The sequence below is a fragment of the Ostrea edulis genome, chromosome 1 (genome assembly GCF_947568905.1).
Source record: "Ostrea edulis chromosome 1, xbOstEdul1.1, whole genome shotgun sequence".
Classification (NCBI taxonomy): domain Eukaryota; kingdom Metazoa; phylum Mollusca; class Bivalvia; order Ostreida; family Ostreidae; genus Ostrea; species Ostrea edulis.
Window position 1 is genome coordinate 14523749 of NC_079164.1, and position 232890 is coordinate 14756638.

The 232890-nt window shown below is 35.9% G+C and overlaps 11 protein-coding genes and 1 long non-coding RNA gene across 23 annotated transcripts; 6 read left to right on the forward strand and 6 right to left on the reverse strand.

The window, feature by feature from the left end:
• Positions 1 to 8173: 8173 nt before the first annotated feature.
• Positions 8174 to 55919, forward strand: LOC125660880 (pre-mRNA-splicing factor ATP-dependent RNA helicase PRP16-like). 4 transcript variants are annotated; one of them, XM_048892701.2, is made up of 25 exons: positions 8174 to 8830; positions 12688 to 12842; positions 13237 to 13428; positions 14153 to 14303; positions 16735 to 16838; positions 19844 to 20061; positions 20570 to 20755; positions 21456 to 21614; positions 24246 to 24404; positions 24704 to 24784; positions 26481 to 26642; positions 26846 to 26992; positions 27127 to 27337; positions 27439 to 27501; positions 27707 to 27862; positions 30691 to 30791; positions 31058 to 31104; positions 33897 to 34059; positions 34834 to 34998; positions 48089 to 48237; positions 48580 to 48634; positions 51993 to 52127; positions 53398 to 53523; positions 54257 to 54474; positions 55522 to 55919. In XM_048892701.2, the coding sequence occupies exons 1-25, from the start codon at positions 8493 to 8495 to the stop codon at positions 55592 to 55594; spliced, it is 3714 nt and encodes a 1237-aa protein (XP_048748658.2). In that variant the 5' UTR covers positions 8174 to 8492; the 3' UTR covers positions 55595 to 55919. The 4 variants fall into 4 exon arrangements, with proteins under 4 accessions (XP_048748658.2, XP_048748672.1, XP_048748669.1 ...); XM_048892715.2 differs by lacking the exons at positions 8174 to 8830; positions 12688 to 12842 and adding an exon at positions 12867 to 12886; XM_048892712.2 differs by lacking the exons at positions 8174 to 8830; positions 12688 to 12842 and adding an exon at positions 12921 to 12930.
• Positions 38194 to 43098, reverse strand: LOC125660911 (leucine-rich repeats and immunoglobulin-like domains protein 3). The gene is made up of 2 exons (XM_048892719.2): positions 42910 to 43098; positions 38194 to 40325 (listed from the first exon to the last, which is right to left on the reverse strand). The coding sequence occupies exon 2, from the start codon at positions 40318 to 40320 to the stop codon at positions 38581 to 38583; it is 1740 nt and encodes a 579-aa protein (XP_048748676.2). The 5' UTR covers positions 40321 to 40325; positions 42910 to 43098; the 3' UTR covers positions 38194 to 38580.
• LOC130051222 (uncharacterized) lies at positions 43915 to 45298 on the reverse strand. Its single transcript, XR_008799637.1, has 2 exons — positions 44872 to 45298; positions 43915 to 44441 (listed from the first exon to the last, which is right to left on the reverse strand). It is a non-coding gene; the product is annotated as an uncharacterized LOC130051222 (long non-coding RNA).
• LOC125660875 (protein virilizer homolog) lies at positions 55792 to 100043 on the reverse strand. Of its 5 annotated transcripts, XM_056152760.1 has the most exons (41): positions 99958 to 100043; positions 97063 to 97175; positions 96821 to 96907; positions 96530 to 96578; positions 95906 to 96041; positions 94041 to 95051; positions 93692 to 93780; positions 93517 to 93594; positions 93047 to 93124; positions 90433 to 90578; positions 89328 to 89407; positions 88435 to 88595; positions 85810 to 86022; positions 84892 to 84980; positions 82491 to 82665; positions 82157 to 82254; positions 81582 to 81756; positions 79953 to 80067; positions 78005 to 78148; positions 75639 to 75779; positions 74862 to 75065; positions 74289 to 74374; positions 73500 to 73646; positions 72560 to 72655; positions 71687 to 71759; positions 70951 to 71087; positions 70227 to 70426; positions 69453 to 69650; positions 69220 to 69328; positions 68281 to 68352; positions 67983 to 68143; positions 66432 to 66696; positions 65978 to 66074; positions 63034 to 63313; positions 62497 to 62558; positions 62201 to 62403; positions 60339 to 60471; positions 59963 to 59998; positions 59052 to 59151; positions 58203 to 58316; positions 55792 to 56335 (listed from the first exon to the last, which is right to left on the reverse strand). In XM_056152760.1, the coding sequence occupies exons 1-41, from the start codon at positions 100027 to 100029 to the stop codon at positions 56260 to 56262; spliced, it is 6099 nt and encodes a 2032-aa protein (XP_056008735.1). In that variant the 5' UTR covers positions 100030 to 100043; the 3' UTR covers positions 55792 to 56259. The 5 variants fall into 5 exon arrangements, with proteins under 5 accessions (XP_056008735.1, XP_056008740.1, XP_056008736.1 ...); XM_056152765.1 differs by lacking the exon at positions 94041 to 95051; XM_056152761.1 differs by lacking the exon at positions 59963 to 59998 and having other exon boundaries at positions 99958 to 100037.
• Positions 100044 to 102791: 2748 nt separating this feature from the next.
• On the forward strand, positions 102792 to 119195 carry LOC125660839 (monocarboxylate transporter 12-like). 2 transcript variants are annotated; one of them, XM_048892669.2, is made up of 7 exons: positions 102792 to 102953; positions 114669 to 114738; positions 114852 to 114909; positions 115925 to 116068; positions 116249 to 116392; positions 116560 to 117351; positions 118730 to 119195. In XM_048892669.2, the coding sequence occupies exons 3-7, from the start codon at positions 114855 to 114857 to the stop codon at positions 118921 to 118923; spliced, it is 1329 nt and encodes a 442-aa protein (XP_048748626.2). In that variant the 5' UTR covers positions 102792 to 102953; positions 114669 to 114738; positions 114852 to 114854; the 3' UTR covers positions 118924 to 119195. The 2 variants fall into 2 exon arrangements, with proteins under 2 accessions (XP_048748626.2, XP_048748630.2); XM_048892673.2 differs by lacking the exon at positions 102792 to 102953 and adding an exon at positions 113588 to 113686.
• A 958-nt stretch (positions 119196 to 120153) lies between these two features.
• LOC125660862 (malectin-A-like) lies at positions 120154 to 128540 on the reverse strand. Its single transcript, XM_048892677.2, has 4 exons — positions 128047 to 128540; positions 125726 to 125905; positions 125197 to 125254; positions 120154 to 124224 (listed from the first exon to the last, which is right to left on the reverse strand). The coding sequence occupies exons 1-4, from the start codon at positions 128437 to 128439 to the stop codon at positions 124004 to 124006; spliced, it is 852 nt and encodes a 283-aa protein (XP_048748634.1). The 5' UTR covers positions 128440 to 128540; the 3' UTR covers positions 120154 to 124003.
• A 9643-nt stretch (positions 128541 to 138183) lies between these two features.
• On the reverse strand, positions 138184 to 153210 carry LOC125660821 (uncharacterized). Of its 4 annotated transcripts, none has more exons than XM_056152766.1 (8): positions 153140 to 153210; positions 150303 to 151149; positions 149341 to 149552; positions 149013 to 149080; positions 146117 to 146249; positions 144771 to 144867; positions 144565 to 144669; positions 138184 to 138545 (listed from the first exon to the last, which is right to left on the reverse strand). In XM_056152766.1, the coding sequence occupies exons 2-8, from the start codon at positions 151134 to 151136 to the stop codon at positions 138282 to 138284; spliced, it is 1713 nt and encodes a 570-aa protein (XP_056008741.1). In that variant the 5' UTR covers positions 151137 to 151149; positions 153140 to 153210; the 3' UTR covers positions 138184 to 138281. The 4 variants fall into 4 exon arrangements, with proteins under 4 accessions (XP_056008741.1, XP_056008743.1, XP_056008744.1 ...); XM_056152768.1 differs by having other exon boundaries at positions 150348 to 151152; XM_056152769.1 differs by having other exon boundaries at positions 150348 to 151149; positions 153140 to 153209.
• On the forward strand, positions 153203 to 157766 carry LOC125660830 (xyloside xylosyltransferase 1-like). The gene is made up of 2 exons (XM_048892659.2): positions 153203 to 153668; positions 156935 to 157766. Exons 1-2 carry the CDS (start codon positions 153246 to 153248, stop codon positions 157643 to 157645), a joined length of 1134 nt encoding a protein of 377 aa, XP_048748616.2. The 5' UTR covers positions 153203 to 153245; the 3' UTR covers positions 157646 to 157766.
• Positions 157767 to 161651: 3885 nt separating this feature from the next.
• Positions 161652 to 164354, forward strand: LOC125660793 (ceramide-1-phosphate transfer protein-like). Its single transcript, XM_048892609.2, has 2 exons — positions 161652 to 161890; positions 162592 to 164354. Exons 1-2 carry the CDS (start codon positions 161757 to 161759, stop codon positions 163103 to 163105), a joined length of 648 nt encoding a protein of 215 aa, XP_048748566.2. The 5' UTR covers positions 161652 to 161756; the 3' UTR covers positions 163106 to 164354.
• Positions 163131 to 190057, forward strand: LOC125660803 (ceramide-1-phosphate transfer protein-like). Its single transcript, XM_048892619.2, has 2 exons — positions 163131 to 164690; positions 188774 to 190057. Exons 1-2 carry the CDS (start codon positions 164557 to 164559, stop codon positions 189252 to 189254), a joined length of 615 nt encoding a protein of 204 aa, XP_048748576.2. The 5' UTR covers positions 163131 to 164556; the 3' UTR covers positions 189255 to 190057.
• LOC130051223 (adhesion G protein-coupled receptor E3-like) lies at positions 180104 to 185417 on the forward strand. Its single transcript, XM_056152770.1, has one exon. The coding sequence runs from the start codon at positions 180951 to 180953 to the stop codon at positions 183081 to 183083; it is 2133 nt and encodes a 710-aa protein (XP_056008745.1). The 5' UTR covers positions 180104 to 180950; the 3' UTR covers positions 183084 to 185417.
• A 3390-nt stretch (positions 190058 to 193447) lies between the features above and the next one.
• LOC125662258 (microfibril-associated glycoprotein 4-like) lies at positions 193448 to 223446 on the reverse strand. Its single transcript, XM_048894456.2, has 7 exons — positions 223226 to 223446; positions 206281 to 206371; positions 205642 to 205723; positions 202381 to 202496; positions 202131 to 202227; positions 201380 to 201544; positions 193448 to 194313 (listed from the first exon to the last, which is right to left on the reverse strand). Exons 1-7 carry the CDS (start codon positions 223444 to 223446, stop codon positions 194057 to 194059), a joined length of 1029 nt encoding a protein of 342 aa, XP_048750413.1. The 3' UTR covers positions 193448 to 194056.
• Between the last annotated feature and the right edge of the window lie 9444 nt (positions 223447 to 232890).

Sequence of the window (232890 nt, forward strand, 5' to 3'; positions counted from 1 at the left end):
AAATATACACTTATACATTGACATATTCGCGAGAAGAGTGGTGCTCTTGATTTCTTTTTGCATGCGAATGAAAGTTGATTTACACTAGAAACATTTATCGCTTGGATTAACAGTAACTTCAAACCCAGGCGGTAAAATTGCCTGTTTACACTAAATCATTGTAATTATGAAATTCCATCAAAATCTCTAACTTAAATACGTGCCCTTTAAACAATGTAAAATATTTAGAACGTGTATTTTTCTTGTCTTTTTCATTGTTCATGTGCAATTTCATTAGTGACACCCCCCTCCCCACTTTATTTGAATCGGTGTTCCTTTTACAACATCCAAACTTGTACATATATTATTGCTTGCGTCAACTTTGAATTGTTATGTAATTTATTTTAAGATATGTATGGTTACTTTGCGATATTTGCGTTGTATTGCACTTGTTTTTACCTGAACATGACATTTTCCAGCGATTGTCTTGACACTATTTAATTTTACCTATGTTTCACAATAAATATTATTTTTTTCACGAAAATGTATTTGTTTTTCTTCTATAAACATTTATAACAATATGCACATGTATTAACTTTAAGGTAACCTCTCTGAACTCCTCTGTGAACTTTAAAGCATAATTCAATACTTCAAAGAAATTTTATCATAAATCATTAACCTTTGGTTACGGTTTAGGATTTCTGTGTTTTGAAAAATTGAGTAGGAAAAGACGCGTGTTTATGGCGATATTTGGTGAAATCCCGCGTATCAAAACGTCACAAGCTCTAGAAAGACGAGGCATGTGGTAAAGAGGTATGCAATATGAACTGAGACATTTCAACTGAAGCCACATCTGATGAAATGGTGGGAACTGTTTTGAAAACGAATGAATAAAAACATTTTATTGTCAAGGCACAAGAGGTACCAAAACTTCTAAGATCTGATCTCCAGACTGCTTGCTCTTGAGACTGTTTAATTTGCCGGTGGTATTCTACGCCTTATTACCTAATTTACTGGTTTACCCACGTGCACTGTGCCTTTATTGTGGTCGTCTGCTGGGTGTCAGAAGACCACGTGTAACGGCTTTTTACCCTTCCTGTCCAGATTCCCCCTGACTGACAGTGTGCCATTTTAACCAGGTTTAGTTAAAAGAGGTTCAAGTGGTGGATATTAAAGTTGTTTGTCACTAGTCTAATCTTGCGTCACTCCACTCGCGGGATGTTTATGAGTTTACATTATTTTTATGTCCCACAATGAATGAAGCATTTCCATAAGAATAAAAACTGTTATAAATATTGTGACAGACCGGTGCCTTCAGAAATGACCGAAGTTCGTGCCCTTTGCAACGCGCAGACGACAAACTCCAGTGGTTAGAAGTCAATCACGTAACTCGTAATAAAATCAAAGATTAACAAAGTTGTTTGATATAAGGATTAGGGAAGTTTATTATTTGATCGCTCTTTGTTATGGCGAGTTGTTTGAAATTTGATTAGGTGGTGACTTCCTCGGTGTCACATCCCCTCATAGAGCGGCGGTGCAAGTCACCATTAGGATGCAGAGCTGGTTACATATCAAGTGCAGTATACAACTCACTGATCAAAAGAGGCACTCAGCTCATCATGAGCTTTAATTGTAATCTGTAAGAGTACTATACCATTTACTATGTAAAACAATCGTTATAAGACATAGACTGCCCTGGAGACTAAACAAACTGAGGCAATGTAACATCAAAGTGAAGACTCGGTATACTCTATAATCGAGAATTTCACTGAAGCTGTTTTCTATGACCACCCATGCAGCTGGACCTACATCTGAGGCCGGACAGATCGTGTCAAACGGACACCCGCTACGTCGTGCGGTTTGGGTTAAAGTCTTGGAAATTTGGTAATTTGAAATGTTGTTTTGGACCCGTGGTTTCAAACAAGAACGTTTAATGACGGTACTTGTTAATCCGGGCTGAGAAAACATCAGAGTAACCACAATTACATACGCTGATTGCCGGGTGCTCTCTTGGTCGCAATTTATACATCCCCTATTCGATGAATACTGGTATATTAAAGTTACACGTTATGTTAGTCACGTGACGGTATTACGAGCACGAGGAACACACAAAACGATTTATAAGCAATTGCATACAGAGAACTTCACTATGGATATCCCACCAGTAATTATTTACACTATATATTACATATATAGGGAAAAGTTGATTTAATGTCAGTTTGTTAAAGACACGTGCTACAAACAAATTCTACCTCCTTTTGAAGAGTTCCAATTTTGATTTTTACTGTTTTTGACAAAATTGGGGCAGGTTTGAAAGTCTCCTTTCTGTCGAGAATTTATTGATACTTATTTACCAACATGATGCACCCAAAGCAATTTTTTAAAATTAATGTGTGAAAAGAGTTCAAGCGATTAGATTATGTACAGGGTGTATCTATACGGGAAAGTTCTGAAAACATGCACCCAGTAACACTATAAAATATTCAACTTGACTTAGTTCAGTTTGTAATGTTGCTATTTTTACATGTTTTGCATATTTTTTCAAATTTTGTACAGAAATATTTAAAAACGCAGAAGTTTTTGTTTGTAGCAAGTGTCCTTAAATTGGTGGTGGGGGGGACCAGTCAGAAATGTTCTATGTTACCCGAGACACCGAAAAAACAACACACCTGTACTCGGCATTTTCTCATTATGTACAAGTCAACGTGTTTTTCACACGTATGTAAACAGCCCGAGTGCACACAGCCACCAACGCATCAAAACAATTGATTATTTCTATAAATAAATTACATAAAGTTTTCTAATCAGGGATACAGCATTAAAATGAAGAGGAAAGGATAAAGAAGAGAGAGAGAGAGAGAGAGAGAGAGAGAGAGAGAGAGAGAGAGAGAGAGAGAGAGGGGGGGGGATGCGCATGAGAATAAAAAATATATATACAAGTACATATTTTGATAATATATATATAAAAAAAAAAATCTACGTTCACTTTGATTGGACGCATATACACTCACGACCTGCGGAACCAGTTCTTCTTTTCAGCGTACGTGTTGTAACGTTACGTTGTCACGCGGTCATAGAGAAAGGAAACGAGATACCGTTAATTAATGACGTAACTTTAATATACTCATCAGAAATATGGATCTCCGATCTTGATAACAATTTCAACAATTGTGATAAAGCACCTTTTGAAAAGATTCAAAAATTTCATCTTGGAGAACATTCTAGGTGTACACAATAAAGCATCCAACTTGCAAATAAATTGCATTTTTGGGAGATACAAGTTGGCCAATGAAAAAAAAAATGTTGACAAAGCTTTATAAAACAATTACAAGTAAAGTTGAATATTAATGCGATACAACAAATAAACCAGTTGGTTCTAAACTTCGTGATTTCTGTGCAAATAAAACCTTTTATGAATTAGAAAATATCATTAACACTCAATGTGGGAAAACTCTCATTTCATAGTACATTATTTAACTATGAGGATAAAAACAAGAGGCCCACGGGCCACATCGCTCACCTGAGTCACCTTGGCCCATATTTAAAGATTTTCCATATATATTCCCATCTAAAACTGTTATCCCTATTGTGGCCCCAACATACTTCGGGGGGGGGGGGGGGGGGGCATGATTTTTATAAACTTGAATCTGCACTGCCAGGAAGCTTTCATGTAAATGTAAACTTCTCTGGCCTAATGGCTCTTGAGAAGAATATTTTAAAGGATTTTCCCTATATATTTGTATGGAATACTTTGATCACCTATTGTGGCCCCATCCTATCCCCTGGGGTCATGATTTTAACAAACTTGAATCTGCACTATGTCAGGAAGCTTTCATTTAAATTTGTACCTTTCTGGCAAAGTGGTTCTTGAAAAGATGATTTTTAAAGATTTTCCTTTTATATTTGCATGTAAAGTATTTGATTCCATATTGTGTCCCCATCTTACCCCCTGGTGTCATGGTTTTAACAAACTTGAATCTGCACTATGTCAGGAAGCTTTCATGAAAATTTGTACTTTTCTGACCCAGTGGTTCTTGAGAAGAAGATTTTTAAAGATTTTTCCTATATATTTGTATGTAAAATATTTGATCCCCTATTGTGGCCCCGTCCTAGCCCCGGAGGTCATGATTTCAACATCTGAATCTGCACTATGTCAGGAAGCTTTCATGTAAATTTCAGCTCTTCTGGCCCAGTGGTTCTTAAGAAAAAGATTTTTAAATGACCCCACCCTATTTTTGCATTTTTTAAAATTATCTCCCCTTTGAAGGGGGCGTGGCCCTTCATTTGAACAAACTTGATAGCTTGGTTCCGGCCTACCCATAATGCACAGTAAACTTGAAAGCTCTTCATCCAAGCATGCTTTTGTCAAGTTTGGTTAAAATTCGTCCGGTGGTTCTGGAGAAGAAGTCGAAAATATGAGAGTTTACAGACAGACGGACGACGGACAACGGGTGATCAGAAAAGCTCACTTGAGCTTTCAACTCAGGTGAGCTAAAAAACTAGAAATACAAAGATATTTGTGTCTTTCAATCAACAGGAACCTACGTTCTTATCTTACAATACTAAGAATAAGTGCACATCAGTTATATATAGAAACAGGTAGATATTGTAATCCTGTCATTCCTAGGGACCTTAGAAACAAAGGATTGTTTCAATTAGAATACTATGTAACGTAGCATATATCTATCTTATATTACACGGCTAACAACACTTACATGTGCTTTAGTGCCAATAAAGAAACGGATTAAGTTCACAAAAATTATTTTCATTCATATATCGATTCGATATATCCTAGTTAACTCGAAATAAAAACACCACAGAGTCCTCCACATCTGTTTCGTACTTAGATATTTTATTGAAAACAGATATGAACGCCAAACTAACAATTCAACTTTATGACAAACGGGAAGATTTTAGCTTCTCCATCGTCAACGTCCCATATCTTTGTGGCAATATTCCATTATCACCTTCAAATGGTGTTTATATCTCTCGGTTGATTCGATATGCAAGAGCTTGTTCTGCGTATATAATTTTTGAAATCGAAGCAGGCTACTGACAAACAAGTTGATGTTACAGAGGTTTCAACAGTCTCGTTTAAAGTCAGCATAAGCTGTCACTGGGTCAAATGCTGTCTGACGTGTTTTGTACCAATTGTACTTGGCACACTGATTCTGACCACGGATTACTGCGTTTACCTGTTCAAGATATAAGGCTCCTGGCGGGTGTGACCGGTCGACAGGGGATGCTTACTCCTCCTATGCACATGATCCCACCTCTGGTATATCCAGGGGTTCGTGTTTTCCCAACCCTCTGATTTGTATTCAGTGTAGGATAAAATGGATCACTGTTTGTTATCTTGACCTTTTCACATCATGAAAATCCATGTTCTAACTTTGTAAATTCGACAAACGGTTATGATGCTATTAATTCGCATTACTAATTATAAGAAAGGAAGTAATACGAAAGTTGTACACATTTTAATTTCAGGCTGCCGTCAGATGATTCATATGACGGTCGCTAGATAATAAGTGCCGATCGCCAGTTGAATTGATATCAATTCTAAACCTTGGCACTTACCGGCTCCCGTGCTTCACTAAACACATCTCTATCCATAGTTCCGTGCGCTACTCACACTACACGTGAAGCTTTGCGTAACACACCCTCTGATGAGAGAATGACTTTTCGAAATGAAGAAATATTGAATATAATTTATAAATAACAGAGAAATTCACCATATATATGAAAACCCATATCTGCCCCAGCCCGGGTTTGAACTCACGACCTTCTAAAGAGCGGCGTTTCAGGCGTTTTTTAATCCGCAAGCTTAACTTTATTGTAGAAAATTCACATTACGTCCATTTCAAGATTATCATTTAATTTAGCAAAACGTATTTTATAAATAATTTTAATGAAAACACGAATTATACACAACAAAAAAGCAATGTTGCCGTTGCAACAGAGTGGGGGCCGATTTGACGTCATTTCTAGACCGTCATATTGCGCGATGCAACGGAAACTTTAAAATCAATACGATAAAAAAAGCCAAATGAACCAATCAAACTGCGGTTTGCAAGTGACCGTCACAGACATATATACACAGGGTCAGTCAACGCCTCAAAATTCCACGTGTAAATCCACCTTTTCACGGTCAATAAAACTAAAACTAAGAACTAGTTTATGAAATATCAGGAAAATGTAGGACAAACAACTCTATTGTGGCTTTTATTCCCATTATAATGCTCAGATCTACCTATACATAGTGTAATCGAACACTCCGCGTTTGAATACAACTCAGTGCTTCACGTCTCACGAGACTTGACATCTGCTTAATATTGATTTATCTACGTACACGTTTGCAACTAAGTCGAAACCATATTTTATTTGAGCTTTATTACCGTTTACAAGAACTTTGAAAAACCCTCGAGAGTCGATAATGCGAGTGTAAGGAATGATAACTCTGGGTAGAGGTTGTGTCTAAACTAACACACAAAAACATCGGATTGGCACAGATTATCGAGAAAGAAATTTCAGTTCAACCATTCTTTAGATACCCACCTCCGCCCCTCCACGGGGTTGAACTTACAATCTCCTAGCAGCGTGTGACCAGCGTACTAGACTGCTTGACCATCTAGGCAAGTCAAAATGGAAATACAGTCCTAAAATTTTCTTGTACTACAAAATTGCAATGAACCCTTTTAAAATGAACATAACCGCGGAGCTGCCCCAAGTCAAGAAATATCTAATGTAAAGCACAGAAAAATTCACTACATTTTGGATACCCTCTACTGCCCGGGGTTGAACTCACAATCTGCGGAACCAAATCTCCTAACACGTGCTGCTATTATTACTACTAACTACTACTACTACTGCTAATTAATGATGATGATAATTTCGTAACAATGATGGTAATGTAACAGTAAAAATAGTTTAACAACAACAATAATGATAAATCCTAAACTAACCATTGAGTAAATGAGTTAATTTAATGACATCGCTATACGTGGTCTGGTTATATAACTGCTGACGCATCAAATTCCTCCGCCGTTTACTGTGTGCTACTTGGCTTAATCTCTTTGACCACTGCAGATATTCAATAGATAAGGGGAATTTAAAGTAGATAAACGTAATATCAAAGTTAAATTAATGACTCGTGAAAAGTCTACATCTCCAATTTATCTCTGAGAGTCAATCTCGGTCACAAAGGCAGCTTATGGAATATATGTGTGTAATTTAAACAGAAAACCGCAAAAATGACGGAGATTTAGGGTGACTCACTGTCCTTGATACATCGAATTATCACTGATCTCGGGACCCGTGTGTATTACAAACATTATACTGAGTGCAATCGAATTTTCTTTCTTTTTTCTTGAATGTAACAGTAATTACATTTAAAAAGTGTGCATGAAGTCGGGAGGTGGTGCTCCCCGGGGGTGGTTTCTTGGTGTTTAGCTATCATTGCGGTATCGTAGAAAATTAGAAAATCAATGGAGAACAATTTCTTAAACAAGTGGAAAATAGCGATTAGATCTAGATTCATCAGAAATGTAACCGAACCTGACATTTTTTGAATGTCTGCAGATCTATATATTTTATAAGAAAATTCTCATTACATAATTTTTATCTCGATATCAAGTTTATGTTGAAGTACTACTTTAAATAAAAAAAGGGAAAAAAAAAATAAAAAAAAAATAAATAAAAAAAAAAATTAATGACTGGGATAGGGATGGGTGCAATCGACCTTAACAATATAATAGCTAAAACTCTCAATTCTTAATAGTATACCCATATTTTCTAAATATTATATGCAGTCAGCTTCTTAATCTAAAGGAATTAAAAGAAAATATTAGATGCTTTTTTACATTTTCTTGCTTTCGAGTCATCAAAGATCCAGAAACTGGGGAGATGGCGGGGTGGGTGGGTGGATGGGGGTGTCCTCTTAATTTCCAGATACCACAGTGGTCATTTGTCTTGACTCCAACCCATTTAAAAAAAACTACCCCCCTCCCCCCAAAAAACGCCACCAACAACCAAAACAAAAAAACAACAACCCAAAAACAAAAACAAGCTGGCACAGAAAAAAAATACACCCCCACCTAAATTAGAATCAAAAGAAACCCTAAATCCCACATAAAACCAAATGAATCAGAATGATACTGTCGACAACTCAACATCACAACGAAAAATATACGGATTGAAGTTTTAGTAGGAAGCGAAGTACATGTAAGCCATGTAGGATTATTCCGGAATTTAGACGACCTACTCCGATTCTTAAACTATATACTGTAGTAAATTTAACTTCAACACAAGAGAGTTTAACGAAGAAACTGCGATTTTTAAAAATATTTTTAAATTTGCTTGTATCTTTCCAATATACTCAAAATATTATTTATTTGTAATGATTGAGTTTGAATTAGCAAGATTCATTATTCCTCAATGTCAAAGAATGGCTGAATTAAAAATACAGGGTTAATCGGCAGCAACTCTTAGAACAAATTCGGATTGAATTGAGTATAATGGCAAGTTACATTGAACCAGATGAGGACCCATCTCTTCATAGACTGGAAGGATCCGATGGCCAGAAGGGTGGTTTAATCATCATGAAAAAGAAAGCATGTGGTGATGATGCACACACTTTTAAAAAGCCAGCGTTACCGAAAGTTTCTTTGCTCGGTTTAGACAGACTAGCCAAGGAGAAGCGCAAAGCGCTGGAAGAGGAAGACATTGGGAAAAAAAGGTCTAAAGTTTCATCATACAAAGACGAGGTTGATGATGATAATGAAAGTGATGATGATGATGATGATGATGAAGCAGATGAAAATCAAGATAAAAGTAAAACAGATAAAACAAAAAGGTAATCTTATTCTTTTAATGTCATAGAAACTTCATGTTGAACATTCTCCAACACCCTTGACAGCTTTTTAATATCATAGAAAATGGTATGTAGAGCATACTCCAACACCTTTGGTATGCTTTTAAATACTTTATTGCTTTTAAAGAGAATGTACTTATTAACCTTCATATCTGTATAAACCAGATAAATGTAATCACTAATCGCCTCAGATTTTATTTCACAGGGATCATGCTTTTCTTATATCACACTGGGACAATATGTAAAGACCTAAGATTTCAATACCCTTTATCATGTCCCACTGGCTTGGGGGAAATCCCAGGATGGTATTTAATGACATTTGACTGTCATATTATCACTGCCTCTTAGAAAACAGCTGATGAATCATTAGGCAAAAAAAAAAAAAAAAATAATAACATACTTGTTTCTTGTTACCAAGGCCAAAACTCCAGGTAGGTATTTTTAAAAACTATTATTTTTAAGCTTATTTAGAGGGTATTTTAGGGAACTTCTGAAAATAGACTTAAACTAAGAACTAAATAACAAGAGCTGAGTGAGTGAGGGATGGAGTCAATTACATCGAAAATGTAATTATAAATACTTTCAATGACATTTAGAATTTTATTAATTACTTGCAATTACAATGGCATTGATTTTAACCAATGTAATTAATTACTTTGAAGAATATAATTGAATACATTTCAATTACTGAAGTTTATTTCAAGAGTAGCCTTTGCTTTGATTCATCTTCAAGCTTTCTGAGAAATTCTGCTAAAAATCTGGCTTTGAAATTTCCAGCTGTATAATCCGGAACATAAAATTTGTCCAATACATCTTAAGGTAGCTCACTACACTAAAGCTTACACTCTTTATGACACTACGTCACAAGATGGCGATTTAAATGTTTTGTGAAATTATTTGTATTGATCGATTTGTTTGTCAAAAATCGTAGCTCAGTTTTTAAAGCATTGGGCTGGTGAACAACAGATCTCGAGTTCAAATCCGCTAGAGTCTTTTGTTCATATGTATTGAAATAATTTTTTTAAAAAATCATGTTTTTATCCAAATTTTCATATTTTCTGCCTTTTGATATACTTATGATATATCATCATATCTTTTATGATTAAATCAATTCGCACTGATTTGAGAAACTATTTCTGGGTGTAGTGAGCCACCTTAAGTCAAGTTTTGATTTGAGTGAAGTAGAACTCTTACTCAGGTATTTTTTCTACCTGTGCTTTTGTTCTCAGGTATGAGAGGGGTTCACCCCTGAACAAAATTAGACCTTCACTTATAGCCCTGGGCACTGTGGCCATTCAGCATCAAGTATATAGATTATAGACATTGAGACATCAAATTATTGCATAAACGCCCCATGACAAGCAGTGAAATAGTCTAACACCATTATTATCAGACAATTTCATTCCATCATTTTCAAAGTTTTAAGTTTGAATAAAGAATGTAATTGAAAAATAGTCCTAGTAATTGAAAAGTAATCCTACTAATTGAAATATAATTCAAAATACTTACTTTTTTGGAATGTATTTAAATATATTCAATTACTTTGTAAAAATGAACTTAAATGCAGCTAATTAGAATTACATTTTTCAATTACCCCATCTCTCAACAAGAGTTGATTGTGCATAAATTATAGATGACAGTGTCAGACTTAAGAGTTAAGAAATCAGACCCTGCACCACAGGTGTTGCATCACATGTGTAAATCATTCGTTTCATAACTGGGAGGTCGGGAGTTCGAGTCCTGGTCATGCCGTGGCCACATCAAACCTAAGATATAATAAAACATAAGTAGTGATTACTCCTTCTCCATTTAGAAGTGAGAATTTCAGGTCTTTCAGATATGACTTTAGAAACAGAGGTCCAGCTTTGTGCTATTGACCATGAATATTTATGAAAGTATTCGAGTTGATAAAATTTAATGATGTTATCACCGAGTTCTTATTGTGATGACTGCATTCTTTGAATGCAGGGTTTGACACTAAGGCACGTCTGACCGACCGAGTCTACTAAATGATAGGTCCGGTCGGGTAAAATGTCGATTTACTAGTCCGACTGGTCGTGTTGAAAAATAAACAACACAGCAGGGTTAAGGTGTCCCGAGTAAAGTTAAAACAAACATCATAAAGTGTACCTTCATACTATATGACGTCACAATATAAAAGTACGTCACAACGTACAGGTCTATAGTTGTATTGCGGGGGAAATGTCATAATATTTTCTCACTATTTTTTGCTGTTATCTAGTGTTCAAGGTGTATGTGTTTAAATCTGTCAGATGATTTTTTTCCCCAGTTTTCTTCGATAATATATAAGTCTCATACTTTTATATATAGTATGTGCACGAAAGACTGTAAAGTAATCTTTACATCACTTTGTGACCTTGATATCGCCCCGATGTGTATAGTCATTTGGAATAAAGAAAACCAACGCATGTACATATCAACTCCGTACAGGTGAAAGATGACGATATTTATTTCGATCAAGGCATATTCAGAAAGGTAACTATTTGCAGATTTAGGATTTTGATACAGAAGGTACAATATTTTGCCTTGTTTAGATACAATTTGGATGTGAATGTGGAAAATGACCAACATTTGAATTGAGATTATGGAAATTGCTATAGTTGAGAGGATATTGTACCGATCACTCTTTCAATTTACCATATCAATGTCGACATATCAAGCCCAAACTGCAAATGATTTGAGTGATCTTTCACCTGTACTGAGGTGATAAACAACTAAAAGTCTATCGGATAAAAATAGCTCTACATCACTTGTATGACGATGTAATAGTTAAGCAAAGGATTTCCCCACGTGATACAATGTTTGTTTATGTATTGACAAACGATTTTTACTAAAAATATGCGATGCTTGAAAGAAATTTACTTTTATATGAATATGCTGTTATTACTTGTTATTTTACTTGGGACACCTTAACCCCGCTGTGAAGAAACTTTACTTTAAACCGTAAGATATTTTATTCTTAACTGTAAAGAGTTTGCAAGCAATCTTGAACCGTGTGATGGAATAATCTCTATTTTAGTTCTAATAAATAAGTCGCGGTTGGAAGTGATGTTTTACGACATCTACTCGATGTTAATTTTAAACAGTTAATTTGAATTGACTATGTGTTTATCAAGTTAATAAATTATGTTGTAAACAGCTATTTATTGGTTTTGACATATGTGCGGGAATGTCTCTATATTTAAATACGACTTCTCGTCCTCAAGGAAAGATGTCCCAAGAGAAAAAAAAAAAAGGTTAGGAAGAAACAAAGCAGGGCTTATGAAATATAAATTAAACAAAACACCGGTTGAGGTCATTTTATACTAAATAGACTAAAGAATATCCGTGCCGGGTAGAATTTAAAGAAACAGAAAATGTGTTTGAAAATCAAATTGAATGACGAGGCTTAAGATATTTTTGAGACAATTAAATACGTTTTGGTTCAAACTTAACGTTTGTCATTTAAATGAAGTATCTAAATATGGAGAAACTATCAGTTTTTTCTGGAAAGTTGGTCAGGGCTAGTGAATATAAAGTCAGGTCTAGTAAAAATCATTAGAAGTAGCCCGACTGGTCTAGTGCTCAAAAAAGTAAATGTCAAACCCTGGAATGTTAACCAAAGTAACAAGGCTAGCTCCTATGCCACTGGGAGCTACCATTTGTTTGATTTATAAGCTAACCTGGATCAAAAGTAAAGAAAATTCTGATCCGGAAATTATGTGACCCATGGACCTCTTGTTTCCTTGTGTTTTATATTTCTAATATATGCACTGTGATACAGTATTGCGTAGCACATGTAAAAAGAAATCATGCCAATATCTTGTGTTGTAATTTAGGAATTACAGACAGACTCGAGTTGACACACCATCACATCCAGGTGGTGTTAGTCGAGAGGCTCGCGAGAGACAAGAAGAGAAAAGACAGCGGGATAGAGACAGGGGAATGCATGCCTCCTCCAAAGATCGGCACCGAGGGGAGCGGAGGGAAAGAGGTAAGTCTATCCAAAACAGCACCGAGGGGAGCGGAGGGAAAGAGGTAAGTCTATCCAAAACAGCACCGAGGAGAGCGGAGGGAAAGAGGTAAGTCTATCCAAAACAGCACCGAGGGGACCGGTGGGAAAGAGGTAAGTCAAAAATAGCATTAGATAAGTTCTATTGATGTGGCAATAAAAAAAATTCCCATATCAATCTAACCTATTTAAAGTTAAATCCAACGTAAGATTTATATAATAAAGAAGTTGTTGAACTGATATTGGTGAATATTGGCACTCATTAGGTGTGAGAATTCTCTCACAAGTTCACAAATTTTTTCAAATCCAACTTATGACCTTATACTTCTACTTTATTATGCATTGAAACTATCCTTCTGAATTTGTTCTGTAACAGACAGGAAAAGCTCGCGAGATCGAGACAGACACCGTGACGACAGAGAAAGGAGACGTGACAAAGACCGTCGCCATGGTGACCGAAGCAGCAGAAGTCATCGTAGCGAGAGAAGCGACAGAAGTTCCCGAGAGTGGGATGAGACACCGAAGCGGTTCAGAGACAGCCCTGCCACTCCAGATATCCGAGTCAAAGGTATTCATCATATTTCCAGTTATCATCAATAATTTTCTAAAATTTGTTGTAATACAGCTAATTATGTAAGTAGTGAGTAGGTTGGTAGGTAATTTTTGCCTTTTATTGGTCCATCACTTATCAAAGCCGTATATCTTCAAGGAAACAAGTTGACATGTACTTTACATCAACATTCAGTAAATTGATGTTCACTGCACAAGACAACTGACTCCGTTTCAAGTTTTGGCACCGTATTTTGAATAATATGTTGTTCAGATTAGAAAAAAATGAGACTAGAAAACCCAAACAAGGATTTAGTAAGACAGATTTGGACGAGTTGGTTGTGTTGCAGCAAACCTACAGTTTTTTATGAATGGCCCACCAGCATCCCCATTTTATCATGACTTGACTTAATTCCTTCTCTCCTACTGGAGAATAGAACCTCAAACATGCATCCTCCAATATATCCTGTCTTGAACTGCTCTTGCAGTTTTATTTTACTATGAAGATCGTTACAAAATATTTTTTTCTCTGAACTCTATGTGCATTTTTCTTCATTGGTTGTTTCTCAAATCTGGCACATGTACATTCGTTCTGGTAACTTTTAAAAGAATAACTTGTAGTTTTTATTTGTTGAGGGAGTGGACTATCAGTGTTTTAAGAACTTGTGTCCAATCCCTAGTTACACTTTAACAACAATAAAAATTTATCCAAGCCATTTGTTGAGGAGGCACTTTCTTTCCAGACACACCTTCTCACGCTAGCTGGGAAGATGATGATGATTCCACCCCACTGAAACGATCCAGCTGGGATCTTCCAACTCCGTCCAGTCGTGACTCAGACGACAGGAGTGAACGGGGATTTTCTTCCTTTCGTCATCATAGTAAAGACCACAGGTGTGTGACTTTTCAATCAAAACTAGTGCACCTGTAACACTGTTACCAACATAGTAAAGAACATAGGTGTGTGACTTTTCAATCAAAACTAGTGCACTTGTAAACACTGTTAACAACATTTAATGAGTGCACCTGTAAACAGTTACCAACATTTAATGAGTGAGTGAACCTGTAAACACTGTTACCAACATTTAATGAGTGCACCTGTAAACACTGTTACCAACATTTAATGAGTGCACCTGTAGACACCGTTACCAACATTTAATGAGTGCACCTGTAAACAGTTACCAACATTTAATGAGTGCACCTGTAGACAGTTACCAACATTTAATGAGTGCACCTGTAAACACTGTTACCAACATTTAATGAGTGCACCTGTAGACACTGTTACCAACATTTAATGAGTGCACCTGTAGACAGTTACCAACATTTAATGAGTGCACCTGTAAACACCGTTACCAACATTTAATGAGTGCACCTGTAAACACCGTTACCAACATTTAATGAGTGCACCTGTAGACAGTTACCAACATTTAATGAGTGCATCTGTAGACAGTTACTAACATTTAATGAGTGCACCTGTAGACACTGTTAACAACATTTAATGAGTGCACCTGTAAACACTGTTACCAACATTTAATGAGTGCACTTGTAGACAGTTACCAACATTTAATGAGTGCACCTCTAGACACTGTTACCAACATAGTAAAAACCACAGGTGTGTGACTTTTCAATCAAAACTAGTGCACCTCTAAACACTGTTACCAACATAGTAAAGAACATAGGTGTGTGACTTTTCAATCAAAACTAGTGCACTTGTAAACACTGTTAACAACATTTAATGAGTGCACCTGTAAACAGTTACCAACATTTAATGAGAGCACCTGCAGACACTGTTACCAACACTTAATGAGGGCACCTGTAGACACCGTTACTAACATTTAAAGAGTGCATCTGTAACAGTTGCCAGCATTTGTTGTTGCATGATTATAAAGCTTTTAGTTACTGTGTTTTCATCATTATTTGTTTAACACCATCTTTCATTTTGTTTTTGTGCTGAGCTGGATCATATAATCTGGACAGCTTCCCTTACTAATCCCCTGTCAGTGAAGCTGGACGGGACTGTAGGTTTGCACTCCATCTGTCCACCAGTCGGTCAGTCTGGCAAATTAGTTTATGCTTTCAACACTTTTTTCGTCATGCTTATTGATATTCCTTTGATATTTTGTACATTACTTTACTATGTACAGATTGAGTTCAAATTCTGTTGTGGTCCATTGATATTTTGCTAAGTTATGGTCCTTGAACTTTCAAAATTAACTGAAATATTCAGTTTTCTGCACTTTTGTCCATCATGCTTGCAGATATTCATTTCATATTTGAAACATTGCTCTACCATGACAAGTTACAGATCAAGTTTCAAGTTTGTTCAGGTCCATCGATTTTTTGCTGAGTTATGGTCCTTGGACATACATATTATGAAATTTGAATCTGTCATATATGGCTTTTGTTTTATGGGACCTAGTTATTCTTGTGCATAAACTGTTACATATGATTATTCACACAGAATATTGTGCAGACAACTTAACTTAGGGCTGACAGAATGCTTGTTATTTTATCTTTTAAATAAAAGTGACTTAATTGATTTCTTACAAATTTATGTACAAAATTATGGTTTTTGGAAAACCAGGAAAGTTGATATCTACAAAAATTAATGAAACCACAGTACTTTAACAGAAGAAATGATTCTAAGCAATGTAATGGAACTGAGAGTTTCAAACAATATTTCAAATCCTTTATAATTATACTCCCCCAAAAATTTTTCTGTCCATCCATTTGTCTGAGCTCATATCTCCTGAATTTTTATCAGAAATTGATTGTAATTGATCACAAATATTCGTTGGCACAGGAAATTTTGGCCAAGTATTTTTTTTTGGAAAGGTCAAGGTCACTCAGAACATATACCTTATATGAGGAAAAAGTTCCTTATTTCAACAGTTTTGAACAGGTATTGATCATATATCACACAGAGATAAGTAATAGGCAAATGGCTTTCAGACAAAGGTCATACAAGGTCATTTTGTAACTCAACATATACCTTGCATATAAAAAACCCTTCATTTCAACAATATTTTAGCAGTTATTGATCATTTCGTGAGACATTCGTCATATGAAGTAGTTCATTGGTTAGATGCAGTTTGGGGAGCATCATTAGTTTTACTGAGATTCTTGTTTTAGGAAAGATTTGATACTATATACAGGGAAATTATTTACTCATATGCATTTAAAAATGATTTCTCCCCATTTTAGATTTGTCTAAAACTTTTCTTGGCTATTTTGAATTAAAGGGTAAATTTATGTCGCAGTTTTAAATTCACCTGTTTTGGATAAAGCAGTATTGAGCATTGAAGAGATTTTTTTTCTGCTTTAGGAAAAGGTCAGATGACACACCATTACCCACACCCTCATACAAGTATAATCCCTGGATGAAAGACAGAAAGAAAATATCATACACACCTCGAACTGATGGCAAAGGTAAGTCTACAGTGGTGGCACCACGTTAGTAGTACATCACATTTAGAAGATAAACCGACAGTAGTGATGTCACATTAACTGACAGTAGTGATGTCACATTAACTGACAGTAGTGGTGTTACATTAACCGACAGTAGTGATGTCACATTAACCAACAGTAGTGATGTCACATTAACTGACAGTAATGGTGTCACATTAACTGACAGTAGTGATGTCACATTAACTGACAGTAGTGATGTCACATTAACTGACAGTAGTGGTGTCACATTAACTGACAGTAGTGATGTCACATTAACTGACAGTAGTGATGTCGCATTAACCGACAGTAGTGATGTCACATTAACTGACAGTAGTGATGTCACATTAACTGACAGTAGTGATGTCGCATTAACCGACAGTAGTGATGTCACATTAACTGACAGTAGTGATGTCACATTAACCGACAGTAGTAGTGTCACATTAACTGACAGTAGTAGTGTCACATTAACTGACAGTAGTGATGTCACATTAACTGACAGTAGTGATGTCACATTAACTGACAGTAGTGATGTCACATTAACTGACAGTAGTGATGTCACATTAACCGACAGTAGTAGTGTCACATTAACTGACAGTAGTAGTGTCACATTAACTGACAGTAGTGATGTCGCATTAACCGACAGTAGTGATGTTGCATTAACTGACAGTAGTGATGTCACATTAACTGACAGTAGTGATGTCACATTAACCGACAGTAGTGATGTCACATTAACTGACAGTAGTAGTGTCACATTAACCGACAGTAGTGGTGTCACATTAACTGACAGTAGTGATGTCACATTAACTGACAGTAGTGATGTCACATTAACTGACAGTAGTGATGTCACATTAACTGACAGTAGTGATGTCACATTAACTGACAGTAGTGATGTCACATTAACTGACAGTAGTGATGTCACATTAACTGACAGTAGTGATGTCACATTAACTGACAGTAGTGGTGTCACATTAACTGACAGTAGTGGTGTCACATTAACTGACAGTAGTGATGTCACATTAACCGACAGTAGTGATGTCACAGTAGTGATGTCACATTAACTGACAGTAGTGATGTCACATTAACTGACAGTAGTAGTGTCACATTAACCGACAGTAGTGATGTCACATTAACTGACAGTAGTGATGTCACATTAACTGACAGTAGTGATGTCACATTAACTGACAGTAGTAGTGTCACATTAACTGACAGTAGTGATGTCACATTAACCGACAGTAGTGATGTCACATTAACTGACAGTAGTGATGTCACATTAACTGACAGTAGTAGTTTCACATTAACTGACAGTAGTGATGTCACATTAACCGACAGTAGTGATGTCACATTAACCGACAGTAGTGATGTCACATTAACCGACAGTAGTGGTGTCACATTAACCGACAGTAGTAGTGTCACATTAACCGACAGTAGTGATGTCACATTAACTGACAGTAGTAGTGTCACATTAACCGACAGTAGTGATGTCACATTAACTGACAGTAGTGATGTCACATTAACTGACAGTAGTGATGTCACATTAACTGACAGTAGTGATGTCACATTAACTGACAGTAGTAGTGTCACATTAACTGACAGTAGTGATGTCACATTAACTGACAGTAGTGATGTCACATTAACTGACAGTAGTGATGTCACATTAACCGACAGTAGTGATGTCACATTAACCGACAGTAGTGATGTCACATTAACCGACAGTAGTGGTGTCACATTAACCGACAGTAGTGGTGTCACATTAACTGACAGTAGTGATGTCACATTAACTGACAGTAGTAGTGTCACATTAACTGACAGTAGTGATGTCACATTAACTGACAGTAGTGATGTCGCATTAACTGACAGTAGTGATGTCACATTAACTGACAGTAGTGATAGCACATTAACTGACAGTAGTGATGTCACATTAACCGACAGTAGTGATGTCACATTAACCGACAGTAGTGATGTCACATTAACCGACAGTAGTGATGTCACATTAACCGACAGTAGTGATGTCACATTAACCGACAGTAGTGATGTCGCATTAACCGACAGTAGTGATGTCGCATTAACCGACAGTAGTGATGTCGCATTAACCGACAGTAGTGATGTCACATTAACCGACAGTAGTGATGTCACATTAACCGACAGTAGTGATGTCGCATTAACCGACAGTAGTGATGTCGCATTAACCGACAGTAGTGATGTTGCATTAACTGACAGTAGTAATGTCACATTAACTGACAGTAGTGATGTCACATTAACTGACAGTAGTAGTGTCACATTAACTGACAGTAGTAATGTCACATTAACTGACAGTAGTGATGTCGCATTAACCGACAGTAGTGATGTCACATTAACCGACAGTAGTGATGTCACATTAACTGACAGTAGTAGTGTCACATTAACTGACAGTAGTGATGTCGCATTAACTGACAGTAGTGATGTCACAGTAGTGATGTCACATTAACTGACAGTAGTGATGTCACATTAACTGACAGTAGTGGTGTCACATTAACCGACAGTAGTGGTGTCACATTAACTGACAGTAGTGGTGTCACATTAACCGACAGTAGTGATGTCACATTAACTGACAGTAGTGATGTCACATTAACTGACAGTAGTGATGTCACATTAACTAACAGTAGTGATGTCACATTAACTGACAGTAGTGATGTCACATTAACCGACAGTAGTAGTGTCACATTAACTGACTAGTGATGTCACATTAACCGACAGTAGTGATGTCACATTAACTGACAGTAGTGATGTCACATTAACTAACAGTAGTTGTGTCACATTAACTGACAGTGGTGGTGCCACATTAGTAGTACATCACATTCCCCATCACATTCCCCATCATTTATCAGCAGATGAAGACCAAATCATGTGACTGACGTGTAATCATTGGAGCGAGTTTGTGTTGTTTTGTATGATATGTTATGTAGCATTCTGCTGAAACATTTCTTCGCATGAAAAAAATTTGAATGCAGGTAAAGTGGACCTTGAGAAGATGACGGAGGAGCAGCGCGAGGACTGGGAGACGGAGCAGAAGCGACTGGATCGGGAGTGGTATGGAATGGATGAAGGCTACGATGACGAACACAACCCATTCTCTGGAATGTCCTCCGAATATACCAAACGAAAGGAGGAGGAGGTCGAGAAGAAAAAGAAAAAGAAGATGACCGCTAGGCAGGCCCAGCATCAGAGGGTTAGTGTGTACATGTATAATGAATAATTAGGATTATATATCTGCTGGTGGGTGGAGGAATTTTGATCTTGACACATTTGTCTATATGTCTGTCACAAACTGTGATCTATATTGAGTGACTATAAAGTTAAGTATTGCCGATTACTAAAGATGTGCCTCAAGCCAAGGTCGTATCACCAAGGTCAAAGCTATCAATTTACTATGAATTTGTAATAACCCATTATTTGAACAAAGATGTATTGTTTGGGAGTTTACATATAGATTTATGTAGTGAGAAAGTTTTACTGTCAATGAATCACTTAGATATTTTGAACAGAACAATCAACATAAGATATCTTGAACAAGAAAATAAACTTTCGATATTTTGAACAGAACAATGAACTTAGATATCTTGAACAGAACAATGAATATAGATATTTTGAACAAAACAATGAATATAGATATTTTGAACAGGGCAATGACCTTAGATATTTTGAACAGGACAATAAGCTTTGGATATTTTGAACAGGACAATGAACTTTGGGAAACCAACAGAATGATGAGGAGTGGAGTGGTGGTCAGAACAAATTTTGATGAGGATTTCGAAGAGGACAACGAGGCCCGGGTTCACTTGTTGGTTCACAACATTGTCCCACCATTTCTGGATGGCAGGATCACATTTACCAAGCAGCCTGAGCCTGTCATCCCCGTCAAGGTAACGGGTTTGTACTGTACAATGTTATACATGATGTCGTCCGTGACAATGTATAGGTAGTACATGCACTTTACATGGTGACATGTCCTGAAGAAATTCTACGTACATTCGTTGATTTTTTTAAATCAGTTATGTTTGAGCTGGGTGACTCAGAGATTTTACATGAATCATGTTTTAATTGGGGCAAAGATAGGTTTTGCATTAATTATGTTTGGGAAATAGATAGATTTACATTGATAATTCATTGAACTGGGTCACAAATAGATTTTACACTAATTATAATGGAATTGGGTCACAGATTTTACACTAATTATGATGGGACTAGGTTACAAATAGATTTTACGTTAATTATAATGGAACTGGGTCGCAGATAGATTTTATGCTTATTTTAATGGAATTGGGTCAAAGGTAAGTTTTATGTCAATGATTGGGTCTTGAGTAGGTCTTAACTGTCATTGACTTTTTTCAAAAAGCTTTTTTTATTTTTATGCCAAAAATTTCATATGATTATGAAGACAATTTATAAACTGTTGTCATCTAAGCTCATTTTAGAAAAGTTTATAAATCAAGAAATGCATTGTTTTCCTAAATATCTGCCAATTTTAATCAAGAAAAAAGTTTTATTTTCAGTCGTTGTTGACTCTGAATAATTTACATATACATGTATTCAATTTATTCATTGTGCACCTTATTTTAATAGGACCCTACCGCAGACATGGCCCAGGTGGCCAGAAAAGGCTGCGCTGTAGTCCGCATTCACCGGGACCAGAAAGAGAAACGGAAGGCCCAGAAAAAGGAGTGGGAACTGGCAGGGACAAAAATTGGTGAAATCATGGGGGTCAAGAAAGAAGAAGAAAAGGTTAGAATCTGTAGATTCCTTATTTTACGTGAGTACCTAATATGGCGAAATTATTTGTATACTGGTGTCAATACCTGTGAACATTAATTTGTGTGTCGTCTGTTAATCAAAAATTTGTACACATATTTAGCAACAGAAAATTAAAAGCGAGTAATTCTATTTCACAAGTGATGGCTCTTGCCAAAATATGCGATGATACATTCGTCGCTTACATTTAAGAATCTACAGTATCCATATGTTGGTGAAGAGTTTTGTGATAATTTAAATAAGGATGATGCTTTGTTTTGAAGAAAAATACAGTAAAACATGGTTACAGTGAACATGCATATAATGAATTCACGTTTACATTGAAGAGAATTTCATTCCTTGTAGTTTTAAATGATATCAAGAACTCATTGGATATAACGAATTACATTTATAATGAATCCCAGTACTTCACTATAAGTGTACTCATTTAGTGATATAAAAATTCTAATGAATGTTAAATTGTATAACTACTTCGGTAATTGCTGTTGTCATTCTAAAATCAAAGTGTAAACCACCGCATTGGTCTGGAGGTAGAGTGTTTGTCCTGCATGATCCCGGCCACTACAGATCTTAGTCGTTAAAACATGTAGTGACAGTTCCATTGCCAAATGCTCGGCATCAGTTGTGAATGTCACGGGACCTTGGAGATGACTTTAAAATGGATGTCCTGTGTCACAGTAGATGTGGCACGCTAAAGAACCCTCACTGCTCAATGACCTTAAAGGACATATCTTATGTTTTCAAAGTATACAATATTACATGCATTTTGTCTTCTTTATGCTTATAGTAATTAATTCTAATAGTTCGTTCGCCGAAATTTTGCGATAATTAACCACAATACCGACTTAAATCTAAGCCCCGATTTCAAAAAGTCAAGTTAATTAGGTAGGTAGTCACGTGGTACTGTGACGTCACATGCGCCCTTCGGATTGTGAAAGTACTGCGAGATATTATTAAAAACTCAACTTTTAGGGGCCTAATTAATTTACCATGGGCAACATTTAAATCGATGTTGATAAATTGTCCGAGTTTTATATGTGTTCGCCACCAGTGCACACATATAACGATGTAAATACCCAAATATAGCGAGTAAAGCGTGTATGAAATCGTCAAAATTGTGAGTAAATAATGTTTATATGGGTCGCTGTCTACAAACTGTTTGGGGATATTATTCCTTTATACATCTGTAATTGGCGCTGTTTTTCTAAAATAAACAGTGCAATCATTATTTATTTTTGGATTAGACAAATTATGATACGTTAAATTGTTGACAACTAGGCCCCATGCCAAGCTATTGTCACGCGTGCATTTCGGAAAGAAAGAAAAAGACAACACACACACAAATCAATAAAAATATTAAAATTTAAAGTGGTAATCACATTATTTTATTTTGATAAAGCAATCTTATTACTATTTTTGACTTGTGATCTGCACGTCTTTAGGAAGTACGAAGTGGGAACACGGCGTTATAGCCTACTGACGCACTCAAGATGCTACGAGTTCAATAAAGAAATAATTTTATAATTCAATTTAAAGTTAGGAAATACAATATTCTATTATTTATATAATTAAAAGTTCAATTATTTTGTACCTTTATTTTTTGTTGTTGTAAATCTACCAGTTGGTAGAAGTTACATTGTATCGTCGATATATGTTGTTACAAGGTGAAGGTCAATTGATCCGAGTGTGTATTGAATTTGAAGAGCAAAACAGAATAGGCCTACCAGTGCTTATAGCTTCGCTATATCCATTTTCTCGCAGTTTATCAGGGTCTCTGTCCAAGCGATGTTTGAAAAGGTGACTGTGTGGTTTTTTTAAGGTAAAGTTCTTGCTCCAACAAAAAAATTATCCACGTCTTTTTTCTCGTACCTTCCTTCGAAAAATTGAAAAATACTCGGTCTAAATCCTTTCTACCGACAACTAGTACACCCGAACACGGCACAAAACATCTTAATGCATTATTATTTACAAGCCGTTAACGTGACAATTGGTTTTTTGTCGATTAAATCTAATCTGTTTATGAAATGGCTAATAGATGTTTTCAAACCCGAGGGCGCATATGACGTCACACAAAATGACGCGTAAACTAGCGAAAGAAAATATGCATATTGCAAGATTTGAATTTCATCGCTTTCAAACTCGAAAACTACGCAAAATATTTCATTCAAAACACATTTAAAGTAGTTTTAGGCATAAAAAGAGTTAATTTTGCTGAAAAAATGAAAAAGTTTGGAAACATGCGTTGTGTCCTTTAAGTGCTGAACATAGGCCTAAATTTGAAGCCTTTCACCGGTATTGGTGACGTCTCCATATGAGTGAAAAATTCTTGTGAGGGGCGTTAAACAAGATACAATCAATCAATCAGAGTGATGTCCCTTACAGGATGATAACATTGTATGATTAGAGTGATATCTGCTACAGGATGATAGCTTTCTATAATGAGAGCAGGATTATAGTGATCTATCATTAGAAAGATGTCTATTTCAGGATTATAGTGATCTTTAATTAGAAAGATGTCTATTTCAGGATTATAGTGATCTTTAATTAGAACAATGTCTGTATAAGGATTATAACGATCTATAATTAGAACAATGTCTATTTCAGAAAGAAAAGACTTTGGAGAATGGTGACTTGGATTACAAAGCAGACCACAAGTTTGCAGATCTTCTCAAAGACAAAAATGAGGCAGTCAGTGAATTTGCCAAGAGGAAAAGTATTGGAGACCAGAGAAAATACTTACCTATTTATGCAGTCAGAAATGAGGTCTCTCTTTTTTTTCAATTCGAGCTACATGCATATTTGTTTTTATTCAGTGGTTTGTGATACCAGCTGTACATGGACAGTTGTGTTTAACGCTTTTAAATAAGTGTATTATTCTGTTCACCAATTGCCAAACAAACCTAATGAATGTTAAAATTCTGTTTAGGATTAACAAAAATTTGTGTGAACCGGATTTCTTCATTTGATCATTTAACTGTACCCACAAATACCTATACACTTTGAAATATTTCTGTGCAATAAGAATTCAGTCTCGGAATTTTCATTATTTTATCATTGTTTAGCTTCTGAATGTCATCAGAGACAACAATGTGATTGTCATTGTGGGAGAAACTGGATCAGGGAAGACAACTCAGCTCACTCAGGTTAGTTTTATATCAACTCAGGTTAGTTTTATATCAACTCAGCTGACTCAGATTAATTTTATATCAACTCAGCTGACTCAGGTTAGTTTTATATCAACTCAGCTCACTCAGGTTAGTTTTATATCAACTCAGCTGACTTAGGTTAGTTTTATACGGAATTATTGTGGTGCCTGTGAAGCGTAGTGAATTTTGGGGATCTCTTTGTCCATTGTCTCTCCCCCTGTCATTCCCAAGAACTTTAAAATTGTAAGAAATAAGAATGTGATGTTTAGTTAGTGTGAATTTCATTTAATATATACTACGATCCCTGATTTCCGTACAGGCCTCAGGTATCACAGACGCTCCAAACGTCTGGGTACCGTTGTCATGTATAATAGAGAAAGGCTGGTAACTCCTATGACAGGGTACCCAATTTTGGTGACAACAATTGGTTTCCGGATGATAACTCGAAAAGTTTACAATCTAATCAAATGAAACCTTTGATATATTGTTGGGTACTAGGTAAGGAAGACCCCTATTAATTTTGGAGAAAAAAGGTCAAAGGTCAAGGTCACAGTGACCGAATGAAAATTTCAGAAAAATTTGGTTTCCGGATGATTACTCAGAAAGTTTAAATTCGAATCAAATGAAACTTTGATATATTGTTGGGTACCAGGTAAGGAAGACCCCTATTGATTTTGGAGAAAATAGATCGAAGGTCAAGGTCACAGTGACCGAATATAGAATGAAAATTTCAGAAATATTTGGTTTCCGGATGATAACTTAGAAAGTTTAAATCCGAAACAAATGATACGTAAAGATATTGTTATGTACCAGGTAAAGAAGACCCCTATTGATTTTGGAGAAAATAAGTCAAAGGTCAAGGTCAGTGACTGAAAATAGATTTAAAATTCCCAAAAATTTTGGTTTCAGGAGGATAACTCGAAAACTTTTAATTTGAATCAAATGAAACTTGGATATATTGTTGGATACCAGCAAAGCAAGGCCCCTATTGATTTTGGAGAAAAAAGGTCAAAGGTCAAGGTCACAGTGACCGAAAATAAATTGAAAACTTCAGACAAATATGGTTTCTGGACAGTAACTCGAAAAGTTTAAAACTGAAATTAGTTCTTCACAATTATAAATATGCCACATCATTCCTGACTTTACAATGTATCCCATGCAACTTGGCTCATGCACCCCTGGGTGCATATATTGATTTTTTAAAAATAAATTTTCGAATGTCTCAAGCAGTACTAGGTAAATTTGATGAAATTTGGTGACAATCTAGATGAGTTATATTGAAAGTTACAGAATGTAGTGTGAAACACCTTTATAAGTTTTTTTTTTCAATTGCTGAAATTTGGTACCCAGTAATAAGAGTTACAAGCCACAAAAGGAAGCAGATGTTCAGAGGGCCTGTATTATTTTCCTGGGAACATTCTAGTCTGTATATTTTGTCAATGTCTACAAATTTCTACCTCTACTGTTTCAAAGGTTGATTTGGAAACTGAACATTTCACTTTGTCTCATTTACAATATGAATATGATAGTCACTGTTTTTAGGAGGATTGGAATGAGATCATTTCATGCTGACCTTTCCTGATGTGACCTTTCCTTATGTGACCTTTATAATTTGACCTTTCTTAATAAGACTGTTACTGATTTGACCTTTTCTTACTGATATTACCTTTTCTGATATAACCTTGATTTACAGTATTTACATGAAGATGGCTATACAAAGTACGGAATGGTGGGTTGTACACAGCCCAGACGAGTGGCAGCCATGTCTGTTGCTAAGCGAGTCTCCGAGGAGATGGGGGTGGAGCTAGGACAGGATGTGGGATATGCAATTCGTTTTGAGGACTGTACTTCCGAGGTTTATCTCAAATTTTTATTTGTTTATCAATTGTTCGCATTCTGGTCACATATTTTATCATAAATCTATAAAGACACAGATCGCTGTAGTAAACAATGTGTATATTTTTTCAAGGTTTGCAAGTCATTTTGTTTTTTAAAAATTGTCACTGATACTATTTTACTATTTCAACAACATTGGTGAGGATTTTTTGTGTGTTGCAGAACACGGTGATTAAATACATGACAGATGGTATTCTGCTGAGAGAATCCTTACGTGAGTCGGACTTGGACAATTACAGTGCAGTCATCATGGACGAAGCCCACGAACGGTCACTCAATACAGACGTCTTGTTCGGACTCCTTAGAGATGTAATGTTTTTATAGATCAGAAAGGAAAGCAATGAAAGGAGGAGGGCAAAAGAAGTGATTTCAAGCCTTCTCAGTGAAATTTATACATTATATTAGTTTTACAAATCGTACTAATGTCTGTATGTATTTTGCAGGTTGTTGCCAGACGTCATGACTTGAAGTTGATTGTGACATCAGCCACAATGAATGCTGATAAATTTGCCAACTTCTTTGGCAATGTGCCAACATACACCATTCCTGGCAGGACTTTTCCTGTGGAGATTTTTTTCAGTAAGAATGTCGTGGAAGACTATGTGGACTCAGCGGTCAAGCAGTCCATGCAGATCCACCTGACAGGGATGAAAGGTCAGTCCCCGTGTCCGGTCAGTGGAATTCTAAGAGGGATGTGACTCACTGTTGCTCATTAAATCTTTTAGTTTTGTAATTGATTGACATGTTTGTTGCAGGAGACATATTAGTTTTTATGCCAGGACAGGAGGACATCGAAGTGACGTGTGAACTGTTAACAGGTGCGTGTCGTAAAGAATTTTCTTACTTTTAATACAGTTGATTTGTAGATCAAGTTTATAATTGAATATACTTCTATGATGAATTAAATCATTTTGATGTAAGAAAATATTTTGGATATTGGTAATTATTAAAATGTTATGATATTTAGATTGTATTTAAGTTTGCTTTTGTTTGATTTAAATTTCCCATGATTCAATTTGTTAGAGAGACTGGGAGAACTAGACGAGGCCCCTCCCTTAGCTGTCCTCCCTATCTACTCACAGTTACCCAGTGATCTCCAGGCCAAGATCTTTGAGAAAGCCCCAGATGGAGTTAGAAAGTGTATTGTGGCTACAAACATTGCAGAAACTTCACTTACAGGTTTCCTCCCTTTACAATCAATTTCATTGTATCACAGGTTTACCCCCCCCCCCCCCCCCCCCCCCCCCCCCCCCTCCCTTTACAGTCAATTTCATTGTATCAACTTTACTCTTTTTCAGTAGTAATATGATTTTCTCATTCATACTGAACATGAGTTTCTGATCCCCCCCCCCCTTAAAAAAAAATTAATCAATTGTTTTACATGTCAAGTGCAGATTTATGTAAAGGTGTATATCAAGAAACTGTTATGAGTTTAACTACAGTATATGTTTCTTTTGATATTATTTGACATTATTGTGTAATATGTTAACAGGTTGTTGTATCTCTGTAGTTGTTTATTTTGACATTTGATATTATTTGGCATTATTGTGTAATATGTTACTGATGTCTCCCTGTAGATGTTTATTTTGACATTATTTGATATTATTTTGACATTATTGTGTAATATGTTGCTGATTTTTCCCTGTAGTTGTTTATTTTGACATTATTAGATATTATTTTGACATTATTGTGTAATATGTTGCTGATTTTTCTCTGTAGTTGTTTATTTTGATATTATTTTGACATTATTGTGTAATTTGTTGCTGATTTTTCTCTGTAGTTGTTTATTTTGATATTATTTTGACATTATTGTGTAATTTGTTGCTGATGTCTCCCTGCAGCTGTTTATTAACCCCCCCCCGAACGAAGTTCAAGGGGGGGGGGGGTATATAGGAATCACTGTCTGTCTATCCATCCGTCTGTCTGTCTGTGCAGATTCGTGTCCGGGCCATAACTTCTTTGTTCTTTGACTTAGGCATACCATATTTGGCACACAGGTGAATCACCATGAGACGATGTGTCAAGTACCTTCATGACCTCTGTATGACCTTGACCCTTGACCTCAAGGTCAAAATTAAAGGGGTTTTTTTTTTACAATAGATTCGTGTCCGGGCCATAACTTCTTTGTTCTTTGACATAGGCATACCATATTTGACACATGAGTGTATCACCATGAGACGATGTGTCATGTACCTTCATGACCTCCATATGACCTTGACCTCAAGGTCAAAATTAAAGGTTTTACAATGGATTTGTGTCAGGGCCATGACTTCTTTGTTCTTTGACATATGCATACCATATTTGACACATGAGTGTATCACCATGAGATGATGTGTCATGTACCATCATGACCTCCATATGGCCTTGACCTCAAGGTGAAAATTAAAGGTTTTTACAATGGATTCGTGTCGGGGCCATGACTTCTTTGTTCTTTGACAAAGGCATACCATATTTGACACATGAATGTATCACCATCAGACGATGTGTCTGGTACCTTCATGACCTCTTTATGACCTTGAACTTTGACCTCAAGGTCAAAATTGATTATAGGGTTTTGACATAGTCATACCATAAGACATGGGTGTATCACCATGAAACTATGTGTCATGTACATTCATGACCTCTTTATAATCTTGACCTTTGATCTCAAGGTCAAAATTATAGGTTTATGTCATGGATTTGTGTTCGGACTATATCTTCCATTTTCTTCTACAAAGGCATACCATATTTTTACACTCGGGAAAGAGGTAATTTATACCTATTAACAACACCCTTTGGGAGATTGGGGTAAGCAGGGGGTATTCTTAGTGAGCATTGCTCACAGTACCTCTTGTTTATTTTGACATTATTAGATATTATTTTGACATTGTGTAATATGTTGCTGATTTCTCTCTGTAGTTGTTTATTTTGATATTATTTGATATTATTTTGACATTATTGTGTAATATGTTGCTGATTTTTCTCTGTAGTTGTTTATTTTGACATTATTTGATATTATTTTGACATTGTGTAATATGTTGCTGATTTTTCTCTGTAGTTGTTTATTTTGACATTATTTGATATTATTTTGACATTATTGTGTATTATGTTGCTGATTTTTCTCTGTAGTTGGTTATTTTGACATTATTTGATATTATTTTGACATTGTGTAATATGTTGCTGATTTTTCTCTGTAGTTGTTTATTTTGACATTATTTGATATTATTTTGACATTATTGTGTAATATGTTGCTGATGTCTCCCTGTAGCTGTTTATTTTGATATTATTTGATATTATTTTGACATTATTGTGTATTATGTTGCTGATTTTTCTCTGTAGTTGTTTATTTTGACATTATTTGATATTATTTTGACATTATTGTGTAATATGTTGCTGATGTCTCCCTGTAGCTGTTTATTTTGATATTATTTGATATTATTTTGACATTATTGTGTATTATGTTGCTGATTTTTCTCTGTAGTTGTTTATTTTGATATTATTTGATATTATTTGACATTATTGTGTATTATGTTGCTGATTTTTCTCTGTAGTTGTTTATTTTGACATTATTTGATATTATTTTGACATTGTGTATTATGTTGCTGATTTTTCTCTGTAGTTGTTTATTTTGATATTATTTGATATTATTTTGACATTATTGTGTATTATGTTGCTGATATTTCCCTGTAGTTGTTTATTTTGATATTATTTGATATTATTTTGACATTATTGTGTAATATGTTGCTGATTTTTCCCTGTAGTTGTTTATTTTTATATTATTAGATATTATTTTGACATTATTGTGTATTATGTTGCTGATTTTTCTCTGTAGTTGGTTATTTTGACATTATTTGACATTATTTTGACATTGTGTAATATGTTGCTGATATTTCCCTGTAGTTGTTTATTTTTATATTATTAGATATTATTTGATATTATTGTGTATTGTGTTGCTGATTTTTCTCTGTAGTTGTTTATTTTGACATTATTTTGACATTGTGTAATATGTTGCTGATTTTTCTCTGTAGTGGATGGTATCATGTTCGTGGTGGATGCTGGCTACTGTAAACTCAAGGTGTTTAATCCTAAAATTGGTATGGACGCCCTGCAGATCTTTCCCATCAGTCAGGTGAGAAATCCCACACTTTTGTATTGTATTTGTCAATTCTACGAACTGAAGCAGAAAATTATTTACATCTTTGTCCATACCATATTAACCCATAGTCACTTGAATTGTAGATGATAAACTATTTCTGTAATAAACCATTCACATAGTATTTATGTTAAATGATAGGTTTATAACAGAAATAGTTTATTATTTTTTATTCAAGTACCTGTGTATTCATAAATCTTAATCAACAGTATGACCTATGAAATTTTTTGTGTTCTATGTAGGCTAATGCCAATCAGCGTTCTGGGCGGGCAGGCAGGACCGGGCCGGGGTGAGTGATTGATGTTTGTGATGTCAATGTGTTGTCATTTCATGTGATCAAGTCTGTACAGTTAGTGATGGTACAGAGAAAATTTGTATTTTTTTGTGATATGATTTGAAATTTAATGGGATGAACATTTTTTTATAATCATATTGATACAGTGGAACCCTGTTATTACGTTTTCCATTTTGTCACGATAAAATAACGTAATACCGGGGGCAACGTAATAAACGTTCCCAGTGAAATCCGTTAAAAATATCGTTTGGAAATTGTATATCGTCCGTTGGTACTCCGTGAAGGGGTGTGTGAATATATCTTTACTGTTTCTTTGTTTAAAAGACTATGATAATTTGTTTTATTTACATCTTATCTTTAATGTCCGTAATTCTTCATGTTCTTATCCCTTTTCTTTATTTCTGGTGTAGGATTCATAAGGATGTTTTGATAAACGTTGCTTTTCTGCATTCGTTTGGACCGCCATTTTGTTCAACTTTAAAACAATGCGTTCATGTAAATTTCTCTCAATAACTCGTTCCGGTTCGTATTCAACATTCGTATTAAAAAAATAACAAAACATCGTTTTTATTAAGTTTGTTAATTACACAATCCACAACGCAATAAAAAAATCTCATCCAAAAAACAACAAAACTATAGACACAAAACGTACACGATACCCAACACTTACACACTTTTCTCACCAACGATAAACACGGAGAACAATTTAAGCGCAATCCACATAAAAAAATATAATGATGCACGAAGATTTCATTTACAACGCTAAATGATGGCACTAAAATCACGTGCGCATCAGGGGATTTTAGAATATTCACAGAGGTAAATGCCGTGCACGAATCGGCCGATAACACAGGACAGTTTGATTTGTGTATGTATGTACGAGATTTACGAACACCCAAGCTGCATGTCCAAACAACGGACAATTTTTTAATTGAACACCTTTAATCACCTATGTCCAAGAAGTTACCCAAGCGGTTTTAACATTGCTACGATAAGTCTTGTCTTTCATGTTTGGTACCAAAGCTGTCCGTAAATGGAGTTTTAATAGCAAAGGTAATCACGCTATGCTGAACACACAGGTGGTTGAGAAATTATTTCTTTGATTATCAAAATATGAAAAATGAAGTAAATTTCATAGAGTACAATTCCTAAATAAACATTATTTAATTGTTTATCACTAGCTTCGATACGGGGTATTCACCTGTATTGATGTCGCTAGATCTATTGAAGCGTGATCAGTCAAGCGTCTCTAATCCCCAAACAGACCAGGAAATTTACGTGGTGTGAATGGCTTATTATTTTGAGAATCACTATTGAATAATTAGGGTTTATTACATTTTCGTCGGAATTTTTACAACGTAATACCGAGTCCCGGCATCTTAGGACAACGTAATAACGAGGTCTATTTTATATAGGTTTGTTAAGAAATGGTTTTGTGCTTTGAAATTCCAACGTAATATGCGGACTAACGTATTAAAGGGGGAACGTAATAACGGGGTTCCACTGTATTTGTGTACTGTGAAACTCCTCCATACCGACCTGCTGTCTAACTGAAGAAAATGGCCGGTTACTGGGGGTGGGTGATTTAACAATTGAGGGATAAGTTATGTCCCTTTTCCAGAGCTTATACCGTTCCCTATCATTGCTGCTGATATTGATTTTCTAATAAAGATTATTCACTTTAAAGAAAATTATATATGCACTTATAAAAAGACCTAGCTTATAATTCATTCAGAGTTCTACCTGTATATAACATTATTTGAAAAAATTTCAGTGTTTAAATGAAATAATGCAACTACTTTCAATTCATTAATTTGCAAAAGAAATATAAGCTGACTGTCTGTTACTTGGTAGTGCATACAAACGGTAATACAAAATTAGATAATGCAGAAGTTGTACCATTTCTAACAACTGTGGCCAGTTTTCTGAGTGAGTTAAGAAAAAAATTATAAAGACTGGCCGATACCTGGTTTTCAGGGGTGATAGGTTTTATGAAAATTTTTAGATGAGGAATACAGAAGACTTTTGCTGGAATTTTCAAAATTGACAGATTTTCAGGGAGGCCAGTATTGAAGAGTTTCACTGGTACAAGAATTGCTGTCATTTTTAAACGCCTGTCTTCTGTCTGTCCAAACCTTGTTGGCAAAATGCAAAATGAACTGTAAGCTCCAGGATCTTACAACTTGGTAAATTTGATCACCATAATGAGAGGAAGATGCCTTTTGTTTTTCAAGGTCAGATGTCAAAGGTCAAGGTTGTAGTATTTAGGAAAACTTTGTGGGCAGAATACAGACTGAACTAATGGGGCTAGGACCATCAGACTTGTAACACCTACTCCTCATGCCTAGGTGGAGGACACCTTTTGTTCTTTAAGGTCAGAGGTCAAGGTCGTAGTATCAGTTGATTAGAAAGCCTTGTAGGCAGGATGTAGACCGAACCGTTGGGGCTAGTGCCGTCAAACTTGGTACACATACACTTTATGCCAATTGGAGGATGCCTATTGTTTCTCAAGGTCAAAGGTAAAGGCCGTAGTATCACTTAGTAGAAAAACTTACGTTTTCATTACGGATAAAGATATTGCCCAGAAATTTAGTCACAGTATTCCTCTCGGAGGAATATAAGATCAGTTTGCTTTTCAGCTGGATTGGTGCACCATGGCTTAGTTTAGGGGTAAAAGTAGGTCAAACAGTTTCCCAGTTTTTTCATTATGAATACAGGTATTGCCCTGAAATTTTGTCACAACCTCCCTCTCAGAGAAATACATAATCAGTGTGTTTTGTTTGTAGACACTGCTATCGCCTGTACACACAGAGGCAGTATAAGGATGAACTACTGACCAACACCGTCCCAGAAATACAGAGGACAAACCTCTCTAACGTTGTCTTGCTGCTGAAATCGCTGGGTGTTCAGGATCTATTACAATTTCATTTCATGGACCCCCCTCCTCAGGTCAGTAATTTGATCCCCCCACCTCTCCCCAAGGCAGTAAATTTGCCCCCTACCCCTGGTCAGTAAGTTTGACCTGTTACATGTATTTCAGAATATTCTATAATTTGCGCTCTTAACTTTATGTTCACTATTTTGTCTTAATTCATGTAATTATGTATTTATTTAAATGTCAACAGTTCGGAGTCGTATTTTCAGATGCCACTTTATAGTTCACAACCATTATAGCTTAAATCTCTCTTTTGTCCGGCTTACCATTATGTCAGTCATACAATTGTTTTTGACTTAAATCTCTCTTTTGTCCGGCTTACCAATATGTCAGTCATACAATTGTTTTTGAGTTGTTTCTCTTTCTCATCTGCCTGTACTGAAGAAAGTTTTCCAATACAATTGTATGTAAGGATACATTCCATTTTAATTTTTCCCAGTGGTAATAGATAATCATTTAATATAAACTATTTATGGAGCTTGGCCTTTTCTTGACAGATAAGGTTCTTAAAATGCATGAAGTAAAGGGTGTCTTGGTAGCGTAGTATTTAACATACTCGCTCCTCACTGCTGTGACCCAAGTTCGAACCTCGTGATTGGCAGTTATTGTATGTGAGAAGTGCTGTGGTCACCTATTCGGAAACCTTCTTCCTCCCACATCAATGACCCATTCGCACCAATATCTGCACCAATTAAAGTTGTAGAACTTGCTTGTTAATTGTCTTGAAATGAATAAACTTTAAAGGGTTCTATAGCTTAAATGCCATAAAAACATGGTTTTGCTTCCAGGATAATATTCTGAACTCCATGTACCAACTGTGGATAACTGGTGCCCTGGACAATACTGGTTCCCTGACCCCAATGGGCAGACAAATGGTGGAGTTTCCCCTGGACCCCTCCCTGTCCAAAATGTTGATTGTGTCTCTGGACATGCACTGTAGTGCAGAAATTCTGGTAAGTCCTTTTACATCTGCAGGAAATTTTAGAATTTTAGAGTGCAGATACACCTGTAGATTTTCTTTACCAGTAAAACATCAATCAAGTCGAAAAGCCAAACGAAACTGAAAGAGATCAGACCCATAACCAGGAGTTTTCATAGGATATACCCACCCTGACTGACAGATAAATATTGAAATTGAGAGATGTAGTATTGTTATTGTTTATAGCGAGCGAAGCTCACGTCGCGAAGCGACGCGATGAGCTCGCTCCAATGATTACACATGAGTCACATGATTTGCTCTTCATCAGCTGAAAAAAGATGAGTATTACCCATAATGCTTCCGAAAAAATGTCGCCGTCATTGCGGTATACTTTATTGACAAACCCGTAATTAAAATAATTAGATTGTTTAGAAAGTACCATAAACGTTTTTAAATTCCAGACAAGCATTCTCATAGCTTCAAACATTTTGTTTTTGCTTGGTTTGAGAGAAGAAGAAAAAACATTGCAGCTAATATGACCTCACAATGTAACTGTTTACATCCACCACGTTATATTTCCCGCGTTAAATGAAGAGGCGGATAAAATGTCTATAAGTCGTGTTGCAAGATTTTAATGGGCTTCGCTCATCTCAACGGTCACACCGTACAACATATTACCCACCCTGACTGGCAGATAAATATTGAAATTGAGAGATTCAGTATTGTTATTGTTTTGTAGTAAGTCTAAGGGTTATAAAATGTGTTTGTTTTTCTGTAAATGTAGAGGTTAAATATTGTTGCTGTGTAAATTTTTGAATTTGATATCTAACCAGACTGACATACAAAGTATAGGAACATTACTGCAATATAAAATGTAAACCTATCACAGAAATCTTACAAGAACTCTTCATATCGAGGAGTTTAAAAAATAGTTTTAGAAATAAATGGCAGACACATCGCATATGACCGTAATCATTTAATTCTTTGACTTACATTATTGATACATGTACTTTTCACATTTGTCTTCTAGATAACAGCCTTTTCTTTTTCAAAGCTATAGCTTGGGATACATTTGTAGAATGTTGTAAAAACATCTGTAGTTTAATTACACAGCTCAAATCTAATTATTGTAGCCTGAGTGCAGTTACCTGATCAATAAAGATAACAAATTTTGTTATGACCTAAATCACTTCACTGATGTATGTGGCATTGTTTTATCAGATTTTGTTGTAAATGAAGGCCACTATAGTTTGTGAACATGATATAACATACAGTGATATCTGACTGTCCTGTAGACAGTGATATCCGACTGTCTACTGTAGACAGTGATATCTGACTGTCCTGTAGACAATGATATCTGACTGTGTCCTGTAGACAGTGATATGTGACTGTGTCCTTTAGACAGTGATATGTGACTGTGTCCTGTAGACAGTGATATCTGACTGTCCTGTAGACAGTGACATCTTACTGTTCTGTAGACAGTGATATCTGACTGTCCTTTAGACAGTGATATCTGACTGTACTGTAAACAGTGATATCTGACTGTGTCCTTTAGACAGTGATATGTGACTGTGTCCTGTAGACAGTGATATCTGATTGTATACTGTAGACAGTTTGTGAACATGATATAACAGACAGTGATATCTGACTGTGTCCTGTAGACAGTGATATCCAACTGTCTACTGTAGACAGTGATATCTGACTGTCCTGTAGACAATGATATCTGACTGTGTCCTGTAGACAGTGATATGTGACTGTATCCTTTAGACAGTGATATGTGACTGTGTCCTGTAGACAATGATATCTGACTGTCCTGTAGACAGTGACATCTTACTGTTCTGTAGACAGTGATATCTGACTGTCCTTTAGACAGTGATATCTGACTACTGTAAACAGTGATATCTGACTGTGTCCTTTAGACAGTGATATGTGACTGTGTCCTGTAGACAGTGATATCTGATTGTATACTGTAGACAGTGATATCTGACTGTCCTGTAGACAATGATATCTGACTGTATCCTGTAGACAGTGACATGTGACTGTCCTGTAGACAGTGATATCTGACTGTGTCCTGTAGACAGTGATATCTGACTGTCTTGTAAACCGTAATATCTGACTGTGTACTGTAGAGAGTGATATCTGACTGTCCTGTAGACATATATGACTGTCCTGTAGACAGTGATATCTGACTACTGTAAACAGTGATATCTGACTGTACTGTAGACAGTGATATCTGACTGTGTTCTGTAAACAGTGATATCTGACTACTGTAAACAGTGATATCTGTACTATATCCTGTAGACAGTGATATCTGACTACTGTAAGCAGTGATATCTGACTGTACTGTAAACAGTGATATCTGTACTATATCCTGTAGACAGTGATATCTGAATACTGTAAACAGTGATATCTGACTGTACTGTAAACAGTGATATCTGTACTATATCCTGTAAACAGTGATATCTGACTGTACTGTAAACAGTGATATCTGTACTATATCCTGTAAACAGTGATATCTGACTGTACTGTAAACAGTGATATCTGTACTATATCCTGTAGACAGTGATATCTGACTGTGTCCTGTAGACAGTGATATCTAACTGTGTACTGTAGACTGATATCTGAATGTGTCCTGTTTAATTCTTTCTGATCATGTGTGATCAAAAGTTTTGCTGGATTCAAATTTCTGTCTTTAGTTCTTTATTCCACGTTTGTAAGGTCATATCCGTAAGACCCCTGAGTTTCACTTTTAATGCTTTGTGCTTAGCGAAGGAACAGTCACTCTGTACGTTTAACATCGTAATTTTGACGTAACCGTGTGATTGAGAATTTGACTCATGCCTCCTGGTTGTGAAGAGAGCGTCCTAATTGTAAGGCTACTGTGACCAATTATGGAGAAGAGGCATTAAATATTTATCAAACATTTATTTTTTTCGTCTTCAAAATTTTACATATGTCATCAATAGATAGAATGAGGTAACATTGCAGTATAAATAACAATGTGGTTATTATCAGAAGCATCAAATGATGTAAAAAGCAAATAAGCAGTGCTCTCTCTCTCTCTCTCTCTCTCTCTCTCTCCCTCCCTCTCTCTTTCTCTCTCTCTCTCCCTCCCTCCCTCCCTCTCTCTCTCTCTCTCTCTCTCTCTCTCTCTCTCTCTCTCTCTCTCTCTCTCTCTCTCCCTCCCTCTCTTTCTCTTTCTCTCTCTCTCTCTCTCTCTCTCTCTCTCAGGATATTCAGCTAACTATTACAACACACATAATAAAGATCAAACCTAATATGACAATCTAGTTTGTAAACTGATTCAATTACTGGTTTATTTCACCCCAGTACTTAATCAGTGAAGAGTATAATTGTAAAAGTCATTATGACAAATTTGCCAAACATTCTCAATGCTTTTAAATGGGCAATTACAATTGTCACATAGCCTGTCTATTATATCAACTAATCTTAATATCTCACCATCGACAGCTGTCGTTAGATAAAGAGTGGGGGACTAAATTGTTAGCACTGTAGTATGCAGGAATAAATTCACAGCCTTCCATGGACATCTTTAATATATTTAATGAGTATGAAGAGTTCTTGATATCACATGGTTATGCAATAAAAATCTTTCTTATGAGTTTGGTGCACTTTTGGACTTTTGTCCCTCCACAGTTGATAAGTCACTTTGTATGGAGGGGCTTTCCTCGGTAATGAATTTGACTGATACATCGGGGACGGAGCCAGATAAATCGGTAGAATTTAAGACAACTCCATCATGAAGGGTCTTTTTCTTATTTTCGGTGACCACGCTGACGATTTCATCATTCACTTCTTGTTTATACACATTACTTCCTTCATCTTCAGAATCCGATTCTGAAACATGCAGAAGTCTGTCCTTTAATTGCTGTCTGAGGTGATGTTTTTTGTCGTAGTAAATGACTAGGGTTAAGGCGATGAGACACGGGATGAGAAAAAGAATTCCTGCCAGAATTCCCACAATGCTGCTTAGAGATTCATCCTCAACAAATGCACATTTTGTGTACAAATCAAAAGTCTCGTTAGTCATTATCTGCAGGCATACTTTGAGTTCTGTGTTTTTGAGGTCAGAACTTTCTATTTTGAAATAGTCAGAACTGGAATGAATTGTGACGGGGCCGTAGAAGTACCCCTCTTCGCTCTCCTCCTTCACTGATATTCGGTAAGCATAGATCAGGGAAGAATTTAAATGTCCCCAGTGGATCCAGATTTTCCCTTTTCTGATTTCTACCATGTAATGGAGATCTTTGAGGTTTTGTAAAAGCTCTGAGAGTGGGTTTACTGTTGAACATAGCTGCTTTGTTTTATTTCTACAGACTGGTTCTAAAGCGGACACAGTTTCTGTATGGTTATCCGCGTTTATGCACCTAGTCTCGGACTGTTGAGGTCGAGCTGTCGGGGATTGATAATAATGGCGTTTCAAATGTTTCATGACCCAGAGAAGGTCACAAGAACATTCAAGGTCGTTTTCTTGGAGGTTGATAAATTCTAAGTCATGAAGATGTTGGATGAAGCAAAAATCCAGTTTTGTAAGAGCTGTCTTGTGAAGATCGAGGTGTGCTACGTGCTGTGGAAGTTTTATTGAACTGACATCTATTTTTAGGTTGAATGGATTACCAGATAAATCCAACAGTTTCAGTTCCAGTAGCTTATTAAATGCCAGTGGATGAATGTCAGAAATCTGGTTCTCAGCAAGATACAGTTCTTGTAAAGAAGTTTCTAACCCAGAAAAAACATATTCGTGGATAGTCCTCAGGGAGTTGAAGGATAAGATCAGCTTTCTAATTAGTCTTGTGGATCTGAAGTAATCTTTTGGAATATCTGTTATCTTGTTGTTTGAAATATCGAGAATTTCCACGGAAGAAATCCACGACAAATCGTCTGGCTCTAAGTATCTGATAGTATTTCTGGAAACATTCAGATGCCGGATACCGAGCTTCTGTATATTAACTGTACTGACAATTTCTATTTCATTGAGAGACAAATCCATTGTGTAAACTTGCTGTAAGTTCATGAATATGTTAGGTATAGATTGAAGCCTGGTGCCATGGAAACTTAAAGTCTCTATGTTTTTGATTCCTGTGAAATAATCCAGTGGAAAGTCGGTCACGTCAGAGTTCCCAATGACACTGAGGGACTTCCAGGACTCCAGATCCAAGTATGGCCGACTGACTTTTAGTAACTTGGATATGGTTTTGTTTCCATAGTTACATGTTACCATGGTACCGAAGGTCTGGTTGTATTGACACTCTGAAGAGAGGTCCTTTATTTGTTGGGAATAAGTCACACAGTACAGGGGTAACAGAAAAATCACCAGTTTTATACTTTGGAGCATTTTGTCTGAAAAAGTAAGAGAAAAACTTATTATAAAGCTAATATTTGAAAATCAAAGTCTTAGAAATCAACGTATTTGTGTTTATGATAACACTTTGATACTTGTTTAAATGAGTACAAAATGTGATAATGTATAGTGGGTTTTATCCGTGGGATGATAAATTTGGCTTATTTTAGTGGTTAGATAGCTTTCCGCCAAAATTTCACTTCATGACTTGCCAAATATGCACCCATTTGTGACTCAGTATTTACAAGAGAGATAACTCTTCCTTGTCTGCTAAAATTATTAGCATACCTTTAGACTTGGAGAAAAAACCCGCTATATGGTAGTTAGCATTTTAATTGATTTAATATATAACAAGAAATATTCTTTGCTTTGATGTAATTATTTTCAAGCATATCTGAAATTAGTACAGATGTTGAAAAATTGTTTAGTGAAAGTGACAGTGTAAACTCATAGTTGATTGTATTGAAGTCCACTGACTGCAACCAAGAATGGCTCATAGTTGCCTTAACCTGCCTGTTCAAGGCCCCCCACCCCACCCCACCCCCAGATGGGGCCATAGTAGGGGTTTAAATATTTGAATAGAAAAATCTTTTAAGAACAACAGTTTGTTATATTAAATAGATGAAAGCATCCACATATACTTTAAATTATCTTTTTCTCACACTGTGACTCCAGTGATAATAACAAGGCCATATTAGAGGTCTATATGGACTCTTTCTTACAGTGAGAATTTTGATATGTATCAAGAAGTCAGCCATGGTATTTTCATCATAGGGTACTAGCTTTCTCTGCCAAACTTAAATTTACAAACTACTGCTCCTAAGTCTACAAAGTGTGTAATAAACCATAAAATTATGTGACTAAAGGAGAAAAGCTTTAGAAATGCTTTAATTAGCATATTAAAAGAAACCATTGAAATAGGGGCAGTCTGATTAAAACCAACCCCCCTTCTCCTATCGTCGTCAGGATAGGAGAAGGGGGGCTGGTTTTAATCAGACTGAATTAATAGGGGATAACTGGACAGCATAACTTTTAAGATTATTTCGTGATTCTCAGACAGATCACTTATATTCAAAGAGGATATAAACAATATTTTTACAATTAATAGGTTTCCTTTCAGAACAAGAACTTATTGTAACACATTTTAACATCAAATCATCATAAACTAGCTAATTATTTTCACTCAGCATTTATCGTGGAGACTTGATTTTATTGAAACACTTGGACAAATAAAATGTTTTGTGTTTATTTCATTTGTTCTTTGCACCACATGTTGTAGATGATATCTGATATGTCGTCTGTCTGTGCGTCACTTGCTTTCTCTAGATATTAGCCCCTAGCACCCCAGACCCTGATTACGATATAGATTGACACTATTATCATGGCACAAACAGGCCCATCTACATAATGACACATTCACTTTTAGTGTGTCAAAGGAATAACGTCAATACCCAAACTAATGTGTACCGCTCATTTTAAGTATTTTGTTGTGATGAATTCTTTCTCTGTAATCTACGATGACTGAGAACTAGATTATATTAACAGCCAGTAATTTAGAATGTTTAGATGTATTTACTGAACAATTTGTTTGATAAGTACACAATATTTTGGCCATTATTAATAAAGGTCAACTATATTCCATAACAGTTTGCACACTGCTCCAGTCAAAATTTGGAAAAATTCAAACTGAAAACTTCCCTTAACTTTTTCCCATTCAAGTATTTCTTCCAGTAAGTTTATGAGCTACTATAAGTCTGTGTGACTCTCTCTTCCCCCTCCTCTCTCCCCCCACCCCCCATTCTCGCTAGGACAGTACTGTGCTCCAAGTCCTTTTGATGTTATTCAAGACCCTATGCAATAGCATCCATTATCAAACTCCGAAAAGCTTTATCATTTTAAAATCTTTTTGATTTTATCAATGGCTTCAAGCAAATGTAAGGGTGAAATTGTTCTTTACATATATAAAAAGAAAAATTTAAAAGTTAGATCAATGAAAGTATAATGAATAAGTCTTTTTTAAAAAAAATCATCTGATTGTATATACATGTATTAATTTTTATCTTTACATTTTGGATGTTATTTGCTTTTACATGACTAAATATCAATTTCATAAGCAGTTCTAACTTTTTAAGAAAGTTATATTAATTACATTGCTTTTAATATGACTCTTACATACAATCATTGTCAATGATTTTGTCTTCATTAAATAAGTTTAATTAATTGTCTTAATTAAATGTCAAAGTCTGTTCATAATTCCTAAAAATTTCTTTAGTGAAATATGAAATGTTCCCAATATCTGCAAGAGCATACACAATTTGTTATTTGAGATCTTGTTAAAGGAAATACATGTAGAATAATTCATTATTGATAAAAAGGTATCTCTGGAAATCTAAAAGTATTAGATTTACAATATACATTTTAATTCACATGCATGCTTACATTACATCAAATGGATTTTTATATTTAATTTTTTTTTAATGGAAATAATATTAAAATAAAATTGAAACTGCAATATAAATAGAAATTCAATTCATTTCATAAATAAATTTTTTTCAAGCAGTGCTAATACTTTGGCACACTTACAGATTCGGAATTCAATAAAGTACTGATTCCCCCTGGAAACAAACAATGACAGTGGAGTCGGTGTATTCAGTATATGTATTTATATACAGGAACCTGCTCATTGGTCCAAATCCAAGGTGTACACCACACAGTGTGACATTCACTCAGGACATGTCTATTGATTCGGTACGAGGGGAAGGGGGGGTCGCTTGCAACACTTCCTGGCATGGATGCTCCAGTTGCACACGGAATGGAAGGGGGGGTCGAGTTTTTCCTCCCGAAGAAGTAGAGAACAAGGCATTCAATGATAGGTTTAAGTGGGTAGGGAAGGGCACTAGTAGTGGTACTTAAACTGTATATCATATAGTAAATGTACAAAGCGATTCGTATGAGTTAGAAGTACTAATGACTCTGGGTGATCATTTGTTACAGTTGTGGTTGTAAAGAATGTAAAAATCTCTCTGAGGAGATTTTTTAAAAATATTGGTGAATCTAATGTATTGCTTTTAATTGAAAATATTAAACTTTGGAAATTAAAAGTAGCTATCATTTGTAATAAAATGCATCTTCATTAGATTTTAAGAAAACAATTTTTGTCAGTTTTTTTGTATAATTTGTAAATCTTTCAAGTGGAAGGAAGTTTTTCTCTGAGGAGATTTTTCTTAAAAATATTTGTGAATCTAATGTATTGTTTTTAATTAAAAGTCTTAAACTTTAAAAATTAAGAGTAGCTATCATTTGTAATAAAATACATCATAATTAGATTTCAAGAAAACAATTTTTGTCAGGGTTTTTTTTGGGTACAATTTGTAAATCTTTCAAGTGAAGGTTTTTTGGTAACAAATGTTAAATTGTATGAGATTAAAATCACGAAAAGTTAAATTTCTTGCTAGGTGTTTTGTGCTTCAGAGATGATGGCAGGAGACTTATATATGTTCATCTTAAACTTCTTTATTCGATGAAAATTTATGAATACATTTTTTACGGTCATTATAAAGTAATAAATTATGAGACAAAACACAGAACCGATGAAAAACATGTTTATTTCCAAGTGATGCAACAAAGTGATGAGAAATGGGTTTTTATGATTTATAAGTTTATTCTCCCATGTTTTTGAAAGCTTTCTATGGGCCAGTGTTGATTCAGGACAAATGCTCCCTAACAGAATCACTGTAGGGCCTCTGAATTGATATCGGTGTCCACGGAGGACCTGTCAGGATTACCACAAAGCCACACACCTGTAAGCGAGGATGTGCCTGTCGAAATGCCATGGTCCTGAAGTAAACTGTGATCTCTCCATTAAGATGAATACACCTTTAAGGAGTTTTGAATAAAATTCCTATTCATTTTGGGAGTTGTATAGAAAGCTTGAGTTCAAAGCTGGGTACTGACATGAGTTTTATTTTACAGGAATAACATCCATGATGTTATGTTTTGGGAGGTTGTTAGACGACTTTGATGGCCGGTATTGAATCTGCTGTCTCAAGACTTTTCTTCCATTTCTTTTACATGCTAATATCACGACAAAGTTCTGTACCTGTTCAACTCACAGCCTGAAATAAAAAGTTCATCCATGTTTTAAATTATTTTGTACAGAACTATTGAATTATGGGAAGTTTGTTGCAGATCAGGAGTAGACCATTACATCTAGTAGATGGAGAGACAAATGTTTGGATCCATGGGTCTCTCTATTTATTTTTTGATTTGCATTTGACTACAATTTGGAATTCTTTTAGAAAATTGATGATTTATGATCCAGGGAAAGTTCTTTCTGCATGTCTGCTGGAGGACATTGCACTATTTATTGCACTGATTTGTCACACAAAGACTGCATATTAAACAATATTGAATCCGATCTTCAAATAGATCATATCAAGGTTGAAAAAGTTTACATTTGCAGAACAAATAGTTTGATTGTGTCAATTTTCTTGCATACTCTACAGAATGTATTGCTATAATAAAAAAAAAGAAGAATTGTGTTACCTGTATTTCTGTGGGGTTGGGAATTTCATTTGTTTTCTTGACACTGGATGGAGTGGTACTCCGTGGTGATAGGAATATACCTCTTTTATCGTCCGCTAGTTAACTGTTGTTTGATCTTTAAAATCTTGTCCTAGTTTGACATACATGTACAAGGATGGGTTGATACATGTAAGTAGGTGTTGAAAGCATCTGTTAATGTTTTGGGAAATGAGGTAGAACATTTTGATGAATTTCAGCTTTTATCATACAGAAAACTGTTTTATTTGACACACTATATGAAGTGATAAGCATAGTAAACCATTCTGTTTTATTTTCATTTAGTCCTACTGCAATCAGTATATGTTGTTTTTTTTTTGTCTGCTGTGTGTAACCATTTAAATACTTTCAATTTGCAACTAAATTTTGCATATAGCACCAATGGGGTAAAGGGATTTTGTGGCCATTGCACCTTTGAAGGGGTGGGGCCAAAATCTGGGGGGGGGGGGGGGGTGTTGAATTATGCAGTTTTAGAAATCCTAATTTTGGGATATCTAGCAGACAAACTGTTTTACATAGTTACCGGTATGATAATCTAAATTATGAAATTCATGACTCCTGGATAAAAGGTTCTGGCTTGACTTAAGTCTGAGATTTCATTCAAATTTTGGCTGTTCAAATAAAAGAAAACTCAAACTTAAGGTTGAGATTTTTTCGAGAAATCCAAGCCTGGTGTTAAGGTCATGCCTCACGTCATAAAGATCGTCTTGACCCTTGGTCATCAAGCATGGCAGTAATGATGAACAGGGAGTCTTTTACTTACTTTTAAATATGAAACTCATTGCCCCACAGTCTTGGCTCAGCTGACACCATCAACCATAGTCTTTTACAATTTTACAGGCCATAATTTAGATTTGAAGGAGCATGAGAATAACATGAACATCGCCCAGTTAGTTTTCAGAGATTGAGAGACATGTGTCAGTGGTTTTACCATTAACATGCAATACTTTTAATATGCATGTGAAGTTTTTATGTGTAATACTCAGAAGACTGTTAGGGCCTATGGGTCTTTTGTGCATTAAGTCTTAAAAAATCTTCTTTTCCTTAACACCTAGGCGATGATTAGTCATGCTGATAGGCATTCATCCTCAGGTAGTGTAGGTTCAAGTTCAAGTTCCTTCAAATTATGGCGGGGTGTAGGATTGGCCCCAAGGGAATCAAAGTTTTACGTAAGAATATGTAGGAGGAAATCTTTAAAATTTTCAAGAGCAGTAGGGTCATGATTAATCATTTTAATATGCAAGCATTCTCGGTAGTGCATATTCCTGTTTCTTTGAATCATGATCCTGGGAGGAAGGTTGGGGTCACAATATAGGGGTCAACATTTTACATGGGAATATACATAGTCTTTGAAAATTTTCTTCTCAAAAACCACGGGCCATGAGCAGTGATATCAATATACAAGCACTCCAATGTAGAGCACATTCATATTTGACTAGGGTGGGCTTTAAGTTGGGATTCAAATTTTTATATGAAAATATGTAAGAAATCTAAAAGAAAATCTTTTCAAGAGTAGCAGGACTACACAAAATCATATTGAATTGGATATGCAAACATTCCCAAAATGTGTGAGTTCAAGTTTTTTTTTTTCATATTCAGATTATGAATCCTGAAGTTAGATGGGGCTAAAAAAAATTCTGAAGGACAACAGGGCCATGGTGACTCAGGGGTGGGGGTGGGGGTGGGGAGGTAAATACAATGGCCTGTGGATCTAGTGATATAAAAATTAGCTTAGCTCTTGATGTCATCACATTAAAACAAGAGCTCATTCAACAGGAATCAAGGTCACCATCAGTCAAATAAAGGTTGTATTTAGGGGCATGTAGGATTCCCTCATCAGTATATGCCTGTGTAGACCTTCCTCATGACAATCTGTCATCTGTCCGCCATCTGTAAACTTTTCACAATTTTTGAAGTCTTCTCCAGAGCCACTGAGCCAATTTTAAGTAGACTTGGCACAACTGCAAGCATTCTCATGTACCATAGATTCAAATTTGTTCTTCACACCACAGGAGGGGGTGGGGCTTAATTGAGATATAATGTTTTACATTGGAAAATAATAACTTTTTCATCAGTTGAGTGATGTGGTCTGACTCTTGCTTTCTGTAAACTTATTCCAGTGGTAGGGAATATAGTACATATATATGTACATGATTGAATAAGTCTTTTATCCTCTTACTAGGTTATCTGCTGTGCAATCTCATTTGCTATCCATTGAAAAACATATTTATCCCCCATTTTCAAAACTTTTTTCACTATTGCTACAGATGCATCATCACAAGCCACGGCTAAAATGTACTCACCTCTCATAGGAGGAGCGTAAAATGTACTCTCCTCTCATAAGAGGAGCGTAAAATGTACTCTCCTCTCATAGGAGGAGCGTAAAATGTACTCTCCTCTCATAGGAGGAGCATAAAATTTACTCTCCTCTCTCTCCTCTCATAGGAGGAGCATAAAATGTACTCTCCTCTCATAGGAGGAGCATAAAATGTACTCTCCTCTCATAGGAGGAGCATAAAATGTACTCTCCTCTCATAGGAGGAGCGAACATTTCAGCCATGGCTTGCGACGATGCTACAGATGTTGAGCTAATTTTTTGGTGTGTAGTACATAGAGGAGATATTTGATCAGATCTGAATTCATACTCACTAAAAGAAAACTGTCTGAATTCATACACACTAAAAGAAAACTGTCTGAATTCATACACACTAAAAGAAAACTGTCTGAATTCATACTCAGTAAAAGAAAACTGTCTGAATTCATACTCACTAAAAGAAAACTGTCTGAATTCATACACACTAAAAGAAAACTGTCTGAATTCATACACACTAAATGAAAACTGTCTGAATTCATACTCACTAAAAGAAAACTGTCTGAATTCATACACACTAAAAGAAAACTGTCTGAATTCATACTCACTAAAAGAAAACTGTCTGAATTCATACTCAGTAAAAGAAAACTGTCTGAATTCATACTCACTAAAAGAAAACTGTCTGAATTCACACACACTAAAAGAAAACTGTCTGAATTCATACACACTAAATGAAAACTGTCTGAATTCATACTCACTAAAAGAAAACTGTCTGAAATCATACACACTAAAAGAAAACTGTCTGAATTCATACACACTAAAAGAAAACTGTCTGGCTTCATTTGTTTTCGGATTTCTTGATTTCTTTAGATCATTGTGTCCATGTTGTCGGTGCCTGCCATTTTCTATCGACCTAAAGGCCGTGAGGAGGATTCAGATAATGCTCGTGAAAAGTTCCAGGTCCCCGAGAGCGACCACTTGACCTTTTTAAATGTTTACCAGCAGTGGAAAAGAAATGGGTAAAATTACACATCTTACACCGTGATGTCGGTGTTAGTAAAACATGCAGAAGTAATTTGTATGGTAAAACGCCTTTATAGCTGTGCTGGGGATAAACAATTTTGATTCTTTATGAATGTCATTCGTTATCCAATAAGTTCATTAATATGTTTTATAAATACAGGGAATGAAAATCACTTCGCTGTAAGCATGAGTTCATCATAAGTATGTTCACTGTAATTGTATTTTACTGTATTTGAGAATTCCTGAGAGAAGAATAGACATTGTATGATTTATATAATTATTTCAATATGTGTCAACTCTTTGATATGTAGTGAGTTTTTTTCTTTTGTATTCTGCAGGTACTCAGCCACCTGGTGTGGTGAACATTTCATCCACATTAAAGCCATGAGAAAAGTATGAAAATTACAGAAAAACTCATTTTTAATGTGGAAAGAATTAATATTTTTTTATGTATTGGAATGCATGCACTAATTAATCTACACATCAAAGGACAATGGGTGGATGTTCGATAACAAACATGTACTATAAACCTTATATCAAATTGGGATGGGTGTTTGATAACAAAGATTTGCTGTTAACTTTATGTCAAATTGGGGGTGGGGGGTTTGAGGGTAAAAAATTTTCTAGGAATTTTATATCAAATCGGAATGGATGTTTGATAACCACCATCTGCTATGAACCTTACAGACTAATGCAAAAAGCATGTCAATTCCAAATGAATGCACATGTTTGAAAACTGAGTTTTTCATGGCAGAAACTAAGGACTATGTGTATACAGGGGGTGACCGGGAACAAGAGGAACGCTTGAAATCTTGGGTTTTTATGTCTTCTGTGGTGCAATCGTAGATTTAGTCGCAACACATATAATAGATTTGATATACTGTAAACGTATTATATTTGGCATGTACAATATTTGGCGGAAATCGTTTTTTCAACAAGTTAGGGTAGATTTGATTTAGCGCATTCCTGAATTACTTTAAACATCTAGATTTACGGATGGCATTTAGCGATGTACTTGATTTAGCGGAAGCTGCGTTCCGCCAAAGGCGCTAAATAGAATACACAGCCAAATGTAATACATTTACAGTATTACGATACTGGTCAATTAAGTGTCATGTGATGTCCTGTAAATATAACGGAGACATTATTTGACCCATGACCTCTAGCACAGTAGTCTAGTGCTTGACCAATCAATTTTGAGGGTTAAGCCATGAACCAAAGATAGTAGAAAGGCCATGTATCTACCACTGCCACATTATCATCATCAACTAGTATTCACGAAGCACATTTATATACATCTTATAGCAGTGCACAAAATTACCTAACCCTTCACGTCAAGTGCATTCTACAAAAACTGCGAGTGTAAATGACATTGAATATTTCTAGTTCGTTAGCTGTAGATCAGTGCCGGTCTCGGTTACCTTGTACAACGACACACCTAGGTTCTGTAAATCTGATATTGAATGCTTCTGTTACACTTAACGTTTAAATGTGTCTCAATATTACCTTCCAATGCATCGTGACCTCCTGATGTAAAACTCTCAGTGCAAAATTGTAATTTAGAAGAGGATTTAGAATCTGCAGTCACTGAGGGGTTTTTCTCTGGAGTTCCCGGGTATTCCCCGTTTTTGATCAGGAGTATATTATGAATACTGTTTTGAGTCCTGTCACTGACAATAAACTTTGGAGTTTATCTATATGACATTTTTTGAAAATGTTTTTGTTTCTATGTTTTAGGAAAATTGATAAATAGGCATATCCTTATATTTATATTTTGAAGGAAAATCTTGATAATGCAAATGAATTATAGTGTTTGCAGTATGAACTAGAAAACTGACAAAGTAATTCAGGTCCCTGTGGACATAAAGTCGAGGGCTGGACATAGACATGAAATTCGTGAAAACTGAACAACAACACTGTGGTAATAGACTACACTTCCTCTCCCCCAACAGCTTCATATCACTAAATGTTCTCATTATATTTAAGTATTTTCTTGCAAGAAAACAGCATATGTAGGTACTAGATGTGACATTTGACTACAGTTTGATGGTAGTTTTACCTGTGTATGTAGGTACTAGATGTGATATTTGATTACAGTTTGATGGTAGTTTTACCTGTGACATTTGACTACAGTTTGATGGTAGTTTTACCTGTGTATGTAGGTACATGTACTAGATGTGATATTTGATTACAGTTTGATGGTAGTTTTACCTGTGACATTTGACTACAGTTTGATGGTAGTTTTACCTGTGTATGTAGGTACTAGATGTGACATTTGATTACAGTTTGATGGTAGTTTTACCTGTGACATTTGACTACAGTTTGATGGTAGTTTTACCTGTGTATGTAGGTACTAGATGTGACATTTGACTACAGTTTGATGGTAGTTTACCTGTGTATGTAGGTACTAGATGTGACATTTGACTACAGTTTGATGGTAGTTTACCTGTGTATGTAGGTACTAGATGTGACATTTGACTACAGTTTGATGGTAGTTTTACCTGTGTATGTAGGTACTAGATGTGATATTTGACTACAGTTTGATGGTAGTTTTACCTGTGACATTTGACTACAGTTTGATGGTAGTTTTACCTGTGTATGTAGGTACTAGATGTGATATTTGATTACAGTTTGATGGTAGTTTTACCTGTGTATGTAGGTACTAGATGTGATATTTGACTACAGTTTGATGGTAGTTTTACCTGTGACATTTGACTACAGTTTGATGGTAGTTTTACCTGTGTATGTAGGTACTAGATGTGACATTTGACTACAGTTTGATGGTAGTTTACCTGTGTATGTAGGTACTAGATGTGATATTTGACTACAGTTTGATGGTAGTTTTACCTGTGACATTTGACTACAGTTTGATGGTAGTTTTACCTGTGTATGTAGGTACTAGATGTGACATTTGACTACAGTTTGATGGTAGTTTTACCTGTGTATGTAGGTACTAGATGTGACATTTGACTACAGTTTGATGGTAGTTTTACCTGTGTATGTAGGTACTAGATGTGATATTTGATTACAGTTTGATGGTAGTTTTACCTGTGACATTTGACTACAGTTTGATGGTAGTTTTACCTGTGTATGTAGGTACTAGATGTGACATTTGACTACAGTTTGATGGTAGTTTACCTGTGTATGTAGGTACTAGATGTGATATTTGACTACAGTTTGATGGTAGTTTTACCTGTGACATTTGACTACAGTTTGATGGTAGTTTTACCTGTGTATGTAGGTACTAGATGTGATATTTGACTACAGTTTGATGGTAGTTTTACCTGTGTATGTAGGTACTAGATGTGACATTTGACTACAGTTTGATGGTAGTTTTACCTGTGTATGTAGGTACTAGATGTGACATTTGACTACAGTTTGATGGTAGTTTACCTGTGTATGTAGGTACTAGATGTGACATTTGACTACAGTTTGATGGTAGTTTACCTGTGTATGTAGGTACTAGATGTGACATTTGACTACAGTTTGATGGTAGTTTTACCTGTGTATGTAGGTACTAGATGTGACATTTGACTACAGTTTGATGGTAGTTTTACCTGTGTATGTAGGTACTAGATGTGATATTTGACTACAGTTTGATGGTAGTTTTACCTGTGACATTTGACTACAGTTTGATGGTAGTTTTACCTGTGACATTTGACTACAGTTTGATGGTAGTTTTACCTGTGTATGTAGGTACTAGATGTGACATTTGACTACAGTTTGATGGTAGTTTTACCTGTGTATGTAGGTACGCGAAGTCAGACAACAACTAAAAGAAATAATGGACCAACAGAAGATGGAGCTAGTCTCTTGTGGAAACGAGTGGGACGTCATCCGCAAGTGTATCTGTTCTGCGTATTTCCACCAAGCTGCTCGACTCAAGGTATATAACTCACAAAAAAGGGGGATTTGCAATGATAAATCTTAGGATTAAAAGTTATATTTTTAAAACTAGCTTAGATTGGAGTCTTTTTCTGTGTTAGGTTTCCATTAAGGCTGAATATTTGGCCTCCGAACATGAGCCATGTTTTTGAATCATTTTTCTGTCCCTCTGTTGTTCCATTCGTCTGTCCATCATAATAAAGTCACAAGGATTAGAAGTGTGAAATTTTTAACAAAGCCATGACTTTGTATCATTCAGACTTGTAGAAATTCTTAACGAAGCCATGACTTTGCATCATTCAGACTTGTAGAAATTCTTAACGAAGCCATGACTTTGCATCATTCAGACTTGTAGAAATTCTTAACGAAGCCATGACTTTGCATCATTCAGACTTGTAGAAATTCTTAACGAAGCCATGACTTTGCATCATTCAGACTTGTAGAAATTCTTACTTGACCTGGATTTATCATGACCCTGAATCCTAGTCTTGTCCATAATTTTGGTACTGTGACACTCATATACCATATAACTCATTTAGTATGAACACAAGATTCAGCAAAATTATGGATGTTGTGACGTTTTTCTGAATTCCTGTCAATATTCTTTATATTTCTTTAATATTAAAAAAATCAGAACAAATTTGATTTCATTGAATTTACATACATGACAAAGTAATTTTCATTCCCCCAAATGCATTAGAGCAATGTATATGTACCTGTGTATAATCAATTCCTTTTTCTAGAGAATCATTTTATTTACATGTAATTTATATACCACATTTTACCATTGGGCATCCACCACAACTTCTGTCTACAATTCCTCTGTTAGCAAACACTCATAATCAGTTATGTCAACTAATAAGTGAATTGTCATGGTCAACCATTAATTAGAATACCAACAGAAAGTGTAAGTGGCAAGTAAGCCCCCCCCCCCTCCCCCTTTGTTATAAATTGAAGAAATAATTTTGTTTATATACGGATATTGTGAATTTCGTTTTTTGTGGATATGGTTTTTCAACAAAATAAATCCATAAACAAACTTTTTACCCAGAAATTTTATGATATGAAATAGATGCTCATTTTTTTAATTAGTAACCTTAAACAAAGCACAGTTCAAAAAATTAAATTTTAACTCTAATGAATATTGTCATCAAAAGAATTTACATCAGGCACACTAGACATTAATCTTAAGAACTCGCGTCTTTCAGGGTATAGGAGAAAAAAATGTTTGTACAGCTAGACGTTAATCTTAAGAAATCTCATCATTTCAGGGTATAGGAGAGTACGTCAATGTTCGTACGGGAATGCCCTGCCACCTTCACCCCACCAGCTCGCTGTACGGTATGGGATACAACCCGGACTACATCGTGTACCATGAACTCATCATGACTGTCAAGGTAAGTATCACGAACACATCATGACTGTCAAGACAAGTCTTCACTAACTCATCATGACTGTCAAGACAAGTCTTCACTAACTCATCATGACTGTCAAGTCTCATGAACTTATCATGACTTGAACACATCATGACTGTCAAGGCAAGTCTCAAATCCAACCGAACCATCACCAGGAGCCACATCATGTTGCTACCATTTGCGACTAAAGAATGAATATCCAGAGAGACCACTTTTTTTCCAGCAAGCAAAAACATTTTAAATAAAATAAAAACAAACAATTTAGCAACATATCCCCCTTCCCAAATTAATTGCTTTATCTTCTTTACGTGTGATGCCATTCTACGATAGTTTGTCCCGAGATGTGTGGAGCGAGCTTCCAAAAGATAAAATACAAGGAAAGAAAACCGAGAGAATGGGGTTGAAGATAACAGTGACAATTAAAATCAAGTGACAATACGGAACTAAGTGTTCAAGATGGGCCTCTTTTCTTGAGAAAAGTTATGTAAAACAAATACCTACTGTATAAGCAGAATTTTTAGCAAGGAATTAACTGGTTGGCAGTATAGTCTGAATTTTACGTTTTACAGGAGTATAGTCTGATTTTAATAATTTTACGTTTTACAGGAGTACATGCAGTGCACGACAACTGTAGATGGTCATTGGTTGGCAGTATAGTCTGAATTTTACGTTTTACAGGAGTATAGTCTGATTTTAAGAATTTTACGTTTTACAGGAGTATATGCAGTGCGTGACAGCTGTAGATGGCCATTGGTTGGCAGAACTGGGCCCCATGTTTTACTCCATTAAAGACTCAAGTAAGTCTCGTAAAGAGAGAAGGATAATTGCGGAAGAAGAAATGAATGCAATGGAAGACGAAATGAAGAGAGCTACTGATCTCATTAAGGCTCGAAAAGAAGAGCAGGAGAAGAAAGAGGCAGCATATGTAAAAAGGTACTGTCAACTCCCTAAAAATCAATAATCTTAAAATCAGTACGATCATTTAACTCTCAACAATAGACTTACAAGAGGTACAGTCAGTTCAACTTTTACCAATCAACAGCTTTATGATAGGTAGTCAAATAGCTTTATGATAGGTAGTCAAACAGCTTTATGATAGGTAGTCAAACAGCTTTATGAAAGTGGTCAATGAAACAGCAGTAAAACACCAACAACACTCTTACTAAAGGCACAGTGAATTCATCTTTTAACAATCAGGTGTGGTGGATTTTACTCTCAGTCTTTGGGAAGCACCTCTAAATACAAATTACACATCATCAAATTAGATAGGCAATTTCAGAGGTGGCAAAATTTATAAACTACACCCATTTTCGAGCCCCTGAATGTATGGGTATAATCAAAATCTAGCATACCACAACAAGAGAAGCTGTTATTTGTTGGGAGTGCGAGACTGAGCGATGCCCACAATATCAATCGTGTCTCATGGTCTTAGTTAAGGTTCATGTTGGACCAATCAAGTAGGTGTGGTCTTGTTTTGAGAAAATGGTCACAGAACATCGTTTTCTTACAGCTGGTTCAACAAATTGCAGTGCCTGACATGATGATGGAGAATCCTTCTGGCATTGTCTCAAAAGTGTGTCTGCCTGTAGAAAATTGAATTTTACAAAATATTTTAAGACAGCTGCAGTCAAACCTTATTTTCTCAAACTCGATGGGACCGAGAAAAAACTCCAGATTTCCAAAGATTCAAGGGTAAAATACATAAAGAATAAGTGGTTGGGACTTCCAAATCACTTCGACATATTCGAAATATCGGTGTTCTAGATACCGAAGTCCAACTGTAGTTTATTACAAAGATGGAACACAATGAACTCCCCTACTATTGTGTGGTGGTGGAGGGGACCCACATTTGGCCACCTGTTGAGAGTCGCACGGTGCCAGTTGTCTCAATCAATCCTTGACACATCAGTTTCTAGATTTAACCAGCACATTACAACATGAACAGGTGATTCCAATTTATTTGTAATTTTGTTTTTTCAGAAGAGACATAGCCACCCCGGGGAGAATAGAGCCCAGCACTCCCAGAAGAACTCCTGCCAAGTTTGGAATCTAAGCTACGGAGGGCTTACAGAACTAACTCCGTTAAATGTGAAAGACAATGGATGATGTTATCTGATGGAAGGTGTCCATTAGATTACTCTTAAAAGACAATTTATCACTAAATCTTGATCTGGAATTCATAAAAATCAGGGCAAGACTGTCTTAATGACGGTCATTATCATCATGATGTCACAAAACAACAATTAAAACTGAAAGCATCGAGCTTTATTACAACATTTCATACACACACTCATTGTATAACAGTTTCATTTTATCCTTTTAATTTTATGCAGATGCAATGTGAATAAAATCTTGTTAATAAATATCTAATTACACAATCTTCATTGTCGATTTATTAAGATAGGGAAACCATGGTGAAAATATTTTATAATTATTTCTAAAATTAAAAACTATAAAATATACAACAGAAAGTGTTATACACTGTTACAAAAATGCCTACTTTGCTTTTAATTGATGTATTTTTAGTGTAAAGGTTGGGGGAAATGTTAATGGTTTTGACCATGGTTTAATTATTTCTTCGACTTGCTGAGTAACTACACAATGGTTACACAACAATGAATCCATCTTCAATAGAGCAAATCAGCAAGAACTTGTACTATCCCTTTCAGAATGTCAGAACTTGAACCATCCCTTTACTTTCACTTTATGAAGTTACTTTCACTTTGTGAAGGACCTAGCATGCCTTCCTCTATCTGAGTTATCTCTCGGGACGCGGAAACCAGCTCCCAAAAATCTGGAATGTAATTCAATCAGTGAAAATTAGAATGAGGTGTAATAAACAAGAGGCCCATGGGCCACATCACTCACCTGAGTCACCTTGGCTCATATTTTAAAGATTTTTCCTATATATTCCCATGTAAAACTTTTATCCCTATTGTGGCCCCAACCTACTCCCGGGGGGCCATGATTTTTTCAAAATTGAATCTGGACTATGTCAGGAAGCTTTCATGTAAATTTCGACTTTCCTGACCCAGCAGTTTTTGAGAAGATTTTTAAAGATTTTCTCTATATATTTGTATGCAAAACTTTGATCCCCCCTTGTGGCCCCATCCTACCCCCGGGGGCCATGATTTTAACAAACTTCAATCTGCACTATGTCAGGAATCTTTCATGTAAATATCACGCAAAATTTTGTTCTCCCCCTTGTGGCCCCATCCTACCCTCAGGGGGCCATGATTTTAACAAACTTCAATCTGCACTATGTCAGGAATCTTTCATGTAAATATTAGCTTTTTTGGCAAGGTGGTTCTTGAGAGAAAGATTTTTAAATGACCCAACCCTATTTTTGTGATTATCTCCCCTTTGGAGGGGGCAGGGCCCTTCATTTGAATAAACTTCTTGCCCTTCACCCAAGGATGCTTTTGGCCAAGTTTGGTTGAAAATGGTCCAGTGGTTCTGGAGAAGAAGTCGAAAATGTAAAAAGATTACAGAGAATCAGACGGCGGACAAATGGCGATCAGAAAAGCTCACTTGAGCTTTCAGCTCAGGTGAGCTAAAAATGTACAAACGTACAATCCATCCCCTAATACATGAAATTAATCATGTACATGTGTTTCATTTTCAAAAGATAAATTTGTTTAGGATGCCTAACACATCTAAATCATTAACAATCCTGTAATGAAATTCTTCATCTAAATCATTAACAATCCTGTAATGAAATTCTTCACAGATTAACAGATCTGAATTATTTACACCCAATCCCCTGAACTGTGGAATCTTTAATAAATGGGGGCCAATTTTCATAGATTGCCAAGATTTTACAATTTTGTTGGGATGCAATTTCGTGATATGGTTTATGAACATTAAAATGTCATACAAATTGTGTATTTTGTATGTGGTTTAAGTTTATCCATGAACATTGATATCCGTGAAATATAATGATTCCACAGTATCATTAAAAACTCAGGTAAATCTGTTGAATATTTTTGGCTCTATCTGTATAACATGTTTTTTTGGTGTATTTGAAACATGTCCTCGGGTGTATTTGAACCATGTCCTTGGGTGTTTGTCCTCGGGTGTATTTGAAATATGTCCTCTGGTGTATTTGAAATATGTCCTCGGGTGTATTTGAAACATGTCCTCGGGTGTAATTATAAAATGTCCTCCGGTGTATTTGTAAAATGTCCTCGGGGTGTATTTGAAACATGTCCTCGGGTGTATTTGAACCATGACCTCGGGTGTATTGAAACGTGTCCTCGGGTGTATTGAAACGTGTCCTCGGGTGTATTTGAACCATGTCCTTGGGTGTTTGTCCTCGGGTGTATTTGAACCATGTCCTCGGGTGTATTTGAAACATGTGCTTGGGTGTAATTATAAAATGTCCTCCGGTGTATTTGTAAAATGTCCTCGGGGTGTATTTGAAACATGTCCTCGGGTGTATTTGAAACATGTCCTCGAGTGTATTTGAACCATGACCTCGGGTGTATTGAAACGTGTCCTCGGGTGTATTTGAAACATGTCCTCGGGTGTATTTGAACCATGACCTCGGGTGTATTGAAACGTGTCCTCGGGCGTATTTGTAAAATGTCCTCGGGTGTATTTGTAAAATGTCCTCCAGTGTAGCAAATATCAGTGTATACAACAACAGCTAGGTGTCTTACCTTCCAGTTTGTTGGTTGGTGTCTCTTGGGTGATAAAGACCACTGTTATTTTGAACTGCAAAACGAAAGTCCCTGCCATTGTTAACCTGTCTATCAGCTGACAAGGGGTGGAGTCTGTAAATGGAAATTATCAACAGTTACACGTATAAGTACGGAACTGTCTATCAGCTGACAAGGGGTGGAGTCTGTAAACGGAAATTATCAACAGTTACACGTACAAGTACGGAACTGTCTATCAGCTGACAAGGGGTGGAGTCTGTAAACGGAAATTATCAACAGTAACACGTACAAGTACGGAACTGTCTATCAGCTGACAAGGGGTGAAGTCTGTAAACGGAAATTATCAACAGTAACATGTATAAGTACGGAACTGTCTATCAGCTGACAAGGGGTGGAGTCTGTAAACGGAAATTATCAACAGTAACACGTACAAGTACGGAACTGTCTATCAGCTGACAAGGGGTGGAGTCTGTAAACGGAAATTATCAACAGTAACACGTACAAGTACGGAACTGTCTATCAGCTGACAAGGGGTGAAGTCTGTAAACGGAAATTATCAACAGTAACATGTATAAGTACGGAACTGTCTATCAGCTGACAAGGGGTGGAGTCTGTAAACGGAAATTATCAACAGTAACACATACAAGTACGGAACTGTCTATCAGCTGACAAGGGGTGGAGTCTGTAAACGGAAATTATCAACAGTAACACGTACAAGTACGGAACTGTCTATCAGCTGACAAGGGGTGGAGTCTGTAAACGGAAATTATCAATAGTTACACGTATAAGTACGGAACTTTTCATAGTGATCCAGACTCTAAACACTCCATTTTGATATACAATACTTGCATTCTGCTAAAGCTGTCAAAGGTCTGTTGTTTGGGTCGGCTGTTGCCATAACCTCCCCTGTTTCCACCTTGGTTGATCGTATTAAGACCTCCTCCTCCAACTAAAAAGAAATTCACAGGTCAGTAAATACAGGTATGGAATTATTTTACAAATCCAACTGTAAATGAAGAAACAGTCTGGAATGTACAAATGAAAATATGTTTGTTTAAACAAATGGTCAGGACTGCATTTAAGATCAAAGTGGCTAGCCTAGGGGGTAGGTTTGGTGGCTGATTTCTGCCATTTTACAATTTCATCTTTTCGTTATTTTGAGGCAAAAAGTAGCTACATGTAATATTATTTTGTTGTCTTTTCAGTATTTTGGGACGAAATATTGTTTTATTGTCATTTCGCCTCAAAATAATAAAAAGACAATAGAGTGTAAAATGGCTCAAATCACCCACCATACCTAGCCCCAAGGCTAGCCACTTCAATCTTGAAGGCAGCCCTGGAATGTACATATAAAAAATAATGTTTGTTTTAAGAAATGCATTTGCAACAATACGTGTCGGTGAAAAACACAGAAAATTAATATTCAGCCAAAAGTGGTGTTTGTGAATCTCGTGTATATTTCTCGCATGCATTTTGGTTAAAACAATAAATTCTCAGGTTCGATTATTCTCGGCAATGGAAGTTACAATTTTCAATTATTCAGGAAAATGTCGCAGTCATGTTTATGTTTAATTACAAAATGAAAATCTGGTTGTTGTTTTTTTACTGTAATGAAAATTTTTCGAATCCATATTTCTAAACTGTTTTGAGTAAAGATAATCTCTAGTGCATAGTTAGTTCAAAGTATAATTCAGAATTTCAATAAATCATGCATGGTAGTCCCTGAAGATTGAAAATATGCTAAACAGGAAAAGACTTACACATGTAAGTCTGTTGTCTGTTTTGGGTCTGCAGGCCTGATAATTATCAATATAATTAATGTTTACATTGATGATGGAATCCGACTATTTTCAGTAGCAGAATCCGATTATTTACAGTGTTAATGGAATCGCATTATCAACAGTTATGAAAGTGGATTATACACATTAATGAAATCCCATTATTTACAGTAAAAAAATCAGATCATACTGGATTATCTAAAGCAACAGAACTGGATTATTTCAATTCATGGAATCACAGTAATCAAATAAGATTATTTACAGGAAATGAAAATAGGATTATTTACAGTAATGAAAATCATATCATTTCAAGTAATGAAATTATAATTATTTCCAGTAATTGAATTTGATTATTTACCATAAATATTGTTGGACTCCCGTCTGGCATAGTTTGCAGGCGGAGTAAAGAAACTGCTTCTTCCTCTGTTTCCACGGTTACCTCCCCGTTCAAAGTTACCTCCCCTTCCTCTTCCTGTGTTTCTGGTACCATCCTAGAAAAGGAGAGATTACAGACAATGTAAAATACATAAGATTTGAGATAACTGGTTTGCTTAAATACATATGATTGGGATATATTCCTTTTGAAGTTCGGACATTATGTTGTCTTCATTGGTATGAAACAATATAAACCATGAGCCATAACAGTCACCTAAGTATCCGTAGAAGATTTGTTTGTACAGTTTATGATGCAAAACTCTGAAAACTGAAGGTCTTTACGATAATAAACAAAGTGTAACTCTCCTGGTCACAAGCAACCTTTGTGTCAAGTTGAAGCCACTTCTCATTTGTTAAGCTGTGACCCAAACAAAAATTTCATTTTTTTTAGTGTAAACTATTACTTTGTAAATATCAACAGACTGTACATCATCAAATAGTACTCAGAAGAGGATTCGAAAACAAGTTCAAACAACTACATGTACATGTTTATACATATTTTCTTAAATAGTGACCTTGACCTTAGTTAAATAACCTTAGCTCAGTGTCATGACAAATTATGAGTTACATGTAAGTTTAAAAGTAATGAAAATATTTAAAGACATAATGCAGTTTCATTTTGAGCCATAGACCTCTACCCTTTACAGTAGGTGTGGCACAATAAAGATCCCTCCCTGCTCAAAGACCGTAAGCGCTGAGCATAGGCCGAAATTTTGCAGCCCTTCAACGGCAATGGCATCTCCATATGAGTGAAAGATTCTCGAGAGGGACGTTAAACAATATTCAATCAATCAATCAATACATCTTTTTGAGAGACCTTTATACTAATCATATCAATGCATTTGGTTTGTGTGTCAGGTGTTCTGAGTTAGAAAAGAAGATTGTTGAAGATTTTATGCATTTTCACTACGTGATCTGCATCCCGGGAGTCAGAACCCCTGTTCCTGGGGCAAAGAGTTTCATAATTGCTTCCATGTTCATTTTCACTACACAACCAGTTCTACTGCTTGAAGTCCAAGAGTAAAGAAAATTCCTACAGATAACTATATTTTTGCAATACATTGTGTAATCCTTATAGCTTCGTCCTGGAGTCTGAACCAACAACCACTGAATTTGGTAGAGATCTCCATGCTCAATATAATTACACACATTGTTTATTAGATGTTCTGGAAGTAAAGAAAAAAGTTTTGAACACATTTAAAGCATTTTCACTAAATAATCCATATGGCCCTGCCTGTACATATAGGTCTGAATCCCTAAACCAGGGAGCCATGAATTGCTCAGTTTTGGTAGAGGCATTCTAGCTCAGTGTAACTAAACACTCAGTTGTTATGCCAGATGCCCAGGACTAAAGAAGACTTTTCAAGATTGTATTATGGTTAGAGGTTTTAGCCTAGGACCTGAATAGGACAGGAATCCAAAAATTCACACCTTTTGATTCCCAGCAATATCGGTGAAAATTGACCTCAGTTCCTTAGAAGTAAAAATTGTTCCAAAATTAAAGATGGACGAGGACAGATAGCAATAGTTCACTGAATGACTCGGGTGACATAATAATGATGTAGAGAAACACAAGCGCATGTCCTGTGCCAGTTTGAGCAGACATTGCCCTTTGCCTATTCTGGTTGGTGATAAAGTGTTGTAATAAAAAGTAGATATTAATCTTTGTTTAATATCGAGTCCACCCTTCTGATTAATGACAATGATGTGAAGCAGGCATTACCCGTTGTATAATACCGAGTTCACCCTTCTGATTAATGACACAATATTGTGATATGACATTACCCTTTGTATAATCGAGTCCACCCTTCTGATTGGTGACACAGCATTGGGATCTCTGTCATCTTGACCTTTCTCCAACTTCATGAAATCGTCCACATGCATTGATGGAGGCCTGCTAGTGTTAGGTGTTCGGGTACGGAACGAGTCCATTCTACCGCTCGCTCCCATCATGCCTCTGGCAATTCCACGACCTCGCATTGGAGCCACTGTACAAGATTTGTTTTAAGAATAAAGAATTTAAAATTAACAGTTTAACTTCATCATTGCATTCAGCTTTCAAATTTTAATCCACCACTCACCGAATGGTCTCTTGATGCCTCTTCCTCTGTAAATACTGATCTCCTGTGATTTCCGTCTGTCTCTGAAATGAAACAAAAGGAAGGTACATTGTATGAATATCATCAACAGTGAATATCGCACACCAGGAAGTTTTGGCCTTCTGTTACTTTTGTCCTGATACATTGAAAAACAATTTTGTTATGTTTAAGATATTCCCCACAAAAACATTTATTGTTGCTTTATCAAAGCGGTAAAAAATTCTCCTAGTTTTAATTTTGTCCATTCAAGATGAGGGTGAAATGAGCAAAATCAAAACCTAGGTGAATTTTCCCTGGAATACAGTATTGGGAAATATTCGCCCTGTTTTATTTTTGTCCCTTTCGCCCTTGTCACTGGGTGAATTTAAGAGTGGGCAGAACTTTTTCTCTCTTATCTCCCTTTTAACACAACTATGTCAGGACAAATTTAAAACAAAACGAAACCATGCAAGTGAAGATTGGCGAAAATAACCATGTATACAGTATTACTACGCCAGTAAGCATTCTCAGCTTCGTTACCCTATTTTGATCCTGCGGGGCTTGGTGACTTCGGCTTGTGATGTAATCACGGTCTTTTTCAGCTCCTCCTCCAGATTGAACTCGGGGCAGTACTTCCTGCACATCTCCTGTAAGTTAGCCATTGTGAGGTCTGGCTCAATGTCTGCCACATCCACTGAGGGATTAGACAGCCAGTAGTCGGGGTTCAGTCTCTCATCCTCGATCTCGGTGACGATGAACACTGCCCGCTTGTTGTACAGGTTACTGAGGGACTCCAACACTGCAGGGGGTTCTGTCAACACTGCAGTACGAAGAATTCAATATAAAGAGGCTCTACAACATTTATCCGTGGATTTACAGAAAAAGTTTATAAATAATCCAACCCTGGTCAAGTTTTTTTTAGCATGTTGAGATAATTCATTTACAGAGTCAGAGTAAAGGTAATTTATGTACACTGTCATAGTAATTTATCTACACTGTCGTAGTAATTAATCTATTTATCTACACTGTCGTAGTAATTTATCTATTTATCTACACTGTCGTAGTAATTTATCTACACTGTCGTAGTAATTTATCTACACTGTCGTAAATTTATCTACACTGTCGTAGTAATTTATCTACACTGTCTTAGTAATTTATCTACACTGTCGTAGTAATTTATCTATTTATCTACACTGTCTTAGTAATTTATCTATTTATCTACACTGTCGTAGTAATTTATCTATTTATCTACACTGTCGTAGTAATTTATCTATTTATCTACACTGTCTTAGTAATTCATCTATTTATCTACACTGTCATAGTAATTTATCTACACTGACGTAGTAATTTATCTATTTATCTACACTGTCTTAGTAATTCATCTATTTATCTACACTGTCGTAGTAATTTATCTACACTGACGTAGTAATTTATCTATTTATCTACACTGTCGTAGTAATTTATCTATTTATCTACACTGTCGTAGTAATTTATCTACACTGACGTAGTAATTTATCTATTTATCTACACTGTCTTAGTAATTTATCTATTTATCTACACTGTCGTAGTAATTCATCTATTTATCTACACTGTCGTAGTAATTTATCTATTTATCTACACTGTCGTAGTAATTTATCTATTTATCTACACTGTCGTAGTAATTTATCTACACTGTCGTAGTAATTTATCTACACTGTCGTAGTAATTTATCTATTTATCTACACTGTCAGTAATTTATCTACATATGTACACTGACGTAGTAATTTATCTACACTGACGTAGTAATTTATCTACACTGTCATAGTAATTTATCATAGTAATTTATCTACACTGTCGTAGTAATTTATCTACACTGTCATAGTACTTTATCTATTTATCTACACTGTCAGTAATTTATCTACATATGTACACTGTCATAGTAATTTATCTACACTGTCGTAGTAATTTATCTACACTGTCAGTAATTTATCTACAAACTGTCATAGTAATTTATCTACACTGTCATAGTAATTTATCTATTTATCTACACTGTCAGTAATTTATCTACATATGTACACTGTCATAGTAATTTATCTATTTATCTACACTGACATAGTAATTTATCTATTTATCTACACTGTCAGTAATTTATCTACATATGTACACTGTCATAGTAATTTATCTACACTGACGTAGTAATTTATCTACACTGTCGTAGTAATTTATCTATTTATCTACACTGTCAGTAATTTATCATAGTAATTTATCTACACTGACGTAGTAATTTATCTACAGTCATAGTAATTTATCTATTTATCTACACTGTCAGTAATTTATCTACATATGTACACTGTCGTAGTAATTTATCTACATATGTACACTGTCGTAGTAATTTATCTATTTATCTACACTGACGTAGTAATTTATCTATTTATCTACACTGTCAGTAATTTATCTACATATGTACACTGTCATAGTAATTTATCTACACTGTCGTAGTAATTTATCTACACTGCCATGGTAATTTGTCTACACTCATGCATGCGCATGTGGGACAGTGATTTTGACACCATCAATGAGCAGGAGTCCCAAAATATATCTGCAACATAAACTTCAAAACTATTCATTCAAATGAAAGGAGAAGATAACGAACAGTGATCAATCTCATAACTCCTATAAGCAATACAAAATAGAGAGTTGGGCAAACAAGGACCCCTGGATGTACCAGAGGTGGGATCAGGTGCCTAGGAGGAGTAAGTATCCCCTGTTGACCGGTCACACCCACCGTGAGCCCCATATCCTGATCAAGTGAATGGAGTTATCCGTAGTCAAAATCAGTGTGCCACGAATGACCTAACAATTGTTATGAAACAAATTGAAACATTTGACCCAGAGATAGGTTGTATTGGTCTGTTGGAGTGATCGATCTACACAGTATTTCATCTAAACTTTTGGAGTAATTTATTTACACTGAGTATTTCATATACACTGTTGGGTAAGAAATGAAGTGTGGTATCCTACCTTTACATGTAAAGATACAAAACATGGTGTCCTGCCTTTACACATCTTCGCAAGCCAAGTGTCCGATTCACTTACTTACATGTAATTTTCATCTGTCAATTCCATTTTGTAAACATAAACATGTAACAGAAATTAAAATGCGCTATCTGATTGGTTAGATTTTGTTTTCGTCAAGATCGATAATTAGCTCGATCCGTTAGATGGCAATTCAGTAGCAACTAAATCTGCCAAGGGGGAGATGAGAGTAAGTGAATCGGACACTTGGCTTGCGAAGATGACCTCTACAGGTAAGATATAAAACATGGTGTCCTACCTTTAAAGGTAAGATATAAAACATGATGTCCTACCTTTTACAGGTAAGATATATTGCAGTGTCCTACCTTTTAAAGGTAAGAGATAAAATGTGATGTTCTACCTTTACAGTAAGAGATGACACTTGGTTTCCTACCTTTACAGGTAAGAGAAGAGTTGACACATGTCTTACCTTTTTTCTCCCTCCCCTCCGGCTCTCTGAGCATCTTCATCAATCCTGTCATGCTTTCATACAAACTCTCCAGAGTTTCCTCATCCTTTGCACTTTCCTGCTCAAATTGATTATTTTACACATATCAAGTAATGAATATTATAACAATGATTCTTATCTAAAACATTTTTTGTATCATTTTTGTTTATAAGACTGTCTTGCAACAACATTCAAATTCTATCTTTGCTTTCTGTCAGATACAAAATAGGTAGTGAACAATCAGCTTAACATGTTTAACTTGACAAAATCTGCTTCAATCTACACGCATTTCTTACCTCCACAAGTTTTTCTAGATCCAGCAGGGGGCGATTCTCCATGCTGGGTAAATCTACACGCATTTCTTACCTCCACAAGTTTTTCTAGATCCAGCAGGGGGCAATTCTCCATGCTGGGTAAATCTACACGCATTTCTTACCTCCACAAGTTTCTCTAGATCCAGCAGGGGGTGATTCTCCATGCTGGGGTTCCAGGACAGAACCTCCTGTAGTTCCTGCTGGGACAGTGTGTAGGTCCGCGGCGGAGTCAGAGACTCCAGTGGGGGTCGCTCCACCGTCATCAACAGGCGGAGAAACTCCAGCAGGGTGGATAAGGTGGAGAGACAGTCAGAACTATCCTTACTGAAGGTTGTGTTGATCCGCACCATTAGACGCCCAATGGCTGTTGTTTTCTGCTCCAATACACTGAAAGAGAAGCACGGTTTACATTGCATGATAAAGGGATGTCATTTCTAGTCTTCCCAAACTAAATCTACAATGACCTGTCCACAGCTGTCTTAGTAATCCAAGTAGGAAACCAAAAATGGGGTATCTGCGTAAAACGTGAACATGTACTGCATGTGTAACATGTGACCTTGACCTTTTCAAACCAAAATCAATAAGGTTCTTCTTCTCTTGATAATGAAGTTACCTGTGAAGTATCAAATCAATCGAGCAAAAACTGTGGTTTGTAGAGTGTCTACAAGCTCAGTGTTATACACACTTACACACACATACTTGCCCACATACAAATGACTCCATTACTCTGTTGAAAGCATCTGATCCATAAAAGCATTTATTTTCACAAAAGTCAATATCAGCAGCACTAAATCTTTTGTGAAAACAAAATGCCTAATTTTTAGTGACGTAAAGATAGAAGAGAGTAGATGATGTAGCAAATTAGATTTTTTCAGTTATCTCCCTTTGTAGAAATCTAAAAAATTATTTATCATTTTCTTAATTTTTTTGGTAACCTTTACTTTTCTTTGCATATTTTGAAAGACCATGGTAATAAGAATCTTTTCACCAAAAGCTTTCTTTGGATATTATATTCCAATTGACATTATATGTCAGAAATGTGTTTTTCTCATAGGGGTTAATGTTAATCTCTATAACAGATATTTCTTATACAGTATGTCTTGTCAATTTTGAAAATTCTTTGGTGAATCTCTGTATATGTTAATTATTTTTCATTTAATACCAAATTTTGTACTTCAGTACCACTTGCTTGTTGTAAGAGGCGACTGAATGGGGCAGTCCTTTGGATGAGACTGTAAAAACCGAGGCCCAGTGTCATAGCAGATGTGCAATGATAAAGATCCCTTCCTGCTGAAAAGCATTAAGCGCCGAGCATAGGCATAAATTTCGGAGCCCTTTACCGGCAATGGTGACATTTCCATATGATTGAGAAATTCTTGAGCAGGACATTAAACAATATGTAACCAATCAAATTTTGTATTACATACATATAACAATTCTTGAAAAGAAAATGGGTTGGGTTGGGATGGGGGTGGGGTTGGTGTGTGTGTGGATTGGATACCTTAAGAAGAAATAATAAAGGGCAGCTGTCTACTAATACATGTCCTCACAAAATTGCATTGTTCCCAAAACAACAAATCTTGATGCCCACAAAAATGAATGAAACTCCAATACTACTATCACTAAAGTATATATACCAAACAAAAGGGCTACTTATCTCCGGTTATTCTGACCTCTTTAAGTAGAAAAATCCATAGTCATGGTCTGTTAGCATGACCAGCGTCCGGACACACGGCAGAATAGAAGCGTAGCTGTGATCCGCACTACCCATGTGATCTAATAAAGCAGTGGTAATCTGTGTCATGTAGTTCCCGTCCGGCAAGGCAAGTGCAATCTGTGGATAAAAATGAACAAAAAACATGTTGTACTTTATCTTTTAACATGCCCTTGGGATTCTTATCAGCAAGTATTCAATAGTTGTAGTGTGAATAATAAGACAGAAATTACCTGATTACGTTATGAAAGCCATACCTGCTCTTGTACCGAGATGTTTTCCCCCGAAACTAATGCTACTTCAGGATCACATAGGCTCTGGATGATTGACTGAAATGTAAAATTAATTTCCATAACAACATCATGGATTATAACTCAGAATATATGAAATTGTCTTCATCAATTAGTTTTCTTGATAAGCCCTGTTTATATCTATTCAAACACTTACCACTATACACTCCTGGCTGTTCACATGAGAGCCTGTCTCACACACCATGTTCAGAGATCTGCCCTGAGTAATACTTTCTAAACACTTACCACTATACACTCCTGGCTGTTCACATGAGAGCTTGTCTCACACACTGTATTCAGAGATCTGCCCTGTGTATAGCTATCTAAACACTTACCACTATACACTCCTGGCTGTTCACATGAGGGCCTGTCTCACACACCGTGTTCAGAGATTTGCCCTGTGTATATCTATTCAAACACTTACCACTATACACTCCTGGCTGTTCACATGAGAGCTTGTCTCACACACTGTGTTCACAGATCTGCCCTGTGTATAGCTATTTGAATACTTACCACTATACACTCCTGGCTGTTCACACGAGAGCCTGTCTCACACACCATGTTCAGAGATCTGCCCTGAGTATATCTAAACACTTACCACTATACACTCCTGGCTGTTCACACGAGAGCCTGTCTCACACACATGTTCAGAGATCTGCCCTGTGTATATCTATCTACACACACAATGTTCAGAGATCTGACCTGTTTATATCTATTCAAACACTTACCACTATACACTCCTGGCTGTTCACATGAGAGCTTGTCTCACACACTGTATTCAGAGATCTGCCCTGTGTATAGCTATCTAAACACTTACCACTATACACTCCTGGCTGTTCACATGAGGGCTTGTCTCACACACCATGTTCAGAGATCTGCCCTGAGTATATCTATCTAAACACTTACCACTATACACTCCTGGCTGTTCACATGAGGGCCCGTCTCGCACACTGTGTTCAGAATCTCCAACATCTGTGGCAACAATTCTGCATACTTTGTCGTATCTGAATCAGCACTGTAACAAAATTTCATGTATATACACCATTATCATCAATCTGAAGAATTGCTAGTTTCATTCACAACAAAATTCAATATCTATACACATGTGTGCGATTTTTCCTAGGAGAATATGAACACACCCATTCTGAGTCATCAGCTGCAGAGCTGCACACTTAACCGAGGGTTGTGACAATACATAGGCCAGTAGATTCAGCATTTTACTGGCATAAGGGGACGCAACCCTCTCCATCCTGTCTTCAGTAGTCTCCCCTTCATCCTTTTTTTCTGGTAGTCGTCTTAGTGTAGCAAAACTTTCCACAACCATGTCCAATACACACCTGTAGGGTAGAGACAAACATTAACACTTAATACCATACTTCTTACCTCAAAATTCATAAATAATCACAAATATATTTGTTTGTCATTCAAAGTACCCACTGTACAAAAGAATCAAGTTTTTTTAACATCTAAGGTAAATGAATTAGTGGTATATTGATTATAAAATTAGATAATTCACATTGTTAAACTTTCATAGCACAAGAGTAAGAAACTGCTAAAAGTCATCATCCCATCCTCAATGTAAAAAAAATTAATCATTAACTTTTGCTTCATTTAACTCCATATCTCTTTAAAGGTCTTGATGTTTAAAGGATTTTTTTTTCTACAAGAAATTAGCTTTTGCTTTCATTTATAGATCCAAAACAGACACTTCCTATATGTTTCAATACTAAATTCATAACAGAGCAAAATTGCTCCATCATATACATTCATTTCTAAAAAAAAAATCTTGGAAGTTAATAATTTTCTACAGTGACGAGCTTGAATACAACTTCATTGATGAAAACCTTTACAGGATAATTGTACACATGATGTGATGATTTTCACGTATTTGTCAAAATTTCAAACTTGAATACCTTGCCACCATGATGGCGCTGGGCGCCGACAGATCGGAGAGCTGCCAACAGACTCTGCGGAGGACAAGCTGTAATGGCTGACAGGTGGAAGTGGCCAGGACCTGGATCATTTCCTGGATCTGCTGACTCAGGCAGTGAAGATGGATACTCCATAACTTCCTGTTGGTGACCGTCACCGTCACTTCCGCCTCCGACAAGGGCTACAATGAAGCAAAGAGATTTTTATAGAGATAGGGGCTACAGTGAAGCAAGAGAATTTTATAGAGGCAGAAGCTACAGTGAAAATAATCTCAGTACAGTAAAGCCTGCCTAATCTGACATGCATTGTTAGACTTTTTTGTCGGGATACACAGTGTGTCAAAATAAACAGTGTAAAAACTACGAAAATATGAAATTCAGAATGAAAATAAGGGTCAGAATGCCCAGTGAAACTGATTGCAATAGAGTTTTACGGTATATACACTTTGGATATGATTCAATAAATATTACATTTTCACCACATACAGATCAGAATTATAACCTTGCGGACTAAACTGATACTAAAACTCCATGGAATTACGACTCAACAGACAAAAGTACCTCTACAGTATCGCAATCTAAATCAAACTGCGGACTAAACTGATACTAAAACTCCATGGAATTACGACTCAACAGACAAAAGTACCTCTACAGTATCGCAATCTAAATCAAACTTGTTTTCACTGAATACAATATCCACTTTTACCTCCTTTGTCTGTAGAGGGAGAGGGAGAGGTAACATCTCAGACAAGATCAGCAGACCACTCAGATAGGTGTAGGGGGCCTTGGTTGTGTACTTCAGCAATTCTTTTAAAGTCCTTGTCCACAAACTCTCATTCAAAGCTAAACAAAAGAATGTGTTACTGAAATGTCACTACTCTACACCCAGATATAACCAGGTTAGTTTTTCTACACAATCAAAACTGGTCAAGCCAGACCAAGTCCCTAAATCATGGTCATAACGAACTCACTTATAATTATGAGTTATAACCCAGGGATTTTCATTCTCCACTTACATATGTTTATTTTGTTTGTAACACACAATATGATTGTCTGAGCAACAAACTATATTTTACAATAGATAACATGCAATGCACTGTGACATCACTATTGCTCAATGTTTTTGTTAAAACATAATTAAAAGCACATTTATCAAGTCATCAATTAATCTATAGCAAAGTATATCATTTAGTTATAACAGCTTACAGGTTTTTAATAAACTGCTTTGCTTTGCAGTTTGTGTGTATAATCCATATCAAATTATGTTATAATCCAAAAACATACATGTATTTTACCTTTAAATTAATTCCTTAAAAGCATAGATAACAAACGACTCACTATGTATATAACAAATTACTGTTTTTACGAGCTGTAACAGGACATCACTAGCACTTTGTTTTGTTTTACAGGATAAGAGTTTTGCTGATATTAATTTCTCTAACCTTCATCAGTCTCTGCCTGGGCAGGTAAAGGCTGAGTGTAGGCCAACAACGTGTCCAGTGTCATCTTCTGTATCTGTAACAAACAGGTAAATTACCTATCAGGTGTCAGAATACAAACAGGTAAATTATCTATCAGGTGTCAGAATACAAACAGGTAAATTATCTATCAGGTGTCAGAATACAAACAGGTAAATTATCTATCAGGTGTCAGAATACAAACAGGTAAATTATCTATCAGGTGTCAGAACACAAACAGGTAAATTATCTATCAGGTGTCAGAATACAAACAGGTAAATTATCTATCAGGTGTCAGAATACAAACAGGTAAATTACCTATCAGGTGTCAGAATACAAACAGGTAAATTATCTATCAGGTGTCAGAATACAAACAGGTAAATTATCTATCAGGTGTCAGAATACAAACAGGTAAATTATCTATCAGGTGTCAGAATACAAACAGGTAAATTATCTATCAGGTGTCAGAATACAAACAGGTAAATTATCTATCAGGCATTTGTAAATACATAAATCATCAATCAGGTAACAGTAACAGGTAAATTATCATTCAAGTAACTGTAAACAAACAGGTAAATTATCAATCAGGTAACAGTAAACAAACAGGTAAATTATCAATCAGGTAACAGTAAACAAACAGGTAAATTATAAATCAGGTAAAGTAAACAAACAGGTAAATTTTCTATCAGGTTACTGTAAATAAACAGGCAAATTATCAATCAGGTAACAGTAAACAAACAGGTAAATTTTCTATCAGGTAACAGTAAACAAACAGGCAAATTATCAATCCATAGCTTAGAAACAGTGTATAAATTAACATAATCTATATTTATTCTTTGAATCTTTAAGGCTTATTACCTCTTGCATTTCCTCCATGTGGTTTGATGACAATGGAACGGAACACAGAACTGTGTGTAACTCAAACAGCACCAATAATCCAGACAGGTCCTTAAACTACAGACAAAATATATATTGTAATCAACTCCAGACAGGTTCTTAAACTACAGACAAAATAAATACTGTAATCAACACCAGACAGGTCCTTAAACTACAGACAAAATATATACTGTAATCAACTCCAGACAGGTCCTTAAACTACAGACAAAATATATATTGTAATCAACTCCAGACAGGTCCTTAAACTACAGACAAAATCAGACAAAATATATACTGTAATCAACACCAGACAGGTCCTTAAACTACAGACAAAATATATACTGTAATCAACTCCCGACAGGTCCTTAACCTACAGACAAAATATATACTGTAATCAAATACTGACAAGTTTTTATCTGACTCATAACGTACTGACAGACACACAAATTGTGCTTACCATAATACTATGGTTTGTGTGAGGCACATAAAAACAGCATATTATACATTCATCACACAGTTTAAAACCTGTACCAGTCTTTAGGAGTGTCTGACAGTTTAATACACGTACCAGTCTTTAGGAGTGTCTGACAGTTTAATACACGTACCAGTCTTTAGGAGTGTCTGACAGTTTAATACACGTACCAGTCTTTAGGAGTGTCTGACAGTTTAATACACGTACCAGTCTTTAGGAGTGTCTGACAGTTTAATACACGTACCAGTCTTTAGGAGTGTCTGACAGTTTAATACACGTACCAGTCTTTAGGAGTGTCTGACAGTTTAATACCTGTACCAGTCTTTAGGAGTGTCTGACAGTTTAATACATGTACCAGTCTTTAGGAGTGTCTGACAGTTTGGTATTGAAAGTCTTTCTTTACCCCCCTACATGTACACATAATGCAGTTACAATCACAAGACAATGTACCTCTGTGCCCCTGGCCTTGATGAGGTAACACAGTGTATGTTGTACGATCTCCAGGGTGGGCTTAACTACAGACAGATGGTATGTGATCTGTTCGGAACTCTGCGTGATCCCTCTCTGCCATGGACGTAGCAGGATTTCTGACACCTTCTGCAATATCAAACAATATTTCGTTGTTACGGGTTGAGAAACAACTACAGTAAAACACGTTGATAGTGAAGTGCTGGGGACAAACAATTTTGATTCCTTACAAATGTAATTACAGTCAATCCTCATTATCTCAAACTCAATGGAGCCGGAGAAAACCCTTCAAAATATCTGAAAGTTCATGATATTAAGGTTAAAATACATAAAGAAAATGTAGTTGAACTTCCAACTCCCTTTGACATATCCATGGTATTCGAGACATCGATGTTCAAGATATCAAAGTTCAACTGTAATTACTGTAGAAGTACTTTTTTCCACGCAGTATTAATTTACGCTATGTATGCAGTCACAAATTTTCCGTGCAAATTTATCCCAGCGTACTTAAAGTAAATGAAAGACATTAAGTGGCAATCTAAGAAATCCGCCCAATTTTCTACCCGCGGAATAAACAGAAATTGCGATTCCGCGGACTTATGAACCCGTGGAAAAAAGTACGTTTACAGTACATCCAATAAGTTCATAATGTTTTATAACTATCGGGAATAAAAATTGCTTTACTGTGAATGTGAATTCATTGTAAGCATGTTTGCTGTAACTGTGTTGTACTGTAAAATTTGTTTAGAGAGGAACAAGCCTGTTATTTACCTGTAATACAGTGGTGCAGACACCGAGGCAATCCAAACCATACATCTCCGCTAATGCATACTTGAATCTTAATTCATCTGGAACATCTGTCCAACAAAGTCAATGATTAACACTTATAGCTAACAAAATGCTTGGAAAGATACCATAAAATGGGTTGAACAAAATACTGCATTTCAGACTTCATCATCAGACACCCATGGCTTATTCCATCTTTCAACTCATCACCTATGGGCAAACTTGCTGAGAAAACATCATTTTAAAGCATGCAAATTCAGGGATTAGAAATGACCAAGAAGAACAAATTAAGAATTTTCCAATTTACAAAATATCAGGGTTGTTTTGGTTTTGCCAGGAAAATATGTGAAATTTCTTTAAAATGGTCATGAAAAACAAGACATGCAGGTCACTGATATAAAAAACAACCAAGAAACATGAACTCACATACAATTAAACTGTCCTCCATGATCATCTACAGCACTATATCTCAAGTTTGCCCACCAGTGATGAGTGGAAATGTGATTCATTGATGATTAATCTGATCTTTTTTTAAAAATAAAAATTAATCTTAATTACCATCAGGGTAGAAATTTTCAGGAGCTATGGCCATGTGTCGTAGAATCCTCATGGTTGTGATGAGGCCTCGAGGTACCTTCTGGAGGTCCTCTGTGTACTGTTTGAGGTGACCCACTACTGCAGCCACACCATCTTGTGTTAAATCTGTCACTGTTTTAAATGGTAGTAACCACTCCTGCATTTCCAACAGCTTACTGCTAAAGTCTAAATCAACAAATTTCATTTTATCATTAACAGCTTACTACTAAAGTCTAAAACAACAAATTTCATTTTATCATTAACAGCTTACTGCTTAAGTCTAAAACAATACATTTCATTTTACCATCAACAACTTACTGCTAAAGTCTAAAGCAAAAGATTTCATTTTACCATCAACAGCTTACTGCTAAAGTCTAAAGCAAAAGATTTCATTTTACCATCAACAGCTTACTGCTAAAGTCTAAAACAATACATTTCATTTTACCATCAACAACTTACTGCTAAAGTCTAAAACAATACATTTCATTGACAGAGAATTGATTTCACGAATGACAGCTCACTGCTAAAGTATACTGCGATATGTTTCATTGATAGAGAATTGATTTCTCTTTCCCTATGGCAATTATGAGTGTTGAGTACACTAATTATACCTGTATGAAACTCAACAAAATAGAAAATTGGAAACTGGGATAGATTTCATGTCAGAGGAGCACTTTACATTTACAAGCTTTGTGCGATTTTGAGTTTTTTACCAGAAGTCCATAAGTATGGTAGAATGAAGATGTAGGCTGCACATACCTTCCTCACTGAGAGTCACAAGCCTGGCTCCAAATGTCTCCATGACAGCCATGTCCGTGGAATGTCTGATAATCATTAGAATCAGAGAGACAGTGTAAGCCACCACAACCGACTTCTTTCTCTTATCCTTGTCTTCTTCACCTGTATAAACATAAACATTGTCTTCTTCACTTGCATAAACATAAACGTTGTCACCTGTATATATAAACATTGTCTTCTTCACCTGTATATATAAACATTGTCTTCTTCACCTGTATAAACATAAACATTGTCTTCTTCACTTGTATAAACATAAACATTGTCACCTGTATATATAAACATTGTCTTCTTCACCTGTATATATAAACATTGTCTTCTTCACCTGTATATATAAACATTGTCTTCTTCACCTGTATAAACATAAACATTGTCTTCTTCACCTGTATAAACATAAACATTGTCTTCTTCACCTGTATATATACAGTAAAACTCAAATATAGCGAACACAGATATAGCGAAATTATGGCTATAGCGAAGTAAAATCGATTTTCCCGGCATATTCTTTATATATTTTATAGAAAAATCTGCATCTATAACGAACACGAATATAGTGAATTTACAGATATAACGAAGTAAATTTCTATTCCCCTTGAATTAAAAATGAACGTAAAAATCACCTTTTATAACGAATTGGTTTTTTTTCATTTAAACTTGTGATTTTTAACAATCCTTTTCATTGCCATAAAAGATCCATGGTTATTATGAAATTTCTGTTCGTATTTTTTCAAAAGAGGTTGTTAACGCAAAACAATACTTACACATACATTTAGCAAATATATTGTTAGTGTTTCTTGTTCTCATTAATTAAATTGGAAGTTTGATTGCATTTATTTTATCCTACACTCCTTTCTTTGTGTAAAGCAACAAGTAAATGACAACTGCGATAGACTGTTTGTATGTATTGCACATAATTTTGTTGACATTTTTCTTTCGACATGTTCTTGCGTGACTAAATAATTCATCAAGAAAAATCATCATATATAAATCAGTGTGTATAGTTCTTGTATAAAAATATTTCTTCTCTAAATTAGGCTTAATTTCTCTTACAGACAATAAAATGCAAGTATATCGATTGCTGCTTTCTTATACAACTGATATACATGTAGAACAAATCAGTTTTATAACGAATTCGTTATATTTGAATTATGAATTCGCTATAAGCGTATTATGCTTATAGCAAATTTTTATAGAGTGTCCGCAGAAATTTGCTTTATCAGGGTTTTACTGTAAACATAAACATTGTCTTCTTCACCTGTATAAACATAGAAATTGTCTTCTTCACCTGTATAAACATAAACATTGTCTTCTTCACCTGTATAAATATAAACATTGTCTTCTTCACCTGTATAAACATAAACATTGTCTTCTTCACCTGTATAAACATAAACATTGTCTTCGTCACCTGTATAAACATAAACATTGTCACCTGTATAAACATAAACATTGTCTTCTTCACCTGTATAAACATAAACATTGTCTTCTTCACCTGTATAAACATAAACATTGTCTTCTTCACCTGTATAAACATAAATGTTGTTTTCTTCACCTGTATAAACATAGAAATTGTCATCTTTACCTGTATAAACATAAACATTGTCTTCTTCACCTGTATAAACATAAACATTGTCTTCTTCACCTGTATAAACATAGAAATTGTCTTCTTCACCTGTATAAACATAAACATTGTCTTCTTCACCTGTATAAACATAGAAATTGTCATCTTTACCTGTATAAACATTTTCATTATCTTCCTCAGGCGTATTCAGTAATTATATAAACGCATCATCTTCCTAACCTGTATTCAGTTTTATATAAACACATACATTACTATACACATGGACACCTACTTATATAATTTACTTGAGCATGTTTTTTTCTATTTTCAAATTAACTGTAAAATTCATTGAAAAAAATTTCAGTGGTATTATTTTAATCATGATGGCCAAGTATTGAAGGTAAATTTCCATGTGTTCACCATTTTTATTTAACTATACACAATAGAATACAGACAGGGCAGTGTCTGAGGGGGAATGTAGTATACAAGTGATGATGATACACCCTCAGCCTGGGCTTTCACCCATTCAAATTCAGGGGATTCCAAACACATGTATAAGAATGACAACCATGGGACCAACTTCTTCAGTCCAGGTGAGCTAAAAACTGAATTCGGATTTCATTTATTCTTCTTCTTTAAGAACATACCGGTAACCTACACCCTAGTTTAGGGTATTCTCCATACACACAAATTTAGAACTTTTTGAGATATCAACATTGTGCATATCAGTTGTGTGAAGTCCCTTTCTGTTACACTCAGATATTTTTCATACCTTTCTTTTCCACCAACTGAAGTAAAGTTTCCAGATTTTTCTCCATGCAGATGACCTGAATGACGACCTGTCGACCTTGTGCTGTGAAGGTTATAGTGTACAGTTCATGGAGAGTTGGAATAATCTCCGAATTCTCTTGCTCCCCTGAAATAAAACAAGATGACAGTATGTAGTGGTATAGGACAAAATGCAATCATTTAAAAGTACTAAGCAGCACCGTAGTGTGGATTCTATCATAAGACAAATCTCTAACTACGTGTATGTGTAAATCATCGACATGGTGTAGACTCTATTAATGAGACAAATCTCTATCTACATGTATGTGTTAATCATCGACATGCTGTAGACTCTATTAGATAAATCTCTAACTACGTGTATGTGTAAATCATCGACATGGTGTAGACTCTATTAGATAAATCTCTAACTACGTGTATGTGTAAATCATCGACATGGTGTAGACTCTATTAGATAAATTTTTAACTACGCGTATGTGTAAATCATCGACATGGTGTAGACTCTATTAGATAAATCTCTAACTACTTGTATGTGTTAATCATCGACATGGTGTAGACTCTATTAGATAAATCTCTAACTACGTGTATGTGTAAATCATCGACATGGTGTAGACTCTATTAGATAAATCTCTAACTACGTGTATGTGTAAATCATCGACATGGTGTAGACTCTATTAGATAAATCTCTAACTACGTGTATGTGTAAATCATCGACATGGTGTAGACTCTATTAATGAGACAAATCTCTATCTACATGTATGTGTTAATCATCGACATGCTGTAGACTCTATTAGATAAATCTCTAACTACGTGTATGTGTAAATCATCGACATGGTGTAGACTCTATTAGATAAATCTCTAACTACGTGTATGTGTAAATCATCGACATGGTGTAGACTCTATTAGATAAATTTTTAACTACGCGTATGTGTAAATCATCGACATGGTGTAGACTCTATTAGATAAATCTCTAACTACTTGTATGTGTTAATCATCGACATGGTGTAGACTCTATTAGATAAATCTCTAACTACGTGTATGTGTAAATCATCGACATGGTGTAGACTCTATTAGATAAATCTCTAACTATGTGTATGTGTAAATCATCAACATGGTGTAGACTCTATTAGATAAATCTGTAACTACATGTATGCGTAAATTATCAGCATGATGTACTCAAATAATTAGACAAATCCCTTAACTACATGTATGTGTAAATTATCAGCACAGTATAGACTTTACTCTAAGACAAATTTCTACCTATGTGTATTGTAGAGGCATAATAGTGTGGGCTCCACTATAAGACAGATCTCTAACTATGTATAGACAGATCTCTAACTATATATAGACAGATCTCTAACTATGTATAGACAGATCTCTAACTAGGTATAGACAGATCTCTAACTATAGACAGATCTCTAACTAGGTATAGACAGATCTCTATGTATAGACAGATCTCTAACTATGTATAGACAGATCTCTAACTATGTATAGACAGATCTCTAACTATGTATAGACATATCTCTAACTATAGACATATCTCTATGTATAGACAGATCTCTAACTATGTATAGACAGATCTCTAACTATATATAGACAGATCTCTAACTATATATAGACAGATCTCTAACTATGTATAGACAGATCTCTAACTATGTATAGACATATCTCTAACTATAGACAGATCTCTATGTATAGACAGATCTCTATGTATAGACAGATCTCTATCTATGTATAGACAGATCTCTGACTATGTATAGGAAAACTTGGTGTTATTTTTAAAAGTAAACAATTTCCAATTGATAAAAAGTTTATCAAATGAATACATGTGTATATCAACCTAAATCTTGTGTTCAACTTCCTCTACTTTTCGAAAATGAATCTTTCTTGATAGATAATGATTTTATTGTGGTTTTACGATTACAACAGACTACCTTTAGACTGGAATTTCCGTATCTGATCAATACACTGGAGAGTTTTTAAATACATGACCATCTCTACCCCCAGGTGCTGGATAGGATTCTCCTCCCCGTCATCCTGTCCATCATCCTGTCAATCATAAAAAATAACAGCTAGGTACATCATCCTGTCACTCATAAAGAATAACAACAGCAAGGTACATCATCCTGTCAATCATAAAAAATAACAGCTGTCTACATCATCCTGTCACTCATAAAGAATAACAACGGCTAGGTACATCATTCTGTCAATCATAAAAAATAACAACAGCAAGGTACATCATCCTGTCAATCATAAAAAATAACAGCTAGGTCCATCATCCTGTCAATCATAAAAAATAACAACAGCTAGGTCCATCATCCTGTCAATCATAAAAAAAAACCCAGATAGGTACATCATTCTGTCAATCATAAAGAATAACAACAGCTACATGTAGGTACATCATCCTGTCAATCATAAAAAAAAAAACCCAGCTAGGTCCATCATCCTGTCAATCATAAAAAAAAAACCCAGCTAGGTCCATCATCCTGTCAATCATAAAAAATAACAACAGCTATCTACATCATCCTGTCAATCATAAAGAATAACAACAGCTAGGTACATCATCCTGTCAATCATAGGTACATTAATATACATTTACATTAATATACATTATAAAAATAACTTTCTACAACAGATAGGTCATCATCCTGCCAACCACTGTACAGTATATAAATAACTTTCTACAACAGATAGGTCATCATCCTGCCAATCATTGTAGAGTATATAAATAACTTTCTACAACAGATAGGTCATCATCCTGCCAATGATTGTAGAGTATATAAATAACTTTCTACAACAGATAGGTCATCATCCTGCCAATCATTGTAGAGTATATAAATAACTTTCTACAACACACAGCAGAATAAAGCTAGGACACTTGATACATGTACATGCTGCATATCTATGTTTGTATACTTGAAGTCGTAAGCTATAACACTGTCAATAGCACTTCCTAAATGAGATCACTGACCTACTTTTGGTTCACAAACACCCCCCCCCCCCCTAAGAAGCATCAAAAGAGCAAGTTCAATGGCCCTAAGACTAACAGTGTGTAAGATTTGACCCAGACACGATTTGAATACGTATAGCCATCGAATTCCAAAAGTGGGTCACACCAGCCTGTATTTGTGTCATGACACATTTTTCCCTCCCAAGATGCATCAGCTGACTAGAATTCATCATCCTAGGCCACACATTGTGAAAGACAAGATCATCTGAGTATATAAAACCATAAACTCCAGGAGGCCACAGCAGTGATCTATTTTTGGTTTCCTATACACCTTCCACCCCCTCCCCCACCCCCATCCCTCAAAGATGCATCAATTTACCAAGTTTGATGGTCCTGAGTCTCACAGTGTGAAAAATAAGACCCAGATACGAATGAGCTAGCACCGAGATGGATGACCTGATGGACGGACAGGAAAGACCATACCATAATACATCCTATCAAAAAACGGGCACACATAAAAATAACTCTCTACAACAGCTCCATACATAATAACAGATCAACACACATGTAAATTATCCAACAGTTATTTCTACAGGAGTGTGAAAACACGTACCTGTAACAGACACTTGATGATGCCATTGGTTGTTTCTCTCCTGGAGAATAAGAACCTCAGGCCGTGCTGAGAGTAGAGGAGAGACCGTATACAGTCCTGTATGGCAGCAAACAACTGAGTGTGGGCAAAGGTCAGGGGGTTCGACAGCAAGTGAAACAGACACTCCAAAGTACCACTGAAATATACAAACTCAATGAAAGGTGAAGATAACGAACATTGATCAATCTCACAACTCCTATAAGCAATACAAAATAGAAAGTTGGGCAAACACGGACCCCTGGACACACCAGAGGTGGGATCAGGTGCCTAGGAGGAGTAAGCATTTCCTGTTGACCGGTCACACCCGCTGTGTCACTAATTGAAACTATGACAATCAAGCTGAAATCCAGCCCAAGATTATCGAGATTTTTCTATTTCACAATAGCGTGGTCTGTGACAAACATAAAGGTCTCTCTTACAATAGCGTGGTCTGTGACAAACATAAAGGTCTCTCTTACAATAGCGTGGTCTGTGACAAACATAAAGGTCTCTCTTACAATAGCGTGGTCTGTGACAAACATAAAGGTCTCTCTTACCAGCTTTTGATGACACAGTACAGGCCTGGGTACGGGTCGATGGCTGGGGGCTTCTTGGTAAACATGGCCTTGCCTGGTAAACTTCTGCTCAACTGGGCCTTTATCAAAATAAACCAAGATTTAATCAGACATAAGGAGGTTTTACAATTTCAGAAAAAACTTCTACTTCTTAAAGTATATGCATGACATGATTACAATAATGTGATTACTATAAAATGTGGGAGAAGTGCTGCATCTCTCTAGCAAATCATGATTACGATGTTACATGTAAAGCAATTCTGTATCTAAATATCAAATCATTACAGTGATATGTGGAACTATTCTGAATTATTACAATGATATGTGGAGCTATTCTGAACAGTTTGGTGGCCTCCTTGATATATGAGATGATGTTGTCCATGGTGACCTCACTGATGACCTCGTCTTCTGACAGTGGCTCCATCTGCTGGTCAGCTAATGGATCAGGGTTATTCTCTGTCTTCCCATCTGGGGGTGTGGCCTTCAGTATACTACAAAATTGTTGTAATTTTACAAACAACTTCTTCTGACACTATATATACAATACAATTTGTCCAAACCGGCCTCTGAGTACTCCGGCGCTCTGTCAATTCCGGCCACAAAATATAGTCCCTAACATTTCTTTAACAAATCCTTTATTAATAATTCCCTGTACTCCGGATACTGCGTATTCTGTATATCGGCCGACTTACACAGTCCCAGCTGCTGTTAATTAACTTTAATTATCCTGTGTAAAACAGCCCCTCGATGATACACCACCCTAATTGTTACGTCAATCGTATTCGGTTTACACGAGGTCCCAACTGCTCGTAATTAGCTCTAATTATCGTATTTAAACCAGTCACCCCACGATGACCAACCTATCGGTATATTCGATCGATCACACGCGGTGTACACAAAGGGTGCCTCAAGGGAAGTCTCAGGTAAGTAAAAGAGTTCCATTGCCAATGAGTCGTAATCAGTTTAAAATAAAACTTGATTTTTGGGGATGCACTTTTCAATTATGACAGCACCAAGCACGAGGTAATGGTGCACGAGCCTCCCCCATAACGACAGAGACCAGAACTGACAATAAAAGACAAAGTTCAATTAATCGATGAATTCGATATATTCTTGGAATGAATCAAAATCGTCAACAACCCAGCCATGTTTTCCAAAAGCAGAGTAGACCTCTCTGAGCTCTCCGACGAGTCAGTGATGATATATACAGTTAAGTTAGCTCAACTCACCATATCCGGTCGATCACTCGGCATTACATCAGTTTCCGTTTCACAAATTTACACAGTTAAAAAGCGATATTTCCATTTATTAATAAACACATTTATGACGAAAGCTGGGAAAGAGAAATTTTAGACGAACACAACACAAACTTGACGAATGTACATGATGTAGCTCTTGAAGACGCCGATGATGTAGACGAAATCGACAATTTACCAACAGAAAAGTGCGCGAATAATTCCCAGATTTTTAAACCGTTTAATAAAAATTGAAACTTTTTCAAAAGAACACGAAGATGAAACACTGACATTTATAGTTTCACATTTTGAATTCTTTTGCAATATAATAAAACGTTAGCAATCATTACACATGTATGCATAATAGACAGCGAATACAAGGGGAGCAACTCTCATACTTTTCAACATTCTGCACTCCGGACTCTGTGTATATATATATATATATATATATATATATATATGTGTGTGTATCATGTATATATATATAAAGCACTAAAAATGACCAACAACACGAACAACAGTGAATTGTCAAAATCAGACAAGAAGGGTTTAGTCTTGACACTTGATTAGAACAGACTTTTCTATTGCCACATATTACACTCGATAATTCTATCTAGTTTTCTTTTCTATGTAAATATTCTATCGTCCTGAGGAAAGGACAGGTTGTCCCGAAAATTTGACAATTCACTTTTGTTTGTGTCGTAGGTCATTTTTAGTGCTTTTAATATCCTTATTTATTTTGACCTCGTATTTACTATTAGATGCGACACTTTGGATGTTGAGTGTTGTTGGATTTTAGTGCTATATATATATATATAAAATATAAATATTGCATGTAGTTGAGGGTAACATTGAAAATGTTCACCCTGAGAAAACATGCAATATTTGTTTTATTATACTGAATGTTATATAAACAACAAAGCAGAAAGACTTACATCTGTTGACATTTGATCAATCACTGTCATGCGATTTTTCGTGTATCGATGCAGATATTCGTGTTTATTACAAACCCTCAAACGATGTTGTCTAACAATCTACAGCGAACCGTATGCGCATGAATTTGACGCCTGTGATAATTTTTTATAATACATGTATTAAGTACTGTTACCCGTTGCTAGATACTATCACCATGGAGGGCGTGCTTTCTGTTCTCAGAGAGTAACAATATGTTTTTTCAAATGCTTCTCGACCAATCAGATTCGAGTATTTTACATGAAAGTATAATAAATTTATATATTGTATACCTGTAATGGACACATTGTAAAAGTAGAATTTTTAGAGAGGATTTAATTCTTGCATTATTAGATCACTAAAATTGAACATCGCTAAAATATCTATTCCATATTGGAAGTAATAGCTATTTTTCTTGGAATTATACAGTCACTAAAATCATCTCTCACTAAATATATATACCCCTAATTTATGGCAAATTTGCTTAATTTGTGTCTCGCTAAAACATTACTTATACGACATGAAGCAGACCTTTTGACTTCAGCATTCATCTTCTGTAGTACTTCATACGAGTTGATCTTTCTAATAAATGCTGTCATAGCAACAGTAACTCTTATGTTCTGGAAAAAAAATGAAGATTTGTATCAGTTCATGTCCAACATACATCTAAACTATTCTGCAGATACTTAGCAAAAAAACGACTCTGTCAAGTTAGAACAATGAAACTGTATCTAATACAGTTGAATTTGATTAAAATTACTGAAGACCATTCACATCATAAAATAATTCTAAGTATTGGCATATTGGTAAGTGCACTAATTTACAATTGCATACTCTTATTTAGCAGCATCCATAGTTTAGTGCCTTTGACAATTAGAAGTGCACTAATTCATATGTATAACAATTTAACAGTATTCATATTTTGGCATGTTTGACAGTCATACATGTCACACTTTACTCTCTGATATTCGTATTTTGATGCCTATGATACATCATCTCAAACTTTATTTAGTGACATTCACAGTTTGTTGACTTTGACATAGTTGTACATGTCAAAACATAAATCATACATGTGTAACATAGAGATACATTGATTGCGCTAATTCATGATTGGTTCAAAAATTGTTCCCGACCTCACTGCCCTAAATTTAGAAAATGCTACCATAGGTCACGCACAATACCTGCTTCCTCAAATACAAGTAGTGATTATTCCCTTCATCAAATGCCCAGCATCAGAAGCAAAGGTCACAGGTCTTTGGGACATGACCTTAAAAACAGAGGTTCCATGTCACAGCAGGTGTTAGCACGATAAAGAACTCTCATTGCTATGACCTTGAGCACCATGCACGAGTCAAAATTTGTGACACTTCACCTACAGCTGGATATGACGTCTCTACACGAGTGAAAATGTTTTGAATGGGACGTAAAACAATCTACAATCACACAAACCTGCTTCTTCAGCATCAAGGTAAGGATTCTCTGGAAACAAGTGTCCTGCGATTTTTCGGTTCCCTGTTGCTTACTGTGCCTTCCCAGCAGCCACTGTATGCCATCCACAAAGTATGTCGTCTGGTCCAAGGTTCGAACAATTTGTACTTTGATGGAGAAAGACATGAAAGGGGAAGCCAGCAGATCCAATAACCTCGTCTGTACACCTTGCACCTTAAAAACGTAACTCACACAAATAACAACAAGGACTTCGTCTGTACACTTTGCACCTTAAAAATAACGTCTTCATCTGTACACCTCTCACCTTAAAAACATAACTCACACAAATAACAACAATGACCTCATCTGTACACCTCGCACCTTAAAAATCTAACCACACAAATAACAACAATAACCTCGTCTGTACACCTCGCACCTTAAAAATCTAACCACACAAATAACAACAATAACCTCGTCTGTACACCTCGCACCTTAAAAATAACAAGGACTTCATCTGTACACCTTGCACCTTAAAAATAACGACTTCATCTGTACACCTCTCACCTTAAAAACATAACTCACACAAATAACAACAATGACCTTGTCTGTACACCTTGCACCTTAAGAACGTAACTCACACAAATAACAACAATGACCTCGTCTGTAAACCTCGCACCTTAAAAATCTAACCACACAAATAACAACAATGACCTCATCCGTACACCTCGCACCTTAAAAATAACAAGAACTTCGTCTGTACACTTTGCACCTTAAAAATAACAACAGTGACTTCATCTATACACCTCGCACCTTAACAACGTAACTCATACAAATAACAACGATCTCGTCTGTACACCTCACACCTTAAAAATGTAACCACACAAATAACAACAACCTCGTCTGTACACCTTGCACCTTAAAAATGCAATCACACAAATAACAACAATGACCTCATCCGTACACCTCGCACCTTAAAAATAACAACAAGGACTTCGTCTGTACACCTCGCACCTTAAAAATAACAACAATTACTGCATCTGTACACCTCACACCTTAAAAACGTAACTCACACAAATAACAACTATGACCTCATCTGTAAACCTCGCACCTTAAGAACGTAATCACACAAATAACAATGACCTCATCTGTACACCTCGCACCTTAAAAATAACAACAATAACCTTGTCTGTACACCTCGCACCTTAAAAACGTAATCACACAAATAACAACAATGACCTCGTCTGTACACCTCGCACCTTAAAAACGTAATCACACAAATAACAACAATGACCTCGTCTGTACACCTCGCACCTTAAAAATAACAACAATAACCTCGTCTGTACACCTCGCACCTTAAAAACGTAATCACACAAATAACAACAATAACCTCGTCTGTACACCTCACACCTTAAAAACGTAACTCACACAAATAACAACAATGACCTTGTCTGTAAACCTCGCACCTTAAAAATCTAACCACACAAATAACAACAATAACCTCGTCTGTACACCTTGCACCTTAAAAACGTAACTCACACAAATAACAATGATTTCTTTTGAAATGAAAAATTTGTAAACACGTTTTGTACAGTTTTTCATCTGTAAGAATTAACCATAAATGCTATATACTAATACAAACAAGGGTGTTCCAAGGAACATGCGTCATATGCAGGTGGACTGACAAACAGATTGAAAGAACCAAGATACAAATGATTTTTCCACAAGGAATAAACATAGTAAATACTAAAGCCCTATCCTTTTCCATTACATAGACATTCTATTTTTAAAACAATGTTTGTCAGAGTTCAAAGAAAGATGACATAATACCTGTTTACTTGCACAGTACACTTTCTGGAAATAGATTTCTCTAGAAGTATGTTTTAGCATAAAGAGATGGTAAATTTTGTGGTAATAAGCACTCTAAAGAATTACATTGGATTTTATGTTACTGGGGACGAGACTGGACTGAATTTTGACAGTGCTGTACTCAGCCTTATTTTCATGTGTGAATTCAGCTCAGCAGTGAACAAAAAATGACCACTGTCTTTGTGAACTTAGATTACTGCAGTGTTTGAAACTCACTGTAAAATTAGCTAGACATGCAGGGCTGACTGCTTGTAAACATTGTAAGCCCTGCCAAAGACCTACTAGTCCTGAAAAAAATAACCGCCATTTTTGAAATTACTTTAATACTATCTATCTTCTAATAAAAGCGATTACGTGACTATAAGACTTTATCCCATAACTTCCATTCCAATGACATAGAACTTTATAAAGCCACTTGGCTTGTTACAACTTTGCTTACGGTATGGTAAGTAGATCTGATTCATCTTAAATCTTATTCAGCAGAAATTTTAACATGTCCGGTCAAGCGTCTATACAGAGAAATGTGTTCACCCACTGCAAAATTCATGCCTCTCGGGCGGTCAGGCGCATGGTTATTTCAAACACTGATCACTAAGTTCGTATTTTTTCATTGATGTATTTTTCTGTAAATAAACTGTTAAATCTTTGAATTGTTCGGGATTGATTTCTGCTGGTCTTGGGGTTTATTCTGACCCATAACAGTGACAGAAAGATGGACAGATGACAAAGTAATCCCTACATGTCACTATGCTTCACGAAATAAAAATCCCAGAAACTGACCAGAGCCTGGACACAAACATCTGCATCACAAGTACACAAAGCCCCTGCTAGGGTGATGCCCATTTTAAGATGCCGGATCTTAAATGCACTCTCTGGTTGATTCATGGCTTTTTCTTCATCCAGCCCCTCTAACGTCCACTCAATCAGCGTCTCCAGGACATCTGCAGAGGGAAATAATGTCAATTGTAATGTGATTTCTAAATTTACATACATGTATGAGAGAATGTAAACTTCATGTATCTATTTCTAACAAGTTGATGCTTTTAGAATATCTCTGTATGTTTCTAACAAGGTGAAGCTTAAATAGCTCTGTACATTTCTAACAAGGTCAAGCTTTAATATCTCTGTACGTTTTTAACAAGGTCAAGCTTTAATATCTCTGTACATTTCTAACCAGGTGAAGCTTAAATATCTCTGTACATTTCTAACAAGGTGAAGCTTAAATAGCTCTGTACATTTCTATCAAGGTCAAGCTTTAATATCTCTGTATGTTTCTAACAAGGTAAAGCTTTAATATCTCTGTATGTTTCTAACAAGGTGAAGCTTAAATATCTCTGTACATTTCTAACAAGGTGAAGCTTAAATAGCTCTGTACATTTCTAACAAGGTCAAGCTTTAATATCTCTGTACGTTTTTAACAAGGTCAAGCTTTAATATCTCTGTACATTTCTAACAAGGTCAAGCTTTAATATCTCTGTACATTTCTAACAAGGTGAAGCTTTAATATCTCTGTATGTTTCTAACAAGGTGAAGCTTTAATATCTATGAGAAATTAAACTCTTGATAAAAAAGAGAAGAAATTCCAATGTAAAATTTACAGCTCTGTTATAATCTTGCTGGAATTTAAAACACCAAGAAAGCAAAATACACTATCTTTCAAAATAATGCATCACCTTTTCTTTTCTCCTTTACAAGCAGCCATGTTAAGCCCTGGGCAAAATGTGCTGGCAGATCTTCTAGGGCGGTCACCCATCTGCAATAACATAGATTACACAGACACTGAGAGAATGGTCATCTAATTTGCAGTAAAACAAATTTCCCCTTCCTAATAATCTCTTTCTTACACGTAACACAACCGTGAGGCCAATGGGCCACAATGCTCACCTTAGTCACTGCGTTCATCCACAAGTCTGGGACAATAAGTGTAAAATTTGAAACCCCTGTTGTGGTTCCACATTTTGAACGAATTGGAATTTTAATTACCATAAATAACATTTTAATCGTGAGAACATTATTTACTCGTAATCTTGCAAGACTGGCCATTCATGAAAATTGAGTTCCGGTGAGTAAACTCCTTCCATAGAAGACTTAAGCAATACATAATGATTCACGAAAGTAATGTCTCGAGAATATAAACACCAATGTATCCATGCAAAAATAATGTCTTGTGAAATAGGATGCTTACATATAGAACCTTTGTGGTTTTCAATCTGACAAATAGTACTGTTGTGGTTCTCAAGATTTTTTCTAAATATTTCCATGAAAAAACTTGAATTCCCTGTCCCTTTATTTCAAAGACTTGAATTCCCTAAACCTAAGAATACTTTGTGCCAAGTTTGGTTGCAATTCACTCTGTGAAAAATATGAAAAGTAGAGGAAGCCTGATACACACACATAAAAATGTTATTTTGGTAATAAATCAGGCCTCCTGTGTAATAACAAAATGATACAACCAAAATAAACTTAGGATTTCGAGATAAAAAAAACCCTTTGCAAAAGTATCAAAGATAAAAGAAGTGTAAAAGTCTTCAATAGGATTCAAGCTCGATGCAACAAGCTAAGATTCTAAATCTTTATTTGGTAAGACCTCTTTACTACCAAAGCATATGCTCACTAGGCAGTAAAAAATAAACACTATAAAAAACATGAATAAGGGGCAGATCACTCAAACTGCTAAACACTAGTTGTGCAAGGGGATAATAAGTAAAAACCTGCAGCCTATATCTTAAACACATTCTACGATATCATTGGATTCCGACTGAAAATAACTGGACATACTTCTCATCATGATCACTGTCCGAGTACTGGTCAATCAATGAGAGAATAGCCTTGGCCCCCGGGGGATTCTCCTCCTGACTGTTGGGAGCTTTCTCTAACGCCTGTTTCTCTTGTTCATACTCAGTCATGCACACGTCTGGGAAGGTCTGTAAATGTACAATGAGGTTACAGATTTCACATACTGTACACGATATTGAAAGAAATCGTCTCACATATTGTATGTGTTGTTGAAAGCAAGCGTCTCACATACAGTAGGTGTTGAAAACAAATGTCTTAACATTTTGTACACATTGTTGAAAACAAACATTAAAAAATTCTCATTATACTGCCACTTCAAAACCATGTCATTTCTGGCATATATTATTTCTAAAATAGCATCTAATTTACAGAGCTTTAATTAAATGAATGTGAATTATACAGAAATGGCTATATTTCTCAGAGTTAGGCTGATGTTATCAGGGGTCGAAATTAACTTTTTCTACCACAGGCTAATTTTAGCTTGTGGGTAAAAAATCCACAGGATAAAATGAAAACCTACAAGCTAAAATAAAAATAATGAAGCAGTGCTCTTTTTTCATTTGTTTTTTTAAATCGATTACATGTATTTTCCCCATCATTATTCATTACTGAGCCTTGTGGGTCAACAGGCATCGTTTGGACAAGACACTAAGTTATGTAAGTCATGTTTAGGTTTCTTGATTATCGCACCTCTAATCCACCTGTTTACCGCAGGTCCAATTTCATGCCACATCAGAGTTGTCACTAGTGATTTTTCAAAGCGCATCCGGGACTCATGGTTTTATAAGCAGCACGATTATGAGCCCCATGGACTTTTTTGATAATCGTCTACGCGGTGAGCAGTGCACTCGTGCCATCACTACAACCCGACCTCAATATGACAATAAATTAATTTAGACAGGACATTCTCATGATTCTGATAAAAATAACTACCGGAAGACTTGGTAAAACATAGACTCCGACTTTTTTTTTTCTTCTTAGATAAATGAATAACAAAATTCAATTTAATCACCCCTATAGGTGAACAGGACTCGTGGAACGTGCACATGTATTGTGATATCCGACCTCGAAAGCATTTGTTTGACTCCGAGTTTCTTAAAAATCGTAAAAGAAAATTCCGGATAGAAACGGTTGTTGAAATCGATTGTTCATTTAAGTGTTTGTATGATTCAGAGTACAAGTTTAAGGAAAGCGAATGGCGCATTGCCGTATAAAATGGATACGATACGATCATAGTTTATAAATCCCCACTCGCTAAAATTTTCGAGTGTCCACTATTTTTACTCGCTATTTTTCAAATGTACTCGCATTTTGCGAGTATTTCTCGCTAATTTCGAGCCCTGGTTATGTGTACTGTATATCATGTAATTTTGCTTCAGGAATATAGAATTTTTATCTTTTAATTTAAATGACTAATTTGAAATGGCACTTTAAATATTCGGTGGTTACATTTTACATAATCAAAATTGTTTACAATTTATATAAATAGAAATATTCATTTTTGGTGAATTTTATGCATCTGTGAAAAAAGACAGCACATTACAATTACCCACAAAACAGTAGTAAAGACAGCACATTAAAATTACCCACAATACAGTAGTAAAATTACCCACAATACAGTAGTAAAATTACCCACAATACAGTAGTTCTTTTAGTCTTTTTGATGTAATCTAATTTTAATATGCATGTATTTGAATTATACCACCTTCACACTCACAGATTTTTCTTACGAGTCCTTACGGATCTCCGACTTGTAGTCAATCGCAAGCCTTCGTAAATCACTCGTCGGTATCCGTTAATAACTCATCACAACTTGTACACACTTGTAAGGATCCGTGAAAGTAGGGTCAAATTTTTTGACATGTCAAAAAAAATTTCATGATTGTCCACAGATTTCATTTTCCGTAAATAACTTGTAACAATCCGTAAGTATCGTAAACTGATCGCAAGAATATGTAAACTGCTGGTTAAGAATCCGTAAAACACTCGTAAAAAGTTTTTTATACAAATCTTTGCGGTTAGTTTACGGTATGTTACGGATAGTTTACGAGTTGTTTACGGATTATTACCAATGCCTAAGTGATATTTACGATTTCATTCACGTCGGGTTACAATCGCTTTACGGATTGTTCAGAGTCATTACGGGCGCTTTACGTTTAGACACGATTACTTTACGAGTACATACTTAAACTTTGCGATTAATACCACCTTCACACTCACAGATTTTTCTTATGAGTCCTTACGGATCTCCGACTCATAGTCAATCGCAAGCATTCGTAAATCACTCGTCGGTATCCGTGTCTAAATTGTAACAATCCGTGTACCTTTACGGATTTGTAGAATACGTAAGGATCCGTAAGAAAAATCTGTGAATGTGAAGGTACCATTAACACCAAATTCTAAGACTTCCAGTACATTATTGCTACTTAAAATTGTAACAGATAATCTAAAGAAAACGAACCAGCAGCGATGTGAAACTGTAACAGATAATCTAACGAAAACGAACCAGCAGAGATGTGAAACTGTAACAGATAATCTAACGAAAACGAACCAGCAGAGATGTGAAACTGTAACAGATAATCTAAAGAAAACGAACCAGCAGAGATGTACATTCCTTGGTAAAAGGATTGAATACTGTGGGAAAAGTACAGGATTCGTCAATTTCCTCAAAGTCCTGAAATTACAAGACAAATTGTCTTACACATGAAAAGGAAAACCTTCCTCAAATAATCTTTATGATCTCTGTATTATGTAGTGAAATAATCAAAGGCCTGGTATTGCATTATAAATTTGTAGATCTGGTATTGTATTATATGCATGTATGTGTAGATCTGGTATTATATTGTATACCTATAGATCTGGTATTATATTGTATACCTATAGATCTGGTATTATATTGTATACCTATAGATCTGGTATTGTATTATATACCTGTAAATCTGGTATTGTATTAAATACCCGTAAATCTGGTATTATATTGTATACCCGTAAATCTGGTATTATATTGTATACCTATAGATCTGGTATTATATTGTATACCTATGAATTTGGTATTGTATTATATACCTGTAAATCTGGATCAATTTCATCCATATTGGGCAGCTCATCACCAGAAGATATGCTTTCATAGTCTCTGTCAACATCCTGACAAATCAGATCAGACATATCAAAATCTCTCTTAAAAATCAATTTCCCCCATTAAATTAAAAAGTTACAATGTGAGACATTCAATCTTGCGTACCTGGAGTTCATCCTGATCAGAATATCCTACAGCGTCTGGTGACAGGGGGTCAAACAGAGTGTCATCTCCAACTTCGTCAATGACCTCACCTGTGAGTAGACAAAAATGGATTACTGAAATACTAGTCATCCGAGAGATAAGTCATCGGATAGTTACAACTGAAGTGTCTTAATTCAAGAGTATAGAATTACCTTAACTGCATTTCTTGAAGATAAAATGGAAAGAAACCAATGAGGAAACTTCAGTGTTTAATTTAAGAATGAGTACTGTGGAATCAGTATATCCCAAATAATTCCACAGTACTTTGCAGTGTTTTCATGGTTATTCATATCATGTTTACAGTACTTGCCTCCCTCCATGATTTCCTCTTGTGTGGGGGACTGTTCCCTGAAGAACTGGGGTGAAGGGTCTCTTGGGTGTCGAGGGATAGGTCGTATTGGGGACTCATGTTCACGCGATTGTGATCCAGACCTGGGGGACAAAGGAGTTTGTACTGGTGATCTAGGTGTGGCCATGTTTTGTCTTTCTGGTGAATATGACCTTGACCTAGATCTAATAGGTGTTCTAGATCTAGATCTTATTGGTGACCTTGACCTTCTCTGAGGTGACCTGGAGTAAGCTCTTGGGGAGTGTGACACAGACCTCACTGATCTTCTTGGTGATCTTGATGCTGACCGTCGTGGAGATCTTGAAGGTGTTCTTCTTGGTGACCTTGAAAACGACCTTGATCTAGATCTGGACTGTGATCTTGACCATGACCTCCTTCTTGTGGGACTTCTGGGATAGTCCCTTGATTCAGACTCCGTGCGTTCCCTCTCCCTTTCTCTAAATCTCTCCCATTCCTTCTGCTTGTGTTCCCTGTCAGACTCTCGACCTCTCACATCTCTGTCTCTGGAGGTCTCCCTCTCTCGACTTCCTCCTCTGTAATCTCCTTCTTCGTAAGGTTTGCCTCCAAACTGCCCATCTTTCCCCGGTCTCAATTCTACCCTTGGGTCGTAATGAGCATCTCTGGGCTCCATGCCTACTTTTGGGCTGGCCATGAAATCCGGCCTATTGTGTGCCTGCTGGTGATACTGATCTGGGTAAAGGTCAGATTTTACTGGAGGTGGTACTCCTGGCTGCAGGATACTTGGTGGCATTAGACCCTGTGACGGAGGAATGCCCTGTGAGGGGGGTATGTGACCGTGGGCAGCCTGGGCTGCAGCCTGAGCTGCCTGCACTTGTTGGTTGATGTAGTCCAATGGGTGCTGCTGCTGGGGTTTGCTCCCTTGACGTGGTGGTTCCCAGTCTGGTCGACTTGGTGGTTCCCATTCTGGTCGACTTGGAGCTTCTGATGCCTGACTTGCTCTTACGTCAACAGCTATATGTAAAACACAATACACAGTAAATAGTTTATATCCTTTTGACGGCCGGAGATTTTGAAAAATGTTCCATTGAAGGGGGGAGGGGGTGTTTATTAAAAAAATTATGAACCACTATATCAAAACACACTCTGCATCAAGGAAAAGTATGTCTAATATCCCACAGAATGAGCATCGGGATTGATCCTCTAGTATCGAAAGGTCACGGTGCAGGGGTCACTCTGACAACAAGTATGTGCAAGAGACCTTCTCCCTTTTTTTTTTTTTTTTTTTGGGGTTTTGGTTTTTTTTGTGTTTTTTTTTTTGTTTTTTACATTGAGGATGTAATTTCTTTTCACCTTCTTCCTTCCCTTCCATTTGTCACCTATTATTCAGTTTTCTCTTTCTTTTGACATCTAAATTGTGTGTGTGCTTATAAAGTTGAACCAATACCTGTCCAATTTAGCAGGGCATGGAAATCCAGAAAAATGCTTTCATGAAACTCCTATGCTTGTCACATATTTAAGGATCTATAAAGTTATACAGAATAAAGGCAGACATTTGTAATTTTAACAACCAATAGGATGCAACTTCCCTTTCCAAACTATTCCAAATATGTCATGATATCCTCCCCTGAGGCCCAGCACAGGGGTCACAATCTCAGTTTTTTGGCCATTATGCATTTTACACTATGGCTGTGGAAAGGATATACACATATGTCTGTAAATCTGTCTTCAAACATAAAGTTACCACACAACTGTGAAGACAGGTAGCTTTACATACATTTTTCATAACATTTTTTTTAACAATATACACATGATCACCGTAAAGACCATGTTTTAGATACATGTATGAAGATTTTTAAGACACTTACGTTGTTTGGCTCTGGGCTGGGGTGGAGGAGGGGGTGGAGGAGAAGCAGTCTCTGGTTTGACCACAGTTAGTGACCCATAGATAGCCACAGTTAGGGTGTTGTACCATCCCTTTAAAATCAAGCCATCAGTGGGCACCTGTTGGAAAAAAAGTGTTTGTTTCAAAAGACTTATAAATAAATGTAAACAAAATGTATTATACACAGGTTATTAGAAAATGATGAATCATTAAATCTATAATATAGTATACTGATGTCATCAGACTTGTCTACCATTAACAAGTACACACATTCATTAAATCTATAATATAGTATACTGATGTCATCAGACTTGTCTACTATTAACAAGTACACACATTCATTAAATCTTTAATATAGTATACTGATGTCATCAGACTTGTCTACCATTAACAAGTACACACATTTATTAAATCTAAAATATAGTACACTGATGTCATCAGACTTGTCTACTATTAACAAGTACACACATTCATTAAATCTAAAATATAGTACACTGATGTCATCAGACTTGTCTACTATTAACAAGTACACACATATAGAATCCAAACCTAACAGAAAACCTGATGTATTAACATAATGGTAATTTTACACACTATATACACATACCTCTGCATCTGTTTTCATCTGAATGTCCACATTTTCTTTGTAACTTATTCTGTAAAAGTAATAAACTGAAAATTTCAAAACCCATCCACAAATTTTAATAAAAATATATGCATCATCTGCAGGTGCAAGAAAGTTCTGGTTTAGAAAAGTCATTCTAGATTTCATGATGACTCTTTCAAATGAAAACATTTCCAAACTGAAAAGCACCTTGTCATAATGACCATCAATAACAGTAAACTATCAAATCCTTATACCTGTAAATATTTTTTCAAAGGACAAAAGAAAACTCACACTCCCAGTTTCTCAAAAGTGGCTGCATTGGGTCTATTCAAGTTGTTCACATACAACTCCAGTGAAAAGGATGATGGGTTTGTTGCACTAAAACCAATGATGAGATAATATTTAGAAAATTATCCTCTTTTTCATAAAATTGGTGTTCCACTAATTTCCCCTCCCCCACTTCTTCAAACTGAAAATTAGCATGTGGAGCACTCTGAACTAAATACATGTAATTAACTCTCAATAATGCTTACCCTAATCTCACACCTCCTGGCACATCAGCCTGAACCCTGGTCTGAAGGGGAATAATTCTGACTTCTTGAATAAGAACTGGTCTTGGGAACTGGACAAGGTCCAAATTCAACTCCTGAAAATTTATCAATTTAAAAAGTGACTGACTTGTTTGGTTGTATTGACAGTTATTACCTATCTATACATAGAATATCATCAAGTGTCATATATCTGTGGAATACCTGATAACCTAAATCTGTAGAATGCCTAAATTGATATTTCCTTTCAAGCATGTGCAGTTTAGTACCACAGTTTTACTGGCATTGTATGTATGTGTACTATTGTAAGGAAGCATGTTCACAATGTTGATAATTGAAAAACAAGAGGCCCATGGGCCACATTGCCCACCTGGTAACCAAGAGGCATGGAGTGAACAAATTTGAATCTACTCTACATAAGGTTGTTGGTGTATCAGTTTAACAGTATGTATCCTTGTGGACCTTTATAAGAGTATTGTAATAGTTTTCCAATGCTCCGGTTCCATCTTGGCCATAGGTATTAATAAATACATGAGGAATTATCATTTCAATTTGAAAATCTGATTCTTAAAGGGAAAAGGGTTTTTCAAAACATTTTCCCTTGTTAAGCTTTGTATCCTTATTGAGACAACCTTTTGGGTCATGGTACATGTGTAAAACAAGCCTAAAGTTACACTATATGGATAGATGCATGCATATTAATTTGACAATTTGTATTCGTAAAGTTCTTGAGAAAAAGATTTTCAAAGAGTTTTCATACATATACTTTGAAATCATATTTTAACCCTGCCCTGGTTCCGAGTATTATGGTGTGCAGTTGTATCTTAAGCATATAAGCAATGTTATTTACAAGTTTCAGTTTTCCTATTTCTTAGTTTGACATTAATTTAAGAAGAGATTTTTAAACACACTACCCCATTTTTACCATTGATCATCTCCCCTTGGAAAGAGACATGGTTTCATTTGAATAAATTTAAATACCCAAGGATGAATTATGACAAATTTGGTTAAAATTGGCACATTGGTTCATAAGCAGTGGTTCTTAAGTTCTGAAGTAAAAAATGTAAAAAGTTTACAGATGGCATACAAATTTTGATCAGAGAAGCTCGTTTGAGCCACAATAAATTGAGAAGTTTCCATATTTGCCAACATAAAAAGATCTTGTTGAAAAATTTGAAATCTGTCATTATAAGTATAGAACTATGGGGGAGGGGGGGGGGGAGGGGGGGGGGGAGGGGGTCAAAAAGTTAATATCCCTTAAGACTTTGAAAAAAATGATTAAATTTTCAAAAAATGAATTACTTAATGTTAACAATACCAGAAAATATTTTTTTTATTTCAAGCTTTCAATAATTAAGAAATCTGTGATAAAGTGGTCATTCCCATACTCCATGACATATATGCAAAAAAAAAACTTAACATTCAGTAGCCTACATGTAATTCACCCATCTGACCCTGTAAAGAACTAGAGAGCAAAAAAAATCAACGTTCTGACAGGGGCTAGGATATACTACAATTATTTCACCCATCCCCATCAAGATTTTTACACAATAATGAGCATCCCACATCAATTTAAATTGTTTTTACAATCGGTTTCAGACTGTAAACATTTGTTAATAACATGTTCATCAGAGTTGCAGAGCTAAACAACCATGGATTGTACTACCTCGTGAGATTCTGCACATGTACATAACTATGGTGGTCAAGCTTAAAACACTTCCACGACAATATGTGTTTCAAGATAAGAGTCATTCTGAGTAGCAGATGTATTTATTGCTACTCTGAATGCCTAAGTGGAACAGAGCCTGAGTGCACCCACAGCCAGTGAGGAAGATGATAAAAAGTATGAAAAGGGGCTTCTGTAAAGATACAAATACACAAAATTTAAAATACTATTTTAAAAAAATAATAAACTGTTTTTGCTGAGTTTTATTGAAAACATAAAAAATCAATGTCATATTTACAAGTAATGTCCTAAATATTGAAAGGAAAAGCAACAAAATGAGAATTTCATGCGTTTCTCTACTCCCCCAAATAATACTTATTTATTTGGTTTGTATATCAATCAAATTCAGGTGATGAAACTGCGTATAAGAAACTTAATCAGTACATTCACTTATGAAGTAATGGGCGTCTCACACATGGAGTGCGTTCGAGGTCGCCGTTCCCATTGTTGTCATGCTCCATTCTTAGAGTCACGAACGGCGAGAACATGTGCACGAAAGTGTTCTTCGTTCTCCGACCACACTACCTACAGAGGTGGTGCGAGTTCTTGTACCTAAAACCCATTCTCAGGTACGTACTTGGCGTTCGGGATCGACAGGAATTTGTACTCATACGAAGAACGGCGATCTCGAACTCACTCATATTGTTTTGTACCTTTTAATGTATGCGAGTTCTCCAAAGGGAAATAACTCGAGACACATCTCAAAAAACTTGAGTTTTAGACAAATGAGCAGAATTTCTCTTAAGAGTTTTATGTAATTCGTTATCATTATCATTTCAAACAATATACATGTAGGAGTTTAGCACTTTATACATTTAAAACCACAGAATATTCTGTTTACAGCACTCAAATCACACGAAGCATTTTTGAAATAGGTTCCACGGGAATATACAATTTTGGCCCACGAACATATATAAACTCCAGAATATGTGGGTGTTTTGTTTTGTTTGTAATAAAAATAACCAATAAATTTCTGTAAAAAGTGTTAGTGGGTCGAAATTACGACACGCGCAGGTAAGTGGGGATCTAAGAAAGTGAAACTAGATTGTTGTTGTGCACTGCCATTGTAAGATGTGTTGTTCATCATGCAACCTCTAATTTTCGGGGGGGGGGGGGAACGCGACTATGAAATGAACCATACAAAAACCACAGACCTCAGCATTTTCATGTGAAAATGTATCAAAAAACAGTAACTCCAACTCGCATTTCTGCCCGGTGTCCGCCATTTTAGAAAGTAAATTTGAAACCAAATTGTTATTTGTGTGTACTATTTAGATCCGAAATAAGTTTGGTTGGCTTTCTGGCTGGGGTTATTCTGTCTTGGACTGCATAGAAGGAAATTTCATGAGATTAAATCAATGATATGCTGCAAATCAACAGCGTTCTGGGCAGCTTTTTCGGGAGGGACTCAAACATTTAACCTTAAAGACTTTTTTTTTTAATATTACGAACCTCTAATATTCAATATTGGTCTTTTGTTATAAATGCTAAATACATATTTCGATATGAATACACATGCTAGAGCCATGCTACCCCATCCCACCCTCTTTGCCTTTTTCGTTTCCACAAAAGTTGATATTCGACTATATATTACATAAATTATAATGCAATACCCAAGTTTTAAAATATATGATTTTACTCTGTTCCACAGTCTCAGTCTGTATTCATTTCATACTTTTGACATATATTTCAAAATCACGCTTCATGGTACGGTAGACATACTAAATAGGGGTGAAACACGACTTTAAATAGAGTAATCCTAACTTTAATTTTCGGGGGGGGGGGGGGGGGATGGAGTGTCTGTGTTCATTTTAACTGTCTGTGGTGTATGGCACACCAAATTCACAAAAATGAGCTAAACATAGTTTCACAGTTGATAAACTAAGTTTATCGACTGTAAACTATAGTTTACGGACCGTAAACTATAGTTAACGACGTTAATCTATATTTCACATCTGTAAACCATAGTAAACAGATAATCTATGTTTCATAAGCGTAAACTATAATTAACAATGAAAACAATCATTAGCGATTGCAAAACATAGTTTATCTGATAAATACGGTTTCACGATTGTAAACTACGGTTTACAAGTCTAAACTATTATTAACGAATGTAAATGATAGTTTACGGTTTGTAAGATATAGTTTATAGTCATTTAATCCGCCGAATTCACAAAAAAGTGATAAACACAGTTTTGTAAGATATAGTTTATAGTCATTTAATGCGCCGAATTCACAAAAAAGTGATAAACAGTTTTGTTTAATATAGTTTATAGTCATTTAATGCGCCGAATTCACAAAAAAGTGATAAACAGTTTTGTTTAATATAGTTTATGAGTAAAAATGGCAGTTAGCTATACATGTAGTTATAATGAACGAATTTAAACATAGTTTATCTGATAAATATAGTATCACAATTTGTGAAACTAGGATTAACAATTGTGAACTATAGTTAACGAATGTAAATTATAGTTTACAAATGTGAATCCGTATTTATTAGCAAAATCTATTGTTAACGTTTATTTAAAGACAGATAAACTTGGATTAGCATTTGTAAACTATAGTTTACAACCGTCAAATATAGTTTTACGGATGAAAACTATAGTTAACGAATCGTTAATCGTTACGGTCCGTAAACTATAGTTTACAGTCGATAAACCTAGTTTATCGACTGTGAAACTATGTTTAGCTCATTTTTGCGTGCCATAGTGGTGATATGCACTGACTGAATGGTCAAACCGTGACCACTGTCCAAAGAGAACTTGCGCACGGGTGGAACGACATTAAATGCATTTGATTCATTCAAAGTTTATGATTTGAAGTTAGGTCTCCCGGGTCAGCATTGTGGTTCTCAATCTCCCTTCTATACCAAAGAAGGATACAACCCCTATTATCCGCCGTTAGATCCGCCACTCTAATCACAGGGTTGTAAAACGTCTGAAGATGAGAGAGAGAGAGAGAGAGAGAGAGAGAGAGAGAGAGAGAGAGAGATGCTAACGAAATATCAAAGTAAGTAAAATTTGATTTTCAATTATTTGGAGAGCTCTATGGTTTGGTTTTCACTATGGCCGGTTCTAACACCAGAGTTGATGAAATCAGGAGCGGATCAAAAAAAAATTCAGAGGATGCGACCCAAAAACAGGAGGCTGAACCCCAAACATTACATATATATATATTATTGGTTAAAAATATGCAACCATAGTTAACCAAACGGGGGGGGGGGGGGGGGTGTTTAAAAACTTCGTAACAACATCCCGCGCCCCTCTAGATTCGCCACTGTGTAACCGGGGGGTTGGGTGGTTCATTAAGTTGATTTTTATGGTCTTCATGTGCAATGAATTAGACAAGTCACCAACAAGAAATGCGAATATATTCATGAATGATTTATACATACAATATTAGCGTGAACTTCTATAAATATAAATTAGTTTCAAACAACAATATATATATATTATGTTGCAATGCATTGTGATTTCCCGTTCATCATAAAATAATGACTAAATCATAAAACATGTAGGAATTTACATTGGAGACAAATACATGTACATTATTGCATTTTTAAGAAAACAATCTTTTTTTTTATCATGCCAAGAAATCCTGTACGGTCTGAATAACGTACAAACTCTTTGGCTTCAAAAGAACCGCATTACAGGTTAATTAATATTACAGGTTAATTAATAGTAGCCATCGCCTATCTCCTGGTTGCGGTCGCTGATCCCAATACCGGAGATTTGGGTAGAGATTTCTTGGCATGAAATGAAATATATTTCCTATATCTTTAACAAGTCCTAGCACACTATAGAGCTGACATCGTTTAAATGAACAGCTCGGTCGAGTACTTTTATAAATCTACAGATATGTGCATTGTCGCTTATCTAGGTTGGAGGACCCCCTTATTTTTCGATGACAGTCAATTTATCTCAAATATGGAGTAACACGTATATTTTCACCCCCCCCCCTCCTCCCCAATCTAGTGCAAACTGACGTAATATGTTCACCTTTTTGTGCATAACTACGCTGGAATACAAGTATGCCTGTGATCGACTTGCAAACTGTCACAATTATCACTGGTGGAAGGTCGCTCTGTCTTAATGATTTGACTTGGAAAACCAATATGTTGATCTAGGATATGCCTGGGTTATTCTCGGAGGTAAAGATTAATTTTTTAAATCTATAGTTATGCTGTGTGAATTTCTATATTTCAGTTAGACGTTGACATAAAATCACTAAAGCAATAGCTGTACTGTGTAAATTTTTGTTTTTGAGTTATAGCCATTGACTTAAAATCGCTAAATGAATAGTTATGCTGTGATTTCTGTATCTAAGTTAGCCATTGACAAACATTCAGTCAATTAATAGCTATACTAAGTAAATTTCTATATTTAAGTTAGCCATTAACATAAAATCACGGTACAGTCTAGCTCTCAGTGTTGTAGTACAGCAATAAAAATAACAGCCACCGAAACTGCTCTCTCTCTCTCTCTCTCTCTCTCTCTCTCTCTCTCTCTCTCTGTTATATGTTACTTTTATCGTACACGACGAGGCCAAGATTTACCCTCTTCTAATCACTTGACACGTGCATGCACGCGCGTGTTAATCGGAATTTTGTAAAACTAGTAGTAATAAAAATGAAAGCTATTTACTGTCATCTAAGAAGTGGATTGAAATTCCTTTTCCGAAAACCAGTTTCAATTTAACATTTTCAAGAATGCCCGTGGTTTGATGGTTCTAAGGACTCACTCGGTACAAGAGTGATCAAATGTCACTATTGAATCTGCTGATAATTGTACCGTCTAAGTCGTCTGCTGAGAAATTATAGCTTGATTTACCTGCTATTCATATTGGCTTGCTACTAGTGTACACATGCATTTGATAGTAAATTTTTTCCCCCTTGTCTTGAATTATCGAAAATATAATGCCACACATATACCAATTATCAGCTTCGTAAGCCAATCTGACTAAAGTACAGACCTATATTGTTATATATATATATAATATAGGTCTGTACTTTAGTCAGATTGCTTCGTAAGCCAATTAAGTGTCCGATTCGCTTAATCATGTGTCCTAGCGAATCGGACACATGGCACGCGAAGATGACCAATCGTAAACAAGCATGCATTGATGTAATGTTGGAATGATAGAACACCATCGCGTCACCGTGTCTATATTCTCACATTGTCCACGTTGTCAACCTAAACTCTTCACCATCACATATTTTGTTACTAATGAACATATAGGCGTATAGGAGGAAGGTAAACGTATAAACGCAATCTGGTTTGATCCGTTCACGTAGATCGCTACACAGTGTAGCGACCTACGTGAGCGGATCATATTCTAATTTTTAAAAATCAGATTGACTAGTGTAGCGACCTACGTGAGCGGATCATAGTCTGATCGACGTAAACGAGACCCTGGAGAGTAAGGGGGCGGATCAAAGAATTTTGATCACGGGGTCTAAATTAAAGTTGACCCCCCACCACTCCGAAAAAAGAACCCCAGTGTCATTCTGCCATAGATTTAGTCAAGGTACCTAGCCGTTTATCCGATGCTTATACTCCCCCTCCCCTCCCCACCTTTCACTAATGGAGTCATACGACTGTAACACTAGGCAGTATATGAATACAATGAAGGGCATCGCGATGGGCAATGACAAAGCAAAAGATAATTGAGAAACAATCATATACCATTCCATTAATTTAACATTGCATCCGGGGATAGGGGTGTCTTTTCATTTTCACACTGCAAAGAGTGTTCGATTCGCATTTACAAATTTGTCTGCAAAGCGCAAATTATCCCTCAAAATAAATTTTAAATAAGGCCTTAAATTCTGTTTCACACGACGTAGTGAAAATATAATGTTATAGTATAAGTCGTTATACCCAGAGATAAAATGCAATGTAATAGTACAAGTTGTTATATCCAAAGATAGAATACAATGAGACTAGTATGGGTTTATTCCTGAAAAAAATATAAATACATGTAGTTTCAAATATTCGTGACATTTTATTTAGATAAATGTGTATACATTATTGAAATTTGTGTAAGAAGGTAGGCGCCACGATATAAAAAGTTAATACCATGTATCAAATCTTTTAAACGTATCGCTAGCTTTAAAGAATAAAAATAATAATATCTGGATGTTAGAAAGGGTGTTTTAATTGGTTTAGAATGGCTCCTTGGTATGGACTTATTCAGAAAGGATTAATATCTTACCTCTGCAGAGTCCAAATCTTATTCCGGGGTCAGAGACCAAAGTCGTTAAAAAAAAAAAAATTAATCACCTTTGAAATTTATAAAATTTTCAGGTAGTGTTTACTCATGCAGTTTGAAAATCCACATGTTTCATGAAATATTTAAGTCACCATTAAAGGTATTTCATGGATGCTTTGGGACAGATGCTAAACACCTGCAATGAATTTAGAGGATTGCACGTGCTGATCTATTTGGGAATGTTACTAGAACTCTGAAGATTCTATCAGTTGATCCAGTCTACAAATACGTGAATCATTACAATTTCAAAATATCTGAAAAATAGACAGAACATTGATGTCTGTGAAATACCTTAAACATGTCTTATGTGTCAACTCTGCAAACAGCAAACTGTCTTTCTTACTGTATGTTCGCTGTAGTTTAATTTTCGCTCTTATCGATTACGATCTAAACTGTGAAATTGAAACCAGAGAATATATATAGAATTGGCACTAAATGATTTAACCTGTGTAAACTATTTTTGTCAAGAAACCATGAAAATGAGCAGGAACAAATTTATAGCTGTAGCAGTATGTGGCTTGGATTTCAGGCCCAAAACTGGAATTTCCCAGAGCAGTGCGAATTCCTGTGTTATCGAGGGTTTCGTCCGTAGATAAATGACAACAAGTTCAGAAAACCGATAAAGATATGTCCCATATACCATACAGATGAGATAATGAAAAATAGTACTTAAATGCTGATTTCCTGTACATTTAGTACTTTTATTTTACTTTTTGGAAACTTTAAGGGGGATACACCCTCGCGCCTCCGCTGACTACACGCCTGGAGTCCCTGGTTACAGGCAGCACGTGTATTTGCTGATAAATGCGAGTCTGGCTTCCCACGTTTTTAAAACGGTTAAGGAGGAATAACACACCAGAGAAGAAATCTGATATGGGTGGAAAATGTTCTTATGTATTTGAAAAGTGTCACATTTACCTTATTTAGTAGAAAAAATGCAGCTTTAGAAGAGAATAATCTGAAGAAGACAAATCAAAATCCCTGTTACACTCAAACTACAGAGCAGCAGTCGACATTAAAAAGAATATACACGTATTGCTGATAAGTCAACCATTATGTATCATTCCTCCTTAAGGAAGTTAGCCCCTGTGCTTTTGAGCACAACTGCGCAGGATGCTACAACCAAGTATTTACCGGTTCAATACTAATCCCATTGGTGCAAACATATTACATGTACTCATCTATTACAGAACCCTATCCAGTTGAAACTTCTTTGTGTCAATTAAAATTTTGAAAGGGTTTGGCGGAAGGATTGATAAATGAAAAAAATCTAAATCTGCACGATATCAGTTTCTGTTTCATCCAATATATCCTCTACTTCTAGACTATTATACGTGAATTTTAGTTTTATGATTTATGATTCAAGTAGTTGAGACTTGTGACTAGTTCAAATGTTGTAATTTATTAATTTCGTTGAAATATTTTCCCAAACAGAACACCGATTCTTGAAAAAGTTTAAATTGATTTACTCGAAATGTATAAAAATTCAATATTTTCGCCAATGATTTAAAAATTTGATATCTAACCCCCACTCAAATTTTAAAACAAGATCTTGAAATTATGTGAAATTCTATAAATTGATATTACTCCTAATATGTCTTTTTAGACTCTCAAATCATGAATTTTTTTCGTATATCAAGTGCAAAAAGGTCATTATTTATTTCCATTACTTGCATTAAACTTTTTAAAATCTGTGTAATGAATAAATATGAAGTGCAAAAAGGTCATGTTTAGAACACTGACATAGCTCAATAACAAGCATTACGACCCCAGTTTTTCTTTTTAATTCCCTGATTCTCATTCAATGTAGAAACAAAAAATACACTTCCCCCAAAAATGACATTACTCCAAATCTTTTCGTTATTTCCCGTAAATACATTTCGCGGGTTTTTTAGCTCATGCACAAGCGCTTTCGCGCTCAGTATATATATATATATATATATATATATATATATATATATATATTTATATTATATATATATATATATATATATATACCACTGCTGATAAGTGTTCGGGCAGTGCGAGGTTCGTTACAAGCAACAAAGGTCGCTTATGTATTTCTGTGCCTTAGCTTTCCCTCCCACCCAGCCCATTTTCAGTTTTGAATTCATATGCTTTCATTTGTGATTTTTCAGCTTTGTCGATTTGATGTTTGCTTATTAAAAGCGATCTTGTAACGAACGCAACCAACCTATTCACTTTTTCTGTTCTGTTTTATTATCAAATAGTCAAGAAAATATTTATTTTCGGACGAGGGCACTGAGGGAGAAAATAAGTAACAATATTCATACAGAAAGATAGCATTTGTAACATTGTGTGTATAACCTTATTCATGTAAATTGTATTGTGTAAGCAGTTACATCAGGCTGACTTCAGATCACACTCTCATCATCGTGCGTGTGGGTCTGCTGGGGTGACCACTGACTTATAGATGAATATTTAAAAGCACGATCGCTCATTTTACTTCATCGGACCAAAACCTCATTTTTTTTAAAATCACTTGAGAAGACGCACTTGTTCATCTGGTAAGAGCCATTAATCACATTCATTAGTATTTAAATAAGAATAACATTGAAATACATATACATGCAAAAATTTAAATACTATAATGGACGTATCGACGAAGTTTATGTTTATTTAAAGTGGTCCCTCTTCTGTCCACTCTGCGACTCTTCTACACACTGCATACTTACCCCGGTTACAATTGTGGAGAAAGTGCGATGTTTCTATATTAGTATTCCCCAGATCTTTTACCTACCTGTAGTACTCCGGTATAGTTATGTAACTGTACAAATCTAGTTTCAAGTTTGAAAAAAAAGACCAACTATTTCGTGTGGGTTTTGGGGGATGGGGGTGGGGGGTGGGGGTGTTTTTTCCTGTTTATTTGCAGTTGTTGTTGCAAGAATTCCGTTAGATCTGTTTTCTTTTTGTAAATTTTTGTACTGTACCTCATGTATCACGTGGTTTGAATGTAATGATGCACTTGAACTTACGACAGTGACCCCCAGCATTAAGGACGGATAATACATCGTCATAATGACCGATTGCCTTCCGACAAATAAATGTATTTAAAACCTTTTGAGGTTGCCTAGCCGGATAGCTATGTGATTTATGACGCGGATCTGTGGATCGCGAGTTCGAATTGCTCATGGAGATTTTTTTACTGCATTTTTCTTCTTCACAAAACAGAGTTGATTTTTCAGTTTTCAATTTCAAAATTTTGTATATATTCTCCACTTTCCATTCATAACAGTCTTTTTTTCTCGGAGTAGTATACTTCCTTAAACCCTTGTGATAGTAGGTTATCTAATGATCGGGTACGTCAACTACTATCAGCTCGGCTTACTGCGATTGTAGTACAAGTCACGTGTTTTACTTCAATTTTGTTGTCTTTTATAATTTTAGTTTTTTAATTTAAATGTTCAAATGTGCCAAATGAAAATACAAGTTTACTTTACACTAACCCACGGCAGTATATATACAATGCAGGCGCTTTGCCAGAAAGAAAATGGAGTGTACCCAAAGTATGGCAAGGGGTCTGGGGACCGCTTTGAGGTCCCCAGTGGATCCAGAACAAAGCCTGGGGGGGGGGGGGGGGGGGGGGGTGGGTTCGCCCCCGGTAACTCCTGGGTTTTACCAATGAAATCAACTATTGTTTATGCATAGAAACGTGGTTTCATTTCAATTTCCAAACTTAAAAGAATTCGTGAAATTATTTTCTAAAGCGTTTTATTATGCCAACTCACCGTATGTAGGCCTACTTGGACTGACTTTACATTCGTTTCACGAATTTGTTTCGTTGTTTTCGATTTTTGTTTGATATTTGTCATGATGTTAATGATTCGAAAATCAAAAAGGACTTCAAATTTAATTGAATGAACATTATCATGCTGATTAAATTATAAGCCGGAACTAAATGCATCTATTTTTAGGCACAAATATTGAAACGGCAAAGAGCTCTCTCTCTCTCTCTCTCTCTCTCTCTCTCTCTCAATGTTACAAGTGTACACAGTTGTATAAGCGCCTGCAATGGTGTTCATATGACTGACTGTCCTGGGTTTAACATATAGAACAATCAAAGGCCTATCGTTGAAAATTACTTCAAGGTGCTCGAGGACAGGGACCGTATTTACGATAACATGCTGTGCGAGTGTATTTAAAGATTTCATTCAACGTGAATACACCAGACATGCGGATTGTATAGTAGTTTATATCTTACACATGCGGCCTCAATCGTAACTACTCGGCTATTTCCGTAACCGCAAATGAACCTCGTATGTGGATCGACGCCATCAGAGTTGGTTGCTACGTATACATAAACGTAACTATGACGTCACAGTCGTACGTTACACTATGAAACGTGAACTTTCAAATGCATCTAAGAGTGTATTCGATTAAGCGACCCGAGTTACACGGGTAACTAGAGTTGTAAATAAAATGTCGAATTATCGACACTAGTGTTGAACTCGTGTTACTCGAGTATACTCCCCATTTTACCAGGAGTAACAAGTGTTCCAATATGGCGGCGTGTTAGGAAGAAACGTAGTGTGAAGATTAGTTTTGTCTATATTTCGTACCAGACATGTAACGCATCAATAAAAACACGATACGAAACATAATTCTGACACTTAAAATTGAACTGGATACTAAAAGGAAACTTTAAATCGCATTCGCGAATGCACAGACTGTCGAAATGCTGAATTTACCAGATAATAATAAAACTATGCAATGTAATGATTTTTTTTTTTTTCGTAATGGCAAATAAAACTTCAAATTACTCGCCCTTGATTACAGGTGGCGCACGATCCGTTAACGTCCAAGGCGTTTCTAACCTCAAGTTTAAGAGAGCGTCGGAAGGACATGTTTAGATTAAAAAGTTGTTGCATATTTAGTAACGATGGCGGATTACGGTTCGTAGGACCTCACTGCGCTTAGAGACGAACTTAGAAAACGCATTGCAAGACTCTCTGGGTGGAAAGGAAACCACGTTCAGAGTTTCGGCTGTAACCGAATTTTCTCTGTCACATCGATTAAATAAAGACATTCAATACACATTGAATGTTTTTCATTTTAAACTACTTCGTGGTGAAGTTTACATGCTTAAACAGTAGTTTAGGTTGAATATATAATATGCAATGTTGAATTGCATATGTTTAAAACAATAAGATGCGGACCCCCCCCCCCCCCCTCTCTCTCTCTCTCTCTCGATCAAGGATTAAGAATATCAATTATTAAATATATCCATATATATATCTGAAATTCTATTATTAAGCTGTTAAAATGTGTAGTAATAGTGAATGTATATGTATAGCTTCTCTTTATGAAATAAAATTCACAATAGGGAAGGCACATGCATACAGAGTACATGATATATCATACCACATTAAACAGTTTATTTGCGTGTTTTAACTTATATCACTTACGTGATGACGTCACGATAGGTAAACAGTTTGCGATTAACTTTTTTATTAGTCCATAGGGCAAGCGAGAGCATAAAAATTGGCAGGTCAAATAAATTTTACTACCCCATATGCTAGCTGTACAATAATGATTCAAAATTTCGAGTTTCTACATTTTAATTGAATATTACAATTTGGATTGCAAGTTTAAGACGGAAGTTCAAGCTTTCTTTCAACTTCTAAATTCACGTCTCCATCCATATACTATGATTGATATACTATGAGTTGGTTGTACTCTGCATGAAAAGCACGACTGTACCCTGCGTATAGGGATGGTTGTATCCAAATGACGTTTGTCCATGGTGTTGCAGGAAACTGATGTAGGCCTACATAATTTGACCCGAGTTTACATTCATGTATAAGGATTTATCATGTTTATATGTACCATGACAGTTCATGATATGAATGATTTAATACTAAAATACATCACTTAACAAATGTAGTACACTTTTCAATTTGAAGGTCAATTTGAATGTTCATACTTCAGATTGAAATCGAAGTTACAAGTGAATATTGAAAAACGTAATGCAATGATTTTAAAAAATAAAAACCACAATGAACAATAGGCCTATGTGTGACTTTTATTATAAACACAACATTGTATATATGATAGTGAAATTTGTAATTTACTTCACTTGGATAAATTTATAGCTTTATGAATTTGCATTTAATTTTGATAAAAGTAGATATGATTCAAATTTTATTTCTAAAAAAGTCAGAAATATCTTAATCTCTTGAGATGCATTTTTCTTCTGGTTTGCGTCAACAGTTAAAATAGGCTAGGACTGGTATTCGTTTCTTTGACGTATTGGACTGTACTTCCGTGGGTCAGTTGATAAACATGACATAACAACATAACTATGATAATGCAAACTTTGATAAGTTATGAAAGTTTGACAATTTCATCTCATATTTTGATTAATTTCATATTTATTGACTATTGAAGAATCCAGACTCGTTTTCCCTGAAATTCAAACAATATTTTACAATACTTTTTGAATTATAACAAAATTAACAATGAAAGTAAAGTGTTGAAATTAATTTACAATCCAGTCATCGAAAACAAGACCTAAGAATATTCACTGCCTTACAGTTACAGTCTGATTATAGCCACCCCTCCATTACAGTCGTGTCGTCGTACCGAGTGACGGCAGAGGGGGGTGTGCTGTTAGCAATCGCGTTCATTTATATTTTGACGACCTTGGTTAACTCTAAAATTAATTTTTAAATGACATCTGAAATGTATTTTTGTACCATACTTAGTTTATATATTGAGGACTCAAATTTCCCCTGTTCGATTATAGATCTAGTCTAGAAAGGGGGGGGGGGGGGGTCATAGAATTATAAGATCATTGATGACTGTATCACCAAGGATAGATAAAATTTCAGCATAAAACATTCATGCAGAATATTACGATCTAGAGAGTAAATGTTTAATCCCCCGTAAATACTTTCTGCAACAAAGTTGTTATCTGATATCTGTGAAGTCGGACTGAACTGAAGACTGAAGTTTATAGCGCACGACGCTGGGTGTAACTTAAAACGATCGTTGTCGCTGTCACATCTGATGACGATGAACCAATTGATTTTTTTTAAAAGCTTCATATCTCGGGAATTCTACCCCCGCTCCCTATTTGCACAACAAAAACCTTGCACTCTCTTATAAATCTTATGTACACCGGAAGTCAATAAGGACGTAAACGAGTCTTGCGCCACCTATGTTTGAAATAGGGGAAACAACTGACAAATATTCGTTTTTTAATTTTACAAAATGCAATTCTACATGATTATATGATAATTAGAAGATATAAAACAATTGCCTATGTAAATACAACAATGAATTTGTTATATTACATTTCCCCATCAGAGTTCGCATTTCTTGCGTTCCTACCCTCCATGTTGTAAACAAACACCACACAACACGATCACAGGGGCTCGGTTGTCAGATATTGAAGTTTTTTATTATTTGTTCCCGAATAATAAATTGAAGTTTTGCATGATTTGTGTCCGAATAATAGATTATATAAATAAAATCCACCACCAAAATCCGCTGTTTTCGAGGTTTTAAAAAAGGTGTATCATGTACATACATTAAAAAAAGTAAAGGGACGACACTCGCCATCTTGGATTTCTGGGGGGCCCTCGATTCACGGCTTGTTTTTAACAATTTCTACACTCTGCCTACCGGTTTCTGGCGAGATCTATGTTGGAAAAAGATCCAACGACTTCTCCCTATCGTCTGCTTATATCTACATGCCGTATTAAAGATCCAGTGACCCGAAACATCCTCGATACCTGCCCCTACTTATCGAAAGCAACGGAAGTTTGCATCGAGTGACACGACGCCTACCGGAGCTCTCCATATAATCACTGGGGTGTTCCGAATGTATACGATAAATCTAGAGAAGTTAAAGTTGAAATAAGCATAAGGGAGGGGGGGGGGGGGCGAGATTACTCTTCATCAATTTCCCTTAATGATAGGGAAAAAGTGGATTTACATATAATTGGTCAAGATAAGTTGAAATGGGGGAAGGGGGAGGTTTGCATGACACCCCCCCCACGCCTTCTATGGGCCTGCAACTTGTGTTTGCGTTTGTGTAATCGAACGAACACTGTCTGATGAGTTAACGACAATATACTTACAATACTTGTATGGTATATCGGCCTTCAATTTGATATTTATATAGCAATGTGTGGATAAACAGGTGTTCTTTTTTATCATGTGCCCCTGTGGTACTTTGTGCGTAAGTTAATCTAATGAGAATCATTCAGTTATTGGTATATAAAATCTCTCCCATAAATTACATAGTTTACTATTTACAGCTTACTATGCTACGACATTGTCTGAATTCTTTGTTCTTCCGTGGAAAACATTCGTTTACTCAATTATAATATTCAATTTAAATTCAGTGCTTATTTCAACTTTAACTTCTCTAGATTTATCGTATACATTCGGAACACCCCAGTGATTATATGGAGAGCTCCGGTAGGCGTCGTGTCACTCGATGCAAACTTCCGTTGCTTTCGATAAGTAGGGGCAGGTATCGAGGATGTTTCGGGTCACTGGATCTTTAATACGGCATGTAGATATAAGCAGACGATAGGGAGAAGTCGTTGGATCTTTTTCCAACATAGATCTCGCCAGAAACCGGTAGGCAGAGTGTAGAAATTGTTAAAAACAAGCCGTGAATCGAGGGCCCCCCAGAAATCCAAGATGGCGAGTGTCGTCCCTTTACTTTTTTTAATGTATGTACATGATACACCTTTTTTAAAACCTCGAAAACAGCGGATTTTGGTGGTGGATTTTATTTATATAATCTATTATTCGGACACAAATCATGCAAAACTTCAATTTATTATTTGGGAACAAATAATACAAATCTTCAATATCTGACAACCGAGCCCCTGTGAACACGATATGTTTTATTTTCATATATGGAGTTCATTGACTGAGCATGCGTAAATTCAACTCTAGTGTCACAAGAGTTGCTTTAATCGAATTCACCCTAAGATATTATACACATCTAAGGTACCACTATCAATTTATGTATCAGAGTGAATAAAACGTTATATAAATAACACATTATAAAGGGATTCAGTTCTGGCCTTTTAACTACTCATCCACAGGCGCGCTTCCGGCGAAGAAATGCATCGATTTGATGCAATTCTTGTGCCGATCCACGTCCGAGTCTTCTTACCGGTTACGGAAAAGGACGAGCGCGTGGTCCGATTGATGCGGCCTTTGGAAGGATATCGACCCTTCACCTGACATTTTCCCCGCGATACAACTACACCAAACTCCCCGTCGAGGCCTCATTACGTCACCTACGAATGTGAGCAAACGAACTCTGGTGGAAGTTTGACAACTACACCTGTATGTCGTGACGTATACGTTTATATTGTGACGTCATATAATGTGCAGTTCACTGAGGGTGCATTTTATGATGTTTTGTTTTTCTTAAAAACTTTACTCGGAACACTTTATCAAATCCTGCTGTGATTGTCTTTGTTTAACAGCTACAACAAGTAATCCATTTTGTTTGAGATTATTCCAAATATAGGACATTCCACATATACATTCTATGTATATACAACCAACCCACGGGTTCATATCATTTTTTTGTCTGTTTCAGAAAGTGATCAACTCTGCTGCAAATGGGATAATGATCCAATGACTACTCAACTGGAACAGAATAATTTGAGGTTTATATGTAATCCTGTTGATGTTGAGATCACATGCATTCCTTCCTATATACACACGACGTACATGTGTATTATGAGGGCGATACTATATGATTATGTACTTCCTCTTACAGGATATGACTTCTGGACAGGGGGATATTGACGGAGGATACGCCTGGGTAATACTAGCAGGTAAACAATTAATATATTGTATGGAAGATAACGTTAATATGAATTAGATATTGACTTCTCGACAAGAGGGTATTGACGGAGGATACGTAGTGTGGGTCTTGTTATAAAGCATATTAACCTTAATATGCACCTTTTCTGACCTTGGTGATCATGCATGCTATTCAATATCCTGTGTAACTTTCGACAACTTCGTTTATAAATGTTTGATCCGTATAGTCACCTGGGTCAAAAACATTGCACTGTAACATGTGTAAACCATTGGAGGAAATCGAACCATAAATATTCGATGTTCTCTTTTTCATTTGTATGTGTCAGGAAGCTTAATAATGTGTCATTACCACATGGTACTAATTTAGCCACGTTTTAAAAACCATCTTATCCCACTAATTCATAATTACATATTCTCAGTGTTTTTATTTTATAGAAAAATAATTGAATCCTCCTGTCCCTACAATATGTGCCATACAAATGGCAATGAAGCATTGTACAAAGTTTCAAGTCTATCCGACAAGCCATATACTAGGAGAAGCGGTCAAGAAAGCCTTGTCCTTTCGTTTGCCTGGGGAAATTACCCCCCCCCCCCCCCCCCTCTTTCTCTCTTTGACAATCCATTTTAAACATTTACATAATGTATGTAACATTTTAAAAGTAGCCGTTAAAAATTACCCCATTACTAACCAAAATTTAACATTGATCACTTTTCAAAGACCTTTCTTTTTTTTTATATCAAGATTTAACGTTAAAACTTGATCCGGGTGAATTGTGAATGTTCAATTAAGAAATTACCCCTTGGGTCGTTTTTCAACGGGGTAACTATTTAATGGTACACATCTATTAAATTAATGTTTCTATCGTTTTCTTTTGTTTAAAGTTGCATCCTTCAGAACTGCATTACATTCTGAATGTTTCTGATATATTTTACAGGTTTTAATTAAATCAACAGGTCTGTGGGTTTTTCTGTTATCATCTTATGACAAGTCGTGATTAATTGTTCATTTGTTGTTTAACGTTACAGCCTGCTTTTTTATGTACATGCTACTACTGGGTTCCATCAAGTCCTTTGGAATCCTGTTCTCGGAAATCCTGACGGTGACAAACGGTGGCGCCGGAAGTACTGCACTCATCGGAAGTACCGCCAGTTTTATACAGTCTCTGGCAGGTATTACATGTATAACCGATTCCATTGCATTTATAGTAACTGCAGAACTGTAGCTCTACGGAAAAAAATATGTTGACAGGGCGGGCGGTCTACAGTTCTGCAGCTCATCATTCAGTGAGTATAACACAGAAACCGGTAACGTACTATTTGTATAAAAATGTCATCGCCTTAATATTACAGGTCCCTTCGCCATTCTGCTAGCCACGCGTTACTCGTTCCGTCTGGTATGTTTCTGTGGGGGCCTGTGTCTCTGTTTGGGACACGTATGTTGTGCCCTCACCCTCGATGTCAGGTATTGGTACCTCACATACAGTTTAATCACAGGTGAGTCACTTATTAACAGCCTTTACGTAGTTTTCTTGTGTGCATATTTAATAGTTTTTGTTTAATTTTATTATATTCACAGAATACCGTATTATTGATATATCATTTATTAAAATCTAACACAAGAATATGGAAGCATTTCTACCTTTAGATTTACACATTTTCAGGAATTGGTTACGGCTTAACATATGTCCCGTGTTCTACTTTGATCAACTACTACTTTGAACGCAACCGTGCCCTTGCTAACGGCATAGTGTTGTCTGCCAGTGGAGTTGGCGGGTTCCTATTTCCACATCTATACCGGTTTCTAATTGACCAATACGCAATAAGTGGAGCCATGTTAATACTTGGTGGTGTGTTATTGAATATATGTGTGGCATCGTCCTTCATTAGGCAGCCGTATGAATTCAGCTCTTGTGCCTCAAAGAATACAAAAGAATTGCAAAACGCGCCATCGTCATGCAAAGAAGTTCTGTGTCGCAAGATCTGCGTCTGCGACAGCAAGATCATGAAAGACTTGACGTTTTTATCGTTCTCACTAGCGTTTTGCTTGACTGCTCTCAGCTACTCCGGGTATTTCTACACTTTCCCTTCGTTTTTAGAATCAGAAAACATAGGAAAATCAACCACCGTGCTAATATTTTCCATCACAGGTGTATGTGAAATCTTTGCCCGTGTAGCTATGGGTTGGTTTACAGATTTGAAGGTCCTTTCACCGACCAGTATTTACGGATTATGCATGGTCATCAGTGGCAGTTTAGCCTTTATTGTGCCAATTGTTCGACATCCGTCCGTGTACTACGTTTACGCTGTGATTGTGGGGATATTCCCTGGTTCTTTTTTCGCATTGATGTCTATTATTCTACTGGAGATCGTCTCACTAAAGGATCTCCCCTCAGCATTTGCTATAGTCACCATATTCATAGCCATCTTCTGTCTTCTCGGAATACCCTGCTTAGGTGAGTTTGTGAAACAATAGAATTATTCTCTACATTTCTCGGAATATCCTGCTTAGGTGAGTTTGTGAAACAATAGAATTACTCTCTACATTTCTCGGAATACCCTGCTTAGGTGAGATTGTGACAATAAAATTCTCTACAATTCTCGGAATACCCTGTTAAGGTGAGTTTGTGAAACAATAAAATTATATTAAACTCTACATTTCTCGGTTTTAAGGATGAATGACACATGGTCATAATAATGGCTGACTTCCTTTTGAAACATGAATGAAAAATATTAACGGCAAACTAACAACTCAACTCCATCGTCAACCTCCCATATTAATTTTATGCAGAAATATTCCATTATCGCCTGCATATGGTGTTTATATCTCTCTCTGATTCTATACGCAAGAGCTTGTTCTGCGTACTTAAGGTTAGTTTTTAAATCGAACTGACAAACAAGTTGATGTTACATGGGTTTCAACAGTCTCATTTAAAATCAGCATTTCGCAAATTCTATGGTCGTAATAACGATCTTGTTTGCCAATACAACCTATCATTGGGTCAAATGCTGTCTGACGTGTTTCATGTGACGTCTCCATATGAGTGAAATATTCTCGAGCGGGACGTTAAACAATATTCAATCAATCAATCATACCGATGAATTTGTTCGACCGCTCTTGGCACACTGATTTTGACTACGGATAATTCCGTTAACCTGATCAAAATATAGGGCTCACGGCGGGTGTGACCGGTCGACAGGGGATGCTTAATTCTCCTAGGCACCTGATCTTACCTTTGGTGTGTCCAGGGGGGGTGTTTGCCCAACTCTCTATTTTGTATTGCTTATAGATGTTATGAGATTGACCACTGTTCGTTATCTTCACCTTTCATTTATCAGTAATACTTGTGCATATTCTTTTAAATCTAACTGGCTAACTCAGTAGGTCAACATGTTGACCGCTGTTCTGTAGATCGTGGGTCCGAGTCTAGTAGGGGATGTATGACCCAATGATAGGTTGTATTGACGAACTAGATCGTTATAAGGACCACAAAATTTGCGAAATGCTTATTTCAATTGAAACTGTTGAAACCCCTCTACCATCAACTTGTTTGTCAGTAGCTTGCCTCGATTTAAAAATTGACCATACGCAGAACAAGCTCTTGCGTATCGAATCAATTGAGAGATATAAACACCATATGCAGGTGATAATGGAATATTGCTACATAAATATGGGAAGTTGACGATGGAGAAGCTGAAATCATCCCGTTTGTCATAGCTTTTGACAAAGCTGCTGCTGTTACATGCATGGTTTGACCTTGAAGCAGCTGATAATATCGGTGCTAGATTAAATACAACAGATGGCTATTTATTTCTAAGGTTTTTTGTTTTCAGGTTGGATTGAAGATTTAACAGGGAGCTGGGACGATGTGTTCTACGTGAGTGGTATTTTACAGCTACTCGCAGCCGTGATAACGTTCGGTGTGTCCCGGTGTACTAAGCCTCTCGTCACTGATGACAATGAGGAAATGGAGAAGGATGTGAACGACGCTGCCAACGAAAACTTGCTAGAAACCAGTAAAGGATAGAGACAGGGGATGGCGATTCTATCCTGGCGCACCGTGTGGGACAGACCCAAGCTGTGCTGAATGCAGACACCCGATGTCTGAAAATTGCAGATGAAGATGTCGGGTATACCCGATTCAACGCGCCACGTGTACACATCTTTTGATGGTGAAATCATACTTCATATGAAGTGATTTAAAGAGGTATTAAATAAAATTTTGGTGTATTGAGCCACCTTAAAGACAACACTACATTTTTCGTGGTCATGCATCAAAAATTTTCTTCAACCTACAAACTTTATTTTCAGTTACTGTTGAGTGATGGCCAGAAAACACCTACAGTATATAGATTTTTAGGTCACAAGGTCAATGACATCAAGGTTATTGTTATATATCCTACTGTGGGGACCCAAATTTTTAAATGCTCTGCATCGTGTTCAATTACTTACAGCAATTATATTGACGATGTCGTTTCATGGTCGAATTGGTATGAATGTTCACATACATGGAGAGGGGAATGAGGCGAAACCAACCGTGACTAACTAACAATGATGTTCATATTCAGGAATGTTTATTTTATTAAATATCTCGTAAAACTTCTTCATACTCGCCAAACAAATTCAAAGCTGACAAATCCTAGCATATATATTTTTCTAACTGTGGTAAAACTCCGCGGTAAGGCATGGGTTCTGTAAACCCTTCCTTTCTTGAGGAACTCAATAATTTAACGGAATGTCCAATCGTTACCTTACAGGAGGAATAACGCACCAGGGAAATCTGATATAGATGGAAAGTGGAGGATATGTACGATATTTTGATAAAACTGAAAACTTTCAAATTACCTTATTTAGTTATTTAAAAAAAAAATATTATAGCAGAAAGTATCTGGGGTAAATTCCTACTAGAATAGTCGACACGTTAACTTACTGAGCTAGGTAATGAGAATTAAAACGAATATACATTAATTTATATTTTCATTCAAGTCTCAAAACGAAGTCGGCCACGCATCATTCCAACTCTAAAATAGACAGTAACTACTTTGTAATGATTTAATATAAAAAGTTCTGTAATTTGTACAGGACCTGAGATCAACCACACTACATACACGTGATATCATAAAGACCCGGATTGAGCAGACCTAGACAAGTTTTCTACTCCAGTGAGATTCAACCGAATCTTTCAATGAGCGGTCCTATAAACTACAGCATTCCTTGCATTGCAAAATATCACTAATGTCTAGTACTTAATTACATAATTTGTTCCAAGATTTATTTTAAAAATTTCAGAGATTGATAATAGCAAAGCTACAAAATACAGGACATCCACACGTTCAAATGGTTGAATATATTAAACTATGTCTTCAGCGCATACAACAGCCTACCATAGGTTTCATCTTTATTGCAAAACATACGCACAGTACAAAGACATTTAAGTCATACGCAACGTTTCTATCATCATTACTAAAACTGTTTTTATCTCGATGTGAAGAGTACTTGTAGGATATCTAAAATACAGATTAATTTTATACTGTAGTGATAATACTACATGCAGTTAGTTCAGAGGTCAGATGCAATGAAAGGGTCCCACGTTCCATCTTTGGATTGATCCAAATATTTTCTCCCCTTCTTTGCTACAATAACTTGAAGTAATATTCCACATACTAAACACATCCTTCTGTAATAAGTTGCCTTTACATTTTTTTTTTAACTTGCCACAACCAGGAACTATAAAAATATGCTAACTTAACTCTAAAAGCGGACCTGGTATTTGTAAAAACGATATAGGATCTGATATATTACTAAGAAACGTTACATTTGACCTTCAACACAAAACAAAATTGTTATAAATATAACGTTACACATTCTCAATACCCATTTATACTTCGTTTTAATCTATTCAACAACAAAAAAATTGTCTATTGACGAACTACAATAATGAAAAACAACTTATGTACACCAAGGCAATCGTAACTTCCCGTTACATCACTGATCATCCTGTCGTAAAAAATGCAATAGCGTAAACGTTAAGCTGCACGTAAAGTTTTGAAAACTTAAATAAAATGCTTCATATTCACGCTCGACTTAATGGGTTAAAACTGGTATAACCGTGATAAAACAACAACCACATTCATACCAATATCTACCTACACTACACCTCTGTCAACGTCACAATCCATTCCTTTCCCATTGCGATATTATATGAAAATATTTTCACTTTAAAATCATTCCCAATATCGTTTATCTTCTGTTAATCAATTAATTCCCCTATAAATAATTTTGTCAATCACGGTCAGCATAACTCGATAAGTCATCCTCGAAACTAAGCGTGATAATTACAACTAGGTAATTTTCTAAAACAATACTTTAATAAAGATTTGTAAAACCAGAGGTACTGACAGAGGTGTAGGTGGGGGTAAGAACGACAACTCTGGGTAGAGATTGCATACATACGATGGTGATTACTTTCTTAAGTACAAAATACATGCAACAACTGAATGCACAATTTCCGTGTGATTACTTGCTAACATACAGAATTGTCCATGCATAAAAATAAATCTGAGTGACATCTAAATTTTCGCTGCTTTGGGTTTGATATTACATACACACACATCTAACTCTTTCCAGCATTAGCCCTCAGAGTCTAGATCAGAGCTGATGCTGACACTGTTTAATACAAGTACTCTAATTTTTTTTCCTGATCTGAACACATCGATAAGGTTGCTCAATATTGTTAAAAACTGTCACACTAAAATACATTTATTCTGATTCACATTGTACAATATGAGTTAAGTTATAATTGGAAATGTACTGAACAGAGTTTCAAACCCCATCCTTTTGTGTGATTCATATTGACCCTCATTGTCGGATACCCATGGGTGATCTCGTTTTTTTACTCATCACGTGATGAGTTAAAGACGAGATCATCCGTGGGTATCCGACGATGATTGACACCTACATCCAATCTCTAATGGTGGTGAAAGGTGTGTGTGTGTGTGATTTAAACAAACACACAATTCACAGCAATAATTGTAATTTAGAAATACCTATAAGCTATGAAACACTACAAGTTTAAACTTCTAATTTATCAACATAGACACCATATCTCTCCACAAAATTTCCTGCAAGTTGGAAAATTACATGTTAAGTAATGTTTGTGCTTTAAAAAAAAAAAAAAAAAAAAAATAGACATAAGTACATGGATGAAAAAAAAGGACAAATGTTCAATGAAATAAACATCATAAAATTGCTGTAGTGCTGAATATCACACACACACACAAAACTGCATTCTCACACATTCAACAATGATTCATAATTTCATACACACACAAACTGACAAAGTGATGGATCCACCACTTTAAGTTTTTATACAGATATATACAAATATATATATATATATACTAGTCCACATATTTCTCCAGCTGGAACAATCTGTATGCCTATATTTTTAATATGATTGAAAATGTTGGAATGATTACACAGACTGGTGATGTATAGAACACAATTGCTAAAATGCTGATTTCAAAGCCAAATTTACTAGACTGATTTCAGGACCTCTACATATTCCAAAACTCTCAAGACCATTTCTTATCTACCCACTTATTTTTATCTCACTATTTGGCATCATGTAATTTTTTTCAATGCTGCATTTAGACAAAAACTTAATAATAAAACTACCATGATCAGAATACAGTATGTTCATGTATGTATTAAAATAAAAGATGGTTATTTGCTATTTGAATCCTCTAAAAGTTCAAAGCAGGCCTGAGATCAGGGATGGAACGGGTGGTGGGGGCAGACATCTTCATAAATCAAGGGTTATTGATTTGTTACCTCGCACCACAGGCAATTGCATCGCTTGGGGGTCGAATTTACTACATAAAGAGTTTTTCTTTATATAGTAAATTCAACCCCCAAGCGATGCAATTGCCTGTGCCTCGCACTAACCCTTCACATCAGTCACTATATAAAAGTTGGGCTCTTTGGACCATTACGCAATCCACTATGAATGAAACATCCAATGAAATCACTACATCTTGTTATGGTGTACATGGATACAAATGACGCTATCTCATACTGCTGTATTGATAAACACGTGCAATTGTAATATTTACACCATTAATTACATTTATTGATAGTAGATCAAGTTTGGAAACCTTTTTGCTTATTAAGAATATATTGCTTAAACGACTGAAATAGCCATAACTGTAGGTATCAATACATGTGTTTTTATTTGAATCTCTCGCTTCGCGTTGTTATAAATAGAACCGCATTCTCATTGGTTCCGACTCTTGTGGAAACAATTAGAACGAGCCCAACTTTTTGATAGTCACCGATGTCAAGGGTTAGTGTGAGGTAACGAATCAATAAACCCTTGACTTGTGAAGATGGGGGACAGAGGGTCAAGAGAACTTCTGAATGTCTTGTGGTACTAACATTGCAAATCATCCACAGCTATTAAACCTTTTCTCAGAACATCATCGTATTGAGCAGACCCCCTTCCATTCCTCTGACCCTGAAATGTGGTATTTGACTCTAGTGTGATTATTGATTTGTATCAACACATATATCAAATTATAGTGAAGTTATTCTCTACCACATTTATCACAGAGTTCTTCATTTCACCACTACTGTGCATTATGGCACAACAAACAGATAATATACACGGATGTTTGAAATTACACCCTACAAATCTGGTATACAAGTATTTGTACTTTGCAAATACAGTGTTTTCAGCAAACCAATGTTATGTAAGAACCTGAGATGCATGTAACCGAAGTACGTAAGCGAAATGTTTCAAGTTGATGAAATTCAATATGATTACAAGGACCAATAGTGAGAATTATGAATAATGAATCCAAATTCAATATGTGCAGAAATAATTGTTGATAATAAAAAATTATCAAATACATATACAATATACCTTCATCAAAATTGTATGTTAGAAATCTTTTTCTCTAACTTATCCCAGAAAAATGAGAAGTATTGAAATATGAAATTGGTGTTTTAAAAAACTTCACCTTAACTTCATCTACTATCAATTGCATAATAGACATCTTGTTGAATGCTTAAAGCAATGTTTAAATATATCTTAGTCATAGATTTGATCAAAGTTTACATAAACAAAACAAAAGAGGGAAGAAAGCTCCCACGGCAACAAAAACGGGCAGGAGAATGGTGCTGGTGTCGTCCTCGGAGTAAGGGTCCACTACTCGGGGTCCAGACGGCCGACGTGATTTTGATGGCTTTGATTCGTTAATTTCATCTTCTTCCTCCTCTTCTTCTGGTTCTTTGTGGGCTCCTGGAAGTGGTGCCAAGTTTGGAACATCTGTTCACAGATAATGAAAACGCATGAATGAAGAAAATTTCAATTCCATGTGAAGCATACATGTACCATGTGGTTTTTTTTTTGTGCAATCCGTTTAAAATTATATTTGATAATCAGTTTGGAATGGAAAATTATCAATTACATAATTGGTTTAATTAAACAAGCATTCTGTAATTATAACATAGCAATACATGTCCCTATAGGTTCAAGCCCACGGATCAGGCCACTTTTAAAAACGTGTTTGTTTTAAATTATAACAAGAAGAAAACGTAGTTGGGACTTTCAGCTCACTCCATGGTATTCAAGATGTCGAATTTCAACTGTATATTGTATTATGCAGTCTTTCACCAGTGTGGGGTACTTTTGGGGATATTTGTCTTAAAAGAATACTTCTTGTTTTATACTGCTGCTGAATTTTAGAATTTACCTTAGATATGCAGAACAGAAAATTATTATACATTTCGTAGCCCTTGGGTCTAGTGATATGTGTAACTTTTACTTAGGTGACTGATAAGGCCTCTGAGCTTCTTGTTCCCTTCTAATTTGTGGAACACTCATGGTCGGAGAGGGTGAATTGATCAATGTTTGATTATAATCAATTGTAACAGGAAGGGAGAAAATGCAACGGACCAGACGGGGATTCGAACCCAGGCTCCCTGAATCTCTAGCCAGGTGCTCTACCAACTGAGCTAACTGGCCACCAGTGATCAAACCCAGCTGACCACTACACAATCACTGTGCAATTCTATGTTGTATTTATGATGATAAAACAACCCAGCACTATATCCAATAAAGATTTCAAACTTCATCAGAAAAAGGTTGTTTCTGTGTCCACTAACAATTTCAGAACCATATTAAGAACATGACTGATTTCGGATAAATACTACACATCAGAACAGCCAACATCCATTGAAAACTAACACTAAAATACTACCGTCTACTGAGCCTTTAAAATAAACACTAAAACATTACCTTCTAATGAGCCTTTCATTGCATACATTGCATTGATTTTTGGGTTGTCGTTTTCCCCCTGTTAAAAGAAAGCGAATCTTTTCAGCAAAGACATCCACTTTATTAGACACTGCAATATTTATTACTATATCATCTGTGCCCTTTTTAGTGAAGACACAACATTATTTAAATTTCAGCTCATTGTACCACATGTTCTCCTGCTACTCTTTCATTTCTACATCATTTATTCATTACTATTATAACTCATGTACTCGCATATTGATTGCTAGTTTTAAAGGCATAGGGTCTATCTTTTATCTCAAAAATGACATCACAATATTTTGCAAGAAGAACTCTAAAAAACAAATTTGTAGTATTAATTATGAGTTATCTATAGCTGCATTCATGTAAACATTCTGAAGAACTTTGTGTGATTTTCTAGCTATGATCTTAAATTTCGCTACTTTTTTGGAACATGCAAAATTTCACCAATATCTTAGACTCTATGCCTTTAAAACAAAATCTCACAAGTTTTCAGTGCTTTGTTTACCTTCAGAAACTCCACTGAGAGTTTTCCGTTTATTTTTGAGGTTTCACCGTTGACTTTTAACTGACCATTTCTCACAGAAAATGGAATGATTTCATCATGAGCCACACCTCGCCCAACTTTGTTGTAGATGTCCAGGTTTTCCACAACAGTGTGCTCTCCATTCAATGTTACATCAAATACCTTCAATCAAAATCAAGCCAATCATATTTACATTTCACCAACTGTATTCACTGTATGAATGTTATTATAGTATACATCAATATTTAACTTACTCATTTTGTAGTGGACTGGTGGTAGAAATATCTCAAACACTGCATTATCAAATGTACAACATCAAGCAGAGAATCATCAAAATACAGGAAGCCAATAAAATATTCAATCTATGAACTTTTCAAATAAATTATGTCACAGACAAATGAATTGCAAATCCCTGAAGAAAAAGTACCCACAAATCACTGTGTCAAATCAAGATGGCAAATTTTTCCATAACAACTAAATTTCCCATTTTTCCTGCTCCCATGTTCATGGATTATAAAGATACCAGTAGACATCTTATTTCTAACAGAATAAACTAGATTCCAATGGACATCTGATTTCTAACAGAATATACTTAAGTTTCAAATGGGCATCTTATTTCTAACAGAATATACTAAAATTTCAAATAGGCATCTTATTTCTGAGGGTAGATATGGATCACAAACAAAATTTGACCAAATTTACAAAAACTTCCCTTAGACAAGTTAGAGGTACACATGCTCCATTCCTATGTTAGGATTTTAACAACTTGATATTAATGCGATGGTATTCCATCAATAAAATGATATGAAAAACTATTTTATTACATACATTCACAAAACTACGGTCATAAACTTACCATAAAGATGTAAATGAATATTTTCAAAATATGACCTGTGTTTTTGTCTGAGAGTTGAATTACCAGGGTAATTAAATAGTTTATGTAACACCATTATAAATACATTGAACATGTGTTATTTTGGAAACAAAAAATCTTAATCATTAGTAGGTGTGAACCTCTAAGCTTTCATCCGTATAATACATTGTGTAGCTATTCAAATCAATATTTTATTCTCCAAGGAAATATTGACCAAAAATCATTGTGATACACAATGGTCATGCCCAAATTAACCACTCTTATGAAAGCAGGAGAAAATATCCCCTGCTTTTACAAAATTTAGCAAAAATTGGGTTCTCTGTCTTCGAAACATGTGTTCCTATGTGGTGTCTGAAGAATCTCACAGCATTCAAACCCCTAACAGTGGGGTACTTTGTTTTATCTTATTTCACTTAGCTATTGTGATTGATCCTCAGGGAAGGTTTATGATGACTCAGCAGAATTTTGTGGATTATATCTTGAATGTAGTATTTAAGTTCACACTGCACCGGGTTATATTGCCAATTATTAAATATTAATTAACAATGGCAATGGCACTATATATTTGGTTTCACACTCCCAGTGACTAATTTTCCCAGCAATCCATCCATCCAGTTATCCACCCTCCTAGTCATCCACCTTCCCAGTGACCCATCCATCCACCCTTTCAGTAATCCGTCTTCCCAGTAACCCAATCACTCATCCACCCACCCTCTTATCCACCGTCCCTAGTAGCTGCAGAACTGTAGCTTTCTGAGAAAATATTGGGACAGATCTGATATATCCTAATGTTTTCTCAGAGAACAACAGTTCTGCTGCTACACCTCCCAGGAGTAACTCAACTCTCCATCATCGCAGTTATCCACCCTTCCTGTGATCTATTCTCCCAGTTATCCACCTTCCTAGTTATTCATCTACTCGGTTATCCACCCTCATCCCTGTGATCCATCCACCCAGCCTGTGATCTATTCTCCCAGTTATCCACCATCCAGGTTATCCATCCACCTGGTAATCCACCCTCCCTGTGATCCATCCACCCAGTTATCCACCATCCTAGTTATCCATCCACCCGGTTATCCACTCTCAATCCCTGTGAGCTACACTCCCCTTTCCAGTGTGCAAAACAAAACTACTAATGCAACTACCCTGTAAATGCGTGAATTCTATTACCAATGTGATTTCAAGTTTTTATCAAAATCCGAGTTACACGGAACACATCCAGTCTAGGAAGTGCAAACTTGTCCAAACGTCATGTTCCTGTGATTTCCATCACTTTGAGCTAAATCACTAAACTGTTAACAAATCTGGTTTGTTGGACATAGACATGCACTAGTCATTTCTAGTGTATGACACTCCTCAAGCCAAATCATGAATTTCATTTCCTAAACAAATTATTAGATGACTGAGGATCTACAATAAATCTGTTTACCTTTTTATTTGGTGACGTAAACCAAACTTCGCAGAATTTCAACACTAAGACATAATCTCCATCTTCTCTTATAGGGATATCGTATCCAAACGTGGACATATGATATCGTTCAGTTTGGTAGAGGATTTGATCTTGAGGAACCACTCTGTCAATCATTAGCGTTTTGCCATAGTCTGAAGCAATCCCCAACTGTGCGGGGTCTTTCTCATATCGAATCCCATGAACATCAGTGTGGGCCTCCCCACCACAATTTACAGCCCAAATAACATCACCGATCGCGTGTGTTACACTCAAATTCAAAGACAACAAAAGTGAAAGTAACAGGAACCATGAGCCTTCACGCCCCAACTGACGCTGAAGACGTACCAGCATTACTTGCACTCCGAATATCATTGAAAATTCAACCAGTTAACGTTTCCACGTTTCTAAGTCTAACGCCGGCTTGTCTCAGGAAGTTGATCATCTGCGCGACATCTGCCGAAGGAAGACAACTCGTATCGGCTTCCTTTTCCATGTGGGAGACGCCGATTCGCTGAAATGTGTAGGCGGATCATCGATAATTGTATTATATTGATTTTGTCCTGAGGGGGTTGACCGGAGCAAATCAAAAGATTGTAATCTACTACAGGCTTTCAAAAGTTCTAAACGGGAATTTAACATTATGAGAAAGAAATCAAAACATGAAACAGTCACTGACAAAATTGTTAACTTGAGTCAGAATAACTAAAAAAAACAACCCCCAAAACAACTTATTATGCTCTAAGGGAAATAATGCCTAGATGAAGATATAGACAAGACTCTGAAACACGGGCACTTGTTTCTGTAAATGACTTATGACCTCTGTGTACTAATAATAACACAAGGTACCTAGCTTCAAATGACACCGAATGGCACCCCCTGAGAATGTCGGCCTTTTGAGCTTCCAGGGAATATGCGATGCAAATGTATTTACTACCGTTGTATTGTACAATCATTCAACTTAAAAACCATGTATGATATGACTGCATTCATTGCCTCTTATCGCCGAAAACTGCAACAAAACATGGGTCTACAGCACAGGCACTTGTTTCTGTAAATGACTTATGACCTCTGTATACTAAGATCATAAGTCATTACAGAAACAAGTGCCTGTGCTCTGAAATACAAATCTTTCACTCCCCGGCCTTGATTATCCTTTTACATACAGGGAAGTCAAACTTGGTATCAAAAATCTAAAATGTGGCAAATCGCCAGGACAAGACTTGATACTCAATGAATTTATTAAAAGTAGTTCAAACATACTTTTATCTGTAATAAAAAAGCTTTTTAATAAAATTCTTCTCTCTGGGGAAATACCCGCGAAAACTGCATGAATCTAGTACAAATATCTCCCATTTATAAATCCGGGGACCCATGTAACCCAACCAACTATAGAGGATTAAGTGGGTAAACTTTTTAATGGGCTTCTACAGTACCACCTAAACTCATACTTAGAAACAAATAAACTACTTAGTAACTACCAATTTGGATTCATGAGGAATCATCGCACTACATATAGCATATTTATTTTTAAAAAATTAACTCTTATTAACACATATCTAAAACATAAGAAACAAAATATATATGTTACCGCCGCGTTGGTCTAGAAGTAAGAGCGTTCGCCCCGCATGCGGAAGGCCGGGGTGAATCCCTAAAGACCTAAGTCATTAAAACAGCTAGTGACAGTCCCATCGCCAAACGCTCAGCATCAGGTGTGAATGTCACGGGTCCTCGGAGATGACCTTAAAAACGGATGTACCGTGTCACAGTAGGTGTGGCACGCTAAAGAACCTTCACTGCTCAATGGCCGTAAGCGCCGAGCAAAGGCCTAAATTTGAAGCCCTTCACTGGTCTTGGTGACGTCTCCATATTAGTGAATATATCGAGTGAGAAGTTAAACAAGATACAATCAATCATCTTTTGTTGATTTCGCCAAAGCTTTTGATACAATTGATAAAACTTCTTTGTTAAATCCAAACTATACAAAAAAGGCATAGGCGGAAAATTTTACAATTTCATAAAACACAATTCATGTATTCAAACACTTAATTAATATTGCTGCAAAGATGAATCTTGATAGTGAACCATTTGTGGCTACGCGAGAGGTTAAGCAAGGCGATACTTTTCCCCTACTCTTTTTAACATATGCATCAATGATTTCTACTCACAACTTTTGAATTTTAACACAAACCCACAACTAACATTTGAAAAAATACAGCACTTCATTTTTAAAGACATTTTGAGTGTACAATTTATTTAATTTAATTAATTTATTTATTGATTCCCCAAACATGTTGGCATACAATCAGTTAAACAATGAGATATATGATAATACAAGTATAAACAGTTCATATACATATTTGTTTATATATACATGTACATACACATACATACATATACACATACATACCCCACATGTACATGTGACATACTAAACTGTATGGATGCAATTTAGTATTGTATATATAATATAAGTAATATAATTATCGTACTCTACTTTTCTTGCGCAATTCAAAACTTTCAAATAAGAATTCACATAACCTAGCATGAACAGCATTTACAGGGTTGCATAGTACTTTACAATTGTTTTCCGTTGATATATCATCATTTGAATTATACATGTTTAAAGGGTAATATTTCTTTCTTATATCTTTATACATAAAGCAGTCAAATAAAAAGTGTAACTCATCTTCAACAGTAGTTTTACAAAATTGACAAAAACGACATATATTCTTTTGGGATACTTGGTTTTGAATATCTACCATGCAGTTTTGATTTCTAAAGGATGAGCAGATATCCTTAGCTTCGTTAATTTAGAGCGTACTACTTTTGCAATTGGGAATTTCAAATAGTTTTGTAATTCATAGTTCTTCCTAATTTTACTGTAGAAGAGTAATTTTCCACGTTTAGAGAATTCAGTGTTTTGAAATTGCATGTTAATTAACATTTTCAATATTGTAATTCTTCAAGTAATTGTAAAATGTGTTTGCATCAATATCTAATGATGGAAGATTTAGTTTATTTCTTAATTTTTTTGATTTGTCCTTGCCAATTTTCCTGTATGCCAGTATCATGAAGTTTATCATCTGCCAATTTGGTAGCCAGAAGTATTGGATTTTTAATGCCATTTTCATCACCACAGCTTTTTAATCTTTTGTAATATTTAAACATAGAGAGGAGAGCTTTAAATCAGATGGGAAATGTTCCTAGTTCATATTTAATGGCCAAGTTTGAATCTTTCCTCTGTACACACAAAATGTCTTTAAATATTAATTTAAGTGCTGTATTTTTTCAAAGGGTAGTTGGTCACAATTGTTAATGTTAATATTGAAGTCTGAAATCCAAATTTCAGAACCATATAAAATGATAGGTTCAATAAGAGCAGAATAAAGTTTTGATAGAGTTTTTACAGATAATTTATCACAAAAGGGTAAAGAATGTTTTGTTGCATTAAAAAGCTTTCCGTGCACGGTCAGCTAGCTGTTCAGCTGCATATTTAAGTTTACCATTACAAGTGAAGACAATTCCCAGATATTTATATTCATGTGCGAGATGGATTATAGAGTGATTATAATAAAAACAATGTTGAGTTGTGTCAATTTTCTTATTTGAGAAAATCATTACATTAGTTTTATCAAGGTTAACAGTTAATTTTTAATTCATGCAATATTCTGAAAGACAGTCTATCGAGGTTTTTTTTAATTTGTTTAAGACGTAAACAATTACCCCAGAGCTTCTAGGAGTGGACGGCCCCCAGCTTATTGAGGGTGAACTTTAAATAAATTTTTTACAATTTCGTTGCGAAATCAGGTCCGAGTATGGCGATTAGATCAACTAAAACCTTGGAAACAAGTAGTAAATAAGCTAAGCATTTCAAATAAGCTAAGCATTTCCATGTAAAAATCCTGTCTCTAGATCCCCAAAGGTGTAAATGGGGTAGGGGTGGAGGTTATGAAAAGTACCTAAAAGATCAAGTGCTAGACCCCCCCCCCTTTCGCAAATTCCTGGATCCGCATATGGTAAGGGTCTATACTATATCTAACATTAGGGGGTAGTATGGTATAGACCCTACTATTAATATTATAGACACAATTACCGGTTCCTGTGGTTTCATACCGTTCTTGGTACACTCGTATTCTGACTACGGATTACTCCGTTTACCTACTCAAGATTATTTACTGTTCACGGCGGGTGTGGCCGGTCGACAATTTTAAGGGATGCTTACTCCTCTTAGCAGCTGATCCCACCTCTGGTGTGTCCAGGGGTCCTTGTTTGCCCAACTCTCTATTTTGTATTGGTTATAGGACTTCTGAGATTGACCACGGTCAGTGGCGGATTTAAGGGGGGGGGGGGTCGCAGCGGCACCCCCCCCCCCCCGCCCCCCTAAAATTTTCAAATTTAAAGTAAATCGTGGTATCTTGTTTAGAAAAATGTACTAAATGATAAAAGAAGCAATGGTTTCTTCCACTCCCAGAGAAATAATACTTTATTGGGAGAACCCAATTTTTCCAAAAACCCTTAAAATTTGCGTCATTTTAATAATTTCACCTTATTAAAAATGATAGAAAATAGTACAAATGACTAAAGAGGAAACATATTTCAAGCCCTATAAAATTTGTAAAATCTAGGAGCTTCCGGGGGCCTTCGCCCTAGAATCACTGGGGGCCTCTTGGCGACCCAAGACCTCCTGCCTCATAAAGTGACCCCCCCCCCAATCGCAATTCCTGAATCCGCCCCTGACTGTTCGTTATCTTCACCTTTTCATTAAGAAATACATAGCTATCTATATTGCATTCATTTTGAAAGGGAAGATCACAGGGGCTTAGCCCGTTTTGGACTTGAACTCTGTGATACCATAAATATAGAAAAAGTCCAACTCTGACCCACATTAAAAAAAACCTACTCGCTTCAAATGCCTAAAAAATCAGAAACTATGTGCGATATGCAAAGATTAATGTTTTAACTACCTGCATGCCACATTTCAAGCCACAGGGTCTTAGAATAGCAGAGATATACATTATCCTTTCCAAGATTTCGCCCGTTAATTTTTACTAGGATATTTACCGGTTCAGGTCAGAGGGTTTTGACACAATCTGAGCAAACTGGTATATATAGTATATACCATTTTGCTCAGATTGTGTCAAAACCCTGTGGTTCAGGTTAACTTTTCCCTATGACAACAGCGAAATCTAGTCAAGTGGGACACATTTCGCATCTTTTGTACGGAATTTTATCACAGGCATGAAAGGTAAAGATAACAAACGGTGATAAATCTCATAACTCCTATATTAAAGCAACACAAATTTAAGAGTTGGGTAAAAACAGACCCCTGGATATACCAGAGGGGGATCAGGTGCCTAGGAGGAGTAAACATCCCCTGTCGACCGGTTACACCCGCGTGAGCCCCATATCTTGATCAGATAAACGGAGTTATCTGTAGTCAAATTTAGTGTGCCAAGAACAGCCTAACAATCCGTATGAAACAAGTCAGACAGCATTTGACCCAATGATAGGTGTATTGGCAAACTAGATTGTTAACGACCATAGAATTTGGGACATGCTGACTTCAATCGAGACTGTTGAAACCCCTGCACCATCAACTTGTTTGTCAGTAGCCTGCCTCGATTTAAAAACTGATCATACGCATAACAAGCTCTTGCGTATCGAATCAGTTGAGAGATATTAACACCATATGCAGGTGATAATCCTACATAAATATGGGAAGTTGACAATGGAGAAGCCGAAATCACCCTGTTTATCATAAAGTTGAGTTGTTAGTCTGCTGGTAATATCTATTTTCAATAAAATATCTAAGTATGAAGCAGAAATGGATGACTCTGTGGTGTCTTTTATTTCGAGTTCACAGGGATATATCGAATCCACATATACATGAAAATTAGCATTGTTAATAGATATAATGTCGATATATTTAAATGTCGCATTGAAGGCCACAGCACGTAGACGTTTTATGAATATTAAAACAGGTCAGCTAACAAAGGAGCACAATTCATGCCCATGGGAATTCCAACAGATTGTTGGAATACATGATCACCAAAGACTATGAAGATGTTGTCAATGAGGACCTCCAGCATATTTTTAATATCAACATCAGAGTACTTGTTCGTGGAATCAGAATGGTGTTTTACAAAGTAATTTTTTGGATGACTAACCATTTTTGTTGAAGAAGCAACTGTCTATAATGTCAAAAAGTCTAGTTTTTAATTTATTGTGAGAAGTGTTGAAAAGTCATTCGATTTGATGTTGTTCATTTGAGAAAAGCTTAGCGATTTCAAGTTTACTAAAAGCTCTTTTAAATTTTTTAGAATCCACATTTGATTTACACCACATCTGGAATATGTAGTGGCACAGTACGTTTGAAGTTTCTCCTTCACAGATGTTAATATTTTCCCCGAGGAGCAAAGATAGGGGCTTGGTAGAACACTTACTGGATCCATCAATGTATCTTTGTAAGGTATTTATGAAGTTTAGGAATCCAGTATAGGTATGCTAACTAATTCATCCAACCAATTGACTGGGATATTTAAATAATATGTCTAAAACTGAAGTATGGTTACCAAATGTGGAATTAATACTAAGTTATCTGAATTTTAATCAATAAATAGAAAAAAAGAGAATCTCTCTATGTATTTATTTGGGTTTTGTTAGCAGTCGATGTTGTTGAATCTCTCTATGTATTTATTTGGGTTTTGTTAGCAGTCGATGTTGTTGAATCTCTCTATGTATTTGGGTTTTGTTAGCAGTCGATTTTGTTGAATCTCTCTCTCTATTTATTTGGGTTTTGTTAGCAGTCGATGTTGTTGAATCTCTCTCTCTATGTATTTATTTGGGTTTTGTTAGCAGTCGATATGTTGTTGAATCTCTCTATGTATTTATTTGGGTTTTGTTAGCAGTCGATGTTGTTGAATCTCTCTCTCTATTTATTTGGGTTTTGTTAGCAGTCGATGTTGTTGAATCTCTCTCTCTATGTATTTATTTGGGTTTTGTTAGCAGTCGATATGTTGTTGAATCTCTCTATGTATTTATTTGGGTTTTGTTAGCAGTCGATGTTGTTGAATCTCTATGTATTTATTTGGGTTTTGTTAGCAGTCGATGTTGTTGAATCTCTCTATTTATTTGGGTTTTGTTAGCAGTCGATGTTGTTGAATCTCTCTATTTATTTGGGTTTTGTTAGCAGTCGATGTTGTTGAATCTCTCTATTTATTTGGGTTTTGTTAGCAGTCGATGTTGTTGAATCTCTCTATTTATTTGGGTTTTGTTAGCAGTCGATGTTGTTGAAGTTCAGCAGAGGATGAATATAGACAGAGACTAGGCATATTGTGCGAGAACGCTTGTGGTCTAACATGGCTCAAAGGTTTGAAAAAATACAAGAAATCGTGATTCTCTAGGAAAAGTTATTTAAGTTTAACAGTTACCACTATGAATGCAAGAGTTAACTGCCAATTAAATATTGTGCTGGAAAGAAAAGATTTGAAACAAGAGGCCCATGGGCCACATCGCTCACCTGAGTCATCTTGGTCCATATCAGAAGATTTTCCATATCTATTTGCATGTAAAACCGTAGTCCCTATTATGGTCCCAAACCTACCCCTGGATGCCATGGTTTTTGCAAACTTGAATCTACACTATGTCAGAAAGCTTTCATGTAAATGTGAACTTCTTTGGCCCAATGGTTCTTGAGAAGAAGATTTTTAAAGATTTTCCCTATATATTTGTATGTAAAACTTTGAACCCCTATTGTGGCCCCATCCTATCCCAGGGGGGCATGATTTCAACAAACCTGAATCTGCACTATATCAGAAAGCTTTCATATAAATCTCAGCTTTTCTGGCTTAGTGGTTCTGGGAAGAAGATTTTTCCTATATATTTGTATGTAAAACTTTGACTCCCTATTGTGGCCCCATCCGACCCCCGGGGGCCATGATCTTAACAATTTATAATCTGCACTATATCAGGAAGCTTTCATATAAATCTCAGCTTTTCTGGCTCTGTGGTTCTTGAGAAGAAGATTTTTCCTATAAATTTGTATGAAAACTTTGATGCCCCCCTTGAGGCCCAATCCAATCCCCAGGGGCCATGATTTTAACAAACTTGAATCTGCACTATATAAAAAAAAACCCCAAAAAACCCCACAAAACTTTGACCCCCTATTGCGGCCCCATCCGATCCCCGGGGACCATGATTTTAATAATTTAGAATCTGTACTATATCAGGAAGCTTTCATATAAATCTCAGCTTTTCTGGCTCAGTGGTTCTTGGGAAGAAGATTTTAAAAATATTTTTCCTATATATTTGTATGTAAAACTTTGATCCCCTATTGTGGCCCCATCCGACCCCTGGGGGCCATGATTTTAACAATTTATAATCTGCACTATATCAGGAAGCTTTCATATAAATCTCAGCTTTTCTGGCTTAGTGGTTCTTGGGAAGAAGATTTTTAAAGAATTTCCCTATATATTTGTATGTAAAACTTTGACCCCCTATTGTGGCCCCATCCGACCCCCGGGGGCCATGATTTTAACAACTTAGAATTTGCACTATATCAGGAAGCTTTCATATAAATCTCAGCTTTTCTGACTTAGTGGTTCTTGGGAAGAAGATTTTTCCTATATATTTTTATGTAAAACTTTGATACCCCCGGGGGCCATGATTTTAACAACTTAGAATTTGCACTATATCAGGAAGCTTTCATATAAATCTCAGCTTTTCTGGCTTAGTGGTTCTTGGGAAGAAGATTTTTCCTATATATTTATATGTAAAACTTTGATCCCCCCTTGTGGCCCCATCCGACCCCCCCGGGTCCATGATTTTAACAATTTAGAATCTGCATTATATAAGGAAGCTTTCATATACATCTAAGCTTTTCTGGCTCAGTGGTTCTTGAGAAGATTTTCCCTATATATTTGTATGTAAAAATTTGATCCCCTATTGTAGCCCCATCCGACCCTCGGGGGCCATGATTTTAACAATTTAGAATCTGCATTATATAAGGAAGCTTTCATATACATCTCAGCTTTTCTGGCTCAGTGGTTCTTGAGAAGATTTTCCCTATATATTTGTATGTAAAACTTTGATCCCCTATTGTGGTCCCATCCGACCCCCGGGGGCCATGATTTTAACAATTTAGAATCTGCACTACCTAATAAAGCTTATCTATAAATTTCATCTTTTCTGGCCCAGTGGTTCTTGAGAAGAAGATTTTTTAATGACCCTACCCTAATTTTACCTTTTCTTGATTATCTCCCCATGGAAGGTGGCCTGGCCCTTTATTTTAACAATTTAGAATTCCCTTCACCTAAGGATGTTTTGTGCCAACTTTGGTTGAAATTGGTCCAGTGGTTGTTGAGAAGAAGTTGAAAATGTGAAAAGTTTACAGACGGACGGACGCCGGAATACGGGTGATCAGAAAAGCTCACTTGAGCTAAAAAGTTATATTAAATCGTTCATGTAAATTTTGATTCTCTAAGACCCAGTTATAAAAAAGTTAGCTAAGTCAGTCTGATCAAAATTAGCCCCCAAGTTTTATTATTTACAAATAATAAAACGTAGGGGTTAATTTTAATTAGACTGTTAGTTAAGTTTAACTAACAGTTAACATTTCATGAATGCAAAAGTTAACTATCAGTTAAATATTGTGTTGGCAAGAATAAAAAAAGTCCCGTTTTGAGGCATTACTTAAAGAAGACCCAAACTTGATCTGTAACCCAGTGATACGAGTTCATGTATACAACAGCTGTAGGGATTGTCTAAAATGTCTGGAATTGTCAAATTTCTCAAATTTGATTACTTCAAGGTCCAGAACTCAATCAAAAGTAGATCCTCAAAGTTGATCACTAAACGATTGATATCAGTTTATGTATGTATAAATTTTCAATTCAGTAGCTGCAGCGATAGCCAAAAGCAAAGTCTGGGAAACCTGACAGATGCATTAATGCATGCATAGGCTGATCACTATATGTATATGGCACCCATCTATAGACAAGTTAACGAAAAACACTGAATCCATACACAATTTAGTAAAAGTTTACTCTTTTCGTTGGGTTGTTTGAGATGTATAAGCACTGTTTCTCTACTATTGAATATATTGGAAATAACAATAACTCTGATAAAATAATTTAATATGGAGTACTAAAAATAAAAACACATTAAAAACATGTTACACAAAGCATATAATGATACTCCGGCCTTTCCACCAGTTTCTACACCCCAATCTCTCGGTTCTTTTTAATATTCTGCATCTCATACATCAGGGAGTATGTGGAGTTTAGCAGATCTTCTGTCGCTTTCTTTAACCTCAGGGATTCCTCTCCCACTCCAGGAACATTGGAGCGCATGCTGTAGGGGAGAGTCATATCCTGATATGACGAGTAGAGACCGGAGTTTGCTGGTTTTAGCTGATCTGCCATGCAAGTATCCCAAGCATAAGGGAAGCTGGCTGCAATCTTTTCAGCATCAGTGAGGGTCTGTGGAAAGAAATTTTCATCATATGTATTTTGGATACAAAATTTGTAATACCGTGTGAAAAGTTGCAATATCATACAAATACAGACAAAAATATTTCTACTATGTCAATTTCATATCCATCCTCAGTCGACACTCGAAAGATTATTAAAGAATGTGAACTACAGTAAACAGTGCTCTTCATGAACACGCCTTTAACAAACTCACACTTAGTGCAAAGTAATATTTATTCCCCCATGAGAGGAAAATAACGAAAATGGTATTGGATCTAATGAACTTTGAAACAAGAGGCCCATGGGCTACATCGCTCACCTAAGTCATCTTCGCTCATATTTAAAGATTTCTCCTATATATTCACATGTAAAACTTTGATCAATATTGTGGCCCCAACCTACTCCCGAGGGCCATGAGTTTTACAAACTAGAATCTGCTTTACGTAAGGAAGCTTTGATGTAAATGTAAATATTTCTGGCCCAATGATTTTTCAGAAGATTTTTAAGGATTTCCCCTGTATATTTGTAAGTAAAATTTTGATCCCTTACCCCCTGGGACCATGATTTTTACAAACTTGAATCTGCACTATGTCAGGAAGCTTTCGTGCAAATGTAAACTCTTTGGCCCAATGGTTCTTAAGGAGAAAATTCAAAGATTTTTTTCTATTCATTAGTTTATGTAAAACTTTGATTCCCTATTGTGGCTCCATCCTAGCCCCAGGGGTCATGAGTTTAACAAACTTAAACCTGCACTATGTCAGGAAGCTTTCATGTAAATCTCAGCTTTTCTGGCTCAGTGGTTCTTGAGAAGAAGATTTTTCAAGATTTTTACTATATATTTGTATGTAATAAGTTGATCCCATACTGTCGCCTATCTTTCCCCTGGGGGCCATGATTTTAACAAACTTGTATCTGCACTATGTCAGGAAGCTTTCATGTCAATTTCCACTTTCCTGGCCCAGTAGAAGATTTTTTTTTAAAGATTTTCCCTTTATATTTGTATGTAAAACTTTGATCCCCTATCGTGGCCCCATCCTACCCCCGGGGGCCATGATTTTAACAAACTTGAATCTGCACTACGTTAGGAAGCTTTCATGTAAATTTCAGCTCTTATGACCCAGTGGTTCTTGAGAAGATTTTTAAATGATCACACCCTATTTTTGCATTTTTGTGATTATCTCCCCATGGCCCTTGATGCTTTTGGCCAAGTTTGGTTATAAATGGCCCAGTGGTTCTGGAGAAAAAGTCAAAAATGTAAAATATTTACAGACAGACGGACGACGGATAACAGGCGATCAGAATAGCTCACTCAAGCTTTCAACTCAGGTGAGCTAAAAACAAATTGTTTTTTGCTGGCCCTGGAGGTTTGCTATAACCAAGTTTTACTGTATATTTCACAATTAAAGTTGTCACCAATTATTTGAATTACTAATTAATAACATCATTCAGTTGAATATTTTGTCATGGACTCTCACTAAATTTAACTCTCCTGGTATCAATTCTAAACAGCAAGTACACTTTACACAAATTTGTGCATGCATTTTAGTAACACGTATAAAAGATTTTCATTGTCTAGAAATAACAGTATCAATTAGCTTTATTAAGACATTTTAGTGAAATTAATTTGTTGCATAGTACTGTTTTGGTGGGTATTTGGAGGTGATACACTAATTATTTTCCTCCTTTGGACAATATTAGCAGAAAAACAGTTGTTTTAAAATATAACATTCGAATTACCTTCACTGCAGGGTTCTGAAAAATTACAACCATAAATTCATGTCTATGTGCGTAACTACGCATCTGATAATACCTATAAGTCACTGAATGACAGGCCATGTTTTATACCAAACCATTTACAGCAACCTTTAATACATTGAAGTTCTGGTAAACTACAGATGTACAGTATATAGTCATTGCTGATCCAATCTGTTTGAGCATCTTTAAATGAACTCCTTAAACTGGGCTAAATTAGTAATGCATATCTAGTTAGTAGATCATCTTTTAAGCTAACTGCATATTGAATAATTAATTGGTCAACCTCTTGCTGTCTCAGGTTTTGTAGTCTGTAATTCTAAACAGCAACATGCCATAAGCATTTTTTCAAGATGATAGATCCTCTATTTATGTCAAAATATTGAAAAGAGCAGCGATATGCTACCTTCATGATGTCATGATTAAAAAGCTATGTAATTTTGAATTGCACCAGGATTCTTCGCTTTCTTGCACAATACACTTAGATGTGTTTTTTTTTTTTAAAAAGAGCATGGCTGTCAACTTTAGTAAGCAAATAGAGCCCTTTAGTTCTTATATTCATTTTCAATGTGCAAATGTCACTCAGGTGACCTATTGCTATTGGTCTGCATTTTACACATTCCTTAGTAATAAATGAATTAGTATTGTATATATGTATAGATTATTTATGTTTTCCGACTATTTATCAAATGATAAAATAAAAATCAATATATGCACCCAGGGGTGCATGAGCTGAGTTGCATGGGATACATTGTAAAGTCAGGAATGATGTGGCATAGTTACAATTGTGAATATTCGGATTTAAACTTTTAGAGTTATCATGCAGATCCAGATATTTCTAAAAATTTTAATCTTTTTTCAGGACTGTGACGTTGACCTTTTTTCTCCAAAATCAATAGGGGGTCTTCCTAACCTGCTATCCAACAATATAACCAAGTTTCATTTGATTCAGTTTTAAACTTTTCGAGTTACTGTCCAGAAACCATATTTGTCTGAAGTTTTAAAACTATTTTCGGTCACTGTGACCTTGACCTTTTTTCTCCAAAATTAATAGGGGCCTTGCTTTGCTGGCATCCAACAATATATCTAAGTTTCATTTGATTCAAATTAATTTTTTTTTGAGTTATCCTCCTGAAACCATTTTTTTTAAAATTTGAAATCTATTTTCGGTCACTGTGACCTTGACCTTTTTTCTCCAAAATCAATAGGAGTCTTCCTTACCTGGTACATAACAATATCTTTAAGTATCATTTGATTCGGATTTAAACTTTCTGAGTTATCATCCGGAAACCAAATTTTTCTGAAATTTTCATTTTATTTTCGGTAAGTGACCTTGACCTTTGACCTTTTTTCTCCAAAATCAATAGGAGTCTTCCTTACCTGGTACATAACAATATCTTTAAGTATCATTTGATTCGGATTTAAACTTTCTGAGTTATCATCCAGAAACCAAATTTTTCTGAAATTTTCATTTTATTTTCGGTCACTGTGACCTTGACCTTTGACCTATTTTCTCCAAAATCAATAGGGGTCTTCTCTACCTGGTACCCAACAATATATGAAAGTTTCATTTGATTAGATTGTAAACTTTTCGACTTATCATCCGGAAACCAATTGTTGACGCCCGCCCGCATCACCAAACCAATAACCGAGTTCAACTTCGTTGCAACTCGGCTAAATATAAAGAATTTGTAAATATGAATTGAAGAATATGCATTTTTATAACAAATCATATATTGTTTTCAATATTCCAATGTACGAAGGGGGTAGGGACACAAAATGGTTCAAATCTTTGTTCCAATGTACACTACCCCACACATTTTTAACCAATTTATAATAGATTTAAAATTCCAAAAAAAAAAGATTGGTTTCAGGAGGATAACTCAATTTTTTTAATTTGAATCAAATGAAACTTGGATATATTGTTGGATACCAGCAAAGCAAGGCCCCTATTGCTTTTGGAGAAAAAAAGGTCAAAGGTCAAGGTCAGTGACCGAAAATAGATTGAAAACTTTAGACAAATATGGTTTCTGGACAGTAACTCGAAAAGTTTAAAACTGAAATTAGTTCTTCACAATTATAAATATGCCACATCATTCCTGACTTTACAATGTATCCCATGCAACTCGGCTCATGCACCCCTGGGTGCATACCGGTATATTGATTTTTTTCTATACATGTTATAGAATTCATAAGAGAATGCGCATTCAGGCTGTATTTAACAGGACACCAGCCGCCATTACACTTTAACTTTGGGGTGTATTTCTGGAATTTTTTTTCAATTAAATTAAGCAAAGATATGATTCAAATCTACATTAGCTATTTCATCAAAAGTTTGATACAGATATTCTTGCTAGAATGAAGTTTTTGATGAAATAGGATTTAAGAATTGTGTCATATTTTATCCAATTGTGTTAAATAATCTTTGTTATTAGTAGCATTGGTGATACATTTTATGTAAAAGTTATCAAAATTATCAGATATGCTTGTCATAATAAAAGACAATCAACATAATTCTCTCTTTAAGGAAATTGGGTGATTTTCAAGAAAAAAATTACTTTCAGCAAAGGGGCAACTTTGAGTGGCTCTAATTCTTTATAGTTTGGACTAACATACTCCTCCTTTCTTATGTTTGAACAGTCTTTCTGATAAAGGTGTATCAGTTAAAATGGGTTATCCAAAAAGTCCGATACTTCTGGAAAAATTTAAACCAGGAGAGAACATCATTAACATTTAACATTTTAAACTTCTTGATAAGTTGATATTTTTTTTGATGGGTGGGGGTGATTTGGGAAAATGTATACATTTGTATGGGTAGTGGTGAGTTGGGAAAATGTATTTGTATGGGTGGTTGTCTTCTAGGTTAAAAAAAATGGGTGCTAGTGAATTATGATAAAAATGAAGACATTACAGAGTCTGTATCATGTTCCAAAATTTCTTTTATTATAAAAGAAGAGGAAGAAAAGCAGAGCCATCCTACATTTTGTACAAAAAAAAGATTGATAAACGGGCAGATAACTCTATTCAAAGTAAATGTTTCAGTTTGTGTAGAAATGACAACAATAATAAATGAATACATGAAAATGAAATGTTTTCTATATGATATGTTTAGCGAACTCGGAAGGGAACGAGAAGAAAATTATGTACGAGTTAACTAAGAAGTTGCAGCCATAAGCCCACCGAAACGTGTTTCCACATTTTTATCAGCCAATGGCTCAAGGCAATTATTGTCAGTCTTTCAAGGTAATAATAATACACGCATTCATGTAAATTTTTTTTTGAAAAAAATGCCCGAATTTTCTCAGAACTTTGTGCCACACATGTCTGAAACACCAACATGTACAATCTGTTGTTTTAATACATAGGCCTATGTCAAGGGTAAGGTTCGAACCTACAACACTGCTAGAAGACCAAATGCTAAACATTAGGCCACTACGGTAGTGTAATAATTTTGGTATGAGTGAACCTTCTCTCTGTTCACTATTAAAATCAACATGCTTAGGATGACATTATACTTGAGTTTGGCTAGAGAATGGATCACATATTACAATATCAACGTTTGGCTTATCTAAAAAATAGTTGCGTGTACATAGGATTAAGACCAATATGAACTTGTTGAAACTGAACTCTACTTTTAAAGGAAAATCTTAATATACAGGTGATTTCAGTATTGAATTCTCAATTCTATTTGTATGGGTGGTGGTGGCAGGGGATAATCTATTTGTAAAGGTGGTGGTAGCAGAGGAAAATTTAATTGTATGGGTGGCTGTCTTAAAAATTAAGTGCCTTCCCTCCCCCCCCATATTTTTTTTGCTGGAATAGCCCTTAGGGTATATGTCACCATAAGAAAACCATACCTTTTTATTAAACAGCATAAAGATATGTAAAAACTGGTTAAAGTGACAAAATTTTAATGTCAGCAGTTCCAAAAAAATCTGCTGCTTCAGTACATACACATTAATTGTAAATATCTTGGAAATCATTGTATAATAAATACACAATAAAGAAAATACCAGCATAAGAGTTATTGCCATTGACAACACATTTTCAATATAGATAATTCATTATTTATAGAAAATATAAACCTTTTCAGTATCAAATAATTTACCACAGTTTTTAATTATACAGAGTGAATAAAATTCCCCCAAAAGATATATATTTCTACCATGCACAAAGTTTAATCAAGTAAGGATTTTGCAAAAAACTTGTTATATCATAATATGATCATATGAGGATAGAGCTACCTTAAATTGTTAGGAGTGTCTCACACACTTACAGTTTGCATTTTAGACTTGATGCCCAGTGAAGCATCTCGCAGACCAATATTGGATGCTGTAGGTACCATGGAAGGAACAGAGTTTTCATATCCCTTCATACAGTGCTGTAAAGGAATAACAAATGAGTGATCAATCAGAAATAATGTTACTTATTCAGACACCTCCCCCCCCCCCCCCCCCCCCCCCATTCTGTGGTGGACATTACCTGAGATAGAGAGAAGGAATCAGTGTCCTCTAAACTCTTTCTGCGGTGCGGTTTTACACGGTGTGTTGACAGAAGCGTAGATCTGGGTATGCTGACTCTAGAAAGTAATGCCACTTTAATTCAATCTGTAAGCCTTAATTGATAGGCAATGAACAGAAAATACTGAAAAACTAGAGATTGTTTTTATGAAAAACAAATGTCTCCCCAGCTCCCCAAATTGGAAGTGCTCCAAATGAAACCTCCTCCCCTTAATATACTGCATGGTATGGAGGAGAAAGCATAAGCAGGAATATAGACATTATGAACTCTGATAACCCACATAGGAGAAGTGTTCACAAACTATTTATTGTACAAAGTTTCAAATCTATCCAGTAAGCCATCCAGCATGTCCAGGAAGAGAAGTGTTATAAGCAATCTAATCAAAATCAGATCCTAAGATATGCTCACAATTGCTACAATAGGATCTGACATAACCCTATAGGGGGTCATGTCCGCATGACCTTTCACTTGGAATGTTCATAAGAACTATCAGCCAGTCAGATTGCGCCATACAAACAATGATATTATTTAGGTGGTTCCCGGCAATTCGTAATAAGTTGCAGTAATCTCTCTACCACAAAGTATATTCCACACTATAAAATTGCTTATTTTTACATAAGGAATTTTAAACTTTCGCAATAATGCCAAATCTATTCCGTTCATTCAAACAACAAATTGTACGATGTAAAATACACCCAAATTAAATTAATTGTGAAATGTGATTTATGTATGAATAGGGATGGGTATGATTTGAATAGTTTTCAAGATGGTTTACTTAGTTAACGTGAGGAATATAACGCCAGTCGACGTAAACGGTGTATCGTGACATCACATCTAGTTGCGATGTGTTTTCTTTTAAACCAAACAATTGCATCCATTTTCCTTGAATTGTGAACACTGACGATTTCATTGGCGACACGCTGATTGGCTAACATAAAGTTCATCTGAACATGACCCCTAATCGGGTTATGTCAGATCTACTTATGCAGAGTATACGGCACGGATCTAAGAAGTCTGATTTTAATTAGATTGTGTTCACAAGCTATTATACATCCTCCACCCCTATTATATCCACTATAACCTTTAGGAAAATAATTGGATCCTCCTGTCCCAACAATATGCACATTTACAAATTGCAATGAAGCATTGTACAAAGTTTCAAATCTATCCAATAAGCCATATAAGAGAAGCATTCACAAGATTTTGTGACAGACGAACAGACAGAAAGTGCAAAAACAATAGGTCTCCCCCTGAAAGAGGGGGAGACATAATTATTTGACAACCATATACCGACTTTGTTAAATTACCTGACAAATCTTGGATCCTCTTGTGTGGGTTTTTTTGTACTTTTTCTGTCATGAGGAGACTCTTCTCCAGGAATCAAGTTGTTCTTTATGGGTTCCGTAAACAGCCTGTCATTCACTATGTAGGGCTTTACCTCTGTAAGAATACAGCAGCATGCTAGTGAATTATGATGACCAGGCTAACATTGATGGAGTGCAACATATCTGGTAATCATTGACTACATCATCCCACAAATCTTGCACTATCCCTAATATATGCAGATACCTTATCATATTAATATGAGCAAATAAAACTTGCATGAATTTGTGAAATCAAATATATTACTTTTTTCATTCATTCACTGAAAGCTGGGAGCTATGGCCAGATGCAAAACTTGCTACTGCCCAAATTATCAGTTAATAGGTTTTATTACATCAAAGAATTCACCGAAAAAATAGATTACTGTATACTAAAAAATTATATTTGCCTTTGGGCAAATCAAAGATTGAACACAACTGTGTCTGGGAAATTTAAAAACCACTTGGAAGTGTTGAAGGACAAGAAAAAAAAAACATAAGGCAAAAATAACCCTGTATACAGTAATGATGCATTGTGATTATCGGAACTTCTCCCATCAATACAACCAAGGAATTCAAATTTCGTGATTTGAAATTACGATTTATATCATGACTTTCATAGAATTCCACCCACTAATCCTTGTAACAACTCCTTACCATCCCTGCTGCTTTGTTAGGCTACATTTGCTTCCTATTATCGTGACATGTGATATCATGCGATACCCATGGTCGATTATAATGCTTTACTGTATTGTTTAACTTAATAAAACTAGCAAGTTTTAAATATAAATGACATGAATTACTTCCAAATTAAAAAATAAATTAATTAAAATACAAGAAATTTTGACCATTTTTAAACCAATTCATACTATAAAAACTGACTTGGAACAAGGTATGTTACGTTTTATATAACAAGAGGCCCCTGGGCCACATCGCTCACCTTGACCCATATCTAAATATTTTCCCTATATATTTGCATGTACAAACTTGAAGCTGCACTAATGGTTCATGAGAAGTTTTTTAAAGATTTTCCCTATACATTTGTATGTAAAACTTTGTTCCCCTATTGTAGCCCCTTCCAACCCACGGGGACCATAATGTTAACTTGAATCTGCACTATGTCAGGAAGCTTTCATGTAAATGTAAACTTCTCTGGCCCAATAGTTCTTGAGAAGATTTTCAAAGATTTTTCCTATATATTCCCATGTAAAACTTGATCCCCTATTTTGGCCCCACCCTACCCCCAGGGGCCTTGATTTGACCAAACTTGAATCTGCACTATGACAGGAAGCCTTCATGTAAATTTAAAGCTTTCTGGCCCAGTGGTTCTTGAAAAGATTTTTAAAGATTTTCCCTATATATTTGCATGTAAAATTATTGATCTCCTATTGTGTACCTTTCCTACACCCGTAGGCCATGATTTTAACAAACTTGAATCTGTACTATGTCAGGAAGCTCTCATGTGAATTTGAAGTTTTCTGGCCCAGTGTTTCTTGAGGATTTTATAATGACCCCTCCCTATTTTTGTGATTATCTCCCCTTTGAAAGGGGCATGGCCCTTCATTTGAACACACTTGAATCCCCTTTACCCATGGATGATTTGTACCAAGTTCGGTTGAAATTGGCCATGTGGTTATAGAGAAGAAGTCGAAAATGTGAAAAGTTTACAGACAGCCGGACAGACAAATGACGAACAAAAGGTGATCAGAATAGCTCACATGAGCTTTCAGTTCAGGTGAGCTAAAATGCAGAACCATTCCAAACCAGATCACATTATATCTTTGTCAAACATTCCTACAATCCTGGTCAGTGATTTTTCTACATTTTTTACAAGGGTCCTGTGGCTTTCAAATTGGGAAAAAGTGTCGACATTTCAGTCAAATTCATCTTCGCAAGCCAAGTATCCGATTCGCTTACTCTCATCTTCGCTTACTTGCTTACTCTCATCTGGTAGATGAGAGTAAGCGAATCGGACACTTGGCTTGCGAAGATGAGTCAAATTGGGAAAAATCAATTTTATCGTAAATAAGTTTTAAAATCATATCAAACATTATATTATCTTTATTTTACACATCTAATTTTCTTTAACCTTCTAAAATTTTCAACTATTCTATCCAAATCATCATTCCCATAACTCTTTGTTAAGTCTTTTGTATACAATTCACATCGAATGTTTATTTTTTTTCAAATACGTTTTTCTTTCAGAATTTTATTATTGGGTAAAATGCAAGCTAAATTGGGAAAAAATTGACAATTTTTAGGAGGGGAAAGGGCCGAAATTCGGACCCAAAATGGGCCTTAAAAAATCACTGCTGGTAAATCAATGAGAATGTAACATTGTGGACACAATTGTAACTACTCGGCTATTTCTGTAACCACAAATGAACCACGTAACATGTATGTGGATCGAAGCCATCCGAGTCGGCTGCTATGTGTACACAGATGCAATTATGATGTCACAATTGTATGTTACAATATGAAGTGCGAGCTTTCAAATTCATCTAAGATATCATACATATCTAAGGTATTCTACCACTATCAATTTCCACTTATTTGATTATGTATTATAATGAAGAAGATGTTAATGATATCAAAACTGAATTTGTGGTGAAAATTTAAAGAACTCACTATCACAGTATACAGGGATTTGGTTCTTGCCTTTCAACTTCATCCACATACGCACTTTCGGCTAAGAAATGCATCAATTTGATGCAATCTTATCCATATCTGAGTCTTCTTACCAGTTATGGAAAAGAATGAGCGAGTGATCTGATTGGTTGTGGACAGAGAGAACAGCCGACCTGTCAAACTTATTGGAAGTTACTAAAGTGTGTCAACTTACTGGTATCTTCAAGTATTTCCTTAACTGGTTCTGGATCTGAATTCTCATAAAACAATGACTCGGGCCCTCTGGAATTTAAACAGACAAAATGCAATTAAAAATCCCCTTTCCTTATAAAAACCCGCCTATTAAAATCTACAACCCTTGTTAATGATGCAAAAAATTCAAAAGCAAGCAATTTATATATATATATATATATATATATATTATATATATATATAATGTTCATGTACCCAACAAAATTTTGTGAGTTTTTTTCTTTGGGTCGGTCGAAAAGGAGAAAGCTTAAATGAAATTTTAGTTAATTCTATAAGAATGTGAGCCTCACTCCATGTAAAATGTGTTCACACATTCATCTCTATTCAGTCGTCTAAACTCCCTTAGTTCATCAAAGTAGCCCTCAGGCAGGTTTGTGGTGCCTCGATCATTGTCCAGCAGGGCAGCAATCCAGTCATATCCAAGGAGATGTCGAGTTCCTTGGGGGTCTATGTCACTTCCCACACTGTCCTGTGATGTCAGGAAACTCACTCTGCCTAATGACTACAAAATAGATCTAGATGAGAACTCACCCTGCTTAATGACTACAAAATATATCTAGATAAGAACTCATCCTGCCTAATGACTACAAAATAGTTAGATCTAGATAAGAAACCACCCTGCCTAATGACTGTACAAAATAGATCTAGATAAGAACTCACCCTGCCTAATGACTACAAAATAGTTAGATCTAGATAAGAAACCACCCTGCCTAATGACTGTACAAAATAGATCTAGATAAGAACTCACCCTGCCTAACGACTGTACAAAATAGATCTAGATAAGAACTCACCCTGCCTAATGACTACAAAATAGTTAGATCTAGATAAGAACTCACCTTGCCTAATGACTACAAAATAGTTAGATCTAGATAAGAACTCACCCTGCCTAATGACTACAAAATAGTTAGATCTAGATAGGAACTCACCTTGCCTAATGGCTACAAAATAGTTAGATCTAGATAAGAATTTGTTAAATGTATTTCAGATTTGTACAACTGACTCACTGAAAAAATTTAATTTCATGTTTCAACATGTTCAAACTTGATACATATATATATATATATATATTTTAACTAAATATTACAATTATTGATACATAATATATAGTCTAACTTTTATTGGCATATATATACAATACTTTCAACAGATCTGATTCATTGACACATGAATCCGTGCACACAATACCCAGATTCTCTCATATTATTGCACAGCGAGTAATTCACGTTTTCAAGTCGGAGTACAGTGTACTTGCCTTTTTCAGTGTTTTGGGTCCTGTGGTTTGTAGTAGTGTACTTGCCTTTTTCAGTGTTTTGGGTCCTGTGGTTTGTAGTATGGATTTCGGTTTGTACGATTCCTGGATAATCTTGGCTGCTTTCTTGTCATTTCCTGCTTCTTGAAGTCTGTCATAATACCTCTCTGGGGTTTCCTCACTTGAAGAGTCATCCATATAAGACTTCACAAAATCAAGATCACTTTCATCAAATCTTGAATAACTAAAATTCAGTCCACCATTTGTTGACATATCAGTCATCTCTTCCCCCTTGACCTGCACATTACGACTGATCAGATTTCTCCTCTCTGATGTGGTACACACTCTCTCCTTTGAGGGATATTTTCTCTTTATATCATTTTGCATCACACCTCCTGCTGCACTGAGGGCTTTCTCATCGTACCTCACTTCACTACTTGCTTTTTTATATACAATGCTAGGGTCATACAATTTCCCTCTTTGGCTGTCTTCTTGCATCACCTCTTTGGGTTTAAATCCCCGTTTTACATGACTAGTTTGGTTGAAGTTTTCTTTATTTTCAATCTGAATTTGGTTTGGTTTGGATATTTTTAATTGTGATCTTCCATATTCCTTCAGAGTTTGGCTGATAGTTTCCCGGTCATATTGCTGTGTGGCCTCCCTGCCTGATCGTCGTTTATCATTATCAGATGGACTCTCCACTGTTGTATCCACTGGGTCATTGATTTTTTTCTCATGTGTGCTGGAAGATAACATTTGCTGTAGTCTCCCTTGTTTTGCTTTCAGTTTCTGCAGAAGTACCTTGCTCTGCTCTCGCAACTTTTCATCTATGTCCATTTTTGTCAATGCACTGCTGGGTATAAGATAAAATGTATTTAAGATAACATTCACTTCTAGTTTTCAGAAAGCAAATCGTGTAAAAATTTTAACAACATAAAAGTTCAAAAAATTAAAATATATTCTGTAGGACAATTGTTTCCTGCATAAAGTACATTTTGTGGTCATGACCATTTGAATTTCACCCAGATCCCAATGCATACAAATCTTAAAAGTAAGAAAATACTACATGCAAAAGACAGAATCTTCAATTCTGTCTTCAATTTGTGTGTCAGCTTTCACTTAGCTTTGAAACATCTCTTTACTATATTTCGTTCTTCAAAAAGAAGCATAGAATAAAAAAGCCATCTTTAAAAATAAAAAAATATATGTGCATATTTAATTTGACAAAAATATTTATAAGTAAAATGAACTAGATTTGTCAAGTAATAATCCACAAAAAGAATATCACTAAACTTTTATTCATTCATAAAGAATAAATAAACTATGTAAATTTAATGCTTATAAATTAATGTGAATACATGTACTACTAAATAGCACTGAAATGTACCATTTTTATTGGAATCAAAAGAAGCGTAGTTTGTAAACTTTTGAAGGTTTTACAAACAAAAATAGTACGCATCTATTTTATCACAATAATAATTTGATTAAAATGCTGTTAATATTAAATAGGGTTGTTGTGATGATAAGAGATTCAGAGAAATAATTCTGTTGGTGTGGACAATTACTGAATTAGTTGTCTGAGGCCAAGTCGTGAATGATTACCTTTAATTTCTAGTCTACAAAGTGATCAATGTTAAGCATGGGCTTCGCAATTAAAATCAATTAATACACCGATCAGCTTGTGTTCACTATGTATAAATAGGGGTGAAGGAAAAATGACTCCTCAATTCAACTTTCATGGGACTCATCAATTTTTCATGGAACTCATCAAATTTTTACAGGACTCAGGCTGCTTATAAACCACGAGTCCGGGACTCGTCTGCAATAATTCCTAGTGACAACCCTGCTGCTGTCAGTGATAAACCCAAAATTTAGGATTGTCATGCCACCTGAATCTCACATTTTCTTTTTCATTCAGATTTATTTTTATTTTCAACATTGCCTGTTCTTTTATCGTCTCCTTTCTGAGCGTTTACCTCACTAAAATACTTAGAGAGATGGTTGTGAAACCGCCATTTTCTCCCAAACTTGACTAAGATAAGTCGTACGTCAGATAGCTTAAGTTATTCAGAACGATTTACTGATAGGATTAGCTACAATATCATCAACTAGAATGGGCATTCACTAGTTTAAAAAATGATGTGACAATTTGGTAAAGAAAACAAAAATATACGGAGTTGGACTTTACTTTCTAATACTTGATATTAATCAAGATTAACACAATTATTATGATTATCACATTTTCTACTCAAGTAATCACTTGCCCCATCGGGCAAGTGTGTATTGAGTTTCACTTGTCCAAACTGCGTTTTCCCTTGCCTCGGGGAATCGGACAACCGTCCAAATGTCGATCCCTGGAAACTCACCAGTCTTATAAGACCGGCGCATGCCTGTGGGCCAAAAACAAGCAGATGAAATGTCACGGTGGGTTAATTGTGTGTGCATTTGGCATTTTGAACAGCATGATAGAGCTATTTAGTAGAAAAACCCGCAAGATTTTATCTGCCTCAGTTACAACTATATGTTGAAAACAAATCAATCAAAGCTATACAGCGAAATAAAGAGATTGTGCTGGACTTGATTAACGAGAAATACTTTGGGGAAATGATACATGCACAGTTATAAATTTTGGTGGACTTTCCATGTACTGATAAACTGATGGATCGTCTCCTCATTACTTGTCCAGACAAGTCTACAAGCGTGCATAGATACGATAAATTAAAATTAAAACTTTACATATCTATGAAATATACAAATTTATTCTAGTCAGAAAAGATTAATTCCAACAAACTGCATACAGTATACAGGTACAAACCATTCGTAAAATTCACAATACTAACCGATGCACTCTACAAATCAAATGATCTTGTACTAAGCCGCCATACTGTGGTCACAGTCAAATAACATGCAATGATTGGCTGATTGCAACCTATCGCGAGAACTGTCATGGCATCCTTGAAGTACTTCCGCCTTTTATCCAAAAGATCAGTTTGCGTTATATGTGCATTATTGGCTGTATTAATGATTTTTGTGAACTTTAAAGGTTTTATTCAGAAACAAGATACAACGGCTAATGTTTTTTCTCACAGAAGAGTTGCTGTCAAACATGTAAAGAACAATACAAGAAGCGTTTTAAATCGATCAACCCAAAGGGAGATAATTTTGACTCCAGACAATGCAGTGTTAAACATAGTAATAATATTGAAAAACACAAAGAGGAATCCCAATTTACAGGCTAGATTTGAGACTCTGATAAAGTCAGTATACATGAAATCCTCAGTTCTACTTTCTTTTCACGTGATATGTGATACGGATGGAGGGAAGGTTGCAACTTCCACAATCAGAAGATTTGCTCCAAAGGAAACAAAGGTCATTAAATATTCTTAATCGTCAAATTAAATCTGTAACCTCCATGTATTGTATTTAGGGACTGAGGCTAAATGTAATTTATTGAACACAAACTTTTTTTTTATATATACTAGCGGGAAAAAGAAACTGCATTATAAAATTTAGTATAATTTTTCTATATTTATTGTTTATATTTATAAAATCTAAACCAGTCGATAAAGGTGATGTTTTTTAACAATATCGGACAGTACCCGACTCAGATGCACGGACTTTTTCATGGTTAGTGAACACATGTTGTTTATTTAAGTGTTCGCACACACGAGTTTTACTGGCCAATACTGTTTGGAGTAAGAAGTGTAAAAGGTTTGTTTGGACACTATTTGTTAAGGAAGGCACTTTAGTTTTGACAAAATTTACCCTTCTGTCATGCCACGATTCAGCGAAAACCAACGTAATCGTACTGTTGGGATGCTTCAAGCTGGAATGGCACAAAATATCGTAGCAAGACACTTTGGAGTTCATCGAAACACCATCCAGTCATTATGGAGACGTTTCCAACAATCTGGTAACACTTGGGATTGACCACATTCTAGGCGTCCTCGTGTGACGTCGCGTTCACAGGACAACCACATTAGACTTGTGCACCTGAGAAATCGTTTCCAGACAGCAAGTTTGACTGCTCGTAGCATTCCTGGACTTTGACCAATCAGTCCAAGAACTGTGCATAATCGTCTGTGTGAGCACAACATCAGACCAAGAGTCCAGCGGTGCGCCCATTACTGCTTCAACGTCATTGTATCACTAGACTAGAATGGTGCAAACGACATCTGTGATTCAAAATACAGGACTGGGCCAATATTCTGTTCACAGATGAATCCAGATTTCATTTGGATAGCAGTGACGGCTGTTGTAGAGTGTACCGTCGCGTTGGGGAGCGGTACCAGGATGCTTGTGTTGTGCAACGTCGACAATTTGGTGGAGGTAGTGTTATAATGTGGGGTGGAATAACAGTACGTGGAAGAACCCCTCTACAAATTGTCAATGGAAATCTCACCGGCGTACACTATGGAGACGAAATTATTCAGCGCCATGTGATACCCTTCATACAGAGACAGCAAAATCACATCACTCTGCAGCAAGACAAACGCAAGGCCACATGTTGCACATGTAGTCAGGGACTTTTTTGTTCAACAGAATGTCGATGTCTTGCCATGGCCTGCTGTTTTCCCCGATTTATCGCCGATCGAGCACATCTGGGATGCAATGGAACGACATCCACGCCGTTTACCAAATCAGCCAATGACATTGGCTGATTTAGGCCAGGCTTCAACCAACATCAGGAACAGCATCCCTCAAGCATTTCTGAACACTTTAATGTCATCAATGAGGTGATGTTGTCAAGCATGTGTAAATGCAAATGGTGGTCACATGCATTATTAACTTTGCTAATTCAAGTTCGAATACCAGTGTCTTTCGAGTGTGCTGAAATTGACGTTATTCGACGATAACATTAATGGATTATGAAATGTAACAAATACATTTGTTAACAGTATTACAAAAAATAAAATTTGTTCATTGTTATTTTTATTATTTTTGTATATATTAAATAATGCAGTTTCTTTTTTCCGCTAGTATGTAAATAGCAACTCTAGTCCAAAGACTATTTCTACCTATGTAGCTACTTATATACTCCAGGTAGCTATTTTTACCTACTTTTTTCTTTACCTGCATTTCGTGGCCAAAAGTAGGAACGGCGCAATATGGTGTGAACCAAATTTCTTGATTCACTTACACTGACGATAAATACCACAAAAATATTGGACAAAAAATTATTACATTCTGACCTTTCAAATTCGCATCAATAACTACACCCAGTTCCATTTCCTAGGAACTTAGGATCAAAGCTATGTGATAAGAAGTCTAAAATGTCTTACAAATCTGTATTAATTTTAAAGTTTACCTTCATGCATTCTTACATTAAAGGTTTTTAGGGCAATTTTTCATGCATTTCCTCTACATTCTCCACCCTCGTTAAGTATTCAAATTTACACTCCAAATTTTGCCATGCACATGCACAACATGATACATAAAACAACTGCACCTGTTTAAAAGATGCGCCTAAATTATTATTTATTTATATTTTTAAAAACGGGTAAAAGTAGGTAGAAGTAGCTACTTTAAGTAGGTTTAAATACCTAGGTAGCTATTAATAGCTACGTAGGTAGAAATAGTCTTTGGACTGGACCTGTATAGTTCATGATCTAGCTAATTAAAGGAGGTGAGATCTGGAAATAGGAGAATGTAGGAAGGAGAATTTATAAGTAGATGAATGAAATATTTTTCAGGTACAGTCAGTTCCAAAAATGAAATATACAGAATGATAGTGTAGTCAAAGCATTAAGTGCAAATCTTCAACTGTTTGCATGGAGATATGGAAGGTGCATGATCTTATGTTTAAGATTTGTTACATAAACTAAGGTCTGATTTGTGGTTTGGAGATAATAATATGGCCCGCTGATATAACTTAGTGGTCTTGATAACTGGTTGGAACTTACGATTTATCTGGGCATCAAGCAGAAATTGAGTCAAGTCATTTTTATTTTTTTGACTTATTAATTCAAAGAGCATATTCCAAAAACTTCCTGTCTGAATGTTTTAGCCACCAAATTTTTTTTGGTAACAATAAAAGGTGATGGTATTTTTCAATGTTCGGACTGGTAAAATCATTAAAATGGCAAGTATTTTATATGAAACAGAATACAAAAACTCTATAAAATAGTCACATTAATCACTCTTAACTGCTGACATCACAATGATGATTAACAAAATTAGAGCTCTACTGGTATTTTAAGAATATATATGGATTCCAATTTTCAAATTATCATTTTAAACAAATACTTGTACGTATGGAAAAAAGTCTTGTGTAAATTTTGTGTATTTCAATGACTGATATCATCGACACTCTTTACACTACATCATAGTATGCTGCATGTACATTGCTTTAACAGGGTTGCATCCATCTTCGCTAGCCAAGGGTGACACTTCACGGTAAACACCGTGGAGCGTCACCCTTGGCTAGCGAAGATGGGTTGCATCCAGCATGTCCTTTTGCTCTAATTAAGCTGCAGGCAAGTTGTTTTTTTTTCATGCCTATCCTTTAGTGTCACATTTTAATATGTAGATAATGAGGACCTCCTCCTCCATTGAAACTACATGTAATCTGAAATTGTTTAAGCGTCCATGATAAGCGTGTCTGTTAATACATGTGTATTTTCCTTTCTTTACAGATTGTTATCTATAATGTCACTGAAATGACACAGAAGGTTGGGGAGCAGATTACCCAGATGCAGGCACACTTCAGTAATGGTGCCAATGCATATTATGGAGATCCACTGTTTTTTCTTTCAATGGTGTTACACCGAGTTCTTCAGCTTGACAAAGTTATCATGCTAGATGTTGATTTGAAATTTGATGAAGATATAAGACATCTGTATGAAATTTTCAGTCTGTTTTCAGAAAGGAATATAATTGGTATAGCCAGAGAAAATCAACCAGTTTATAGACATTTGTTTCATCAATATCGTGGTAAAAACCCGTCCACAAGAGTTGGTGCACCTCCTCCTACTGGACTAACAGGTTTTAACAGTGGTGTTTTACTGTTAAACTTAGAGAAAATGAGACTGTCCAATGCATACAATTCATTGATAGACTCCTCCAAAACTCTGGAGAGGTTGAAACAGAAGTATTCATTTCAAGGACATCTCGGAGATCAAGACTTTTACACCCTTACTTGTCTAGAAAATGAGGAGTTGTATTTTGTGTTGCCATGTTCCTGGAATTGGCAGCTGTGTGTTTGGTGGAGAGATCATGGGTATTCCCAAGTTTTTGATCAGTATTACATATGCTCTGAGAAAATAAAAATTTATCATGGCAACTGTAATAGTAATATTCCAACATTGTCTTGGGAAACGGAAACAAAGAAGTTTCCTCAAAGATGATTTAAAGAGAAATGATGAGGTCATATTATGTGCAAGAGAGGGAGACAGAGAGAGAATTGTCTATTTTTCTACCATGATAATTGTGACAAATGAAAGATATGAATAAAATTCTTATTTTGATGTGGTCGTGTTGTAAGACTTTATATCGGGATGATACGTAGTGACCAATGGAACCCTGTCATTCTGAGGTTTTTCTTTATACTGGAGGAGGACTGTCGGTCCTGTAGTGACATCTCATCAATCGCGGATTGTACCTTGCAAGGATCATATCCTCTGTTAGTGAGATGAGTTTTGAGGATTGTTCCTTGTTCTTGGAAAATAGGAGGAGTAGAGCAAATGCGGCGGATTCGCAGAGCAAATGCGGCGGATTCGCGTAGCCAAACCCTATCATATATATATATATATATATATACACACACACACACACATAGATATATAATATATATACATGTATATATATATATATATATATGTGTGTGTATATATATATATATATATATATATGTGTGTGTGTGTGTGTGTGTATGTATGTGTGTGTGTATATGTGTGTGTGTGTGTACCAAGTCTGGCTCCGCCCTGGAGTCAGAACATCTACCCCGGGGATTATGAAATTTGAAATTTACAATTTTGGTAGAGGCCTTCCTGCTCTATATCACTATGAATTTAATTTTTCTTAAAGATATGTATAGGTAGATAAGATTTTAGAAAATTGGTCGATTTTGGGCAGTTTTTGTCCTGCCCCTAAGGCCCCAGGAGTGCAGGAGTCCTGAATATTACAATGTATATCCTCCTTGTCCCCAAAAGGCTTAATACAAAACTTGAAAATAATTGGAATGGTAGTTATCAAGAAGTTGAAAATATTCTATTGTTTGCGCATTTACAGTGCAATAACTGACTTTTTTGGCCCCACTCTGATACCAAAACCCCTGCCCCTGGGATCATCATATTTACAATTGATAAAGGACTAAATGTTTTTTCTAAATATCCATTTAGTATCAATAGCACTAAAGATAAACACTATATTTCAAGTTTGGCCCCACCCTGGGGTCAGAACCCCTCACCTGGGGATCATGAAATTTACCATTTCGGTATAGGCCTTCCTGCTCTACATCACTATGCATTTAGTTTTTGTTAGAACGTGCAGTTGTAGAGAAGAAGATTTTTGAAAATTGGTCAATTGTGGCAGTTTTTGTTCCGCCCCTAAGGCCCCACGAGTGCAGGAGTCCCAAAATCTACAATTTATGCCCCCCTTGTCCCAAAGATGATTCATACCAAAATTGAAAAGAATTGGAATTGTATTTATCAAATAGAAGTTAAAAATGTTTGATTGTTGACGGACGCAGACCAATTCTAATAGGTCACCTGAGTGACTCAGGTGACCTAAAATATCCAACCAAATGGAGGATGTTCACAAACCCATAACCCCCTTCTCGATCCACCACTGTATTACGAATTGTATTGAGATTAAAAATGTTAAGATGAGCTTATTTTAAGTCAATCTGATTATAACCAGATCTTCAATCCGTTGAACGCGACATGGCCAATAGAGGAGCTGATTGAATATCTGGTTTTAATCAGGTTGATTCTAAGTCGGCATGTCATAATAAAAAAGAAACATAGGGTCCAAGGAGTTTTTAGACCGAGATATAACTTATTTACAAAGTAACAAGTAATGAAAAACAACGATTAGATTAAAACAGGAAGATGGCATCAATCATAAGTCTAACGTGTTTAAAAGTTTCACTTGAGTAATATGAAGCGCCAAATTAACAAACTCAAATAAATGAAGATATCTTTAATTATTTGAAAATGTCATAAATTCAATTAATGCGCGCAACAATTGAATTGATGCGTACATCAAATCATTTATTGTGTTCAGTAATTGATTTGATGCGCGCAATAATTCAATTGATGAGAGCAATAACTGATTTAATCAATACGCGCATGAACTAATTTATAGCTCTCATCAATTCAATTGATAAGCACATCATTGCTTGCAAAATTTGATTTGGAGCCCGGTATATATAATTTGATGAATTCTTCATTTACAACGATTTTGGTATAAAGAATCAATGCGAGCATTAATTCGTTAAGGAGAGCAACAATTCAATTAAAGAGATTATTAATTCAATTGTGGATATGTTAAATTGAAAGTGTCACTAATTAGAAAGTTACTCTCTCTCTCTCTCTAAAAGAATTATTGCGCGCATCTATTGAATTAATGGTATCACTAAATCACTTGAAGTGAGCAATAATGCAATTACTGCGCGTATTAATTGAATTGATGGGCGCATTAAAATTGTTGATATTATCGTTTCATTGGGAGAGAGCAACAATTCAATGACAACGCGCATCAACTCAGCAGAATAATTAATTCTGTAATCAATTCAATTAATGTGCAATAATTCAGAATTGAAGACATAATTAATTATTTGAAGATATCTTTAATTTGATGTGAACACTGTGCGCATCAAATGACTTTATGATATATGTATCTTCAAATAATTATTTAAATATCTAAAATAAGCATTGTAAGCAATATTAAAATTTAAGTCATAACAATTTTACCCACCAATGGAAAATAGAACAGACAACACAGAATGACAGAGACAATGCGCCACAGATTTGCTTGGTTAAACTAAATTACTGTAATTAATGCATGAAAACACATCACAGATGGGCTAAATTAAACCATACTTAATACATATACATGGAAACTTGCAGCGTAAAACAAAAAGTAAAATAAAACAGATATATACACGTTGCAGCACTCAAACCATCAATAGCAGATATCATACAGCACAATTAAAGCAGAAAGCGACAGATGCAATAAATAAAGTCAAGTTTTGCTGCGGCAGTACGGATAGGAAGTTTTGCTGTAGCAGTACGGAAGTTTTGCTGCAGCAGTACGGATAGGAAGTTTTCCTGCAGCAGTACGGATAGGAAGTTTTGCTGCGGCAGTACGGATAGGAAGTTTTGCTGTACATAGCAGTACGGATAGGAAGTTTTGCTGTAGCAGTACGGATAGGAAGTTTTGCTGTAGCAGTACGGATAGGAAGTTTTGCTGTAGCAGTACGGATAGGAAGTTTTGCTGTACATAGCAGTACGGATAGGAAGTTTTCCTGCAGCAGTACGGATAGGAAGTTTTGCTGTAGCAGTACGGATAGGAAGTTTTGCTGCAGCAGTACGGATAGGAAGTTTTCCTGCAGCAGTACGGATAGGAAGTTTTATCTACAGGAACTGCATTTGCAACCATCGCCGTACCAATGAAATAGTAATAATTTGAAATGATTAAAATTACCTGTATCCCTAAAATATTGCGGGAAGCTTAATTCCACAGTATTGCTACAGCATAGGCGCTGGCTTCTGACTTTTTAATAACAAGTGTTGTTAAATAGCATAGCTTATAAAGTCGCCTGTGTGCTACAGCGCACCTGTACGAGTCTTAATCGTACTGCGATGTTCTGTAAACTATCCCAATAGTATAACGAAAACCATATACATTCCCTTTGATCTTATCTAAATCAGGTGCGGCTCATACAGCTTTAATAATTCTAAAAGTTTTTAATGCAATAGTACGATATTTTGTCCCCCCCCCCCCCCCCCCCCCCCGTAAATGTTCTTCATAAGTACAAACATAATCTTAAAACACAAATCTCAAAGCTCTTTCTGGTGATTTTTCTATCTTACTAGAGTCCATCGTCGCAAACCACGGGTTATTGTTTCATTCTATCTGTGAAATATAATGAAACAATAACCCGTGGTTTGCGACAATGACTAGAGTCTGACTCTGTACAGAAATGTCACGACAGTGGATTTGACAAGCGAGTGTAGAACTGGGAGTCGGTTAAGTTTGTTATGATGTTTGTCCATATTCTTTTCACAATTTGTTATTTAAAACAGTAGACTTATATTGCAATCTACACGTTCTCGTGGAAGCGCATCTATTGATAGTCCATTGTATTATACGGACAAAGTTCAAGGCCGCGTGCACCTTTAAATACCGCTTACAAAAGCTGTTATTGAATCACGACACGGTACACGTGTACCTGTGTTTACTAATACTCAGCACAGACCACAGTCGTAGAGCGCGTCCGAGGTACCGATAGCAATGGCGAAATTTCCAGACAATGTTCAACACGACTTTAATCTTGAGGTCGTTCATCGAGGGTTCCTCCAATGTCGACAGAGTGACGATCAACTGGTGCTCACGGACTACCTGGAGGCCTACCACGAACTAAACAGGTAACGCACCACGGCAAATATTTCTGTTTTTAAAGTTCACGAGAGAATAATTATACTCTTAAATAAGTTGTAACACTCCCTTATTCTTTAGGCCATTTCTGGTCTCATTTCAGTAAAAATATTTTTACTAATTAATTTATGCAGAAATATGAGTGAAAATCACCACTTATCATTTATTGTAATTAAATGTCATGCACAGAAGCTGTTGATACTACGTTTTAGATCTAGCTGACAAAGTTTGAAACATGTTTAAAGCTCATCATTACATGTACAACTGTATTTTAACCGAACTCTGCATTAATTCCACATTTGGTAATCCTACTTATAAACCCCAACCGTCTTTTCAAAAGATGAAATTCTTCCAGCATCTTTTTAATATTAACTTCGGAGTATTTGTGCGTAGAATCAGAATGGTGTTTAACAAATATTTTTTTTTTGAATGGTTGATCATTAGATATGAATATTGCCCCCCCCCCCCATTTTTGTTGAAGAAGCAACTGTCTATGAAGTCAAAAATCTAGTCTTTAATTTATCACGGGTAATGGTCGTGTAAAAGTGTTGGAAAACTTGTACGTTTTGATGTTGTTGATTTGAGAAAAGTTTTGTGATTTCAAATTTATTAAAAGTTCTTTAGAATTTTTAAAATTCAGATCGATAGAACAAATTCATTTCCAGTTTACCAGTTTTTCATTTCCCCCCAGGTTCTTCCGATTAAGCGGCAGATTGTTTGGATTTGTGGCAAACGACTTGGAAGAAAAGATACATGTTTTGGAGAGCCATTTGAACGGACCAAATGGAAAAAATTACAGGACTATTCAATTAATGATCGAGTTTGAAGTCACAAATAATATTACAAAGACCAAACACAAACTTCCATCAGGATCAAGGTCGTTGCTACGTCTCCACAGAGGGCTAGAATTTATTCTCGAGTTCATGAGGCGTTTGGGGAACAGTTCAGATGACGACAGATCCTCAGTGATAGCTGCAGACACATACAGAGACACTCTATCAAAATACCATCCATGGATTGTCCAGAAAATGGCGGGAGTTGCTATGTACATGCTGCCGAGCAGAAGACAACTTTTTGAGACTATGTGCAGGCATGACTACACTCATGCGCTAGAACTTTTATCCTCAGTGGTGAATGCAGGAAAACCGGTGTACGATACCACACAGAATATTTACGCAGAATACGGTCTGTTGGATTTACCTTGAATGACATCTGTATTTTAGGCTATTTGAATTTGAGTATATGTATGCGCATAATTTGACCTGCCATCGTGAACAAGGAATTAAGGTTACCATGATATGGAGCGTCAAATTTAACACAAACCCGAAGAATTGATTGATTGATTGATTAAATATTGTTTTACGTCCCTCTCGAGAATATTTCACTCATATGGAGACGTCACCACTGCCGGTGAAGGGCTGCAAAATTTAGGCCTATGCTCGGCGCTTATGGCCATTGAGCAGGGAGGGTTCTTTATCGTACCACACCTGCTGCGACACGGGACCTCGGTTTTTGCGGCCTCATTCGAAGGACCGCCCCATTTAATCGGCTCTTACGACAAGCGAGGGGGTACTGAGGACCTATTCTAACCCGGATCCCCACGGGAATAATTGAAGATATTTTTAATAATACATGTAATTTTGATTATATATATATATATATAATTGTTACGCGCATCAAATGAATGTATGATATCTTCAAATAATTATAGATATCTTCAATCAATTTGAGTTTAAGATAATTTGGCGCTCTATGCAATTGAAAGGCTTGTATGGTTGTATCATACAGTTTCATTTAAACACTTGATATTGTTTTCTGTACTGTATGCTGGTATATATTTTGCTCATGATGTTGACTTTCGACAGGAAATACTCGAGATTGACTACACGTTTGATAACCAGTCATATGTACCCTCAGCGAGGCCAATGGTATACTTTTAAGATCAAAGTATACGGATTTTAATTGCTTTTAGTTCTGGTCTACTTCTCATACAGTTTTAAATTCACAGTTTTGGGGTCTATGTTACACACACGTTATATATAGAGTGAGATTTATTCACTACATTTTAATTTCATGGGTTTGAAAATTGAACTGCAACAAAAATAATACTGTATGCAATATTTTACCGGACAGATTCATGCATTGACATTTGTTGTTTGCATCGTAAATCACGGGATGTGTTTTGATGATAGAATGATACGCTCATTTCGTTCACTATAGATAAAAAGTGTGAACAAATATTAAGGAAGAACATATATGTACCTAATACGTGGTTACAAAATTAACTCACGAGTGTCAGACGTATATAACGAACAGGATACAGTGATTACATTTTGCTATACAAGGTGTTCTTGTTATTAGCACTGCGTTATTTAAAGAGAAAAAGCACACAAGTGCAGACTGTGAATTAGCATGAATTGTTGTTATTGAAATAGAAGTGTTTATATAATAGTATTTTGTTGCTTGTGTTTTATTACAAAGCATATAACATGTTGTTTGTGCACTTGATAACCTATGGTGTTTACGGACATGCATCATAGCTGTATACACGGAGTGTGCTCATTTAGCCATCATATACTCATATCCTGTATGGGGTCGTATTATAGGGGTGACAGTATTGTCTCACTGGTAATGAGACGGGCAGAAACAGACAGTCATGGCGGAATTTGAGAAAGATACCAAGAAAGATTTTGACTTGGAAGTAGTTCATGTGAATTTCAAAGAGAGCTTGAGAGAGAATGGCGATGTAGACCTTAAATTTTACCTGCAGGCGTACAGTGAGTTAGCCAGGTAAGTTAAAAGTTCTCGTATTTTAAAAGTATATCCTGAGGGTTTCACTTTCTCTGATTAATCAAAGTACTGAAACTACCGATGGGCGTTGATTTCATGTAGATTTTTTGGATTGAGAATTATTCCAAAATGATGTACCCTCAAAAGTCATAAACTTATGCTTTAACGTATACTGTGTCTCTATAGCAATCAAAGCACACTTATTGATGCCTACATACATATAGACACTGGTAAGTTGACACACCTTGTCTGGATTGTAGGTTACTATTCCATCATATTAGATACCCTTAAAATTGCTCATTTTTGTCACAATATATCACTACCACCCAAAGTCAATAAAAGCGTGCAATTGAGGGTTTCAAAATCATAGTTTATCGACCATTCAAAATATATATGGTAACATGCGTTTATTAATGGTAAATATCTGTTGAACACTCACCTCAAATTGTTTCAAGTTAAGTATGTCAGATTTTTTTTTACAGTAGGTCAAAGTATGGTATATTTTTCGAGATTTTTCTCACATGTAACCTTCGTTACTGAGTCCTTGACATGATAATATTTAAGATAAACATTAATTTTCCATGTATTATTCCATAATTTGTATTGGAATTGACTGAGCATATATTTTTCTAATTTGCGAAAGACAATAAATACAGGTTTTCAAAGAAAATATTTAATCAACACAACAAGAAATTATCTGCTGTAAAAGTCAGCAATAAGATTTTAAGAGCGCAAAATAAACGACTAGATATCACTTTCAATATCTTTGAAATGGCAAAAAATAAAATTGATTAACAAATATTCTCGAACAGTTCAATATGTATGAAACATGAAAACAAAAGACTAGCAATAGATATAGAACGATAGCTTTTTTGTATGTAAATGAAGTAGCGCTATAATTATGTAACGTATGTTTCAACACTTACACAACAGTACATCCATGAAAATATTGTGCCAAAACGATGCCACCATCAGTTATTCTTTACGATTGATGTTGCAAAATCATAACGACATCACTTAATTCAATGGAAATACCAATTTTAATAGAAATATAACGTAGACAAGCAAAAATTTTTACCAAATGTGTCTTTTCTTCTGAATTTGTTAATTTGCAATAAATGTGCGATTAAAACAAAAGTGATAGATTGATGTTTCGCTATTTAAATGCTCTCGATTCTTATAGAAATAACAGACACATGTTTTGAAACCTGGATTGCTCTTTGTTATAATAAACAATGAAAGTAACGTATGTTTCTTATTTTTCCTTTCATTACTATAAACACATCATTTCTATTCAAAAAATGGAAAGAATCATATGTACCCATTTCTAACAATCTGTTTACAATAATAATATAAAGAAAATGTTTAATTTCCCAACATTTTAATTAAATGTATACCGAATCTTATGTTTTTCTTGCTTATTTTGGAATACCTTTCCATAGAAACTGTCAGTATAATCCACCACGCGGTGTTATGAATGAATATTTAACGATGTCCCCTATTAATTTTGAGGTCAAAAGGACAACGGTTAAACTACTCTGGACATACGCTATTGTCCGTTGAGAAATCTTTCCTTGATAGACATCAAACTTGAAACACTGGTGCCCCTTATGAATAGATGACCCCCATTGGATTCCAAGTCACAAGGTCAAAGGTCATACAAAATTACTCAAATGACCAGTTGCTTATAAGTATTTTGAGAGACAAAACTTACATGTAACATTATGGTAGCCTTTGACCGGTAGTTAAACCTTTATTTTCACTGTCTATACAGACATTCTACCTTTTCAGTATTGCCACAAGGGGAGCATAAAATATTATTTCTAAAACATTTTTTCATGGTTGTTCTTATGTTTTAATACATTTTTTTTCATGGTAGTTATTCTGTACTTCTACTCTCACAAGCGCCATTTCTGAAAAAAATAAATAAAAAATTAAAAACAAGTAGAATAATATTACGTAACGGAATTTGTGGTAACATATGTTACACTCAGATAAAATATTTTTGAATGATTTCTCTATAAGATTGCATAGAACAATCATCAGACATTAGTCCCTTCATTTCTAAGATATATTATGAAAAGATGCTGAATTCTAGCAAATTGATAAATGTAGAGTTGCATAGTTACATGTATCATAAATAGGACAGTAGCAGAGGAAAACATGGCCTGTATTTCTTGCAGAGGATATCTGGGTATCTGTATATGCTAGTGAATACGGGAACAATAACACATTTGTTTCTTCATAACATAGTTGATATTCAACAAACATATCATTAATGATGATATTTTGTCAATATGTAGTTCAATATTTGATGTCGAATCAAGCATTTCATTAAGTAGCATACGTTACTTTGAGTAACGTATGTTACCAGCATTCTACTCAATGTAATTCTTACACCAGAAGAATTTCGAGATATTTGGAATACGATATACATTCTTTGATATTAGAAGAACAAATTCAGACCAAAACATTTCATCTGCTTAATCAATATTGTATATCAAACATTGCAGTTGTTGTAACAGTACTTACCGTAAGAGAAAATTAATCCTAATTCTCAAAGTTTAACACGTATTGACTTTCAAACTCAAATGTTCATAGTAGACGTTCATGTCGTATACCACATCATGCAGAGAGAGAGCAAAAATACGCTGGAAATTGTTCTATCATTCCCTTTAATTAATTTCTCGGTAACGAATGTTACATCACGAATGTTACACCTTGACACGTTTGTCAAATTTCAGACCAACCAATGACTTCTGCAAAAGAAATGTTTATATTTTCATTCTCTGTACACTACGAGATTTTCATAAAAGGGGTAACATTTGCTCTGCAAATACGTTTTCATAAAAAAAAATTAGTGTATCGTATGTTACATTTCTAAAATCAGAATTAAAAATTTTGAGAATATGATGACTTCTTCTCAATGCCACATCCAAATATCGCTTGATGAATATTTTCACACAGTTTTTGAATATTTTAGCGCCAAAATAGATCAAAAACATAAAGATAATACGAAATCTTTGTCCATACATTGGGTGTTTAATTGACCCTATGATCACATAATATAATCTGGCGACATGGAGTAATATATACACCACTGCTTAAAATCATACGCAAAAGTTGTTAAACTTTTATTGAATGAAAATTTAGGAAATACAAATGATATTAACGCAAAGAAAATTTAAAAACACGCTCTCAGATTTTTATATTTGTTCAATTTTAAAAATTGAGTTGGCGACAGTCACGTACGTTACAAAATTAGGGTATCTACGCTTCCTACCAAGTTTATAAATAAAGGGGAAATAAAAAGTATACCATGCCTAGGGAGGCTATGGGTCCATGAATGTATAGCACACAAAATATATGATTTGGTATAGCTTATTTTCTAATAAAGTGCCGGCGACATCGATTGCACGCTTTTATTGACTTTGAGTGTACATTAATATTCTAGCAGAGAACATTTTTGAAAAACATAATTTAATAATTCTTGAGTTTATTCTAATTTTTATATTTTTTCTACAACTCCTGTTTTAAAAAAATGGGAGGGGGGATTGACATACAATATGAAACTTATTGTATTTAAACCTCAAACATTTACCTATCCTTTATCTAGAATTGTCTATGATTTTACCTGAAATTTGAAATTCATTTCCTAGAGCTCTATGCAACCATTTAGGAAAATTCTCACGTGCATTTGTAAGTAGGTAAACATCAACAATTGACAGTGTTATATCTACAATTTATTCAATCTACACAAAATGGGTGATATGGTCGAAATTTTGCAAATCTGAAAAGGTGAAGATAATGGTGATCAATCTCATAACTCTAAAGACTTTTGGGTAGTAATAAAAAGAAGCATATAGTACAAAAGGCCGCAAAAATATTGCTGTATAATTTTACAGCAATCACCCCAACAAATATGTTAACGTTATTAAAAACAAGCACAAGGAATAGGTCTCAATTTAAACAAAATTTTATTATGTATATTGTAATGTGATTAGGCAGCAGACAAAGCTTAAAGGTACATGTAATGTCCACACAATGATAAGCTGAGAGATTACAACGTATATGAATTCTCAATATGTATTAAGTAAAACGGTGATATATCATACAACGTGTAATAATAATGATAATTATATAGAGTAGGAATACTTATATGCACAAAAAACTTAACAAAACACATAAATGGAAAAGAAAGAGGGAAAATATGAGAGGGTGGTTAATGGGGAGTAAGAAAGACAAGCAAAAGGAAAGATTGATTGATTGATGTTTTCCGCCACACTCAACAATTTTTCAGTTATATGGCGTCGCCCAGTTTTTATTGGTGGAAGAGAGAACCCAGATATAATGTACCTGGGAAGAGACCACCGACCTTCCGAAAGTAAACTGGGAAACTTTCTCACTTACCGGCGCGAGCGGGATTCGAACCCGCACCGACAGAGGTGAGAGGCCGTGTGATTTTGAGCGCGATGCTCTAACCACTCGTCAAAAGGAAAGAAAAGATACAAAAAGTTCAAATCAAATTAACAAAAAGAAGGAAGAAATGAACATAAAAAGGGAAAGGGGGTACCGATTCCACACGATAAAAACAGCCATACACATACATATACATACATACGCATACACATAAATACACATTCATATACACATATACATACATACACAAATGTATATATAAACATATACATACATATACACAGATTCATATGTATACATACATATACTAGAATACACATATACATATACACACATACATATACACACAAACATGCATATACATTGTATATATATAAAGCACAGAAAATTTCACTTTATTTGGATACCCATTTCCGCCCCTACCCGGGGTTGATGCAATGTGTATCATGTATGATCCTCTTAAATGTACGTTAATAACTGTATCCCATTTCCATTCTCAATGACCGTGTAGCGTGTGACAGCGTGGCGAGAATTCCATCGTCATCGAAAGCAAGTTTTTTGACTTGCCTAGATGGTCGAGCGGTCTAGTGCGCTGGTTACACGCTGCCATGAGATTTGGTTCCGCAGGTCGTGAGTTCAACCCCGGGAAGGGGCGGAAATGGGTATCCAAATAAAGTGAAATTTTTTGTGCTTTATATTAAATATATCTTCACTTAGGGCAGTTATGTTCATTTAAGAGTTCATTGCTATTTCCGTGCTTTATATATATATATATATATATATATAGGCATGTACATATACACACATTCATACATATACATATATACACATATACATATACACACACATACATATACACACAAACATGCATATATGTATATATATATATATATAAATAAAGCACTAAATAATCACAACTAGGTACTGAAAATTTTCGCCCCAGCCCGGGGTCGAACCAGCGACGTACGGCACCCACCGCCTAGCAAGATTGTCAAACCAGTGCGTAAGTCCACTCGGCCACAACGACTTCTGGCCGAGTGGACTTACGCACTGGTTTGACAATCTTGCTAGGCGGTGGGTGCCGTACGTCGCTGGTTCGACCCCGGGCTGGGGCGAAAATTTTCAGTACCTAGTTGTGATTATTTAGTGCTTTATATATTAATTAATTGATTATCACATGTATCGTTTAGATCCTAGGGGTAAACGTAAGGTTGGGTGTTATAATTGTTTGTTTGTGCTTTATATATATATATATATATATATATATATATATATACAAATTCATATACACAAATATATACACAAATCAAACACATACATATGCACACATACATACATACACACACATACATATACACACACATATATACACACACAAACATACATATACATGTACACACATACATACATATACACACATACATATGTACAAATAGACATATACACACATACATAAATGCACACACATAAACATACATATACATAAATGCACACATTATAACTTCTACAATCAGACACACCTATAGGCAATCTAATTAGAATTATAAGTACACATTTATGAAATGCATTTATGAAAATCATTTGCTTTCCAGAATGTACATGCACCTCCGGACATATTCAATCTTTGAACTAAAGAAACTCATCACTTTTCATCATTAACTTCAATGATATAGGAATTTACAGTTGAATTTTATTGATATACTCTAATATCGCAATTCACCTTTGAATTAGAAGGCTTTGGTCGATATAGTATTGCATTGTGTGACGACACAATTGAATCTGTAATACAATTGCGAAATGCAACAGAAACTCTCATTGGTCCATATTCCCTTATACGGGAGTAGTCGGCATTTGCAAACATGACGGCCAGATGGAAACAAACTTCAAAGGAAGAAAGAGGATAAGTTGTATTCTTGTGTTGTTGTCTCATAAATTTGATATTGAAAAAAATTCCTAACATATTTTACTACTATACTTGTGTCCAAACATACCTTCAAATATTTATTAAAGCCCCATTCGACCCAAAAACTCAGTTTTGATGATTTCGTTAATTGACGTAGCCATGTTAGGTAGTCAGTCAATTCGAATCCCGGTTCATTTCCATACTAGCACAATATCGTCTAGATGTGAACTAATACCCCAAAAATATTTTAGCTAAATGTTTTAAATAATACTTCATCCCAGTTCCATTAAATGATAATTTAAACTCACGACAATGCGGCTTTCATTAGTCTGGGTCGGTCTCTGCCTCACGAGCGTTAAGGACCATAATGGGCTTATGTAGCATTTTCGTTAATCAAGAGCTTATTTTACCTATACAAAAACTAGATATTCTAATTTCTATTAATTATTCGTGTTGATAATAAATGAAGAGCGAATACATAACGTACAACCAATTTTATGAATAGATACCAATAGCAACAGAGTTTTGAAGCTGCGAGTTTTCGGGTCGTGTGTGGCTTTAGTGAATATTTGTAGGTATGTTTGGACACAAGTATATATAGTAGGAAAATATGTTAAGATTTTTTTTTATATTGAATTTATGAGACAGCAACACAAGAATACACTGATATCAGGCCTCAACCGTGCGCAGCTTTTTGTGCCCCGCAAATCGAAGGTTTTTATAAGAGGTGGATCTGTAGCTCTCTGTTCCGTCACAATATTTTTTCAGAGAGCTTCAGTTCTCCAGCTAGTAATTTTCTAGTCCGTCCATCTTATCTGATCACCTGATCACCTGAATCTGCTCGAGAAAGTGGGCGGGTTGTAATCGGCCAATGAAAACTCTTGTTGTATTACATCAAACATGTCATTCAATCTGTTCAGCCAAAGCGGGGCACAGAGGAGGCTATATTTAGCCTGAGTTCAATTATTGATATGACATTACGTAAGAAAAAAAAGTTGTATTGCTGTTTTATAGATTTTAAAAAGGCGTTCGATTCAATACGCAAGATCGCGACTACTATTTCCGTCTTGGTTTTAAATTTTACTTTCCCCTTTCAAAGTCTCGCGAGACCCAAAGTATACGAGAATTTGGGCATGTTGGTAAATAATACCAGTTCTGCAACTTTTGTCGTGATCGATTCACCCGATTTTAACAATGGTGTACTATCATTGCATTGCAGTAGACTGTAGTAATGATTCAAGAAAGAAACATAATACGCAGAAATATCCACTACTGATATATTTTAATGGAAATGTGGTGGATTTTTCCCACTGCTGTCAGCCAGGAAATTCCCAAAGCTGAGAAGAGCTTGCGTCAAAATATATAGCTTCGCGAGCTAAATTCAGAAGTTAATTTTTCCTGTATCCAGACGTTTTTACACACCTTTCATTTAAAAATGCTTTTAATTGTGGAAAGTACATGGAAGTTAAATCGTCTTCCGATGCCATGTTTTGAATAAACAAAAAATGCCCAAGATCGACACACTTTTCCAGACTTCTTTACAAGAGAGTTCCGCTAACTCGGTATTTACGATCTTGCGTATTGAAAGAATAAAATTATGGAAAAAACTTAGCACTGTTGGCATAAAGGGGAAACTACTCGGTATTATTCGTGTGATGTATGAAAATATGAAGTCTTGTGTCAGATCAGCAGGAATGTTGTCTGAGTTTTTCAAAAATGATATCGATTTACTACAGGGGGAAGTATTGTCACCCATTCTTTTTTCATTATATTTTAATGATTTTGAGATCGATGATCCCTGTACAAATACAAGAATTAAATCTGTTTGTCTTGATGTATGCAGACGACATAGTTATTTTTTCCGAAAGTGCTAATGATTTGCAGAGCATGCTGGATACCCTTTTTACTTATACCACAAAGTGGGATCTTTCAGTGAATGTAGAAAAAACAAAAATAGTTATTTTCAGAGATGGGAGTAAAATTAGCAGTAATGAAAGGTGGCATCTGAATGGGGAGCCTATAGAAATTGTTGATAAATTCACATACCTGGGTGTTTTAATTAATTACAATGGAAAGTTTAGCACCACACAAAAGCAATTGGCCAGTCAGGGCAGAAAAACAATGTTTTCCTTGAAATCTAAAGTCAGCCAAATGCATTTAAACACAGAAACAATGTTATCCTTATTTGATACATATGTTGCAATTATACTTAATTACAGTTGTGAAGTTTGGGGTAGCCATAGTGCAAAAGATGTTGAAAAAGTGCACTTGGAATATTTGAAGTCTGTACTGGGTGTCAGGAAAAATACAAATAATGCTATGGTGTATGTAGAAACAGGCAGACTGTCCATGAACATTGTTCTCTGGTTTAGAATTTTAAAATTTTGGTTTAAATTATTACAAAGTGAAAATTGTATTTTGAAAACATGTTACAAAAGTTTACGTGAAGAAGCTGACAAGGATGGAAATCGTGTGATTAATTGGGCTATCCATATAAAAAACAAACTATTTGATATAGGTTTGGGTCATATTTGGTGTAATGAAGAATATAATGGCGTATATTGTAATACTTATTTCCCAATAATTAAGCAAAGAATTTCTGATATTTTTGTGCAGAGTATTGTTGATATCGTAATCCCTTAACAAATATCACTTTAAATATGGGGCATCTCTATTTTAAAATAAATTTAACCAGTACTTTCGTGCGAAACTGTCCCCTGCTACCTTGAAACTTATGGTACTTTAAAACATAAACCAAAAACTCTTCATTGTAATTTTTCATCTTTAAAAAGGGTGTTGACATCCCAATCTTTAGGGGGAAATTCACAGATTTTTCTGCTAGTGACAGTCCACTGGCAAATCCTGACATGCATTATTAGCATAAAAAATAATTACTATTCCGAAGAAATAGTACACAATGTCTGTTTCTGCTTTTTATGAGTGGCTTTGGTCGGTCTACCGATGTAACTTTCCCAACATGTGTTTTATGATATGCAGATTTAGTAATAATTGTATAACAGGCTTTATTTAAAAAAAAAAGAAAACCAGGCTGATTATCTTAAACATGATAATGTTTATATTGTTTTCGTGTATCAAAAGCATTTTTGCCAATAGAGGCCAATACACAGACTTTTAACTACTTCATCGTGCGACGCGAATCAATCGGTTTCAGCGACATTTTGTCACTAATTATAAAGCAAACCACCGAGCATGTCTCAATTTCAATTTATCGTAAAATAAAAACTACCGAAAATTATAACAATTACGAAGCTAATTCCTCCAATCCACTCCAGATACAATCGAGATCCACCCATCGTCTGCGCCGCGCCTTTACTTCCACACATTTTCTTTTTACGTTATCACACTATATATATTTTAATTATCTCAAGGCCGTTGAATTTAATAAATATCTGGCTTCACATGTTTCATCTCCGTGCATTCAGGTTTCTTGGCACTGATGAACATGTTGAAATTGCAGTCGCAGAACATAAAAAGACTTGGAGGGCCCACAGGTGCTTGTGGACAGGACTTCCGGTACCACCCCCCCTGCCCCTTCTTGTATTTTTAAATGTTCAGTTCCTTGGGTATTTCGGACTATTTTTGATGAAATATGTAACTTCAGAGTTTATATATTTGAATGGAATACACAAATCTCGCATAGAAACCGTTTTTAAAAATGTCATATCACCGATCATAATTATATATGAACTATGATCGGTGATATGACATTTTTAAAAACGGTTTCTATGCGAGATTTGTGTATTCCATTCAAATACATAAACTCTGAAGTTATATTACTAAGCATTATAGAAGGAAGAACTGAACACATTATTAAACCACTGTCCTGCTTAATTTAGTTTGAGTGTTTGTAACATGGAGGAAGTGTCTGATAACGGAGAAAGGTTTTCCTCATGCATTTTATGCAAGATAAGAACTAAACCTAATGACAGGAAGAAATGTGAAAGTGTTAAACTAAGCAAATTTGATGGTGGATACCAAACTACAGATGTGTTAATTCACCATAGAGTTAACCCCTTGGTTGATAAAATTCTTGTTTCTATTTATGTGAAAATAACATCCGCTTAATTTTGTTTGCACACTAACCAAATATATGCGAGGAGGGAGTTTGGTTCTATTATATGTAGCAGTATCAGAATAAGACTTTTTAATTGATGAATTCGTTTCATAGATGTTATGGAGTTAATGATAATAGTTAAGGCATTTTGAAATACACACAGGTCTAGATATTATTGTAATAAATGATCCGGATAGGAAACTAATGAAATTAAATAAATGGAACATATTTTACCTGATGATTAGTTCACGTGAACATTTTCTTAGCTTAATGTAAAATAAATTATATCCATATGGCTAAACTAAATGTTCATGTGTTATTCTGTACATGTACGGCTACTTTTGTAACAGTTTCCCTATCCCCCCTCCCCCCCCCCCCCCCCCCAATCGTAACTACTCGGCTATTTCCGTAACCGCAAATGCCCGTGTAGCACATTCCAAATGAACCTCGTATGTGGATCGACGCCATCAGAGTTGGTTGTTACGTATACATAAACGTAACTTTGACGTCACAGTCGTACGTTACACTATGAAACGTGAACTTTCAAATGCATCTAAGATATTATACACATCTAAGGAATTGTACCACTATCAATTTCCACTTAGATCTACATGTTATGTAATATGATTACGGTGTGACCGTTGGGGCGAGCACAGCATATCTGAATACATTTTCAAAAAAATTATATTGAAAACAAGGAAAACTGATCTGGTTCACTGTCAATACGTAGGATTACTGTCTTGCTCTTCTCGCCAATGTAGGAATCAGTTTAGCGGGAAATGCAACGAGCGTGTTGTGACGTAGCCTGGTAGTTGTGACGTTACTGTTTACATTTTTTTTTAGACAATATTTTAAAAAGAAAGAGAAAGGGGAAAGAATATGATTGTCATCCTTTCCTTTCAAACAAGAAAGGTTTGTAATACTTCAAAGATTTTTATTATTATTATTCTACGAATCGAACCATCCGCCATTTTGTACGAGGGACTTCTGGGATTGGCGTCAAAAAAAATTCTTGTTAGAGGTTGAGATTTAGCTCGGATTATTTCCCGCGCTCTAGTCATTAGAGCTCGCAGTACGAGCCAGCGCTCCGCGCTGGCTCGCTGTGCTCGCTATTAGAGTGAATAAGACGTTAATGATACCAAAACTGAATCTGTGGTGAAAATAATATGTATACGGTGTGACCGTTGGATCGAGCGAAGCATGTACGTAACTCCGTTTCCCGAGTGGTAATCATAATTCCGTTAAGTACGGTAGATTATGATTCATTTAAAAATATATATTTTGAATGAAATTTCCTTGCGCTAAACACCAGTAATTCATCTCATTAAAGGAGTTTATATGGGGACAACAGTTTTACATGATCCACCTATTCATTGAACGCGGGAAATAAAACGCAAGGCGACGTAAACTGTGCATTGTGACGTCACATTTAGCCTCGACTTTTTTCTCTTTTTCAAAGCAAACAACAATAATACATTCCGTATGCAATGAAAAAGGCCGTTAAAACTAAACAAAATTAACCAATAAATTCAAAATGGTAACAAAGTAACCGTAATTTTATCGTATATTCTTATTCAAAGAAACTCATGAACTCGTTCATCTATTTAGTCGTATTACGGTTTTATATGTATTTATTTGCTAAAACCTATTACAATGATAATTGTACAATTTACTTTGAACAAACTGAGTGTTTAAATTACGAATTGCACATCAGTCTTCTATTATTGTCATTCAAAATAAAACACGAATAACTGTTGAAGCAGGTAATGAAAAAATAAATGGCGGCGCCCATATGGATCACGAAAATTTCAGAGAACGTATATAGAGATTATCTCTTTATCTTTTGCTGATTTTGACTTTTTTCTTTTACATACGTGTTACCTTTAGAGCCTTGCTTCGCGAACGGGCCTTCGGCCCGTCCGAGCTTCGCTCGGTAATATGATTACGGTGTGACCGTTGGGGGCGAGCGCAGCATATTTGAATACATTTTCAAAAAATTTATATTGAAAACAAGGAAAACTGATCTGGTTCACTGTCAATACGTAGGATTACTGTCTTGCTCTTCTCGCCAATGTAGGAACCAGTTCAGCGGGAAATGCAACGAGCGTGTTGTGACGTAGCCTGGTAGTTGTGACGTGACTGTTTACATTTCTTTCGACAATATTTTAAAAAGAAAAAGAAAAGGGGAAGAATATGATTGTCATCCTTTCCTTTCAAACAAGAAAGGTTTGTAATACTTCAAAGATTTTTTTTATTATTATTTTACGAATCGAACCATCCGCCATTTTGTACGAGGGACTTCTGGGATTGGCGTCAAAAAAAATTCTTGTTAGAGGTTGAGATTTAGCTCGGATTATTTCCCGCGCTCTAGTCATTAGAGCTCGCAGTACGAGCCAGCGCTCCGCGCTGGCTCGCTGTGCTCGCTATAAATAACATAATATGTATAGGCCTACGGTGTGACCGTTGGACCGAGCGAAGCATGTACGTAACTCCGTGTCCCGAGTGGTAATCATAATTCCGTTAAGTATGGTAGATTATGATTCATTTAAAAATATATATTTTGAATGAAATTTCCTTGCGCTAAACACCCAGTAACATCTCAATATTAAAGGAGTTTATATGGGGACAACAGTTTTACATGATCCGCCTATTCATTGAACGCGGGAAATAAAACGCAAGGCGACGTAAACTGTGCATTGTGACGTCACATTTAGCCTCGACTTTTTTCTCTTTTTCAAAGTAAACAATTATAAACAACAATAATGCATTCCGTATGCAATGAAAAAGGCCGTTAAAACTAAACAAAATTAACCAATAAATTCAAAATGGTAAAAAAGTAACCGTAATTTTATCGTATATTCTTACAATCTCTACCCAGAGTTATCGTTCCCGCTACGCTCCACTAATACCTCTGTCAACGTCTAAAAGTTATACCAAAATGTACTAAAACTAACTTAGCATATCAAACTGTAATGATCATATCTAACCAAATCAAACACTTGTCTGAATTTTTTAAAAACAGAAGATGGTAAATATGAGACACCTGGGCGAATTTAAAGGTTTATATAGATATTCATTATTCAATAATACTAGAATAGTCATGGAATTTGTTGTTTTTGTGAACCTACTTTAAGATTTAAAGCTTAAAACTTAAACTTGTATTATTGTTTATATGATGTAATAGGTAAAAGTAAGTTTTGCCAAGAATCTTGACATTCAGACGTTGACAGAGGTGTTGTAGCATAGCGTAATACGCCCTCTGGTGGGAGATTGATATTCTTATTCAAAGAAACTCATGAACTCGTTCATCTATTTAGTCGTATTACGGTTTTATATGTATTTATTTGCTAAAACTTGTTACAATGATAATTATATTATTCACTTTGAACAAACTGAGTGTTTAAATTACGAATTGCACGTTAGAGTCTTCTATTATTGGCATTCAAAATAAAACACGAATAACTGTTGAAGCAGGTAATAAAAAATAAATGGCGGTGCCCATATGGATCACGAAAATTTCAGTGAACGCATATAGAGATTATCTCTATCTTTTGCTGATTTTGACTTTTTTCTTTTACATACGGTTCTGGCCTTTTAACTCTCATCCACTGGCGCGCTTCCGGCGAAGAAATGCATCGATTTGATGCAATTCTTGCGCCGATCCACGTCCGAGTCTTCTTACCGGTTACGGAAAAAGACGAGCGCGTGATCCGATTGCCCCCCCCCCCCCCCCCCCCCCCCACACACACACACTCATCATAAACGTAAATCCCTATATAGCAAAACACAAATAAAAGTGTGAAACATAGGATTAAAATGTTTACTCACTGTCCAAAGTTGTACATGTAGCAAAGTGCGTCTGAAATAACGCCGCTGTCCAAAGTCTGGCTATTACTGTTTTCGGCGTGTGTACATGTACATGCGGGATAATAACACCACCCAAACAAATAATAAAAATAAAAACCCGCAAACTTATAAAAGATTGTTAAAAGAAGTGATCAATATGCAACATAAACTAAATGTAATATTGAAACGCACATACATAGGTCAATAGATCTTATTCGTAAGTCAACGGTTGGATCCACCGTGTTTTCGTGTACATTTTAAGATGTCCCCCCCCCCCTTAAATTTTTTTTATCGGTATGTGCAATAAATGGTTATACAGTTAAAATATTGGAATTGGGTTTATCTTTATGTCATACTTAAATAACAAAGCTAAGTAAAGAGGTACTGAATTAATATTACTTTAAATCTGTTGAATGGTTGCATATATAAAAATTTAAAAAATATAAAGGGAGGGAAGGAGACAAACAGAGAGAGGAGAAAGAGATGTACGAGTATACTATATAGGTGTGTGTTTTGATATAGAATTAACATAGACAGATTTAAATATTTACAATATTATAATTAAATTGCACTGGATAGTGTTTTTGTTTCACTTTTATACCTAGAGAACTTTCACGTAAAAGTACTTGAAACGTTGTAAAATTGTGACCTTACATTGCAAAATTGCAACGTCAATAACAATCTGGCCAAAACAATGGGTACTTTGAACGTCAATAACTAAACAAAATGAAAAGATATCGGAAAAAGGATCACATATTTGAAAAAAAAAGATATTATTGGCTTCCGTCCCCGAGAATAATATCATGTTCTGACTAAGGGCCATTTTTGGCTATTCATGGCTCTGGTTCTTTGTACACAGTTATATGGGTGAGGGTTATTATATTTCAACTTTTGAATAGCATAGAAAAGTTACAAGTCGTTTATTTTTAAAGGAATTTTATATTTTTAATTATTACAACAGTACCAACCTGTGCATCCATGTTTTAAAATTTGTATTAAAAGTGTTGTTACGAGTGGTAAACAACAAACAGCTACTCCAAAACCTAATATGATATATCGAGTGAATATGCAACCTTTCACAATATATGCATTTAAATGTCTGTACTCCCCCCCCCCTTTTTAAAAAAAGAAATCTACCGCCGAATTTCAAATTTTAATCTTGTGATAACGTATAAACTCGAAATCTGTAATATTGATACGATCTGTAAATGCTACAGAGACACACAGCTACCGGTCAGGTTCCCTGTTCCTGGCTTTACGATCTGTAAATGCTAGAGACGCACAGCTACTGGTCAGGTTCCCTGTCCTTGCTTCGAGTAGATGTTTTCACCAGGAGTTCATTCACCAAAGAAGATACGGGTTTATTCATGACTACATCTTTAGTAATCCTACACTTAGTATGAGACGGTACAGGCAATTTAGGATATCATAAAACAACATTAATGCAGATCAAAGTAGATATTTCCCCTATCAATCAAATAGTTTCTGTCTTCTTTTACTTTTGTTTTCCAATATTGTTTTACAGGATGATTTAGCATACAAATACAGTATCTGATTTAGAGGCAAGCGATACATTTGATTTCAGTAATAATGATCATTGAGATGATTAGAAATGTGGAATTGAATATGGGTTGAATGGACATTTGATAGTTTATACCTTTGAACAGGTTGTTGTGCTTCATTTTGTTAATAAAGAAAATCAAACAATTGGCCTTTGATCATATTCGGGAAACAGGCTTTTATCCTCCTCTTTGTTAAAAACATTGGATCACATTACAATGAATAGATATTGTTTATTTACAATATTTTTGCATTTACAAGTTATTTGTCCTGTTCAGACACTCCAAAAACATGTTTGTTTACCGTCAAGCGTTTTCGATAAACAAAATGGCCGCCATCGCCCGTGCGAATACTTTTGTCCACAGTCTGTACACTGTATATATAAACCCACTGGAGCTCCTTGACTAACTATATTCATCATGTAGCAATTTCCCCGTTCGTTTACAAATCTTGGAAAATGAACACAGCGCGTTTCATTGCTCTTACATTCTGCTCAGTGCAGTATGTGTTGTGTGAATTGAATACGGAATATTTTCCCGTCATTTTTCTGAGATACGCGTACTGTCCGGAGAGGTACCAGTGCCAGTGGGGATCCGATTCTTCAACTCTGGACAACTGTCAGTGTGATTCTGATTGCTTAATATACGGGGACTGTTGTCATGACTACAGGAACAATCACACAGTTGAAAACAAAGCAATTCCAAAATTTTCATGTGAGTTTAGAGATGATATTGACTTCGAAAATTTCATTTACATTGTGAATTCATGTCCTTCTGGCACTGATTCATATCTTAAAGAGAAATGTGAAGCCGAGAACGATGTGTTCGACCACCCGTCTACTGGTCCGAGTTCGGGATATCTGTATAAAAACATGTATTGTGCTTTATGTAATTTTGATGATTACGTCATATGGAATCCAGTAATCCAGTGTCATTGGCTATATTCCATTCCGGCGAATTTGTCCGTATCCTCATTAAATAATGATTCCAATTGTCACGTGACATACTTGCCTCCAGAAGAAATCCAGAAACCGCGGACTTGTTTTCCAATTACTTCTAATGTGACGGCGTGTCAGAACGAAACATTGATGACGTTATGTAAATACGGATATTACGTGCCTCTGTTTGGACTGAAGATTGTCTTTAGAAATATCTATTGCGCGAAATGTCAAAGTTATTTAGAATCAAACTTAACGTGTATCATGAAGGATACACAGTTAATTCCTCGTAGACCAATTAGAGATAATTACCGCTTTAGTTACAGAATTCTATTTGATCTCAATTTGAAAAAGGAGATGAGAGAGACGCGCTTCCGGCATATATTGGTGGGGTCATCTTCGAGTTCACTATCTAATGTCTGTAGCACGGATCATCTTCTGGATCCTTTGACAGGGCAGTGTTTTAAGATACTGTGCAAACCTTCGTTTGTTTATCAAAATGGTAAATGCTTATTGAAAGAGGTGTTTACTAACGACCAAAATGATACCTCACCATGCCTCTCTCGAATTTTTCGCCAAAATGAGTTTGAATTAATCAATTCCACTACAATTTTTGTGTTCTCCCTCAACAGAACGATGCATGATTTTACGCTCTCAGAAAATGAAAGCGATGCATACGTTTGCATAAACGGAACGGAAATTGATGATCAAATAACTTACACAAAACTGGCAATCTATTTTTCAAAAGAAGAGAGTTTGTTGTCTTTTGTTGGTGGAATTTTGTCATTAATGTGTCTGCTAGTGTGTTTGATTGTTTACGTTTGTTCCCCCAAGCTGCAAAATGTTCCCGGCAAAAACCTTATGTGCTTGATGACATCCTTGTTCGTTGCGCAATTGTTCCATTTGGTAGCGCCATTTATCTTCGAGATGAAAAACCAAAGTTTATGTAAGGCCCTATCTATTGTAACGCACTTTGCTTTCCTAGCTGCTTTCTTCTGGATGAATGTGATGTCGTTCGACATATTTTTCACATTTTCAACAGGGTTTACTAAATTGGGTGAAAAGGGGACGTCTTCAAAGCGCATGCGACTCTACTGGCTCTATGCTTGGTTGGGTGCTGTTATTATAGTTGGATCTGCAGCCTCGGTTGAGTATACTTCGGATTCAAGTTTTAAACCCGGATATGGTGATGGAGTCTGTTGGATTTCAAATAGCAGCGGTCTACTTGTCTTCTTTCTGGTTCCCATCGCAATTCTTTTGTTTTCAAATTTTGTTTTCTTCTTTATAGCTGCCATAAGTATACACATGTCATCCAAGAAAACTTCCCGGATTCTGAAGAGAAAGAACACTTGCAAATTACTTATTTACATCAAGCTGTCGGTCGTGATGGGGTTGACTTGGTGTTTTGGTTTCTCGGCAGCGGCAACCAATAGTCAGGCGTTATGGTATTTGTTTATTTTCTTCAATGCTTTACAAGGATTCTTTATTGCAACTTTCTTTGTATGTACGAAAAAGGTGTTCCAAATCATTCGAGATGGCGTCACTTCATTTTATTCCAATACCAGGTTGTTTACTGTTAGAAAATCTCTAGCTTCAAAGCCTGAGAGTGAGGAAGGTGGGGATGTTTCTAGGAGATTTGAAGCCCGATATTAGTGAAGTACAGAAACTTTGTAAGAGATCTACTGGCATGTTCACGAAGCTATCTTTGGACGTTTGTCTTAGGGCACGTCCTAGTCTTAAGTCAGTTTCTCTAAGCCTCGCCATAAGTTCATCCTAACTTTAGGACAACATAATCCTTGTTCTAAGATCATTGTATGTTTGTAATAAACACGGCGATAGCCATGATATTGAAGCGAAGAGTTCACAGAAACCATGGGATCGGGTGCATAGGATAAGTAATCCTCTGTCACACCCGCTGTGAGCCCTATATCTTAGGTAAACAGAGTACATGTAACTCGTAATCAAAGTCATTCAATGTGTCAAGAACGACCTAACAATCGGTATGAAACACGTCAGACAGCATTTGACCCAATGATAGGCCTTATTGACAAACTAGATCATTATAACAATATAGAATTTTTGAAATGCTGACTTTAATTGAGACTGATGAAACCCCTGTAACATCAACTTGTTTGTCAGTACACTTCAATTTCCATTCTTAATTTTAAATTTTATTTTACTACATGTCGGTTGCCATAGTGATATGACTTCTCGGGGTAACTCTAGGTATTCTCTGGGGTTTGAGGTTGACATAACTGTTGAGCAAAATGTCCCTCCACATTGTCTGAAGGTCAGCATGAGTCTGGGAGTGAATATGTTTTCCAATGTAGTGTTGGGGAGTCTGGGTTGTTCCAGGCAGGGATCTACGCATGCGTTGAGGTTTTTGATAAGGTCTGTGTAGGTTTTCCATGCGAGAGTAAAAGTATGCAAGCTTCAATGGTAGTGTTAGAGACTGTTGCCAAGGGGCACAGTCTAATCATTACAGATACCCCAGCCTACTTGTTTACTTGTTTGTTTACTGAAGCAGTAGCCTATCAGTTCTCTGAGGAGTCTGTCCCCAAGGCACCTGTACCACTGTGTGATCGTCCGATGATGGCTGTGTTGTATCTGGGTGTACTGGGGATGTCCCTGCGCATGCGGGATTGTGTCTTTGCCCGGCTTGGTCAGGGTCGCTGATGGTTGGTGGGATAGGAGTGGTCTCTCAGACTGAAATGATTCCCTCTGATAAACTTCAAAGTAATGAACGGAATTGTTTTGTTGCTAGTGGCTTTGCGAGTTCTCATTGATCATTTGGTGATGGTTGTGCAGCCCAGGTTCGACTGGCAGTGAACTAGGGGCAACCCAGATTCAGTCATCGCAAAAGGAGTACAAAAGAAAATGAGCCATGTGAGAGGTGTAAACTCCTCCATGCTGACAGGACCCCGAAATGTGGGGAACAACAGCTTGGTCTGTGTAATCCCGCCGTTGGTAAGCGGGGGCTTTTCCTTATATTGTTCCATCTGCTGTCCTGGAAGTTGTGATGTCCTCTGTGGTGTTTGTCCTGATGTACCTGTCCACGATGATACCTGTCAAGTGACGAAGTTCGTGACCGAATGTGACTCTGTAATGTGACTTTCCTGTTCGTGAATTTCATGTGACGTGGTGTGTGATATCACATTCTGTGTTGTGAACTTCTTTTGGACTGTTAAAGCGTTGTGATTTTATAAAGTAAAGTTTACTATACTGTAAATTATAGGTGAAATTCATTTCTTGTTTGGCAAGATTGTATGTATCTATTGTAAGCTACAGTGCTGCAGGTTAAACTTGTCAGAATTGGAACATTCTTCCTCAAAATGGGGGAGGAATATAGTGATTTGGAGTGGGGTGGATTTTAGGATTTCTGGTCGGGCTTGGAGTCCTAAAATATTGCACGTGCTACGCTGTCTTTTTTACCCGCGAATTCTCAAGACGAGCGGGCGTGTTTTGTCGAGCGCAGCACTGTGGTTATTGTATGCATGTAGTCTTTGAAGTTGTCCTGTTTGTGAGTTAATATGCTCGCTTTATAGAAAATCACTTAGATCAAATTAATTCTGTGTGACCATATTTTGAACTGTTAAAATCTAGTCAATTTTAAAGTAAAATTTATATATGTCCATTACAGAATTAATTTGATCTGTGTTTTGTTTTAATGTGCGGTTTTCAACACAGGCCAGATGGGGTAATCATATTGATAAGTTTTTCAGATAAATTTATCAGAGAAGGGTCTTTCTATTTTTGAATTGGGACATTCCTTCTCAAAGTGGAGGGAGTGTAGTAAAATTGGGTGTCAAAATTATAATAGGGGCGAATTGCCAAGGGACCCGCTCCCTTTTAATCGGAAGCGGGGACAACGAATATATCACCTTAGCTCCGGGATTTGAAGAGGCAAGGCTGCGTGTCGATTGCCCAGAGAATTTTGTCAGTTTTCGTCGTTTATTGTGTGTTTTCCAATATATATTCCTCAAATGATCAGATTTTCAGTGTTGTTTTTCGGCCAGGGGATCAATTTACAATAAAGCATAGTGAGATTAACAATGTTTTCCTCCTGGTGCTTGCGTTCAGAATCTGATGCAAGATCATAAATTTCGCACTCCTAGACCGTAGTACAACTATCTGCAATTCTAATCAGTTTGTTCCTCTTATTTAGCTGACAGCAGTGGGATCTGACACGCGTTTCTGCAGCTTTGTTAAAGGGAAAGGCAACCCAAAACAGTTACATAATAAATGATAGGATGAATTATATAATAAAAATTTGTCACACTATTCTGTTGATATATGGCCTAGATAAGCTTCAGTACTAATTTCGAAACGTTACCGCCGCGGTGGCATAGAGGTTAGAGGGTTCGCCCCGCATGCGGAAGGCCGGGGTTCGAATCCCGGCCACGACAGACCTTAGTCCTTAAAACAGGGATTGACAGTTCCATCGCCAAACGCTCGGCATCAGGTGTGAATTACACGGGTCCTCGGAGATGACCGTATTTAAAACGGATGTCCCGCGTCACAGTAGGTGTGGCACGCTAAAGAACCCTCACTGCTCAATTGCCGTAAGTGCCGAGTATAGGACTAATTTGAAGCCATTCACCGGTCTTGGTGACGCCTCCATATGAGTGAAACATTTTCGAGCGAGACTTTAAGCAAGATACAATCAATCAATCAAAACGTTAAAAATTGAACTTCCCGCCATCTATAGAGGCTGTCATGATGTGGAACTCTTTTGTATTCAAGACCACAAAAATCAATAATTTTGACGTCACATCATATGAGAAGAAAAGACAATGTATACTATGGATCCATCATTTGCATAATGAAAAGTTGAGGTTTGAGACATTTATATAAAGAAACGTGTACTTTCTGCCTGGTCTTCGACTCAGACTGAACGTTTCCTTTCCCCAATTTCTTTAAGAACGGGCTCTAATGGTTGTGCTGGTTCTTCGAAAGACCTTTGTTACTACAGGCACTTGACCACTGGACATAAATTTTTCCTTTTCATTTTACAAAGTTATTTATTTCCCCCCTTTACACTCAATAAAATGCATACCATCGAACACTATTCCATTTGGTTGTATATTTATACATCGAGGGTCAAATACGTACACTGAGGAAAATACATAATAAATCATTAGTACATGTGTACCTTTGAATAAAGCGAAAATAGGCTATGATGTTTAAAAATCTTCTCAAGGATCACTGCACCATAAAAACGGAAATTTATATTTGAAAGTGTAGATTTGATTTTGTTTAAATTGTGACCTCTGGCCGGGAGGCTATCCAACTTTTTTGAGCACGTTTTCATACTCAAACTCTGTGCTCTAACTCGTACTCATACTCAAAAGTGAAGGTTATAAAACTTGTATAAAATCATTTTCGCACTCAAATAGAATATATTCTCAAGGTTTTTCCGTTTACGTTTCAAAGCTTGCTCAAAGTTAGTAAAAGTTTTGTAACCTCCAGGCCTGGGGTCTAGATAGGAGTTCAAATTATTACATAGCAATAAATAAGAAAAAAAAAATGAACTAGGTTTTAGCAAGAACTACAAAGTTGTAATTTGTCAAAGTATTGCACAGGTATCTCCATGTCCCATGATGTGGAGTAGATTTGGACCGGTGGAAGGCCACGACAAGGGCAGAAAATTTTATATAGTGTATGTTTACTTATACATGTTTGTGTACTCCTGTCAGCGAATTTAAACTTCGGCGGAGTTATTTGGCTATCATGATTTGCCACTTCTTCTATGTATGATGATATGTAGAGATTTTCACAATTTAGCACAGCTATGAAATAGGCTAGTGTTCTTACTTCACCATACAAGGTGCTAAAATATAAATACTGCTGTTAATTAAAGTAGAAACAAATGCAACATATCATAGTTGTTGGTTGTTTAATTTACGTTCCATTCGAAAACTAGCATAGGGGCGGCACCATTTGTGAGAAAGTGACACAATTTTTTTCCTTTGCATGGCGCTCAAGGCTGTATCAGAGTCAGTGAGGATTCGTTATCGTGATGACGCCTACCATGACATCAAACCTCCCTGTTATCATTTTAAGGTCATAGCCGAAAATTTCCGTGATTTTCACTTGATGCTTGACGTTTGATTATGTAATAGTAGAATAAATTCTTCCAATATCTTCTCTTGATTAATACAAATAAGACAATCTCATTAACCACAACGATACAGTGTGTCAAACCAAAACACAAACATCCTCATGTAGAGTAGATTCAAGTTTATTTCACATCATGGTCCACGTGTATGGCCACATTAGGGGTACAAGGTTTAATATAGGAATGTATACTAAACTTCTTTGAAAGTTTTTTTTCTTAAGAACCACAAAGGTACAGTATTTCAAGGGCTGGGATGGACCACGAAATGAGTTTAAAAATTACGTAGGAATAGAAATTCTTTTGAAAATTCTTCTCAAAAGTCACAAGGGTGATATATTGGATATGTAAGCATTCTCAATTAGTTCAACTGTCCACGCAATTACCTCAGAGGCCACAAAAGAGTTTCAATTTCTATATTGGAATGCATGGGATGCTTACTCCTCCTAGGCACCTGATCCCACCTTTGGTATATCCAGGGGTCCGTGTTTGCCAAACTCTCTATTTTGTATTCCCTATAGGAGTTATGAGGTTGATCACTGTTCGTTATCTTCACCTTTATAGAAGTTATGAAATTGATCACTGTTCGTTATCTTCACCTTTATAGGAGTTATGAGATTGATCACTGTTCGTTATCTTCACCTTTATAGAAGTTATGAAATTGATCACTGTTCGTTATCTTCACCTTTATAGGAGTTATGAGATTGATCACTGTTCGTTATCTTCACCTTTATAGGAGTTATGAGATTGATCACTGTTCGTTATCTTCGCCTCTTTATGGTACAACTTTTTGAACATCATCCCTTTGAAAAACCGTGATAGTATGGCATGGTTTAAGATATCAATTGATAACAAGTATCCTGATGCCGTGGGGATTAAATTTTGTCCACATCATTATCCCTGGAGTTAAGAAGAGACCACAATAGGAGTTCAAAGTTTTACATTAAATCATATTCTCTACAATATGTTAAAATCAAATTACTAGAATTTTAATGTAGTGAGACCAAAGTGGACCATAATTGGAAAGTAAATTTCTATGTTGCTTAGGTGATCGATGTGGCCCATGGACCTTTTGTTTTTCTTTGGTAATGGACGGTCAAACTCATCATTCGGAGTATGTGTTTCAAGTACATCTAATCTTATAAGCTGTAACGAAACTGTTTTAGAAAATAGTACACTGACAATCAAAATAAATAATGATATGCTAAATAGCAAGTATGTATTTCAGGTTTTTCAGACTTTGCGGAACCGTATTTTATTTTGTGGCCAAGGATTTGGAGGGGAAAATCGATGTAATTACCCGTCTTGGTCAGAAAGACGGCCACTCGTATAACACAGTCGGGGCTATGGTGCTCCACGAGTTGAACTCAGCTCAGAGACCAGGAACAATGGCGCTGTTGAGGCTCCACAGAGCATTGGAACTTATTCTTGAATTCATGGATAGACTTTCTAAGAGTTCTGATGGCCAAAAGACATCAGGAATAGCCGCAGATGTGTATAGCCGGACCATGGCAAAACATGACACGTGGTTAGTTCAGAAACTGGCGGGAGTTGCCATGTACACACTTCCTACGCGGAAGGTTCTCCTCGACACAATGTGTAAACAGGACTACGAATATTCCCTTATGCTGGTACAGCAGGTGATCAATGCAGGAAAACCTGTATATGATTCCATACATGCAGAATACGCTAGACACGGAATACACTAAGGCAGGATGTTATAGGAACAGACTTCACTAGACACAGAACACAGATAATATGATCGCTTTTCAGTCACCGCCAATTCTTTTCAACGTGCGAACACAAGTGGTGTGTGTGTGTGTGTGTGTGTGACAAAAGAAATTAAAAATGGGAAGAAAATACAGTAGTTCATGTGGGAAATGTGGCCCATGGACCTCTTCTCTCTTCTTGTATTTAAAATTCATTGAAAAGTTTTAACACCTTGACATATACAAGTAATTCAGTGTATTGAATTTTCAAGATATTGATGTTTTCTAAAATCTTTGAAAAGTTTTGTAAACTAAATATCATTTTTGAAAATCTAATTTTGATTCAACAAGGAAAATTGAAATCCTACTCTAAATTCTTCTAGTATATAGTAATTTTGATATTAAAAAGTTTAGGAAATTGAATTCCATAATTATTATTCATATATTGTTAGCTGTATGTTCAAAGCAGAAGTTAAAAGAAGACATTTACCTTACATCTAACGGGCTTCATGTTCGTGTTTCTTTAATTCCATTAACTTTTAAAATAGCCTTCACCTGGTACTGAATTTTGTTTCGTTTTCAAACTTTTAACGATGGAGTGCTAAAACACGCAATTTTATGTTTGTTTTTGCAAATTCTAAATACATACGAACTAGTCTGCCCTCCTTAATATACACTCCAATCTATATAATATCTCAGATTTTTTACTACATTGATATATAATGTTTATCATATTATGTGTCCATGTATGTGTACGTTTTTGAGTATTTCTGTTAAATGTTAAATTGTATCCTATATACCAATGTTAGTGGTTTGATTAATTGTATATTGTTTAAGTCCTTCTCGAGAATGTTTCACTCATATAGAGACGTCAGCAAGACTAGTGAAGGGCTTCAAATCTTACTCCCATGAAAGTAGAAGATAACGAACAGTGAACAATCTTATAAATCCCACAAGGAATACAAAATAAAGAGTTGGGCAAACACGGACCCCTGGATATGCCAGAGATGGGATCAGGCGCCTAGGAGGAATAAGCACCCCCTTTCCACCGCTCAAACCCACCGTGAGCCCTATGTCTTGATCATGAAAACGGAGTAATCCGTAGTCAAAATCAGTGTACCAAGAACGGCCTAACAATCGGTATGAAACAATTCAAACAGCATTTGACCCAATGATAGGTTATATAGGTAAACTAGACCATTATAGCGACCATAGAATTGGCGAAATGCTGACGTTAAACGAGACTGTTGAAACCCCTCTACCATCAACTTGTTTGTCAGTAGCTTGCCTCGATTTAAAAACTGATCTTACGCAGAACAATCTCTTATGTATCGAATCAGTTGAGAGATATAAACACCATATGCAGGTGATAATGGAATATTGCTACATAAATATGGGAAGATGACGATGGAGAAGTTTGTCATAAAGTTGAATTGTTAGTTTTCCGTTAATATCCACTTTCATTAGAAAAAAAGTACGAAGTAGATGTGGAGAACTCCGTGGAATAAAGCAGATGTTAAAGACACTGTTGTGTCTGTCTTAAGTTAAGAATCGACATATGAAAGAAAATGATTATTGAACGTCATTGATATATCTAAATGTTGAGTTGAAGGCCACAAGAGATTTTTTCTTTTGATGTACAAGCTTTTGAATAAACTCTGCTTGATAAGAATATAAAAACAGGTCGACTAACAAAGGAGCACAATTCGTACCAATGAGTATTCCAACACACTGCTGGAAGACCTGATCACTAAAGACTACGAAGATATTGTCAATGTGACACTACTGAATATTTTTTATTTCAACTTCAGAGTACTTGTGCGTGGATTCAGAGTGGTGTTTAACAACTTATTTTTTTGATAGCTGATTACTAAATACGAATGTTTCTGTTTTCCATTTTTGTTGATAAAGCAACTGCCTATGATGTCAAAAAGTCCAGTCTTGAATTTATCGTGAAGAATGGTCGTGGAAAGTGTTGAAAAATCATACGTTTTGATGTTGTTGATTTGAGAAAGGTTTTGCGATTTCAAATATACTAAAAGTTCATTAGACGTTTTTAGAATCCATATTTGATTTACAATAATTCTGGCACCATATAACTGAAAATTATTGGGTGTGGCGGAACACATCAATCAATCATTCTATATTTCGTCCAATACCGTTAATGAAATTTATCATTGTTGTACTATACATTCGTAAAGTGTTGTTTATGTATTTTCATTTTTTAAAAGATCTATTTCAAGGTTATAATATATAGTGTACTTTGGTCACACAAGCGTCATCACTCAAATAAAATGACACAACACGAAGTAACAACCCTTCGAACTCCAGATCTGCTACACACATACGGAAGGCATTGCGATATGTGAAAAACAACTTATTGCATTTGGTTTGTCTAAAGTCATAAACTACAACGTATATCCCCTTTTGTTACCCTGAATTGATCCTTTGGAGTCCATGACGTAAATGATATGGCGATTTTACTGTTGTAACCAAAAGTGTTTGATGAAAGGAAAAATGTCACTAGACATTACTATTTCCCTTTTCCATTTTATTGAAGAAGCAAACAATCTAGACTTTAATACATCGTGAGGAATGGTCATGTAAAGTGTGGAAAAGTCATAGGTTCCGATGTTGTTGATTTGAGAAAATATTTGTAATTTCAAATTTACTGAAAGTTCTTTAGAATGTTTTAGAATCCATATTTGATTTAAACCACGTCTAGCTGCAGAATTGTAGCTCTCTGAAAAAATATTGGGACAGTTCTTCCTCATTTCGAATTTCCAAAATTTCGTCAAAAGCATCAGTGAAGAGACATTATTTGTCGAAATGCGCATCTGGTGCATCAAAATTGGTACCGTATAAGTTTTACATTATGACCCCTGGGTCGAAGCCTCTGTTGGGGGACTGTTGGTCCCCTAGGATCTCTACAACCCAGTAGCTAAGTACTTCGTTACTAGCTTGAAAATATGGATATATATTTAATTGCTGGGATAAAATTTAGAAATTCTTTTCAAAATTAAGGATATCTCCCTCCTGCATAGCTCTGATCCTTGGACGAATTTGGCTCCAGGTTTTTGGCACTCTAGTTTTCCTTTTAGCTCTTACAAGTTTTTCGTCATTTCGAATTTCCAAAAGTTCGAATTAAGCATCACTGAAGAGACACTATTTGTCGAAAAGCGCATCTGGTGCATCAAAATTGGTACCGTATAAGTTTTACATCAGAGAGTTACAGATCCACCCCTTATAAATGCCTTCAATTTACGACGCATAAAAAATGTGCAAGGCTGAGGTTTTATATCGCTAAATTCTGGCATCACCGTCTCATAACCTAACATAATTTCCTACTATACTTTTGTCCAAACATGTTCATTAAAGCGACCCGATAGTGATGTTTTTTTTTATTGTAATAATCAACAAATTCAATTTTATTCTACATTGTATGTAAGAAAATATTTTGGACACAACAATTATTATATAATACGCATAACATAGCATTTATATTCATTATAGTATACTAGACAAAGATAAATATACTTGACAGCACATTATAGAATAGGAATTAATAGAATGCGCCCTGCGTGGCACAATAAGGAAACGCTTTTTGCTAAATTTCGAGGGAGCTTAGCCAGGAACCCATCCCTGGCAGCTGCCCTAAAATTAGTGGTCTTTTTTATCATCACATTTATTATCATTACTGTCACTATCTATATTGTTATAGAATAGATTATGGTATATCCAGGGGTCCGTGTTTACCACACTATTTTGTATTACTTATAGGAGTTATGAGATTGATACTGTTCGTTATCTTCATCTTTCATTATGGGAAATTAATAAAGGAAACAAACTCATATTCATTCGTCCCATTGTGTTGGGTATTGAATGTGTTTGAAACGGAAGCATAATTTTGAAGAATTTCATCTCTTAAAAGTGAAGTTGGAGTATAAGTATGATTACCAAAAGTGGAATTAATGCCAAGTTCGTTTTAAATAGTTGTAAAAATGAGCCTTACAAACAAATACAATGTTGTTACAAGCTTTGTCAGCTGGAATCAAAACATAATCCTCATGTAACCCAATGTACGATATCTAATTCTTTTATCACTCCTGGTTTACTATACACAGAATGATAGATGGTACGTACTTTTGTTTTGATGTGTATAATACGTGATTGTAATATTCCTCTGACACTTTTTATCCATTCTGATAAGGCATCCAGTTTTTGTTTTTCATATTCAGCCCATCGTCTGGCATGATCTTCGACAGAGTTCATAATAGAGATGAAGTCCTGTCACCAATTGAAACACCGGGGTTATCTGAATTTAGGACCTCTCAATTTAAGTAATTTCAGGTCCTCATTTTCAACATCACCAGTAATGACATGTCCAGCGAGACAATCGTTGCAAGAAGACGAATAACAGTGTTCATGTGTAATGTCATTTTAGAATAATGTATGGGCAGTGTCTGGAGCTTTGCATGGAAGTCAATATTATTATTTTTCAGTTTGAAAACAAACCGTTCCAGATACTCTAAACAGTCAGGTCAGTTATTTTTAGAAGTAGATAAAAGTTCATTTACGAAAACAGTTTCAATTTCTTTTTAAAATCACAACAATACTACATGAGCCCACTGTAAAAGAGTAATCATCTCATTAACTACAACAAGCATGATAATGGAGCTACACATCATCTCATCCACTACAACAAAAGTGGAAACGTGTCATCCAGTACATTAAAGTAGCAAACCACTACATAATGTTACACGTATTAGACATCGTCACTCTACGATGTAACAAGTAACACCCTATCTATTCTTCTTGATTTTCATTTCTACTTTAGATAGAGAAGAATGGAAACCGGTGATAGAACTCCAGTTGATGCCTTTACCATAAGTAGTATTCCCAAAATGTCCGTTGAGATTTGAGCTATGACAGCCGGCGTACCACCAGGCTCCGTAGAACGCAATGGCACAGTTAGGGTTGCCATAGCTGAATACATTGTCGTCATGATCTTGGTCATACGTTGTAAATGGTTGGCCGTTATGCCAGCCAAGGCTGTCACCTGCAAACCAAAATTGTACAGATAGCTGTTGAAGTACATAATAAGATTTCGATTTTCATGACATTTTTATAATCGACTTTCAATCAAATCAACAGAGGACTGAAAGTGATATAGGTGGAATGCTCAATTCATTTTTGGCACCTGAACGGATATAACTAATGTAGTCTGTATTCTACACCGCTATCGTCAATATTCTATTGGAACGTTAATCAAAAGTTTGGAAGAGGCAGACATGCACAATTATTACACATACACGTAGAGGTGATGGTAGAAATGCGATGCAGAGGTTTTAAAAGGAGAATGCATTTCTTCGAAATACTAATTCACTATTTCATTATGACGTCACAAATATGTCGTTACCTGTAATCTGAACAAAATTGACGTAAACAAGTTTTTGTATGATAGTCTTCGATTTGCCTACGCCCAAACTCTGAGCACCACTATAGAAGAGAAGGACCAGTTCTAAGATGCCCTTGACTCTATCGTCCGTACCATACCCAACAAAGAAGCACTCTTCATCATGGGATACTTCAATGCATGAGTTGGTGACGACTTTAAAGCCTGACCTTCAGTCATCGTACATCATGGGATTGGGAGGATGAATGACAACCAAATACTGACACTCAATCTATAGTGTTTCAAGTGGACACAAGACTAGAACACGTAAAAAAGGAGAAGGCATGCCATGTTTGCGGGAGCTAGACCATTACCCTGGATCTACAGAATGCTATGACTACTCCATTTCCTGCAAAGTGGTCTCATTACACGGATAAGAGGAATCCATGTTTAACTCCTTTCTACATGACCTGAAAGTATTCAGTTAAAAACACAACTCAGCTAAGCATGCGTATCAACAAGCCAAGGCTCTATGATTTGGTAACATTAAAGTTGTAGAAAAGGCCCTTAACTTTAAAACAGCGCTGGTAGCCAAACTATCAGAGAACGAGACAACTGAGAGACAGAGAAGGTAGGAGGGAAGTAATCCCAGCCAAAGCGGAGCAAATCCCGCTCTTCGTGAAAAAATAGAGAAATCAGTGCTGTATTCGTGTTGGCTTAGTACGACGTACACCGGTCTCACTCTCTACTGAACCTTTTCAGTAACCAGGGCAAAACATTTAAAGACAGATTATGCTGTACAGGAGACGGTTGAGAAACGTATCCGTACCGAGGCGCCCCCAGCCAGACACCGAAAACACCAGCTCACTAAACAAGTTCCTGCAGGAACTAAACAAGAATAAGAAATCTGAAACATTCATGGAAATGGACAAAATATTTTTATTCATTGAACGCAAGAGAACTTAATACATATAAAAGAACGTGACATACGTTTTGATTGGCTAATAGACGCAATACTTGATATAGTTTATTGACAGATAACAAACTTTATTAGTGCACATTAGTGTAAAATATCACTGTTTGTCAAACTCTGCTCATAGTTGAGGAGTATTTTATTGAAACAAAGTCTTGAACCATAGTTTTTCCTTTGATTGTAGAAAATTGTTAATCAGTATTAGATTCTCTGGCCGAATTCTTACAATAGTTAATGTTTACGCTCCTAATGTACAGAAACAAAGATGCGAATTCCTTTTAAAAACATTATTGACATGGATCAATAAAAATGCATTGAGTTTAAATGGTTTGATTTTATGTGGGGATTTAAATTGTCAACCCTCGAATGTAAATGGTGACTGAAGTGTAGAAATGTTTAAATAAGTTTTGAAAAGCTGATTGTTGAATCTCAAGTGGGAAGAGAATTAGCGAAGGACTATCATGATGCGATAGTGAAAAGGTGAAGATAACGAACAGTGATCAATTTCATAATTCCCACAAAGAATGCAAAATTAAGAGTAGTCAAACACCGACCCCTGGACAAATCTTTGATGGGATCAGATGCCTAGGCGGAGTAAGCATCCCCTGTCGACCGGTCACATGAGCCCTTTATCTTGCTAAGGTAAACGGAATAATCCGTAGTCAAAATCAGTGCTTAAAGGACGGTCGAAAAATTGGTATGAAAGACGTCTGACACTATTTAATCAAATGACAAGTTGTATTTGTAAATTTGATCGTTATAATGGCTATGGAATTCAAGAAATGCTGACTTTAAAGGAGACGATTGAAATCTCTATAAAATCAACTTACTTGTCAGTAGTATGCCTCGATTTAAAATCTGATCATACGTAGAGCATGTTCTTGTGTATCGAATCGATTGATCGATCGTATATTGTTTAACGTCCCGCTCGAGATTTTCACTCATATGGAGACGTAACCATAGCCGGTGAAGGGCTGCGAAATTTAGGTTTATGGTCGGTGCTTACGGCCTTTGAGTAGGGAGGGATTTTTATCATGTCACATCTGCTGTAATACGTGACCTCGGTTTTTGCGATCTCATCCGAAGAACCGCCCCATTTAATCGCCTCTGACGACAAGCAAGTGGTACTGAGGGCCTATTCTAACCCGGATCCCCACAGGACTCGAATCAATTGAAAGATAAACACGATATGCAGACTAGAATATTGATATATACTAGTAAGTATGGGAAGTTGACGATGGGGAACTGACGTCATCCTGTTTGTTCAATAATCCAAAACTAGATTAGGTTCTGCATCTATATCTGGAATCATCACGAACCATATTTCTGCGTCGACCTTCAGATTTTGAAGGTACATGTAAACTTATATGAACGATTTCCTGACCATTTGGAACTGCATTTTGATTATAAAATTTCTGAAAATATAAGAGGCAATGGCTATTGGAAACTTAATACATGTACTTCCTTATGAGAGGACTAAATAGTCTGTGAAAAAATAAGAAAGCATATAAAGGAAGAAATTGAAAAGGGGATTATTATGAACCGGTTGTGAGATGAGAGCAGATTAAAGTGATTATTAAAGATTTTGTTTAACTTTAGACAATTTGCTAAAAGAAACACAAATAAAATCAATAAAATCAGCGCGCCATTCTGAAATTAACATGATCATAAATACCATGCAACTTGAAAACGAGATATATGGAGATGATCATTACAATGATAAATGTAGCTGTGTTTATGTCTAAAAAGATCAAACAATGCAGTAAACAAGATTAAAGGTGATTACGATGAGACATGCAATTATAATGACAATGTTATGAATTGTTTATTATTTTTTCACTTCACAGTAGAGTTTTAACAAAATATATAGTGTTGGTTTAGATCTTTACTTACAAAATATTGAATGTGATACATTAACAAATTATGAAAGATAATTATTTGATAACCTACCCTAATAATGAGGTTACAAAGATGCAGTTAAACTTAGAATAATGCCCATACCAGTACAACTTTGATGCAAGACACAAAATCGTTAAAAAATATATAGAAAACCATTCATTCATTATTGTTGATAAAACAGATTGTATATTAACTACAGTTCACTTATCATTATTTATGATGATGACGATTTCATACAAAAAGTATATATATCACCTGGTTCACTTATGAATATCTATCATGATGACGATTTCATACAAGGCGTTAAAATACACCTGTGTTAAATCATTAGGCACATATCATGGACACAACCAATAAGAATGCAATAACGAAGATTGAATAAGGAAAATTGAAAAAAACTTGAGAAAATTCAGAGGGTGTAGAAAAGAAGAAAATGAACTATATTAGGTAAATGTGTCATTATAAATTATGATAACAATATCTAAAATAGTTTATAATTCATTTATTTTGCCCAATCCTGAAGAAAGAATTTTTAGAATATTTACAAAATTAATACTTAACTTCTTGGAAAACAAGATAGAATTACAAGAGATAAGATAGAATTACAAGAGATACGATTGGGAATTTGATGAAGGTTGTATTGGTGCAGTTAACATAAAAAGTAACTTATATGCAGCAAAAGCTTCTTGGATTGTCAGATTATGATTGACCCCAGATATATTAATTGATGTTCCTTTTTGTTACTTGATAAAGACAGTGGTAACAGGAGAGTAATGAGAATAAAAATATGTCATTTATTTTGAAAATGACGAAGTTATATAACAGAATAAGCTAGTGGGGGTCAGAATGAATCGGAAACAAAAATACAAGAAGATATGTATCACATAGGTATGATTATGCAATCTGACCCCCTACAACACATAATGGAATATCGAAATAGAGCTTGCCTGCAATCAAATAAGGTGGGTTTTACAAATAAAACAGGCCACAATCCAATTGCAAATTAGATCCGCCCACCCAAAGGCAACTGGCAAGGCAGATGAACAAAATTATCAACAAAGCAGAAATAAACTCTACAAATACTATCTTTATCAAAAGAAGTGACTGAGAACTAGTGAAACTTCTGGGCATATGTAATTACACCCAACAAAAAGAATGTATACATGCAGAGAAACTGGACAGCAGACATATCTGAACTGATCCTTATATGAACACAATCTCAAACAGCAGACATATCTGAACTGCAACACCAACATATACACAGACTAAGTGACAACATACATCTCTGAACTGACACTGATGTATATGTTATATAGATTTTTATACACTGTGGATTGGAATGATTGCATACATAAGGAAGTGGTATGAAATACCATAAAATCCAAAAATGATATGTACAATAATATATCACCAATCAATAACTTGCACCAGAGTCAATGAAAATTTGGTTATTGCCCATGAATTTAAACTTAACGGATAAAAGGCAGCAGACATATCTGAACTACCCATGAGGGAAGGGCCTTAAATCCGAAAGGACTTAATGCGAATATATCTACGAAATGCCTCTGAATGCCACCTGCCTAATTTTTGTATTAAGTTCTCGGAGTAGCCCAGGGAAGCCGCGTGTGTTGCAGCACCGATTCTTAAACTTTGTCCCTGGGATCAAGACTACTGAACTGTATTGCTTGCTTTAAATATAGCGCTATTTTAGAATAAGGAATAGGGGAACCCTCCGGAAGTTGGAAAAAAGGACCGGATGTATGTTTCGAAACTTGCAAGTATTCCCATATAGCCCAGACAGGACAGAAATCCCTAGTTTTACTTGTTGTAAGGCTAATTATTAACGGTTCATGATGTTTGTTTGTCTTGAAATGCCTCATTACTATTTGTACTGCAGAAAGTTGTGTATTTTCATATTCAATAGAAATGTCTGAACTCTGCAGAATTTGGGATTTTGTCTTAGGAGATTTTATAGCGATTTCTCCAAGTTGTAAAGAGGCATGGAATGCCAACAGAAATATTGGCTTTGTCCGAATGCGACTTGCATATTGGGGCACTGTATGATTTAGTGCTGATAACAGTTTACGTAAACTTCTATGCAGCAAAAGCTTCTTGGATTGTCAGATTTTTAAAATCAGAAATGATTGACCCCGGATATATTCATTTTTGATGTCATAAAATCAGATGATTTATTTTTCTCAAAGAGACTTTTCAAAATGTTAAAGCTGTCACATTTCTATGGTGAAGCATTTACAACTTTTAAAAGGTGCAAAAAAAAGTGCAAGAGGTCAATAGTTTTACTAAGTATGAATTCTTATCAGAGTTTATTTGAACAATACTCTTTTTCAATGGAAGTCAAAACCACTTTGTCTTAAACACTGGAATGTTGTATATCAAGGGCATTTATGATGAAAATGATAATTACATGATATATCACATTTTTCAAACATTTCAAAAAGGAAAAATAACATTCTCTGTGAGTACTTTTAAAGACGGTGTTTGAACTTATGAAAAGTATGATTGCTTTTATGCAAATATGTATGTATTCATAACAATCTGCATTGTTTTAAATGACAATGTAATTCGTGATATTGCAATTCTGAAATTACTCAATCTTTATAAATGTGAACTTTGAAAGGTCTTTATATGAATGTAAATGGCAAAAATCGTGTTGGAATACCTGAAAAATATATGTCGAAAATATCTACAAATGTAAAGTAAGGCATACTTATGATAAGGAAGTTGCCGAATTTAGTAACAAGTTGCAAAATAACATCGTGCATAATAACTTAAGTGTAAGTAAATGGAATAAAATGTCTATCATCTGAATGTGATGTTTGTCACCTGGTTGAAGACCATGAACATCTTGTATATCATTGTAAGCCATCTACATGTATATGGAAGAAACTGCGAATTTGTTCAATTTTGATGTGGCCAGGAAAACGATAATGATTTATTTCACGAAAGAGTCTCTACAGCCCAGTAGCTAAGTACTTCGTTACTAGCTTGAAAATACGGATGTATATTTAATTGCTGTTATAAACTTTAGAAATTCATTTCAAAATTAAGGATTATCTCCCTCATGCATAGCTCTTATCCTTGGACGAATTTGGCTCCACTTGTTTGGCACGCTGTTTTTGGCTATATTTAGATCTAAAACTTCATAGTTATTTCGGATTTCAAACATTTCGGTTGAGCATCACTGAAGAGACATTATTTGTCGAAATGCACATCTGGTGCATCAAAATTGGTACCGTATAAGTTTTACATCCAGAGAACTCGATTCGTGAAATAAGTACCCAGAGAACTCGATTCATGAAATAAGTACCCAGATAACTCGATTCATGAAATAAGTACCCAGAGAACTCAATTCGTGAAATAAGTACTCAGAGAACTCGATTCGTGAAATAAGTACCCAGAGATCTCGATTCGTGAAATAAGTACCCAGAGATCTCGATTGAATAATATTATATCACTATGCATGTATTTCTTTTATACAAATTATATATTACAAAATGAGATGCAGATTTAATGAACAAATAAGATCAATTTATTGCTTGTTTTGAAATAGAATTTAAATTTGTAAAATATGATTCTTCAAAAAAGCTGGTAAGATTATATATTACTTATTCATAAAACTGAGTTATGTTATTAAAATACTGTACATGTATATCTTTGATTTCTTTTTTTTTTATACTTGCAATATACCAATAATCAGTGTGTAAATCGTGATATATCAATCTACAAGGAATGGCGATTTGGAAGAGGATAATACAGATGTATAAATAAGTACTGCTCTAGTATTCTACTGATATATCAATTAATTCTAGTGATTGATCGAAAATGATATCTATTTACCTGTGTTTCCTTTCAAAAACGTAGAGAAACCCATACGATAGTTGTCACTTTCTGACGCTATAGTAAAGCCCGAGTACAGCGCGTAGTAAGACTGGTCGTTGTACTCCATATCAATCCGCAGCATATATCCTTCCTCAGAGGTCAGAGTATGTAAATTTTCTAGTCCTAAAAGAAATATCCAGTATCATATGGTGTACTCTACAACTACGGTGTCAATCGTAACTACTCGGCATTTCCGTAACCGCAAATGAACTTCCTATGTGGACCGACGCCATCAGAGTCTGTTGCCATGTGTACACAGATGTAACTATGACGTCACAGTCGTACGTTACAATATGAAACTCGAGCTTTCAAACGCATCTAAGATATCATACATATCTAAGGTATTCTACCACTACCAATTTCCACATGCTTATATATTTTAATGAATAAGACGTAACTAATGATACCAAAACTGAATTTGTGGTGAAAATCTAAATAACACCGTATACAGGGATTCAGTTCTGGCCTTTTAATCTCATCCACGGGCGCGCTTCCGGCGAAGAAATGCATCGATTTGATGCAATTCTTGCGTTGATACACGTCCGAGTCTTCTTACCGGTTACGGAAAAAGACAAGCGCGTGATCTGATTGTTACGGTGGTTGTGAAAATGAAATTCAACCTTAATTATTTCCGGTATCTTGCTGTCTTCGAATGATCGTAAGCTTGTTCACAGTGCACCTTTATGTTAATCAAGAAAATCATTCTTACCAAGCCAGTATTCCCCGCTAGGACTGCCAAAGCCGTTTTTATAATCGCTCCACCCCCTGTAGAAATTCACAGACCCGTCCAATCTACGTTGTATTACCTAATGTAAATATAACTATATAGAATTCCAGACAAGGCGTCAGATCACAATCAACTATAATTTCTTTTATGCATGATTTCATTTTCCTATCAAACAGCAAGGTATATAAATCTCAATATAAGGTTGTTAAAATAAAATCAGATAACATCTCACAATCCACCCTCCTCCATCGATATCCATGTCGCATCGCACGGGAACAGTGCTGCCACCTATCGTCAGTGAATATTGTCCAGTGACGTTACCATGTGACAGACGAATGTCACTGCAACCTAAAATTAAATTCATATTTCGTAAACTTCCAAATTTCACATGATGTCAGTTTCCTTATTCTTTAAAACAACAGGTTCATCCAGTTCTGTTCACAAACACATGAATATATAATGTGATTATGTTAATCTTAAATGATAACGAATAGTGATCCATTTTATAAATCCTATAAGGAATGCAAAATTACAAAAAGGGAAATACAGGTAGGATCAGTTGTCTAGGAGGAGTATCCCCTGTTGAACGGTCACACCTGCTGTAAGCCCTATATCTTGATCAGGTAAACGGAATAGTAATCCGTAGTCAAAATCAGTGTTTAAAGAACGGCCTAACATTTAGTATGTAACACATCACACAACACTAGACCTAACGGCAATATGTATTTGCAAATCAGATCATCATAACTGTTCATTATCTTCACTTTCTCATCATAATGTCCATACGATTTGTGAAATGCTGACTTTATACAAGACTACCATGTAGCATCAACTTATTTATCAAATGCCTGCCTCGGTTTAATAGTTGATAGTTCGCAGCACGTGCTCTCGCGTATCAAATGAGTTGAGAAACTTGCACCATATAGAAACAGGAGTCATGAAATTGATCACTGTTCGTTATATTCACCTTTCATGATAATGGGAAATTGTTATATAGATATGTGAAGTTGATGATGCAGTAACTGAAATTATCCCGTTTATTATAAAGGTGAGCTGTTAATTTGCCATTAACGTCAATGATCAATAGAATATCCAAATATCAGCATATGTGGACGATTCTGTGGTGTTATTTCGAGTTCACTGCGATATATCGAATCGACATATGAATGAAAATAAAGATAAAACATTGTCGATGTGTCTAAATATTGAGTTGAAGGCCACGCCAAGAAATGTTTTCTTCTCATGTGAAGCTTTTGCATAAATTCTGTCTCATCAAAATGTAAAAAAAAAAAAAAAAAAAGGTTAAAAAACAAATGAACACAATTCGTGCCCATGGGAATTCGAACATACTGTTGAAAGACCTGATTACCAAATATTACGTAAATATTACAAACGAGGATCTTTTTAATATCGATATTAGAATACTTCTCCGCAGAATCACAGTGTTGTTTCACAAAGTAATATATTTTAGATGACTGATCACAAGGTATGAGTATTTTCGAGAACCATTGCTATTGAAGAAGCAGCTAGCTTTGATGTCAAAAAGCTTTAATCTATAGCGAATACTTTAATTGTCATAAAATATTCATAGATTCTAGAGAAAATTTAGCGTACAATGTATGTCTAGAACTGACTTAACGGGACTAATACCCTCGCAGTGCACATTGGATGGTGGTAAGTGAATTTGTGCTCATTGAATAAATAAATCGGGACAATACAACATAACACCACCACTCCTATCAATATTAAAAAACATCCATAACATCCCTGAATACTGAAATGAAATCTCAAACAAAATAGCATTGAAACTTCATTTTTCGTATGAGATTTGTATTGCTTGTAGGAGTTATGAGATTGATCACTGTTCGTTATCTTCATCTTGCATTACTCAAAGTTTTAATCAAATATCTTCATCAGTGTTTATTTAAGTGATACGCTGGACAAATTATGTCTAAGGTTAATCCAGACACCCCCTAACCTTCGTTTGCGGGGTGTATAATTAATATAAAATTCATGTTCTAGATGATGCTCCTCTACATTAAGCCAAAATGTTGATACATTATTTACATTGAACACCATCATAACTAGCACAACATTTTGTATTATTGTTCAGAGATTTTATAATATCAAACAATTGTCACTGTGTGGCCAAGTTTAAAGGATGTGTGAGTTGTTTGTATTATGAGAGTATAAAAGGAATGGAAACATGGAGTAATGTAGAAATATACATTCCAAAGTGAAAGTTTGTAATATATAGAGCTACATTGTAGTCCAATTTTCGATACTTTAAATTTCTTTTAATAAGGTTTTGTTGGCGGCATTGTCTCATTTTACACAACTTCTTATAACGTAATTTTTGTGACGTCATTGGAAGTCTATTGTGCAGATTATCACATGAAAGGTGAAGATAACGAATAGTGATCCATCAAAATTCATAACTCCCACAAGCAATACAAAATAGATAGTTGGGCAAACACAGGTCCCTGGACACACCAGAGGTGGGATCAGGTGTTTTAGGAGGAGTAAGCACCCCCTGTCGACCGGTCACACCCGCTGTGAGCCCTATATCCTGATCAGGTAAACAGAGTTATCCATAGTCAAAATCAATGTGCCAAGAATGGCCTAACAATCGGTGTGAAACAAGTGAGACAGCATTTGACCCAATGATAGGTTGTATTGACGAACCTTATCGTTATAACGACCATAGAATTTGCAAAATTCTGACTTCAATCGAGACTGTTGAAACCCCATTACCATCAACTTGTTTGTCAATAGATTGTCTCGATTTAAAAACTGACCACACGAAGAACACGCTCTCAGTTGAGAGATATAATCACCATATGCAGGTGATAATGGAATATTGCGATATGAATATGGGAAGTTGACGATTGAGAAGCTGAAATCATCCCGTTTGTCATACAGTTGAGTTATCAGTTTACCGTTAACGTCTACTTTCAATAAAATATCTGAGTATGAAGCAGAAGTTCTTTTGAACATAGGCGTTATAAACCGAAGTCCCGCGTCACGACAGGCATGATATAAACCCCATTGTTGTAACCCTGTAACACAGACTTTTTGACATTAATTTCATCTACAGCAAGTGATGACATCTCTATATTAGTGAAACATTCTCGAAAATCATTTGTTTTACATATCCTAGAGTACGAATAAAGTAATCATTTACTCCTTATTTTTCTACAATACTGTCAAATCAATGCAATGGTAACGTTGATAAAAATGATAATCCAAAGGGTGATCTCTTATACCAAGTGGACCATGAAAGATAACGAACAGTGATCAATCTCATAACTCTTATAAAGGTAAAAATAACGAACAGTGATCAATCTCATAACTCCTATAAAGGTGAAGATAACGAACAGTGATCAATCTCATAACTCCTATAAGCAATACAAAATAGAGAGTTGGGCAAACACGGACCTCTGGACACACCAGAGCAATAAAATGTGCTGCAAATATACAATTAATCAATTACCCTTGTAGTCACATGTTGGTGAACATTTTGAGCACACGGCGGTGTACCTATTGTAGACAGCATCAATTCCACAATTTCCTATCTGTAAGATGTAAACAGAACGGATTAATGTTTATTAACAATTCTGCCAAATTTCTGCTAAGGAATGTCGCCTTCAGTTGTTAGTTGAGGAATTCTTGCGACATAGTTTCATTGAATATATCGTGTTTAATTGGAGTCCACGAGTGCGAAATTTATTGGACACATTAGCCTAGTAATTATGACGCTGGCATCGCTTCAAATCTAATACATTTAACTTATAGGTAGCGACTGTTTCTTTGTCAAGCGTCCAGCATAAGAAGTGAAAGTCACACGAGTCTTTTAGATATGACCTTAAAAACGAAAGTCCCATATAACGATAAGCATTGCCACAATAGAAATATCTCACTGCCAAGGCCAAGCTCCATACATAACTAACCATTTATGGTTCACTTAAGCTGGTGACTTCTCTACATATATGAATTCTACATCGAGTCGAAAAACAACTGGCAATACAGAAGTATCAAAACTGAAAATAGCCCTTCATATCGATTTAGCTGGAGTTATTGGAAAGTACTATTAAGTTTTTAAAAACAGGTATTCAATGTATAAGTAACTTACGAATTTGTAAGATTTACATGGTAGATGTCCATTCTGTGTTGTGTTTTCATCGTAGATGAAAGACAAAAAACATTCAGCCTCACCATTGATCCTGTAAGTGAAAATAATTATATGAAGAGGAAAGACAAAAACATCCTCATCATTGATCCTGAAAGTGAAGGTGATGATATAAAGACGGAAGACAAAAACACATTACAATAATTGATCCTGCAATTAACGATGATGATATGAACAGTGAGTGAGGATAGACAAAAGCACATCTTCATAATAAAGAATACAAAATCAATAGTAGGGCAAATACGGACCCCGGACACATCAGAGGTACTAGTAGGAGTAACCATCCCCTGTAGACCGGTCATAGTTACCACGATCAGGTAAATGAAGTAATCCGCAGTCAAAGTCGGTGTGCAAAGAACTGTCTCAATATGGTATGAAACATGTCAGACAGCATTTTACCGAATGACAGGTTGTATTGGCAAACTTGACCATCATAACAACCATACAATTTGCGAAAGTGATGAGGATATACAGAGGAAAGACAAACAAACACCCATTCTCATCATGAATCTTGCAAGTAAAGAGGATGATATGAACAGTTAATCTATCGACTTAAATGGACTGGTTCATGTTTATTATATATAGCACATCTCAAGTATATTTTAGGTAGAATGTATCATTCGAAAATTAAAATTTGTGATTGTACAAAATGAAGATACTTTCAATTACAAAATCAAAGTTTCACTGGTTTGTTTGTTTACATAAAAAGACTCGAGTCTTTGTTTACATGACACATAATTAATGCAAAGAAAACAGCAATATTTTACCTTTAATTATGTGTCATGTAAACAAAGACTTGGATCAATACCCATTTATTTTGAAAACCCCGTAAACAATAACACACCTCAATCTTTGTTTTCAAAACAAATAATAAATTCTCTATAAGGAGCTTCTGTCATGATAAATAACCTTATTTTTTGTGAAACCTTCTAAACGTATTGGACGGTAGATTTTGATCATTTATAGTTAAAAACAAAATTTTGGGGGTAAATCGTGAATCAGTCCTTTTAAATATCACTACTTTGTTGTAATTGTTTTAGATGGTTTCATATGTAATGCTCAATATTGACATGACATCGGTTTATTCTTTTTTGTTGATTTTTATTTTGAAGAAACCACAGTTCTAAACAAAAGCCGTGTATTTAAGGTGAACATGTGTACAATTTCTAATTCAAATTCTTTTTGAGTCAACAGTTCAATTAACGCTGCCATCAGAAATTACTCTTTTTTTCAGCAAACACAAAAATTTAAAAGCAACAGTAAATATCGATAACACATTACGATGCATAACAGTTATTGATTACATTATCCATTGCAGTACTAAGTGTACTCTTTTACCCCATTGCTAAACATGCATCAAATGTAAAATGGAGTAAAAAAGAAATTTATCAACTTGTGGTGTAAATTTGAATTTTTACTTCATAATGAAACAAATATTTAATTTGTAAAAGAAATTTTGAATGTCGCATTTGCTCTAACTTACATGCACAATCTTAAAGATTGCTATAGTCGATATGCATTATATAGGATACGATATTTCAAATAATTTGCATACTCAGGTTAAAAGAAGCACCTGCTGAGAACTAATTGTTGAACACCGGTGAATGATAGCATAAACTAATTACCAATTTTACACTAATTTATGTTAAACTCGGCTCCCTTGGTCTAAGTTTGACCCAAAAAACTTTTAGAATCATCAAGGATAATTGTTAATCTTCTATGTTGCATTCATAACAATAATGAAAGGTGAAGATAACGAACAGTGATCAATGTATAAGTATCATAACTCCTACAAGCAATACAAAATAGATAGTTGGGCAAACATGGACCCCTGGACACACCAGAGATGGGATCAGGTGCCTAAGAGGAGTAAGCATCCCCTGTCGACCGGTCACACCTGCCGTGAGCCCTATATCCGGATCAGGTAAACGGAGTTATCCGTAGTCAAAATCAGTGTGCCAAGAACGGCCTAACAATCGGTATGAAACACGTCAGACAGCATTTGACCCAATGATAAGTTGTATTGACGACCTAGATCGTTATAATGACCAGAGAATTTGCGAAATGCTGACTTCAATCGAGACTGTTGAAAAAACCCTGTATCATCACCTTGTTTGTCAGTAGCTTACCTCGATTTAAAAACTGACTATACGCAGAACAAGCTCTTGCATATATATCGAATCAGTTGAGATATATAAACACCATATGCAGGGGATAATGGAATATTGCTACATAAATGTGGGAAGTTGACGATGGAGAAGCTGAAATCATCCCGTTTGTCATACAGTTGAGTTGTCAGTTTGCCGTTAATATCTACTTTCAATAAAATATCTAAGTATGAAGCAGAAGAGAACGACTTTGTGCTGTCTTTTATTTCGAGCTCACAGGAATATATCAAATACACATATGAATGAAAGTCATTATTGTTAATAGACAAAACGTCATCGATATATCGAAATGTCGAATTGAAGGCCACAGGAAGAGATTTTTTGTTCTCACGTAGTTTTTGAATAAATTATGCTTCATATGAATATAAAAACAGGTCAGCCAACAAAGGAACACAAGTCGTGCCCATGGGAATTCCAACAGACTGTTGGAAGACCTGATCACCAAAGACCACGAAGATATTGTCAATGAGAAACTCTAGCATATTTTTTGCTTTCAACTTCAGAGTACTTGTGCGTGGAATCAGAGTGGTGTTTAACAAAGTAAGTTTTTGAATGACTGATCACTAGATATGAATATTTCCGTTTTCCATTTTTGTTGAAGAAGCAACTGTCTATGATGTCAAAAAGTCTAGTCTTTCATTTATCGTAAGGAATGGTCGTGTATAGTGTTGAAAAGTCATAGGTTTTAATGTTATTGATTTGGAAAAAATTCTGTGATTTCAAGTTTACTAAAAGTTCTTTAGAAGTTTTTAGATACACATTTGAATAACACCACTTCTGGCATATGTAGTCGCACAGTAAGTTTGAAGAAGTTTCTCCTTCACAGTACCGTACCTATGCTGGATTCCTAAACTACATAAAACCCCGTACAAACAAAGATACATTGCTGGATCCAGTAAATGCTCCTCACGAAAATATTAACAGCTGTGTGTGTGTGTGAGAGAGAGAGGGGGGAATTTGAATTAAATCAGAACTCATCTTGAAGTTAAATGTATTCTATTGTTCTTGTTCTTGATACATTTCAGTAGCCTGTTTCGGGTTAAAGAATAATCATACGCAGAACATGCTCTCCCGTATGAAATAAAAGACATAAACACCCTAATGAGATGATAAGGACAATTCGGAATATAAGTATGGGAAGTTGACAATAGTGAAGCTGAAGTTATCCCGTTTATCGTAAAGGTGAGTTATTAATTTGCTACTAACGCATATGTTCAATAGATTATCCAAATATGAGCAGATGTGGACGATTCTTTGGTGTCTTTTACTTCGAGTCCACCGGGATATATCAAACCGAAATACGAATGAAAGTAAAGATAAAACGTCATCGATATGTCTAAATGTCGAGTTGAAGGCCACACAAAGATTTTATTTCTTCTCATGAGGAAGCTTTTGCATAAATTCTTACACATAAGAATTAAAAAACAAGTTAAAGACTACGTAAATATTGACGAGGAACTTTTCAATATCAACTTCAGATCACTTGTGCATAAAATCACAATCATGTTTAACAAAGTAATTTTTGGACGACTGATCACAAGGTATGAATATTTTTGAGAACCAGAAGCTGTCTTTGATATTAAAAAGTCTAGTCTTTAATTGATAGCTAATACTTTACTAGTCATAAAATATTCCTTGCTTCTAGAGAAGTTTTGCGTCCAATATGTCTGGCTCATTACTAAAGAACATTTTGTAAAATAATAGGAATTGTATGGAAACTTCCTGGGGACAAGTTAGCGGTGTAAGCAAAAGATGGTGGGCAAAATATTGTTTTGTAAGCTCTGGTAACTGGACGTAAGTAAAATGTAAATTTAGATGTTTTAATATTTGTACTATGCCTCTCGGGCCCCTTAAATGGCATAAATCATCTGTAATCTGTCAGCAAGCTTTTGCGTTTCATTTACTAAATTAAATATCAATCAATTCAAATATTCTTTTGATTTTGATTTTATGTTAGGGATTTAAGTTGACACTATTCATAATTTGAAGCATGCCGCTAGCATTGATGGAAGCAGTTGGATGAACGTTTAATACGTGCAATAACAATGATACAGTACCGTAGATAGTAATAACATTGCCAAACATGTTTTCATGTCCAAAAATTTACAAGATGAAAAAATCATCAAAAGAATGAAATGGTAAATTTACATGAATGAATTTTCACACTCGTTGGGTGTAAAATGTACTAACAAGCTCGCGCATCTACGTCCAAGTTGGACCACTATTCATTATTTCACATGTAATAAATCTATAGGTTATATACATGTATTTCCCAGTCATAAAACTTAAATGTTGTTTATACGAAGGTTTGGAGCAATAAAATAATTCGTGAAGTTCAATTTTCTTCCTAAGAATGAAGAACAAATAATAAGTAAATTACATCCTCTGCTGGTGGACTGTTAGTCCCCGAGGGTCTCTACAGCCCAGTAGTTAAGTACTTCTTTTCTAGCGTGAAAATACGGATGAATATTTAATTGCTGGGATAAAATTTAGAAATTCATTTCAAAATTAAGGATGAGATATCTCCCTCATGCATAGCTCTGATCCTTGGACGAATTTGGCTTCAGTTTTTTTGGCACTCTAGTTTTCCTTTTAGCTCGGATTTCCAAAATTTCAGCTTGAGCATCACTGAAGAGACATTATTTGTCGAAATGCCCATCTGGTGCATCAAAATTGGTACCGTATAAATTTTACATCCTCTAATCATTAAGTGTACAGAGAGCGCAACCACTGAAATGTCATTCTGTTGACGATTGATTTCAATATTCAACATATCATTAGACAATGTGGTTGAAATTAGATCCTTTCATCTGCTCACGTATATCGCTACCTTGAGTGGATCAAATGATATAATTCTAATTAGATTGAATATTAGAAATTCTTAATTTAGTATTTTTTTTAATTTATCTACAATATATTCCTTCTGTTAAGTCAGTACCAGTCATGATGACTGGCTAGGACGCTCCATCCCGGAGACGCGTTTATTTCATAATATTTAACATAAACAGTGGCTGTTCCTTCCCAAGAAGTGAAATACTTGGGGGTTTCAGATATGATCTTAAATACAGAGACTCTCCTAATGGTAGGCGTTTGCACAATAGCCCTCACTGCTACGACAAAGGATGCCATGCATAGGTAAAAAAAAATTGGCATTTAAACTACAATTGATAACCTTTCTCTATGAGTGAAGCTTAAAACACCTTGGCACAAAATGACAAGACAGGGTCCCCGACACAAAGTGTTGACCAGAGTTGTCAAGCATCTACACTATCGTTGTGCAGTCACAACGTCGCAGGGCAGGTCATGTGGCTCGCATGCCAGAACATCGGCTGCCTAAGAAATTCCTGTTTGGTGAACTGCAGCACGAAAAGCACTCTCAAGGAGGCCAGAAGGAACACTTCAAAGACACCCTAAAGACCGCTCTGAAGGCCTTCAACGTCAACCACGCCATGTGGGAGCAAACAGTCCAGGACAGAGAGATATGGCCAGCAGCTGTCTACAAAGGAGCAAAGTACTGCGAAGGAATTAGAACTACATCAGCTTGTGTAAAACACCATGCAACAACAACAACAAAAAAATTAAAAAAAAACCAAAAAAAACAAAAAACCAATTATGAGAATGTCTTTCGTATACTGATATACAAGACAAAATATTTCTTTATGTACATCAAATAGTTCAACAATCTTATCTAATTATTATCAGGATCATTATACCATAGATAATGCAAGCCTGGTTTAACAACTCTTTCCTAGGAAACCTTTAAGCATTACACATTGAAGAGATTCAATATGTGAACATTTTCATTATAAACAAATCAATAGATACGCGTATTTAGAATTTTTTTTTTAGAAACATACCCGTATTGCTCTAATATTTATTTTTCCCAAGAAAGCTTTATTGTTACCATTATACATTCAGAATACATCTTTATCACAAATTCCATATCTCTGGTACAAAGCAGTTTCTTATTCCTGACTAACGTGGGCTATTCTGTCAAAGGAAAACAAGACTATAATTCCAGTTTCACAGAATAAATAACATTTGGAAACAGCATGCTGGGAATATGTTTTTGTATGTTATTTAAAGTTACATTAGGGTTTTTGTCTGAATACTTTTAGCATGTTTCTTAATCCTTTTCTGCATTAAAAAATCGATGTAAAACTATATTTTTCAAAGAAAACGCTAAAGTCACTTCGATGAAGAGAAATTTCCGTTACAAGAATTCACTAACTTTTTACAAATGTGTAAATTTGTTTTACAAATATCCAGGAGATCCGTGAATGCAATTGAAATTATCCCGTGTATCATTAAATAATTTGACAGAACCTATGAAAGGTGAAGATAACGAACAACCTCTGGTGTGTCCAGGCGTCCGTGTTTGCCCAGCTATCTATTTTGGATTGCTTATGGGATTTATGAGATTGATCACTGTTCGTTACCTTCACCTTTCATCTGAGCAATGCATCATTTGATATATATGTAATATTGTATAGAAACTTAAAGACTATCCTGCTATTTAAGTGAATTGGCTGGAAAGATACAAACTTCCCGGGAATTTAAGAAATACACGGTGTATGTAGCAGTGAAATTCAAAGAGCATTGTACTGTAATACGGATATCCTCTTCCTGCCCGGGATTCAACTCATAACCTATAGAACCAAACCTTTTAGCAAATATGAAAAATGTCTATCATTACTGTTTCTTTCAAGTTACACTGTCAAGGTTTGTCGAGGTCATTTTTGATTGCTAAACGCATTTGACTGATTATGGGAAGAATAATAGAACTATATACACAATTTGTAGATTGAATAGATAAAATAAATCAAGTTTAACCTACTTGGAAATTCAAGATATGGGAATGTAACAATATATCATATTTACATTAAAACTGTATCCAGTATGTATGCTATTCGGTCCGTTGACTATTAACATACTCTTCCACAGGAAACTTAATACAACCTTGTTGTCAATAGCATATATTTTTTTTTTTTTAAAGTTTCAGAGAATCAAATACCTTGCAATATGACAATAAGGCGACATGTCGTCTTCGTGAAATGAGTGCAAAGGTTTTATATCGGAAACACACGCAAGCGCGAGCCACAAAACAAATGAGGAACAAAGCAAAACGTTAAGCAGATAATCAAAGTTTTTACTGAAATTTTATAACAAAGAAATTATTTTAAAATCGACTTATCATTGTTTGGATTTAAAAAAAAAGATGTGACGGACGAAGTAGTTTTTGAAAATTTCTAACAGTTGTTTCAAAATCCAAGAATACACACAGAGATCTTATTGAATTCCAGATTTCATCATATTTTAAACGATGTCATCTTATCATATTTACATTTCAAACACCTCTCCATTAACAGTTATACTTCTAAACACAGTTTGACTATGGAGGTAGGAAGATTTATTTATACAGGGCCGGTATAAACCTATTTGAAGTATTGAAAAGATAACACACTAACCTCAAAATCAACGAAATGGTGAATTATCATTTGATGAAAGTTCGATATCTGAATGGGAAATCACTGAAATAGATATCGCTTTCTATTTGCTAGAGTCCGGTTGGCTTTTTATACCTGTCTACCTTTTCATCATACAAAAATGAAATGATAAATATCTATGAAGCAACCATACAACCTAAAATTTGTTGTACGGCTCCCCTTTCTCTAATGTAGGAAACTGTCTATCTTATTACACCAAAATCCACAGACTACTGCATGCAACATGGCATTAAAAATGGATTGGGATCAGTACAGGCACACAGAATGTCAATTAAAACACATTGCAGAGCTTTTAATGCGATCGAATATATTTTCACTAGTAAAATCAATTCATTTTGAATTTAATTTTGTTATATAATACTGAACTGAACTATTGTTAGATTTGTCAGCTTAGACCCAATTTTCAAGGGCTTTACTAAAGCTGATGAGGTGTCTTAATGAATGAAAAATTCTAAAAGGTATGTAACGTACACCATAAATAAATTCGTCAGTCCTTCAATTCATTGGCAGGCACTTCGGAAATTAGTTTCAACATTTTTGTTAAGATAACCTTCAAATGTGCAATGCACTTTATTCAGGAAATACTTTCTCATAAATATGGTTTTTGGTATTCACTTTCTCCGGCGTTAAATTGCAGTATTTCTGTGGAGTTTTTGTCCGAAGCAGAAGTTTTGTCCGCTGTTGCAGTATTGTTCGGAGTTAATTGCAGTATTTCTACTGAGATTTTGTCCGGAGTAGCAGTAATTTTACAGAGTTTAGTCCGGAGTTGCCGATATTTCTACCGAGTTTTTGTTCAGAGCAGAGTTTTTATCCGGATTTAATTGCAGTATTTTAATAAGATTTTGCCTGGAGCAGAGGTTTTGTCCGGATTTGAATAAGTAATTCTACAGAATTTTTTTTTCTGTGTGTCGATCATGGGCGAATTCTGATGTGGACTTTTTCTATTTTGGTTCACACCAGGGTAAGGGCCATTACACTAACTAAATACAATCATCAATATATATTTATAGCAAGAGGCCTCGACCAATGTAACACGACCGGTTACAAAATGTTCATATAAATGCATAGTACAAACATCAACGTATTCATGTCCAAACGCTTCTCAAGTTACTGCCAACTTTACAGTTGTCACGCACTGTAACCCCAAAGTCAATCCAAACTAGTATTACTATTGCTTCTCAAGTTATTGCCAACCTTACAGTTGTCACGCACTGTAACCCCAAAGGCAATCCAAACTAGTATTACTATTTCATATTTATTTGTAAAGCGCAAAATTACATTATAGTTTTCTATGCGCTGTACAATGTTTGTGCTAATAACCAATGATAATATACTAATAAAAGACCTGCAAGAGCTATAAAGGAAATGATAAAACAATAGAAAGAATTCAAATAAAACATGGTAGTAAAATGACAAAGTGGTTGACTTTGACTTGATAAGATACAACAAACTAGATGTTTCTGAAGCTTAATTTTATCTCTTACGATTCAAAATGTATAGCCATGGTAAAAGCTGCCGACAGACAGATATGGCAAACTAATATCTTCGATCTTTGCGGCATAAAACTTGAATATTGATACATATGGTATTTCTAACATTAAATGAATATACCTGCACATATAGTACATTTGGCAATGGCTACTTTGAAGACAAATGGATGCGCAGGGTATGGATTCAATTCCCATCGTTCCGTGCGACAGGGAAGAAACGACGGAGTAGTCTTGCCATCCTACAAATGAAAAATCATTTTCCATCACAATTCCAAAACATGACTTTGTCATGAAAACAAGCCATATCACTGTTATGGTTTTCTTCAGCATTGTAGTTTGAATAATCAGTCCCCGATTAAAAGCTGCGGTCTGCAAAGTGTTACATGCTCTTTGCTTCATATCTGAATGTCGACATCAGGACGTCCAAAGCCAATGCGTTTTTACTGTAATCATTCCAGGTTTTAAATGTCACAGTTTTAACCTAATAAATGCAATAGAAACAATCAATATGTCCCATCACAACCGTATACACCCATTCCAATCGGTATAAATATATGCCAGGAATTAAGAGAATTTTAAGCAAACGGTTTGACATCATTATCTACTGGAAAGAAAAGAACTAGTCTGGCTGGTGTGAGCTTTTCCTGCTAAATGTTGCCAGTCATCACTCTGTCATGATGTGTGTCGTCTCTCCTTGTTCTGGACTGTCTGGCTACTTGGCATTAAGTTTGTGGATTTATTATTTCTTGTAATGGAGATATTGTTAAGATTTTGTGGAAATCAGTAGCATCATAAACATAACACTAACACTTATATCGGTCATGACCTGCAAGGTCAAAGGTCACAATACTAAAATTTTGTGAAAAACTTTCAAACTTACATGTTCAACTAACGAATTCCATATAAAATGGCAGGAAACTGAATATCATTTGATAGTTTTCATATGAAAAACTTTTTCAAATTGTTAACAATTACACAATTTCATTGATACCTCTTTAATACTACCACATACGAGAGTATATTCTACGTTATGATAATTTTTTAATCGAGACAGGCTACTGAAAAATAAGTTGATGTTACAAAGGTTTCAACAGACTCGTTTAAAGTAAGTATTATGTTAATTCTATGACCGTTATAATGATCAAAGGAGTAGGCCCACGAAGGGTCAAAATTGGCCCTGTGAAACGTCCAAAATTAAAGTAAAGTTTCAACAATTTATTTTCTGCAATAAAGATAGCCTATGTATGATAGTTTATCAGGGTGGTAAAAATTTGGAATTTTGCACTGTTGTATCTGACTTGCTTCATACCAATTGTTAGGTCGTTCACACGTATTACTCCGTGTATCTGATCAAGATATAGTGTTCATGGCGGGTGTGATCGGTCAACAGGGAATGTTTACTCCTCCTAATCCCTCCTCCGGTGTGTATAAATATCTTTCGGATCTAATTTTAATTGTTGTTTTCTTTTATTTAGTTACTGAACATTTTGAAGTAAGTTCTGGGGGCTTTAAAACTGCGCTGCATGCTCTCATTCACCTTCAAGATATATCAGCATGCCCTTCCTCTGACGGAGAGAGATTTTTCTTACGCAATTAAATTTTAAAAATCCAAATCCGTTCTAAGTGATAATCTGGATACAGAGGTTAAACATACTGTGAAGACCAATGTGATCTTTAAAAAAGCAATATCTTCTACCGGATATATCTGATGAGAAAATACTTCAAGCCAACCAAAATGTAGAAAGAAAGATTTCCAACATGTGAAAGTGAGTGAAATTAATAGAGCATGAACAGTTCTGATGTTAATAAATTGTGACCAAGGAATTAATTATGAATTGTGATCTAAGGGTTAAAGAAGGACTTTAATTGGAAATTCTTGATTTTCAGTGTTATCCTGAAAATAAATTTGGTGGTGGTGGGGGAGGGGTCGACCAGTTTTCGGGATTACCATTAATAATGCACAGACTTTCTCACTAACTAACCAGTAACTTAGTGGACTGTTCATATATATACTGCAAGCCGTATAAAAGCTTAAACGGACAACAAAGGACTACACAAGAAAAATGTTTTAATTCAGCTTGGTTAACCTTAGTATTAATATAAGAAATAATTAGTACGCAATAGAATTTATATTATCTATTAGGGTTATTATTAAAATTGTAATTCTAAAGTATATAATACTTGGCTAAAACAACATTAGGACTTATACGGAAGCTGTGTTACAAATAACATATTTGACTACGTTCTCAAGTCGTGTCTTCGGGATGACAATAAGATGAATAGTTTGTTGTTGTTGTTGTTTCAGAGTCACCGTTTTTTTAAACATAGCAATATTTCATTATTACATGCATCCGGTGTATATGTATCCCAAATGATTCAGTACGCAAAAGCATGCTCTGCGTATGATCCATCGTTAAACTGAGACACGCAACTGACAAATAAGTTGATGTTACAGGGGTTTTACCAGTATCTCTTAAACTCAGTAATTCGCTAAATCTATTGTCGTAATCATAATTGTGTTTGCAAATATAGCCTGTGAATTTTAGGTGAATTTTGTCTTACATGTTTAATACAAGGGCGAGTTAATAAGTAGCCAGCCTATCCCATTTTCGAGTGACCGAGACGGTCACGATTTTCATGCCTTGTTTTAATATATGTTTTATACCTGAGTACAAAAATTGCACGTGTATCGAGTCATTCTTTAATAAGATATTGAATGTCAAACATGGCTAGTGATGTATAGGCATACTTTTCATTCAAAGTTGAGTACCGTGCTATAATTCGGAATTTGTATTTAAAAGGTAATAGAGGCAAGGAAATACATGGCGAGTTAGTATTCTGGACCATCTTATGCTCAGGTTAAATTCTGGGTAGGGAAATTCAAACGTAGTAGAACGTCTTTAGAAGATGAAGCCAGGTCTGGACGTACACTGGATGTCGGTGACGAAAAAATGTGTAAGAAAGTTCAGGATCTGGTATACTCTGATGGCGAATTCAGGTGGAAGAAATAGCGCAGGCATTAGGCATTTCACAAGATAGCGTTTCGACAATCTTACATGATTTGTTCAGGTATGCGCAAGGTAACAGCCCGTTGAGTCCCCAAATCTCTTAGCGATGAGCAAATGGTACCCAGAGCATCAGTATGCAGCGCCTTGTTAAAACGTTTTAGGTCAAAAGATGATTTTGTTTTCCGTCTGATGACTGTAGATGAGACAGGTTCATTATTATGAGCCAGAGAATAAAGCTCAGAGTCGTCAGTGGGTAGGGCCTGGGTCCCCGAGGCCAAAGAAGTTCAAGACGCAACAATCTGCTAGGAAGGTGATGGCCACAGTATTTTGGGACACAGAAAGCGTTATTACGTTGGACTTTTTACCTGAGAAGTACAATAACTGGAGTGTACTATGCAAACTTGCTAGACCAGCTGAGAACCACCATCTGTGAAAAACGCCGAGGTAAACTCTCTCAAGGATTTGCTGCAACAGGACAACGCGAGAGTCCACACTTGCAAAGTTGCAATGGATGCTGTAGAGCGAAACGGGTATGAATTGATACCACATCCTGCCTATTCGTCTTACCTAGCTCCTAGCGATTTCTTCCTAGTCCCAAACTTGAAAAAGGATATCCGTGGACGTTATTTGCGGTGTGACGAAGAAGTCGTGATGGCAGTTGGGGAGTGGGTCAATGGAAAGGACCCTGACTTTTTCAGTTCTGGGCTGATGGCACTTGAACACCGTTGGTCTAAGTGCATCACACTAGAGGGCAATTACATCGAAAAAGAAGTGGATCTCAACCGGAAATACGAGTAAGTTAGGCTGGTTACTCATTGACTCGCCCTCGTACCAATTGTTAAATTGCTATTTTCAATCTAATGTTGGCTACGGGTTAATTGATATGTAGTTCTGATATGCAGTTCAGTTTGTTATGCAATTTTGAATATAATTTAAAGTGATGGTATATCTATTGTGCATTTCTCAAAGAAAATTCAATCTTAACAAGTAAATCAGTTCATAGTATATTATAGCATTATTGTATTTTTAAAAATTCCATTTTTCAATGTTGCGGGATGTTGGTGGTGTTCTATCAAATCAAGACATATTTAAATAGAATCTATGTGTGCTTTTCCCTTTGATATTCAACTGATGGTATGATTCATGTTATGTAACTGAGATCTACCAAATGGACTTTAATTTAAAAGATACATCACACTTAAATTATTCTGTATCATCATGATTGCTTAAAAAATTAAAGTGATTGAGAAACTTGTGCAAGTTTAATCTGTACTAAATCATCACATGATCAAAGCCTACACGGATATTAAAACTGGCCATGCAGAAAATATTTGCCTGCTGTGAATCAGAAACACAGGATGCCTCTTATACCCCAAAAACTACCTCTGTATTCCAACATGCGCATTAAAAATTCGAAACTTTTATTTCAACTTTGAAGCAATTACAGCGTCGCAATGGAGTATCGAGATAAGAGTGAAATATTGAGATTCCTTCTCATCTCGTTATAAAATACATAGCACTGGTATAGTACAATACTGATAGCACTCATTCAGAACTCTTGATACAGCAGTATGATGACGCTAATATAACACAATACTGATAGCGCTAACACAGCACTACGACCGCACGAAAACAATTCTGATCATCCCGAACAGACTGCGATCTGAAAAAAAAAAATTGGATCGGGACTGGATCATAGTACGTTTCTTCTACGTCTACTGTAGTAATGATATATAGCGACAAGACAGTATAAACGCTGTAAAATCGGCCGCGGACAACATTGGTCTGCATTTAATTGTAGTTAAAGCGCGTCAAGAGCGCCTGTCAACGAGACGTGATCCAACTCTGATGAAGTTACTGTAGTAATGATCAATTTATCATATAACCCCGGATGTATTTTAAAATCCACATCTATAACATAATATATGTAATATAAATTATCAAAACCACAGACAGACGAGGGCTGTTCAATATGTAATGTGTATTGTTCGATATCTCGAAAGCATTCGACTCAAATAGTGAAATGAATATCACATTCCTTCAAAGCATTCTCCGCAATTTGAAATACATACTTTCAATATCTGAATCCATTTCTGAAATGCGTCACAGTACGCTGATTTAGGCAGATCTCTGAGGCACTGATTGATGGCTGAGCCAAGGACTTGTCGGGACTTGTAACGACGACCAGATAAGAACTTTTTAAGTTTTGGAAAAAGGAAAAAATCGCATGGGCTAGATCTGGAGAGTATGGATGGTGTGGCAAGACGGTAACATTCTCCGACTTCAAAAATTGTTTCACAAGCTCAGATGTATGTGATTGAGCATTATCATGAAGTAGACGAACATCCTGACACAGGGCGTCGTTTATGATAATATTTCTTGAGCTTTTTTTGTATAACAACTCGGTAATACCAACCTGTAACACGTTTGCCCTTCGACACCGGAATTCTACGGTAATACCACCACATGAGAAAAATATGCAATAAAGAACCTTCTTTGTGCTTATGGTTCTTTTGGCAACTATAGGCCTTCTACCGTGTTTAGTTAGTCATTTTTTGTTTCCAATTTTTCTTACTGGTTCGAAATAGTGAACCCATGTTTCGTCACCAAATTGTCTTTGATTGAATTTGGGAAACATTTTGAGCAATTGCTTAGTGGTTTGTACTCGTACCCGTTTTTGGTCATCTGTCAATATATGCGGTATTCATCTGGCAGAGATGTTTCTTACTTTCAAAGTACGCTTCAAAATGAAATGCACCCGCGATAGCGATATGCCAAGAGCTTTGGCAATATTACGAATCGTGTATCTGCCATCACTTTCAATTATTTCCCCGACTTTTGAAACATTTGCCTTGCCTGTTACAGTCACAGGTCGGCCAGATTTTGCTGCATCTTTGACGGACTCTGTGCCAATCAGAAATTTCTTTCTCCACCTACGAGCTGTCTCCTAATGTAAAACTTGTACGGTACCAATTTTGATGCACCAGATGCGCATTTCGACAAATAATGTCTCTTCAGTGATGCTCAACCGAAATGTTTGAAATCCGAAATAACAATGAAGTTTTAGATCTAAATATAGCCAAAAACAGCGTGCCAAACAAGTGGAGCCAAATTCGTCCAAGGATAAGAGCTATGCATGAGGGAGATAATCCTTAATTTTGAAATGAATTTCTAAATTTTATAACAGCAATTAAATATACATCCGTATTTTCAAGCTAGTAACGAAGTACTTAGCTACTGGGCTGTAGAGACCCTCGGGGACTAACAGTCCACCAGCAGAGGCCTCGACCCAGGGGTCATAATGTAAAACTTACACGGTACCAATTTTGATGCACCAGATGCGCATTTCGACAAATAATGTCTCTTCAGTGATGCTCAACCGAAATGTTTGAAATCCGAAATAACTATGAAGTTTTAGATCTAAATATAGCCAAAAACAGCGTGCCAAACAAGTGGAGCCAAATTCGTCCAAGGATAAGAGCTATGCATGAGGGAGATAATCCTTAATTTTGAAATGAATTTCTAAATTTTATAACAGCAATTAAATATACATCCGTATTTTCAAGCTAGTAACGAAGTACTTAGCTACTGGGCTAAGATACCTTATCAGACCCATAACCCCCCACCCCCCAATTCAGTAAAAATCGGCATTACCGAATGACCGAGTTTTGTGCGAACTTTTATATAAGCTCTAATTTCTTCAATATTTTCAACCTGTTTCCCAACCATTTTTACAACAGTGGTCAACGACTGCCTCTATTGAAATGACTATAAGTTTAAAAGTATGTGGAGCTGAAGGCTCGTGTTTATACCGTTGGAAAGGTATTGAATAGAGCTATTCAAGAGTATCACTATCCACGAAATCGTGCAAAGCGTTGTCGCGCTGTGGTACAATGCACATTACTTATCGAACAGCCCTCGTACAGTGAAATTATATTTTGTTTGTGACGCGGCGTTGTTTTCCAAAAAAAAAAACCACGTTGTGTTGATGCATTGTGACGTCATCAGTTTCAGGGAATACTGATAAGGAATAAAAAAAACCACAGTGGGGTGATCCGGAAAACTGGATCACACTCTGTGAAATCAACAGTATAAAAAAAACAACGAAACATTGATAGGTATATAATAAAAGATCATATTACGATGTCACACAGACCTAAAAGGACTGTCCGACGATATCGATACGTTATTGCCTGTAATACGTTTCTTGTACGTCGTACGAGGATTCTAGAGTGATAGAAGCGTAACTAAAATGACTCGAGTAAATTACCGACTGTGCTGCACGATGCTTGTACGATTATCGTGTTTCTGCTTCTCTTAATACGACTGCACTCCGCTTCTTGTTTGCCACTATCCCGATTCACTTGTTTTGAACATGTTCAAAATGGGCGTAACGAAAACATAGAGCTTTCCGATAATGTTGATCCTACCCCTATCATATTGCGCCTATAAAGATTCCACGTGTCTCCCGTGATTTGCTTCTTTTTGCAGTATACCACAATACTGATGACGATAATACACCACAATACTGATGACGCTAATATACCACAATACTGATGACGCTAATATACCACAATACTGATGACGCTAATACATCACAATACTGATAGTGCTAATAAACCACAATGTGTGATGTTGTCCGTCGATTCGACGAAGACCATCCTGAGGTCGGGGTCGGTGGGTACGCAAATGACTTATCAGGTCAATCCGCGCACGAAACATCTTCTGGCAGTGTGAAAAGGCAATAGTGGTGGCTTCGGGAGATCTGTTGATTCTGTTCTTCCTCGTCTGACTGTTTTGCTCCTTTGTTGACAGCTGCTCGCCATTTGTCTCTGTCCTGGGCTTCTGCTCCCACAGGGCGAGGCTGATGTTGAAGGCCTCCAGAGCGGTCTTTAGGATCTCTTTGTGTCACATTAAAATCTATTTGCATGTTCATTTTAATTCAGTTTTGTTTTGTCAAATCAAACATAGCTTTATCCTGCTTGGGACCTCTTTTAAATTGTAAATACCCCTTTATTAAACCTCAATCTATTGGAGCATAAAAACCGCCAGTCCGTGCTCTCAGTAGGAACTGAGCTGTCCAGCGAGAAGGACGCATTGATAGAGCACGCTTCAACCAGAATGTTGCCATCAACTATAGAATAACTTAATTGTAGACACTTTGGCATTGTTGTAAATGTTGCCCGTGTTCGGCTTGTTCTGAGGTGCTACCTTGTAGTGTGTACCAAGTAACCACAGTATCGAAACCAAACACTGGGGAGCATCGACATGTGTGATATCCACGTATGACAGCAGTCATCAGTGTAGTGGATCCGTGTTTAAGCCAGAAACACTGAGGAACTTTACGCTCAACGCCATAAAACCGGGACCAGAAACTTAAATATTTGTATACCAAATAAATATGTAAATTGTTTTCTGTGACTTTATCATTTTCACATTCTAGCACGGTTATCCGTGACACTTTGAAGCGTCTCTTTGACCTCCTTGAGAGCGCTTTCCATGCCGAAGTTCGCCAAACAAGAGTTTCTTAGACAGTCGATGATCTAGCATGCGAGCCATATGACATGCTCAGCGAAGCTGTGACTGCAACAGATGCTTGACAGGCCAGCTCTGGTCAACACCTCTGTATCGGGGATTATGTCTTGCCATTTTATGTCGAGGAGTTTACTGAGTATTGTTGTTCACCTTTCTTGCATGATGTTTGTAGACTGTCCTTGTTTTACATTCATAGAGCAGTGTAGTGAGGACCATGGCTCTGTGCACCTTGATCTTGGTTTCTGTGGTGATGCCTCTTCTGTTCCCCACGTTCTTGTGGAATCTGCCGAATGCGACACTGGCTTTAGCAAGTCTAATGTTGACCTCGTCATCGATGACAATGGTTCTTGATAAGGTGCTGCCGAGGTAGGCGAATTTTTCCACCGCGTTCAGTCGCATGTTGATGTTAGGCCCAGTGTGCGTCTTTCCCACAGCAGGCTGATGTATCATTTCAGTTTTCTTCGTACTAATTGTCAGGTCAAAGTAGTTGCAGGCATCAGAGAACACTGCGCTGCATAGTAGCTTCTGGGGCAATGTTGAGGGTGCAGTCATCGGCGAACAGGAGTTCATTGATGGTGTCAGTTGAAGCCTTAGTTTTTGCTTGAAGCTTTCTGAGGTTGATCCGTCTGTTCGGTACCTAACGCCGGTTCCTACGTTTAAGCCCTTAAATGCATGACAGCATGTTCAAGAACATCATGCTGAATAGGGTGGGAACAAGCATACATCCCTGTTTCACTCCGTTGGATTCTGGGGATGGTGCAGAAGTTTTCCCATTATATTGGACTCTAGCCAGCATTCCATCGTGAAGTTGACGTACGATAGCGATGAATTTTCTAGGGCAGCCGAATTTCGCAATGATTTTTCACATACTTCTCGGCTGACAGTATCGAGGGCTTTGGTCAAATCGACATAGGTGGAGTACAAGTTAGTGTTCTGTTCCTGACATTTCTCCTGCACCTGTTTAGCGACAAACACCATATCGGTAGCTCCGCTTCCTTTCCGAAAACCGCACTGACTTTCATGTAGGAGGCCTTGTTCAAGGTGGGCAATAAGACGATTGAATAGAACTTGGGCCATGCCATGGAGAGCAGGGAGACTCCACAGTGGTTGTTAGAGGTCCGGCGGTTTCATTTACGTTTGTAAAGATACACAATGGATGCGTCTTTGGAGTTCCATGGAACTATCTCATGCTGCAATACAAGCTGGATGAGTTGATGGAGTTTCTCCGATAATTCCACTCATGTTCTTTGTAGACTTCAGCTGAGATGGCGTCTGCACCAAGGACTTTGCCACTGGGCAGATGACGTATTGCTTGCTGAGTCTCCTTCAAGGTTGGGGTCGCATCCAGCGTCTCATCGATCGGAATCTGAGGTAACCAATCAATGACTTCGTCGTTGATGGTGGACGAACGGTTCATCACGCTATCAAAATGTTCTGCCCATCTCTCGAGGATTTTCTTGTCTGTAATCAGTGTTGATCCACCTGCACTGAGGAGTGGTGTAGTGCCTGAGGAGATAGGACAGTAAACTTCTTTCAGACCATTCCCGTGGGGATCCGGGTTAGAATAGGTCCTCAGTACCCCTTGCTTGTCGTAATGGGGCGGTCCTTCGAATGAGACCGGAAAAACCGAGGTCCCGTGTCACAGCAGGTGTGGCGCGATAAAGATCCCTCCCTGCTCAATGGCCATAAGCGTCGAGCATAGGCCTAAATTTTGCAGCCCTTCACCGGCAGTGGTGACGTCTCCATGAATGAAATATTCTCGAGAGGGACGTTAAACAATATTTAATCAATCAATCAATCTTTCAGACCATATAGGTTTTTGATGCCATTCCTGTATGCGAAGCCCTGAATCTCATCAGGTTTTTTGCTCAGTTAGGGTATTGCATTCCACGCAGTTTTAGCTGGATGATACTAAGCACGTTCCTCAGTACATCTTTCTTTGCTGTTGACTTTTGATCGTCGATGTGTGCCTTGTTAACCCGGCGTTTCTCCTCTATCAGCTGTTGGAGTTCTGTGCAGTTCTCATCGAGTCACCAATCCTTGTGCTTCGGGTCTCAGATTGAATGTGAACCATGCTGCTTCAAAGTCGTGAACATTCAATACCCATTCCAGACGGGTTTTAGGGTCTCAGCAAAAAAACAAAACTGCTTGACGCCGGAGATCTTAAACTAGTTAATATTTGAACGTTGTGATAGTTTCACACCCTGAGAGTGTCTCTTGGGCTGGGCATAGAGCTTGAAATTGAAAACGATGAGTCAGTAGTTTGTCCAGAATTCTGGGCCGCACACAGCCTTCGTGACTTGTACATTCTGCTAGTCCCTCTTTCTGACGATGATATAGTCAATAAGATGCAAATGTTTGTATCTTGGGTGTATCCACGATGTCCTGTTGCAGGTAGGGAGGCGGAAGATAGTGTTGGTAATCGGGAGGTCATGTTCCGCACAGGTCTAGAGGAGTAGTAGACCGTTGCTTTTGTAAATGCCAGACACATGCTTTCCGATCACGCCTTCCGAAATGGTGTAGTTGCGGCCGACTTTGTGTGGAATATTCTGCAATACTGATGGCGCTAACATATCTCAATACTTATTGTACTAATAAGGCTATACTGATAGTACTAATTAGGTACAATATAATAAGACACAAAACTAATAGTACTGATATAGCACAGTGATGGACAAGTGCTAATATAGCACAATACTGATGACGTTAGTACAACACAGCACTAATCATGCTTACACAGCACAATGCTGACAGCGCTAATACAGCAGTAACCGTAACTTACAGTTAACCCTGTTGAATTATAAATCCTTTAAAAAATATGACGCATTCTGAATGGAACTTGATTACAAATACATGTACTGTATAAATTATAATAGATGGTTGGATGAACCTCGAGTACAAATCGATACACAATTGATGATTGAATGGATCTTGATTACGAATATACACTGGGTGGTTAAATGAACCTTCATTACAAATACACAGTAAATGGTTGAATGGACCTTCACCACAAATACACATAAATGGTTGAATAAACCTTTGTAACATTTACAAACTACATGTAGATGTTTGCAGGAGTTACAGTCTAATCACACAACTCAGCAATGTGCAGTTTCCCTGAAACTGGACACTTAGATATAAGAATAACCTTATGAAATGTACAGTTCAAAAGCTACAGAGGAACCATGGTGATAGACTTTGTGTATTTTCTTTTTTTTAAATCTACTAGTATCGTAAAAATTATCAAACAATATATTATTTTACACTAAAGTGTTGATCATATTACCATACATTATATATTTCTGTTTAGTTTGCCAATCATCTATTTAGTTTGCAGGCAAAATTTCAAGATGTCCAATCGCTCCGTTATCAAACAGATTTTGTTATATTGGTAAAGTTAGCTACTGAAATATAGAAAATATGGCTAGATTTATTTTTATAATTCGTTCGCGCAAAATAAAATTTGTATCCACAAAATTAATGTCATTCCCACAAAATAAAGTTTGTTTCAATGAAACTAATTTCGTCCCACGAAATAAAATTCGTTCCCAAAAAATTATAGAAATTGTTCTCACGAAATAAAATTCGTCTTAACAAAATTAATATCGTTCCCACTAAATAAAATTCGTTGCCATGGATATTTAATTTTTAAAAACAATTAAGAACGGGACCTACACATGCATTTACATTAACTCCCATTACTTAGGGTAATTAATTTCAAATTCTTGTTTAAACTTATTGAAAATATTTTGTGTCTTGCAATTCTGCAATGCACAATAAATCTGTAGCAAGTTTGGTAAATATTCAATATATTTATATTCTTGAGAATGTACTTTCATTTTTGGAGTGCGATGAACATCTGCTGTCATTTGGGAACGTCAACACAAAAGACCTTCCATGCATTTTCATCGACTCGAGAGCCTAAAAATTTAATTAAACTAGTTGTTAGGGAAAAAACTGTTGGAAATAAGAAAAACAAAATCTATTTTAATTATTTCAAGATTCTTTAATGCATGAATACTAATTACTTGTCTATAATATTGAACTTAAACTAAACCCCCGTATATCATCTATAAAACGAGAGAAAAACAAACCTATCCCAAAACATTGAATTCTAAAACAGTGAAAAAGCATAGAACAATGGTTACTCTCTGCTAAAAAAAAAAAAAAACCCAGACAAGTACACAGTCACAAATTGCAAGCAAAGGATTCTTTTAGTCACATGTAGATGATACGCCCTTTGATGCTTGAAAGGTTGAATAATATATAATAGAGCAGAGTAAAGTTTCAGTTTGATTTTGACTAGTGATTAAATGTTAAAGACTAAATGTCTTTAACATTAAATGCGAATCTGGTGCATCAAAATTGGTACCGTATAAGTTTTACATTAGATATATCGACGACGTTTTATCTATTAACAATAATAACTTTCATTCATATATCGATTCGATATATCCCCGTGAGCTCAAAATAAAAGACACCACAGAGTCGTCCACTTCTGCTTCATACTTAGATATTTCATTGAAAGTAGATATTAACGGCAACTTGACAACTCCACTTTATGACAAACGGGATGATTTCAGCTTCTCCATCGTCAATTTTCCATATTCATGTAACAATATTCCATTATCATCTGTATATGGTGTTTATATCTCTCAACTGATTCGATACACAAGAGCTTGTTCTACGTATGGTCAGTTTTTAAATCGAGGCAAGCTTCTGACAAACAAGTTGAAGGTACAGGGGTTTCAACAGTCTCGTTGAAAGTCAGAATTTCACAAATTCTATGGTCGTTACAACGATCTAGTTTGCCAATACAACCTATCATTGGGTCAAATGTGTCTGACGTGTTTCATACCGATTGCTAGACCGTTCTTGGCACACTGATTTTGACTACAGATAACTCCGTTTACCTGATCAAGATATAGGGCTCACGGCGGGTGTGACCGGTCGACAGGGGATGCTTACTCCCCATAGACACCTGATCCCACCTCTGGTATATCCAGGGTTCCGTATTTACCCAACTCTCTATTTCGTATTTCTTACAGGAGTGATGAGATTGATCACTGTTGGTTATCTTCACCTTTTCATGTATGAAGTAGATATAGAGGACACTGTGGTGTCTTTTATTTTGAGTTCACTAGAATATTATAGTATCGAACCGACATATGAATAAAGTGAGTATTGATTTAGATAAAACATCGTGGATATCCTAGTATCTAAATGTCGAGTTGAAGGGAACAGCAAGATATCTCACGTAAAAGGTTTTGAATAAAATCTGCCTCATAAGAGTACGAAAACATGTAGCTAATAATGGAGCACAATTTGTGCCCATGGGTATTTCAACAAACTGTTGAAAGACCTGGTCCCCACAGACTACGTAAATATTGTCAAAGTGGAACTCCATCTTTTACATATCCTCTTCAGAGTTACTTATTGATGGGGTACCCCTCTGTGACCTTTGTTTTAGAACACAGATATGTTCTGTAATCAATTATGAAGTGGTCATTGGTATTTGTAAGCTCTAAAAGTTTTTCCACATTAAGTTCTTTTGGTAGGTTTTGTAAATCTGCGTCCAATGAGGTAAAATCAACACTTGGATTAAAAGTACAAGGAACATTGTTACTATCCGAGTCAGTGACTCTGGGAACAGGGCGCATCAGATTGGGAAGACAGTGTTTGGTCATACTTGGGTCCTGTATGATAATTCTGATGTGTCAGATAATGACATTGAAACAGTCACTGAGTATAGCTCTGAAAAATTCGGTGTTTGTTCTTCGTTTCTTAAGAGAAAGACAGAACAGCTATCCACCATCATCGGAAATCTGCCAAATTGTTGTTATAAACTTACTGAATACATTTTGTGTCTTGCAATTCCACAATACACAATCAATCTGTAGCAAGTTTAGTAATTATCCAATATATTTTTATACTTGAAAGTGTACTTTCATTTTTGGAGTGCGACGAACATCTGTTGTCATTCGGGAACATTAACACAATAGACGTTCCATGCATTTTCAACGACTCCAATTTTAGACAACCGAAAGCCTAAAAAATTAATTTAAACAAGTTGTTATGGGGAAAAAAACAACGCTGTTGGAAATAAGAAAAAATCTATTTTAATTATTTCAAGATTCTTTAATGCATGCATACTAATTATTTGTCTATAATATTGAGGCTGTACCTGATGACTTAAACTAAACCCCCGTTTATCATCTATAAAACAAGAGAGAAAAACCCCCCATCCCAAACCATTGAATTCTAAAAAGGTGAAAAAGCATTGAACACTAGTTACTCTCTGCTAATGAAAACAGACGAGTACACGGTCACAAAGTGCAAGCAAAGGATTATTTTAGTCACATGTAGATGATACACCCTTTGATGCCTGAAAGGTTAATTAATATATAATGAAGCAAAATATAGTTTCAGTTTGATTTTGACTAGTGATTAAAAATTAAAGACTAAGTGTTAGGATTTAGTGGTCCTTTGACCAGTAAATATTGAGTTCTATTTCGAGGGAACAAAATTAATTTTGTGGGAACAAAGATTTCATGTGAACGAATTTGATTTCAAGGGAATGAATTTTATTTCTAGGAAACTTTAAAATCTCTTCTACCTGTCCTAATCCAGCCACCGTTAAAAGATTACTGGGTTTCAGTAGGCTTCTTTGATGACGAGGAGCTATATACTTAAGTTTCATTTGATATATTATTAATTCAGGGCTATACATACGCCAAGTAGTGATATGGGTATCTCAATACATGTATTCAAACATCATGTTGTAGGAAATAAGGACTTCATGTCTTTTATTTTTAAGTTCACTGGGATATACTAGTATCAAATCGACATATGAATAAAAAAAAAATGAGTAGCGTTAATAGATAATACATCGTGAATATCCTAGTATCTAAATGTCGATTTGAAGGCAACAGCAAGAGATCTCACGTAGAAGGTTTTGAATAACGTCTGCCTAATAAGAGTTCGAAAACATGACAGCTAATAATGAGGCACAATTTGTGACCATGGGTACTCCAACAAACTCTTGATTGATTGAATATTGTTTTACGTCCCTCTCGAGAATATTTCACTGATATGGAGGCGTCATCACTTCCAGTGAAAGGCTGCAAAATTTAGGCCTATGCTCGGCGCTTATGGCCATTGAGCAGGGAGGGATCTTTATCGTGCCACACCTGCTGCGACACGGGGCCTCGGTTTTTGCGGTCTCGTTCGAAGGACCGCCCCATTCAGTCGCCTCTTACGACAAGCAAGGGGGTACCGAGGACCTATTTTAACCCGGATCCCCACGGGATACAAACTCTTGAAAGACCTGATCACCAAAGTGCAAGGTGAAGATAACGAACAGTGATCAATCTCATAACTCCTACAAGCAATACAAAATAGATAGTTGGGCAAACACGGACCCCTGGACACACCAGAGGTGGGATCAGGTGCCTAGGAGGAGTAAGCATCCCCTGTTGACCGGTCACACCCGCCGTGAGCCCTATATCCTGATCAGGTAAACGGAGTTATCCGCAGTCAAAATCAGTGTGCCAAGAACGGCTTAACAATCGGTATGAAACACGTCAGACAGCATTTGACCCAATGTGAGGTTGTATTGACGAACTAGATCGTTATAACGACCATAGAATTTGCGAAATGCTGACTTCAATCGAGACTGTTGAAATCACTGTACCATCAACTTGTTTGTCAGTAGCTTACCTCGATTTAAAAACTGACTATACCCAGAACAAGCTCTTGCATATCGAATCAGTTGAGATATATAAACACCATATGCAGATGATAATGGGATATTACTACACAAATATGGGAAGTTGACGATGAAGAAGCTGAAATCATCCCGTTTGCTGTTAATATCTACGTAAATATTGTCAATGTGGAACTCCATCTTTTAATATCATCTTCACAGTACTTGTGTGTATAATCAGAGTGGTGTTAAACAAAGTATTTTTTTTTTGGATGAGAACAAGATTTTTTTCTGTCTTCCATATTAATTGAAGAAACTTCTGTTTATGGTGTCAAAAAGCCTGGTTTTTGAATTCATCTCGAAGAATGGTATGTAACGTGAAGAGTCGTACGTTTTGGTTTTGTTGGTTTACAGAGATGGAATGCATATTTAACGCACTCCACTTCTTGCATATGTTTTCGCGCAATTAGTGTGAAGTTTCTCCTTCACAGTAGCTATTGTAATTGCTCCTTCGCTAAACACTCGGCGAGAATCTCGGGTCTTTCGGATACGACCTTGAAAACGGAGTTGTAGATGTGCAATTCGGGAAATAGAAATTTGAAGCCCCATCCGACTTCGTCGCCTCGAGAAATAGCTTTACTATAGCTGTAGCTCTCTGAAAAAATATTGGGACATATCAGAGCTACATATCCACCCCTTATAAAAACCTTCGATTTTTGTGTGCGCCGTAAACCGAATGTTTTATAAGGGGTGGATCTATAGCTCTCTGATCAGTCCTGCCTACTATTTTTCAGAGAGCTATAGTTCTGCAGCTAGCTTTATTACTACTTCTCGAATTACCAAATCTATAAACGAAACGTGGTGGGTATAAAGACTGATAGACGGTGTGATTATAGCCCACTACGATTATAGCACCGTACTTTTATAGATATAACCCTTCAATGCTCATCTTTAAATCATTTCTATTGATTTGATATTTAGATACCGGTATAAATTTGCTGCTTCAATTGCAAATGGTAAAGTTGAAGCTAAAAGAAAGTTTATATCACAAAATTGACGTCTTGTAAAATCTTCCAAAGAAAATCACAGTCGGATCTAGATATTGAAAATCTTTGGCGCAAACTAAGGACCGATCGATTG

Coding starts and splice junctions, on each gene's coding strand:
- LOC125660880 (XM_048892701.2), top strand. CDS start 8,493: ATGGCAAGTTACATTGAACCAGATGAGGACCCATCTCTTCATAGACTG. Junction 34,999..48,088: donor ACTGTAGTGCAGAAATTCTG/GTAAGTCCTTTT, acceptor TGATTTCTTTAG/ATCATTGTGTCCATGTTGTC. Junction 53,524..54,256: donor AACTCATCATGACTGTCAAG/GTAAGTATCACG, acceptor TACGTTTTACAG/GAGTATATGCAGTGCGTGAC.
- LOC125660911 (XM_048892719.2), bottom strand. CDS start 40,320: ATGCTCCAAAGTATAAAACTGGTGATTTTTCTGTTACCCCTGTACTGT.
- LOC125660875 (XM_056152760.1), bottom strand. CDS start 100,029: ATGGCGGACACCGGGCAGAAATGCGAGTTGGAGTTACTGTTTTTTGAT. Junction 70,427..70,950: donor TCCCTCTACAGACAAAGGAG/GTAAAAGTGGAT, acceptor GCTTCATTGTAG/CCCTTGTCGGAGGCGGAAGT. Junction 68,144..68,280: donor ACATCTCGGTACAAGAGCAG/GTATGGCTTTCA, acceptor TTTTATCCACAG/ATTGCACTTGCCTTGCCGGA.
- LOC125660839 (XM_048892669.2), top strand. CDS start 114,855: ATGACTTCTGGACAGGGGGATATTGACGGAGGATACGCCTGGGTAATA. Junction 116,069..116,248: donor TTTTATACAGTCTCTGGCAG/GTATTACATGTA, acceptor TTAATATTACAG/GTCCCTTCGCCATTCTGCTA. Junction 116,393..116,559: donor CACATACAGTTTAATCACAG/GTGAGTCACTTA, acceptor ACACATTTTCAG/GAATTGGTTACGGCTTAACA.
- LOC125660862 (XM_048892677.2), bottom strand. CDS start 128,439: ATGATATTCGGAGTGCAAGTAATGCTGGTACGTCTTCAGCGTCAGTTG. Junction 125,906..128,046: donor TTACGTCACCAAATAAAAAG/GTAAACAGATTT, acceptor TTTTGATTGAAG/GTATTTGATGTAACATTGAA. Junction 125,255..125,725: donor TCTCAGTGGAGTTTCTGAAG/GTAAACAAAGCA, acceptor TTCTTTTAACAG/GGGGAAAACGACAACCCAAA.
- LOC125660821 (XM_056152766.1), bottom strand. CDS start 151,136: ATGGACATAGATGAAAAGTTGCGAGAGCAGAGCAAGGTACTTCTGCAG. Junction 149,081..149,340: donor GTGAACACATTTTACATGGA/GTGAGGCTCACA, acceptor TTTAAATTCCAG/AGGGCCCGAGTCATTGTTTT. Junction 146,250..149,012: donor GGAAATACTTGAAGATACCA/GTAAGTTGACAC, acceptor GTATTCTTACAG/AGGTAAAGCCCTACATAGTG.
- LOC125660830 (XM_048892659.2), top strand. CDS start 153,246: ATGGCATCCTTGAAGTACTTCCGCCTTTTATCCAAAAGATCAGTTTGC. Junction 153,669..156,934: donor TTGCTCCAAAGGAAACAAAG/GTCATTAAATAT, acceptor CTTTCTTTACAG/ATTGTTATCTATAATGTCAC.
- LOC125660793 (XM_048892609.2), top strand. CDS start 161,757: ATGGCGAAATTTCCAGACAATGTTCAACACGACTTTAATCTTGAGGTC. Junction 161,891..162,591: donor GCCTACCACGAACTAAACAG/GTAACGCACCAC, acceptor ATTTCCCCCCAG/GTTCTTCCGATTAAGCGGCA.
- LOC125660803 (XM_048892619.2), top strand. CDS start 164,557: ATGGCGGAATTTGAGAAAGATACCAAGAAAGATTTTGACTTGGAAGTA. Junction 164,691..188,773: donor GCGTACAGTGAGTTAGCCAG/GTAAGTTAAAAG, acceptor TATGTATTTCAG/GTTTTTCAGACTTTGCGGAA.
- LOC130051223 (XM_056152770.1), top strand. CDS start 180,951: ATGAACACAGCGCGTTTCATTGCTCTTACATTCTGCTCAGTGCAGTAT.
- LOC125662258 (XM_048894456.2), bottom strand. CDS start 223,446: ATGAACATGCAAATAGATTTTAATGTGACACAAAGAGATCCTAAAGAC. Junction 206,372..223,225: donor ACACTGCCAGAAGATGTTTC/GTGCGCGGATTG, acceptor TTTCACTTACAG/GATCAATGGTGAGGCTGAAT. Junction 201,545..202,130: donor TAGCGGGGAATACTGGCTTG/GTAAGAATGATT, acceptor TATTTCTTTTAG/GACTAGAAAATTTACATACT.